This window comes from Armigeres subalbatus, chromosome 1, assembly GCF_024139115.2.
Source record: "Armigeres subalbatus isolate Guangzhou_Male chromosome 1, GZ_Asu_2, whole genome shotgun sequence".
In the NCBI taxonomy this organism is placed as follows: Eukaryota; Metazoa; Arthropoda; class Insecta; order Diptera; family Culicidae; genus Armigeres; species Armigeres subalbatus.
Genome location: NC_085139.1, coordinates 171,198,541 through 171,486,898, shown reverse-complemented (window position 1 = coordinate 171,486,898; position 288,358 = coordinate 171,198,541). Strand labels below are relative to the sequence as shown.

The following is a 288,358-nucleotide window of genomic DNA, read 5'->3' as shown; positions in this document are numbered from 1 at the left end:
AAACCTGCCAAAGCCGTCATTCCCCCTATATACTATTGAAAAGGGATGCAATTGTTCGCGATAACTAATGCATATTTAAGATATCTGTATAAGTTTTAGAAAGCCCATATAATATAAGCAGTATTACCTGATCGTGTTATGTGCGCGTTACATATAGAAAATTATTGATTTTTTTGTAGGGTACTTACTTGTACCGATAAATATATTGTGTTGCAACAAAATGACAACTTTCATCATTTTCGTGCTTCCACAGATGTGTGAAATTTATCCGCAGTACAAACAGCACGTGCAATCAAAGCATACATCGCCACAATCCACCACGTGACTGATAAATTTTCAAAAATATCAAGGAAGCTTTTTCTGGAGGTATGTTTTTCTTAGGCGACTATCTGGCGCTTATTTTTCGTTGAGATTAAAATGATGGAGGAGTAGATTTTTATGGGCCACCAATATTTACCAATGAAAATATTGTCGATATTCCTGATTCTGATGGATCAGTCTAGTTAGATGATTTTTGATGATGACGTTTGTTTCTGACAGCTGACGCATCGTACATTTGATAGACGATAGAACGAAATGAATCTCTTTATCGACGCATTCGATGCTCTTCCCTTACGGTACATTTTCCATGTGTTTAGCTAGCGGTGGAAGTGTTGTCGAAGCGATTTCACGGAGCGCTTTTGTAGTGGTAAAGGGGGCTGAGTTTGTTCGCGATTCTTCACCAGGTTTTCATCAGTCACACAAGAGCGCAGTAGGCAAAGAGAAAAATATTATACAGATGTAAATAACGATGTGAAGGAAGTGATCGAGGAAAAAGTTTTTCACCAAGGAAAGCGAAAATTTTCGACTTTTCCTGAGATTTTCCGAACGGATTCCCTGGGCCGATTATCGGTGATTGACGGATTACGGAACGTTCCATCCGGAGGTCGTGAAGTAGTGGTGACCAGCCTGTCGGATGGTTGCAGTAGGTAGAAAATTTCTGGAGTTATTTTTCCTTGTCCGTTCGCCCGTTTCGGTGGAGGATTCTGCCTTTCTCGAGGAAAATAGAAAAGAGGAAAACGGCGATGTGGCACTGATTTATGAAGGACTTGTATTTTCCCAGCGAAGAGTGATTTCACGAGGAAGAGAATGAAAATTATGAATCTTGAATAAAAAGTTCTTCCACTTAGTAGGCAGTGAAATTTTGCGTGAAGAAAATCTGAAGAAAAACAGAAACCTAACGGTGTCAAATTCGAGGGTGGGAGGATGAAGTACCCATTGATTTTGGATCAAAATAAAAGAGGGTCATCGAATTTGATCCAGTAAGGATTCTGTCTCAATACAATAGTGATTGTGTTTGAAAGTAATTATTATTCATACGGCGATCGCAAAGTGGAAAGTTATTAAAGGAAGAAAATTTTGCTCTTGTAAGGATTAAATCAGTTCTGGAAAACAATCAACAATGGCGAACCTGAGGAAATTTAGGAGAAAATCGCTCCACACAATCAAAACAAGCAGAAGAGAGGGCAATTGAGCGGATCATGTGGGAAGTCCGACTGTCATTGTCCAAGGTAGGTTGCAACAGCAACAGTGGCAGAAAATTATATCTGAAAACGGGGTCATTCCCGACATACATCTGAAGCTCCAGCAGGGCTTGCGAGTCATGTTTGACGGTCAAAAACTTTCTATTATTTCTTGCTCATATGTAATTCGTTTTGTATAAAACATCATTATTTAATTTAGTAAATTATCTCAAGTAGTTATTTCATTGTCTGAATTCATTAGCTGATTAATCGAAATCTGAAGTGAGCTCATTTTACGGTGAAGTTTTGACAACATGATACAAAATTAGCCTATACTAAACTATAGTATTGTAATAGGTTTTCGTTATTTTGAAAAAAAAAGAAAAATAACGAATAAGCTTCATTTTTCCAAATTCTCAAATTTATGGTGAAGCGAAGCTAGTACAAACTAAACTGAACAGTAGAATCGTAATTATAGTAAGGTGTGCCGAGGCTACCTCAGAGTTTATGTCAGAAATATGCAAAAGAGATGTACTAGACTAAAACTGTATCCCATTCCAAGACGCTAAGCAGCTAAGGAGTGAACATCAACCATCTTACTAAGTGGCTCCCAACGATTTGACAACCATCACCTAATAAAGTAAACGGAACGGTTTTTACGAGATGTCCCCGTTCTTCGACTTAATTGTGGAATCAAGTTAAAAACTGATTCTTATGGGTATTTCAAACAAAGCTGCCTGGTCGCTTTCATGTTTCGCTACATTTATGTGCTTCAAACAAAAATATTTACAAGAAAAGTGATAGATGTAGTCGAATCTTACTTTCCATGATTTATTTACAAACTGGCTGTGTATGTGTAGACTAGACTTAAAATATGCAAGATAGATGTACAAATCCATGGTACTTTGTGTCGCTGTGTTGGGTGGCCTCTCATTAAGTATTTCGTATTTTTTTTTGACAGCTATGGGTGTTAAGAACCCACCCGTACTATACTAATAATTATTGTTTTTTTTATTTGGTGAGATTTGGCGGAAATAGCAGCTTAACGTCAAAATGAAATGCCAAAATTGCGTTGACTTTATGTTTTCGTGATCGATATTTTCTGGCGTGTAAGATTTTCCTTCGGTCATTGTACAAAGAAACAAACACACGCTTCGCAAAACGCCCAATTAGCAAACAACGCCACAGATGATGAGGTTGTACCCTTTAGCGAACCGCTGTATACTCGCCTGACTGTTGAAATTTAATTATTTATATTTAAATATCTTCGTTCACCTGGCCATCCTATAAGCAAAATTCTCTTGTGCGCTCTTTTACTCACGTCTCTAGTTCTACATGGCGAGTTCTGCCAAATCACACCATAGTGCCAATAAAATATCCAAGCTTGCCCGTACACTGAGAAAATCTGAATAGGAATTAAAATGAACAGGGGGTAAAGTGAGAAGATTTTTCATCCTATATTCATGGATTTCTATTATTTGCTCGTGCTACACAATGATTTAGGCATTTCATGACTATTTAACTATTTAACAGTTGGGCCAAATTCTGCGATCTTTCTAGAAATGCTAGTTTGTTGTAATTTCGGCACGTGGCATTTAAGCCATGAAAACTGGAATAAGTAGTTCTAAACCAAAATATCGTATTCATCGTTAATTTTGCTCAAGCAAAAATGCCCCAATGATGTACCATATTTTTTAAGACTATTTCAAGCATAATTTTGCATAACGACGTATGTAACAATTATGAGGATTCGAGAAATCTTTTGCAGAAAGTTGGCAAAATTTTTTCTAAAACTGTTTTAAAACTAAACTTTTTTAATACTTTTTCCGCTGGTGCATCATTACTGACACGTATAGCGTTTCACAGCAAAGCTCAGTTCATTCAAATTCCAGTGAAAAACGATAAAATTATATCACATACCGGTATGCTACACGTCGTGTACATTGGTCGGTTTTTCATATAGTACGATTTACGCAACGCGTTTGTTTTGCTTTTTGCCTTCTCGTATACTAAGTATACGTAAGGCTATATGATCGCCCAAAACAAACTTTTATAGAAGGCCCAGACCCATAGTGTATATACCGATCGACCTCAGCTCTTTATGTTGAGTGTGATGTTGTGTATGTGTGTGTTCAGCACCCACCCCAAAAAATGTTACCTATTTTCACTACTTATCCTTAACTGATTTACTCGCAACAATTGCATTCGACGCAGAGATACTCACCATTGTTTCCTATTGAAAATTGGTCAGATCGACTTGGGCTCGAATTAGCCAATAAATACACTTTTTATAGAAAAATTGTAAAAATTTCACTCATTTTCAGGCACTTATCCTAACTGATTCACTCAACAAGTTGTATCTGACGCAGGATACTCACCATTGTTTCCATTGAAAATTGAAGTCAGATCTGAACTATGGGTTCGGAAATTATACACAAAATACACTTTTTGCTTTCTCAACAAAGTTGCCATGAAAGGCTTTCTACTTTCCCCAAAACGTACTTTATAGAGCGCGTAGATCCATAGGTATACCATTCGATTCAGCTCTGACAAATGAGCAAATGTCTGTCTGTCCGTGTGTGTCCGTGTGTGTGTGCGTATGTGGTTACATTGAAACATTGCAATTTTTCTAGTACTAAACCTGAATCGATTTTAGCAATACGCAACTGAATCGAAGTACACTGATGGCAAATTTTCAATAGGGAAATAATGGGACAGGATTCTGCGTCGAATGCAACTTGTTGCGAGCAACTGGTTGAGGATAAGTGCCCGTAAAATGAGTGACATTTTTTACGCGATTTTACGTATAAATTTGTATTTTGGCCATAACTTCCAATCCCATAGTTCGACCTGGCCAATTTTCAATAGGGAACAATGGGAAGGATTCTGCATCGAATGCAATTTGTTGCGAGCAAATCGGTTGAGGATAAGTGCCTGAAAATGAGTGACATTTTTACGCGATTTTTACGCATAAATTCGTATTTTGGCCATAACTACTGATCCCATAGTTCAATTTTCAATAGGCAACAATGGGAGAGGATTCTGCGTCGAGTGCAACTTGTTGGTGAGCAAATCGGTTGAGGATAAGTGCCCTGAAAAATGAGTGACATTTTTTACGCGATTTTTAAGTATAAATTTGTATTTTGGCCATAACTTCCGATCCCATAGTCCGACCTGGCCAATTTCCAATAGGAAACAATGGGAAAGGATTCTGCGTCGAATGCAATTTGTTGCGAGCAAATCGGTTGAGGATAAGTGCCTAAAAAATGAGTGACATTTTTTGCGTATTTTTGTGCGCACACACACACACATACACACACACACACACACACACACACACACACACACACACACACACAGACATCACCTCAATTCGTCGAACTGAGTCGATTGGTATATAACACTATGGGTCTCCGGGCCTTCTATAAAAAGTTTGTTTTTGGAGCGATCATATAGCCTTTACCGTATACTTAGTATACGAGAAAGGCAAAAATCAAGTGTATGTGTATCCGAATTCCAAGAATATTTGAAGAGATTGTGTAACTGTGCGCAACTACTGCACATGACCACTGACCAGTGAAAGAACCACCCTTTGAAGTGCTACCACAGCTCTGCCATAGTCCAGTGAGCAAATACGCAAGATTTACCAAAACTGTGATAACTTTTGGCTGTGAACTTTTCTATCGTAAATTAGTTTGCGTTTTTATTGAACAATCAATTCTCAAAACCCTTGATCGATTTTCAACCAAAACAAAATGCCATTTGAAAACAAGTCATGTCGCACAGGAAAACAAGTGCCCATACACAAACGCAACCCTATGCGCCTTTCCAACCCGGTAACTTCGTTTGAGCATTGCCATGTGTTTGAACCATGCTGCCCTACGCCATTGCCAATTTCTCCGTTATGAGGTTTGTGGTTTTCGCTCCTCTGTGGTTTACATCGTTCCAGACCAAATGGCAGTCTGAAACTCGGAACGACTGTCTACACTGGCCGTGGAGGCCATTGGAGAAAGGATGCTCTGAGCCGCAAATGAAAACATCTTCTCATTGTTTTATCTGTCTACCAGTCGTCGATTTCCACAAAAATGTGACCGGAAAACGGAAGCGATGCAAGCGGTACACATTTTTATTTTAAAGGCTTTAACTCATTCGCCTCTGAAAAGTGCTTTTGGCTTGAGACAAACTTTCATCGCAGAATACTTAGGAATTTATATGAGATTTACTGCGAGACAGTGTTTCCTCCCACTCGTCACTAAAACTTCGTCAGACGTATTGTCAGCATGAACCGAAGCATACAGCTATTCATTGCAAAAGAAAATGCTATCGTCAAAGCTTGCAACGAACTTTGCTCGATCCCAGGAATGAAGATGAAAGCCAATTCTTCGAAAATGGTCAGCACTGCCGAGAGTGAATGATGCTTTAGGCGGGTTCAAGGCTATAAAAAAGTGATACAAGAAAAGAAATAATTCCAATCCATCGCACCAGAGTTATACTCTTGTGGAACTATCGAACGCTGCCATCGGACAAAAAGTAGAATCATGAAAGCTCAACCATTGCTAAATACAAAATGGGATTTGTTCATTCACTTTAACACAACAATCATTCTATTTTATTGAGCGATGAACCTATGAAAAATTCTTTCCGTATCATGGTAATTGGGAATTTCCAATATTGGCTAATTAAAATAAGCTTGTTTTTGAATTTCTCGTATTTTTGTTTATTTATATGTATGTGGCTTTGAGAGGTTTACTTAAACTTGAATAACAGCTGAACCACTATCGCTTCTATGTATGTTTGATATTCAGAAAAATATAATGTTTTATCTGGTGACGGATTTCATTAAAAAATTAATATTGAAAAGAATTTTTAAGATAGAAATACAAAGACGGAGAGTAAAAAACAGTGGTCAAAAATGTTTCACAAAGGTATCAAATGTACCTATCACGATCTATTCTTTATCATGGTTCTCCACCCGTTGAAGACTCATGCCCGTTGAAGACTCGCAACCATCAGTGGTATTCAAGTGAAAGGAATGCTTAGGACAATCTTGCACACCAAGAGAAAGATTTGTGGCGATTGAAGGATATAATGTGATGGGAAATATGTACTTCAAGAGTCATACATCAAGCTTGTCAAAATAGTATTTGCTTCAGATTCGGTTGGCACAGAAAGGCAGTAAACTAGGTGGGTCGACCAGTTTCAAACCGATTTGGCGAGTGTGGAGTATAACCGATGATGATGGAGGGATTAATGTACCTAGACTACTAGTTGGATGTTGACACGAACCGAGTATGGTGGAGTCAAATTATTGATTCAGCGGTATCTGTATAATCATAAACTGAATAGAAGAAAATGTGTCATAGAGTCGCAATGATCTGCAAAAATATTTGTAAAAACTTCATATAATTAATGAGTATTTTTTAATACAGCCTAATCGTCAATTTATCCACTGTATAACTGCACCAGCTCTGCATAGCACAGTGCGGCATGGAAGCAGAGAACATAACTTTTCCCTCTTGTCCATGCCGTATAGCTAATTCGAAAATAATGAAAAACTTTTCGCTGGCTGTTTGAAAAATTAGCGCTCCAACTGTCGCGAACAATTGAAATTACAGAAATGAAAGTTGAATCAAATCATCAAGGCGTCAAAATCAGTAATCCAAGGAAAACATATGACTTCCGGTTTCTTTCCAATTCATTGTTTATTCTTTCGGAAATAGCGACTGCCGGAAAATTGAAGTTTCTTAACAAATTCAAAAAAAATCAGTTCAATTTTCGCTTCACTAATAATCACAAGACAATGGAAACAAGCCTGAATACTATACTACAGTCACTCTCAAAATTGAGCATACAGTATGGATTAAATGACTACATTCGAAAATTTCAAAGGAAATTAAATTGTTGGCTCGGTTGTTTTTAATGCATTTCAATATTCATCCCTTCTTTAATGTATGCGTACAGTTGATTTTTTTTCTCTAAAGTTTATTTATTTGAAAATTATCTCAAAATACGCCTGTTGGATGTGACAAAATTGAGCGTACAGCGAATGTTTTTCTATAAAATTTCTTATTATAAACACGATTAATGTGTTAATAAACTCGATTAAACTGTTTTCTCATGATTATATTTATAATAATAAACATCCGCTACTCAAACATTCGATATTTTGAAATTAAACCATGTTTTAGTCAAAATGGTGAACAAGGTAAGAACAATGCTATTGTTAACAATTCAATGCTACTGTGCAAAATAGATGCTTCAATTTGTATGTTTCAGCGACATCGTATCTTATATATGATGGATAATCGAAATCGAGCCAGACATACGATTAATTTGGGAAAACTCAGTCGGTAAATGATGAAAACAGATGTAAACATACAGAGAAAACGACAAATGTCGTTTATGATATGTCGTGTATGATATGTCTTTTATGATATGTTTTCGTTGTTCAACAAAAGTCGGCCTCTTAACTTACCATATATGCATGTCTCAGTCTACTGTTGAGATCTAAACAGATATAAAGTTGTAGAATAAGGAACAATTTTTTTTATAGACTAGTTGAATGATGAGTGAACTTATAAAATAATTTTAAAAAATTACTCTAGTTAAATAGAAATAGCACAGACAAACAGACATAACACTCGTCAAATTCATATCGTTCACAGATTTACTGGTCAATTCAAATAATCATTAGTTGGCCAATCGATCATTCGTGACGCGCGCATAGGATTTGCTTTAGTTTGACGTTTTCTCACTACCGCCATCTGGTTTGTGATCTGCCCAACTAACTGAAATCAACAGATGTCGTTAGTGCTTGAATGACGATGAATTTGATGAGTGAATGTTCAATGTGTTATGTCTGTTTGTCTGTGGAAAGAGTTTAATGATTCCAAGATTTGTTTATTATAGAGTCCTTCCGAACTCCCACTAACTATGCGTAATTACAGAAATTTTGAACTGTGACGAAAACTTACAAGAATTTCTCACAGAATATTGTAGTTCCGTCCGGATCTCAATGTTTAAAAAAAATGCTTAAAATATTTCCAGAATTAAAAAATTTAATTGGAAAAATTGACAAAAATCTCGCAGAATCTCAAACATTAGTGTAAATATTAGGATTTTTTAAGTAGTTTGTTTATTTGGTAGGCTCAGTCGTGTATGACACTTTGCGAAGCCCCAATTCTTTAGTATGAAAATATTATGATCATAAACTCATAATAATAGAGATTGCATATAAATTTTCTAATTATGCATAGCATAGCATATGTGATTGTACACATCGTGGGTGACTATACGATGCTCAACTGAGCAATCTACTGTATATTGTAGCGAATTGGTACTTGGAATTAGCACTTTTTCGTATACAGTAGCAGTTCACAGAAAAAAATGTGTAAACTTCAACGACGTGTAAACAAGATCTGCTGTAAAATCACAGTAATTGAATTTGTTCTTTGATTTAAATTTCCATCAAAATCGATGCACATATTTGGAACATTAAAAATTATTTAAAACTAGTCGACCCGGCAGACGTTGTCCTGCATAGTAGGCGAAAATGCGCGTTGTAAACTGCCCATGCCAAATTTTCATACGAATAGTTATTTGAGTTTTTCGCGATTTGCTCAACTTTACTCGTAATTTTCGCATTAGGAAATATCATATAAACCCGTCGGAAACTATAACGAATGTTTCTGCTGAAGAAATGAAAAAAATCCATCCAGCCGTTTTCGAGTTATGCGGATACGAACACAGACCATTTCATTTTTATATATAAGATTACACGAATTCTGAATTATTTTACAATTGATGTAAAAATAAGTCAACATTCATTTAATCTTCCATCAATAAAATTTTAATTTTACACGATCGTGTAAATTCAAATCGGCATCATTCGTACGTCGAAGCAACATGGCGTCCTCGCACGCTTTAAAGTATATTCTCAATTAGAGTGCAACTTCAAGTTGTGTTAAATGAATCGTGAGCAAGTTCAGACTAAATGATGGATCAAATACGTGTATGGTAAGAATAGTTTGCGCTAATATTTAATCTCTCAAATTCAACAATTTCTTATTTTACAGCTTCTTTATTTTGGTCCCTGGGTCTCCTTCTTGTTCCAGTGAAGCAGGATGCACAATTTTATTCAATGAATGTGCACGGAAGTTCTTATCTCACCGCATCACGTTATGCACATATAATGATTGAATGAATAGATCGAATCTGTATTTATTTAAACTATGAAATTGCTAACAATAAAAAAATAAAGAAGTGTTTTTTCATATTTGATTTGGATTATATTTATGAGTATGGGAAAAACAAAAGGGGGCGATGAAAATTATTTAATTTTACATGCATTGATTACATCAAACGTGCAAAATTCAGCGATTCTGATCGAATTTTCAATTCGTGTAAATTTAACATCTAACTTAATTTTAAATGTATTTTGATGCTCCAAATATGTGCATCAAATAAACGTAATTTTACACAAAAATTCTAACTGTGTTGTATACCTGACCACGTCCTTACATATAAATTTCCTAATCGTCTCACCATGTACACAGATAGAAAAAGTTGTTGAAATTCACACGAAAGTAATGCACATAAAGGGAATGCCAAAAAGAACGTAAATTTAAACGATATTATCACCTGAATGTATGCAATTTGTATTGCATTATGTCACTTTTTATACGAATAAGTGTCAAAATGCTATGTAAATTGCATACATTTAGGGCGAACTTTTAGGAAAAGATCCATGTACGCCCAGAATAGTGCAATTTTCTACGTCTTTATTATTTACGCGTCGATTACTTTTCATTATTTTTTTCTGTGTACGATTATTTTTTTATTTAAATCATGTTTTTTATTTACATTGAGCGTGAGAAAACAACAGAGCTCCTTCTTTTCCCGATAGCCTTTACGTTATTAGTGCACGGCCATCGCAATCTTCAAAGTCAGGGCTGGTAGCGACCGATTCCGCTCAAAACAGTGACTTTAGTGACCAAAGCTGACGAAAAAAGGGACTAAACAGTGACTTTCAGTTCCAGAAAAAGTGACCGAATAGTGACTTTCAGTTTTAGTTGCAAGTTAGATGGGACGAAATCAATGGTTTTTAGGTCCAATAATTTTTTTTCAGTAATTTCGTACACGCTAACTTGTACCTACTCAGTGACTAAGTAAAAGTGTATTGCCCTCTCTTTTCATCCCACGGATATTTAACTCAATATCAGTCAGAAGCAGGACTACTCAAAACTATGAGAAGTCTTGCGAGCAAATCAAATGTTTACGCCACTGGAAGTTAACGAAACATGGTTATCACTCATAAGACCAGTTTTCCATCCCTAAAAAAATTTCTCGGCGAAAACCTACATGAATGAGCGAGCATTATCTTTTCGTGAGAATGAGTGAACATTACAATCACTGGATTAGCTGAACACCTACTTAAGAAAGATGCAGAGAACTCTACGATTTGTCATAGCTGCCATGGAAGTTTTTGTAATTTTTAGTTCGAAAGGAACAACGGTACGGATCGTTTATGTAGAAAACGAAACAAAGTTCAGTCAATCACGGAGTAGCAACTACGAGTTGTGCGGTCATAATACCCATGCTCATGCTCAGGCTCATGCTCAAAACGAAACAAAAACAAAACAAAATTAGATTCAGGTACAACGAATCTAGCATTGAACGCTCTACCTCCTGCTAATAATGCAGGACTATGCTCGCTGAACTTCTACAGGGTGTTCAATAAGTTCGAATACACTTTCAAAAAATGTTTAAAAATTGTAATTAAATTATTTCTTTTCCCGGTTACATTTCATTGAAAGTATTGTTTATAAGGAACGTTTGTAACATTTCTTCTGGAATGACCTTTATTTTGTACTTCTTCACGAGCTTCAAACGTTTCTGAAATCCATCGCAAGCGGCACGCACGGTCTGCATGGGCATTTCGTTCCAGATTTTGAGAATTACGTCTTGAACTGGTCCAAGTTACTGACTTTGTATTCGTACAGCTTTAAAATAATAAAGAACCAAACAAGAAAGTTAAGAGGGTTCAAATCCAGGAAGCTGGGAGGTCGCAAAGTTTTGTGGTGGAATGTTGGCATTTTTATCAGTACAGATCATTCAGCATATTTATGGCTTCGTGCTGGGAATAGACTATAACATTTGGTCATTATTGGGATAAGTTGTCCAAATTTTTCGAGGCCACTAAAAAAAATCTTTAAGAGGGATAGCACATAGTAAATAACAGATTAAATAAGGTTATCAATAAAAAAAACTCCTCACATAACGATCATTTGTCTAAAGGATCTATTATAAAAATACGCTATAACAATACTACTTAAGTTTTCAATAAAACAGGAGAGCATCAAGTCTCCGAAGGGGTTAAGTCTCCTAAAGAATCAAGTCTCCCCACCTTCCGCTACTGTATAAAGTTTGATTTAAGCTACTGGTGAAATGCCAATAAGAGCAGCGAGTAAAATGGCTGGCGAAATTTCAGAGCGATCATTTTTCCATGATCCGTAATTTCATTTCCGCCATGGACAAAGCATCATCCGGTGGATACATAAAGCTTTATTAAAAACAATCTTAGTCAATTGTTTCAAAATAGTTGAAATTAGTGACTTTTTGCAAGAAAAGGTGACTTTAGTGACTCGAGGTCGGAAAAAAAGACTTTTTAGTGACTTGCCCAAAAAAAGTGACCATGTCGCTAAATAGTGACCCGCTACCAGGCCTGCAAAGTGTGTTACATAACATTTCTTTAACATACAACATAAACAGTAAACAACACATTTAACAAATTAAAATAACTTAGGACCTCTCTGTGCCCCGAGAGAAACGTTAAATGTTGCGCCATCTCGCTGATGGACTAAAATCTTTTAAGGAATCCTCGCCATATCTCGTCATATCAGAGAAATCCCGCAAATGTGTTTTCATTGCGTTTTGTATTTTGTCTATGGGAACGGTTCGGCACTTCATCCAATAGCTCCTATTTCCATCCCATCAAAAACAAAGCAATGAAAAGGAATTTGGTTTGTTTCTTATTTTTGTGATTTTTTTCACCAGTGAGCACGCTTGTTGGCAAAAAGAAGCGACAAGATAGGTGCTGTATTTCTTTGTTTTGCGATGAGATGAATATATGTTCAGTGAGATGGAAAATGGAACAGTTCCCCTACAACAGCCGAGGCGTGGTATACATAGCTCTATTTGGTGTAGGATTCAGATCCTATTTGGGCACCTCGATAGGATGTATGCCACTCGGCATAAACAATTCGATGTCTGTGTCTGGACTATTCTACTGCTTAAGTTTTTAATTGGCGACTTACAGGCTTTTGGCTTCGATTTCAGATACAGAAAATTATGTATCAAATTTTGTCACGTGGAGTACAGTCACAGTCACATTTACGACAGTTCCAACAAAAATAATAATAAACCGTAACAAGTGTTCTGAAAAATCGGAAATCATACAACTATCATGAAATTGAAAAGAAACTACGGCCCTTTATTTGAACGTTTTCTGATTATCCGCATATCATACAAAGATGATTCACGAGTCTCACGTAAATTTGACTTTGAATTCAAATGTTACGGGAAACCAAGTGGAAGAAGCAAAGACAGTAAAATGCAAAAAAAAAATCCGTTTAGAACTTTGTCTTTACTCCCGACTCCCGCGTTGTATTTCAACCCACCAGTAAGGTTCACCAACTCAAATTTATGTTATAAATTTGTTCATAAACTCAAATTTGGTTTCTTCCACGGAACAGTACACGTTGCATTGGTTCGATGCAGCTCTCTTTGTAGTGTGTTCAAAATTTGAACTTCGAACTCAAAGGTGAGTGCTTTAATTATTTTTAGGTATTTTATTTTTCATGTGTACAAATATGCGATGTTTATTAGCTGTTCGTTATTTTTGACAGCAGCAGTCACATCGGTATGATAACAAAAATGAATAGACCACGAGTGGTTTAGAAAACTGAAAACGTTTTCAAGAAGTTATTTTAAGTGCGGAATGAAATCGGAATGATGGAGGTAAAGTGTCCTACATTTGTTGCGCCAACGGAAAACTCGGGAGCTGGTGTAGTTACGGGCAGAATGCTTTAGTTCCAGGTAAGCAATAATTTGGTTTGGATCCGATAGGCTAGGAGAGTGAATACTACTGCCGTCTAGAAAAAGTAAAACGACGTTTGACAGCGCAACACGAGAGGGCATTCGTTTTTCAGCATTATTATACAGTTTGCTAACGAGCAAGGGTGTATCGTCGTGCGACACTTGGGTATGTTGACAAGAAAATGATATTTAAACATATATAACAGCTTGATGTTGTTTGAATTTCTATATTTTATTTTTTTATGTTTCATATTTTCATATATTTTTTCTACAAGTCATAATGTTTTATGCATGTTTGGTAGTTGCTAAGCGGTAAGGGAATCATCCAGCCGTGACTGGTCCTACCCACTAAACCATCTTTAGGCTTCCATATTTCCTCTGGACCTATTCCAACTAAATTTTGAACACATTCCCTGTCCCAAAGAGACGTTGGTATGGGGAGGGGTGGTTGAATCATTGAAAAAGGGCAAAGATGTGAGGGAGAGGCGGTGGTTTTTAGGGTTCCATTAATTTGGGAGGCTCATTTGCCGTGGATCATCATAAATAATTGCCTACATTACGGCTCTTGCAAACGCTGTATAGCGAATAAATCAACCAAGCTAATATGGTTAAACACACCATTTTCTTCAAAACTTTTGAACGCAATGCGTGCCAAGTTACAGTTGGAATGTAGACTTAAGGTACACCGGGGCAAGTTGAAATGCGGGGTAAGTTGAAACAGAAGTTGTAATTCAGAAAGGAAATGACCGAATGTTCTGATAATTTTTTCCAACAAACTACTCGCCTAAACGCATCTTCTGACTGCCATTCCCGAAAGATTGCAGCTTTCAAATGCAATCCCTGCCATTGTTTATTTTTCGCCCTTTGCAAAATCCAAACCAACTATTTGACGTGCCAATGAAACAGGTCTCAAAACGATGTTTGGAAGAGTTTTTTCATCAAATTTTCACGGGAGGTAATCATTCAATGTTGAATAAGCATAATGATTATGAAAAATCGATGAAAGACCCGTTTTAATTTTTGTATTTTGGTTGTTTGATATTGCTCTGCATGTTCAACTCATCGGGGCAAATAGAAATGCGGGGTGCGGGGCAAGTTGAAACAACGATTCAAAACGTCACCCTCGCAATTAATTTTTTTTTCCAAAATTCAACATGGTCCATAAATACATACGAAAAACATAAATTCATAAAAATCATGCAAACTTCTGAACATAAATTTAATTAATTTGCTCATTCTGTCATGAATGCAACCTTCCTACAATCTCCACTAGAATAAAAAGGGGTCATTTTAAACTGCAGTTTAAACAGTTTTGAGATTCTTACTGACTCTCAGAAAATAAAACATAGAGTATGTAAACATTTCGTCAATTCCACCTTTCACTTCCCCAGCTGCCTATTTCTCCAATCGAAGAGTTTATGAGAGAAATGATGGCTGGAATTAATGTGCATTTATGAAGAAGCCACAACAGAATTAATCAACTGCGCAATATACATTGAACCAAATAATGAAGCATCCTGAATAGTAATCCGAGTGGTCACCAGTAGGAGAAAATCAATTTAATAAATTTTCAGCGTAGTGTGTTCTCCAGAATTTTGTCTCTGAAAATACGCTTGTGACTTTGTTGTACACTGCCCTTATTCGCATAAGAGTCCCATGTCACTTTCGCCGACTTGAGTAATATGCCGTTGAATTTATCAAACTTGTTTTACATCAGTGGTACTCAGCACTTTGGGTGTTTTTTTCCTCAATTTGCTTCTCACACAATAAAAATGAGCTTTGACCATACAAATTAGCACTTGGTCGAAAGCTTTCAAATATATCTATCTGCTGAGGGCAATAAAACGTATATTGGTGTTAAATTCACTCCGCACGAAACGATCAAAGCAAAACAAAGGTGCGGCCCGCAGTGTAATTTTACTTTGATCAAGTCGTACGAAGTGATTTCAACACCAATATTCGCTTTCGTCCAAGTACTAACTTGATAGAAGAAAGCTCTTTTTCATTGTGTGACAAGCAAATTAATGGAAAAAACGCCCAAAATGCTGAGCACCACTGTTTTACATGGAGAAATACAAAAAAAATCTAAGAAATTGAAAAAAATGGTATCTTTCCTAAAAATTGACATAATATTCTTTATGCGTATTTATTGCTGTGGGACAATTAAATGAACCATACTTAAGTTTATTTTTTGTGTAAAAGAGTACCTACCAAAATCTGGAATCTGATTTTTATGCGAGTAAATATCAAGATGAGACAACAAAAGTGGGATTTGTTTTCAAATTTCTAGAACAAAGCCTACTATTTTATCAGTTTTTCTTTAACAGGAGACAATTTTAAACTAATTTCTGAAAGAAAATCAAAATCGTCAAAAACTTACATGGGACTCTTATGCGAATCCTGGCAGTATTATAGTCCCCTTTACAACCTCGTGCTTATTGAGTCTCACTGAGTACATACATTTTGTTATTAATACGGAAAAATTAGCTTACGTCTGAATATAACGCAGTGCCCCGCGATTCGGGGCAAGTTGAAACGATGCATATGAAAAAATAATTTAAATATAAAAAATATTTTTAAAGAAGTTTGTTAAGGTTGTTTATTTTTTATGTATAATATTTGGCCCGAACTAGCAAACACCGCAAACGGATTCAAAATATATCAAAGGGTGATTTTTTAACAGCACTTCGAATTTCAACTTTGAAAAAACCGTTTCAACTTGCCCCGGTGTACCTTATAGAAGAAGAGGAAGATTATTTGATCTGAGGAAAGTCATTGGGAGAGGTCTTGTTTAGTTATCGAACAATGCAGTGTAACTTCTGAACTCCTTAGCCGATTTTTAATAAATCTTCAATACATATTCTGTCCTAAGAAAACGATTACAGACTGGCTGGGAGGGTTATAGAAGAGAGGGTTTTGTGTAAAAACCAAATTTCTCAATAAAATAAATGCTTTGAAATGTTCTCATCAATCGCTTCGTAATTCTTTAGGGAAACGCTTTGAAATTTCTTTGAGAAACTCTTTAGAATTGCCTCGGGAGACGCTTCGGAATCTCCTCGAGCTACATATCGGAATTTCATAGGAAACCGTTTAGAAACTTCTTCGGGACACACTTCGAATTTTTCTTTGGGCAAAATTTTCTCGGGAAATACTTTCGTCCCTTTTAATATTTTTTAGAAAAAGGCCAAGGAATTACCTCAGGAAAACGTTTCAAAATTTCTACGAAAAACGCTTGGAATTTCCTCGAAAACGCTTTGAAATTTTCTCAAAAAACCCTTAAAAACCACATAGGGAAACAATTTCGGGAACACTTCGTAATTTCTCAGGAAACGCTTCGGTTTTTCCTCGGAAAGCTGTTTTGAATTTACTCGGGAAACACTTCGAAGCTTCCTAAGGATTCAGAATTTCCTCCGAAAACGCTTCGATTTTTTTTTGAGAAACACTCGGGATTTCCTCGGGAATCGCTTTAAATCGCTTTTTCCTCGGAAAATTCTTCAGAATTTTCTCGAGAAATATTTCGGCGTGAGAAATTATATGTAGATCAGCGCATGACAGATTTTGAGCAGCGGCGCGCCGATGAAAAAATGTCGGCGGTAGCGTGACACTAAAATCTGTCTTTGTTGATATTTTAGTGCATTTTTATTATTATTTTCGCTTGTTTCTTTAGAACTTGTTTCAAACAAGTTCATATCATGTTTTGTTATCAATGTTACGGCTTCTACCCGGGTAAAGACGTTCTATAATGATATTACACGCAAAATAAAAGACATATTGCACCTGCGAATAAGGCTTATGCTATCTTGGTTTTTTTCGGTGGCCTTATACGACCATAAGACATGGACATAGAAGCAGGCTGATCAGAGAGCTTTCGGAGTATTAGAATGTAAAGTCCTGTGGATAAAACTCGGTGGTAAACAGGAGAACGCGATGTGGGGACGTGGCATGAATCACGAGTTATACCAGGTGTAAAGAATAGATATTGTCAAACTTATAAAACATGGCAAATTACGCTGGGCTGTCACGTTGCTCGTATGCCGGAAGATAAGATAAGTGAAGATAATGTTCAGTAGAGAGTTACTGGAAGCGATAGGCCTAGGCTCATCGAGGATTAGTAGTAGCCCATCAAGAATCAAATGAACATTGTGAATCCCAACATAAGTCAATTAGTGAGAAGATCTTGCAAATAAGTCAACCTTTTCATGAATTAAATGACTACTTCATCTAATAGAGAAGGTCCATTCCAGCGTAGTAGAAATCAAACAATAGAGGCAAATAATCATTTCACAAATCTCGAAAACAGTTCTTCAAAATTAATCCTAATCGAATAAATAAAACAGTTGCAATGTCATACGTATCATAATTCATGCACTTTGTTTTTTTTACGTGAAAGGCAAAAACCATCACGGCTCGAGAAACGATATCCACTTGATCTAGTGCACAGCAACAAGCTTCATTTCGTATTACTGGGTGTTATTCACTCCCACTCACCTTGTGAGGTGAAGCCTTTTGGCAACTATTCAATTCTAGTAGAACGGAAAATGAAATCAAACCGGAACCGGGACGCCACTTTGGCTGATACATTTTTTCACTCAATTTCAGTTCGTTTATGTCACATTTTTCTGTTCTGTCGAACATGGTTTCGACACGGCCCAACCATAGCTAGCTGGGTTTTGTTGTCTTGATTTTTATTTTGCTTCGCCAGTCAGTGGCTGATGTGTGGCTGATACCGGTGGAGACTCGGAGCTACCGGCGTTCGCCAAAAGCAATCCAATTCAATATAGACTTGTTCCACGAAAATGGCTTGTTGACGTTGGACATGTGATCTTGTTGCTTAATGGAACAAGATGATTGGATTAGTTTCACAAAGTCCAGGGCTGTGTTCATGTTTGTTGATCTAATAATGTTATTATTTATTTTTATTCTGGATAAATTTCTTTGCTTTGCTAATCAGATTGTATTTCTTCACGCATGAAGGTAACTATTTGTTATAGATCTCCTAACTTGTCGATAGTGCGACTGATTCAAGGCTGTGCAATAATATCGTTTGAATCTATTCTGTCACCATACATATATTGAACCATGTTGTGTTCCAGTAGTTATAAGGTGTATGCGATCGAAAAGGGACTGGGTTATTTGGTATACAGTCATTTGCCATAACGCCACTTGGCATGAGACTATTTGGCTTAAGGGTCATTTGACATTATTTTAGCAACAAAATTGTGTGTCATTTGGGATAAATTTGAACTGTGTAAGAAAAAGGGTCCTTTGATGAATAGAGGAGATAAATCCGCATAGAGCGCATATTCAGATGAATATTTACTGATAAACAGAAAGACGGCAAAACCCCTACCGAGGAAGGGATCACGCTCAACATTGACATATTTACGGTAAATATAAACTTTTATTGGAGGAAACACTTCCACCAAATATGAATTATAATTTATGTTCATAAGGGCTATATAAGAAGAGGAAAAGAATGGTTCTTCCTCTTTTGTAACAGTGATCCAAGAACGAAATGGTAGTGCGCGCGTGTGTAAATAATAGAAGGATCTGTTAATTGTTTGTGTAAATCGTGTTAAAACAGAATCCAGTGTAAATCATAGAAAAAGGTCCACGCAAAAGGGAACTTTTTTTGAGTTTTTCTGCAAGTGCATTGCCTCCAAGGAAGCTTTAAAGAAGGAAGCGCCAGTGACCGTTGATCCAGCTTTAGTGATTCCGATGTTTTGGATGCCGTTCCATTGTTCTTAGGCACGCGGAATCATCATTTGCCGAAGGTTGGCCGCCATCTTCCTACCACAATGAAGGCACATCTCGCTTACCCGAGCTAGCACTCGTCTCGATGGTGAATCGGATTTCCAGACGCAATCGGCTCTGCGACTACTGCATACTAGCAACACTGTAACCAGAGACCGGCGGAGTGAAAAACTGTCGAATTGGCAACGTATGAAAATGCATGAAATCACGAGAATAATACTGGCAGCACTTGAACTTTTTGCTTGCTTCTTATGGATGCAAAAAGTAAACAAGTCGAATTGGAACCGCTTTTGACGGTTCGATTGGAAACAAGATGGCGTCTTTGCCGATCTCTTATTCTAGTATTTCTACTGCATACCAAATCGTCCGTACCAAACACCAAAAACCCTATAATCATGCAAGCAGTGTTGCCACATTTTTATCTGTCCTTTGATCTCAAAAATCTTTTTCATCTGTACTAATGTATGAAAAAATCTGTACCATCAATGACAAAAAAGGCACGCAAACACGCAAAAGGCAAAAATAAAAGTATTTGTATGAAAATAAAAATCATGGTAATTTTATTCTACTCAATTTTGAATTTTTATTACATGAACTGATTAATAAAAAGACGAAACCTTCAGCCGATTTCTCTAGTTCTCATTTGCTCGATGGTGCTTATACATGGTCTTACAATATTTTGATCGCATTGTTTCAGTCAATACTATTTTTGAACTACCACCCCGCTGTTTGATTAAATCCTTAGATTTCAAGATAGAATCCATAGTGCTGTCATCGAGTCGATTACGTAACTTTGTTTTGTTGTTATTATACTGCGAAAAAATTCTTTCGACTGATGCAGAAGAATGAGGCATTATTAAGATATTGAAAACAAATCGTCGGAGCGCTGGAAATGCATAAGAATCATCTGCCCGTTTCATACAGGCTACTTTTGTCCACCAGTCCTGCACATGCTCATTTTTAGCAACAGTTATTTCCTCTCGTGATAACTTCACTTTCAATGCCCGGAACTCGTTATCCAATGTTTGAACATCTCCATCTTAAGAACCGGGGAACGCGTCCAACAACACACTGATGCTCGGAAGAGTAGCAATATTTCTTGGGTTTAACATTGCAGCAGCTTTACGAACCGGATCGGTGAAGTCAAAACGTTTTTGCATCTGCCTAATCAATTCCACAAAAAAATTACGACAAATATCCCGGAAAATTCGCTGCTTTTCTATGTCCATAGCTGATATTTCGTTTCCAGCAGCCATTCCAACATAAATTTGCTTTCCGTTCTTCAAATGCTTTTCAAAATCTGTTGCGGTCCCATTTAACATGGACGCAACATAGGATTCTTGACAAATGTTGTTAAGAATCATCAAGTAAAAATCTTTGAGTTCTTCATGTAGCATAGTGAATTCTGGCTTCTCAGACTGAAATAACCGATTCAACTTGTTAATCTGCGGTAAAATATAATCTAGAAAATGTTAAAATCCTGTTGGCAGTCGGATTCTTATCCAGGTTATATTGAAATGTAAAAAACAAAACTAGTTCGGAGAACCTAGCAAGACATCTCTTCACGACCGCCTCCAAAGACAACCACCTAGTGGCCGAAGGGTGGAGCATTTTTAGTGGCTTAAGCTCAAGAATTTCTTGGATCATATCAAATTCACTTGTTCGCTTCGGACTGTTTGAAATATAGCTGTAAATATCTTTCAAAAGATGTTCCAGATAATCTGGGATCTTTCACAAGCATAACTTGCACAAAGTGCAAGTGAATGGCATGTACATTTGATAATAATTAGGTTCGGACAATCAGCCTTCAGTAATCGCATTACCGAATTTGTACCCCCCATCATTACAGCAGCACCATCCGATGCAAATCCCTTCAATCGATCTTTATATGATATTTCATCTTTACGGAACTGATTTACTATAGCATTATAAATGCTTCTGTGGTTAGCCAGTCCAAGTGGAACTGCGGCGTAGAAATGATCTCGTACCTGTAGCGCATCGTTATCTCCCTCGTCACAAATCCGAACCACCATTGCCAACGTCAGTGTTGTCCTACACTCAGTGCGAAAAAATCTGCTCTTTGATTTTACTCCGTCTAAACGATTTTATAGTCTTTACTAAGTAAGTGTAACCAATAGAAGGATATTTGAATTTTCTAAATGTCATGTCAAACTGTCAAAAAAATGCACGCCAGAGCTACAGGAGCGGGCGCGCTGAAAATATACTCCAGTGAAAACACTCCAGTGTATTTTCAGTGCGCGCGCTCCTGAGGCTCTGGTGTGCATTTTTTCAATAGTTTTACATGACCTTTAGAAAATTCAAATATCCCTCTATTAGTTACACTTACTTAGCTAAAATTTTAAAATCGTTTAGATGGAGTAAAATCAAAGAGCAGAATTTTTTGCACTGAGTGTAGGACAACACTGGCCAACGTTTTTGTCACTTTGATGTCCGTCGATTCATCGACTATTAATGAGATTTTTTTTGTTTTCATCTTCGAAACCAGTTCATCGTACTGTTCCTCTGCTAAAACTCCTCCAACAACTGCAGTTGCTTTCGTCCTCCCGAGTCTGAGTTTTGATAATACTTCAGATTTCGGATCAATTGTATGCAACACATTGACAAGTTTGTCGACGGCATTAAAAGAAATATTATTTTCGACCGCCCAAGCAGATATCTTCAACTCTGCCTGCGTCGTCAAGTTCTCATCGGAGTTCTGAGCATTCACGAAAGTATCCAATTTAGCGTCATCGGAGCTTACCACTTTTGAAGCTGCAACCAGATGGCGCTTGGTTTGCAAATGGGTATCCAGGTTTGACTTCCCTCCACGTCTGACACAAAACTTTTCAAGGCAAACCTTGCACCAAGCAAAACAATCATCCATCTCATATTTTTCGAAGACTTGATACTTGGAATCGCGAATCCATTCAGCTTTAAATTTTTGTATTTTTCCTTTTGTAGCTCTCGGTTTCTTCATTTCTGGTTCTTTGTGCTCTTCGCCAACCTCGTCCATTAATGTAACCGCTGAAACATATAAATTTATTTTTATACGCAGTTCTCATTAGTAAATGTGGTAGATTTGTTTTACTGTTAAGCGAATTCGATTCCAAATTACCTAACGGGTAATCCTGACACGACGGGCCTTCTTGCGACAAAGATTCCTCTACTGAAAAAGTTAAGTACAAGCTTTAATTATATTCTAAAACCGGAAATAGTACAATAAGTTACCTCTGTGTCCTTTTTTCGGTTGAGTAAAATAGTCCAATAAAGTGTTTTTTCGTGACATCTTGAATTAACTTTGATTTTTTATTTACGATGAACAATCGCTTCAATAACAACAACAAGGGTTGCAATTCAAATCAACTTCTTACTGCGTTTCACACCGACAATGCCACCCATTGAACTATACTTCAAACGGTTTACTCATACAGCATACTTGTAGATTTGTTTTCAAACACGATCGACTGCCTCGGCAAATCACGCAGCATGCGCTTGTGTTCGTATAAGCAAGGACCTTCATATAAATGATGTCGTTTGTGTTTATCTAGACAAGACATTAGGGTGACCATATATGTTACACGACTATTTGTTATTTACGTAAATAAGATTTACACATTAGTTCCGTATTATGTAAATGAAAAATAATTTCTATTTTGAGAATTTGTTTTGAATCGCCAAAATCTGTACCAATCTGTATTTTTTGAGAAATATCTGTAATCTGTACCGTACAGAATCTGTACCAAAATGTGTCAAAAAATCTGTACCTTTCCAGATAAATCTGTACCTGTGGCAACACTGCATGCAAGTACCCCGAATATGACGTCACAAATAAATTGTAAAAGTGTAAACTTTAAGCGTAGCCCTGTATGCGTATCACTGTATAGATACCCCCCCCCTTTCTATATGTAATACATTTGCCCATCCTACCGCATTCGCTTCGTTTATGTACAGCTCTGTTTTTATACTCCTGCGAAGATAACTGAACCATTCTCAGCTTGAGTATTGGGGAGAATGAAGTAGCGTAAACGACCCGGTAGAATACCCTCCCGTGAGCTAGCAAGTTGGAACGGCAAATGCTGGGTAAAGCGTACCATTGGTACTTCGCGTACCTGAAGGAATAAAATAGGCATCGTGCGAACGTTTAGAGGTAATTATACCATCCACCAGAGCTGCGGCAACACACACGAGCTGAGAACAGATTTCATAGTGATGGGCGATATGCAAAGGCGCGTGATCGGGTGGTGGCCGATCAATGAAAGAATGTGCAGGTTGAGGATCAAAGGCCGGTTCATCAACTTCAGCATAATCAACGTCCATAGCCTACACTCCGGAAGCACTGATGATGCTGGAACGTGAGTACGACAGCTGCCCAAGCCACGACGTCAAAATCATCATAGGAAATTTGATCGCTCAGGTTGGTCAAGAGGAGGAGTTTAGACCGACTATTGGGAAGTTCAGCGCTCACCAGCTGACGAACGAAAACGGCCTACGACTAATTGATTTCGCCGCCTCCAAGAATATGACCATTCGCAGCACCTACTTCAAACACAGTCTTCCGTATCGATACACCTGAAGATCACCACTGCAGACAGAATCACAAACCTACCACGTCCTGATTGATGGACGGTACTTCTCCTACATTATCGACGTTAGGACATATCGTGGTGCTAACATCGATTCTGACCACTATCTGGTGATGGTAAACTGCGCCCAAAACTATGTTCGGTACCGACGACCGCCGCGGTTAAGGATGAATCGATACACGATACGTAAATACTCGATACTTTTGATTCGATACCAAGTACTTTTGGAATCGATACTTTGATGTCCGCTACCAAGTAAGTATCGAATTGAAGTACTTGAATTAATCGAGTACCCGAGTATCTAATAACGCACGAAAGTTCTATGAGAAGTTGAACCGTTCACGTAAGGGCCACGTGCCACAGCCCGATATGTATAAGGACTTTAACGGGAACCTTCTTACAAACGAGCTTGAGGTGATCCAAAGGTGGCGGCAGCACTACGAAGAGCACCTGAATGGCGATGTTGCAGACAACGGTGGCGTTATGGTAATGAGCCTAGGAGCACGCGCGCAGGACAAAACAACAAAGCCTCTGGAGTTGACCAACTACCAGGAGAGCTGTTTAAACACGGTGGTGAGGCACTGGCTAGAGCGCTGCACTGGGTGATTACCAAGGTTTGGGAGGATGAGGTTCTGCCGCAGGAGTGGATGGAAGGTGTCGTGTGTCCCATCTACAAAAAGGGCGATAAACTGGATTGTAGCAACTACCGCGCAATCACAGTGCTGAACGCCGCCTACAAGGTACTCTCCCAAATTTTATGCCGCCGACTAACACCAATTGCAAGAGAGTTCGTGGGGCAGTACCAGGCGGAATTTATGGGTGAACGCTCTACCACAGACCAGGTGTTCGCCATACGTCAGGTATTGCAGAAATGCCGCGAATACATCGTGCCCACACATCATGTATTTATCGACTTCAAAGCCGCATATGATACAATCGATCGAGACCAGCTATGGCAGCTAATGCACGAAAACGGATTTCCGGATAAACTGATACGGTTGATCAAGGCGACGATGGATCGGGTGATGTGCGTAGTTCGAGTTTCAGGGGCATTCTCGAGTCTCTTCGAAACGCGTAGAGGGTTACGGCAAGGTGATGGTCTTTCGTGTCTGCTATTCAACATCGCTTTGGAGGGAGTAATACGAAGGGCAGGGACTGACACGAGTGGTACGATTTTCACGAAGTCCGTCCAGTTATTTGGTTTCGCCGACGACATTGATATCATGGCACGTAACTTTGAGAGGATGGAGGAAGCCTACATCAGACTGAAAAGTGAAGCTAGTCATCAATACGTCGAAGACGAAGTACATGATAGGAAGAGGCTCAAGAGAGTTCAATGTAAGCCACCCACCGCGAGTTTCTATCGGTGGTGACGAAATCGAGGTGGTTGAAGAATTCGTGTACTTGGGTTCACTGGTGACCGCCGATAACGATACCAGCAGAGAAATTCGGAGACGCATAGTGGCTGGAAATCGTACGTACTTTGGACTCCGCAAGACGCTCCGATCGAATACAGTTCACCGAAATTCGAATAGAGTTAAATAAATAAATAAATCTAAAATAATATGGAAATGCTAATATCATCTTCCAAACTTAGACGTACATGTTCATGATAGAATTAGAGGCGAAAGTATAGAATTGATAGTTACGTTAGGATACGGCAGGCATGAAGAATGTGTTTATAGAAGTCGATTTGAAAGCGAGCGGAGGGCAATATTTGTGATGGCACATATCACACGACCTTCCTTCTGCCAAGCTCCCGTATGAAGGGGGAGGGAAGAATATCAGTGTGGAAGCTGATATATCTCCACTGGCAAAAGGAAGGTGATTTGCCTGCCTCGGAGAGAACAAAGCAGAGAAAGGCACTGCTGCTGTACCGTCGACCAATAACAGCTGAATTGATGGATGCCCCCACCAAGGCCCCCTCGATACTTTTAATTCGATTTTTAGTGGTATCGATACTTTTATACGATACTACTTTAAAAAAAAAGTATCGATACCTCGTTTCATCCCTACGCGGTACGACCTAGAGCGACTGAAGCAACCTAATGTCGCCACTGCATATGCACAGTATCTCAAGGCAGCGTTGCCGGAAGAGGGTGAGCTCGATCAGGCCTCTCTTGAGGACTGCTGGCATACAGTCAAAGGAGCCATTAACGACGCAGTGGAGAACAACGTCGGGTATGTGGGACGAAGTCGACGGAACGATTGGTTCGACGAAGAGTGCAGACAGATTCTGGAGGAGAAGGACGCAGCGCGGGCGGTCGCGCTGCAGCAAGGTACCCGGCAAAACGTGGAACGTTATAGACGGAAGCGGAGACAGCAGACCCGCCTTTTTCAGGAGAAGAAACGCCGCCTGGAAGAAGCGGAGTGCGAGGAGATGGAACAGCTGCGCCGTTCTCAAGAAACACGCAAGTTCTATCAGAAGCTCAACGCATCCCGCAAAGGCTTCGTGCTGCGGGCAGACATGTGCAGGGATAAGGATGGGAGCATCTTGACGGACGAACGTGTGGTAATCGAAAGGTGGAAGCAGCACTATGAGGAACATTTGAATGGCGCTGAGAGTACAGGCAGTAAAAGTCAAGGCAGCGGAGGAGATGACTACGTCAGTTCAGCGGACGATGGAAGCCAACCAGCCCCCACCTTGAGGGATGTTAAGGAAGCCATCCAACAGCTAAAGACCAAAAAATCAGCTGGTAAGGATGGTATCGGAGCCGAGCTCATCAAGATGGGCCCGGAAAAGCTAGCCACTTGCGTGCACAAACTGATAGTCAGAATCTAGGAAACTGCACAGCTACCGGAGGAGTGGAATGAAGGGGTTGTATGCCCCATTAGAGTGATTCAAATTTTGACTTTTTCGCTCCCCTATCCTTAAACGATTGTTTTTGCTATTTTAATAGTCCTCCCAAAGTTTTAGCTGATTTGGATGTAATTTGGTTGTGCACGTGCCGTTTGAAGGTTATATGAAAATTACTATGAGAATTGCCACTTATGTAAAGGATCGTTCCGTAAAGCAGCCCAGAATCTATTTGAATATATTTAACGTATCGCCATCATAGAATAGATCCTAAGCTGAAAGTCAGTTGTTATTGCGAAGCAATCTGACTTTTGTGAGCAAAATTATAAAGAAAACAGAAATGCTCATTATTGATATTGATATTATTCTTTTACGTGTTAAATTGAATTTCCCTCAATTCAGTATTTCCCTAATAACTTTTGTTGCCAGCATCAAATCGTTTAGCAACAACGACGATGTTTTCCCTTGTTAAATTTTCTATGTTGCTAACGTATTCATACATTTTTAGAGCTTAATGGTCAATGTCGGGAACGGTTTTTCACAAAAGTTACTGTTTTCATAGTAATTTTCATACAAGCTTCAAACTGCTTGTGCTCAGTCAAATTACATCCAAATTAGCTAAAAATGTAGGACGTTTATTAAAATGGCAAATGCCATCGTTTAGGCATAGGGGAGCAAAAAAGTCAAAATTTGAATCACTCTAATGCCCCATCTACAAGAAAGGTGACAAGCTGTAGTGTAAGAACTCTCGAACGGTCAACATCCTTAATACCGTCTACAAAGTGATATTTCAGATCATCTTCCGTCGTCTGTCACCACTAGTGAATGAGTTCGTGGTAAGTTATCAAGCCGGCTTCGTTAACGGCCGCCAATGGACAATGGACCAGATTTTTACTGTACGGCAAATCCTTCAAAAATGCCGTGAATACCAGGTTACAATGCACCATCTGTTCGTTGCTTTCAAAGCGGCATACGACAGTATAGACCGCGTAGAGCTATGGAAAATTATGGACGAGAACAACCCGGGAAGCTTAAAAGACTGATCAAAGCAACGGTGGATGGTGTGCAAAACTGTGTGAAGATTTCGGGCGAACATTTCAGTTCGTTCGAATCACGCCGGGATTAAGACAAGGTAATGAACTTTCGTAAGGGCCCTGCTTAGCCGTGCGGTAAGACGCGCGGCTACAAAGCAAGACCATGCTGAGGGTGGCTGGGTTCGATTCCCGGTGCCGGTCTAGGCAATTTTCGGATTGGAAATTGTCTCGACTTCTCTGGGCATAAAGTATCATCGTGTTAGCCTCATGATATACGAATGCAAAAATGGTACCTTGGCTTAGAAACCTCGCAGTTAATAACTGTGGAAGTGCTTAATGAACACTAAGCTACGAGGCGGCTTTGTCCCAGTGTGGGGATGTAATGCCAATAATAATAAGAAGAAGAATGGACTTTCGTGCCAACATTGCGCAAGAAGGTGTCATGTGGAGAGCCGGGGTACGATTTTCAACAGATCCAGTCAATTTTTGTGTTTCGCGGATGACATGGACATTGTCGGCCGAACATTTATAAAGGTGGCAGAACTGTACATCCGCCTGAAACGTGAAGCAACAAAAGTTGGACTGGTGGTGAATACGAACGCGACAGGCCCCGCCTGGGAAGCAGTGTTACGATAGACGGGGATATCTTCGAGGTGGTCGAGGAATTCGTCTACCTTGGGTCCTTGCTAACGGCTGATAACAATGTTAGTCGTGAAATTCGAAGGCGCATCATCTGTGGAAGTCAGGCCTACTACGGGTTTTAGAAGAAACTGCGGTCCAAAAAGATTCGCCACCGCACCAAATGTGTCATGTACAAGACGCTGATAAGACCGGTAGTCCTCTACGGACATGAAACATGGACAATGCTCGAGGAGGACTTGCAAGCACTCGGAGTATTTGAGACACGGGTGCTTAGCAGCATTTTTGGCGGTGTGCAAGAAAACGGTGTGTGACGGCGAAGCATAAACCACGAGCTCGCCCAGCTTTACGGCGGACCCAGTATCCAGAAGGTAGCTGAAGCCAGAAGGGTACGATGGGCAGGGCATGTTGCAAAAATGCCGGACATCAATCCTGCAAAGATGGTGTTCGCTCCCGATCCGGCAAGTACGAGACAGTGTGGAGCGCAGCGAGCGAGGTGGACAGACCAGGTGCAAAACGACTTGGCGAGCGTGGTTCGCATTCGAGGATGGAGAGATGCGGCCTCGAACCGTGTGTTGTGGCGTCAAATTGTTAAATCAGTATTATCTGTTCAGATGTAAACTAAATAAATGAATGAAATGATATCTGGAAACTCTGAATGTTTATAACTGGTGTGATTTTGCTAAATTTTTCAATTACTGCAAAAAATCGTCACGCACCCTGTAGTCTAAAATCATATTGCCGAAAATGTCATTGGGTTGAACAGCTCCTTTGGCTGAGAAAAAAAACAGTTGGCCGAATGGCTCATTTGGCCGATATGGACATTCGGCTGAATTGGTCATTTGGCAGTAAATGCCGTTTGGCTGAAATGTTTGTTTTGCAAAAAGGACAATTACGGGCCAAATTACTCTTTCTGCCAAACGACCATTTTTAAGAAACGGCATTTTCGGCTAAATGATCTAGATGGTCAAATGACTATTTCGATCAAACGATCATTTCGGGCAAATGATATTGTCAGCAAAATAAACTGTTAGGGCAAACTACTTTTCCGGTCAAATTACCAATTCGACCCAATGGGCCTTTCGGCTGTTTGTCGCTTTTCGACAAATGTCATTTTTGGTCAAACCATTTTCGACCTAATCGTTTCGGACAAACGTTTAATTCGGCTTAATTGGCTAGATGACTTTTGGCCAAACGACCGGTAGGGCCATTTGGCCGATAGACACAAGGCCGAAAAGTGTCTGGCCGAATATGTGTTAGGGAAGAGTGCATTTTGGGCCAAATTGCCAATTCAGCAGTATGTCGCTTTGGCCAAATTAAATTTTTAGGCCCCACTGTTTTCCGTTGTATAACCGTTTTGCCCAAACTTTCCCTTCGGTCAAATACAATTCGGCTTGATGATTTTTGGCTTCACGTATTATTCAGCCAAATGGCTTTCGCCAAATGATTTTCGGTCAAACGACCCTTCATCTTCTTTTATTTCCGGAGAATTTCTTACGGACAATACAAATAATTACCTGTAGAAATCCGAAGAAATTCTTTCAAAAATTCGTTTTTTGTTGAAATGCTGAGCGATCTCCCGTAAAATTAAAAAAAAAACACGTGAAAGTTCTGACGTTTGAATCTTTGCTTACAAAAGCAGATAAGTCGTATTGAAAATTTGGTATTGAATTGTTCTTCAGAAATTTGAGGAACGAACAGCTTTGGGATTTTTTCCTAGGATTCCTTTGAACTTCTTCCGGATTTTATTGTTGAGAATTCCTCCGGGGACAGGGTGGGTGTTGAGCTTGAGGTATACCTGCAAGATTTTCCAGTTAAATTCTTGAAGGAATTCTCGACTTCCTAATGTATCCTTAGTACCTCCTACACAAGATACATACTCATGCAATGGAGGGCATGGAAAAGCTTTGAATTAATAACTGAGGAAATACTAACAAAATGCTTGTCAAAAGCACCAGAAAAGCGGGCCAAGTTCCAGTTGGGATGTAGAGCCACATAAGAAGATGAAGGCACGACCTTCTCAAACGTCAGAATTTCTTCGGGGAGTTCATTTCTACTTTGGTCTACAGTACAATTTGTACATAAAACATAATCAAATCCACAACAGTAAAGGTATGATCACATAATCAAATTGCAATTGAATAAAGTCTCGACTCGTATTAAAACATTTCCTCTCACTGTTTCGAATAACTCTTTACTCAAATACCGAGAAATAATCCTTTGTCAGAAGCTGCCATAATTACACTGAAACTTTAAGTGCACAATATGCATCTGACATTTTGATTTATGCTCCATCGTTGCCATGTTACTGGCCGGTGTAATCACTGACACGGAACACGAGTCGACAACAAGCATTAGTTGGCAGTATATTTGCAGGACTGTGATTTCAATTAACGTGCTAGAGCGAAAGCAATTCTCCACCAGGATTATGTTGTCAACCACTTTGTGTACTTTATTCCTAATGCGATGTAACGTAACGATGGGTTTCATGCAGAAGGCAACGTGCAACATTCGTTTCCTTTTCCTCGTAGCCAAGCTGTACTAATAGGCCAAAAGGGTCAACATGTCTCAATACGACAAATTATGAAGATGTGCAATACATATTTATGTAAGTGCACAAAATGGTAAGACATACTTTTAGGATTATTGATTGCATTGCATTTACCAATTTGATTGTAGCATATCTCGGGTAAAAGAAAACAGCAAAAGAATATAATTTTTACTATTATTATATAAATAAATGAATAGCAAAATCTGATATTAGTTTGTTTAATATAGTTGCTAAAAAAAGCAAAAATAATAACAGACATTACTCTAGGAAATAGCTCATAAATATCTCATTTTACCATTATAATAACAAACCAGTTGCAAATTATATGTGAATATGATATTATGCGCTGAAGTGCCAAATGATGTTATGATTGCAAAATTCGTTCGTTATTTGTTGTTTTACTTCTCCTTATTTGTTATATAATTATATAATTTGTTATTATTATATTGTTTTCCACCCGGGAGAAATTCGATTACATAAAAAGTTGATAAATTATTACGATGTTCACAGCTCTCTATTGGCGAGCAATATTTACCCAGCAGTGGACAAATCTCGATCATTGGTATACGTCATTTGACTCTGTGGACAAACTTTATCAGCACCATTCATTCATTGGCATTGTTTCGCAAACCTCCCACTCAACAGAAGGCAGACAATTTATTCATTAGTTGTCATCCTACCTCAGCAAGTTTGCACTTGGGAAAGTCGGACCCGTTTACCCGGTGTCATTCTTAACCATTATTGCTCCAGTGCCAGAGGCGGCGGCGATGGTTCAGACATTTTACGTAATCAGCTCCGGATTTCTTGGCACTTTTCCAATACAAGTCGGGTGCAAAAGAAATCATTTCCATTCCGTTTTCTTTTTTTGCTTCGACATAGGACTCTTTTGTTGCAATACATCTGTTGTGATGTGTATGTAGATTATTCTTTTTCGAAAACAAAAAAAAACTTTATGAATAGTCTGCAGCTTATTGAACATAACAACACTTGAAAGTATGAAGTTTAATGTACCGAAGTTGTGAGCTTTACAAGAATTAGCAGTCCTACGTCTTACTTCCCACAGTTCGGAAGTCTATCATAGTGCTATCCCTTGCAGCTTTTCTTTCTCCATGTCCCGATTCAAGTTCAATAAGCTACCATGAAAATTGGATCGTTTCCCTACTGACCTTGGTGAGCAGCATTACATGTAGCGAGGAATATAGTCGTTTGTCAAGTTGAAATATGCCACAACCCACTCTGACGGTCATCCATAGCTTCTTTTGCTGGACCATTTTATTTCGAACTAATTTTTTTGCTAGTTCAGTTTTTAGGCTCGAGTTCCATTGGGCGTTATCGTTTTCAATATTATTTTAAATTTTGGGGCAATTCTTAGCCCAATTGTCAGATAACCTGCTGCAAAGCAAAACCTTACTGAAGGTAACTTAGCCTAAAAACGTCGGTATTAATAATTGTGAAAATGCTAAATGAACGCTAAGCTGGAAGGCGGTAATGTCTCAGTAGTGGATGCAATGCCAATAAATTAAAAAGTAGTATCAATTATCTTCTAGAACTGTTTGACATTGTTCATGTATAGGTAACGGTAGAGGTTTTTGGAGAAGAACTTGTTCCGTATGAGTACGTTGGCAACTAGGGTCAGCTGGTGTACGGTTGATCGACCGCGTCGGAGTCCAATCTGTACCTTGGGCAAGATGTCGTGGAGTTCAGCTAACTCAAGTTAGCTAACTAACTAACTTTTAAAACATCTTGGATAACCCCTAATGGAAGGCTGATGGGTTGATAACTTTTAGGATAGAAAGGATCCTTCCCAGGCTTCCGGATGGAGATGGCTTTTGCTGATTTCCAGGACGATGCGAAGAAGCTGAGATTGAGATACTCGGTGGTGCTCGAGCACTCAAATGATTGAGCTCGCAATTCAGGATGCTGTCAAAGCCTGAGCCTCACGTTTTTCGGAGTTTTGATATAGGCCGTCTATTCGCCTGTTTAGATCTACTCCGAGAAGTCGTTTAGAGTCAGTTTTAGCATGTTTTTAGCATGTTTGTTAACGGCTGCTTCGTGTGGACTGAAGATGTTCTGTCCCAGATTGTGTGATCTGTCGAAGTGATGACCAATTCCAGCGACCTTCTCTACAGGAGCTATCAAGCGATCCTTAGAGCCATTATTGCCAAATCTGGCGGATCAAAGGTGAATAGGGTCGCGGATTGGATTTTTGTAATTTTATCAATTTGTAGAACGGCTTAGCACTGCCTGGAAGCGCGTGGATCTAATTTTTGACTGGATAATGTTTGTCATGTGATTGCAACGTGTCTTAAGCGCAGGCAACTCAGTACGTTAGTACATACTGCCTATGAGTGATGTTTCGCAGATAAATCAAATCTTTGGTAAGTGCAGCAATGGTTAGAGTGTTGTTTGTCTGACGAGCCGTTAGTACCTGTTGTTCGCGGGCCTGGGAAAGCGCCTCTTGCTCGTCAATTACCTTCTGTGTTGTCGCTGATCGGATCGATGTTATCGTCCACGCCCCAGTTGGCTCGATGCTAGTTTCGTCGGGACTGCTGATGCTGATCAAGTAGGTCACTTCCGCCACCACCGGATAGGAATCTGAGCTGAGCTCGTGGTAGACGACGGCTGCGAGACGTGGTCGTTCTTGTTGGTGGGGGGAAGGGCCGTTTGACCGAAATTCATTCAGCCAAAAGTAGTTTGGCCGAATGCTACTAGGCCGAACAAACCATTAGGTCGACATCCATCTGGCCGAACCCATCTGGCCGAAAATCATTCCGTCATTCCTACGGCCGAATATGTCACTTGGCCGAATAGATCATTCAGTCGAAAAGGTCATTTGGTCGAATATATCATTGCGGAAGTCTTTCAAGTCGGCCCTTTGCACCACCGGAGGTGTACAGGACCCATAAGTATGTAAGTATGGAAGAAGTCCGGAAAGCAAATGGAGTGTTTTTTATACGCTGGCGTTGTATCTCGGTAAGGAGACTATATATCGTCGGATGAGGATTTCATAGAACTTCCAGAAGAAAATCCCAAAACAGGAAGCCAGAAGCAGTCGATAGCTCCGGAGAAAAAGGTATGTCAGTCTAAATAAACTGAAAAAAATAAATGGCTCATTGGGCCAAATAGATCATTTGGCCGAATAGGTCATTTGGACTAATAGGTCATGTGGCCGAATAAATCATTTGGCCGGATAGGTTATCTTGCAGAATAGGTCATTAGGCCGAATACGTCAAATATGATTGATTAGTGAGGAGTGAGGCATCTCCTTTTTCACTTATCGTTTATTATTTCTCACTTCTTGTAGATACGAGAAGTGCGAAATGATGAGTGAGAAAGCAGGCGTGAGAAATAAGAAGTGAGAGTGAGAAGTTCTTCTCTCTGTGAAAAGTGAGAGGTGCGAAGTGAGAAATGAGGAGTGAGCAGTTAAAAGTTAGACGTCTCATCTCCAACTTCGCACCCATCATTTTTTATTTCTCACTGCGAAAAGTAAGAAGTGCGAAATGAGAAATGAGAAGTGAACAAACGAGACGTGCAAAATGACACGTCTTTGACCTTATTTTTGACTTCTCAATACTTTCAGTGGAAAGTGAAAAAAGGAAATGAGAAGTGGATGCCTTGACTCATGATTTCTCATTTCAAACTGCGAAAAGTGAGAGTTTCAAAATGAGAAATGAGAAATAATAAGTGAAGGTAAGAAGTGTGACGTCTCACTCCTCACTACTAATATCTCATTCCTTACTGTGAAAAGTGAGTAGTGCGAAGTAAGAAGAGATAGGTCTCACTACTCACTCATCGTTTCTCACATCTCACTTTTCGCAGTGAGAAATGATAAGTTAGATTTGAGTCGTCTAACTTCTTACGTAGAACTCCTAATTTCTCACTCCTTATTTCTCAGTTCTCTTGTAGAACTTCTCACTTTTCGCTGTGAGATGTGAGAAATTAACAATTATATGTCAGGGCGTTTCACATCTTTATCCGCTTTTTTCACTTTTCACTGAAAGAATTTAGAAGTGAGAAACAAGGAGTGAGAAGTGAGACGTCTCACTTCTAACTTCTCATTTCGCACTTCTTACTTTGCATAGTGAGAAATGAAAAATGATGAGTGAAAAGTGGGGAAACGTCTTACTTCTCTGATCACACTTCCTTTCTCACTTCCCACTTCGCACTTCTAACTTTTCATAGTGATAAGTAAGAAATTAGGTGCAAGAACTTCTCACTTCTCACTCTTTATTTATCAAGCATGCTTCCTCACTCACTATTTCACACTTCTCATTTCTTTTTCTCGTGGTGAGAAGTGGAAAGTGAGACGATCCACTCTTCACCCAAGCAGCACACATGTTCCACATAGGTTTCTGTAACTCATATGTGATCATATTCAGTCACAATCAAGTTGCTGCAACCATTTTCATCTGACTTGTTTGTTTATTTCGTCAACCGACGTAGACTTTACATTTACAGTAAATAAGTTTTAATTTTTAATGCTATAAATACGTTATTATAATGAATGCAAATGAATCAGATGAATCAAAAATATATTAGATTAGTAGTGTATGTAATTTTTAGATGTGTAGGTTTCAGATTGTGAGAAAATATGCTTATATATTCTGTCAAGACATTGTAAAGTTAATAGTTTCACAGTGTTGATTATAGATGGCCATCATCTAATTGAGCGGTCCAAATTTGGCATAGTTTGTGCGACACTAATAAGTTGAAAATATTTATCGATAAAATAATTGTATATAATATATTTAATTTCGGTAAAATATTTGTTAGATCAATGCGCTGTGAAACTATATCATTAACAAAAGAAATCATTGCAATTCTCCGACGCTCTTTCAAAGTTTGAATGTTTATAATATATGTTTTTGTACTGATTCTAATCTTTCTTCGTGTGTTATTGCAGTAATCATATTTGTGCAGTAATCATATTCGACATGTCCAGCCAAATTACCTATCTGGTCAAGTGAACTATTAGGCCAAACGACCGTTCGGCTGTATGACCCTTTCGGCCTAATGGTATATTCGGCGAAACGGTCTTTCCGCTTCCTCCATATCATTGCTTCAGATGGTGTCGTTTAGATGTTCGCGACTTTTGATAATTATGTGGACGATAAAATCAGCTTTTTTTTTGTATTCGCGATGCTCATGTGTCGCATTTGTAGTTTTCGATCTCTAGAATCGACTGGCTACCGGCTTTAGTTAATTAATTGGGAAAATTCCGAGATTATTTGGTCGCAAATTCGGAGAGGGTTCGTCACTTCAATGGCGTTGAAGTCATTTTTATGTTTGCATGATTGCATATTCATAGAGGTTAAAATACTAAGTTAATAGGAGAATCTAAGTTATTACGATATCTGTATGTCCCCATAAGTGTTTTCAGGCAAAAATAGGCCTTTTTTCTTCAAATTGTTCTGGAGTACAGATCAATTCGTCTACCAGATAGACCACCCCTTGCATCAAATCGAAATCAACTCAGCGTATCAATACAAGTGCTCAAAGCCCTTGAGTGTTATCTGCAGTTCAAATTAGTTCAATGCAGATGTTCTAGGTTTTCCAAATTGTTCTGCAGTACAGATCAGTTGGTTTACCAGGTCAACCGCCCTTGGTATCAAACCGAAATCAACTCAGCATGTCCATACAAGTTCCCAGAGCCTTTGCGTAATATATGCAGTTCAAGTAAGTTCAATGCAGATGTTCTTGGTTCTCCAAACTATTCCAAAGTACAGGTCAAATGGTCTACCAGGTCAACCGCCCTTGGTATCCAACCGAAATCAACCCAGCGTGTACGGTATACGGTATGCCGTAACCTCAATTAGTTTCTAAACGTCAAGCAGGTAGGGCGTACTTGAATAGTGTTGGCTCAAAGTGATTCCTTTTCATCGATATTCAGAATCTCACACTATAAGTACTTTCTGTGTGTTCATCAGTTTTCATCTGAACCATTATTCGAACCACCTTGCTCTATGGAGTGCGTCAGTTTCAACAAAAACACTGACCGTAACAGTGACATGGGTACGGGTACAGTATTTCGAAAATGTGCGCTTGCCGGGAGTATGTCGAGCAGCTTCATCGCATTCAGATACCCCTAAAGTGTGTGCCTTTTCTGTGCGCGAAAAGAGTTTCATCACCGATAGATGCACTAATCTGTGTTTTGTAATTTTCGTTTTGAGTTTCTTTTTTTCAAGTTTTTATGCAAAATGCAATTTCATTCAATACCTCCTCCTGGAAGTATCCTTTCAATCAAAAGTTTTCCGCAAATCACATGTATCTTTTTGCTGAAAGTCGCTTTCAACCATCATCAAAATTTTATAACTAAATTCTTTTCAACGTCCAGAAATAATGAGCGCTAAAACTTTCTCTTTCCCATCCGTAAAACTTAGTAGTTTAGGGAGATGAAATGAAGCAAGCAAGGAGCCGTGCACTGTTAGCCATGAATAATTTAAAGGTGTTTCATTAGAACAAGCAATTGCCTTGAGTGGAGTAGACATGATGCTACAATGCATCCATTGAAGACTTTATGAAAATATTTCCATGTTGAAATTTCTTGTTATTATTTTTCGTTTTCGAATCACTATTTTACCAAATAAGTTTTAGAAACAGTTTCAATGTGAAATTTAACGAGTTTTTACGAATAAAGTAAATCGGCACCAGATGACACTCTTTCCATCCGTTAACGACTCTTAGAGCTTAAACGTCTGAAATAAAGACAAATAATAAAAGACTCATTTTTTCTACACCATTTCACTGAGCTTTCTAGATTGCTCTTATGCGTTATAAATCTCAATATCTTGAAAGATTTTCTATGAAGAATTAACAGGTACACGAAATAAAAACGCACGTAACCAATCTATGATTGAATTCACTTCAGAGCATCAACTTCAAACCTAATAAAAACTTATCATCTTTATGTATGATCCTACTGCTCCTACATAGCGTGTCGTCCCTTTAATAATACCAACTAACTTCGTGGCGAATCCCTCACAATGCAACCGAGAACGGAAAAGTTTCCACGGCTTAAGTAAACTTTCAAGCTTATAGAGATGCGAACTGTTTCAAATCCACTGAAACCTGGCTGGTGATGATACTTGCCCTATACCTTGGTAGAAAATCAATCGAGAGGTGTGAAATGTGTAAAATAAAAATGTTTTGAGAAAATGTTGATATTCGTAATAATACTAACATTTTAGAAATGCTTATGATAATCTATGAGTGCATTTTCTCTTGTAAAAGCAGCATGAAGGTTCTTAAAATCTTAACGTTAAGATTTATTCAGGGCCTTTTCAGCCAAATTGCCAGATTATTAGTGCCATGCAACTTTCATACCGTACGATGATGGCGCCTTGCCACATCATACGCGAAGGACGTTGCACTAAGTTTTCCGGTATGTTATATTCAATTTCGCCAATTTCCAGAGTGGCAACATCCCATTACTCACTGGCCCTGCTAAAGGAGGCTAAACGTTCTTTCAGGTCTTGCACCGGTGCCAGATAAAATGGGAAACGACTGGCACAGGCACAGGCGGCCTGTCTGCCGGTCTGACTTGGTTCTATATTTCCGGCTGATGGTTCGTCTGAGAGGAAATAAACAACGCCATTAATCATGATTCTCTTTGTTCTGCTGACGCTACCTTTTTGCCTTACTGATATTTCGAAATGAACCGAAAGGATACAAGATTACTCCGAAAATGACTTCTTCATAGATGGGCTGAAGGGCTGAATGCTTTATAGTGGGTCTGTTGCATTGCATGCTCCTATATAAGACTGCAAAGAGACGATTCAGACATTTTTTACTGCTTTTTTTATCATGCGCGATTACTACTAACTATAACTAGGTGGATTAATCAAGCTACTTTCCGTACATTCTAGAATTATGTTATGTCTGTTAAAAAGGTATTTCAAATCTCGATGGAGTGTCGTGTCAGCATGTCGGGATTGATAGGGATATAGCGAACTTTTATCAATTTGTTTGAAAGATAAAATTTCATAAATAATAAGTCTGCAAATGCCATCTCAGTGTCTACCCCATTTGTATGTTTTCCTCTCGTTGTTGTCTCCCAAGAAAATGTTTGTCTGTACCGTTAGAGATGTGAAACATCGTAAAAAATATCAGCTTCGTTATTGTAATAAATTAAGCGCCCTAAATTTCCTTTCGTTCCTAATGTTATTTTATAACTATCAACAAAATTGATATGTTTTGGTGTAAGGATTCATGCAACTTAATGGTCTTGCAGTACCTCAGCGGTTGGTTTCAAAGCTTCAGACCGCGCTTGGTTCTTATCCTGCTATGGTTTTGAAAATTTGCAATTAGTAATCATATTTTTTCAGACATTTATTACTGTGGCCGCTCGAGGAAGTCTTAAATTGAAGATGTTATGCCATAGATAAGAATAAAAGGGGGGACAGTGGTGTATTTGGCTACACGTTCTTCTTACAAACGGATGGTCATGGGTTCAATTCCCTGCTCAACCACCAATTCCTCGTAAGTCGCTAGAAGAGTAATCATGTTCTTCACGTAGGCTCCAACGTACTCAGACATATGGCAATCGAAGAATGCAACGATCTTTGGCTGCACAACGTGAACAAACGGACACAATGGACTCACAACATTAACCCTTATCCTCCCTTGATACTTTGTAGGCACTAAAAAATGACTTCAAAAAATCATAACTCCTTTGATTCTTAACCGATTTTGACGATTCACCTACCTAACGAACCGGTTAGGTCTCTATTTTTCAAACCTGGTAAGAGAATTGATATTGACCACCTGATTCCGGAATAATTCCGGGGTCGAGTGGGGTATCTTTTTTTTTCTCAAATCAAATGACCTTGCTAAAAGTCTTAAAACTATTTTTTTTGGAGTGCTCTACTTCATGGGCTGCGAAATGGTGAGTTGACATCCGGGAAGGGGCGCCTAACATAGCTCTGGTCCTCACAAGTTCCAATACTCACGCTTCCACGGGTCTTCCGATGACAATTGACCGCCAGCTAAGGGTTGCGTACTTAGCTGGTAGTGCAGCCTGGGCACTGTTGTCCTTCTGACATCAGCTAGAGTGAGAGGGTGCGTACTGTGGGGTCTGCCTAGGATGTGGTGGGGTTCGACAGTGGGCTCTGTTGAACTTCTATAAAAAGCTGCATGTGTCCCCAAGCAGGCCCTATCAAAGCGACCGTGTGCCGCTCAAAGCGCACTAGCCTAGTCCTGGTGTTGGGTGGGACTTTAAACAAATTTGACCCGACTGATCGAGCGTCTGTCCACCAAGGAGGTGCGGCTCCAACAGCGTCTGTTCTGGCATCCAGCGGCTGAGTATGAAATGCTATTCCCCGGAAGCTATACCTAAGATGGCAGCCCCATCCCGGTGGATAGGGAACCTTGGGCCAACAACCTACTGTTCCCGAAACATCAATTTGTTCGAGAATCCGATAATGAAAGAATACGGACTGATTTTTACGGCGACGACTCTTATCGCGAAACAACGGACACGAATAGGAACATGGAACGTTTTAACCCTAGACCAGCAGGGTAAATTGGCACAGCTTGCCAATGAGGCACGCCGCATGAAGCTTGAGATCCTGGGACTGAGTGAAGTCCGTTGGCCAAACTTTGGAGAACACAGAACGCCGTCCGGACAAGTTCTGCTATACTCTGGTTTACGAGGTGAACACGCTCCCCGGCATCGCGGAGTTGGCTTCCTACTAAGCGCTCAGGCACACTCTGCGCTTATGAAGTGGGAACCTATAAGTGAAAGGATAATCGTTGCCAGATTTAGAACACGGGTCCGAAACCTTACTATAATCCAATGTTATGCGCCAACCGATGCTGCCGATCTGCAAGACAAAGAGAACTTCTATAGTCAACTCAATGCCGTCGTAGATAGAATTCCGAAGGGTGATATCAAGATCTGTTTGGGCGACTTCAATGCGAAGATCGGATCCGACAACTCGAACCATGAGCGCATTATGGGACGCCATGGTCTCGGAGAAATGAGCGAAAACGGAGAGCTGTTCGCAGAATTTTGTGGTAATAATGACATGGTGATCGGGGGATCGCTCTTCCCTCATCGACCGGTTCACAAGGTCACGTGGGTCTCCCGTGACGGCTTTACAGAAAATCAAATCGACCACATCTGCATCAGCCGAAAATGGAAACGGAGCCTTCTTGATGTACGGAATAAACGTAGTGCCGATATCGCGTCTGATCATCACCTCCTCATCGGCGAAATACGCCTGCGCATTGCGCGGATTCGTCGGCAGGAGGAAAGAGTTGGACGACGATTCAACACACGCCGACTGGAAGATGCCACGGTGAAACGGTCCTTCGTTGAAGAACTGGAGACGCGTGCTGCAGATATTCCGGAAGGTGGCAGCGTGGAAGACCAATGGACCGCCATCAAGAATGCCTTCATCGCCACCAGCGAGAACAATCTGGGCGAACTACGCACCCAGAGAAAACAATGGATCACCGATGAGACCTGGAGGAAGATAGAGGAGCGAAGAGAAGCCAAAGCCGCGATAGAGCGATCGAAAACCAGAGGAGCCAAAGTCTTAGCCCGTCAACGATACACGGCTCTTGAGAAGGAAGTAAAACGCTCATGTCGACGGGACAAGCGAGCGTGGGCAGACTCTCTGGCCGACGAAGGAGAGAGAGCCGCCGCAACCGGGGACATTCACCTCCTCTACGATATCTCACGACGCTTAAGCGGGGCGAAGATGAATGCAACGATGCCTGTGAAAGACGCGAATGATCAGTTATTGACCGACCCAACTGACCAGCTGAAACGCTGGTTCGAGCACTTCGAACAACTTTTCAAGTGCCAACCAGGCCATCACCACCTCGGCATGATCTGCCTAGGATCCGACGTATAACACGTGTCAATACCGAAGCTCCATCACTGCTAGAGATTCAAACAGCCATCCAAAGCATGAAATCGAATAAAGCCCCAGGGGTCGACCGCATATCAGCCGAGATGCTCAAAGCTGACCCCATGACATCCGCTCAACTACTGCATCGTTTATTTCGTAATATCTGGGACACCGCAACTTTCCCGGTCGACTGGATGCAAGGTATCTTAGTGAAGGTGCCCAAAAGGGTGACCTGACTGTATGCGATAACTGGCGAGGCATTATGTTGCTGTGTACCGTTCTCAAAGTTCTGTGCAAAATTATCCTAGCCCGGATTCAGGAGAAGATCGATGCGACTCTCCGGCGGCAGCAAGCCGGATTCCGTGCCGGAAGATCCTGTGTGGACCATATTGTCACGCTCCGCATCATTTTGGAGCAGGTTAACGAATTCCAAGAGTCCCTTTACTTGGTATTCATTGACTACGAAAAAGCTTTCGACCGTCTCAATCACGAGAATATGTGGGGCGCCCTGAGACGCAAGGGGTTCCTGAGAAAATCATCGGCCTCATCGAAGCACAGTACGAGGCCTTTTCGTGTAGAGTGCTGCACAATGGGGTCCTGTCCGACCCTATCCGGGTCGTAGCTGGTGTGAGGCAAGGATGTATTCTATCACCGTTACTGTTCCTCATCGTAATTGATGAGATTCTGGTAGATGCGATTGACCGTGAACCAAACCGCGGGCTGTTATGGCAGCCTATAACCATGGAGCACCTAAACGACTTCGAATTGGCGGATGACGTTGCACTCCTCGCGCAACGGCGCTCTGATATGCAGAGTAAGCTCAACGACCTTGCCGATCGCTCCTCCTCGGCAGGTTTAGTCATCAACGTCAACAAAACCAAATCGTTGGATGTAAACACGGTGACTCCTTCCAGTTTCACAGTAGCCGGGCAACCAGTGGAGAATGTTGAAAGCTTCCAATATCTTGGTAGCCAAATGGCGTCAGACGGCGGTACCAAGATCGACATAGGCGCACGGATCAAGAAAGCAAGGGCTGCCTTTGCGAGTTTAAGAAATATCTGGAAAAACAGGCAGATAAGTGAACGCACCAAAATACGAATTTTCAACTCTAACGTGAAATCTGTGCTGTTATACGCTAGCGAAACATGGTGTGTATCAGTGGAGAACACTCAACGGCTGCAGGTGTTCATTAACAGATGCCTGCGGTATATAATTCGGGCCTGGTGGCCTCACAACTGGATCTCAAACAATGAGCTCCATCGTCGTTGTCACCAGAGGCCGATAGCAACAGAAATTCGGGACCGGAAGTGGGGCTGGGTCGGCTGGGCGGAAACGAAATCTGTAAGCAAGCATTAGACTGGAACCCAGCGGGACATCGCAGCAGAGGCAGACCCAGAGGCTCATGGCGGCGAAGCCTCAATAAAGAAATAAAAGAAGTCGACCGACATCTAACCTGGCAACAGGTTAAAGCGATAGCCGGGCATCGCTCAGGATGGAGATTTTTCAAGTCGGCCCTTTGCTCCACCGGAGGTGTACAGGATCCATAAGTAAGTAAGTCATGGAGGAATATCCGGTGGAATTCCTGGAGCAATATTCGGTGGAATCCCTGGAGGAATATCCGGAGGAATTCTTGAATGAATATTCGCATGAACTCTTGGAAAATATATTGGGAAATTCCTATAGGAATATGTGGACGAATTTCTGGAGGATTTTCCGGAGGAATTCCTGGAGGAATATCTGGAGCAATTCCTGGAGGAATATACGAAGTAGTGTGAAATATCCGAAAGAATTCTTGATTCCTGGATGAATATCCACACGAATTCGTAGAGGAATATTCAGAATAACCTCCGGAGGTTTTTCTTGAACGAATATCCAGAAGAATTTCTGGAAGAATATTGTACTTGTTTTATTTGTCGTATTTGTTTGTATTGGTTTGTATTTGTCTTATTTGTCTTATTTGTCTTATTTGTCTTATTTGTTTTATTTGTCTTATTTGTTTTATTTGTCTAATTTGTCTTATTTGTCTTATTTGTCTAATTTGTCTTATTTGTCTTATTTGTCTTATTTTTCTTATTTGTCTTATTTGTCTTATTCGTCTTATTCGTCTTATTTGTCTTATTTGTCTTATTTGTCTTATTTGACTTATTTGTCTTATTTGTCTTATTTTTCTTATTTGTCTTTTTTGTCTTATTTGTCTTATTTGTCTTATTTGACCTATTTGTCTTATTTGACCTATTTGTCTTATTTGTCTTATTTGTCTTATTTGTCTTATTTGTCTCATTTGTCTTATTTGTCTTATTTGTCTTATTTGTCTTATTTGTCTTATTTGTCTTATTTGTCTTATTTGTCTCATTTGTCTTATTTGTCTCATTTGTCTTATTTGTCTTATTTGTCTTATTTGTCTTATTTGTCTTATTTGTCTTATTTGTCTTATTTGTCTTATTTGTCTTATTTGTCTTATTTGTCTTGTTGTCTTATTTGTCTTGTTGTCTTATTTGTCTTATTTGTCTTATTTGTCTTATTTGTCTTATTTGTCTTATTTGTCTTATTTGTCTTATTTTGTCTTATTTGTCTTTATTTGTCTTATTTGTCTTATTTGTCTTATTTGTCTGATTTGTCTTATTTGGTCTTATTTGTCTTATTTGTCTTATTTGTCTTATTTGTCTTATTTGTCTTATTTGTCTTATTTGTCTTATTTGTCTTATTTGTCTTGTTGTCTTGTTGTCTTATTTGTCTTATTTGTCTTGTTGTCTTATTTGTCTTATTTGTCTTATTTGTCTTATTTGTCTTATTTGTCTTATTTGTCTTATTTGTCTTATTTGTCTTATTTGTCTTATTTGTCTTATTTGTCTTATTTGTCTTATTTGTCTTATTTGTCTTATTTGTCTTATGTGTCTTATTTGTCTTATTTTTCTTATTTGTCTTATTTGTCTTATTTGTCTTATTTGCCTTATTTGTCCTATTTGTCTTATGTGTGTTATTTGTCTTATTTTTCTTATTTGTCTTATTTGTCTTATTTGTCTTATTTATCTTATTTGTCTTATGTGTCTTATTTGTCTTATTTGTCTTATTTGTCTTATTTGTCTTATTTGTCTTATTTGTCTTATTTGTCTTATTTGTCTTATTTGTCTTATTTGTCTTATTTGTCTTATTTGTCTTATTTGTCTTATTTGTCTTATTTGTCTTATTTGTCTTATTTGTCTTATTTGTCTTATTTGTCTTATTTGTCTTATTTGTCTTATTTGTCTTATTTGTCTTATTTGTCTTATTTGTCTTATTTGTCTTATTTGTCTTATTTGTCTTATTTGTCTTATATGTCTCATATGTCTTATTTGTCTTATTTGTCTTATTTGACTCATTTATCTTATTTGTCTTGTCTTTTTTTTTTTCGAAACTTTTCTACAAAATTTCGTGCGGTTACATCTTTTTTTCTTATTGGCAGTGGGAAATGTCACTGGGACAATGCCGCCACGCGGCTTATGTTCATTCAGCACTTCCACTGTTTATAACCGCAAGGTTTCTAAGCCAAGTAACCATTTTTGCATTGGTGTATCATGAGGCGATTATACTTTTAAGGAGACAATTGCCAACCCGAAAATTGCCGAGACCGGTACCGGGAATCGAACCAAGCCACTCCCAGCATCTTGCTTTATAGCCGCGCATCTTACCGCTAGGCTAAGGAGGGCCCCTGCGGCTACATAGGGGAAACTGGACACACATGATCCCCACTTTTTGTTTAGCATATTTCTCGATGTAACATGCACAGATTTGCACGCTTCTTGATGGACTCGATAAAGAATTTAATTAGCTATTCAAAAACGTCATTGGAAGCAATTATTTGTTCATGAAAGTTACCAAAAAATCGATTTTGCTAAAAGATAGAAGATTTGGCATTTTCAAAACTTGCGGGAGACTTGATCCCCATATGCGGGGAAATTGATCCCGTTATGAGCTGAACATGTTTAGGTTCTTCCAAGTCTAATGAAAGGACGAATTGGTCTAGCCTCAAATCCCAACAATTCTTCATAGTCTGTCGTAATAACAGTCGTGCGAAAATTAAATAATGTTGGTATTAAGTAAGGCAAGTATTTTGGTTCTCGAATAGAGTAATAGTGACAGATAGAATGACTGCTATAGCAACAAAATTGGCATAGTGATAATGATTCATCTGCAAACCATTCACTCCATTAAAAGACAGTGGTCATATCACGACAACCATGATGTGCCCAAGAGGATCTCGTTTTGTGATTGATACAATTATGATTCCAAAAATGGTTGATCGATACGATACATAAATAAATCTTTGTAATTTTAGAATCTATTTTTTTAATTAAATTTCTGAAAATTGACCACACTGCGAATGCCATGGCCAATGGTAAATATCCCTAAGTACCTGTTTTGAGATCAATAAAAACTTGTGATACATCGGGATCGCCAGACTATTTACTACCAATACCACAACCGTGATCATACCAGGATGGTGACTTCATACATCAATATGGTACTGTCACGCATCATCATTTTTGTAGTGTGTGTTATTATTACACAAATGCTATTTCTCTTAACCAACTGACTAAAAGTTGTTGAATGTGCCTATTATTGAAAAATTCTTCAAGAAGATTTACAAATAAATGGTGATTGTAAGCGAACTTCTCCTAGTTCAAACGGAATTTAGTACCAGATCGAACAATACTGATTTTCATTCCTGTGATTTGTTGATTTGTTGAGTATTTTCAAAGCCTAATTTATACACTTTTTCATTGAAAACAATGTTAAAATGCATTTAATAAAACTAATCAAAAATAAGTTCAATTACATTTTGTTCTGGTTAATGAAATAAGGCTATTGAGAAATTCAAATTGCGCGTGTATCTTCTGATTGACAAAATTAAAGAGAAATTAAATTTATTTATACTTTTTAACTAGAAAATAATTTGAACAGATCAATTAGTTACATACAATACATACAATAATATGCAACGGTATACAACAAACGCCTTAATATATGCAATTTCGGGATCAAGTGTGTCCAAACTGTGGGGGATCAAGTGTGTCCATGTTGAGTATTTATCTTGTTTTGTTTTTTGTATTCAATGGAAAATAAGCAATAGTAAATTGAATGAATCTATTCAATTCTACAATAATAAAACTTTGTCCAGTAAAAATTTGGTACGTTTTGGTTGGACATATTCAAAGTTATTAAACTTTTCTCTTTTGAAGAAAAAAAGGATTGAGAATGCTCAAATAATAAAACCCTTCTAAAACCCATATACATAAAGTAACTAATATCAAATGTTACTCAGATTCAATAATCTATCTAACGGATCCGTTTGCACATATCACTGGTATAAACATGTCATTAGTTTTCGAAAAAACAGGGGGGGATCATGTGTCCCCGGGGATCATGTGTGTCCAGTTTCCCCTATACTTTTTTGATTGTTGGAAAATTTCAAAACTTTTGTCAGTTGAGTTTTGCAAAATTCGATTCCTTCATGCCTCAAATTCAGATGCACAATAGTTCAGTATTTAGAGCTTAATTCAAATTTAGAAAATAGTAGGTCCACGAAATTTTCTAGGAATATTCTTTGATAATTTCCAAAGAGATTGTCAGCAAAAGTATAAGCAAAATTCCTTCTAAATTACAAGTTAAAGACATTTTAGCTTGAAAATTGCGCTCTACCGACAGAGAGCTTTCATCAGACCTTAATGAGTAAATCTAAAATAGATTCTGTGTGGATTCTGTACAGCAGAATACCACAGTAGATCTCGGCACAGTAGCGGTGAGGTAACACAGAGTGCCTAGCAAATAAGGAATATAAAATACCCTGATTGATCCACCTAGCGATATTTATGCCTTTCTCGTGCATTGGACATAGGGGAAATGATGGCTTTGGCAGGTTTTATTCTATTATTGTTTGGGGATTTTTCTATTATCAATTATGCTCAAATTTGACCTAACATTCTTTGCATGTCAAAGAATATTGTGGCAAATTTCATAAACTTTGGTCTACAAAAACCCTCCTAACAATAATAGAACAAAACCTGCCAAAGCCGTCATTTCCCCTACTAAAAAAAATTAGATAGATTTCCTTAGCGTGTTTCTTTAAATGAAAATCGTATAATTTTCGATATAAACGATTCTCAGCCGAATGCAACTTGCTTCGAGCAAATCGGTTCAGGAGAAGTTCCTGAAACATGAGTGAATTTTATTTTGCGCACGTACATACACACATGCACATACCAGACAGACATCATTAAAATTCCCCGAGCTGACTCGGTTGGTATATACACACCAAATTTTTTTCGCCGAAAATCAGCAAAATTTTGCTGAATTTTGCCGAGCTGAAAAGTCAGCAATGATTTCAGTAAAATAAATTACCGAAACTTTCAGCAAACCGTACTACTGTCATATCTGTCAGTCGTTTACTGAGTCGTCAGCTTGTTTTGCTGAAAATTCCGCGTTTTGGACTGGAATATGAATTGACAGCACTTTGCTGAATCAATTCAGCAAAATGCGCAAAACTGCTGAAAACCAGCTGATTACATATTGTATTTATTGTCATTATTATTATTATTCTTCATGATTTTTATGGCTTTTATTCTAAGCAGTAAAACAATAAAAAAAAAACAATTCGAAAATCAAATACATTTATTACTATACAATGAAACAATTATTGCAAGTAAATGTTTAGTTTAGAGCGAGGATAAAGTATGCATGCATGGATTTGTATCGATGACCTCATGCATTTTGACTCGTCTTCGAAGTCCATCGACCATGCAATTGATTGAAGACAAATAAAACACTTGTGTCCGCCATTTTTTGAAAGCTGAAAGAAAGACACCTTATTATTTTTATTGCTCAACTTACGGATATCAATTTTATTGCTCAACTTCCCAACTCACGTTGTAACGGTTGGACTTCCAGATTCAGCACTTCAATTTAAGATGATATTACGATTTTAAAATTTGCTACGCGAAACTAGAAACGCGGTTTAAGACAACTTTGTTTTAGTTTTTTCACCAAGGCATGCAGTGACAGTGACAGCGGTAGAACATGCTGAATGTACAGCAATCTAACAAGGTTTACTGAACTTCAGAAATCCGGAACTAATCACCAAAAATATCAGCAAAGTTCCAGATTGATTGATTACCAGTAAAATAATTTGCTGAAACATGTTCTTCCAATTTGGTGTGTACTAACACTATGGGTCTCCGGGCCTTATATCACAACATCGTCTTTCTAGTGAATATATGGCCTTTTCGTTACACCTTGGTGTACGAGAAAGGCAAAAAGGTAAGAAAAAAGATCCCATACCTAATATATATTTCGTGGGAAGCAGCAAAGCAATAGGTTCGAAGTTGATTTCACTAGCCCTATCATCCCAAGCATGGCTCATATGGAAAGTTTTTCGCTGTGGTGTAACAGATGGGATTGAACTTTGGATTCGACAGAACTCCTCCTATCGAATCAAGCCGGCTACCCATAGGTACAGATGGCCGCGAAAGTTTGAAACCGAAGCATTCAAAAATGGAGGGAAAATCTGTTCCAATATGTCGGGCCGAACAGAACATCAGTGTTCCAGCCGGTTGCAACTCAGCAGGAAGGATGAGTGCACCCGAGCAGATACGGTTTCATAAATTTGTCTCCTCATACATTATGCAATTTTCCATTTGACATACTTCAAGAATGATGAGGCAACGCAACTGCAGTAGTTGCGGTACGGTGTGGTGGCTAGTAGCATCCTTTGCTAAGAGAGAGCCGGACTGCACTGCACAGAGAATGAGCTGCAGCATTTTCCGCGTTCCACTGTACTGTTCAATATTTGCTATGTTCATCTATAATACCTATTGATATGATTGAAGCGACAGCTGGGTTCAGGTCATTTCGGACAGTATGGTTGCTGTTTGCTAGAAGTTCCGTTGGGAGGAAAATGTTGAAATTTCTGAGAAGCATGTCATGAAATTATTATCTGTAAGAATATTTCTGGACGACTTTTTTTTATTATGAAATCATGAAACTGATTGTAGAGTATTGATTGTTAATTATCAATATTTTCAAATGTTATACATTTTTATACCCTATTCTTATTATTATTTATGTGTTTTAATTATCATAGCGCATCGTAGCTGATCTGAACAAAACAAATGTAAATAGCTGCCCAACAAACATTAGAGACGAGTGAACCGCTTTTATAGCCAAAGTTTAGTTAAAAAGCTATCATATATTTAATCATATATTTTGTTGGGTGATATGCTGAAATTTCATACCAAATAAATACGCAAAGAAGAAATGTTCAACTTCTAAAAAAATATTAATTCAAATTTGTGCTCCGAAGTTCTAATATTTCTTCAAACTGAACCGTGCACTATAAAACACCCAATATTCGGGGTCCAAACAAATAAAGATATTCTAAATCTAAAAGCATCATCGTGGGTATCCGCGTTGGCGAGCCTAGATGGAAAGTCTTTGAATTCCATCGAAAGTTCCAGCCTTTCGTTTCGTTTACATCTAGATGAAGCATATTCGTACTACTAGACTGAATGACGTATTTTTGTCTCCACTGTCGAGAGCAGACGTGCTTTTTATATCCGAGAAGGAATTTTTCCGCTTCTGCTGTTTCCGCTTATTTTTGGAATGCCGAGCTATAAGCATGTATTCAATGCATTTTACTTGTCAGACGAACTGGCCAACCGCAAACCAAATGATGGTTATCCGGGAAGTGGATTGACTGCACTTTTTGAATTTATTCTCTCGCTGTAGTAAGTACGGACATTTATCGGATATGGTATAAGTGGATTTAAATTAAAGCCGATTTTCTCTGTTGAATTGTATATTGAGAATTAGTCATGAGTTATTTAGTCAGTATGTGCGTTGAACCATTCAATTTTTATCAGCATCTAATGGTTATAACGATTTGTATTCGAACAGACGTTTGAAAATAGTATTGTAATTTTAATTGTTCGCAATGGAAGTTCTCTACTTGCCAACCAGACATTGAAATGGCTCGTCTCTTGACTAACTTGAAAGATACCATTTGTTAAAACACACATTCTTGCCAGCCAATGACTTCATATGTTCATACCATAATCATGGGTAGGACAATGCTTTGACTGTCCTACCCAGGAAAATTCATGTGTAGGACATGTCCTACTTGTCCCATTCACTTCACAGAAACACTTCAAAGCCCGCTTTAAATCTGGTCAGTAAAGGATTCTGAGCTCCCAAAATATGTTTTTGGTTGTTTGCTTTAAAATACTAGATCCATAACCATTTCTGAAATTTTTCATTGCTTAAATTGATGGTTTCATTGAATATTTTTTCGAATTTTTGTGATCCGTGACTTCTCCAAACTTGGAAAGATATTCGATAATGGTAAGAATTCCAAGATGTATGTCAAGTCTCTTAAAAATTCTTGTACAATCTGGGAAAAGCAATTTTTTCAAATTATGAGCATTCTGGCCATAAGCACTACTTGAAAAGTGCTGATTATTTTCAATTTCTCAACACGAGAATTGTTGCTCAAATCGGAGACAAGCTTGGTGTTCTAGTAGCTATTGCTTATGCCTACAAGAAGGATATCATGAGTTCGATCGCAGGCTCGCCCCTTTGCTGTTCTGTATGTCTTAGTTTGTTCTGTGTTTCACTTTCTTCCAAAACGATTTCTACTGTAATAGGTTCCACAGTCGTAATGTGGCATATATCAGAAGTCATAGTTTTCTGCTCTTTTCTTAAGTATGTGTCCAGCTAGTAATTTATTATAATTATAATCTTTTTCCCTCCTGCATTAACAAGGCAGTGGTCAGGGAAGATCTTGACTGTTGGAGAGTGTCTTGCTTCCATATAAGAGATAGTGATTAGTCCAAAATCAATATCTGTGGTAACGGATGGAAGTGATGCTACTCTCACACAATTTTTATTTTCTATTATCGTGATTTTTTATTAGATATTATAAGTTCATCACGACTCTCATACAATAGTCTGGACTTGTAACACCTACTAATCATGCGAATCGCTTAATGCTAGTATTGCCAGAACTGTTGCCCAAATCGGCATTTCCTATTTGTCCTACCCACGACTTGGGGCGTGGATGCGCCTCTGACGTCTAACGTCTTTGGAAAGGATATTGTCTTTTTAATTGTTGGTAGATAGTTCGTGTGGTATGTTTCATAAATTGAAATATTCATAATTTAAAAATGAACTTGTTTTGCACTTTTGTGGATGGAGTTACTTCAAGCTATTGTATTATTATTTTTGATGGATGATGAAGGCAGGAAAAACTTGTCTAAGCGTTGGGACAGATCTCAAACGGGTTTTTCTAAAAATATCCAGACTGAAAAGCCGAAACCTCGCAAACAGTTTAACATCTCAATCTACTAAATATGTTAACACATTACAAAACAAATCCAAGTACTTACGTCCTACATACATCCAAGGCTCCTGTGATGTGGCTATCACTTTAAATCGAATTTATTGAAGGTTTTAAAATTATTCTTCAATGTCATTTTCTAATTTTATACTTTACATAGCATGAATAAAAAAATATTTTGGTTTCTTTTGCGATCTTCTGTGATTATTAAACAATAACAAGTCACAGATCGAATTAAATTTAAAAAATATTCTAATGAACTCACGTCGATATTGATTGTGAGTCCAGTCCTGGCGGTTTCCCTCTTAAAAGGCACAAAAGGCTCTACCATGGCATGGCGATCAATCCCGATCGATATCGTCCACAGGGTCCAGGAGCATATGCGATCTTGTGATAATGGTGCCGCTTCTTTGCACACCAGCTCTCCCAATCGCTCCCTCGAGTGCTATATTGAACAGTGAATTCGAGAGTCCATCATCTCGATTCAATTCATCTAAGGTTGTCCAAACGATGTTGAAATTTTATTTGCAGTCCTTACACTTAATTTCGATCCATCCAACGCAACGTTTCGTGTAACGACTTATCAGTTTCACCGGAAAATCATGTTCTAGCATAATTTGACATAACTCATTTCGATTCTCTGAATCGTACGCTGCTTTTAATTCAATCACGAAAACCTGCCTGGTAGACGCCGACGAAGGACTCTTCATGCGGTCTCAATTTGTTGAACAACTAACTAACTAACTATGTGCTAACTAATCTTTTGAACAGAATACGGGACATATCTAAGAAATCGTAAACAAAAAATGCATAAAACATATAGGAAAAATTGAACTTCTGATAATCTGAAACAATATATTGAAATATGCAGGGAGCTTGACGATCAAATATCAGAAGCATACGAAAATTATAATAGGATTTAAGAAAATAATATAAAAAAGGATCCTAAAACCTTCTTTAACTTTGTCAAAGAGAAAAAGAAATCGGATACTTTTCCATCATGCATGAAATTTAAAGAATTGGTTAGCCATGATAGCCAAGAAATTTGCAATTATTTCGCGATTTTTTTCCAAAGCACTTACAAACCTCTTGGTGCTGTTTATGATCGTGATTATTTTCATTATTTACCTGATCAGACAAATGATATTTCAATATCCGGTAATACTGTACATGAAATTGTAACAGCATTAGAAGCATTAGATGCGTCCAAGGGTCCTGGACCCGATGGAATTCCCCCTTTATTACAAAACAATTAGCTACTTCATTTGTAAAACCATTATTTTGGCTTTTTAATAAATCATTATCTCATGGAGTATTCCCACATTTATGGAAAAAATCTTATCTTCTTCCAATTTTCAAATCAGGCAAACGCTCAGACGTACAAAATTATCGGGGCATTGCAATTATATCATGTATACCGAAATTAATTGAATCTATTGTGAACATGAAACTCTTTGAACAGGATAAGCACTTGATCACAAATCGCCAACATGGTTTCTTTAAAGGCAGATCCACTGCCACTAATCTCTTAGACTTCGTGACATTTTCACTTGCTGCAATGGATAGAGGTAACTCTGTTGAAACTTTGTACACGGATTTCAGTAAGGCTTTCGATAGAGTTGACATCTCTTTATTACTCTTTAAGCTTCAGCGATTAGGTTTTTCGGAATATTTGGTTAGATGGATTGAATCATATCTTAGAGATAGAACACAGTTAGTGCGCTTCCATAATAAATTGTCTTCGCCAATTAAAGTTACTTCTGGTGTACCACAAGGATCACACTTAGGTCCATTATTGTTTATTCTTTTTGTTAATGATATAACACTCATATTAAAACGCCTTAAGGTCCTTATTTATGCCGATGACATGAAATTGTACATGGAAATTTGTGATGATGCTGACTTAGCCGTATTTCAACAAGAAATTGACGATTTTTATAACTGGTGCTCAAAAAACCTTCTCGATATAAACGTGAAAAAATGTAGCATAATTTCATTTACTAGAAAGCAGATATTACAAAACATTACCTGTAAGCTAGGCCAGGAACGAATTATACGATGCACAAAAGTGAGAGACTTAGGGTTATTATTAGACTCCAAGTTGACCTTTGTAGAACATTATAACGTCATTATTCATAAAGCACATAACATGCTTGGAATCATTAAACGTTTCAGTTATCATTTCAATGACCCTTACACGATAAAAACACTCTATGTGTCGTACGTCAGATCAATATTAGAATACTGTAGCATTGTCTGGTCACCCTATCAAGAAGTCCACTCAAATCGAATCGAATCAGTACAAAAACAGTTTTTGCTTTTTGCTCTTAGAAAGTTAGGTTGGTCAACTCTACCGCTTCCGTCATATGAATCTCGGTGCCTACTAATTAATATCGAAACACTTAAGAAAAGAAGAGAAGTTGGTTGTGTAACATTCGTTAATGGTTTAATCTCACATCAGATAAAAGCAGAAAGCCTTCTGTCAGGCTTGAACTTTTATGCACCTACGCGTACCTTGAGAAATCGTGACTTATTTCAACTAAATCTGCAACGCACATCCTATGCTAAAATGGACCGCTCAACTCTATGATGAACATATATAATAAATATTGTGAGGTCATCGACATATCAATGTCTAACACGCTAGTGAGGAAAACAATGAATAGTATAGCATAATAGTTGTCTAGTGATTAAAACAGATAGTGTTTAAGTGAAACAATGTGTTTGTAGTCTACAATGCTTGACGAAATAAATAAATATTTTTGGTCTATCTGGTTAAAAGTTTCACCATTAGAGTGTCTCCATGTGTGCTTTCGGATATTATTTCGAGTAAAGTATATGTACTGATGTTCATCCCTCTGGCAGCACCGAATTTTTGTAACCGTGGGTCGTTGTCATTTGCAGCGATCTCCCTACAGATTATGGGACGGAAAAATCCTCTCTAACGAGCTGAGCGTCTCCGAAAGCCCTTTTCGCGTCATGATTTGAGCACTTTCAATAATCTTAATCAAGAAACTCATAAAAAGTGCTCGTATTTCTATCGTTTGTCGGTGCGTAGATGTTTATTAGGGTGTAATTGAAGAATTTGTCCCGTATCCTCAACACACAGATCCGTTCGCTAAGGGGATCTCATAACTCATAATCTCATAACTCGCTCAATCTGCTTGCTCATTACTATGAAACCAACTCCATGCTCTGCTTTTTTGCAGCCGGTGTAATAGATGTTATATTTGAACGCAGTATTGGTCGTTTTGTCCACAGCTCTAAGTCACGTTCTTCAGATCTATGCCACCGGTCTTCTTGGATAGCGGCCACATTCACTGCAACCCTCTGTAGTTAACAAGCCACATTGTGTGTCAAAAGCAGGGATTGAACTTATCATTTCATTATCATTTATTATTCAGTCAATAACTCATTCCAGAGGCGGAATTCTGAAAAGTGTTGTATGGCGGACTTCTAGCGCTGATTCCCCTCTACAACTTTGTCTAGGGGTGCATTGCTCTATGTCTAATATTAGCAGCGTAAAACGCTAGGAACACTCAATATACTAAATGATAATACAGGCATACCTCGATAGTACGTACCCTCGATAGTGCGTACCCTCGATAGTACGTACCCTCGATTGTACGTACATTTTACCTCGATAGTACGTACAAAAAAAAAATTTTTTTTTTCGTTCGATTTTCTGTACGGTTTCAGTAAAAAAATTAATATTTGTTGATCATGGCACATGCGGGGGTCTTTCATATGTTACGTAATAATTTTACAACTGATTTAAACACCATCGTGAGCTTATAACAAATTTGGTAGCAAATTTTTGAAAAAGCTGTGTGTCATAAATGTTTGCCAGTCTTACATAACACATATTATACTATCATTTTAAAGAATTTAAGGAACATCTGAAACAGCTGAGCGATGCGGAGCGCGTCCAAGCCCTCATAAAGCGGAATATCAGCAAGAGGAATTCTTTTGGCTTGGACGCGTTCGCACACGCACTCGCGTGAGTATGTCATCGGCATAAGAGTGTTATCAGCAATAATTAAAATATTATGGGTATGATTTTCTTATAAAGCAGATTAGCTATCCACTTAATTGAACAGTTATTATGTTTGTGAATTATTTTATCTATCAAGGAAATTAGTTCCAGTTCTAGAACCCTTCCTCATGCATTAGTTCACCTGATAGACCAGAAAATATTTCCCCGAGGAGTAAATTAATTCCATCATAGGAATGGTGATTCATAAAATTGAATTTTCGGCAAGATATTTTACTGTTTAATTAAGTTTACATTAAGTTTAGTTCCATTCTATCCACTTGTCGGTAACATTTTTTTTCTTGAGAAACAAATTAGCAGCGTTACTAAAATGGGGAAAATTTTTGGTCGAAAATTTCCTCTGATACGTCTTTCTGGGATTTCCGAAGAAGTTTATCCTGGAACAGTAGTTTCTCCCAAGGGTTCTTCTTAAGATGTCTTGGTAGTTTGGTCGAAAATTCCATACATGATTTAACTTGATATTCTATCTAAACCTGTGCGCCGATTGAAATTTTATCGACGGAGGCGTGATAGATCATTTTCAGCCAGTGGCAGTGGCGTGGTGGTGATTGGCGGCGTGAGTCAGCGTGAATCAATTTCGTGTATTACATTTTTTTTCGGAATTTATCGGGAATTCCTACGGGAGTTTTTCCAGATATTTCGGAAGATATTTTTCTGGAAGTTCTTCCGGAAGTTCCTCTAGGAATTTCTCCGCGATTTTTTACGAAATTCCTCCGAACATCCATCTTAAAATATAGCCAAATATTTCTCCGTTAATCCTTCCAAATATACCCTTTAAATTCCATTATTTTCTCGGAAACTCCTTCCGCAAATCACTTAGAAATTTCCACATTCCCTCTCCCAGAACTTAAGGATTAACCAGAAAATCCTTCAGAAATTCCCATATAAGCTCCTCCGGGCATTCTCTCTGGAGTTACTCCAGAAATTCCATCAAAATCTCTCCATTAATTACTTCGAGGTCTTTCTGGAAATTCTCATTAAATTTCTTCAGAAACTCACGTGGAAGTCCTTGATACTCACGCCCGGAAATTCCTCCAAGAACTCTCCCGGAAAATTGTTTTTTTCTTCGGGAATTCTCTGGGAAATTCCTTGCAAAATTTATCTGCAAAATCATCTGGGTACAAAAATTAAATTTCGTCAAAACCAGTGCTGGAAATACTCGCTTCACGAGTAAGAAAAGAGTGTAATTTACCAGAAATGCCATACTCGCGTGAACCTACTGCCTCCATATCGCTTGCTTTGTTCGCAAGTACGGGTAGAGCAAATACAAAAAGCAGGGCAGTACTTTTTCGCGAGAAAAAAATCACGATCACGAGTATTTGTGGTTACTTCGAATAAAATGGATAAATTTTACTTAACATAAACACAAAAACCAATGTGTTCTTGCTCGAACATCCGTGAGAATCATGTTCCTAGGTTGGTTTATGAATTTTGCAAATTAACCTGAATGATTCGCGAAGGTCCGCGCACATTTTTCGGGGTTCGCTTTTCTGTTTTCTCTGCGAGTAGCAAAACAAGTGTTCGCGAGTGTTTTGCATGGCCTAATTCTTGTTTTGTGAACAAGGTTCACAGATTTCCACCACTGGTCAAAACTCTTTCGGAATTACCTACAAAAATTCCTCTTGAAATTCCTCTGAAAATTATTTAAGGGATTCGCCCGGAAGATCCTGCAGCCATTCTCAAAAATTCTACGGTACTTCGCATACATTTTCTATAAAAAATCATCCGAGTATTTTCCTAGAATTTTTTACAGGAACACGCAGCAATATCTTAAAACAACAACACCGAAAATTCTTCGAGAAACCCTCCCATTTTTAATTCCAGAAATTCCTTCATGTATTCTCCCAAAAAATCCGCCAATAATTTCCCCGGAAATTATTTCAAGAACTTCTTCAGAAATCTCTTTAAAAGTTCCCCCGAAAAGTTCTTCAAGAATTATCCGGGATTTCGTTTCGGAATTCCCACAAAATTTTCTCAAATTATTCTACAGAAATTTCCTTCAAGAACTGCTCCGGTAAGTTTCTTTTTCAGGAAGAATAGGAGTATACGAAAGGATTTCCTGAAGAATTTCCTAAAGTAATTTTTGAAAAAGTTCGCGATGGATTTCTTGGTTTGAGTTTGAGTTTCGAAAAATCTTGATGGATTTACCTATGGATTTCTTGGAGATATTCTCGGAAAAAAATCCTAGAAGAATATCTGAAACAAATCTAGGAGAAATTTGAAAATAAGAAGTTTTTTAATGAATTTACTAAGGAATTTTCAGAGGAAAATATTTATGAATGGCAAGTTTCAAATAAAGTTTTGAATTAATTTCAAACTAAAATACGGAAAAATTCTAGTAGAATTTCAGAGGGTGTTCTTGGAGTAATTCTTTAGTTTCCTGACAACATTTTCAGAAAAAAGTATCTTTATGTCTGACCAAGAATGTGTTGAATAGTGGCCATGTTGCCAAAAATTATCCCACGTCGCACTTTTTGGCCAGAGATCCACGCTAGTTCAACTAGTTCAGTAGATCAACATCCAATGATTTAGATTTAAATACTTTATCGACAGACACCACCTCAATTCATCAAGCTGAAACCGATCAAGTATATAAAAGTCGGCCATCCAGGCCTCCTATCAAAAAATCGTTGTTGTACGAGAAAGGCATAAACGATTCTATATACGAGAAAATTAATATATGTAACTTAGAAAGTAAGAAATCAGCTTTTTTTGTTATCTTTATACTCATCTTAGTGTAATGTACTTATGTATAAAATTACGAATCATAATGAAGATTCCTCCAAATCAACGCGATGCGTTTCCCCTGTCATAAGACGAGTTTAAACAATCCCATTGAATTCCACCACTTAATTGTATCTTGACAGATACGTATTTCGACCTCAACAGTAAGGCCGTCTTCAGTGTCTCGTACTTGACTCGACTTAAGTTGAGGTCGAAATACGTATCTGTCAAGATACAATTAAGTGGTGGAATTCACTGGGATTGTTTAAACTCGTCTTATGACAGGTGAAAACATTCCACTAAAAAGCTCAAAATAATTTTCTTATCAAAATGGCGATGCGTTTGTTGCTATAGCTAACAGTTTGTCGCTTTGGTAAGGAAGCGTCAATGAAGCCAATAGAATCACAACGACAGTGACAGTTAAGGACAACCTTAAAGCTTTTCATTAACATAAAATCTATAGGTGGAATCCATAAAATACGTCACGTAAAAATGTTGGGATCCACCCCCAATCGTCACTTTTTGTAGTTACATGCATAATTATGCATGATGTGTAACATATCCTTAAAACGTTACGAACATCACGTAATTTATGGATGTTCCGAAGCATTAATAACAATATTTCATAAAAACAATAGCCTCACATTTGCTAGGACGATAATTTTGCGCAATGCTACATGTAGGCACCATTTCAAGAAAAATCTTAGTCATGTTGGTCCGTTGTGTACTATATCAAATATAAATTTGCTTAGAATACAGAGCCTTCTATCAAAATTTTGGCTTCCGAGTGGTTTTATAGACATTACACCACTCTCAAATAAATAGAAAGGCAAAAAAAAAACTTTTTTTTGTTCGGTATTTTTTTGCTTCGATAGTACGTACGCTTCGATAGTACGTACACTAAAATTACGGAGGTGTACGTACTATCGAGGTATGCCTGTAAGTGTTATTATCATTTAGTATATAAAATGATACTAGCGTTTCCCGCGGTGAATATTAGACATAGAGCAATGTACCCTTAGACAAAGTTGTAGAGGGGAATCAGCGCTAGAAGTCCGCCATACAACACTTTTCAGAATTCCGCCTCTGGAATGAGTTATTGGCTGAATACTAAATGATAATGAAATGATAAGTTCAATCCCTGGTCAAAAGGTTGAATGTCAAAAGGTCGAATTTAGACCAACATTTGAAAAGAGCGTAACAGCCAAAATTTATTCCTTCTGATTATTCGTCCACATATATAGCCATATATGTAGACGAAGAATCAGAAAGAATAATTTTTGGCTGTTACGCCCTTTTCAAATGTTGGTCTAGGAATGTCAAAAGTTCGAAGGACAAAAGGTCGAAGGACAAAAGGTCGAAAGGAGAAAAGATCGAAAGGACAAAAGATCGAAAGGACAAAAGATCGAAAGGACAAAAGGTCGAGAGGACGAAATGTTGAGAGGAAAAAAGGTCGAAAGGACGAAAGGTCGAAAGGATAATAGGTCGAAAGAGCAAAAGGTCGAAAGAGCAAAAGGTCGAAAGGATTGAAAGGATAGAACGTCGAAAGGATAAAGGTCGAAAGAACGAAAGATCGAGAGAATAAAAGGTCGAAAACAAAAGGTCGAAAGGATAAAATGTCGAAACGACAAATTGTCGAAAGGACAAAGGTTAAAAGATCGAAAGTCAAAAAATTGAAAGGACAAAACGTCGAAAGTCAAAAAATAGAAAGGATAAAATATCGAAACGACAAAAGGGCGAAGGAAAGAAGGGTCGAAAAAATAACAGAAGGTTGAATAGAAACATAGCATAGCATAGCATATGTGATTGTACAAATCGTGGGTGGCTATACAATGCTCAATTGAGCAATCTACTGTATATTGTCGCAAATTGGTACTTGGGATTAGTACCTTTTCCTATACAGTAGCAGTTGTATACCTGGCCACGTCCTTACAATCACGGAAGGAAGGGAAGGAATGTTAGTTCAACATCTACTAGTGAAGATGCAGGGAACCCATACTACCTTCATAGATGTCTCGCGAAGGATAATTTGTGTTAGTGGGTAAGGTGAATATAGAGCGTTTGTCAATAACAGTATATGCTGAAAAAATATTAAAATATATTCATCAATTTACTTACGAACCGTCCAAAGGAGGACAAAGTAACCTGGATTTTACAAATGTTTCGCATTATATACAAAACACGTTCAACCGCACACTTGTTCACTGAACATTAAAATCAGAACCAAAAACTCGGATTTTACGAATGTTCTAAATCCTACCTGAAACACGTCTGATCACGCACCAATTGTATACTCACTCGGCCGCGCGAACTATCTGCATACTCATAACAGAAGGTTGAATAGAAACATGTTAAAAAATCATTTTTTGAAATCTGAGCAATAAAAATTACAAAAAAAATACTAAAGTATCCCGTCAAAAGGCGTTAGAGGGTTACTAGACTTCAAAATGAAACACAAACGTTCACAAATCACGTAAGGGAGCTTAGAGGGGGGTTGAGCGGGGAATTGAGGGGAAGTGGCATCTTTCAGTTCACGTGTGTTGACCGTCGTCCAACTCTCTCCTTCTGCCGACGAATCCGCGCAATGCGCAGGCAGGTATTTCGCCGATAAGGAGGTGATGATCCGACCAAATATGGACACTACGTTTATTCTGTACATCAAGAAGGCTTCATTTCCGTTTTCGGCTGATGCAGATGTGGTCGATTTGATTTTCTGTAAAGCCGTCACGGGAATTTGACAATATACCTCTGAAGAATACCCTATGTTTTAACAAAGGGAAAATTCTAGAATGAAATGTCATCAGGTTTTATTGTTATTTCATATGCGGTATAAAAATACAAAACTCGAAAGGAAAGGTTGTGAATAAAAACAGAAAGAAACTACAATGAAAATAAGGTTCGAATTAGCAAATAAACATAAATGTGCAAAATAATGGTTGATTAACACTTTACGTTTTCCTAATTTTTTCGTCCGTTTTTGACCTTCGAGTTTTTGATCTTCGACTTATTGACCTTCGAACTTTTGTCCAACAACCGCAATTTCTATCTTTCTTTCTTTCTATATTTTGTCTTTCGACCTTTTGTCCTTTGACCGTTCAACTTTCGACCTTTTGTTCTTGGATGTTTTTGCTTTCAACCTTTTGACTCAGATTTTTTGTTTCAACCTTTTGTCCCTTCGACCTTTAAATCTTTCGACCTTTAGTCCTTCGACCTCTTGACCCTCGACCTTTTGACCCTCGACCTTTTGTCCTTCGACCTTTTGACTAAGATTTTTTGTTTCGACCTTTTGTTCCCTCGGCCTTTTGACCCTTCGACCTTTTGTCCTTTCGACCTTTTGACCCTTCGACATTTTGACTCAGATTTTTTTTGTTTTGACCTTTAGTCCCTTCGATCTTTTGACCTTTCGACATTTTTTACCTACCTACCTACCTTTTTTACCTACGACCTTTTGACTTGGATTTTTTGTTTCGACCTTTTGACCCTTCGACCTTTTGTCCTTTCGACCTTTTGACCCTTCGAGCTTCTGACTTAGATTTTTTATTTCGATTAGAAAATCCCAAAATATTAGGACCCTGTGAGTTGTAGTCATTGAGATATCGGGCATCACTTCATGCCAGTTTTAGAAAAACTTTTTCTGAGAGAAACAAATTCTGGGAAATCGTAGTCATTTTAACTTTAAAAGTCAGCCACTTTTTTCCCGCATATTTCTGCAGAGATATCAGATCATATTTGGGTTGTGTACTTTCAGGTACCGAAAAAAAATCTTGCCTGAACTTGCCCCATTTTGAGAAAACCTTTTGGCCTTTTTCATGCATGAGCTTCGAAAACTTTTCTGATTAGAAATACAAAACCATTGCTAAACAAAAGAAAAAAACGTTTTATGATATTTTTTGTGAAGTCCGTATAATTGCTTTTTTTTTGTGTACTAATGTATCCGTCTTTTATTTACTTTCAATTACATTTAATCCTTTTGACGGATTCCGTGCCAAATGACTTATCCACCAAACTTGGTGGTCGTTGATTGTAATGAAATTTTGCACATGCTTTTTGGTTCAGTGTATTGAATATTTTCCACTGATGCAAAAAATCGATTCCGGGGCAACTAGTGAAAAGGTCGTAAATGTTTTTGCACAAAATAATTTCGAAAAACCGTATCTCGAAAGCTGTGCGAAGGTACTATCTGACAAAAAATTTTGGGGAACTAATTGGACATTAATAAGAAAATATTACACTGCCGGTCGAAATAGCACTTCAGGGGGATAGATTTGACTTTTTTTTATCAATTCATATCTATTTGCGGGGGCAGCAGGGACTTTGTCCAAGGGCTTGACGATCCCTGTGGCCTGTGCGGTATATAAGAGTGTTCTCCATTCGGCTCGGTCCATGGCTACACGTCGCCAACCACGCAGTCTACGGAGGGTCCGCAAGTCATCTTCCACCTGATGGATCCACCTTGCCCGCTGTGCACCTCACCTTCTTGTACCCGTCGGATCGTTGTCGAGAACCATTTTCACCGGGTTATTGTCCGACATTCTGGCTACGTGCCCGGCCCACCGCAGTCGTCCGATTTTCGCGGTGTGAACGATGGATGGTTCTCCCAGCAGCTGATGCAACTCGTGGCTCATTCGCCTCCTCCACGTACCGTCCGCCATCTGCACCCCACCATAGATGGTACGCAGCACTTTGCTTTCGAAAACTCCAAGTGCGCGTTGGTCCTCCACGAGCATCGTCCAGGTCTCGTGTCCGTAGAGGACTACCGGTCTAATGAGCGTTTTGTAGATTGTCAGTTTGGTACGGCGGCGAACTCTATTCGATCGGAGCGTCTTGCGGAGTCCAAAGTATGCACGATTTCCAGCCACTATACGTCTCCGAATTTCTCTGCTGGTATCATTTTCGGCAGTCACCAGTGAGCCCAAATACACAAATTCTTCTACCACCTCGATTTCGTCACCACCGATGCTAACTCGCAGTTGGTGGCTCACATTGTCTTCTCTTGAACCTCTACCTATCATGTACTTCGTCTTCGACGTGTTGATGACTAGTCCGATCCGCTTGGCTTCCCTCTTCAGTCTGATGTAGGCTTCCTCCATCTTCTCAAAGTTACGTGCCATAATATCTATGTCGTCGGCGAAGCCAAATAGCTGGACGGACTTATTGAAAATTGTACCACTCGTGTTAATCCCTGCTCTTCATATTACCCCTTCCAAAGCGATGTTGAATAGCAGACACGAAAGACCATCACCTTGCCGTAACCCTCTGCGGGTTTCGAAGGGACTCGAGAATGCCCCTGAAACTCGAACTACGCACATCACCCGATCCATCGTCGCTTTGATCAACCGTGTCAGTTTATCCGGAAATCCATGTTCGTGCATTAGCTGCCATAGCTGGTCCCGATCGATTGTATCATATGCGGCTTTGAAGTCGATGAATAGATGATGTGTGGGCACGTTGAATTCGCGGCACTTCTGCAGTACTTGGCGAATGGCGAACACCTGGTCCGTGGTGGAGCGTTCGCCCATAAAACCCGCCTGGCACTGCCCCACGAACTCCCTTGCAATTGGTGCTAGTCGACGGCATAAAATTTGGGAGAGTACCTTGTAGGCGGCGTTCAGCAATGTGATTGCGCGGTAGTTGCTACAATCCAGCTTATCGCCCTTTTTGTAGATGGGACACACGACACCTTCCATTCACTCCTGCGGCAAAATTTCCTCCTCCCAAATCTTGGTAATGACCCAGTGCAGCGCTCTAGCCAGTGCCTCACCACCGTGTTTAAATAGCTCTCCTGGTAGTTGGGCAACCCCAGGGGCTTTGTTGTTCTTCAGCCGGCCAATCTCCTCCTGGATTTCTTGGTGATCCGGAGCCGGTAGAATCATGTCCTGCGCGCGTTCCCCCAGGTCCATCACCATACCGCCATCTTCGTCTGCCACATCGCCATTCAGGTGCTCTTCGTAGTGCTGCCGCCACCTTTGGATCACCTCACGCTCGTTAAAACTTTACAGCCTTTACAACTAAAAGAAAGCGAAAGTGCCTTCCAGTCCTTCGAAATATATTCCTTTACAAATTGTTTACCACAAAAACCAGACGTCTAATAAGGTATTTTCGCGATACTAGGCTGATGGAGAAGATCCAAATGAAAAAGTTTCAGAAGCAGCTATTCTGGGTATCTGTATTCCATCCTATTGAATGCAATTGCCAACAATTTACTTTTCAAAATCAAGATAATCGAACGAACTTTGGAACGGAAATTGGCAATTGCGTTCCCGAGTTCTTGCGCGTTTGGATCTAATCCTCAGTTCAAACAAGATTTCACGCAGAGCGGAAGCAGCGGAACGGGCACAGCAGCACGAATGCGCTGGTAACATTCTCAACGGAAAACCATCGCTTTGGTGGTGGTCGTCGGCCTGTTGCTGCAGATCATTCAACCTAAACGAACCAACATTTCGTGAAAATTTATTCCAATTCCTAATCCCAGGTTCTTGGTCATCTAAAAAATCTCATGAGTTAGGCCTTAAGGTCTACACGATTGGACGAAGATTAATCGAATTGTTTTAAATATGGCCCATGCCCTTCATGACACATAGAATAAAATGAGTTCACAGCTTAGGATCTTGGTCATCCAAGGATTTTTTAGGGCCTGTCTCATTTGGAGAATTAAACTGAAATTAAACTTAAAAGTAACATTTCAATAATTATCGAATAACCCTGCCCGCAGAGCAAGATTACTTTTGACAGATATCGAATCATTTTGCATCGATGTCTTATTGGAATTGCTGGGTAGCACCAGCCATTCTTATAATTGGGTTATTTGCTTATTTTCGAACTGTCACTTTTAAGTTTAATTCTCCAAATGAGACAGACCCTAAGGGTCTGTCTCATTTGGAGAATTAAACTTAAAAGTGACAGTTCGAAAATTAGCAAATAGCCCGGTAATGAGAATGGCTGGTGCTGCCCAGCAATTCCAATAAGACATCGATGCAAAATGATTCGATATCTGTCAAAAGTAATCTTGCTATGCGAGCAGGGTTATTTGATAATTATTGAAATGTCACTTTTAAGTTTAATTTCAGTTTAATTCTCCAAATGAGACAGACCCTTAGTCAGCCAAGAACTCATACTATGAACACATTCTATTCTATGCATCACAAATGGCATGTGCCATATTTGCACCATCCAAGTAATGTTTGGGTATGTTTGTACGTACACCTAAAGGCCTTATTCCAGGAATTTCTCGGATGCGTGATACATGTTCCGTGAATAGAAAACAGTGTTTTTGCTCCGTAATGCAAATGGACACATGAGCTCACTAAACAAATTATAGACAAAAAATATCTTGTACGCACACATCAACTTGTTACACAACAATTTAGCTAAAAAAATTACGGTTCATAAGCATTCATTTGAGGGGTAACGAGAATAGGACTTTTCATTAATTGATACTTGATTCTTCTGCTTTAGCTGGCGCGTTTAAGCTTTGGGGTGGCGTGTATCAACCCGCATGGCTTGAATTTGCACGAAAATGAAGCGCTTAAAAAAAATGGTTTTCTCGGAATATAATAAGCTTTTCATCTAATTTTTTGTTCCGTATTATAGAAGGTAAGTTCAATTAGTGGTTAGCACATTGAAAGTACATACTTTCGATTGTTATCATCGTTAAATTCGAATATTCCCTACCCTTTGTCTTCAACAAAGCTTGTTACTGTCAAACGCACCTCACAACAAGCCTTTCTCAGAACACGAGGACAATATGGCAAGAATCATTAGTCAGAATTGGATCAGCTATTTCCGAGAATATGAGGCTATTTTTGTAATCAGAGTTAGATTTCCAAATATTTCCATAAAAGCAGAAACTACGATATCATAAAACCGAGATGTGCTGTATAGATATTGCAAAATAACGGGATGAAATGTTAGCATCTTTTTTTTTTGTTGCTTACCAAAATATTCGGATTTTTGTCATTATTATCTTCGACAAAATCAAAGATTTGTCGTTGGTTTTCTTTTCTCGCTTGTTTTGCATTGGAACGAAAATTGATTCCCTGATTAGGATATAATAAAGGTAGTAAAGAGAAAATCACTAAACACTCGATTTTATGTGCATGCACGCTTAAAATCAATAACACAAAAATGTGTTTGCTTCACACAAAACAGACCTGATGCAGAACAACACCTAGATGAGCGACAGTTACACAGCCACAAAAATAGCTCGTGTGGTATTATTGAAGCTTGGATTTTAATATTTTCAACAGTATTTGGTTCCTCATGAAACAAGGAATCTGTAGAAACGTTTACATGTTAAAAAGGACGTTGTGTGGATGTGCGTATGTGTATGTTGCGGCAAAAAATAGTAGTGTTTTTTATTATTTATTATAAAGTTCAACACTAATTATGTTCCATTGGAAATTTGGGCAGATTCGACAAAGGGTTCGAGAGTGTTGTTCAAAATTTAAAAGTTTAAATCTTCTTTAGCAACAAACACGTTTTTAGCACTTATAATAATTCCATTTTCTTACAATAACTTTCATTTTTATTGAATGCATTATTTCCCAGAGTACAGCGTTTATCCATAACTATCATCGCTTTATACTTTTTATCGCTTTTAGAGACGTAATCGCATTGTCAAATGCTGATAGGTAAATCCCATTTTGAACTAATATCAAAAAAAAATTCCATGAGATCAAAAACATCAAAATAAAAGCTCAAATATCTAAATCCTCTAGCGTAATCCAACGTATCCGGTTTACAATGCTTTATCACTCCACCCGACTCGTACGGATGCTGGAACCGTTCTGAATAAAAAGTTAATAATTGATCTGTTTCGTATTTCGGAGAAAATACAAAAACCATCCTTGGAGGCGAAATAACAAAAACAATGCTCACCGAACGTAGTCGAGGGTCAAATGCGATGCAAACTCCCGCTGCTCTCGATGCGTTCACTGTATCCTTGGAGCGTTATCCTTTTCTCTACTGATCGATTTATCCTGGACGCTGGGAAGGTTTCACAGAAATGAGAAAATATTACTGTCGGGGCGTAACACGCCTGGTGTTGGGAATCGGAACCAAATCCTATTAATTACGTTTATGCATTTTCTGACAACTGACGTGAATCAGCTTGTGATGTTTGGATCGGGATGCGACTCCACATGCTTCTTAACAGTATTCATACACCGAACATTGTTTAAACATGTTGAAAAGCAATGAAAAACGAGAAGGATAGTTTTATCCAAAACCTATTTTTGTTCTTCAAACACCTTGCCATTTATGCAAAAACATGCCATTTATGGGATAATGAACTGCTCATCAGATGACGCTAGCTGGTTAAAGCACAGGATAATAGTAAATGTGCGAACCAAAAGGATGTTCTTCCGATCTATTATAAAAGCTCGTTACCTAACTGATTTACCTTCTTTCTAGTACCACGTTTATCGTAAGGTACATATGTTGATACAATAGAGCTTCCTGAGAAGTGGAAAAGTTAACATAATAAAATAGGAAGAATCCTTTGAAAAATGATATTATGCATTAATGCATTCTGATCAACCGTTACCGCAACATGAAACTGCTTAGAGAATAATGATCCAAAATGTCTCAACCTTTTCCAATCTATTAACCAATATAACCAAAATATTGAAACATTGCAGACATAAAATTTACAGAATTATTACAATATTACAATGCTCTTCTATTCATAATTTGTAGGATTTTGTGACTTTCGTGCATTGAAAATTTGTTTGAAAAGCCTGTGGGGCAAACGCTTTTAAGGTAATGCAAAATGTCACACTTGCTTGAGAATGAAAGGTAAACGCATGGTTGTTTGTAAATCATATTTGATTGAACAAAAATCTTACGGAAGAGTTGAAAAATAGTTGATTTTCGGTGAAAATTAAAGGATTTTTCTCAATCTTATTATTATTATAGAGTTTTATTATTATAGAGTTATTACTATTATAGAATTTTGGCACTTCCCCAGCGAATGTGCTGGGAATTTTCACCTACCCCGGGAAATCTTAACGTCAAAGGTTCTGTGGATCCCATTCGCCGGTTGATTTAAATCCTATAAAAAGCGTTTGGTTCAGGAACAGAATGCTGCAAGTTTCGAGAGCTACTGTCTTTTGGATGCTATTCAAGTTATGAGATAGTTCCAACTCTTCTACACCCAACTGGTGATTGTTAGATTTGCTAACAATTCTGTATAAGAAACTTCCAAAACCTGTATAAGAACTGGGCATATGCGAAAATGCTAGATTCTTATATAAATATTGTATGAGACCTTACAATTTTGCAAGCTTTTCTTACAATATTTGTTTGTGAGCTTACATTCTTTGTATGAGAACCTAACAAATTCCGCATATGTTCAGTTCTTATACAGGTTTTGGTAGGTTCTTACATATAATTGTTAGAAAATCTACCAGTCGCTGTTCGGGTAAATGAATCTCAGAAGAGATTTCGGGACGATTCCGGTTGCTGAGATAACTACCGAAATTATCCGCACGTACTACAGGTGCCACATCTGCTTCAACTCCTCCACCAAGTCGTGGTACTTCGATATCTTGTTGGAGAATGTTGTTTGGACATTATGGTCTAGCGGTACAGCGATTTCGATGAGGGTTACCCGCTTTATCATTTTGTCGTAAACTGCATTATCGGGCCGATTGGCACGAATTAGCGACATCCGTTATGACTTCGCAATCCCAGTACAGCTTTACGAAACTATTTTACAGAACCGGGTTAGGCTCATATTTGTAGTAGTCGTCAAACTGGTTATCCAAGTTGTGCCTTAAAGTAAGCTTTTGGTTCACAATCTTGGCTACTTCGTTATGGCGACCGAGATAGGCTGAATCAGCTAAAGCTGACCATCCGGACGCAATATGCTCGATCGTCTCTCCTACTGAATTACACTTCCTGCAGCGGTCCTTCACGTTTTCGTGCAATATATACTGCCGATAGTTCTTCGCAATTACCCTTTCCTGAATGGCTACCATGAATCCTTTTGTTTCTAAGAAGAGTTCACCCCGCACCAACCACATATTCTACGCCACTTTGTTGATATATTCCAGCTCCAGTTGATGGGGGTGCGTCCCATGCAACTCCTTCTGCTTCCACAATGCGATCATCTCGTCGACAGATTGATGTCGCAATTCAGTTGATAGTCCTGCTGCGCCAGATGCAAGGCACTAAATCCGTGGTCAGCTTCACACACAGCGCGATAGATTTTCTGGCGGTTGTGGCTCTCCACGAAGTACCTTCGCAATTGCCGGATCTGGAAAACACATAGTGTTTGTACGTGGCAGAGTGACTCTCTCAAATGACGATTTTGGATGGCGCATGCGAATGCGATGCTTGGTGAACACTACTCGTACTGCTCTTTCTAACGGCTCCATGTCAGTCTTGGTCCACTTAACCACCCCGAAACTGTATGTCAACAAGGGCACAGAAAACGTTTTTATTGCCTTCATTTTGTTGCCGGCCGACTTTTCTGCAGAACTTTTCCTGCAGCTCCTTCTTGAACATCGTGTGGCGAATTCCCTTCAGTTGCATGAGACCTATGAACTCGTACTTTTTTTTAATGAAGAATAAAAAAACTTTCGAATCTCTTCCTGTTCATTGACGCGGAAACTGTATGCATCCACCAGGTGATCCCAGCGTAGATGTGTGGATCGACATTTATCGATACCATCCATCCATCCGGATGTCGTTGCTGAATACCGTTACAAGCCTGCAGAAATTGGTGCAGTTTCTCCATAGATTCCGCAAACAGCTCCAAATCGTCCATAAAGAAGGTGTGGGTAATGTTTATGCTCCTTTCCCCACTTTTCAAATGATAGCCATAGTTGTGTTGGTAGAGTGCTCTGCTAAGAGGGTTCATGGAATATGCCCCTCCTGAGAGTCCTGAACCGTAACACGTTTTCTTCATCGGTAATGTGTAAGGATGTGCTCCACATCCCCATAGCGTGCTGCATTAGCCTGATGACGTTACCGTCTATCTTGTACAACTGCAGTACCTTAAGAAAGTACGAGTGAGGTACTAAATCGTCTGCCTTCTCATAGTTGATATACGCCTCAGGTTTCTTTGCTAGTGGGTGGCCTGCTCAACAACGACTGCATCAATGATGACCTGATCCTTGCAGCCTCGTGTGTTGCGTCGACAACTTTTTTGTTCGTCGGTCATCAGGTTGTTGACGTCGCAATGGTTCTACACCCTCCTCGATATTATCGATGAGAGCACTTTGTACAAACTCGAAAGGCACGTAATTGGTCTGTACTTGGCTGGGTTCAAAGTGTTCCGATTATTATTGTTATTATTTATTGAAATCATGTAACTTAAGACATTTATCCATCGGTAGGTTGAAAACGAAATTCGACGGTATGTGGGAGCCCAAAATTAGGTAAATTTTTGACGAAATCAAGTAAAATTTACCTAATATGAAGCAGAATATATGTACTTAATTTTGAATAGAAACTCATCAAAAGATAGGTAAATTTTACTTAACTTTTGTAAACATGAGATTACTTAACGTTGGGTTCCCACACTTTACTGCCCTTGTTAAGTATTATAGTTTTGCTCTTTATTTAATGGCAACAAAGGCTAAAGTGACCATATGGTATCCTAAAGGAAGACATTTCCTCCTTTTTCGATAAGAATTGGATGTCCTCCTTTTACCCTGAAATGTTCTCCTTTTGACGTAGAATTACGTCTTTCGGTAAGATAGGGGGTTCATTCCAAAGTTTCAAATTTGGGACCGTCACGAAAAGGTATCACGAGCCAAGTATCAGGAAGTACGAGCCAATAACTCAGCCGTTTTTCAACGGATTCCGTAGATTTTGGTATGAATCGATCAGTAAACTCTCTAAGATTTTATACAACTATTGTAAACAATTGATTCAATGCATTTAACTATTAAAAACAATAATTTCGCTAACCAATGTTGAAATTGCACTTCAACAGTAAATTTCCTACATTTCGGCTATTAGCCATTCGGCATGAACATGCATAAAATGTTGATGATCAAATTTCGTATCCGCTTTCGCACTTTACGTAATTCTACGTTCAATTTGCGGTCGTATCTTCGATACAACCATCTACTTTTTGTATATTTTTAGGAAACAATTAACAATGCTAGACATTAATTTCTGAAGAGTTTTTGTTTCTTGTTATCGTTTAAGAAAATATATAAACAGAGATCCATTCGCAAATGAATACATTTGCGTTTAATTACTTCCAATTTGGAACATTAACATCCAGTTTTCGATTAAAATCAATGTAAATAGCAAACATTAAATGAGTGAATTAGAAAATGTTAAAATAATGTTTTGAAACAATTGCAGGGTATACACTCAACTATCATCTTATGAAGCGCAAATAAATATTCCAATTTCATTTTCATTGCGTCTCTTATGCTAATTTTTGGCCTGTTATGGATTCCATTTTTGTATCTTATGAAGTTCACAGGAGTTATTTATAGAAAAAAGTAGAGGGTTGTATCAAATATACAACCGCAAATTGAATAGTGGATGCAAAATTTGATCATCAACAGTTAATGCATGTTTATGCCGGATAGATTATAGCCGAAATGTAGGCAATTTACTCTTAAATAGCAATTTTAACGAATGGCGAATTTGATTTTTTCAAAGGTAAAATGCATTGAATCAAATGTTTACAATAGTTGTATAGAATCTTAGAGAGTTTACTGATCGATTCATACCAAAATCCCCGGAATCCGTTGAAAAACAGCTGAGTATGTACCCTCAGCCGTATGTACCCTCAGTGGCTTGTACTTCCTGACATCTTTTCGTGACGATCCTAAATTAGAGACTTTGGAATGACCCCCTGTCTTACCCCTCTTTCGGTACGTACGTACGTACGTACTGCAATGCGGTTCACCTTTGTTGCTATGCTTGCTAAACATCGATTGATAAAGCTTTTATTTGATTTAAATTAACAAGGTGCAGCACTCATTTCAGTCACAGCGATGACTTTTCCGGCATACCCCAAGTCTCTTCGGCATACGTTATATTTTACTCATTCTCTCAACATCTTACTCTCATTCTCTCTCTCGGGACGGTAGGAATTACGATGTAAACAAAAATATGAACGTTCCACGACAACTTGATGCCAGATGGTATTATTCATAAAAATTTTTATTTGTTTGAGAAGATATATTCACTGATCAAAATTCCTTCCAAACACTTAAAAAAATATTTATTTCTCTTTTTGAAATCGAAAAAATTATAAATAATATGACAGCGTATACGTAATACTCTTAAAGGATTATAATATCATCAGGTGGAACAAAAGCCAAAGCTTGGATATCTTTGAAGGTGCTGAGTACTGCTATAACGATTCGGTCTTGGAAGTCATTAAAACAGGTGAGGTTTAAGGAAGTCATTACAGGAGGTGGTTTTGGTCATGGGGGGGGGGGGTAGTGTGCAGAAACAAAATTTTTGGAAGAAAAAAAATTTTCAAACCTTTTCGAATTTAAAAATTGTTTAGAAAACCCCCCCGACCAATTTTCAGACTACGCCACTGCATTAAAATAAAAACTAGCGGAACGATCTGCTGATGTGTTGGCACGATACTCCCATGAACAGTGACGAGTTGCCGGAACAAACATGGTACTGTAGCAAACGTACCGTCCGTTACCCAGTATTTAGCCAGTTTATAAGTTGTAGAAAAACCTTCGCACTAGAAGTCCACCATACAACATATTTTGAAATTCAGCTTCTGGAATGTGTTATTGACAAACTACTAAATGATCGAACGCAATTTACTGAATGATCATTAACATCCTTGCGAACAAATAGGAAGAATTGAATTGCGTTTGTTTAGAATTATTGTGTGGTGATTAACAGCTCCAAGCAATGGTTGTACCGAGCACTGTGACGATTTTCAGGTAAGTGTTTATTCGATAATACCGTTTTGTAAAAGGGGAAAGAATCACTCCGGCTCAGTGGTGGTGCAACGAAGAGCGAAAGTTTGAAATCTACATTTTTATTTTCTATAATTGGGTCAATTAGGAGTAAAATAAATGGTTGAAAAATATTGAGTACTAGTTGACCCGGCAGACGTTGTCCTGCATAGTAGGCGAGAATGAGCGTTCTGAACTACCCATGCAAAATGCCCGAACGAATCCTAATTTTAGATTTAAAAGATTTAATCAACGTTACCCGTGATTTTCTCATCAGCAAATAATATATAAACCCGTCGGGAACGATAATGAAGGTATCTGCTGAAGGAATGAAGAAAACCCATCCAGCGTTTTTGAATTATGCGGATACGAACACAGATCATTTCATTTTTATTATATAGATTGTGCGAGATAAGTAGGAGTAGGGTGACCATATCAAATTTTTCCAAAGGAGGACAATTCCCCCAAATCGTAGCGAAAAAGGAGGACATTTGGTCAAAAAGGAGGACATAAAAAAAACTTCGTAGATTGTTAAATTTTAATATGTTTAAAAACACTACATTTTTTTTTTGAATTTTGAACATCAAAGTTTATTGGAAGTAGGTTTTGTAAGTAGGCAAATACGGCATCTTCTTTTTTCATTAACATTACATCTCCAGATGGAACATTTCCGACTCTCATCATAGTCTACATAAAGTACTTTCCAATTGTAAATTGCAAGCACCATCTTTATAAAAGGGAAGATTTTAGCTTCAACTAATTTTAAAATCAACAGGGAACAAGTGTTGAATATCATTCTGTTGGCCTTTTCGGCGATATTCCACATAATTTTAACAAGAATAAAAATACATCTCATTCTGAACCAGCACCAATATACACCTGACCGAACTGTAGATTATATTAGGAACGAACACAATATGCTAGGTAGACCAGTGAATTTTGTTTTCTTAAATGCAATTGAAAATCACAATTTAGGGCGTGTGAATGATAATGATATCGTTAACTGTATGACCAGTCCACAAAGTCCTCAACTGAAGAAATTCAAAACTGTTTAGATTTAGACTAAAGAAACTTCAAACTGTTTTGATTAGTTTAGATTTCCATTCCATTCTAGTGCGATGCGTTCAAATAGCAATTCGATGGGTGAGAAGTATTTGCATTTTTTCTAATCCATTTCTCACATTTACGACTACTTTTGATATCTTCGTCACCTGTATTACTGTAACTCACGGATTTATTTTTTGATATGTACATTGAATTTATTCGAAACCTTGAAGGAAAATATTTCTGATTAAAATTCAAAAAAACACACACGGATCTCTGTTGTAATATTGTTCATTAATTTGATATAATATAAAACTAGAGTTTGTTCAGAAAACGTTATTCATGCAACTGTTTTCTCAAAATATCTAAAAAGGATAATGTGACCAGATATATTTTGTGCCAGCGCGGGACAATTTTTTTTTAAATCCTTGTTCTTATTCAAAAAGTCAAAACTTTAAAATTTGATAAACCCCTCTGGGACTCACTTGGCCCTGGATCAATCACACAATCCCACCTCTGTTGTGAATGATTCTGTTCAACTTTTTACAACGGTGCGAGTTCCTGATGGCTAAACTTATTTGTATTAATTACATGATTCGTTTAACTAACATTCGAAGTGATCGTATTATTCGTTTTGCAATTATGCAATTAGGCAGAGCGCTCAAATTTGCTCATAATGCCTACAAAAAACCCAACTTAATTCACCGAGTGGTGATACTGCCTTTCTCGCATTTAGCCAAGACACCAACCTTATATGGCGTTGATATGGTTCGATGTACCATTTTCTTTATAACTTTTAAACGCAAAGGTCGATCGCTTTAAAATTCAATAGTGATCAACAAGGCTTCGCCCCCTGTCGAATGAAAATTGTTGCGAGAAAACCGGCTAAGAATTACTATATGGAAAGTTGTCTAATGTTTTTCTTCGCTTTTGTGCAGACACATACACACGGACAGACAGACACTATTGAATTTGATAACGATCGACCGTTGTGTTTAAAAGTTATGAAGAAAATAGTACATCGTACCACATACGCCCCATATAAGGTTGGTGTCTTGACTAAATGCTAGAAAGGCAGCATCACTACTCGATGAATTAAAATGGTTTTTGCCTTTCTCGTACAACAAAGTTGTACCGAAAGGCTATCATTTCACTCCGAAAACGAACTTTTTATAGAAGCCTCAGAGACCCAAAGTGTTATATACCAATCGAATCAGCTTGACGAGCTGAGCAAATGTCTGTCTGTCCGTGTGTATGTATGTGTGTGTGTGTGTGTGTGTGTGTGTGTATGTGTGCACAAAAGCTACGAAAAACATTAAACAACTTTTCATATAGTAATTCTTAACCGATTTTCTCGACAGGGGACAAAGCCTTGTTGATCACTATAGAATTTTATAACGATCGACCGTTGTGTTTAAAAGTTATGAAGAAAATGGTACATTTAACCATATTAGCGCCATATAAGGTTGGTGTCTTGGCTAAATGCGAGAAAGGCAATATCATTACTCGGTGAATTAAGTTGAGTTTTTTTTATTATTTCTAGTTGTTTACTTCTACTGTAGTGTTGATTTTCGAGATTTTTCGGCTATGCAGCCTGATTTATTAGAACATATTTTTAAATTTTGTCCAGCGTTTCGTCATCGGGTTCGATGTTTTCTTCCAGAAAAAAAATGATCGCTTTTTGTTAAGTATGATAGGCGTTCCGTTACAAAGAGCAAACACATTTTTTCCCTGAAGAAGACATCGAACCTGATACCGAAACGTTGGACAAAATTTAAAATTTTTCCAATAAATAGACTGTATAGCCGAAAAATCTCGAAAATTTTATTATTTCTGTGAATTTTGAAATGATTCCAGTTCTTCACTTCAAAAGTATTGTTATTGTTGCAGATTGAGTAAAATATTCCTCAATAGGTTCAAACCTTCCTTTTTACTTATTACAGCTTTTTTAGTAGGTATCCAAATAAACATCTTTCCTCGTTCTCGTGTCCATGAGGATTTGCCTAGGATCTCTAGAATACACCAAAGCAGGCTTGTCAAAATTCCTCAAACTCGAAAATCGAAAATCGAAAACCATTAATAAATATAATAAATTTCAAAATCTTATAAGTTCTTGGAGAACGTTTACTAAATTACTGCTATTTTTAACATATTTCTTTATTTCGCGGGACATTATTTTGAAATAAGTGAAACGCGGGACATTTCGAGGGACTCTTTTCAGCGCGGGACAAATGGCGAAAATGCGGGACTGGTCTGACGTCTGGACGTCTGGACACCTTAAAAAAGGAGGACATTTTAGCGCAAAAGGAGGACATCTGATTTTAAATGAAAAAGGAGGACATGTCCTCCTTTAGGATACCATATGGTCACCCAAAGTAGGAGACATTTTTAAAATTATCAATCATAATCCTACAGCTTTCAAACAGTATAAATCATAAGCTTTATGTGCAGTGGGCCGGGAATCGGGTCCATAGGCCTAAGTAGTGATTTACCCTTTTTTTTTTTTTTTTACAAGGGAGAATGCATTTACACACTAACCCAGTACACGTGCATTGTAGTTGCCAAACTACCACACGGAAGTGTACTGGAGTGTCGGACTCGACCATACCGGTAATACCGACTAAACTCCCTTGGGCTCCACCATCGTTTCCCCAGGAACTACCTCGCAGTACTACTTCTGGGGGATGGCAGTACTAAGCGTACTCGCTCATTATCTCTCACACAGGCACTCGTCCCATGCAGAGACTGACTTGGGTGCTCGCACACCATTCACTCCATTTGAGTCTTACTTGGATGCTCTCCCGGGCGCTCCGCTGCCATGCCTCGAGGTGTCAATAGCGGTAACTGCCTGGGCCTACAGATATTACGCTACGACACTCCTGCCTCAGCACGAGCAGATCAATCACACCACTGCCAGAAGCAGACCACACGCTACCCTGCCGGAGCAGGGACACTCCCCATGCACCACATGTGCACAACTGTGAGTGTGTGGGTACAACCCACTGCTACCCTGCCGCCGAAGCAGCTTCTCCAAAGACCATTCGCTCCATGTGACCCTTTTTCGGGTGCTCACTCTAACACTCCACTGCCATGCCTCGAGGTGTCGATAGGTACCTCGACTCCTACCTCAGCATGTGCAGTCCATACTCAGACTTCTGCTGCGCTTCGAGGTGACAATAGCGGCGACACGCTATGACACTCCTGCCTCAGCACAACCAGATCACTCACTCCCTGCCGAAGCAGCTCACGCGCTACCCTACCGAAGTAGGGACACTCCCCATGCCAATTGGCACTCCCTGGGCTTGTGCTTTTGAAGCGGCACACAGTCGCTTTGATAGAGTCTGCTTACGGGCACTTGTGGTTTTTTGGGAGGGATTTTAGCAGAGCCCACTGCTAAATCCCACCACGCCCTAGGCAGTTCTCCCTGACTCACAGACAGCTGGGGAGGGGTCGTCAAGCCCTTGGACATGGTCCATGCTGTCCCTGTTGTCCCTGCTGCCCCCTAGTGATTTACCCTGTATGAATGGAATTGTGTACGAACCATTTATGACTGTTCTGTATTGAGGCCTGAAGATAGGCAATACAATTGTTAATAGAAGCGATTCCCAAAAACATCACTTATTATTCTAAGCAGTTATTATATAGGGGGAATGACGGCTTTGGCAGGTTTTGTTCTATTATTGGCAGAGGGGTTTTTTATGACTGACTAGGCTCAAATTTTTCCTAAACATTCTTTGCATATCAAAGAATATTGTGGCCAAATTTCATAAAATTTGCTCGACAAAAAACCCCCCGCCAATAATAGAACAAAACCTGCCAAAGCCGTCTTTCCCCCTAAATAAACATGAATAATCACGAAATAAATAGCCAAAAAGTGTGCATACTATGTCTTTCGAATAATAAAAATGTTAGATGGATATCGTGTGACATACTAGAAATTATTCAAAAAATATTATTTAAGTGATGTTGATGTTCGTGAATAAGATGTTTCAATATGTGTGACCTGTAGCAGCTCGCGAAAAATAGTAATAGTAAAATAAAACTCGTCAATAAATACAAATACATCGTGTTATTAAACACCAGATCGAATGCAATGTGTACTTGAGAAATTTGTAAAGCTGCAAGTGTGAGATATAAGAAGTCTGGAAATACTTGCCGGAGCAGTCCTAAGAACGGAGAATCCAAGCCGTCCGAAATCAAAAGATTCAAAAGTAGAACAAAAAGTGGTTCGGATGTGTAATAGGGTAAGACGGTATAATATGCCGCCCCCCTCTAAGACAACTCCTTGATAACTTTTTACATTTCAACGCAATTTATGCAAATTTTGTGTTATTTGGTATTCCAGGAAGTCGCAAATGTATTGCCCGTGAGTAGTCATATAAAAATATTACAGATAACACGTAATAGAGCTTTTTGAAAAGTGAAAAAAAGGATTTCAAAAAGTGCCTGGGCAATACGCCCCACCTTAACCAGACACGTTTCATATCCCTTCATTAGTATTTTATCAATCCCATAATAAAATGGTTACAAATCCTTATGTGCTTGACATTAAAAAAACAACATAAGTCCATTTAAGCAGGTTGGAATTACATTTCAATAGTTTCCATATAATTTGATAGTAACTGCTGCAAGCTCGCCGCGCTTGTGTCCAGTTGGTAAGAGCATATCGTCCTGCCTACACTGGGGCGTTTTTTGAAAAACGTTACATTTTTGAAGATGGAAGCAAATTTATATCATATTAACCATTGAGAAAAGTTATTTGCTTGCCCAGTTGAGTGTTCCAGTGCAAGTTTTGCGGACAGTATGCTAGCGTCCAGAATGTTGAGCAAACAATCATTGAAAGTTACATCAAAACTGTAACTTATTGTATTTTTCTATTATGTTTATTACGTAATACAAAAATACTCCCATATTCACATAGGATGATGGTTATACAAATATTTATAGGTTCCAACTGATATTAACCCTTAGTTAGTTATAGTTTTCTAGAAATCAAAGTGGGACGTTTTGGCCAGGTGGGGCGCATTATACCGTCTTACCCTATGTGCCTCACAGAGCTTGCATGCGCCATAAAGCATCGTTTTACTTCAACGAAACGTGGAGATAATTTGGCCAGAATTTTTAAGAAAAAGTATGTGGCACTATTATCATTGTTATATATATGTTTTACATTATTAAATTATTTGGTGGGGTTTCGGTCACCGTAAAACTTTATATTTTCTGGTTTGTTGATTTTTATCGGTGATGAAAAATACACAAATTTCCGTTTTTTAATAACGTTTCGGCTTACTCCATTCAGCCATCATCAAATCTGTGATCAAATTTTATTAATTAGTTTAAAATATTCAAATTGGTTACAATTTTCTTTTCTCCCACTTACATTGAAAAACGTTCACTTGCCACCAGTGTGGTTCAATAACTAACCCCCCTGAGTCTACTACTACCGAATCCCTTCTATGTGTTGTACCATGTGCGTCATCGTGTCTACCGAGTTGCTGTTCGTTTGTGTAACGATCGGATTTTGCACACTAGTGCGTTGTACGCCATGTCAATTCCACCGCATTCTCGTTGTAGGTTCACCGTTGCATCGTTTCCCATCATCTTTATGTGGAAGGCCTCTGCGATGATCCTGCTCTCCTGGTTTTCTATCCGTTCTAAAATTTCCGTATTTCCAAAATCAAAATTGTGTCCTTCTGTCATATAATGTTGTGCCAGGCCAGTCTTTGCTTCCCTTTTCCTTATGCTGGTTCTATGTTCATTGATTCGTGTTTCCAGCATACGGCCTGTTTGTCCCACGTAGACTTTGTTGTCACCTGCACCGCGAAGATTGCATACACAACATTTTTGGTTTTGTTTTTGGAATCAGGTCTTTTAATTTGCTGAATACGGTGTGTTTAGTTTTGTTTCTTGGTTGGTATGCTAGTGTAATGTTATGCTTTTGAGAATTTTGACAATTTCTCACTCAAACATGGTATGTATGGCGTTGACACGTATTTCGTTTCTTTCCTATTGTTGTCATTTTGCTGTAGAGTGTTGTAATGTTGGTGGGTTCTGTGTTTAAGCATCTTATTAATGAACCATTGTGGGTAATGATTCTTCATAAGAATTTGCCTTACTGTTGTGATGGTGTTGTGTCTTTCTGTTGCGTCTGTTAATTTAATTGCTCGGTCTATCAATGCCATCGCGGTGTTTCGTTTATGTTGAAATGGGCTGTCAGAGTGAAAGTCAAGATACCTCCCATTCGTCTGTTTTGGTGTCCAAATTTTCTTAATGTGTTGAGATGTCCTGTCTAGTGTCATGTCTAGAAACTTGAGTTTGTGTTCCTTCTCCTTCTCTATCGTGAAGTTCACGATAGAAGGAGAAAAACTACAAACTAACAAAAATTGTTCTAGTATGCAAAAATTTTCAGAATTGATGATCAGATGAATAAACGTGAAATTCAAACAACAAACAAAAAAAAATAAGTCAGCAATAACCGTTGCACAATTTTCAATATAAAACAACGGAACATGGTTCACCGTTGAATGCAACTTGTGCAACTTGCGGGCAAATCGGTTAATGATAAGTGCCACAAACAGACATCGCCTCAAAATGTCGATTGGAGTATAACACTATGGGTCTCCGAGCTTTCTTCAAAAATGTAGCATAAATGTAGCCTTTGTGTATTCTTCATATATGTACGAGACGAGAAAGGTAAAACCTGGCTGTACTTAGGAAACAAAATGCCACAATTTATTAAACAAAATTGACTTAACTACCCTCTTCTTCTTCTTCTTCTTCTTCTTCTTCTTCTTTTTTGTTGGCATTACATCCCGCTACTGGACTATTTCCGCCTCGCAGCTAAGTGTTCATTAACACTCCTCCGACCGTGCCTCCCAAACAGTCGGAACGCTATTTTCAAATTGCTATATCTCAGCCGTTGGTGAACCGATTTGAACAATTTTGAGACTCACAAACTTTCCCGTCCATCAAGATTTGTCTGAGATGTTGAGACCTCCGATCGAACCAAAAATGACCTCTGTGGACCTCCAAACGTCGGAGCAAGTCGTGATTTTCATACAAATTGCGTGGTTGGTGCTCACCAGCTTGATGTTCATGCTAATATTAGTAAGATACTTCGAAATCCGTGAGATTTAGAAAGTTGCCGTCTTCTACAAATTTGTTAAGGAGGCCATAACCATACTGTCGCAGATCATATTATTTTGGAACTCGTCCGCTTGGCGGCGCTAGTGTATATGGCAATACTCGTTGGGTCAAAATTTTTGGGAGTCCGTAGGATTTAGAAAGCTGCCGTCTTCAACAAATTTGTTCAGGAGGCCATAACCATACTGTCGCAGATCATATTATTTTGGAACTCGCCCGCTTGGCGGCGCTCGTGTATATGGGAATACTCGTTGGGTCAACTATTTCGGAATCCGAAAGATTTAGAAAGCTGCCGTCTTCTACAGATTCCGAAATATTTGACCCAACGGGCATTCCCATATACACTAGCGCCGCTAAGCGGACGAGTTTCGAAATAATATGATTTGCAACAGTATGGTTTTACACTCCCGAACAAGATTGTAGAAGACGGCAGCTTCCCAAATTCTACAGACTCCGAAATATTTGACCCGGCGATCTTTGTCATATACAGGGGTTAGACAAAAAGGTTGAGATAGGTAAAATTATGTCAAAATTCAAATCAGCATAACTTTGCGTATAAAAATCCGATTTTGATAATACCAGGTCCATCAGAAGTGGATACTCTTCTAGTTTACTGTCCTCCTGCAAAGTCTGAGATTGGTTTTTGGCCACCGGAGATGTTCCGGGTTTTCCGAGAGTATGTTCAATATGCATTTTTTTCACTGCTTGTCATTTTATGTGACATTTACTTTCATCATGTTTTATGCTTTCTCCAAACACTAGAACTAATATGCCGACCAATTGTGGCTGTAGATCGAGAATCCATTTAAACTACACAGAGACATGGCCATTTCCGTAAAAACGGTTCCGGAAACATGATGAAACGATAACAGATCGGAATAATGCAAATATGAGTATCTGACTTCATGGCTTTGCGAGACGATGACTACAGAAACATTTCCAGAATGATAATGTCCACTGCCACCCTTACAGCAGATTCCATGGGCCTTCCAGGAGGGGTTGGTTTTGGCGCCATCTGGAACCATGCATATATGGGTGCCAAAATTCATGTTTTCCCAAGACGATGAATGTAGGATCTTCATTAAAGATACATTTTGAGGACTGTAAGATTCTCTGGCCAATTTGTTACAGGTTCCGGGTGTTCTGCGAAAGTGAAATTTGTTCCGGGAGTATGACCAATCCCGTACCGTTTTCACGAAAATGGTCATATCTCTGCGTATATCTAACGGATTTCGATCTGCAGCCCGCATTGGTCAGAATATTAGTTCTAGTTTCTCGGGAAAGCATAAAACATGATGGCAGTAAACGTCATATAAAATGACAAGCAGAAGAAAAAATGCATCTTTAACATACCCTCGGAAAACCCGGAACATCTCCGGTGGCCAAGCGTCGATCAAAGGTTTTGCATGGGGACAGTATACTAGAAGAGTTTCCGCGTCCGATGGTCCCAGTTTCATCAAAATCGGATCATTCTACGCAAAGTTTTGATGATTTTAACATCGACAAATTTTTGCCTATCTCAACCTTTTTGTCTAACCCCTGTACACTATTGCCGCCAGGCGGACGAGTTCCGCCTCCTGAACAAAATTGTAGAAGACGTCAGCTTTCTAAATCTTTCGTATTCCGAAATATTTAACCCAACGGGCATTCCCATATACACTAGCGCCGCCAAACGGATGAGTCCGAAATAATATGATCTGCTACTGTATGGTTTTGGCCTCCTGAACTTAATTGTTAAAGACGGCAGCTTTCTAAATCTTACGGATTCCGAAATATTTGACCCAACGGGCATTCCCATATACACTAGCCCCGCCAAGCGGACGAGTTCCGAAATAATATGATCTTTGACAGTATGGTTTTACACTCCTGAACAAAATTGTTGAAGAAGTCAGCTTTCTAAATCTTTCGTAATCAGAAATATTTGACCCAGCGATCTTTCTCATATACAGTAGCGCCGCCAAGCGGACGAGTTCCGAAATAATATGATCTGCGACAGTATGATTTTACACTCCTGAACAAGATTGTAGAAGACGGCAGCTTCCCAAATCCTACAGACTCCGAAATATTTGACCCAACGGGCATTCCCATATACACTAGCGCCGCCAAGCGGACACGTTCCGAAATAATATGATCTGCGATAGTATGGTTTTACACTCCTGAACAAAATTGTAGAAGACGTCAGCTTTCTAATTCTTTCGTATTCCGAAATATTTGACCCAACGAGTATTCCCATATGCACTAGCGCCGCCAAACGGACGAGTTCCGAAATAATATGATCTGCTACTGTATGGTTTTGGCCTCCTGAACTTAATTGTTAATGACGGCAGCTTTCTAAATCTCACGGATTTCGAAATATCTTACTAATATTAGCATGAACATCAAGCTGGTGAGCACCAACCACGAAATTTGTATGAAAATCACGACTTGCTCCGACGTTTGGAGGTCCACAGAGGTCATTTGTGGTCCGATCGGAGGTTTCAACATCTCAGACAAATCTTGATGGACGGGTTGTGAGCCCCAAAATTGTTCAAATCGGTTCACTAACGACTGAGATATAGCGATTTGAAAATAGTGTCTTTCGAGGCATGGTCGTTCGTGTAAGTTGTAAGTGTTGGTTATGTTATGTGATGAGTGTTGCCGAGAAACTCGTGGAATTTTAGTGTTATGCGTGAATTGTTTGTGAATGGCAGGTAAAACTCGTCTTTATGTGTAGGTTTTCCATGTAGTAGCGACTGCAGCAGAGCAGGGCGTGATTAGCCTCCACCACCCTAGAAGACCGCAGCCAACCACTCACCATAGTCCTCCAACCCAACACCAGAGGGCCAGAAGCACCATCGTCGAGCAGCCATGAAGTGGTAATTGGGTTGATGGAATGATGCGAGGTGACTGACCTGAAAAAGGAGGTCATGACCCTAGAATGCAGGAAACAAGCCTGAAACCGTCACTTATTCAAGGCAATTCGAAGTGAACGGAATAAAGTTTTAAAGCTAGCGAAAGCACCAAATTAGAAGAAGTTGAAGTGAGAGAGTTTGTGGAAGAAGACCAGGCGTAGAGGACGTCAGAACCCCGCCGTTTTTATGGTTTAACCCTTGGTTAAACTCCATCGAGAACCGCCATCGTACGAAGGTTCCATTGTCGGCCTGATTCGGCATTGTTCCGCCGATAGCCGTTCGGCCATCTTATTGGTCGTTTTGGACCGCGGCAAGGAGCGAGGGAGATCCCCAAGCCACCCCGGCGTTACCACCGGTAAGCCGCAGCGAGCCGAGTCGTCGGCAACAGAAGGAGGAAGGTGTCAGCCACCGACGCTACGTAGGCCGTTGAAGGGCGAAGGAAGTAAAGATTCCGTACCGAGGAAGAAGAAAGCCGCCGTCGCCGGCGTGAATGCCCTTGCATCGAAGGTTGAAGACAAGGAAGGACGGAAGAAGAGCTAGGCAGAGGACGAGGAAGGACAGGAGTTGAAAGAAGAAGAAGTGAAGTGGTGGAGTGCTGCCAGGAAGAGGGGCCCCGAGGAAGACAGGTTAGCTAGACTTAAGAAAGTGAAAGAGTGGAGGAAATAAAGTGTCGCATTGTGAAGCTCTGTGGTTTTCCCTACATTTTGATTGCGAGAGTTCCCTGCCCGCGAGTAGCTTGAGGTGAGCGTGCCGACCCTGAGGCCATTGGTTCAGGGAGTCTCAGCATAGCTCAGGCCATAATTACCCAATTTCCAGCACTTCCACAGATATTAATTGCGAGGTTTTTAAGCCGAGTTACCATTTTTACATTCGTGTATCATGAGGCTAACACGATAATGCTTTTATGTCCAGGGAAGTCGAGACAACTTCCAAACTGTAAAATGCTTAGACCGGCACCGGCAATCGAACCCACCCACCCTCAGTATGGTCTTGCTTCTAGAGATGTCCTATGAGTTTAGGGTCATTTGGCTGAATGTTGTTTGGCCGAATGCAATTTAGCCGAATACCGTATGGTCGAATAGTTGAAATACGTTTTCTTATTAAATGTGAGAAGGTAACGTAAGAGGTAAGAAGTGTTTGTAGTGGGAAGTAAGAAGTGAAAAGTGACAAATGAGAAATTAGTAATGCGAAGCTATTGATAGGAAGTAAGAAGAAGGAAGAAGGAAGAAGGAAGAAGGAAGGAGAAAGGAAGGAGAAGGAGGAAGAAAGAGGAAGAAGGAAGAAGGAGGAAGAAAGAGGAATAAGGAAGAAAGAACATTGAAGAAGGAAGAAGGAAAAAGGAAAAAAGAAGAAGGAGGCAGGAAGAAGATAGAAGAAAAAGGGAACAAAAAAGAAGGAAGAAGGTAGAAAGAAAAATTGAGAAGGGAAAAGGAAGAAGAAAGAAATAATAAGGAAGATGGTAGAAGGAAGAAGGAAGAAGGAAGAAAGAAGAAGGAAGAAAGTGCGCTTGCCCGCGTGGCTCCGGCGTGTATTTTTTTGACAAATCGAAGTGACATTTAGAAAACATAAATAACCATCTAATAGTTGCACCCGGTGAATGAATTACAATTGATTATTAAAAGTTGTGAAAAATAAAAGAGTAGTTTTTTTGCCAACTGTATGTGACATCTCTGCTTGCTTTAAAGCCGCGCGTCTTACCGCTAAAATAAGGAGTTATGAACAATTCACACTTCTTTATAATTAATGAAATGTGTATATACCATGTTCCAAACTTAAACCATATTTAATAGTTCCGTTAGGATACTGCAGGCATGAAGAATGTTCTATAGAAGTGGATTTGAAAGCGAGCGAAGGGCAATACTTGTGATGATATGAATCTCACGACCTTCCTTCTTCCAAAATCCAATATGAAGAGGAAGAGAAGAGTATCAGTGTGGGAACTGATATCTCTTCACTGGCCTGATAACTACATTCGCCTCTAATTCTATCATGAACATGTACGTCTAAGTTTGCAAGATGATATTACCATTTCCATATCATTGTCACATTTCTTTCTGAGGCTCCTAAAATTGCAATTGTACCGCAATAAAAATTGAGTTCTACGTTTACATGTGGCGTTACACTCGCATACAATAATTATATCACAAATTTCACTCACAAAGTTATGTACTAAAATATGTGAATGCAAATAAAGGTATGTGTTATGCTCTCCTAACTATGAAAGTCGCAATGAAACTTGAATCCATAACTTGCACGTTTTTAACTTGTGTGCAATTTTCTTCACAGCATGCCTTTTTCGATACTTTATAGTAACATTTGCAAACAATTATTTTCAATATGAAACTGCTGTACCAACTCCGAAGCGCGATAATCATTTTGAATTTTGACTGAGATAAGGACAAGTTTTTCTGGAATGGTTAATTCCCTGGAATGGAGAACCTGGACCGGAACATCGGCGGTGTGTTAAAGGTGTGCCTTTACAAGCAAGCAAGGCTAAAAGTTTACTCCTAGCTCTTAGAGACGAGCCAGCCTAGGGCTGCACATCTCCTTAATAGTGATAATAATATTACTAATACTAAGTATGCTGCAATAAACACGCTCAAAACATCTAATTCATTGGTTAGATCCGACTACGCATTGCCCGGAATCGGCAGCACGTGGAAAGGCCCGGGCGGCGATTCAACACACGCCGACTAGAAATCCGTGCTCTGAAGAAAATGATCGTAGAGTAACTGGACAGTGGACGACTATCAAGAATGTTTCGAAACAAACGGGAATAACCTGGACCCATGCAACATGGCGCATGAAAGATTGATGAGCATAGAGATAACCGCAAATAATGCAGCCAAGTCAAGTACAAGTCCTGTTAATGGAATTTGGCTGTAGATTAAGGGTATGCGATAACACACTTTTTCCTAACGAAACGAAACGAAATTTAAAATGTCTATGTTGATTCGAAACGAATCGAAACGAAATAAAGATTTACTTTCGAGATTTCGGAACGATACGAAATCAAGGTCCATTGAATTCAAAATTTTACGAAACGAAACGAAATTTTAATTTTTTGACGCGATTTTTTTAATTGGTTTTACATTATGTACGCAATTCTAATTTAACTTTTTCGAAGTTAAATATCTGTTTTGTAACCAATAGAGCTATAATTACAGAAGAAGCAGTCTGTGACAAATTGCCGCGTTCCCGTTTATGTATATACCATTGGCGATAAGGCGATACCGCAGCATTTTTATCGCTTTCAAATGAATTCATCGTGGAGCGAGTGGTCCTGAATTTGATCAATTTTTTATCAGTTCAGTTTTATATCAGTAAGTATGTAAAAAATAGAAATTGTTGTATGTTTGTCCTTGTATATGTGTGTGCACATGAGGCATGCAAAAAGACCTCGACTCCGCAATGTCCCTTACATATTGTGCAATTAGTAAAAAAAAATAGCTTAGCTTAGCTTGATTAATTGTACACATCGTAGTTGCTAATCATTATTGGCCGAGAAACAGGGAATATGCACAGCTTACAAATTGAATAATCTTCTTGGGATAAAAAAAAATCTCATTGTACTTGCTTCGGAATTTTCAATTCATAACCAATAACAATGCTGGTCACGTCCTTACAGTCAATTTAGGATTAGGAGAGAGATTAGTTTCCCGAGCAACACACATGAGGCACAACAACTTATGTGACTTATACTCGGCTTATATACAACCAAATTTGATCACATTTGAGTTGCTGCATTACCAAATCGGTCGATATTGAGCTGCCAGGGTTGACACTCATTGTTATAAGAGACAGAGGAATGCTCTGCATATCCGTGAGCGCCCCGGGAAAGAAATCGTTGGTTAGTTGAAAAGGTAATTCATGTGAAGCCACCTTGGTAAGCGACTAAACGAAGCTACTTTGAAAACCCAAAGACGAAAACCGTGTTTCAAATCAATCCGACGCATAATCAATGTGCTTCGTTCAATAAGCTTCTACAACACGATCGATTCTGTACTACATAATTTTGTGCTCTTCGATGCAGACTTTTTTTTCATCTCGTGTTCTCCAGCACTAGTTAGCATGACCAGCATCAACACGATCGATCGCACACTTATTAAAAACTTTTTGCTCGCGAGGCAGCATTTTTTCAGTTCGTGTTTTCTAGACTAGCTGACGTCCCGTGACCAGCAGCAACACGATCAATTCTGCACTCATATTGTGCAAATAGTCAAATAATATCATAGAGTTTAAATTTAAATCTTAAGGGCTATATGTACATTTAAATGATTCGCCGAATATTGATTGTTGTGTGGAGTACCTTCAATTCTCTGAACTTTTTAATCTTACTTAGCATACACAGTTCGAACGAAACCTGTAAATTTCCGTTCAAGTAGATGTAACAAATTGACCTCCGTGTTAAGCAACGTAAGGTTATAGGTTATTTTAAATTTACACGTGCTGTAATTTACGAGTTTATTTTTTATAAGAAAATAAAAAAATGCGACCGACATGGGAATCGAACTTCAATCCACAGAGTGAGAGGCCACCTCGTTAGCCACTGGTGCATTTCAACTTCTTGAAAGCGAGCCGACCAAAGAGTATCAAGTTAAGCGTTCTGTCGATTTGATTATTCTTCATCAGACTGTACGATAACTTAAATTTACATGACACGGAAACGTCTTCGAGACGCGAATGTTTGAGACTCAGTATACTGAATACATCACAGATTTCTCGAAGGGATGTTATAAAATCAGCGAGTTACAGCGATGAAATGCTGCGTTATGAGGGCCACTTTGTACAAACATCCGAATATGTCAATTTGATTGATGCTTATATGAATAAAATAAGCGCCAGCTGCGGTTTGCATGAAATGGAATGGGATTTGTTTTGATTTGTTTTGACAGCCACGTTCTCGCACAACAAGGTTTCCGTTAGACGCATGTAAAATTAAGTCATGTTGAATGGAAGTATCAACGATTTTATCGTTTACATCACAGAAATTGAAAATTATGATCTAGTACACATTCTGTTACCAAATTTTACATTCAGTAAGGATTTCCGTCGTGTCTAATTTTCAGAATATTTTACTGTGTAGCATAGCATAGCATATCTGACCGCACACTATCCTGGGTTGGCTGTCGATAGGGACGTTAGATGCGCCAGAAAAACAGCCTGGGGCTTGGCAAGTTTTTCATTCAACGATCCCTTTGTTCAACACCTGGCCAGGTCCTTACGATCAGTGGGGATTTGGGTGGGAAGTGTTGATTAGATACCTACTTAAGAAGATGCGGAGAACTCGCGCGACCTTCATAGGTATCTGGAGTTGGAATTGGGATGGGTTATTAAGGGGTGCTTTTCTTGGCGAAAAAGCGTGAACATTATATTTTTATTGGAATTGATATTGTAAAAGGTGATGTTTTGTTCTTGAATGTAATATGAATGAATAGATTTTAGCAAAACAATTCCATTGATTTTGCATTCTGCAGCATATTTCTGAAATAATAAGTTGTAGTAATATTAGAGTGTGATGTAGTGTGATGCGTCTTCAGAATCTTCGTCAGCACCCAATGTTTCTGAAAGTGAAGATAGTTGTCATTTGGTTAGGTAAATCGTTTATGACAAGATGATTGTTTATAAATTCTCTGAACTTTTTAATCTTACTTTTAGATAAAATTCTAATTGTTGCTTGAACGTAAAACGTTGCATTATGCTTTCCTTAGGGCCTTCCTAACTCTTAAACGCATACTCATACGCTTAAACCTGGGTTGAGGCCTAAGCGGAGGTGAAGAAAGGAAGAGTTGCTAAAAAACCGCTTTAACAGAGTTATACTGATCTGATTCATATCTTATTAAATTAATACTCTAAGCCTAACGTTTTAAATATTGAGTCGGATCACTTTGTAAAACATAGGATAGAACGGTTAAAGATACTTTTCGATTTCTATTAGATATTTCTAACAAAACACTGAAGACGTTTCATAGAAGAAAACTTAACACGTATTTGTCGACCCATAATGGGATTATGTAGTAAACGTTAATAGAAAATGCTGTATAACATAAAAATGTTAAATCATGGAGCTGTTTTTTTTATTTTGTTTAGTGGCGCAGCCAAAATTTTTTTGATAATATAAAGTTTGGTTCAAGTTTAAATTTGTTTAGAAATTCCGCGAAATGCCGTAAAATTTCGTTAGAAACTAAACCGTCTAAGACGAATTAAGTACTGTCCATTTAATTCCACCAGTTAATTTTCGTTATCTTTGCAGATACGTATTTCGACCACAACTGTGTGGTCGTCTTCAGTGTCTTGTACTTGACTCGACTTCGACTTCGACTTCGTCGAGTCAAGTACAAGACACTGAAGACGACCACACAGTTGTGGTCGAAATACGTATCTGCAAAGATAACGAAAATTGACTGGTGGAATTAAATGGACAGTACTTAATTCGTCTTAGACGGTTTAATACATTCCACTAAACGAGCTTAATATATTTTTCCGTTAGAACCTAGTTTTTTTCTAGCGAAATTTTTGTAATTTTACGAAACGAAATCAAGAAATGATTCACCTGAAACGAAATTTTTCGAAATACCGCATATGCTTACTATAGATTGTGGCAGATTTACAATGACCGTGGATATGCTTATCTCTGCAACCCCATCCACGATTTGTGCATGGGTTCTATGCAATGCTATATGCTGAAACTATGATACTTATTGTGGTCTGTCATTTTAGCGCTTTTATTCATCCAGTCCACACCATGTTATGATACTCAGAGCATGGCATCTTAGGCACATTGGCCTACCAAAAGGACGTTCTTTCAATTGAGAATAGCTGTTCATAGTTTATTTAATCATTCCTATTTATTTATTAGATGGTACCAAACATAGGCTCAACATCAAAAGACAATAAATACAGAAAGGAAAACATCTAACACTGGTTTGACTACCTACATTTGTAGCACCTCTAAAACCATCAAATGGTTAACAATGGAATGAAAGTAAAAGGAAAACATCTAGCTTACACCTAAACGGAATAATTAAATAGCTAAACCTATACAAACTCTACACGTTCCAATCCATTCACTAATTTAAAAGTCATGTAAAATTGAAAGAAATTTCATCATCTATCACTTAACTCTACTTCCAGTGCGCCGAACAACGACAGACGCACCGTTGTTGGCGTCCCATATGGGAGTAGAGAGAAATGTTCGCTTTTCAGTCCAAATACTTTCTTTTGTCAAATTTTCGTTTACTTACTGGCAGAATTAAATCTCCTATTGATGATTGCATGTCAAACAACAAAATGATTATGAATATACTAACAAACGGTAAATATTACCATAGCCTATCGATTGAGCAGTTTCAAATTGTAGCGATATGTTTTTAAGAAGTGGTGAGTATTTCTGCGATTTCTGTTTTGGATGGGTATGAAATCTCTTTTCCTGAATTGATTGACGTATTTTTCGTTTGCTCACACTGGTTGGCAGCAGTTGGGATGACTTAAGCTACGACAATTTTGGCATAGTTATCGTTATCTGGAAATACAAAAGAAATTACATGCGTTACTAAGTATTTATTGACCGAGTTCCTTATTTGAAAAAAAAAAATCATCTGATGCTTATTAGTATCACAATATGAGTACATTTAGTGTATTGCTTCTGATTACATTCAAATTGAGTGAAACATTATGTGTAATGATACATTTAAAGGACATAACACAATCAATAATTAGCACAAATATTGGGATCATAAATTTCAATCTAACAAATTGTTCAAATGAAATGAACATTTTACCAAATTTTCCTCCTACACGCTAAGCCTGACCTATTATCCTTTGAATCAGATTCGTATTCGTTAAAACTGGTACAACCCAAAACATGTGTTCAAGACAAGATACTACATCAGTTTTATAAGTGTCAGAATTTCAATAAGTTGTTTCAAACGTGATGTATTCACATGCATGTGGTTGGAATCTGTTTTGCAACTTACTCGACTATTTGTAGAGGAAAGCGTGCAATACTGTTTTATGTTACCAAAACTAGGTGAGGTGAATTGAACGTGGAGACAAATCATTTATGTGAGATATGATTATGAAAACTCGTGTTAATTTAATAGTCCGTGCTAAAAGAATTCGTATTATGCATAAAAACCTTAATAATCAACCCAGAGACAAGGCGATTTCCTCAGAGGAGAACTCAAGGGAAAGTGTGGACACTTCTCTTTTGCAATTAGTTTTCGAGTGAATCGTTCAGGGATACACTTTCTCTTTGTACGGAAGAGCGTGCATCACATGCCGTAGCTCTATCGCTTAATAGCTGCAAGGTTCCGTTAATGCTTTCTTACCATCGCGACAGACAATCGCAGTCGCTCAGCAACGAAAGGGGAACCTTTAGTCCTTTCAACAAATCAGCAAGTATAAAAAGTTCGGAAAAATGACTAATACTACGGATCTACGGATACTACTATCTATAGATGTTGCACGCGTCGGGTAATCATTGGCAACATTGGTGAAACACAGACTTACAACACATGCGTAACGTTCACCGCAAGGCACGACGACGGTATTTCAAAAACCTTAATTTTGAAAATAGAACGTTTCTTCAACGCATCGAAGCAGAGTATGTCGAATTTGTTAACACTTCTTTTCGTAACTACATTTTTCGTGTCCAAGAGGAAGTTAAGTCGAACCCATCATTGTTTTGGCGGTTCATTAACAGCAGTAAGAACTCGCCTTAGATTCCTTCGGAAATGTCATTTGGTGACGTTACTTTCAACTGCACCTGTGAAGCAGCTGAACTTTTTGCCAGTTTCTTCAAGTTTGTGTATAACGCCGTGTCTCCTCCAAACTTTTTGGGCGCTATAGACTCACATCAATCGTACTACATTAATTTCCCACGCCCGATATACTCTACTGCAGAAATAGTAATCGCATTGAGCTCTGTTGATTCATCAAAGGGCCCTGGTCCGCATAAACTGCCGCCTGGGACTTCCAGTTTGTCTTCTGTTCAACTAGCGCCGGGGCCCCACAAATGAATGTGACCAGACGTCCCGCGTTTCGCGGGACGCTGCATTTTTCAACTTCGTTTTACAGATTTATTACAATTTATACAGCCTTACAAATATTTTTTAAATTTTTTTTGGGCCAAAATCTATGCGAAAAGCACTTTTGGAGGATCCATTATCAAGCCAGTGACGCAATCCAAATAGGCGTCCCGCGTTTCACAGGACGCTTGCTGGTCACCAAAACCAACCTTTTTTGTAAATTTTGGGGCCCGCACAAGTTGTCGGCCCCGGGACCCCCTTCCGGCTAAATCCGGCCCTGTCTCTAACACAGGGTATCTTCCCAGATGCTTGGAAGCTATCCGCAATTACTCCAATACACAAAACGGCTAGCATTCAAAATGTTGGAAATTACGCTAGGAATGCATAGTTGGCGTTACTTAGGCGACGATATTATTGAGTGAAAATTTTCCCGCCCAAGCTGTTTTACACACCTCCGCTGTTGTTTGCAAAGGTTTGCCATGGCAAATAGCGCATGAGCTGATCGCATTGAGATGTCTCAATGCGACTCACCAATGTTAATGTGAGGTGCACAAGCTTCCTGAGACTCGCGTGTGCTAAATTTTATGTGCGCATAGCAGTCGTTGCTCAATCTCATCTTATTTTGTACGCGTACATGATGTCTGCTTTCTGATCAACAACAGCAAAATATACACAAATGCTCTTTCTTTATCGATCATCCTTTTTTGAGCTGGAATAAAAACGTATAACCATTCTCGAGAGCGAATCAATACATTTCAATTACCGTCACTTTCACGCACCAGCGAGTGAACTGAATGTACTGTCACTGCGGGCTGCGTGTATGATCGTTTGGCCGAGTACCATTCGGGAGAAGGTAATTTGGGGGAAGGCCACTAGGCCGAAAGTTGTTTGGCCAAATATACCATTTGGCCGAACAGACAATTAGGCCGAAAGGGTCATAAAGCCGAATAGGTCATTTTGGCCAAATAAGTCGTTTGACCGAAAGGGTCGTTTGGTCGAATGGGTCATTTGGCCGAAAGGGTCATTTGGCCGAAAGGGTCATTTGGCCGAGAGGGTTATTCGGCCGAGATGGTCATTTGGCCGAGAGGGTCATTTGGCCAAAATAATTGTTTGGCTGACAGGGTCCTTTGGCCGAATAGGACATTTGGCCAAAAAGTCATTTGAAAAGTGATAAATTAGGAATGAGAAGAGAGACGTTTACTTCTCACTCTTCATATTTCTCTTCTCACTGTAAAAAGTGAGCAGCGCGAGATGCATAGTAAGACGTCTCACTACCCACATGGCACTACCCACTTTTCACAGTGAGAAGTGAGAAATGGGGAGTGAGAAGTGGGGCGTCTCTCTTCTAACTCCTCATTTCTCACTTCTCGCTGTCAAAAGTGAGATGCGCGAAGTGAGTAGTGAGACGTCCCTCTACTCACTTTTTACAGCGAGAAGTGAGAAATGAGGAGTGAGAAGTGAGACAATTCACTTCTTACTCCTTAATTCTCACTTCTCACTGTGAAAAGTGAGTAGTGCGAAGTAGGTAGTACCACGTCTCACTACTCATTTCGTGCTTTTCACTTTTAACAGAGAGGAGAGAAAAATAAAGAGTGAGAAGTGAGACATCTTTCTTCGCATTCCTAATTTATCACTTTTTGAATGAACTATTCGGCCAAATGGGCGGCTACAAAACAATATCATGCTGAGGGGGCTGAGTTCGATTCCCGGTGCCGGTTTAGACAATTTTCGGATTGGTAATTGTCTCGACTTCCCTGGGCATAAAAGTATCATCGTGTTAGCCTCATGATATACGAATGCAGAAATGGTAACTTGGGTTAGAAACCTCGCAGTTAATGACTGTGGAAGTGCTAAATGAACACTAAACTGTGAGGCGGCAATGTCCCAGTGGGAGATGTAATGCCAATGAAGAAGAAGAAAGCCGAATGACCCTTCCCCGTGAGAAGTAATAAAAGAGAAGTGAGACGTCTCTCTATTCACTTCTCACTTCTCACTGTAAAAAGTGAGTAGTGCAAAGTGAGAAATGATGAATCGCTAGTGGACGGAATCGAGCACGACAGGGCCCGCCTGGGAAGCAGTGTTACGATAGACAGGGGTACATTCGAGGCGGTCAATGCTTTCACCTAGCTTTGATCCTTGTTAACGGGTGATAATAATGTTAATCGTGGAATTCGAAGACGCATTGGATGCTTGCCTTGCTCGCCTTGCTCGCGAACCCAGTATCCAGAAGGTAGCCCAAACCGAAAGGGTACGATGGGGAGGGCATGTCACAATCCTGCAAAGATGGTGTTCGTTTCCGACCCGGCAGATACAAGTCAGTGTTGGGGCAGCAGGGACTTTGTCCAAGGGCTTGACGACCCCTCCCCATGGCCACTGCGAGTTAGACCGGGACCATCGTCCCTAGCCCCTAATCCCAAGGCGTCAAGCGACCCGTGCCGAGGGGATGCATGGCCAGGGGGGCGAAATAATGAGCTAGGCCTTTAACGGAGCCTGTGGGGTACCTGGGCACCCTCCACAGTAATTGTCCCTTACCGCGTCATGCTGGGCTCTGGCGTGGTGGACCTCTTTTCCCGAGCAACTCGTGGGACCAAAATGGAAAACCAAGTCAATTCTTCAATTAGTGGTAGTAGTGTAGGCGACAACCCCTTCGCAAGAGGTGGGTTGTTCAGGTCTCCGCCTAGGAGGCCAGAGGCAATAGTCGGCAGCTCAGTGCGCAGCGCCAGCGTGGGTCACTCAACCTTCCTCTCGGCTATAAAAACGCCGCCGGAAGGGGTTATTGACGGCCCATGGCTTGTGAAGGCGATGAACCGCAAACGCGATGGGCTTTCGGCCTTCGAGGTGGCGACGGAACAGCTGGACGCCATCATCGACTTTGCGTCATCGAAGCATAATATCAGCAAGGACCTCAAGAGGAGCTTGCAGAAACTTCGAAAGTCGATGCTGGACGCCAAGCTGGAGAAGGCGGTCGGGACGGCCAAGTGTAAACCCGTGAAATCGGCGGAGTCGAGGTCTACCCAGACTGAGGCCCAAGGATTCGCGGACTCGGGCAAGGTCGGATCGACCGAAGGCGTGCCAGCGAAGACGGTGGTGCCAAAGTCTACCCAGACTGAGGCTCAAGTATTTGCGGGTACGTCGGGGGTGACTGCTCCAAAGGAGCAGATACAAAAACGGGGGAGACAGTCTCCAGGGGATGAGCTCCCTGGGGGCCGCTCCAAAACGCGGAGGGTTACTACCCCGAACAAGGGTAGTGGGGCTGGGAAGCTGAACCCCGGTCAGGTACCTCCAAAACCGGGGGAGGAAGGACTTGGAAAGGTCCGTCCACTCAGGAAAGACGGTGGTAAGGGGTTACGGCAGGCTGAAAGTTCTCAGCCGAACCAGACCAGGAAAATAGAGGGGGATGACGCCTCCTGGACCCTGGTCAAGAACAAGAGGAAACCGAAGACGTCAAGGGCCGAAAAGAAGGCCCAGGCGAACGAGGGTAGCAAGAAGTCTAGGGTAGGCGCCAATCGCTCCAGGGGCGATGCCCTAGTCATCACGGCGGACGAGGCTAAGTACTCGGATGTTTTGAAGGCGATGAGGAGTGACGTCAAGCTCGGTGAACTCGGCGCCGACGTACGTCGAATAAGACGTACCCGGATGGGCGAGATGATACTCGAGCTGAAGCGGGGCGTCTCGCAAAAGGGCGCCGCCTACAAGAAGTTGGCGGAGGAGGTCCTAGGCGAGACGGTCAAGGTGAGGGCACTCACGACGGAGGTGAATCTAAGGGTTAAAGACCTGGACGAGATCACTGAAGTCGAAGAGCTCGTCACGGCACTGCGGCGACAGTGTGAAGTGGAGACGCCCACCGCAGCCGTTCGGCTACGGAAAGGTCCGGCAGGGACGCAGGTAGCATTGGTTCGGCTATCTGCAGCGGACGCAAGGTAGTCAAGTTAGGGAGCGTCAAGGTGGGATGGTCGGTATGCCCTGTGCGCATATACGAGCAACCCGAAGTTTGCTTCAAGTGCCTGGAACCGGGGCACAAGCAATGGGACTGCAAAGGCCCTGACAGAAGCAATCTCTGCCGACGCTGCGGATTGGAGGGACATAAGGCACAATGCTGCACGAACCCTCCCAATTGTTTGATTTGTGCCAGCAAAGCTGTGAACAGCAAGCTCGATGTGCCCGGCGTTTAAGCGTGCTGCAAAATCAAAGTGCAGGTAACGCAGCTGGCTTGCTCGGCCTCGCCCGAGTGTTTGGTGTGCGCAGGTTTAGAGGAAACGGCGGAACACGTGTTGTTCGTGTGCTCACGTTTTCGCGCAATGCGTGACCACATGCTTGCCACATGTGGTCTGGACACTACCCCGGACAACCTAGTTCGGAGGATGTGTAAAGATGAAGTTGGCTGGAACGCCGTTTTATCGGCTATCGCCCAAATCGTCTCGGAGCTACACAGAAGGTGACTCGTGGACTCAAGGATGGCTAGTTCAGGCTTCATGGGTCATACCGGTGGTCATGCTCTGTGGTCGAACTCGATCCTTTTATCGAACAAGTGGCCGCGCGAAGAACAACATGGTATCGTCGCTTTCGCGGCGTCGGTCAACCGGGCGGGTTCCGAGCCCGAGGACGGAAAGGGGTCCTCGTCAAGGCTGGGGCAGGCGTAGGCCTCGCGTCGGCAAGTCCCTGTGTGTGCTGGCGAATAGGCCCTATCGCAGAAAGGTCAATTTGGGGTGCACGCGGCATCATCATTCTTGATACCAGTCGTGCAGAGGGAAGCAGGCGCGAAGTCGACCCTGCCCACCTTCCGAGGACATAGGGCGTGGTAAGGCCACCTGGAAAGCCGGCAATGCGCTGGCACGATACCATGGTGTTCTTCTAAAAAAGCGAGTCACGATGTTCGATGCTGCAAGGACACGCAGCTAACCTCGAGGGTGCGTTATGCACTGGCCCCCCTTTGAAGCATTACTTTCTGGTTGTACCGAAGGGACGATGGGCTTGGCGGCAATGGAAACGGTTTAGCTTTTAGGGTTATTAGGGAAATACTGAACTGTGGGAAATTCAATTTAACACGTAAAAGAATAACATCAATATCAATAATGAGCATTTTTGTTTTCTTTATAATTTTGCTTACAAAAGTCAGATTGCTTCGCAACAACAACTAACTTTCAGCTTAGGATCTATTCTATGATAGCGATGTGTTAAATATATTCAAATATATTCTGGGCTGCTTCACGGAACGATCCTCTACATAAGTGGCAATTCTCATAGTAATTTTTATATAACCTTCAAATGGCACGTGCACAATCAAATTACATCCAAATCAGCTAAAAATTTGGGAGGACTATTAAAATAGCAAAAACAATCGTTTAGGCACAGGGGAGCGAAAAAGTCAAAATTTGAATCACTCTAGTGGGCATGTGGCCTTGAACGGTGTACTGTGGCGAAACATTATTGATTCTATATTATCTGTTTAGATGTAAGCTAAATAAATAAATAAATGAATAATAGGTCCCAAGGTTTCCTATTCACCGGGATGGGGCTGCCATCTCAGATGTAGCTTCCGGAGAATAGCATTTCTCATTTAGCCGCTGAGTGCCACAAAATACGCTGTTGAAGCCGCATCTTCTTGGTGAACAGACACTCTATCATTCGGATCAAATTTGTTTAAAGTGTGCGCTTCGATCCGCACACGGTTAATTTGATAGGGTCTGCTTGCCGACACATGAAGCTTTTTATAGAAGTTCAACTAAGCTCACTGTCGAACCCCACCTTATTCTAGGCAGGCCCCCAGGTCGCACTCCATCACTCTAGCTGTTGTCAGAATGATCGCAGTGTCCAGGCTACATTAACAGCTACGCAACCCTTAACTGGCGGTCGATTCTCATCGGTAGGTCTGTGAAAGCGTGAGTATTGGGATTTGTGATCTATGACAAGAGCTATGTAGGACACTCCTTCCCATATGTCGTCTCACCATTTCGTAATCTCAGATTAGCTAACGTACCATATTCCGAATATTAACTCTAACGTAAAATTTGTGTTGTTATACGTCAGTGAGACTTGGTAGCAGAGATCACGAAGAAGTTACAAGTATTCTTCAGCTGATGTCTATATATTATAATTCGGACATGAATTATAATTCGGATGCTGAGTTCCAGCGGCGATACCATCAGAAACCGATATTAACAGAATTTCAAGAGCGTATGGGAGTTGAGAGTTCTCTTTAAGAAAGGACACAGACTAGAGTGCGCCAATTACCGAGGAATATCCCTCCTTAATTCGGCGTACAAAATTATGTCCCGTATTCTGTTCAACAGACAGACCGCTTGAAAAGTCTTTGGTCGGCGAATACCAAGCAGGTTTTCGTGAAGGCCGAATAACGACGGATCAAAACCTTGATAAATTCCGGGAGTACAACTTGCAGACACATCATCTGTTTATTGATTTCAAGGCGGCGTACGATTCAGTGATACGGAATGAATTATGTCAAATTATGCTTGAACATGGTTTTCCGGCGAAACTGATACGGTTGATTCGTTTAACTTTGGACGGATCGAAATCAAGTGTAAGGGTTGCGAATGAAATATTGACGTAATTTGTTTCCTTAAATGGATTAAAGCAGGGTGATGCGCTCTCGAATCGACTGTTCAATATAGCGCTCGAGGGAACGATTTGGAGAGCTGGTGTGCAAAGAAGTGGTATCATTATCACAAAATCGCATATGCTCCTGGCATTTGTGCCTTTTAAGAGGGAGACAGCGAGGATTGGACTCACGGTCAATACCAGCAAAATGAAGTAAATGGTCGCTGGCAATCAACGTAGGTTCATTAGTAGTGGGGGTAGCGAAATGGTGCTGGATGGTGAATAATTTGAAGTGGAGGAAGAATTTGTGTATCTTGGAACATTAGTAACGTGCGATAAATGATGTTACTCGCAAGGTTAAAAGGTGTATTGCAGCTGCAAATAGGGCTTATTACGGATTTCGTAACCAGTTTAAGTCCCGTAGTTTGCAAACGAAAACAAAACTCGCGTTGTATACTACTCTGATTCTTCCGGTGGCTTTATATGGCCATGAAACATGGACGTTAAAGGAGGCTGTTCGGAGAGCTTTTGGAGTGTTTGAGCGTAAGGTGCTGCGAACAATACTCGGCGGTAAACAGGAGAACGGTATCTGGCGGAGTCGCATGAATCATGAATCACAATGAATTATTGAGCTTATACAACACGGCAGACTACGGTGGGCTGGTCACGTTGTTCGTATGCCGGAAGAACGTCAAGCAAAGATAATATTTAGTAGAGAATTCGAAAGAGGCCGTATGCTTCGTGGAAGGCCGCGTACACGATGGCTTTTTGCAGTTGAAGAGGACCTGAGGGCGCTCAATGTTCAGGGCGACTGGAAGCAATTGGCCCAGGATCGAGTCCGGTGGAGAAGGATAGTCCATTCGGCGTAGGTTCATCGAAGAGCTGTAGCCCATCAAGTATCAAGTAAGTAAGTATGGGAGTTGATTGGCCACACATTATGAAAGAGCGGGACGAAATCAACAAAGAAATAGAGAAAGTCGATAGAAATTTGATCTGGGCCCAGGTCAAGGCTAAAACGAGCAGCCGCCCAAGATGAAGATCTTTTATGAAGGTACTCTTAGTGGTGTTCAGGACACATGAGTGAGTGAGTGAGAAGAGGTTTAACATGTATTTTGCTATGTGTGCCTTTCACATTAGTTTGGTCTGGTTTGGTAAAGTATTAAATCACAATCGACAGTAATAGTAACTGGAACATACCTACTATTTACCCGTCCTTAGTAGTTTTTAACAAAAAAAATGTTCAACTCGAATAACTTTTGCTTACTTCCACAGGCATTTGTTCCACAGGAATTTGTCTCTACAACTATTGTTAGATTTTCTAACAATTCTGTTAGAAACCTGTATATTAACTGGACATTTACGAAAATGTTGGATTATTAAACTAAAATATAAGCTCACACACAAATATTATAAGAAAAACTTGCAAAATTGTAGGGCCTCATGCAATATTTGTATAAGAATGTAGCATATGCATATATACAGGTTTTGGTAGAGGTTCTTATACAGAATTGTCAGCAAATCTAACAATCACCGGTTGATTGTGGTGGCGGTTTCCTACGTGAAAATGTGTCTAGCCTACATATAAGTCTTTCCAATTGAACAATATTATGTAGCTAGTATCCTCTCTACTTGGCTATGGATGGCTTCGATGGATGGTTCCCTTTCTCCAAAAACCTATTTTATTTCACAAACGCAATCGTGTAAACCCGTGCAAATGGATCATTTCTTGAAACCGTGCAGTCAAATCCGTGGTAAAAAGGCTCAAGTGTACTTAGATTACGGAACAGCTTACAAGCAGGGCCCACATTTAGACAGTCTCAAGGAAACGCTGAGTTGGTCCAGAACCGAATCTGGACCACATCATTCGTTTTGTAGTTCATGCAGCTGCAGAAACTCGGTCTGATTAGAATTCAAATAGTCTGGAAGAAAATGTAATGAAATGTTTATAATGAGTGTGGAGAGTAAGGAAACTACAATGAGGAGGGAAATGCATTCCTCATAGTGCAAAATGTAATTATACAGTTAATAAAAAAGAGGAAGTCAAGTATCTAAGTATCTACAAAGGTTACGTCAAGAGAAGAGCATTACTAATTCGTTCATTAGGGTAACAAAATGTCCATGGAAAGTGATTCCTCTCTGCTACGATTCTCTTATATAACTCTATAAGATGAGAAAACAGTTATGCTTAGTCAAATAAATAATTAAAGTTCTCAGTTTGGTATTAGTTACAAAAAAGTTTAAATATTGGGTTTGCGGTTAAACACGGCAATTATATAAACATATGTTATGGATTTCACTGATTGGGAGGTTATGTTATGAATGTTTGAAAAAAATAATGATCATACGAAATAATTTTCACTGATTTGCTATGGTATAAACATTCTACATTAAAATTCGATTTTCGTTACAACTGAAACAATTAGAAACATTTGGTGCACATTTCTAGCTACTAGTGTAAACCACTACTAGCTACCAGCATCATCTATGTATGTATGTTAGTCAATCGGTCACACAAAATCTTGCGCTACTTTACCTGAATTTTTGGCGCCCAACTTGGGAGTACCCCCTTGATCGTAATACACAGTACTCGGTCCAGTCATTACGTCTTGGTGGTGGCTGTCTTGGGGTCGCGGTCACCGTTACTGCTGTCCGATGGTTTGTCACTTCGTTTGAGCTGTTTGCTATTGTCTGATCGTCGCCGACTCAAGTCGTGGATGGAAGCTGCCAGGTTGGAGACGTCGACTTGGTCGCTAAGTTCGTATGTCAGTGATTTTTGCACCTCAATAGCGGGTCCGTACTTTGAGCTCAAGTCGTGGAGTTGTTGTTGATGGATTTCTTCGTCGTCCACGTGCTGAAGGTGCTTTTGGTCGTAAGTCAGTGCTGTCGGCTTGGGAGGGGAAAGATAAGGAGACACGGAATGGGTATGTGGGTGGGTCGAGGCGCTACCGTAGGGTTTCTTTGACCTGGGGTCGGGATAGTTGGAGTGTGATTGGTGAACGAGTTTTTCATTCTTACCGGCCATTTTGACGCTCATGGAATGGTAGATATCGTAGGAAGGTGGGTACTGGGGCTGTTCAACTTCTTCCACGTGGGGTGAGTTGTAGGGAGCGCCAAAGGAGGTGGTAATCGACTGGGAATGGGTGACGGACTCGACAGGACCGTGGGGAATGCCATACAGCGGGGGCAGGTAATTGTTGGTGTTCAGTGGCTTGAATGGTGGAGGATAGGATTCGGCAGGGATAGCATGTTGGGTTACGATCTTCTTCTCGTACTTGACTGGTCCCGTCGACTGCTGGTAACTGCTGTAGCTGTGGCCCAACTGGGGAGCTTTTTTATTCAGAATTTGCCGCAACACATCCGACGCTTCCACGACATTGGCCTTACTAGGCGGCAGATAGTGTGGTGCTGATGGGTATGCTAGGAAGATAATTGCATTAGTAATTGTTTAAAATTTGAATAATAACACCAACGAAATGGTACGAAAAAGAACAGCTTTTTTTTGTGGTTAAACTCTGAAATATAAATTGATTAATCTATTGAGGTTGAATTCAAATATGACATCAGTTTCCTATCTTGTCGAAAAAGGATAAAAAAAATCGTTGAGTTCATATTTCATAAGTACTGAATGGAGTTCAAATTGCTTAATAACTAATGCTCCAGTGATGGCGATGATTCGGCCCGAATCGGAGTGCTATCAGTAAAGGAACTAACCCTAGCAGCAAACATATACGATCTAGGTCACTGTAACGCATATGCGACCAAATTTAGTCACAATCAAATTACTGCAACAATTTTTCTCTAACTTGTGCTGCTCGGGAAGTAAGTTAACAAGCTTAGTGTGCCTTCTTCACTCCTTTGCCAGTCATCCCAAGACCTGCTATCGTCTTTTTCGATAGTATCAACACAAACGACAAACATATCAGCAATGAGCAGGATGAGCTTCTCAAACGTGCATCTGTTGCCCCAACCACAAACTAACCCTTCACATGCACCAACACGCCCTACAAACTCCGGTTCCGTAGTAAGGACAGCAGGAGACCAACAGCAGGCGGGTTCCCGAGCAACCGGAACTGTCTACTACTAGGTCTGGATTTATTTACATCAACACTCTACGAAAAGATCTACAGATCCGAACGCCTCCATCAACCCAAGCTCATCGGGTCGCCGCGCCATCAGAGGAGCAATGACCTGCTCCCATCAGCAATCATAGATCGGCTGCGGTAAAGAACCTGCCTCTAGTAGATCTCTGGCACATCTTTCGCCTCAGTTTTTTTTCAACAAACTCCAACTTCGCCTCTCATCTCTGCCAGACCATGACTTGCTGGAAAGTGGAACCAACTTTGTAGTTATCTATCGCACAACTCCGGCCATCATAGATAATTCATTAAGTGCGAAGTATCTGTGAGCCACTACCGAAAGGACAAAGGAGCGTTTTACTCCAAAGTACTGAACATGCCGTCTCCCTTTATGCTTACCAGAAAGCCAGGAGCAGGTATCTCCAAACTATCAAAGGGGTAAAAGAAAGATACTTTTTCGGTGGCATGACATTGTGGAATGTGGATGCGCCCCAGGTGCATCCAGGGGAAGCGACGCTTCACGTGTTTCATTTTATCATCGACAGAGTAGTGAAACGCGGTCCAGTTGCGGACGCCATAGCTGATTATTTTCCACTAAAGTCGTCCTACCCGGAAAACTTGTGGAAAACGCATCCGGACAAGGCAACGAAGATATCAGCGTTCCACTCCACTTTCGGGCGTTATTAAGATTACAACCAAGCTTCCAAGCTTAAAGTGTTGGACTTCGCCTTACGTAAAGGAAAGGAATCACCAGAATCTATTCTTGAGGAATCACCAGAATCTATTCCAACTCGACAAGAATTTCTTCTAAAATCACTCACTCCGTGTTCTGCTCGGGAACCATATGACCAAAATGGTGAAGGTTGAAGCAGGAGTCCCCCAACGTTCAATAATTGCAGTTACTCTCTTTCTGGTCGCAATGAAGATTGTTTTCGTCGAGCTATCCAAAGGCAGTTTTATTCTGGTATACGCGGACTACATCCTCTTAGTTGCGACAAGAAAACATTCCAAATACACTCAAATAATGATCCAAGCTACCGTCAATGATGTGAAGAGCTAAGTCCGCCTATCAAATATCGGCAGAAAAATGTGTCAGAACGCACGCCACGTCTGCATTTCAAACAACCGAATGCCCCCTCAGTCCATCTCCATCGATGGTACCGTCATACCCACCAGAAAGACCGTTAGAATCATGGACAGTCGATATGCGGCTGACCTTCCGTGATGATCTTAATCGGGCTACAACCGAGCTATCAGAATTATCTCCGGACTCCTTCACTGATACCGCATGTGTTGTAGCTAGCGTTCTGCCATTCTGGAACACGACTACTACTACCGTCCGCAGCAAATAAATCAGTTATATGGAAAAGACCAACAACACCTGCTGTTTACGTGATCTAGCTAACAATGCACCCAGACTCAGGTCCTGTTTAACAACCGTATTTCAACTTAATAACTGGCTTCTAAAATCCATTTCACGCACAGGTCAAAGTCAAAGATAGGATCGACATTGTTGTCGCCTCTGGCGGCATGGAAGATTATTCCTACTGTCTACGGAACTTCTGCTCGGTCTTTTAAGAATCCGCGGCCATCTTCAAGGCCATGGCTGTACTTAGAACGAAACACATTGAAATTGAGGTATCGAGGGTATCGGCAGCTTTGGAGACTGAATGGCACCATCACAAGTTGTTCTGCCGGATGGTGAAAAATAACCATTCTTCCGGGAGACGACCTGAAGAACCGACGCGAACAGATTGTTTTGTCCATGCTCCGTACGGGTCACACTAACCCCACGTACAATATAGGCGATTGTTCAATCGATTTGGAATCCTGTTTGCGAATTTTGGTCACCGATTGCGAAAACAATATGCGTCGATTACTGGAGAGTAGACAACAATTTCATGTTTCTCATTAAATTTTCGATCAAAATACTTGTTACGTAAAAAACTGAATTTTTGAACGCAATTCAATCGTGTTTAGTTTTTTTAGATTTTTTTGGCTATTCTGGAAAAATGAAAAATTGGTTATTTGAAAATATATAAAAAATATTTGCCGAATATTTGCTGGCCCACCAGCAGGTGTTAATTCTGAAAATTGGCCCGTGGATTGAAAAGGTTGGGCAGGCCTGTTCTAAGCTGTCCAACGATATCAACAACACCACAACCGTTTTACGAAACAATGTACTGGACCTCATAAATTCTATGAAATACATCAACCTAATCAATAAAATTTAACGATCTGGCTACACACAATTACAAACCCTTCGGATACTGACCTATAATCGACGACATTTGGAAAACGATCGATCCCCGGCTCAACGACATGAGAATTCCCTAATAAACTATCCGGCTGCACAAAAGTGAATAAAAAGTCGATAAAAATGCGACACATAAAAATTATTGCCAAAAATTATTTTCCATTCGAATTTTCCTTAAAAATTTTAGAGAATAAACTACAACATTATGGGTAGCTTTCTATTTCAATGGTTTATAGGACTTTCTCTTCATGACTAAATGCCCGTACTTTACCCTTGACATCTCTCATGAGATTTTGTGCAATGGTGGGACCAACTTCTCTTCCTTCAAATCCAGCTCGTTCTCGAGTAAAGGGTGTCCCAAACAATCAAATTGCACCACGCTGTAGAAAATTATCCATTGAGCATATTTCTCTTGAATATTTAGTTAGAAGTAGTTTAGAGCGTATTGTTTACACTGTATTTTTATCGCGGTCAGTTTTTCGAAAATTGGAAAAATTGCGTCACCCAATAGGGGAGACTGGGGAGACTTGACCCCATTTTCTGATTTCCGATGTATCACAGCCAAAAATAAATAACCATACGCGATTTCCACACAGACTCTCTAAGAATTATGGTTTTCAACTTTACTGATGGATGACAGTTCTTAAATTATTGTTGTTATTGAAACACAATCGATTTTTTGGAGTGATGTTAAAAATTGACTTTCAAAATATTCGGGGGAAATTGATCCCTCTTCAAGAACTTGCTTTGATAAAATTAAAAGGGTGCCCTCAGATTTTTTAAATATTTTTTCCTTCGAAACACGCGGAATTTTCGAATTGCTGTGCGTATACATGAACGATTTTTGTTATTGAATTCGACAGCACATGCAATTTTAAAATTTGGGGAAAATTGATCCCCTTTCTATGATATCTACGCAATAAATAATTTGTCCTGCCAACCCTTCATCACTTCTGCCAAATCTAAATTAGAAGCCTGAGAACAGATTTACATTTGTTTATTGTTTGTTTTTCTGTTTGTTACAACAGATTCAAATTTTTGTATGGGTGACTAATGGGGGATCAAGTGTCCCCATATTGAGGTAATAACTTCAAATCCAAATATCCTAAAACTTTGATGGAATGTTGACATTTTCATCAGTACAGATCATTAAGCATATTCATGGCTTTGTACTGTGAAAAAAAAACGAAAGCATTTGGTCATTGTTGTAAAAAGTTGTTCAAATTTTGCGTGGCCAATAAAAAAAACTGTAGGAAGGTCTAAGCCGCCCTGCAGAATAAATAAGGTTGTCAATCCAAAAAAACTCACCACATAAAGGTCATTTGTCTAGAGGATCTGTACTAAAAAATACGCTAGAACAAAACTATTTTAGTTCTCGATGAAAATTCACGGTCCCGGAAACTGTACTCCAAGTTACTGACAAAGGCTCAATATCAATGGCTTAAAAGTGAGATGGCTTAAGCGTCACTCCCGAGGGAGACCATCCACCAATATTTGGGTTGCCCGACCGTTGAGACCATTCAGGGGAAGAAGGCTCAGTTTTTAAATTTGGTCCGGGAAGTAAGATGGCTGACTGAAACTGTCCACAAAAAGAAACGCTACTAATGCGGTTTATGAATATAATTATCTAGAACAAGATTATAATTATCGGCCAGTGATGAATTATATAAAGGGGGTTTTATCATCACCGGCAAGTATCCCGAAATTCCCAATCGAACCGACCCGTGTCCGACTAAAAAGTTGCCCGGTTGGTTTCGGAGCCCACCTCCCCAGTAAAACAATTTCTACAACAAAAAACTACAAACGGGACACGTGTGACATGAAAAACACTCAACTCATTTCACTTAATTGGGATCAACATTTATTGCGTGGATCTATTTGTCCGCTTCCTCATCTCTTATACTGTACAACGGAAATGTTTCGACATCACATACGCAACAAACTAGCTTTTATCCGAACAATTTTGAGCTTTATTTCTACTTTCTATCCTTCTACATCAGTGTTCATTTCTCTTCGCTCTTCTCTTCCTATTCTCTCTCAACCTGTCCCATGCTATGGTCCCTGTCTACCTATCGTGTGTGTGCTTTGGCTAGGTGTGCATAACTATCAACGAGCTATCTCGAATCTCTTGTTTGCCCTGCGAACGCAACGGGTTTTCGATTCACAAAATTTGATTTCACGGTCTTATAAAAACGGCCGTGCACGCCACGCAACGTGAGCTATGTTGCGGCGCGAATTAAATAGTCATGCGCATGAACATAATATAGGGGTACTCACGACCTTTGCTTGGTGACGATGATGACGCCGCCGGATGAACGGAAAGAGGGTGGCGGTGAATTCGCTGCTGCGCTCTCGTACGACGAAGATGCTCTGTTGCCGCCGGGGGTAGGCGGATTGCCTTTCTGCTGCTGGTTGGCGGTCGGTTCACTCGATCATCGGAATAACTCAAGCTTTATCTGGAATAAGGGCGAATGTCGCAAGAGAGGATTCTCTTCGCCGACTTCCCCTCTTTTAAATTAAAGTGACAAGCAGATGACTTCGGTGCAGTTTTTCCCCTCAGAATGAAAGAAAACAATGAAAACTTGCATTCTGAGGTGATAAACCGCGAAGAAATCCACTGCTTGTCACTTTTATTTAAAAGAGGGGAAGTCGGCGAAGAGAATCCTCTCCTGCGACATTCGCCATTTTACCAGATAGAGCTTGAACTTACTCGATTTGCGCGCGACGCAACACGTGCGTCGAGGTTTCCCTAGTAGTCACTAGGGGAACGGAAATGCGATTGCGCTTGCTGTACGTCCTGCCTAGGGAGCGTGGTGAAACGAAAGCGTCCCTCTTCCGGCGTGCCCCGGGAGCCTTCTGAGCCTGATGGTGGGGTCAGAAATGGGAGTTCAGTTGTGATGTCGCGGACGGTCGAACGGCTTGGCAAGAAACCTTGGAATTGTTGGTTACACGTTTCACGTGTTAATTTAACATTACAAATATTACAAATAGCACGAATTACCTTCAATTGCACAAAGCCACACACGAGAACACACCGCCTTTTCACAATAGCACACACAATTACTATTTGCTACAACTAAGGGAAAGGAATTTTAATTTAATTAAGTTTAACTAATTGATTATCTGCACCTCTTTTGACTTACATATTTTGTTTGTCGTTCCGGGCCGGTGCCTTCCTGACCTAGACGTAAAAACAGGCAAGTTTCATCGTTTTTTCCTGAATCCAGATGAAAACCTCTGCTTTTCTCGTCACATCGCGGATCAAACACGGGACTGACACTTGTATTGCACCATCACAGTTTGTTTCGTAGCCACAAGCGGAGCCAGCTATTGTTTTTTGATGGGGCACATCGTGATAGTGTGATTGCATCGCGTACCCAACAAATATTCACTAGTTAAGCTAACATCAGTGTGATGATTTAATTCAGCACTGTGTTGAATTATGTCTGTACTATTTCTTATCACAACTTCTGTTCAAGCTTTGTTCACACAATTTTGGCTAAGTTATACAACTACAACATCTTATTTTGAAAAACAACTTTATTAACTGATTCGTTAAACCTTTAATAATCATTTTACTAAGCCTCAATTCAGCTACATGTGAATTCTTCGAAAATAATAACGCATAGAAGGTAACATCAGTAAGATCACCAATGAACGTATTTTGAAGCAATTGCTATTTTCATATAATCATTTTAAAATTTTCCTAAATCGGGTCTCGAACTGCTGTCATTTGATCATCCGCCGGTAACGTTGTCATCTGCGCCATCCTTGATTTGTTAGATATGGCTCACTCAATGCATAACAAAAATAATCTCATTGCTGAATATGAATCATAATTGGACTCTTATTCAATAAGTCGATCTGTCAAACTACAGTTTGTTAATAACTGTACAAGATTTTTATTTCAACCATTGTTCAGCCAGTCATAACCATCGCACACTAGGAAAAATACGTAAAAATAATGTCGATAAACGATAAAATAAAATCCGTCCCCAATGCTATTTATGAATTTATATTATATTCGGCCTTCCTCAGAATCTCTTGATAATCGGTTGCGATATGATTGTCAAATGCAAAAGATTATGTATTCCAATTTCGCCGCAATAAAGATCAACATCTATGCGATAATATTGAGATTCCACACATCAAAGATTCAATAATTTTCCGATGTTATTCAACGGCGTTATGTCCGGCTTTTAGTAAATTTAGTTCCGCATGAATGCATGATTTTTTTATTGCTCCAGCAGTTTTGTTCGTTATCATCTACGACAGTTTAATAAATCACGAAAATAAAAAGCATGTCTTGAAAATAAATCATTATTTTTTTTTTTTTTCTATAAAACAAATTTCCCAGATCTAGAATCCAGAAGGGGCAGCAGGGACTATGTCCAAGGGCTTGACGACCCCTCCCCATGGCCACTGCGAGTTAGGGGGCCTGCCTAGGATGTGGTGGGGTTTGACAGTGGGCTCTGTTAAACCTCTACAAAAAGCTGCATGTGTCCATAAGCAGGCCCTATCAAACCCGGTCAACACATGAACGTATATGGTGTCGCGTAGGATGCTGAAGTGCAGGCGATAGAGGTACTTTTCCACACAACATGTATGTATATCGTCTCCAATTTAGCATCTTGTATTGCACCATGTGCGGTTTTGTGTAGACTGGGAAGCGACCGTGTGCCGCTCAAAGCGCACAAGCCCAACACGAGTGCCAACCGGCACATCAGGATTAATACCAGTGAGATCCTGATTACGGTATACTGGTCAGTGACACACATACGCGCGCGAAAGTAATGCAAAATAAACGACATGTAAAATGAACGTAAACTTACATTCTTTCTTAACGTCAAATAGAGATAAAATAAGGGTTGCTGAATAACATTAGCTTTCCGATTACTATCAATTATTTTCAATTTTAATCCCGTTTCTTTTTTACTTTTCTTACGTTAATTAAATGATAACGCGGGCGCCTAATCCGAAATTAAATGAACAATCGCTCACTTTGAGCGATTGATTGTTTATTCTCGCGAAGAATGAACAATTGTACAAATTAAGGAAATGCTAATACTGCTGTGTAGAAGTTTCATAGGTCACATCACTTTCCATTGTGAATCCCTGATCTATGTTACTGATTACCCCACCCAACTAACACTACTTCCTTCCCGTGGTAAATGTGGAGATGCAGAGGTATTCTCGGTCTCTAGTAGCAACAATTACCACACACTCACATTCCCTCCCTTTCCCAACTGACTGTAAGGACTTGGTCGGCGCCGTTATTGATCAACATTTGCGAGCTGCTGAAACGTGCACTTCGAGAATAGTTGGTAAATCCCAACCACTATTCACTTGGATCGTAGTGCAATTTGCACCAGTTCTGATCAATCACGGAGTAGCAACCATTGATATGTACAGTCAGTCTAAGCTAAGCTAAGCTAAAACAAATTTCCCAGATCTAGAATCCAGATTTTCTCTCAAACTGAAAAAGCATGTTTTTTTTCCACTGTGCGATAGATCAGATAAATGTGAAATCCAATGGTTAAGAAGGACAAAGGTTAAGAAGGATGTCTAATGTCTGCTTATTAAATTACTATTCAAACTCAATTCGACCACCCTTTCAGAGCATCACATCATAGTCGAACAGAGAACTTTAAAAATCATTAGTTCAGTACATTGTTAAACTTCCCCAATGTGCTAAAATGTGATAAAACGAAAACGTAAGTTCGACTTCAAATAAAGTTAGTAAGCAAATAAATAGGCCATGTCGAATATTAGTTAGATTAAATGCTGAAATGAAATCTGTCTAGCAAATTATTCAGCATCCATTTTATCCAGCTGCACAGATCACAAATAAACAATAATTCAACCTAGATGCTTATTTGTAGCTTGTCGTTGTTTGTTGGGTGGTGCCCCACCTCTGTCTCCGCCAGTGTTCGTAGCCAACATTGGACATTCCACACTGACAGTTGCATAAACGACAAGTAGAAGAAAAGAGACTGCATCATACTACGAAAACACAACCAAAACATCAGACCCCTGGGATTGAAGGATTCAGTTGACGCTTGAAAAGATTCAATACCTTCCTTGCTTTCTTCAGATTAGTTATCTTCAGTTTATGACGCAGCTTGACCGCAACTAGGTCGTTTGGGTCGCCTTTTAATGATTTTACCTCCGTAAAACCGTCGAATGATGGATTGTTACAATATTTTTGATTGTTACAATATTTGTGAAGCAAGGGTTGTTAGTCTGGACATTCTATTCTCTTAGTAAGGCTGGGTGGCACCACCTGAAACGGCGAAGACAGCCTGACCATTAACCCGTCCAAGGCTGTCTTCCGTCCAATAAAACCGTGGCGGGCCTTGTAGCACGCTGTACAATCCTGTCACACAGTTGTCAGGCTCACAATACTCTTTCCTGACTAGCGCTGATCTGGCTTTGAACACGAGAGTGTTAACCCTCGCTTCAGTTTTGGAGGCGAAGTCGGAGAGGAAGACTTTGCTAGAGGCCAGTAAGAAGGCGGAGCATAAGATCCGCATTCTTACTGAGGAGAAGGAGTCGGCGGTGAACCTGGCGGTGACGGCCAAGAAGAAGGCCGGATCGGAGTTTCATCTCCTTACTGAGGAGAAGCCATGTTGCGGAACTCCAAAAGCAGATGGCCATCAGCGGTATAACTCCGAAGCTAAGTAAGGTCATGCAGGTGGCGGACCTGAATGTAGCTAAAAGGGTTACAGTGCCGCTTAGGAAAAGAAAAGCGGAAACTCGCCCGGAAAGGATTGAGCGGACAGTTGGCCCTAAGGATGAACGGAAAACAGTGCCTCTATTAAAGAGGGTAACTGAGGACCACCGGGAGGAGAACCTGCCGTGGATGGAGGTCGTGAATCACACAATGGCGAAGCGGCTTCGTCAACAAACCGCAAGGAGTGCGTCAAATGGAGCGGAGTGAGCCACTGCCAAAGAGGGTACAGCCCGTGAGAAAAAGAATGCGCCTTCCAATGGCAGTGGCAAGCGAAAAGACAGAGGTGAGGCGATTATCTTCAAGAATGACGATAAAAGCTACGCTAACGTTTTGAAGACTATGAGATGCAACGAAAAGCTCTCTAGTCTAGGAGGAGATGTTAGCTGCATCCGTCGAACGCGGAAAGGCGAGATGATTCTCGTGTTGAAGCGGGATGCTGCTCAGAAGAGTTTTAATATGAAAAGTTGACAGAGGATGTCCTGGGAAATGGGGTTCAAGTTAGAGCCCTATGCCTAGTTTCGAACATCCAGTGCAAGGGTCTGGATGAGATAACCGAGGCCGGAGACCTGGAAGACGCACTGAGAGATCAGTGCAATGCCGAGATCAAGGAATCCGCGATTTGGTTACGCAAAGGCTATGCGGGAATGCATCCCTCATTCCAAGTACCTGTGGCTGAGGCCAATAAGGTGCTGGATAAGGCAAAACTGAAAGTGGGCTGGTCGGTGCGCTGGTTGAGCACCAGCCAACCAATTCAGTCCTGTTACTGATGCCTAGGCCACGGTCATAAATCCTATGACTGCAAGGGGCCTGATCGCAGTAAGCTATGCCGTAGGTGTGGAGCTGAAAACCACCAAAGGTCATCTATGGAGAAAATGCTCAGTTTTATTGCTTTTTATTTTTCTTCATGGAAATTTTCATTATTTTTTATAGAAAGCAACTATAATTTTTTTTGTTTTTTGAGGAAAAAAAATATTTTGTTAATAATTTTGTTATTTTTTTTTTATTGCTAGTAGCGACACGGCAAGTATTTCCGTCCATCGTCGTAGGGGCTAAAACCAACGAAAGCAACGTACATTTGCTAGAAGTCCACTATAGCAGAATGTTTCTCCTGAGCTTACCATTTGGTACGTATGAGTTTAAAAAAAAAGCGAACGACGAACAGACGAAAATACCTGCCGTGTTCCTAGAGATTTTTGAAAATTTATGAAAATTTTGTATTTTTTTTAAATGTAACATTTTGATTTCTTCATAGAAAATTCTGCTCTCATAATAGTGATTTTTGCTTTTGAAAGTGCTATTTTATTTTTGTTTATTGTCTATACCGTGACTTCTTCATTGGCGATTTCCTATTTTTTATGGAAAATTTCTAATACTTCAGGAGAAGTTTTTATTTTAGTCTTAAACTAGTTATTCTTATCAATTCTCTCTGAATAATTAAATAAAACAACTGCGTAAAATACAATTAAAATTAGTTTGTTAAAATAATACTGCGATTTTGAATAATTTGTCAATAAGAAGAACGGATTTTAGAATCGTTTTTGCAATGTGATGAAAAAATCTTGCTGAAAATTTTATAGCATAGATTTAATTCACCGTTTGAATACGTATTGGAACTCACTTTTTCAATTTAACCACTTCACTTTATGACACTTTGAAAGAAGAAAAGAAAACTTTCGCGTTGAAATAAAAATAATTTGTTCATAGTACAAAAAAGAGATGTCTATCTGGTTTGGTATTTTGATCAAAACCATCGTATTACTATAGCAAACAAATGACAGTTGTTAGAATGAAAGCATCTGTTTTCTGTCGAAAGATACGTAGGGGTGCCCACAACCGAACCTCTTCCCCAAATATCCAAGTGCCTGATTGAATTAAACTGCATTATTGAAGAAAAATGTTACGGAAATACGGTGCTCGCCATGTAAATTTGTAGCCATTCGCTCCTACAGCATGTTTTGAATATTTGTAATAAGCGGTATCATCATTTTAAACAATATCAACAGAGGCGCATCCACGTTGCGAGTCGTGGGTAGGACAAATAGGAAATGCCAGTTTGAGCAATAGTTGTGGTATTAGCATTGGCCTTAAGCGATTCGCAAAAATTCGTGTGTGTTACAAGCCTAGGCTATGGCATGAGATACTACACTTCAACCCGTGACCACCGAGAGCTGCATCTCTTACTACAGAGGTGCAGAGAACTCTACGACCTCTAATAGGTGCCACGGAAGGTTTTGGAGCTGTTAGTGTGGAAGGTATAGCAGAAGAAATAGTTTCGGTAGAACAAGAAACACAGAAAGAACTAAGATAAACAGCATAGGAAAAGGACGAGCATGCGATTGAACCCACGACCTCCTGCTTATAGGCAGAAGCGGTAGCCACTAGATCACCAAGCTTGTTCCCGAAATCGATGCACATTATACTAACCTACCTGGATACCTGGTTGGCTACAGCGTCGCACATTCTACTTATAATGCCGCAAAAAGCGTGAAAGTTACCGACCCATGTTGAAATGAAATCCATATCAATATAAGACAGTTTTGCTTGCGGCAGCAACATAATCAATTCCAGAAATAATCTGGACTTAAACAAATCTTAGCGGAAAGAATAATTTGAGAAGTTTTCTACGATTCTCTGGAAAAATGTTGCTTTTCCAAGATTGCTTAAGGATAACTAAGAAGAAGCATGACATACATATTTGAATTCTCAATTATCGAACATTTTTACAAGCTTCCAGCAGAAGTCATGGATCACAGAAATTTATATAAATCTTCAATGGTTTCAATCAATTATTGCTTATTATTGGTTATGGATCTAGCGATCCAAAGCGAACTTTTAAGAAATCGTATGATTGTCAAAGAATCTTTTGAGAGCTCAAAATTTCTTACGGGCCAGATTCAAGTGGACTTTGTGATGTTAGTGGTTCCTCAGATTTCAATAAATCTTTTATGGTTTGTATAAAACCTTTTTTCTTGGGTTTCCGAAAATTCATTTAAACGCACTTCATTTATCAATACTTTCAAAAATTTTAATTATTCCCATTTGCTGATTTCAACAGCTTTTTTTAACTCTGTAAAACTTTTAGAGCAAGGATATTTCTGATTATTTAGTAATCTAGGTTCGATCATTCAGTAGATTGGCAATAAATCATTACAGATGCTGAATTCCAAAATATTGATAAACTACTAAATCATTGAACCCAAATTACAAGATTATCGAAAAGATCCTCGCTTTAGACATCTTGAACGCTTTCGAGATTATAAAGGGCTAAAAGTCCTAAAAAATAATCAGTAGTCTATTCCTTTAGGATCTAGGAAAACTCTATGATTATTTTAAATACTCTGAGTAAATTTGAAATCACTGGCTTCATTTTTTCTACCAATAATCATGGGTAGGACAAGGCTTTGACTGTCCCACCCAGGAAAATTCGTGCGTAGGACATCCCAAGTAATATTTCAAGTTTTATTCCGCTCTAGAAATGGTTTTCAAGATCGAATTATAAGAACTGACAATAAAACCCATTACTACATGATTACCTCTTGATGACCACTATAAGAGTAAGATATGTCCAAATGGCCCTCTCTAGATTACCACTATAAACCTCTTATAAGAGTATATAAAAATCCGTTTCAAGCCGCCCGCAAAAAAGGGAATTTGGCTGCGGCAGCTGTCAAAAATTTGCTTTGAAAAAAGAGAAACAAAATCTTGCAAACAAATAATAACAAACTAAAGTGTTGATGAAAATCATGATGAGGATGACTACAAAATAATACTTTTTCAAGTTTTTTTTCGATGTACTTTCATGGAAATGAGGTGCGCGCTCGATTTCATGGTGAAAGCTAGTGCAAAAATGAGATTAAGCACTACGCGCCCGCAAAATAATATAGTTTTGGACAATGAATTTAAAATTATTATAACATCAATAACGTAAATCTTCACTAAATTAATTAATATTACACTCAAATATGTTTGTTTTTTATATCCTGCACCAAAAACCTGTCTTTTGCGGCGAAAATACCGTCTAATCATAAATTCCAGTGATAAATTTCACTGACTTGAAGATGGCTCTCCATTTCCAATATGGCCATCATAGATTTCGATCAGAAAAATGTTGCTCTTATTAAACACCGTTATAAACCCTTTGCAATATAAATATTCTTATTGGGGTTATTCATTTGACCACATTACGACCCAAAATTATGGCTTTGATCAAGCTTTGAATATTAGACTTATTATGCTCTTCGTTACAACCGTAGAGCTGCTAACAAGACCAGTCGGCATTTGACGTTTGAAGCTTTTCGAACAGATTTATTAGAGGTTTATTGATAGCAATAAGATCGCCAATAAATCTGAGCAACTAGCCTTGGTGACTGCTTTCATAAATCCGCTATAAGAATTAAATAAATCTAACAGGCATGAAAATTGTTACTTGGGATGTCCTACTTGTCCCACCCACTCCCGGCGCCACTGAATATCAACATACCTAATAATGCTTGTTAGCTTACTCGTTCATATTAAACATCGCCATTCTAAATTCATGAATCAACGTGTTTATTTCACCGTGCAAAATTATTTATATGCATAAAAATAACTTAATTTAGTCATTTAGTGGTTGAAGCCATCGTGGAGCATCAGTCAACCCAACCATTGCATTGAAATGATTAAAAAACGCTTTGCAAACTGACCGGAAACCACATTTTTGCAACCGATTAGCTTAATTTGAATACGGTTTTGCGGTCGCTCTGCTGCTTCGCCATCAAGCACACATACTGACGTGGTAAACAATCGTCAACATCAAACCACACCGTGCGAAGCATTCATCCATCCGTCAAAAACGTCTCCCTGCCAATACCGTCCGTTTGAATCCGGGTGGACCGGTGTGCTTGACGGATCATTTCTCGTGTAGGTGGATTTGCTGGGTGGCCATCAAAAACATAAGCACCGTAGAGGTAATATACTGCACTTCGTTGTACGCCATGCATCACAACCGTTCTCCCACATTTAAGCCACTGCAATGCACAGGTCTAATTACAATGAACGATATTGCAGTTTTGCGGTTCATTGCTCAGTCCGTACGATTCATTCAGAAACTGGAAAAGATTAACCTTTGGCAATGGATAAGTGCTACCTTGGCGTACCCAGGAACTACGCATAAACTGTTTGCATTGCACATGATTGATGAGTTCGGCGAAGACCCATTCATAAAATTGTTCGATTTGTCAGATGATAACTTTTAGTAGTCATCATTTGAGCAGATGAAGGTTTACATTTCGTTACAGAAAGGAGATCATTTTCATTTTTAATAGCACGCTCGTAAATGAGTCGGGCTCATTTTTAACGTTTACGTGTGGCAAAGTTCTTCAGAAAGGCTTTAACTTTCCTGCACAAACATGGAATTAGTAGTGCACGATTGTGGTGGGCTTTTACTCGCGCTTGATTTGTGTATTTTGATAGCTTGAACGAGTCATTCTATGTAATGAAAATTGGCAGATACAAGTATTTCAAAATTAACTGTGATGTTGTCATCAGTAGTATACTTGAGACTGAACTGTTACTAATTGTACAAATGAATGTACGTGCTCAACTGTATCCTAATAATTTTTGTATTGGCGTATACGGGTTCACGTTGATTATATGCGGCAACAGATCAATTAACCGGGAAATACGGCCTACATCTGAGTCAGTTAGATTGAATTTTTGGTGTTTCTTTACGAAAGCGAAAGTAACGACAGTAACGTGTTTAGTTTTTAAAACAATTGTTTGATGAACGCATATGAAACGAAATCAATTTCAAAGACCGTTTATGAAGCATACGTAGGATATCGAACAAACGAATAATTAGAGGTGTTGTTTTTATTACCACGCTAAAACGATCTTGATCATGCAAGTACCAATTAATGAGCTGCATTAAGATATGCATGCAAAAGTCGATCGCGCTGCATTATACATTCACATTACCAACTATGAAATTGCTTCACTGCTTGAAAGGTTTTTAACCGTACTTGAATCGTTACATCATCCATTGGCACTGATGTTGTGGAGCCTCACCCGTGGTTAGCGGACCAATGTCAACCTGTACCGCTGGCACTTGTTTTTCTTCGGTCATAAGTGAGACAGCCGATGAGACTCATTATCATCTATTTTTACTATTTTGTCACTATATTTGAAGCACAAGAAATGTGCTTCAAGGTGACCAAGGGATGAAATTAAATCAAAATTAAAAAAATGCTTTACTTATGAAAGGAGCCTTACTTAACTTAGCGGTAAAATCGGTGGCTACAAAACAGGATTATGGCTAAAGGAGGTTATGTTGAGTTGGGTCACGACTTTCTGTGCACCAAAGTAAATCGTGTTAACGTCATAGCTTTAAGTTGTACGAATCACGATTGTTACATAGATCATAGGGATGACGAAGAATGCAGTAAGTTCTCCCTTACCCGCAATTTTTTTTTTGGTTGGAAGAGTTAGGCCTGGTGCTAATTCAAAATTAAGCGAATGTCAGGATTGCAGCACTTTTTGCCTGTCTCGTACACTATTGACTAATTGATTTCGCTGCCTCCAAGAATATGGCCATTCGCAGAACCTACTTCCAACACAGCCTTCCGTATCAGTTCATCTGGCGATCATCACTGCAGATAGAATCACAAATCGACCACATTCTGATGGACGGCACATCTCCGACATTATCGACGTAAGGACATATCGACTCTGACCACTATCTGGTGATGGTTAAACTGCGCCCAAAACTATCCGTCATCAACAATGTTCGGTACCGACGACCGCCACGGTACGACCTAGAGCAACTAAAGCAACCTGATGTCGCCACTGCATACGCGTAGCATCAGGCAGCGTTGCCGGAAGAGGGTGAGCTCGATGGGGCCCCTCTTGAGGACTGCTGGAATATAGTTAAAGCAGCCATTTTAACGACGCAGCGAAGAACAACGTCGGGTATGTGAGACGATTGGTTCGAAGAAGAGTGCAGACAGTAAGCATATGCGGTATTTCGAAAAATTTCGTTTCAGGTGGTTCGAAACGAAATTCCGCGGAATTTCGCGGTATTTGGGCATGGCGAAATCTGAATTATTGATTTCGTTTCGTTTCGTAAAATTAAAAAAAATCGCTAGACAAAACTAGCCTATAACGAAGTTTAACGGAATTCCGCGGAACTTCGAAACAAATTTAGAACCATGCCGTCTCGTACAGTCGTGTATTATCAAAAAAATTGGCTGCGCCGCTGAACAAAATCATAAAGCTGTTTTCAAAACTTAATGTTATACAATTTTTTCTACTACAAAATCCCATTATGAGTCGACAAATAGAGTAATTCGCCAAATGTTGAAAGGCTAATTTCTTCGCCTATTGTTGAACGCACGTGCATTTCTTATGGGAGTTCATCAATAGGCGACAAAATTAGCCGTTCAACATTTTTCGGTTTCTCCTACGTATTCAGTTTTCGTCTATAAAACGTCTTCTGCGTTTCGTTAGATGTTTACAACAGAAAACGAAAAATATCTTTAACTATTCTATCCCATTTTTTTTAAAGTGATCCGACTCAATATTTAAGACGTCAGGCTCAGAGTGTAAATGTAATCAGATATGAATTAGATCAGTACAACTTTGTCAAAGAGGCAAAGTCGTGGCGTGGATTCCTGAGGCCCCTGTGAAGTATTTTTAGAGCGCCTCTTTTTTATTAAAGGCCAACTTCTTCACCTCTTATGCCTCAAACCAGATTTAAGCGCATGACTAAGCACCGTTTAAGAGTTAAGAAGGCCCTAAGGAAAACATTAAACGAAGCACATGATTTTGTGTTGGATTGATTTGAACCAAGGTTTTCGTCTTCGAGTTTTCAAAATAACTTCGTTTACAATAAATATTTAGTCGCTTACCAAGGTGGCTTCACATGAATTATCTTTTCAACAAACCAAAGATTCCTTTCCCGTGGCGCTCACGGAGATACAGAGCATTCCAATTGACTGTAAGGGCGTAACCGGCTCATACTGTTCATAGCAGCTGTTTCTTGCACTCAATTGAAGTCGGTTGAGGATGAAAATTCGACAACAATTTTTGCATGCCTCATATGCACAAACACATATACAAGGACAAAAAGACAATAGGTTGGTTCCTCGAGTCGATTATATATAAGACTATGGGTTTCCGAGCCTCCTACAAAAAGTTTGATTTTGGAAGGAAATGGTAGCCTTTTGGTACAACTTTTTGTATGAGAAAGGAAAAATTATTATTTTTTATACCTGGCAACTGCTGCCGTAAAAACTTTGAGATCACATTTCTTTAAATGCAATCTGAAAGACATATTTTTGTACGAGGTGAACCGGCCCAGGGCCGAAAACCTTACAAATAAAGATAATAATAATAATAACAAATTTTGTGCATTTTAAAAAGGAGCAGGGGATTCGTATCGTATAGCGAGCAAATGCGTGCTATTAACAATTCTCTATCTACGCATTCTACATTCCCATATTCTGGTTTTCATTTAGCTCAATACCAAAAAACCACGCTGATAAATGAATATGAAGTAGGTTTTAAATAGAATTTAAATCAGAAAAAAATCCCACATTTTTTATATTTTTGTAGAATGTATATAAAGCTGAAATTATATAAAATTGATCAGATTCAGGAGCACCCTCTGCACGAATGCTGGGATATTGCCTTATCGCCAATGATAAACGGGAACACGGCGATTTATCACAGACTGCTTCTTCTGTTACCAAAATTCAATTGGTCGCAAAGCAGTTATTAGACTTTGAAATGAAATGAAAATGAAATAAGAATTGCGTACATAATGTAAAATCAATTCAATAAAAATTCCGCGAAAAAAATTTCGTTTCGTTTCGAAAAATTTCGAATTAAATGGACGTTGATTTCGTATCGTTTCGAATTTTCGAAAGTAAATATATATTTCGTTTCGTCTCGTTTCGAATCAACACAGACATTTTAAATTTCGTTTCGTTTCGTTTGGAAAAAGTGTCTTATCGCATACCCTTAACAGACAGATTCTGGAGGAGAAGGACGCAGCGCTGGCGGTAGCGCTGCAGCATGGTACCCGGCAGAACGTGGAACGTTATAGACAAAAGCGGAGACAGCATACTTGCATTTTTCAGGAGAAGAAACGCCGCCTGGAAGAAGCGGAGTGCGAAGAGATGAAATAGCTGTGCCGTTCTCAAGAACTGAGAACTTTTGTTCTGAGAACTTTCGAGCGATCACCATTCTTAATGCCACCTTCAAAGTGATATCCTAGATCTTCCACCGTTTGTCACCATTAGTGAATGAGTTCGTGGGAAGTTATTAGGCCGGTTCGTTGACGGCCGCTACTTTGAGAGTTCCTTTTAGCATAATAAATAACAAAGTGGAGCACAACGCGGGTTTTCTTCGAAATTGAGGCTTTGTCATCCACAACACATTTTGGCACATAGATGATGTTTGAAATTCTTGAATTAAACATCCATGTCTCGGTTCTAGAGTTTGAAAATATACATTCGAGCCAAAACTGGATTCAGAAACAATGTTATGTGGAAAGTACCATGGGGTAACAAAATCCGTTCAACACCTGAAAATAAAAACCAACTTAATTCACCGAGTGGTGATACTGCCTTTCTCGCATTTAGCCAAGACACCAACCTTATATGGCGCTTATATAGTTCGATTCCATTTTCTTAATAACTTTTAAACGCAATGGTCGATCGTTATCAAATTCAATAGTGATCAACAAGGCTTTGTCCCCTGTCGAATGCAACTTGTTGCGAGAAAATCGGTTAAAAATTACTATATGAAAAAGTGGCTAATGTTTTTCGGTTTTCATGTGCACACACACACACACACACATACACACGGACAGACAGACATTTGTTCAGTTCGACGAGCTGAGTCGATTGGTATATAACATCATGGTTCTCCGAGACTTCTATAAAAAGTTCGATTTTGGAGTGAAATGATAGCCTTTCGGTACAACTTTGTTGTACGAGAAAGGCAAAAAGGGTGTTTGAAGTAATTAAATGATAAATAATTTATCTTATCCTGTTCAAATACTTGACAGTAAACTTTTTGGCCATTGAAGTAAAAAGTATAAATCGGCACCCAGTAAACAAAAAATGTCTTGTGTTGACCATAATTGTATCATAGTGGCTTTGCTTAAACTTCAAATCGCAATGAATAGAGTAAGATCGGCGCAATATAAATCAAATGGATCCCTTCTCAAGGTGCGTATTGAACTATTAAAGTGGTGGTCCAGTGAATTGGTCTGCTTTTAAACGTTCAGTCTAATAATAGCTGTACGAATTTTGATATTTTGATTCGAAATCAATCCACAAAGAACAGATTCAGCAGGTGTTTGTTCATTATTTTAAAATGTTTTCCGTAGTTTTCGTAGTGATGTTAACACCCAAAAGGCCAAGCTCTTTGAGAAAGCGATTTTTGATTTTGAAAAAATCATAACTTTTTTATTTTTTGTCCAATCTCGATGAAATTTTGACACAAGGTCCAATTTTTATTCTAGTTTTGGCTGCACATTGAGTTTTTCGGAATTTCTGGATGGTTCCGGAATTATTCCAGATTCCCTTGGGGTACCAGCAAACTGGTGTTTGGGGTATTTCGCCATTTATTCAATTTTTCTCCATGGAACCCCTATCAAACAGTATAAAACAATATTGCCACACTAATAACGAGTCTCATAGCGATTTTTCCAAAACTTAGTCTTCCATGCCGACATCCCCAGGAAGCTTCCAAATGTAAACAGGGAACCTGCAAAGGGGACAATTTCGATTTTACTCCGAAACATGTCGTGCGACGGCTCTTTCTTCACAATGTTTCATGAATATACTCGCTATTGTTATAAGAGTGGTCTATGGTCAGTTTGGCCACTCTTGTGACGCCCGGAATGCCCCCAGGGAACCTGTAAAGGGGACAATTTCGATTTTGCTCCGAAACATGTCATGCGACGGATCTTTCTTCATGATTGGACGAAAATTGGTATCACCCCTTGCAGCAGCTTCCGTATTTGTGTACAGCACTAACCTATCCATCATCTCCTCGTCGAAAAACTCCATAAATGCTTTTTTAGGTGAACTTATTTTACTTAAACTTAGATTGAAACTTTTGTCATATTCAAGTTTTACATCGTTTTTACGAACTTTGAAAGGTCGTTTTGTTGACCACTTAAAATCTCCTTATTTGTTAAAAATGTCGTTTCATCCTCTTCGTATGCAAACGGATGCTCTTCAAAAAGCTCTTCGTCGCTGTTCAGATCACAGACGAATTCGTCGACATCAGAATGCACGTTGACTAGATCCGACTCCGATGAGCTCTCCATTTTCACAACAGGTCAATCTCAATATCACTTGACAACTGGATTTGAAAATTTTATCGATACGAAGAAAAGTAAGATTTAAAATTCAGATAAAAACAAGCTCTTTTTGCATCTATATACTGTCGCAACCGGCTTCTATTTGCAAAAGGCTGTAAATGATGTATCACCGAATACCTTGTGTTTCATCGATGCCCGCATAATATAATACAATGGGATTATAGAATTCCAAGAATTTTGATGATGCCAGTCATTGATCGGCATCAGTCAAAAGAGGAACAAATAGAAACAGGCTTCGCTATTATTCACGCTTGACATCGTGAACATATATGAAAGCAAGTAGAACTACGGTATTCGTTAGAATGTTTAGAGTAAAATCAAAGCCAAAGGCTGATTGTTTCATAGTTACAAGCAATGGGAGTTTTGAATAAGTAATGAAGCATTCTGTCATTTCTACCTGATATTCCGTATATTGTCTTTTACGATATCCTACTTGCAGTAGCCTCGAAGTAATCTAAATGTGCACACATAGAAATAATTTAAAGAACTAGTGATACTGTCTTGAAGTCGGAGGAAAAGTAAACTTTCAACCAGGACTTACTGGGGAATCTGAGGAACAGAATTATGATGTTTCAGATATTCAAGAAAAAACAGAACTGTGTGAAAGTTTATGGAAAATAATGATGGCATTCATACATAATATTTTTTTTCCTTAACACGGTAATCACTTTGACGTAGTGTGTTACGGCTTACGATATATCGTATTTAGTCCTCGCTACCAATAGCAGTCTCAGAAATAAAATATAATTATCGCGCATTTGTGCGCCCTCATGCAGCATGAAAAGATAAATCTTAAGAGCGGGAAATGTTTGACAACTAAGTAACTGCAAAATATTTTGGCTCATGGGAATATTTTCAAAATACCCCTTCACTTGAGAGCAAAAAAAACCGCTCTATCAGCAGCACCCAGGTCTATAGTACATTTTTTGCAGTAGCGGACTTGACACGAGAAATTGTTTTTTCGCCTTAGCACCTTTCGCCCGATTCTGTAATTTCGATCTTATGTTTTTTATGCTCGAGGCTTAGTGAACAATAACTTGTCGTAAAAAAATAGGGTGAAGTTCTGAGAAAAAAACCCTATTGGGATCCTGATCAGCATCGGCTCGAGATACTAAGAAACATCCAATCAGGATTATGAGCAGAATTCGTTCGAGATTCTAAACTAAATCCGTCTGGAATTCTAAACAGACTCTATTTGAGATTCTGAAACGAATCTGTTCGGGATTCATAATTTCAAATAGAATCCGTTTGGATTGGAGTTCTAAAGAGAATCCGTTCGTAATTCTGAACATAATTTCGGTTGAGATTTGGAGACGAATTCTTTCGGTATTTGTACAGAATTCTGAACAGAGTCCGTTTAGGATTCAGAAAAGAATCTGTTTGAGATTCGGAACATAATTTGTTTGGAATTCGGATCCCAATCCGTTTGAGATTCTGAATAGAATCCGTTGAAGGTTCCTAACAGAATCTGTTTGCGATTCTGAAAAAAAATCGAATGGTTTTCTGAACAGAATTCATTTAGGATTCTGAAAGAATACGTTAGCGATTCTGAACAAAGTGGCTGACTGAACTGACCAATGACCACTTTTATAACAATTGCGAGTCTATTTAGGAAAAATCATGAAGAAAGAGCCGTCGCACGATATGTTTCGGAGCGAAATCAAAATTGTCCCCTTTGCAGATTCCCTGGGGATATTCCGGGTGTCATAAGAGTGGCCAAACTGACCATAGACCACTTTTATAAGAACAGTGAGTATATTCATGAAAAATCGTGAAGAAAGAGCCGTCGCACGATATGTTTCGGAGCCAAATCCAAATTGTCCCCTTTACAGGTTCCTTGGGGGCATTTCGGGTGTCACCAGAATGGCCAAAATAACTAATGAAAATAAAAAATAACTAATGATAAGAACAGCGAGCCTATTCGTGGAAAATCGCGAAGAAAGAGCCGTCGCGTGACATGTTTCGGAAAAAAAACGAAATTGTCCCCTTTACAGGTTCCTTGGGGGAATTTTGGATGTCGCAAGAGTGGCCAAACCGACCAATGACCACTTTTATAACAACAGCGAGAATATTCATTTGGAATAAAGAGCCGTCGCACGACATGATTCGCAGCAAATTCGAAATTGTCCCCTTTACAGGTTCCTTGGGAGCATTTCGGGTGTAACAAGAATGGTCAAACTAACCAATAACCACTTTCATAAGAACAGCGAGCCTATTCATGGAAAATCGTGAAGAAAGAGCCGTCGCGTGACATGTTTCGGAGAAAAAAACGAAACTTTCCCCTTTACAGGTTCCCTGGAGGCATTCCGGGCGTCACTAGAGTGACCAAACTGACTATAGATCACTTTTATAACAACCAGCGAGTATATTCATGAAAAATTGTGAAGAAAGAGCCTTCGCACGACATGTTTCGGAGTAAAATCAAAATTGTCCCCTTTGCAGGTTCCCTGCGCGCATTCCAGGCATCACAAGAGTGCCCAAACTGACCATAGACCACTTTTATAACAATTGTAAGTATATTCATGAAACATTGTGAAGAATGAGCCGTCGCACGACATGTTTCGGAGCAAAATCGTAATTGTCCCCTTTACAGGTTCCCTGGGGGCATACCGGGCGTCACTAGAGTGGCCAAACTGACTATAGACCACTTTTATAAAAACAGCGAGTATATTCATGAAAAATTGTGAAGAAAGAGCCGTCGCACGACATGTTTCGGAGTAAAATCGAAATTGTCCCCTTTGCAGGTTCCCTGGCTGGGTTGAACAAATTTCTGCTACGCAAGGTAGATTTTTTTCACTCACTGCCGTCCCACAATCGATTCCGCATTCATATTGTGCAAATAGTGAAAAAATATTACAAAATTTAAATTTGAATCTTGGAAACACTGAAGACGTTTTATAGAAGAAAACTGCATACGTATTTGTCGACTAAGAATGGGGTTATGTAGTAAGCGTTAATAGACAAAAATGTATAACCTTAAGTTTTGAAAACAACTTTACGATATACTTCAGCGGCGCAGCCAAAATTTTTGATCATATAAAGTATGGTTTAAGTAGGCTGACCAGATCATTTCGGTGAAAAAACGGTACAAACGCTTTTGCAAAACGGGGCATGTCAAAAACCTTGTGATAAAATTCAAGAGTTGTGGGTTTAATTTTCATTTTCCGTATAAGAAATTAGAAATATTTTAGAGTGAATTCTTCTATTATTGAATTCTATTCTATTAAGTTAGTTGTGGAAAAATTCTAAAATACAAATATTCGACTCTTTAATGGTTCGCGGACAAAAACACGAAGGAATAGAAAATTACGCATCTTTCAATATAACAAAAAAATATAACATAATTTTTTTTTTCATGCCGTTGATTTTTTACAGTGGATGATTTCGAAATATTCAGAATTATTCAGAAAGACTTTGAATGATTCGAAAAGAAGCAAATGATTGAACAACATGTGGTACAGCAGATTTGAAAAAATAATTGAAGTACCTACTTTGGAAGATTCAAAAAGAAAAATGGAAAATAAACTTAATCTGAAAATTAGAATGTCTGTCCCTGTGCTTTATTTTATTGACGTTGAGGCGTGACCTGATTTTATGGAAATACTTGTATACCAAGTTACTAATTTCGTTCAATCCACTGATGAAATTGGCCAAATTTTAGTGTTTCCGGAATAAGCAGAAAAAATAATTGATTGTATGATAAATCTTCCGGAGAAGCACCTGTTGTCATTAACTGCCTAAAACCTTAAGAAAAGTCGATCAATGGAAAATACAAAACGGCATAGATAGCATTCTTTTAAAAGCAACACTAACAAAATAACATCTCACACTATTGTTTATGGGTTTCGTCCACTTTCTTTGTTGAGAGATGAGCCAGCCTAGGGTTGTTAATCTCTCTAATAAGGACGCAAAAAAAAAACACTTTCTATGTATGATCAATGTAGAATCAATGAAAAACGGGACAAATTAAGGATTTTTCAGATTACGACGGGACAGCACAAAAAGGTCTAAAAAACGGGACTGTCCCGTTAAATACGGTACGTATGGTCAGCCTAGGTTTAAGTTTAAATTTGTTTCGAAATTCCGCGGAATTCCGTTAAGTTTCGTTAGAAGCTACTTTTTTCTAGCGAAATTTTTGTAATTTTACGAAACGAAATCAAGAAATCAGATTTCGCCAAACTCAAATTCCGCGAAATTCCGCGGAATTTCGTTTCGAGCCACCTGAAACGAAATTTTTCGAAATACCGCATATGCTTATAGTGTGTAGACATGACCATTATCTAGAAACGTTTCCATTTCCGTGCCAACCTCAAATACGTGTTCATTCCGAACCAAATAAATCCCTGGTCGGGATATACAACTCGACCAGTGGTCTTCCGGATCCCGGAAGTGGCGCTTAAGCCACCTGTTATTAATAAACCTCGAGCTGAAGCTACGAACGGTTAGAAGCTTACCAGACTCAAAGCAACGGTAAATGGTGTGCAAAACTTGGCCCGAGTCAGGTCACCTGTTTGCCCTCCATGGAGCACTCCTCGGTAACGTCAACTTCGCCTCCGACGGACTGTTATTAACTCTTGTAATTTTCATCGAGCTGTTGATGCATGTTGTCGTCTGAGTGCCAGTTTGTATACAAATTATGTGCATCGCGTGCAAACCAATCTTCACGTTAATCCACGATGATTTTGGCGATTTGTGAACACAAAACAGTACACCCAACCGGTGGATGTTAGATTTTCTAACAATTCTGTATAGGAATCTAGCAAAACCTGTATAAGAACTGGGCATATGCGAAAATGTTAGATTCTTATACACAGGATTTTGTTTTTACACGATTTTTTTTCGTTCGTATTTTTGATCGTGTTGCTTCAACTTACTACCAAAATCTTCGCAACATGTTTCAAAAAATCCAGAATAAATCAAAGAAAAATCACATGACAATTAATATGCGTTAAGCATTTAGGATGAGTGTAAAATTGAAAAAATGTAAATCGTGTAAAAACAGAATCCAGTGTACAAGTTTTGTATAAGAATCTAACAATTTTGTAAGCTTTTCTAACAATATTTATTTGATAGCTTACATTTTTTGCATAAGAATCTAACAATTTCGCATATGCCCAGTTCTTATACAGGTTTTGTTAGATTCTTATACAGAATTGTTAGAAAATCCGCCGGTTGGGTGTAAGTACCAACAAATGTATATTCTGTCGATTCAGTTGCATCGTCAACTTCGAAGGCTTGTGAGCTATTCGATAGGCATTTTGCTGGAGTATTTTCGACATCATTCGAACCTTTGATCAAGCTAAATTCCCTACGATTTGGAAGCAGTAGTACATGTGCCCAGTTTTTAAGGATGGAGATCGCCGAAATGTTTCAAATCATCGTGGGATCAGTCTGTCTGCCGCATTGAAGTTTTTTTAGATCATTGTGAGTGGCGCTTTATTGGACTGTGCCAAAAATTATATCTCTTTCGATCAACACGGTTTTATGTGAGGTGGAGATCAGAGCACAAATGGATGTGATCTACACGGATCGCTCGGGAACCTATGAATTACTCTGTTGATCTTGTAGACCTCCTCTGAACTCAAGAATAGTTTGGAGCACCGTTCATGTTCTGGTAACACTGCGATTTGATAAAAATAGTTTAATTATGTCTCAAGTAGCATTGACAAATTCAAATTAGGATTGAGGCCCCGTAAAACGCTTTGTTGTTTATGTAGATCAGCGGTTCTCAACCTGGGGTACATGTACCCCTGGGGATACCTTTGCTGGACAACGATGGGTAATGGCGGATGTATTACAATTCCAATCACAACTGATAAAGTTTTCATAATTGTTTATTTTTTTATATTTTAAAACTTTTTCTAGTGGAAACTAGTGGAAATCAGTAAACAAATGCACTATGGTCCAGGATACAGATTTACGTGGCAAGATGAATTTTACGCCAACACTATATTTTTTAGAAAAAACTGTTGCTCTACAAACTTGTTCGAAATAGTAAGACCATCATTATGGTTCTACCAAAAAATAGGGTGGTCCATCATATAAAAAAAAATAGTAAATATTTTTTTTATTTCTCAGAATATTGACATGTTATGTTCTACAAAGTTGTAGCGCAGCTTATTCCAATCAATTTTGCTAAAAAAACTTTTTCTGTAGCTCTTAAGTTGGCTGATTTAAAGCAATTTTACCTAATTGGATTAGGGTGTACCTCAAAAAAACAATATTTTTGATCTACGTTTTTTGTTTTAGATTTCTCGAAAAAGTTGTCTTCAGGTGACTTTTAAAGCTAAAAAAAATGCAACTTTTGATGGGTGAATATGTTCAATATCTTTTTCCGATCAAAAGTTATAATCGTTTTTCTGTCAAAATTACATTTTTTCATAAGTTTATATTTCCGGTTAGGGCAGACCAAAAAAATATATTCAAACGGCATCTGAAAGAGAAATTAATATTCCTTATTTTGTCAAAAAATTGGGGATATGTTATTTTTTTATCTCAAGTTTCACAAATATTACTAAAATCATGTTTTTTTCAAATAAATTGATTTAACTCGACAACGGAAGAAGATACAGATGATATTCTTATAAAAAAACACGCGTTTTAAAAAGCCCCAAAAGTCTCCAGAAGGTCACATCCGTAAAAAATAAAAAATGAAATGAGCAGATCATAAATATTGTTTTTTGAGGGACACCCTAATCCTGGTAAGTAAAATTACTCTAAACTAGTGAGCTTAAATGCTACATAAAAAGTTTATATAGCAAAGTTGATTGGAAAAAGCTGCGCTTCAACTTTGTAGAACATTTTATAAAATGGCCCACCCTATTTTTCGGTAACTGTATAATAAGGGCCCAAGTATCCAGAACAACTTTGTAGAAAAATTTTGTTTCTTAAAAGTGTCCTTTAGACCGAAAATTCATCTTTTCTTGTAAATCTTGCAATACGATGATAATGATAAAACTAAAAAAAGGTGTTGAAGCTGTAGATTTTTTATTTTTCATTTTTCACGAAGACTTTTGGGGCTTTTCAAAACGCGTGTTTTGCCATAAGAATATCGTATGTATCTTCTTCCGTTGTCGAGTTATATTAATTTATTTGAAAAAAAGATGATTTTAGTAAAATTGATAAAACTTGAGATAAAAAAAATAACATATCCCCAAATTTTTGACATAATAAAGAATATCAGTTTCTCTTTAAATGCCAAGTAAATATATTTTTTTGGTCCGCCCCAAACCGGAGATATCAACTAATGAAAAAAATGTAATTTTGACAGAAAAACGATTATAACTTTTGATCGGAAAAAGATATTGAGCATATTTACCCATCAATAGTTGCATTTTTTTGAGCTCTAAAAGTCATCTCAAAACGACTTTTTCGAGAAATCTAAAACAAAAAAAGTAGATCAAAAACACTGTTTTTTTTTTTAGGTACACCCTTTTAGCAAAATTGATTGGAATAAGCTACTTTGTAGAACATAACATGTCAATATTCCGAGAAATAAAAAAAATATTTTCTAATTTTTTTTATATGATGGTCCACCCTATTTTTTGGTAGAACCATAATGATGGCGTTACTATTTCGAACAACAGTAGAACAACAGTTTTTCTAAAAAATATAGTTTTGGCGTAAAATGCATCTTTTCGCGTAAATATGTATCCTGGACCATAGTGCAATGCCTATTTAAGGCCACTCCTGATAGAATCCAAGTTTCAAAGTGCTCGCGTTTTCGGGGGCACACCACTCGATACGGAGGCGGCGGACAACTGTCATTTTTGTTGATTCAGCTTTGCTGCGTCGCAGCATGCGTGAAAAAATAAAAATGACAGTTGTGCGTTGCTTCCGTATCGAGTGGTGTGCCCCCGAAAACGCGAGCACTTTGAAACTGGGATTCTGTCAGGAGTGACCTTAATCATGCCCTCCACAAAACGTCTAAAGAACAAATTTTAAAAATGTTCAATGCAATCCACCTATTCGAAACCAAATGTTGAATAATATGTTAAAAAGATTCTTCTGAACTAAAGTCTTAAGGCTATAGCTAGGGTAAACCTTCATTTTAGAGGTATGAAGACTTTTCCCGAAAACCGCAGTTGCTTCGTTGCAAGAGAATTGGAAGCATCCTTCTACGCTTTTCGGAAACCTCCTCTCAAGCATCTCGGAAGCCTTCTTTCAAGACGATCGGAAGCTTTCTTTCAAGAGGATCGGAAGCCTCCTTTCAAGAGGCTCGGAAAGATTATTTTAAAAGCCTCAGAAGGTTCTTTTGAGAGGCTCGGAAGGCTCCTTCCAACAGGCTCGGAAGGCTTTTTCGAGAGGCTTGGAAGTCTGGTTTCAAGAAGATCGTGGGCCTCCTTTCAAGAGGCTCGAATAATTTCTTCCAAGAGGCTCGGAAGGCTCCGTTCAAAAGGCTCAGAAGGCTCTTTTAAAAGGCTCGGGAGGCTCCTTTAAAGAGGCTTGGAAGGCTCCTCCCAAAAGGCTAGAAAAGCTCCTTCCTAGAGGCATGGAAGTCTCCTTTCAAGAGGATCGGATTAGAAAAGTTTCAAGATGCTCAAAGGCCTTAGAAGCCCCTTTTCAAGAGGGGTGGAATCCTACTTTTAAGAGGCTCAGAGGAGTCCAAATGCTCATATGGCTCTTTCAAGAGACTCGGAAGCCTCCTTTCAAGAGCCTCTTAGAAGCCTCAGCTAGATTTTTGTCCGGCTACAAAATTGGAACAACTTTGGCGTTTTTGCATTATGCCATTATGTTTTTTCCAAGTACGCCAATTGAATACATTTATTATTTAATAATTTAACAAAAAAGGATAAAGAGCTCTCAGGAAGTTTTTTGATAAGTATGTAGAAAATACCATCATCACCCGGGGCTTTCATATTTTTATATTTTTTAATAATAGATCTCACTGCATCCAAATTAGTTCCCAACGAAGGGTCAAAAACATTCTCTTGATTGAGAATGTATTCGAAGCTTCGTGTAACCTGATCCTCAATTGAACTAGTGAGACCTAGACTAAAATTATGGGCACTCTCAAACTGCTGAGCAAGTTTTTGAGCCTTTTCGCTATTTGTTAATAAAATTTTATTTCTCTCTTTAAGCGCTGTAATTGGCTTTTGAGTTTTTTTTAAAGAATTTTCGTTAATTTCCAAAAGGGTTTCAAACTGGGATCCAACTTCGAGACATTATTCTCAAAGTAGGTATTTCTCAGAAGAATGGGACCCCACCACAGGCAGCGTTCGACAAAATTGATCATCTTATTCTCCTCTGCAAGCGGTTTCGCCTCGGTATCTCTCCACAACTAGTGTCATCGTTAAACTCATACCTTTCTGGAAGATCTTTACGAGTGAAGTTAGAAAAAAAACGTATCATCGGAGTTCTCGAATAAATCTGGACTTCCTCAAGAGAGAACTTTGGGACCCCTGCTGCTTACAATATTTTTCAACGACGCACAGAGGGACGAATCCTTAGAAAGAGGGTCAAAAGGTCATTTTCCAAAATGATGTATTCTATTTTTTAAATATTTTTCTCGCATTATACAGGTTATAAAACATTGTAAATTACTTTGGTTGAGTCAATTTGACGATATTGTGCCCATTGGGGTACCTTTGAAGTTGGCATGAAAACTGTTTTTAACACCATTGATAATATATAAATATGAAGTATGATATCTTTGCAATATTTTTCAAATTTGTAATTCAATCATTTCAAACTCAATACATCTTCAAAGATAACATAATCAGCTATCAATTGCATACATTGTATCACAAATTCATGAAATATTAACCCTTGGCCTATGGAGTTGAATTTGGGCTTATATCGAAATTTACTCATTTCGTGGTGTTTTCATGTGGTCAGAAAACAATTTACCCATCATTACCCAGCGCTGAAAATCGCATGGCTACTACTTTACATAATATATTTTCAAACTAAACGAAATTTAGGGCCCGCCAGGGCCCGCAGGTTTTTTCCGAGGCATTTGAAAATGACGTAAAATGCATGAAAATGTATGTATATGTACTGAATGCTACAATCACAACACTCGTTATTCGTTATTATGTTGAATGTAGTTGAAAATGATAAAATTTCATCACAGTAAGTATAATAAACCCATTTGTTCTCATTTTAAGCCATATTTGTACTTTTGACCGTCTTTTTTTCAATCCGTCCCACTGTGCGACGTAGCACTATCGCTGGGAACAGGTTGCCAGTTGGTTTTCACAGAACCCTTAAAACTGTACCTTGTTTTTAGTTCCATCGAAGATTGTTTGTGCTTACATCAATCATGGATCAATTAGGTTATCTTGAGTTGATTTTTGCTTGAACAAAACCTTATTAAAGTATTGGTTCATCGTCGGCATTAATTTTCAGTCTTAGTTTCCGAAATTCTCTTCCTTCTGTGACTGACATGGACTGAATAAAATAATGAGATTACTCCGGTTCCAGCTGAAAAAAATGTCTACTAGGCATGAACCAGCACAGCCTGCATGCTATTTTTATCAACGTGATTCGCACGTAATTGGATTTACATTATACGAACGGATGATTCCCTCGCAAACGAAAAAAAAGGACGATTACCTCCATAGTGCAATTAATTAGCATAATTTTACCGATCTCCGCCATACACACTTGGTAGCGACAAATTGATGGTGACCAATAAAATTGATGAAAATTCGTCAAACTGTTTCGAACGGGAGGGATTATAATTAAAATTATGAATTGCATTCAACCTGACGCGTAAATGAGTCCCGGCTGTTAAATTGCAATTGGCGGGAATATTCACTGGAAAGGTAAATTCAATGAAAACAGATGAATCAATATGCAAAATGCCTCGAGCAGTTTGTATGCAGAGTAACATCGCAACGGACAGTTGTGAGTATTAATGAGTATTTATTTCGAATTATCATAGTTTAGGTGGATAACACCTGATGTTTTCAATTATGATCAGCAATTTCGAATATAACCAAATTTATTGAACCACAATGCACTTCACATAGCGAAAATGCTAGTTGATTTACTTTCATTTATGCATTACTATTCGAAACATCTCAATTGGAAACGAAGAACCTAGAAAGGATGATGTGAAATTCACCTTTCCAATTGTATGGAAAGGTGAACGCTTTCTTACCTTCAATCTCTGTTCCGTAGGAGGTCAACGGCGATTTGTAGTGAATCGTTTGTTTCGGTGGAATATAAGCAGCACTTGAAGGGGCACTTACGTGACTGTGCGAGTCGTGGCCGTAATTGGAAGGAGCGTCATAGCTAGTAAAACCTGGAATGAAGGGAACATTGTTTAATAAGAACCTGTGGATCTATCCATTTTGATTTCATTCTTGATTAAAATAAAAACTCCCCCTAATAAATAAAAATCTTTTGAAAAAATAGAAAAATGTCAATAAGGCAATCAGGGTAGAAGCAATAAATAAATATAAAGAATTTTCCATTACAAAAATCAAAATTGTCATAAATAAATCAATATTAACAATAAACAATAACAAAATTTTTCGCAAAATAAAATAAAAAATTTCTACAATAAATTGGAAAAAAACAATAAAAATTATGAAAATTCCTTATATAAAAAAGCAATAAAACTAGGCAGTTTTTCCAATGATGATCAGTTCTTTGCGTTTATTATTCATGGAAAATTAAATAATTTTATTGTCATTTTATATTTTTCAAGGAAATTTCTTGTTTGTTCATTACTTTTTTTATTAATGTTTGTGGATTTTTTTAAAATTTTTGTGTAAAAAAATATGTTGTGGAAAATTTTGTAATAATTTATTGCTAATATGGATTTATTTATGAACATTTTGTTTTCAATGGAAAAAATTCATTGCTAATATATTTATGTTTTTGGTGAATTCTTCGTCATATAAATTTAGTATTTTTGTGGGAAATTTTAAATTTATTTATTGCTCCTACCCTGATTTCTTTATTGGCAATTTTCTAATTAGTTATGGGAAATTTCTAACTCTTTATGTAAATTTTAATTCAAGCATTGACTACCTTTTGAAAGCCAAATATCCAAAAATACGGAAACGCTAATGCAAGTGCACAATCCGATTTGAAGCTCGAAAGCGTTTGATTGCATCCGCAGTGCCATCGAGGGCCTGCTTGCGTTTATGGAATCGTTTGACGATAGTTGTTATAGTTATGTACCGGGTCCCATCTGTAGTAGCACTACTTAGTACTTACTTTCACTTGATGGTCCAGTGTGGTGTCCAGACGACGATGACTTGCCCGACGAGGATGACGACGCGCCGGAGATCAAACCGGCAGAACCAGACGACAGCGCGCCACTCAATTTGGCGAATGGATGCACTGCCGCGGAATGGGAAGCCGGTACCAGGTGGGCCGATGTTGTAATCTTTTTGCCAACGTTCGAAACGGAATCGCCACCGGCAGCGATCAACTTGCCGACACCGCTGACCGCGTAGCCCGAACCCTTGATTAGTTGACCCTTCAGGATCGTTACGCCACCGGTGATGGCCTTCACCGCCTGGAACAGCGTGTTGAGGATTGACTTTTTCAAGCCCCAGCCATCGAAGTGAGAATCGTCCTTGGAATGAAAATTGGGATTGTTAAAGTGGTTAATTTGCATTAGCTCCATAAAACCTCGAATAAGATGTTCAATTAGGGTGTTGAAAAAAAAATCAATTTCAAACGTCATCGAACAATGTGCGCTGATTTGAATGCTTCAGCTAATTTGCGCAAACCAATTCAAATATGTGGTTGGAAATTACAAACATTGAACGTGATTTTCATGCATCTTCGAACTTTTATCTAGTTACTTGAATAAAATTAAATTGAGCATCGATGTTCTATCCATTGAAGTCAAGTGCGAGAGAACGGTGATGTAGGTCCATTTGTTTCATGGGATGATTGAACCGTGCTTTCATCATTTGCATGTCTATTGATGTAGATTGGAGTACGTACAACTCTGGTGATGGTGTAACTGAAATGAGTGCAACTTACGTGAGGCTTCTCGTACGAGTGCGGACTATCGTAGGAGTGCGAACTATCGTAGGAGTGCGGTTTCTCGTACGAGTGTCCACCACTGGAGCCTCCGCTCGAAGAGTGCATTGCAATGCTAGAGGAGGCCGTTCCGGCGCTGCTAGCTGCTAGCGAGGCCGACGCTCGTCCTATTCCCGATAGCAGTGTCTGGAAAGGGGTGCGAATGGTGATTTCGAAGGGTGCATCGTCCATGGGTCAATGGGGTATGGTGGTGAAAGATTGCAGTCTTGTGGCAGTTCTTGGTACATAATTAGGCAGCACAGTACTTACGCTTTTGAGACCGGAAACAAGACTTAAACCGGAACGTTTGGCTCTCGTGCCATCGGATCTATCGATGTCTTCCACGGAGGCATTACTTGAGGAATCGATTGGCGTTGAGAGCACCAACAGGGGAAGGGCGACAAGTAGTAAGAGAGTTATCTGTGAATAAAAAAAGGACAGTGTTTAATAATGGCATTTGGAATTTATCATTAATCATTGCATTGAATCTTATGTACGTGTACATAAGTCTTTATTTATTTATTTAATTACTTATTATTAGACCAAAGCGATTGTTTCTTGTGCATTTCAGCAAAGCCTTCCATTGCTACACGGTCGGAGTTCACAGAGGTTCCGTAGAATTTCTCTCAGCAATTGGTGTTAGCCGAAGACAAAAAACTCAAAGGTGCAGCCCAATCGGGTTGTACGCAAAGGTGACGTAGGACTACGTAGCTATTCGAAATTGATGGTATTTGGTAGTAATTTGTGTCGTTTTATTAACATTTAGCAAACTGCTCGGAGGCCAACTGAATCAAGAAGTCGAATAGTTGTTCCCAGTTGGATGGACTTTGATTCTCTAACCGTGGTTTAACATGACTCACCGGCCGCTGAGGCCACTCGACTGGCTTTCAGTCGGGGACATCACAATCCTTACTTTGCCACGTACGCTTACATCGCGGGCGAAAACCAAACGTTGCAAATAAATATATTTGTGTTTGGTTTCACGCCACTTCTGATCTCTGATTCTGCTTATTTCTTCTTTATTTCGGCCATTTTTGAGGATGGTGTCCTCCAAAAATGTTTTTATACAAAAGAAGGATCCGACTATCCGATATGAACTTTCTTCAAAATGCAAAACACAATCGTAACTGGCAAATTTGATAGCGCGGCGGAGGGAGGTGATGTAATTAATTTGAACGGATGGAATCATTAACAGCAACCAAGCTACCACGCTAAACCCGATGCCGCCGAAACAATCCATTTTCGCGATTAACTCTTTCTTTCTATAAAATGTTGCTCCTGAGAAGAACCAATTTTCTTTTCCCAATGCGTCTTTCCAATAACTAACTGCATCCAAACGCTTGTCAGCACCTTGCGTTGAAATTGTCCGACCGCCACTTGATGATTTTTCGCTAAACCTCCACCATTTGGAAATTTTTTTAAGCATTGCCACTGCTACCCACGCCTTCGTGCTGCTGTGTCCGCTCCGCTGCATCAAATTTTGTCGAACCGCTCATTCCGCTCTTTCCGCGGAATCCCGATCAAAATGGCTCGCGCTCGTGCCGGAAAGCAGCTTTCTTGTATTCAATAAATTAAGCCCGTTAGCCTTCCCCCCTTTGTGATCTGTATGGGTGTAAATATAATGTGCACTCATAACGATTTATGGGATTCCGCAGCAGACAACGGACCGTTCGGAGAATGACAAATTCTAAGAATCCTATGAAATTTTCTCGCAAGATTCTGGATTTGGTTATGATATGTTGGTTATCTAAGATGCGTATTGTTGCGAGGAATAATAACAGAAATTTGACTCAAGACGAAGTTTCTTCATGTTACAAAACATTATCTCTTGGCATCTGTCTGTCCGAGCGACGTTCACCGATGGGTGGTTGCTGTAGATAGTTTCCACTGAGGTGGCATCTTCATTGATTTTATACAAAAGCCACCATTTTATACAAAAGAAGGTTGATCCGACTATCCGATATGAACTTTCTTCAAAGTGCAAAACTCAATCGTAAATAGCGAATTTGATAGCGCGTCGGAGGTAGATGATGCAGTAAATTTGAATGGATGGAATCACTAACAGCAGACAAGCTACCACGCCAAACCCGATGCCACCGAAACAGTCCATTTTCACAACTAACTCTTTCTTTCCATAAAATGTTGGTCCTGAGAAGAACCAATTTTTCTTTTCCCAATTTTCCATCTAACTGACACCACAATTTGTAATAAATTTTCAGCATCGGCACTGGCGGTGCGGGATCACAACAGTGCTATTTTTATGGTCAACCCTTTCTTCATATGAAATGCTGGTTCGTTGAGGTTGAATGCAGCAACACATCGAGCACCACCACCAATGCGATGGACTTCTTTTGAAAATGTTATAAGCGCCTCCGTGATGATGTGTCCGCTCCGCTGCGATCGCTTTGATGCGTCTGCTCCGCGTGAATCCTTGTTCAAGCTGAGGATTAGATCCAAACCCGCTAGTGATTGATTTTTGATGTCTGTGCTAGTGATGCATGTACGTGATTGGTTGGTTGACCTATTTCTAAACTGTTAATCAATTATCGATAATAAATAGTTAAAAACCAGTATTTTTAAATAAATACAAAGAAGCGTTTACTCATCCTTGATCGAATGGTCAAAAAAAAATTAAAAATCCATCGAGAAACGGCTTACCCAGTAAAATATTATGAAAATTAGCCACGACGGAATTCATGATTGAATGTAAAATTCGGAAACAGAATGTGTACCAGACAGTGTTGGTAAAAACTCAAAATCTCAAAACTCATGGATGATTCAAATCAAGCGTGAGTTGAAACGCACCCAACTCAACACCTAAAAACTCATGGATGAGTTGAATCATCCAGTTGAATCATCGTAGATTTATGAGTGATTTTACCAACACTGGTACCAGATCATAATTTTAAGTTTCTGTGATGTAAATGATAAAACCATTGAAATTTCAATTGAATATATCCTAATTTTACGTGACTCTACCGGAAACCTTGGTGAGCGAGAACGTGGCTGTCAAAACAAATCAAAACAAACTTCACTGCATTTCATGCAAACCGCAGCTGGCACCTATTTTACTTATATAAGAATCAACCTAAACGGATATCTTCGCATATGAAAATAAATCAGCCTTTATGACGCTGCATTTCATCGCTGCAACTCTTTGTTTTTTGCTTCTTACAGCGAGAAATCTGTGATGCATTCAGCATACTGAGTCTCAAATGATTCCGTCTCGATGGAGTTTCCGTGTCATGTAAATTTAAGCTATCGTTTAGCCTAATGAAGAATTATCGAATCACCAAATCGTTTAACCTGTTACACCTTGATCAACTCGATATCAAGAAGCGGAAATACCCGAGAGGATAACAAGTTTGGCTCTCACTCTGCAGACCAATGTTCGATTCCCATGCTCTGCTCCTTTTTTGTTTTTAAATGAAAATAAGAACTGTAAAATTCCAGCACGCGTAAATTTAAAACAACCTATAACTTTCTGTTGTTTAACACGGAGCAGATTTGTTACATCTACTTGAACGGAAATTTACAGGTTTTGTTCGTACTGTGTAGATATTAAAGTTTAAAGTCTATCATATTTTTGTGACGGTCCCCGATTTTCGCAAATCGGGGACCGTCACGAAACCGTCACGGTCCCTCCTAGAAATGACATTTTTGCGTTTTTTAGTAAAAAAGCCAGCATTGCCATGTTTTCGTCTAAAAAGTATTATATTTATATATCGTTACAAAGCTCTTGAACAGATCTTCGTAATAGGCTTGATAAAGTAACAATATCTCTGTCCAGAATTAAGTTTTTAGTAGTCTTGTAAAGGCATATTTTATGCAACATTTAAGAAATAAAACAGTTTGGTACCCCTTAATACCCCGCTGTAAAACATCATGCACTACACTTTTAAACTCTTAAGCTTTGAGGACCATGAATAAAATTTAGCCCAAATTCACCATTTTGTAAGATACATTAATTTGAAAAATAGCCCATTTATGTCTTTCTCGTATACTAAGTATACGTAGAGGCTATATGTTTACATCAAAAACATCTTTTTTAAAGAAGGACTGAATACCCATAGTAAAGCCTGTCCACGTTAAATTTCGGACACTGAGATAATGTCCAATTTATTTGTAGCCATATTATCAGTTTGGAAGAAAATGAAAACATGCTGAAAGCAACACATAAAGCGGAGAAATTCAGCTGTCATGTAAACTTATCGTCTCCGTGCTTTGTGAAAATGTTGAAAAATCGCATTGGAAGATAGGTGTCCGAAATTTAACGTGGACAGGCTTTATTATATCCCGATCGACACAGTTTGACGAATTGATATCATGTCTGTGTGTGCGTGTATGTGAATATTTGTATGTATGTACAATTTTGTTCATTTCTAGGCACTTACCCTTTACCGATTTACTCACAACATGTTGCATTCGTCAATGAATATTGTTCCATTATTCTCTATTGAAAATTTGCCAAATCGGACTATGAGCTCGGAAGTTTTGGCCGAAATACATTTTTGTATGCTAAACGCTTTCAAAAAGCTCACTAATTTGCACTTATCTATAACCAATTTGCTTGCAACGAATAGAATTCGTCTCAGAACTCTTTCTCATTGCTTCCTATTAGAAATGGGTTGGCTCGGACAAAAGTTATGGACAAAATTCTATTTCAAATAAAAAAAACTACTAAACTACTTCTTTTTCTCAAATTTCATCTGAATTACTCAATAATAATGGGAAGTTACGTACCACGTTACACTTTAATGATGTCACTTTAATTCAATTCAACAATTCAACATTCAATTCAATTCATCATGTAGATATCGTCATCAGTCTTAATAAAGCATAGCATAGCATAGCATAGCATAGCATAGTTATGGTGTACTTCGTAGATTGGACACTAGTGATACTCATGTTTTTCTTTTGAAATCCTTATTTAGATTTCTATCAGAAATCAAGGTGGGTGTGGTTCTTGATTTCAATGTAGGATAAAAATCACAAAAGCATGAGAATTACTACTCCTGGCCACGCCCATCTTCACCGTAACTTGGGAGGAGAAGGAAGTGTTGATGTAGTACTTACTTAACGAGAGGCCCCCGACTCAGCGACACCCTCATAACTACCACGGAGTAGGATATTGGGGAAGGTATTCGTTGGGTCAGGATTTGCCTGTAGCTGACAATGTGACCGTGGTAGATCTTACACCGTAACACACCACGCAAAGGTGTCTACCCAGCGTTACGGGGGAGTAGATATCATCATCAGTCTTAATAAAGTTCATGAACGGATATCCGTTCTAAACCTGACGTTTCAGTCAAATTTATTGCGCCATTTTCAAAGGATAGGAAACACTTCGTTCACTCGTTTGATCAATGCCCTCAGCATAATCGTTTGTCAATATCACCGGTGTTGCCAATCCGTTTTGCATTGGCGGTCTTTTCGAGCTTAAATTTAAAAATATTTAATTACCTCCTACACTTCTTCTGCAACGTCACTTGCGCGCCAAATACTCCTTCAAACAAGTGAACAGAGTGTTTTCTAAACTTTGAAAAAGGCTCATTAAATGTAACCGAAACGTCAGGTTTAGAACGGATATCCGTTTATGACCTTTGCTAAGACTGAAAGCCGGTACCTGTCTACATAACCTCAATCACAGTCGACTCCTTACACAAAGTAGTTTCACCAGGTAGTGAACCGAAGTGAGCTCCTGGTAGACGACCGGCTGCGAGATGTGATCGTTCATGTTGGTTATGTACAGGTCTATCGTTGCATGGACTCCGGACTGACTCAGCCGAGTAGGGGAATCCGATCCCCGAATTGTGTAGTGGCCTTCCTCCATGATGTTGCTCCAGATGTTATTTTTTATTTGTTAGGCACTCTACTGTGGTTTTTTGTTGTACAGAATCAACAGAGATTAGATTTCCATTCACTCATTATTGTCATCGTAGCCAGCCCATCTCATCGTGAGTCCATTGCGTTTGTCCATGTCGTGCATCCAATGATCGTTGCATTGTTCGGGTACCATTCATCTTGAGCCATTGGAGTAATGCCTCCGAGAACAACAAGTTGTCAGTCATCCTCAGGCAGCCGTAACGGTAAGGCACATTCCCCAAAACGCCACCGTATGGGCTGCGCATTCGGCGACTGGCGAGGGTTTGGTGGGGCTGGGAATCGAACTCATGACCATCCGCTTACAAAGCGAACGTGTCGACAACTACGCCCTCATCTCAAGATGGTGCCGTTTTAATTACAGCGACTGTTGCCCCAGGCTTGGTGCTTGGCATTCAGGTCACCGGCAATGAAGTAACCTGACATTGCCTCCTCGTTAGCTTGACAATTTCGCTTCGAAGGGCGGCCGATGATCCATCGTTGGCTTTGGCTTGAGTTGGGACGTACGCAGCGATGAGCGTGATTATGCCGACGGAAGTGGTAACTTCGACATCGATGGCTTCGATGACACTAAGCTGGAAGCTTGGTAGCATGCGACAGTCGATGTTGTTGCGAAGAGCGATGGCCACAGCATCTCCTTTGGTCGGCCGGTTGAGTCGCACGGTACGAAAGTCCGGGGTGTTGACGTTCACCTCAAGTTTTAGGTACGTTTCTTTGATTAAAGTCGACGTTTGACGTCGTTTTACGTCTAATTCCTTCTCCTCAAGGAAATTCTTCACCTCGATGGGTTTGCTCTTCTGCGAGCAAGCATTCCAGTTGACCAGGCCAACCTTAGCAGTCATTTTCAATGATGAACATGCCAAGAGTGAAGACCTGGTCGAAACGAGTTTTACATCCGCGCAGCCGAGTGGTGAGCTGCGTGAATATCGGCATAAGTTGCTCCGAGGTGTAGAGCGGAGCAGAGTGTTCCGGTGTGACATCTTCGTTCTCTGGTTGCCGACGGAAACCAGAAAAATTTGAGCGGGTGCCATTCGCGGGAGGATTGATCCAGCGGTGCTGGAGTTTGAACAGTCGCAGATGCTGCTGCCTTATGCGGTTTCAATGGTGGAAGGATTGGAATCGCTCGTCGAGGAACCACCATGGCCGATAGATCGTTTCGTTAAGTGCAAGAACACGGTTCTGCTTCGGTAGGGTCCTGGTGGAAGCCTTTTTCTAGATTTCAAGGAACTTCGCTCGCTTTGGGCAGCCCTTTGTGGTTGCTGGATGTTTGTCGCCACAGTTGGCACAATTGGGATCGGCTATCTCCATTTTGTCGAACTCGTTGGTCGGATGGGGTTCGCCCCACTTGTTGGAGCGCGGCTTCATGCGCCAGTTCCTGGTGCCGTGTCCGAAATTGACGCAGTTTGTACACTGCGTTTAATTCATAACTCCGACCAGCTTTAGGTCCTTCCAGGTGGCGCAGCCGTGCTCCAGATGAGCCAGGTAAAGTTGGTCGCGATAGTTCCTGACCTTGTCGTGTCAAGCGATCCTGTGTAAAGCCACTGGCTACAGCCGCAACTTTCGAGTTCTGTTTGGAGTTCCTCTTCCTTCATGTCGTGGAGTTCTCGCAGCAAAGTCTTGCGCAGCTTCGTACTGGGCGATCATGAGTGTAGTACTCTTACTTGTGGACCTCGAGGAACTCCACGACGCATTGATGATGGTCCTTGTTCACGCTCTCGCTGCAGAGCCGAAAAGTACATTTCAGCCCCTTAGCGATTAGCTGGCGAATTTTCGGTCACCTGTCACGGTTGCACCTGCGGCAGCTGCGATTGCTACTTCTAATTAGTGGATTTTGAAATTGTAACTTAATTTTCGGATTGGCTTTCAGTCACGGGTAATAGCATAGTCCTGTTTTAGCCTTTCAGGAAAAATCTCCGTAAAAAAGTACAGGTAATTAACAAATTGACTGCCATCTAGCCCTATAAAGAAGATCCCATACCCGGATCAAAACATCGACGATGAAGTAAAATTGTCAGCGCTATTACCCATGACTGAAAGCCAGTTCGAAAATTAAGCTGCTTTCAATGTTTCTTCGGCAGATTGCCGGGATCGTGGATTAGCAACGACGAATATACGTTGCTATGCAGAAGCAGCTTGGATGGGTTACCCGCGCCTCCAAGTGCAGTGCGCTTCGGCACCGAATCGGCCACCGAGTCTCCCATGACGGGTCCGGGAGAAAATGACGCCAAAGCAATGAAGCGAAAACGTAAACACAGCACTTGAAACTATTGGAAAAACCCAGATTAATCAACCTAGCGGCGATGGCGCCTTTCTCGCGTAAAAAGGTAATAAATGTAGCCTTTACGCTTACACCTCGATGATGTACAAGAAAGGCAAAACAGTTACACCGTCTAATGTTATGATAGAAAATTTACACTAGTAGACGACAGATGGCGCTGCCAAAAGTTTCTCGAATTTCCTATGTTCGAATTTTGACTTTCGGGCAATTTCATGATACTATGAAACTGAACGAAGAGCATACTTACGCCTAAATGCGTGCAACACGAGCATCTTTATAGTACGATGAAACTCTTAATGGGAGCAAGCCACGGATAAACTTTAAAAATATTCAAAGATGCAAGGCATTTTTCATAACACATTATTGTTCTATGTGACTATGTCTCATCACTATTTTAATATTATCTATTTTTTGCAATTTGCAATTATTATGAAATTCAATAGTGATCAACAGCGTTTTAGTCTCTGTCGGATGCAACTTGTTGCAAGAAAATCGGTTAAGAGTTTCTATGTGAAAATTTGGCTAATGTTTTTTATGGCATTTTGTGCACACACACACACACACATACACACACACACACACGCACACACGGACAGACAGACATTTGTTCAGCTCATCGAGCTGAGTCGAGTGGTATATAACACTATGGGTCTCCGGGACTTCTATCACAAGTTCGAATTTGGAGTGAAATGATAGCCTTTCGGTACAACTTTGTTGTACGAGAAAGGCAAAAATGCGTAATCAAAAAGCACACCCTTGCGCGCTGCTGTCACAAACTGGAATGGATGACAAAGAGATGCATTAGCAAAAAAAGGTTCCGAGCGCCTCCACTGACTGCCACCAATAAATGTAAAAGAAAAGCTGCCGTCAAGCAGTACGCTCCTGACGGATTTCACGCAGAATGACACACCCTTCAAATGAAAAAAAAAATGAAATATCTCAAAAACCTATATTTATATTTTCATCAAATGTTTACCACAAAAACTTGACTTCAAAATACACATTTTAACTACATCAGGTCAATGGAAAAGTTAAAAAAAGGCTCATTTTTGAAACATTGACTATTTACAAGAAAACACATGTATTTGACGCCGAATTATTATTCCTGGTTCGATTTTGAACAAAAAAGCTATTGCTACATATACTCCTCCGCTTCCTTTCCTCTGTTCATGGCTGCATCCAAGATTTTTTTATATTCGACTTGTCAATATCCCCAACTCAGCCATCTTGGATTTTTGTATGGAATTTATGCTCGTTTGTTTACGTTTTGCACTGAAAATGTATGTTTCCCCCCCGCGCTGGTTATTCCCATCTACTGACGAAGTCGGATAACCTGTACATAAAAAAATCTTGGCTGCATCTTTCAGGCACTCAGGTAGAGCCAGTGTTGATGAATATACACCCTATATAAATATATACCCAATGATGATGCTTTTACTTATAACATGATTGTAATTCAGGTATACATCATGATGATAAACATTTTAATATATACCTTTTATAACCTTTTAGGGTTTAATAACAATAATTCATTCAATCGTAACTCTCAAACATATTGTTTTGATGCTGATGTACAAATTTTGGCAATTTCATGTAGGGTAAATGCTCCCATATTAATAACAGCTCGTATATTAATCACAATCTTCACTAAACCTAATTGAAAATCCATTTTTATTACAATTTTTCACATCGAACGAACACAATAATGAATGGGCAACATTCTTCAATGTTTGGAATATTATTTAAAATTCCGTTTAAATTCTATTTCAGTTCACAAGACTCAAATTATTAAAAACAAAACTATAAAACACATTTGTTTTCATTCTCCTACCTCTGAGCTGTTGGTTTGATGCACTGCTTGATTGCTACTAGCAGATACACCTGGGCCCTGTAGCATAATCAGACTAATAATATTAGCTCAAGTTACAAATTACAAGTCAACAAATTACAAGTACTTGTAATTTGCGTCGCATAATAATGTTTTGCCAACTAATAATATTAGCACTTGTATTATTAGTAAGGTTGAAATTACAAGTCCGTCAGGTTCATTTACCTGTCAAAATTTATCCGACAGTTCATTGTCATTGCGGAGGTAAACGATTTGTTTACGTTTGTTTGCAAATTTGTGGACAGAATATATATTTTGACTGCGATAGGTATGCACGGAACACGAATTATTATCTCTGTAAATTTATTGATTCCGCGGTTTAAGCCGACTTTGTGGTATTGACATTTTTAGCCAAGCCAATGTAATGCACACTGGAGTCGTTTTTACATGGTCTTTGGGATTGACGTAAGTTTTAATTAAGGCGATTTGTAATTTACGTGAACGTACCGCTAGACTTGTTTGTTGTGTGTTTTTGAAGCGGGTTTAATTTACGTGTATTGGGAGACTTATGCGGGTTTGGATTTTGCTTCTAATTCGATTATGAAATTTGGACGATTTCTTTTTTAGTTCAAAATACTAACTGATGAGAATTGAGAATATCGCAATAAATTCTACTCAGAATTTAGGTAGTTTTTCCGTTTTTTCTTTCTTTCCCATGATTGTTGTCAAAAGTAAAGCAATATGCATGGTCTTAAACGAGATTGCTTAGTACAATAATACAATAATACAAATTTCAGTAAATTAATATATTCTCGATTTTGAGATGAATAAAGTCAACTTTGGGTAAACTAAACTCAGCTTTGGTTAATATGTTTTAAGTGGATTAAATTAAACTTTTTTTAAAACTTTATTAACTACTAAGTTTTAGGAAACTCATTTTACTCAAAATTGGGTTATTAGTCCAAAGTACGGATTTGAGCTGAAAAACTTACTTTTGAGTAGTTTTGGGTTTCTGTGTACTGCATAATTGCTATAATGATCTTTAGCGCTCCACCATTTGAATACTTGATGTCAGCACTTAAAGTACTTCTACTATATCCAAAGTCATTTGAAAATTTTCATAATTCTCAGTGTTATATGGGAACGAGATATTTATTCTTAGTGCACAGTATTTCATTATATGGTAATTTGAAGCAACTAGAATAATAGCTTCTTTCTCTGTTAAGTCGTTAAAAACAATTAAACGATGCATAATTACTTTGCACAGCTAAAATAATAAAATAAAATAAATAAAATATAAAATAAAATTAAAATTTAAAATCTATATATATAAAAACCAATCTATGTATGTATGTTCGCTAACTACTTCTGAACCACTTGGCCGATTTCAACCAAATTTGGTACAGACATTCTCTATCCTCAGAGGAAGTTAACAAAGGGGTGGGATGGTCATGTAGAAAAGGGGAGGGGTGGTGGGAGGGTTTGTTCAGAAAACGAACAATTCTGTGTAACTTTCAACTCCCAGGACCGATTTCAACCAAATTTGGTACAGACATTCTCTATCCTCAGAGGAAGTTAACACGGGGGAGGGTTGGTCAGGGAGAGAATGGGGAGGGGGGGGGGGAGGGTTTTGTTCAGAAAACGAACAATTCTGTGTAACTTTCAACTCCCAGGACCGATTTCAACCAAATTTGGTACAGACATTCTCTATCCTCAGAGGAAGTTAACAAAGGGGTGGGATGGTCATGTAGAAAGGGGGGAGGGGTGGTGGGAGGGGTTTTGTTCAGAAAACGAACAATTCTGTGTAACTTTCAACTCCCAGGACCGATTTCAACCAAATTTTGTACACATATTCACTACGAGGAGGTAATCATATGGGAGGGGATTTGGGAAAGGGGGAGGGGTCTGGGGGAGGGGTTTTGTTTAGAAAACGGGCAATTCAAAGTAAATCATGAACCCCTGTACCGATTTCAACCAAATTTGGTACACACATTCTACATCATAAGGAAAAGATAACAAAGGGGATGGGATGGTCATTGGAAAAAGGGAGGGTATAGGGGAGGTGTTGTCTTTGGAAAACGAGCAACTCAGTGTAACTCCCAACCCCAGGACCGATTTCAATCAAATTTTGTACACATATTCACTATGAGGAGCCGATCGTACGGGAGGGAAATTTGGATAAGGGGGTAGGGGTCTGAAGGAGGGTATTGTTCAGAAAACGGGCAATTTAGTGTAACTTCTGAACCCCTGTACCGATTTCAACCAAATTTGGTACACACATTTTCTATCCCTAGGAGAAGATAACAAAGGGGTGAAATGGCCGTTGAGAAAAGAGGAAGGGTAAAGGAAAGCGGTTGTCTTTAGAAAACGGGCAATTCAGTGTAACTCCTGACCCCCAGGACCAATTCTAAGCAGATTAAATGATTAAATCATTCAACTCTATGATTAAAGATTATGATTAATGAATTATAATTTTTTGAAAATGATGACTGATAATGATTAATGATTAAATTCATTTTGACAATAATTAACGATTATGAATAATAGATGAAAAAACCGTTGGATTATGATTAACGATTACCGATCGTGATTAAATGTTGACACACTATGTGTATGGTTAATGATTAACGATCGATATGATTAATGATTGATGATTATGAATGATCAAATTGCATAGTGATCCATAATCGAGTAACCTTTATTCCAAATTTTAAAAGGTATGATAATTATATGATAATGATTCAAGATTAATAAATAAAAGCAAGGTATGCAATGATCCAATGTTCCAGCATAACTTCTGTACCCTTGCCCGATTTCAACCAAATTTGGAACAAACATTCTTTTTCTTAAGAAGGCGAAGATGACAGGATCGATCAACTCAACACTTCATCGAAATCATGGTTTGCCCAGAGAAAAGCAATGATTAAAGTGTTTCCTTCTGGACGGTAAATGTGATCATTTCTTTAAAATAGACGTTTTTCCGGAATAAGGCATCGGTGTATGTTTTTCCTTCTTTAGAAATAGACGTTTGCCCGGAATAAAGCGATTTTGGGTTTGATCCCATTTTCAAAATCAGTCAATGTTTTCAAATGTAATCTACCTTCTTTTAATCAAATGATGAAATATCAATAAGAAAACACAATTATCCTTTTGACCTATTCCAATTCCGATGGTGAAAAAAACTGCGAATTAAACTGGCAACTCCGAGCAAGGCCGGGTACATAAAGCTAGTAAATATATAAAAATCAATCTATGTATGTATGTTCGCTAACTACTTCTGAACCACTTGGCCGAATTCAACCAAATTTGGTACACACGTTCTCTATCCTCGGGGGAAGTTGACAAGGGGGGGGGGGGGGTCATTTAGAAAAGGGGGAGGGGTTTTGTTTAGAAAACGAACAATTATGTGTAACTTGCATCTCCTAGGGCCGATTTCAATCAAATTTTGTACACATATTCAATATAAGGAGACAACCATATGAGAGTGTAATCTTTGAAAGGGGGGAGGGGTCTGGAGGGAGGGGTATGGTTCAGAAAACGGGTAATTCAGAGTAAATTCTGAACCCCTGACCCGATTTCAACCAAATTTGATACAAACATTCTCTACCCTAAACAAAAGATAACAAAGCGGGTGGGGCGGTCATTGTAAAAAAAGGGAGGGTATGGGGGGAGGGGTTGTCTTTATAAAACGAGCAATTCAGTGTAACTCCCAACCCCCAGTACCCATATCAACCAAATTTTGTACACATATTCACTAAGAGTAGTCGATCATATGGAAGTGTAATTTGGTAAAGAGGGGGGGGGGCTGGGGGGAGGGGTATTGTTCAGAAAACAAGCAATTCAGTGTATCTTTTGAACCCCTGGACCGATTTCATCCAAATTTGGTACACACATTCTCTATCCTAAGGAGAAAATAACAAAGGGTGGTATGATCATTGGGAAAAAGGGATGGTAAGGGGGAAGGGTTGTATTTAGAAAAAGAGCAATTCAGTGTAACACCTAACTCCCAGGACCGATTTCAACCAAAATTGGTGTACACATTTTCTATCCCAAGGAGAAGATAACAAAGGAGGTGGGAGGGTCATTGGGGAAAAAGGGAAGTTATGGGGGAAGGGGTTGTCTTTAAAAAAATGAGCAATTCAGTGTAACTCCCAGGATAAATTACAACCAGATTTGGTACACTTATTCTCTATTTTTGGAAGATGTTTATTGAAAAGGTAGAAGGGCCAAACAAATATATAAAAGAGATTGATACAAAGGAACAATTCTATGAGCGGTAGATCTACCTCTGTGGGTTTTGTGCTACAGCATTGGACATTTTAATTGAATAATTTACTTTTCAGTCCCTAGCAAAGCCGAATACATATAGCTATTAGCTATCTATATATCTCGGATACTTATTCAACGTATGTGACGTATGTGATTTTGTAAACAAAAATTTAAACGTTGATTTCTGCAATCTGATAGCACTCCCACGCAAACCATCGCCACATACAGGTAGGGGGAGGTTTCGGCTACATTTTCGTTGTGTTGGTTTGCGTAGGAGTGCCATCATATTTGACAAATCGACGTATGCATCTTTGTTTACAAAATCACATACGTCCTTTGAATAAGTACCGAGATATATAAAACTCAATGTTTGTATGTTTGTGTGTATGCTCCAGCCTAACTTCTGAACCCATTATTGTATTGTTTAGTTATCGATCAATTTAACCATTTATCGAAATTATGGTTGCCCAGTGACAAGCAATGATTAATGTGTTTCCTTCTGGATGGTGAATGTGATCCCTTCTTTAAAAATAGACGTTTGCCCGGAATAAGGCATCGGTGGATGTTTTTCCTTCTTTAGAAATAAACGTTTGCCCGGAATATGGCGATTATGGGTTTGCTCCCTTCTTCAAAACCAGTCAATGTTTTCAAATGAAATCTGCCTTCTTCTGATCAAATGATGAAGTATCGATAAGAAAACGCAATTATCCTGTTGACCAATTGGTTTATTCATTTTCCGATTGTGAAAAAAAAACTGCGAATCAAACTGGCAATTCCGAGCAAGGCCGGGTACATAAAGCTAGTAATAAAATAAAAGCTACTTGTAAATTAAATTACAGCACCATTCATACTTGTAAAAGAAACTACAAGCCAACGCTAATAATTTCTACTTGTATTTTCTTTATGCAACAGTTACTTGTAAATTCCACTAATATTATTAGTGCGGTTTACTTGTAATATTAGTCTTGTAAATTCATACTTGTAGATTCATTATGCAACAGAAAAATACAAGCTACTCTACTAATATTATTAGTAAAATTTCGATTATGCTACAGGCCCCTGTTTTCACAACGTTGTTTTCCACTCATTTTCAAGTTAAAACAAATGTTTACTTATGAAATTCACTTCACAACACATAAAGCACATCACATTTTCACTATTAATTTAATTACATTTGAAAAACGAACGCAATTTCCTATAGTTTGATATAGGTTTATTTCGAACTTCGTCTCAATTATCATTGTCCGTATTCCAAACTGTTTACAACTTACTTGTATCCTCAAGGGTTGCCGACTTAGATTTTTATTTCAAAAAGGCTTGAATGAACTTTTATTGTGAAACTTAACTGACATGTTTGTAAAATAAGGTATATTGAAACGATAAATTATGACAAACATAAAATTGAACTGATAAGATGGGAAATTGCAACAAAAACTGTAATATTGTAATTATATTTCTAATAATATTTCAGTTGTTCCTACATAAATAAAAAGCATTGAAGAATTCGGCATCACTGCAATCATATCGTTACGTGTACACATGAGTAATAGTGTGCGTAGTTTATGTTGGAAACAGTGTTATTGAAATAGGTACAGGCATAGGATTAACTATTTTAGAATGTTATTGAAATGGGTGCATGGTGGTGATGATGTTTTTCAGTTAAATACTTCATGAATGTGATGTTTATTTCATTTTTGAAGTCACCAAATTGTTCTCAATTAAAAATTATGTGAATTGAGCATAATTATTTCCACGGTACTTTATAATTGGGTGAGAAATCAATGTATTTACGTGCACATTGACTTATTGTTATTGATATAGGAACACTAGTGTTGGTGATGAAGAATCGCGAGTAAGTTTTGAAAAGGGCGGAATACATTTTTTCAGTCTTAAAAATTAGATTTGAAATATCTCGAAAACGGTAATACTTAGGAAGAAAATAAATAACAGCATTTTTGTTCAAAATTGACCAAGGAATCATAATCCAGCGTAAAAATATATGTTCTGTCTTGGAAATAGTCAATGTTTCAAAAATGGGCCATCAATTGCTTCCGCTAAAACTTTTTTATTTTTAACTTCTCCATCAAACTGATGTCGTTAAAATGTGTGTTTTAAAGAAGTTTTTGTGGTAAAAACTTGGTAAAAAAATAAAGCCGGGGTTTAAAGATTTTTCCATTTTTACAATAATTAACGGTTGCTTTTTCATGATAAAATAATTTTTTACCAGTATAATATTTTCTCCATAAAGCCCTTTTAGTCTCCTACAATTCGTTCTCAGATAGTTTTTTCGTACAATGATCGGTTTCCAAGTTACAATATTTTTATAATAATTTACTCGAAAACACATGCATTAGCATTAGCATTTAGCAGTTCGCACAAATTCGTAGATGGTACAAACCAAGACCATTGTATGAGAGTAGTATCACATTTCTCCGTTACCACAGATATTGATTTGGAACTAATCACTAACTCTCAGATGGAAGCAATGCACTCTCCAGTCAAGATCTGTCCTGGCTACGTCCTTGCGAATGCTGAGGAAGGGAAGAATGGTTTGTTGGATATCTACTTAAGAAAGATGCAGAGAAATCTACAACCTCTCATAAGTGCCAGGGGAGGTTTTGGAATTGTGTAGAAGGTTATAACAATAGGAATTGGATTGGTATAACGTGAAATACAGAAAGAACTAAGAGAGAAATACAAAGTAGGAAAGGGACGAGCCTGGAATTGAACCCACGACCTCCTGCTTATAAGACAGAAGCAGAAGCGACTACCGAGCACGTATATAATTTGCTCGAAAACACATGCGACCTTATTATAAATTACTCGAGGGTCGATTTTTTTTAAATTAGTGGAAAATTATCATTCTGGTGTGCCGAAGATATGTGCAAAATTTCATCCCAATTAAAGACGATCATGTTAAAATTTCGTTATTTATGTGTCATTCTGCGTGGAATCCGTCTCCTAAGCTTTTTTTAAGAAAACGCGCGTGTAAGTTAGCAAAAAAGCCCATCTCTGCTAGAAAGAATCAAAGCCTAGCCGATTGATTAGCATTATTCTAGCATATTCCAAACAGCCATTTTCAGGACTATCAATTTCGATCTCGTAAGAGTTGTCATCCGCTGAAAATCATCCCCCCGGTAGGACCATTCGGTACTGATTTATACTTTGCGGAAAATTTCGAGAGCTGCTCGTTAATTTTCCACCATATAATTACTGAAGATGCAACAGATGCAAAAAAATCGGCTTTGTGCGTGCTGTTACCGGTGGGTAACATTGAGTTAATTTAAAAATTATGAATTGGGGAAGTCAGGGAAAGATATGTTCAGTTAACCGCTGCTTCAACATTGCGCATGGACCGCCGATGTGAGCGCTAGGTGCACCAGGAGCAGCAAAAATGGGTGGCTGAGTGCAAGAGATCCACTAAACTAAATCGAAGTGAATGGGAGAAGGTTCTGATGGCGGGAAGAGACTCGCTGATGAGGAGAGTGAACAGCAGTACTATCGAGATCACCAAGCTGGGAACATAATATTGGATATCCCGTCTCATACGAAAAGCATAGTGGCCATTGTGAAAAGTTGTTTTTACTCCAAGCTATTGAAGTCCAAACCGTTTTTCCAGGCGATTACGACGAAGAAGGGTGATTATCCGGTCCACGGTTTACGGTCCACACGCTTCGAGTGCCCCGGCTAGAGCGAGAAGTTAGAAAAGTAATAATCCCAGTTTGTGTCCACGTGCAAGCGACACCGCTAGTAGCTAAGCTACTGTGTCCTTTCGTTGCCACCATCGTCGCCAGATCGGGGCCTGTTAAAAGCAAGAGTTTGAGTTCGATCCCTCCCTGGGGGATAAATCAGAGGCCGAAGCATCTGCCAGCAGTTATTCGTTGCCACTACTGCGATTTACTAACCTTCACTACCCCACCATGCCGTCAATCTGACTCGACCGCCACCTTTCCACATCGGAACGCCATTTTCGAAGACATCTCCATTGTTGTATCTCCCGTCCCTCATTTGCTCCTGCGGGCATTATCGGGGAAAACTCCATTCTCCAAGCCTCGCCGACCGCCAATCGGGACCCCCGTTTGGTAACCCGCCAGCCGGAGGCGCTGTACTTATCAAGCACGTCGACGAAATCCGAGCGCCTAGACGCTGCAATCGAACCTCGGCGGAAGACGTCCCGCCAAAGCTCTACTTTATCGGCACCTAAACCTTCACCACCCATTAACCTCAGTCATCAATCCCACCGAGATGGTAATAAACCATTAAGCTGCGAATGGAGGGTTCATTGTGATAGGATTCAGAAATCCGAAAGCTCACCCTCGTCACACGGCCTGAGACCCGAAACCAAAAGAGGTCTTTCGCCCCCACCCCGGAGGCAGCCGTTGGCTCAATACCAGCTGCCTGGTGTTTGCTGCCTGTTTCCTTCTGAAACCGAGCTCTGTGGTTCTGGGGACAAAAAGAGGTCTTAAGGTGCTGAAGTCAACGACGGAATCTCAGTAATTTTCTACCAATTTTCCTCCGCTGACGCCACCGATGCAAATAAATTGTGTTTATGATCCTACGCCGCGCCGATAGACGCCACTAATATCGCACCGACGACATCTTTGCGATAGAGTAGAAGCTGCTTGGGCCGTTACCAATGGAATCATTAAAATTGAATTTTTAGAAGTGGGCATTTATACTAAACCAGTAAGTTGCATTAAGGACGTGCTTCCCGGAATCCAAAACTAAATTCACTCGCTTTTTGAAGAGCACACCACTCAATACGAGAGCATCGCACTTGTCATCAGAGCTTAAAATATTCATCTTCATGAAGCATATTCAGTCCGAATTTTGATAAACATCGCATGAATATTCAAAACATAGAATGACATAGTCAGACGACTGCTCCACCAACTCATTCATTCGACTGTCACTGAGTGTGCTTTCTATGTGGAGAAAAAAACATAATTAGCATTGTTTATGTTGTTGTTTACCGTTGAAAGTGCCTCGCAGTTGAAAATCAGATTCAGTTCTATGTGATCAATTACTTTACTCATTTGAAACATGTTCAGATTTCAGATAATTCATCAATTTGTAAAATGTGCATAAATATTCAATGACTAATATTCAACTGAATATTGACAGTCCAGAGCCGACTATGAATGTGTCTGGAAGTGAGCTGACAAGTGAAGGAAGGTGGACTTCACCAAAAAAAATCGATTATTTTACACTCTGCTTGTCATTATTTTCATTATTCCACGCATGCTGCTACGCAGAAAGGCTGAATTAATACAAACGACAGTTGTTCTTTGCTTCCGTAATGAGTATAGTGTGCCCTGGAAAGCTTTCTTGACATGTAGACTTTGTTACGTATGCAATTAGTTTTCCCAAAACTATGTAATCTGTCGTTCCGGTTCTCCAAGATAACGGCTTAAGCGCCACCTTCAGATAGAAGGACAATTAACTCCGTTCATAACCCGGTATGAGATCTCCTGATCAGGGCAGGCCAAACAGTTTTATCAGAACAATCCAATTACAAACTGACCCAAACCGAACGCGAAACCTATTAACCAAATCAAATTCAAAAATGTGAAACCGATACAATAATTAGATACGTGAAAAAAATGTAATGTAAATGTAATATTCTAAATAAGTCAATTGCTCTCCAATACTGAGTGGTAGTGTTGCGATTGAGTAAAAGCTCGAACAAACTTATTTGAACAATACCAAAAAACGATCACAGTCTGGCAGAATTTATTCTCTAAACTCGAAGTAATTAATTTATAATCATCAAGTTAGACGTTAAACAAATTTTAGAAAAAGATAGCAAATTTAATGAGCTTTACAATTTTAATATTCTATTGATTCCAAGGCTTTCCATTTACTCTCAGACAAACCTGGCTACGGACCGTGTGACGTCACTTTTGAGCGAAAATTTAAAAACTCGAGCTAATCTTCCTAGTACGTTGCGCAATCGTACATACTACAAAGGTCTGACCTTATTTTTCGACGCAAAGGCTGCTCTCACGTCGGCTGTCCCGAGTAGCTTCAACAGCGGAGACGTATATGCGACGAACCAGTTAGATGAGGATGCCCTATGACGAAATCGTGCGAGTGGCTTCTTATGGGGTGAAGATGTCCCCAGTCGTGGTGGAGAATCGAGCAATTTGTTTGTTACTCGACTGCCACAAATCTTAGTGCGACGAACTATAGTTGGTTATTCTCACTAGGGTTGAGCACGCGGCTAATCAATTGATTGGTAGACGGTCGTTCGAATTACCAAAATGGTAATTTTCTTGGCTTTCGGGTCCGGAAAATCCACCCAGGATAACACCCCGGATAAATCGCCCACGTTGGGCTAGACCTGTTCAACGTGGTCCAAAATTACTTCACTGCTCATGGTCATTTACTCACCAGCTTACCCGAGTATTTTCTTTCCACAATTCACAAATCAAAATATTCTAAACCTTTGCAAGCTTTTCTCACCAACTCACTAAATTCACCAAAGAATCAAGAACAATGATCAATAATGTTCGAAAATAGTTTAAATATTCGCGCACTTACTTCGAATTTAGAATCTAATTAGTCACAATTTATTTAGGAAAATCTCCTAGTAAAAAATTCAAACTGATCTGAGAATACGTCTGAACGATTTGAAAACTCCACCAGAAAGAACGATGGCGCACGAGACAAGTTGGGTCGAGCTTCTAATTTAATGCGCAATTTATACCGGGTATTGCATTTCCACACAATAAGTATTTTTTTTATTGGTCAGTCCTGGAGAGAGAATCATTACAAAAGATTTTATTTTCCGCTGGTCATACAGTATTCCACTGCGCAATTTGGGTGGGGGAAATACCAGCACTTACCATTTTTGAACTCGATTTGTTAATTCGCCTTTAAGTAGGTAACATTAAGATTGCTGACAGCTCACATCGGCTGGCACAGCTGATTCTTAACTCGATGAAAATAATAACAAATAGCCGTCAGAACAGTTAACCCAGATGGTACAATTGTTCACGAACTTGCATTCCCAGACACAGGGCTTCAAATTTGATGAATATCACCAGGTGGGATGACTGAGTTGAAGTTTGTTTGTTGTTGTTTTCATCGAGTTCTGCGGAAGAACCGCAATGATAATAAAATGGTTACCTGTTTTTCCGTAATTTTCACACCGGGCTTAGCAACCTGTATGTTGATCATTACGGTTTACGATAAAGATTATCTCATACCAATTTATCTCAGAGATGTTTCCTTTTTCACACAAAGGTGGCGGTACTATATATTCAAATAATAAACTGTGATATAATTTAAAATTCCTACACACTTAATGTAAAACATGGAGCTGTATAAAAACTGGTGTTACAACTAATCTAGACTATCCTTTGAAAAGGGTCAAGTCTTGTTTTGCCATTTTTTAAATGTATAGGGCACTGCACGAACGAGCTTTATCTTTTTCTCACTACACAGAGATTGAAAAACAAAACAACAAGGCCACTAAAATTCTAAGTTGACAACTATTTGCCTTGCTGTTGTAAACTTTATTCTAATTCTTCCGACGGTAAAGAGGGTCATCAAAACCTTGGGATCGACGATGAAAAAGGTATGAGTGACTTCCTTGGTAAACCACATTCATACGCTAGCATGGAGCCATAGTTGCTCTGGATAAACGTCCTACTTAGAGTGGCACAAAAACTACAGAGGACATATTCAATCACTCTGAAATGTCCCCATTTAATTAGGAGCATTCTCTCACGCTTCCGTGGGTCTGTATATGAGGAATTACCACCAGTTCAAGGCTGCATACATAATTAGTAGAGTATCCAGGGCACGTTTGTACATAATGTAGCCGCTGAAGACGCACTAACCCAGAAAAGAGGTTTGCAAGCCCAAAAGTCGTCCGGATTCGCAGGTTATTCTTCTAATTATACATAAGGCACCAGTCAGCACATCCCAACTGGAACTTGGTTTGATTTTTAAATTAGTGTTCTAAGTATAAATATTTCATAGAAATTTTTTGATCATCTTGTTTTGTTATTGCTGGTGTACCTACCCTATTTCCATTTATTCATACGAATTTTCCCAGTAAAAGTGAGAATTAATTGAAAATGAAGCTTATCCTGCAAAATTGGTGCTGCTTCAATCAAATTTGATGCGCCTGATATACCTGCTAACTTCTAATTGTTGTGTTAAAAATTTTAAGAATCCCACAGAGATGTGCCTAATCCTATTTCATTTGTGATCCAGCAACGGTGAGCATAGATTGAATTTAGCAGAATCTGCTACTTAAAATTCAAATACCAGGATACTCAAACTGTAAATATATTTCATAGAACTACCGAAAGAATCTTCTGGTGTAACTTCTCGCATCGCCATAGATAAAGTAATACTATTTTCTCGTTTACTGCTGCTCAGCCAGAGAACCCAACGAAAATGCATCATTCATGATATGCAAGCGGGGATGCACACGAAAAACTCCTGGCTGTTTACCATGCAGATAGAATGGTTCGCCGTGATTGATACAGGTGGAAGCGCCAACGGTGTTACTATGCATTATTAGTGAGCCATGTGGTTTCATAATGTATTCAACAATGCTCGAAGCTGTATGTTGGCTAAGATTTTTTTTTCTGATGTGGTGCTATTTTGTTGTGAGCTTACTCTAACACAAAAGTGTAGGTACCTCCATACAATAACAATCACTACTCAGTTCACGAACGATGTATTGACTCACTATGGAAAATATTTAAAAAAAATATTTATATAGACTCATTTCGTATTATTGTACTCCTGCATGGCTACTACGAATAATTTAGGAACGAGAGGTACTATTCATATTAGACTTGACGAATTTACTTGTACTGCTTATGATTGCTCATTTTTGTTTTTTTTTGTGTTCAACCAGTGAATATGGAAAAAACGAATTAATCCCAAGTAACATTTTGGTTTTTAAGGTTTCTAAGGCACTCTTGTAGAGTAAATAATGGTCTTCAAGAGCGTTATAAAACTAAAAATATTTCATAGGATTTCAACTAATCTCAGGTAATGTTATTTTGCTTACAGGGACAGAATTCCCCGTCGAATGCAATTTGGTTAAGGACAAGTACCTTAAAAATTAGTGACTTTTTTGCGTACATACTTACATACACACGCACAGACAGATATCATCGTAATTCGTCGAGCTGAGTTGAATGGTATATAGCACTATGGGTCTCCGGGCCTCCTATAAAAGATCGTTTTTGGAGCGAACATATAGTTTCTACGTATACTTAAACAGCAGAAGAGTATCCCATTTCCACACACCTAAAGAATAATCCGTTTATGCCAAATTTATCAGGTCTTGTGAAAAGACAATTTGTATTCCACTTTCATATTTCCAGCTGCGTCCGGTTCCACGCGTTTCACCTTCACCTGGGCGGAATCTCCATTACAACCTAACTAAAGTTCTCAAAAGTTCAACAAAGACGCTCATTATCCCAATGCGGCACCTGACTCTTGGTCTTCCCTGTGCCATTCATCTTGACTTCCGTTTATCATGGAGACGACCTTCGAAATTTGAATCTCTGGTTCGGATATAACACACTCGGCTAAGCGCAAAATCGCAAGTGCAATTCTCCGGCAAACTACGAAAGTCGTGCACGAATAAATGAAATTTATTGCTCCAACACTTGAGCTGCAGTTTGCGAGAGTGGAAGGCAACTGGTAGCATCGTTCTGCCTACGCTTGGCTTGCCCGAAGAATTTACATGAGCGAAGTAACTTGCGGAAGCTAATCCAATTCGTTCTCATCTTGGCATAGAACAGAAAATGAGTAAGTTTTCTTTCCATCATTGGTCTGTCCGGAAGCTTGAATTGTTCCAAGTGGCACGTGCTTTAATTTGAATCACGTTGTAAAGATGTACTACTTTATATTGATGATGGATAAATATTATCTGAAAAGGTTTTGCAATTTTAATATGATACTTATTATTCGATGGCAACTAATAGTAGGCAATTACCAAGAAGATTAGACGTTGTCGCTTTATTTACTTAACTTCACACTATACTGGATTCACAATCCACACAAGGACAAAGTCTTCACGAAGTGCTGTTGTTATTGAGGAGGTCCGGATAAAGCACATTTCAAATGTATTTTTTTGTCTCCTGCTACCTGACGTGGTTTTGTGAAACTGTTTTTGGATTACATGATCTCAACAGATACTTTCATTTGCGCCATTCAGCCGGATACTGTGGTCTACTAAAAAAGATAAACTGGGTATCCATTAGGGTGGTCGGTATTGGCAATTTTTGACAAATAACGGTATTCCGTATTTGGTGGAGTAAATACCGCTAATACCGGTATAATACTGGTATTTGTGAAATATCAAATTTCTAAACCTAGAGACCTTGATAAGAGAAACGCGGATAGAAAATGTAACTCTGCCAACACTGCAGCAAATTTTCTTCATTAAAGAACAACACATGAGAAGGAAGAAATGGTTTATCCAGGTAAAATTTTACATACCGCTATTTATTGTGTTCACATTACATAATAATATAATTCAATAAACAAAGCAATTGCTTTTCATAATCTATCATTGAGTTGCATTTTTCAGTATTTGAGTCGATGTTTTGGCTGCTTGACAGGTCTCTTGCTCGAATGGCTGCTGTTTTTTGACGGTTCGATTGGCGGCACATGCCGATTCGCGTTTCTCTTATTAAGGCCTCTAGTCTAAACGCATGTACTTATGGAGTGTGGGTTCAATCCCCTCCCCAATTAGGATAAAACTTTTCGTAAAGCGAAAAGTTCTCCACTGTTCCACTGGGTGTTGTGTAAAAGTCCAGTCCGCTGTCTCATGCCAGATGTTGTTCAGTCTGTGCGAACTCTGGTCGAAGACGGTGATCCTGTCTTTTAAAACAATATTTTTTAACAAAATTCAAATGTTAAAATCTATGCCTGTTGGGCTGGACAAAGTGAAACTTAAGTAGACATAACATACTGAGCGATACATCTCCAAGTAACCATGAAGCTATTAGCTATATATGCTTGCAAAAAATACAGCCCTAAAAGTTGACTTAAAGTGGAGAAGGGCACTTAAAAGACTGAATTAATGGTTCATTACATTGACATGTTGGAATAAAGCATCAATAATGCATCCTAATGCTGATGTAGAATATCGTTGCCTGACAATTGATAAATAAATGCTATTTCACATCGTTAAAACTAAACTAATCTAAGCATGCCAATTTGCGATTGATATATGTGTAATTAGGGTTGTTGGTATTGGACATTTTCGACAAATACCGGTATTCGGTATTTGGTGGAGTCAATACCGGTAATACCGGTAAAATATAAAATAATTGTTTAGCGCATCTTTAGGCGAATCCAGCGCACTACTTCTGAAGTTGGGAAAGTTGCCTGTATCTGGAGAAAAATACAACTTCTGTAAAAAAAGCGCTCTAAATAGACAATATTCATATAGGAGAACTCTCTGCGGATTGATTGCAAGGATCCTAGTGTCAATGTGGTTGCCACCGGCAAGGCATGTGTTTTGCTCTGCTGCAGCTCATTACGAGTTGTTCTTTAACTGATGAACCAGAAAATTATCCATAGAGGCATCTTCTTCGTACCGATCATCAGGTGTCGTCGTAGTCTCAGCTTCAACGATCACATCAGGAATGATTAGACGCTTCAAGATCTCGTCCGCTTGCTTAATCTAAGTAGCTCTGAATGTCTTGAAGAAAATGCCAAAATCTTTTCTGATTGATTGCTTTAAAGCAAGATTATTCAAATAAGCAAAAAGATAAACGTATTCTGATCGTCGAGAGCAATTTCTATGGTTTGATATAATAATTGCTCAAACATAAATCGGAACATCACGTCGGCTGCAAATATAGTGCAGAACTCACGGCACAGTAGTTCCAGAGCAGATTGAACAGGTTCGAGGGCTTACATTATTTCACCTACCGCCAAAAAATCATCATCACTGAAGTTGAATTTGGATTCAAGTTTCAAATCGATCAGTTTTTCTAACGGGCCCCTTCAGTTAATAAAAAGCGATAGAGCACGGGTAACATACTATTCCAGCGTGTCTTAGTATCAGTCACCAGTACGAGCTCTTTTCCAAATCCAGAACTGACATATTGACGTAGGACTTACGTCTCTCTTTACTATACCGGGTGTCATTTCAAAATATTCAAATCGACCGCGTTACGCTGTGTTGAAAGATTTTAAACGTTAATAGCGTTCGTCTCAAGCCCCAAACGCAATACAACGGAACGGCGACGGAAACGGCAAATTTGACAGAAAATATATGGACTAACTGTCAAATTTTCCGTTTCCGTCGCCGTTCCGTTGTATTGCGTTTGGGGCTTCAGTGGACGAATTTTTGCGGTAAGCCCCTCAATCGACAGATTTCAAGTATGCCTTTCATGTCCATGCTTGATAAGACCCGAAAAACTTGTTTCAATAGGCATGAAACTGTTTTCAATGAAAAACATTCAGATCAAGGGAACCTATAAATATGGGTATCGCATAATTCTTGCATCATTCCATTACCACGTTCGATTGGTGCAGACACCAGCAAATGAGCAGCCGCTGGGTCTGCCGAGAAGCCATAAAATAGCGCAACGTGATTTTTTCCTTTCATTCTGACCGGGACAAGCGAAGCAACCGCATCATCGATTGAACAGCACTCACACCTTTTAGCAGGGAATGAAGTCAACGAAGCCACCACCATCAGCCGAAACCTAGCCAGTACAGCAGCAGTTCACCCTACAGACCCGACAAAGCAGCAATGCTGAGCAGATACCGGCAGCAGCAGCAGCAGAGTCGGTGATGAGCCGAGACAGGCCGAAGAAAAGCCACATGATGCAGCATGTATGTCCAAAAAACAAACGGTTCTTCAGAGAGCCAATGATAGAGATCAATATCAAAGCTTTCAATTCCCTTCGGGATAGAAATTGCAGGGTTGTTACGGAGATCCTGAAATATTTTCCGCGCCAAATCCGACTAAAATCAAATTCACGCCATTTCCACGCGACATGAAAATCCATTCTGCGCCAAATCCGCGCGACCCAAAACTAAATTCTAAGCAAATACACGTTAAATATCAATGTTAAATATTACGCTGAACATTACAACAATTTAGTTAACGTTTTTTTCGAGTTCGTTTTTATAATATTAAAGATTTTAAGTATATGTTTTAACTTCAACGTTACACATGTTTGTACAAAATTGAAAATAGGATTAAGGAAAAAGCAGTTATATAACAACTCAGTTATATAACAACTCATCTAGATGGTTCTTCTTGGAATTTCTGAAGAAGTCGCTCCAAAATTGTCTGCGGGTGTTTCTCCGAGAACATCTGTGGAAATTTCTCCATTCTTGCAAAAGGTTCCCCGGAAATTTATGCGGAATTTCATTTTTTCATAATTTTTTGTGAATTCCTCAAAAACAACATGCAGGAAATTTTCGGAAACTGTATGTGGACACCCCTAATTAATTCCTACAGAAATCGCTTGGGAAATTCTAACAGAAATTGGTTGGTGACTTCCTGCTGAAAAACTTCCGAAAAATCTGTTGTTAAATTTTCAGGATTTTTCACAGAAATTCTTGTGATCATAGCTAAATAAACTTCGAAGGAAATCGCAACGTGAATTCTTGCGGGAATATCTTGGGAACCTTTGCAAAAACTCTTCCGGGAAAACATTTTCAAAAATTTTCAACAATTTTTTTTTCAAAATCAACATCAAAAATAATTTCTGCGGAAGCACTTAAAAGACGGGTGTTCATGCCCTTCAACAGACATGTTTTGAATGCGCCATGCTTCGGAATGACAACAAGTGGCGCCCCTCTCCTCATAACATTTGTTTAATCAATGCTCAAGAGTGTAACCATGGAATTCAAACAGGATTTGTTAATATCCGAAAATTAATGTTAGTAAATAACTACAAACGTTAATTTTCAGGGTGTCTACTCATCTGCAGAAACAAAATTCCCTGATTTTTCCAGGTTTTTTCCAGGTGTTTTACATTAATTTCCAGGTAAAAACAAACTTGCCATATATAGATTTTAGAATCAAAATAATCGATTCAAAATAGTAAATATTGCAAAAAAAAAACAATTTAAAATTTTTTTTGGTTGCCTCACAAAAACAATGTTGTAAATTCTTCCAGGAATTCCTTCGCAAGTTCACCCAGAAATTATTTCAGCCATTCAATCAAAAATTCCTTCAGGAATCGCATAGCAAATTCCTCCAGGATTCCTTTGAAAATTTCTCCATCGATTCCATCGGAAAATCCCCCGGAAATGATTACAAAAAATCCTTCAAAGAGGGAACTTTAAGAATTGCTTCAGAATTTCCCTTAGAACTTTTTCAGGATTTCATTCGAAAATTTCTTTGCAAAAACTTTAGAAAACATCTCAAGGAATTGTTCCGGAAATTCCTTCAGAGATGCATTTGGTGATTCCGTTACGATTTTTTTTAAATTCCTTCTTTGGAAATTCGGTTAAAAATTCTTTCGGAAATTTCTTTGAATTTTATTTCAGCTATTTTTTTTAAAGAAACTTAAGAAACCCTCTTAAGAAATTGATCCGGAAAAATGTTAGAGAATTACTTCAGGAATTCCTTCAGAACTTCTTGCGAAAACTCCTTTTGGAAATGTGTTGATGCAAAAGTATTAGATTGTGGGGTCCATGACGTTAGGCGTAATACTACCTTTTTATGTCGTGGGCTGTTTTTTAGGCATTTTTTGCTTAACATCCTTTATGCCTAACGTACTCATGCCTAACTTCCTTATACCTGACACGGAGTATACCCGAGATTACTATTGTCAGATTTTCTGGATATGATACACTGCACGGCGTTTGTAATGTTCCCAAATGGATACTTGCACAAAACTTCACGCGGCGAATGACTGTCGAAAGGTACGGCCGCGCCAAACTATACACCGCAATGCTTTTTACCCTTAAGAATCAAGTAAACTGGGTGCAGAAAGCGCGGCGGTACTTTTCATGAAGGGTTCGCCGCGTGCAATTTTGAGAAAATCAGGCAATATTGTTGCTCTTGTTCGCGTGACCAACATCTAGTTTGTTTAGACCTAGCAGCCAAGGTGCCAGTACTATAAGTGTCAAACGGCCTATTCAGATAACGCCATTTATGATCATAAACATCATGATAAACAACAACCTGATGCCATCCCCATACATTCAATTCTCTTTCTCCACTTTAACACGGTATTTATTACGATAAAAAATCTAATCGTAATCTGAGTAGGTTATTAAGCTTATTGAAGCATATTTTGGCAGAATAATTTTAATGGTAACAGCGTCACTAGCGTTCTATTACTTATGGCTTTACTGTAAAAATTTTCGGAAAATGATTCGGGTATTCTTTTGAAATTCCTTGGGATTTTTTAGGAACTCATGCAGAAGTATCTTGGGGAAAATTTTAGAAAACACCTGGAGGAGTTTTCCCGGATATTTTGCTTTTAAGAATTATTTGGATTTCGGGATTCCTTCGGCTATTCCTTCAAGAATTCCAGGAATTGCTTTGAAAAATCCTAACTAATTTAGTATTTTTTTTAGAATTTCCGAGAAAATACTCAAAAGAATTTACAAAGCAATCCTTAATTGATTTCCCGAATAAATTCCTGGATTTCACCAAGAATAGCTTCGGAAATTCTCAAGGATTTTTTTTTGAAGATGGCAGAACGTTTTTTGTGAAACAACAATCCATTATTGTTTACTACATTTTTAATAGATTTCATTGGTATATTTATGCAAATACTAGCAGACCCGACGAACTTCGTTTCGCCTAAAATTGATTAGTTCTCGAGTTATGCAGAAATTTCAGTTTCATTTGTATGGGAGCCCCCCTTTCCAGAGGAGGGAGGGGTTTTGAACCATCTTAAGAACCTTCCCCGACCCCAAAAACCTCTGCATATAAATTTTTACGCTGATCGGTTCAGTAGTTTCGGAGTCTATAAGGTTCAGACAGACAGAAATTCATTTTTATGTATATAGATTTGCAAGGATTTTTTCATCTTTTGAGAGAATTTCACTCATGATCACCGAGTATTGAAATTTCCCTGATTATGTCAGGAATTCCCTGGTAATTCCAGGTTTTTTCCAGGTGGGGAGAAATTCCCTGATATTTCCAGGTTTTCCAGGTTTTTCCAGGTAGTAGACACCCTGATTTTGTTCTCGAAAACATTTGCTAACGAGAATAAAGCCCATCTAGATAGACATAAAACTTATTTTCAAATAAACGTCCTTAGATATAGAATTTCATTTGTTTAAATACTCCTAAAACTAAACCCGCACAAAGTCCTAAAATCGTTATGTAATCCGCCGAATCCGCGAAAACCGCAAAATCCGCGAAAATCGCGAAATCCGCTTAGTCGTAACAACTCTGAAATTGTACTTGGGTGCCAAATCCAATATTCTAGAGATAAAATTTTATGCGTGATTTTCATAAATAGCGTTAAAACTAACAGTGGATAATTTTCCTGACTTAACCGCGAAGTGGACGGAGGACTTCACTTGACCATGCCTTTAAAGATTCATAAGATGTTCAAATCTTTCACATAATCTTATTTGGATAAAAAACCACCGATAACAGCTCAAACATTAATAAACTATCAATCGATTTTTCATCAAATGTTGGATTTTTTGGCATTGATAAAAAAATATGTAGAAAAACATTGTTTGATACTGACCGCACACAAAGCGAACGTGACTGAATGATCGCCCCATGTTATGAATTCTAAATCTTATCACCCGAAATAACATATTCGGGTGTTTCCTTTCTTCTACTACTAACAATGTTGTCTCAGAAAAGAACACGTAGGGTAAATGATGTATCTTGGACAAGCGCAGGACATTCATTAGAAAATATATCGAGATTGAATAGTATAAAACAATTGAAAACAACTAGGTTCATCCAAATTCATAACCTATGATTAGTCTTGTGTCTCCATTGCCCAATTTTTGAGTAAATAACGTTTACTAGGTGTAAACTGTGATATACTGCGAACTGAAATATTTTCTTTTTGGACATCAAATATATAATTTCGACATGGAAAATGCATATATTTTGGACAGAGTCATTTTCTCCTAATTTAAAAATGGCCACCTACAGATCTCAATGGTATGACTTACCTACACGTATTTACATTCATTTAAATGCATTTATTTGCTTAACTGACATAGATTAAACCAGAAATTAACATTGTTTCGCAACTTTATCGATATCGTTGAAAACAGCCTGAAAGTTGGCAATTAATGGTTCATCCATGTACTGTACATGGGGTGACCAATAAATGTCTGATGAATAAAAACATAACTTCATTTTGGTCACTCCTTTTTCATCCGTCTCAAGTTCATGTTAAGCGATTGGAATATGTTAGTATCTCAATTACAATCAAACTTTGGCCGCAGGACCTCAAGATTGCCGTTTGAACCAATTTAAACGTGTTCCAGGTGCATGTTACGAAGAGTCCTATAATGCATGTTCTCCTGCGTACTGGTGTCCAGCAGGCACTTTGGTACATAGCTTTACATTTTAGAGAATTTTAAAGATAAATAATAGTTGATTTGTGAATTCTCATCAGGAGCCGCTAGAGTTGAGGTAAAAGTATGCAATGATCATACTTTCGATAAAAATTTTCCTACACATTATCTAAAATTGATCGAAGAAGCTCAGGCTTGTCCAAAATATGTACATGTCCAAAATATATCATTTACCCTACTTCCCACCTGAGCTGCAATTCTAAGCTCGCTTGCCCGGCTTATTGGCCTGTATCAAGCGAAAAGTCCCGTTAAGAAATAGACGCCAGCAGCGAGCAACAAGCGTAAAAAAGAAGAAGCCCTTCTCGAACGCGTTGATGATGAGTAGGGGAACTGGGGGTAGGACGCCCACGTTAAGGAAAATGCCATTTTTATCAATGAAAACCACCATTTCAGCCAGTTTTCATCAGCGCATACAGGGTTGCCACATTTAAATCTGTATTTTTTCTTCAGGAAATCTTCATATCTGTAACTCAAGTCAAAAAATCTGTATTGAAAATCTGTATCCATCCAAACCCAATCAAAATGTTTTTTGAACAAACTTTGATTTGAAAAAGATGTAAATTTGATAATTTGTGAATGAAATCTGTCGAGAGTCCGGCTCTATTGTAGCCACTCAACTCAACAACTTTAATGAACCAACCACATTGCTCAGTCACACTGAACCCACTAAACAGAACTATTGATTATTTGTTTCTGAAAAAACCCAGATTAATCCACCTACAGTGAGATTTTGACCCTTCCTTAGTTATAAGAAATTTTTTTCCAGGCTCCAGTATTTAAAACGAGATAAAACTAATCAGCTTCCCACTGCGATTTACCGTTTAAGTGACAAAATAATTGCCTACCCAAAGGCGGATATCATGGGTTGAGTGACAACTCAACGAATGATAACGTACTCTACTTCATGCTGCCTATCTATAAGGCGCTCGTCGGATTGAAAAACTATTGTGACATGGTTAGTAACATTCGTAACGCTGGTTGCATATATTGTACTCGTAATTTCCAGAGACCTCGATATTAATTAATCCAGAACTAACTAAATCAGTCATTGATCTGAGCGAAACTCAATAGCGTTCAATAATAACATATATTTCGCCTTATGGATGCCTAATTTGGTAAAACTAAGCTTGTTCAATACCTTAAAAATGAGCTAGATTTTTATGGTAGTAAATTTTAGAATTTGCACACATACGCACACATACATGCATACAAGTGATCTATTAGTGTCTCAAAACATGCTCAGATTTGCTATCTAGCTTCCACTGAAGAAATTTTGAAATCCTTTCATTTTTACGTTTTTGCTTTTCTGAGAAGATTTTTTTGTACATGCTTCTATATGTTCCTCAATTAAAATCATTTGTTTCTTTGAAACAAATCAGAAAAATAGGCATAATTCCATATCATATCATTTGTTAAAATTATATTTTCAATGTCAAAGTGAGTTTGTTTCAAATTCCATACATTTTATTTAATAATTCACGAGATTTCTTGATAGATTAATACGTAACACACCTGCGTAACGCATACAAAGTGAAATTATAGACACTTCCGAAGGAAGGGTCAAAAAGATAGATCTGATTCTCTTTTATTATTGCTTGAGATTTTTCTGAGACCCCTGTATTTAAATAGAGTCTAAACTTAACATAATCAGGTTTCAAAATCGTTTAACTGCATAAACTTTTATAAAAAAGTAAAATTTGCCAGGGCCAACATGTTCTGTCTTTTCAAATTAAGATTTTGCTAATTTGAAAATGTCCTTTATGGCCCGTTTACATATTTGCTAACTCTAGCGGACAATGCGCTATCCGATAATACTAGCGCGATATTAGCATAATGTAAACGCTTATTAGCAATGACAATTCATGTTTACATTGTGCTTATATCGCGCAAGTATTGTCGGATAGTGGATTGTCCGCTAGAACTAGCAAATATGTAAACGGGCCATTAATAAGATCAGTATAATTTTATAAGCCTCATATCTTTTTGAAAACAGGTATTTACTTATTGAACTATTTATATAATTTTTATTATAATTTCCAGTACTGTACTCTTCAAGAAATCTGTAAAATCTGTAATTTTGTTAAAAATCTGTATATCTGTATATTAGGGTGGCTCAAAAAACACTTTTTCAAATTTTTTGATGGGCCGCCCTCTTATTCGGTTCCATTTGATGTCCTGATGCTCTGGACAAAATTTCAGCCAAATCGGTCAACGTGCTAAACTTGTTGGAAGTTTATTTGGGAAAATGTATGCAGAAACATCCAAAAACAGTGATTTGCAGTTGGACGGCACAATATACGATCAAAAAGCATGATACTCATTCAGTTCTTGTAGAATTAAATACAGAATGTTATGCAGAAAACCGCGAGAAGATTAGAGTTTGCCCGGCTTAGTTATTAGCATTTTACTGGAGTGTTGTAGGGGTGAATTTATTTCTTTTCAAAGGTAAAAGAAACGAAATTTGCTCAAACCCCACTCCAGAGAAATGCTAATAACTTAGCCGGGCAAACTCTAATCTTCTCGCGGTTTTCTGCATAACCTTCTGTATTTAATTCTCCAAGATCTGAATGAGTATCATAGTTCTTCATCATAAGATGTGTAGTCCAGCTGCAATTAACTGTTTTTGGATGTTTCTGCATACATTTTCCCATATAAACTTCCATCGAGTTTAGCACCGCCCAAACGTTGACCGATTTGGCTGAAATTTTGTCCAGAGCATCAGGGCATCAAATAGAACCGAATAAGAGGGCGGCCCATCAAAAAAATTGAAAAAAGTTTTTCCCATACTAATTTGAGCCACCCTACTGTATATACAGATTCTTGGTCACCGCTCTACCCCAAATATCTGTAAAATACAGAATAATCTGTATATGTGGCAACCCTGAGCGCATACTGAAGAACAGCATATCTGCGACTGACTACCGATAACAGATATCTAATTGTCCATTTTATTGCACAGAAATTTGATTTTTAAAAAGCACCCGAAAAAAAATGATTTTGAAACCATGCGGGGTGAGATGCGCCAGTGGATGGGTTAAAACGCGCATGTGCTTATCGTACTGATTTTCATTTTAATTGCCTACATTAAGGCAATTAACCGAATGTTTCAGCTGTTTCGGTCATACGAAATGAGCATGGGCGTAATGCCCCACACCGACCTCAGAAGTTTGAAGGCCCATAAAATCGTTTTAAAACCATTCTTGACGACGATTTCGTGTGGAACATAAAGAACACGAGTAAGCAGCATGGCTCATGGCTCAATTATTAATTTATCAATGTATAACAGCGACAGAAAGACTAAATTCCACCGAGCTAGAATTGCATCAACACACGCAAAATCGTTTTTCGAGTTTTTCATGTATAACTAGAGAAAAATCATGAAATATATGTATCCAATGGCAATATTTTTCATTGCTTTATCGTATAGACTATTGAAAATAATCAAAATGGGGATATTTAACCTTATTCAGGGGTGGCGCGTTTTAACCCCTATGGGCGTGCTACCCCCACTTCCCCTACGCTTTGGCTGACAAAGAAGCGGGATAAGACATTAACTGATTGGCCCACCAATTGGAAAGCAGAGAAGATTCAAAATTAAGTAGTAGAAAAGAATAAAAGAAAAGTGCATTCGCTCGCAGAGCATTCAGTCTTTTTTATACCATCACTAGAATTTCGCGGTTATTTGAAAAGATCGTTTTCTTACTTTTTGCACTTAGCCGAAGCAAACATCATTTTTCAAGGCTCTAAGAGTTAAAAATAATGTTCTCCTTCAGTCGCTATCGCACGGATTAGAAGGCCCTTCAGTGGAAGGGCTGAGATACAGTCTACATCCCCTGCTGAGCCAACTTGTGGTTTATTTCAGGCAGTCCTTCAGTGGGAAGGTTGCCACTGTCGAGGCTAATATTTCGTGACCGGACAGATACAGGCATACCTCGATAGTACGTACACCTCCGTAATTTTAGTGTACGTACTATCGAAGCGTACGTACTATCGAAGCAAAAAAATACCGAACAAAAAAAAGTTTTTTTTTTGCCTTTCTATTTATTTGAGAGTGGTGTAATGTCTATAAAACCACTCGGAAGCCAAAATTTTGATAGAAGGCTCTGTATTCTAAGCAAATTTATATTTGATATAGTACACAACGGACCAACATGACTAAGATTTTTCTTGAAATGGTGCCTACATGTAGCATTGCGCAAAATTATCGTCCTAGCAAATGTGAGGCTATTGTTTTTATGAAATATTGTTATTAATGCTTCGGAACATCCATAAATTACGTGATGTTCGTAACGTTTTAAGGATATGTTACACATCATGCATAATTATGCATGTAACTACAAAAAGTGACGATTGGGGGTGGATCCCAACATTTTTACGTGACGTATTTTATGGATTCCACCTATAGATTTTATGTTAATGAAAAGCTTTAAGGTTGTCCTTAACTGTCACTGTCGTTGTGATTCTATTGGCTTCATTGACGCTTCCTTACCAAAGCGACAAACTGTTAGCTATAGCAACAAACGCATCGCCATTTTGATAAGAAAATTATTTTGAGCTTTTTAGTGGAATGTTTTCACCTGTCATAAGACGAGTTTAAACAATCCCATTGAATTCCACCACTTAATTGTATCTTGACAGATACGTATTTCGACCTCAACTTAAGTCGAGTCAAGTACGAGACACTGAAGACGGCCTTACTGTTGAGGTCGAAATACGTATCTGTCAAGATACAATTAAGTGGTGGAATTCAATGGGATTGTTTAAACTCGTCTGATGACAGGGGAAACGCATCGCGTTGATTTGGAGGAATCTTCATTATGATTCGTAATTTTATACATAAGTACATTACACTAAGATGAGTATAAAGATAACAAAAAAAGCTGATTTCTTACTTTCTAAGTTACATATATTAAATTTATAGTATATAGAATCGTTTATACCTTTCTCGTACAACAACGATGTTTGAATAGGAGGCCTCGGTGGCCGACTTTTATATACTTGATCGGTTTCAGCTTGATGAATTGAGGTGGTGTCTGTCGATAAAGTATTTAAATCTAAATCATTGGATGTTGATCTACTGAACTAGTTGAACTAGCGTGGATCTCTGGCCAAAAAGTGCGACGTGGGATAATTTTTGGCAACATGGCCACTATTCAACACATTCTTGGTCAGACATAAAGATACTTTTTTCTGAAAATGTTGTCAGGAAACTAAAGAATTACTCCAAGAACACCCTCTGAAATTCTACTAGAATTTTTCCGTATTTTAGTTTGAAATTAATTCAAAACTTTATTTGAAACTTGCCATTCATAAATATTTTCCTCTGAAAATTCCTTAGTAAATTCATTAAAAAACTTCTTATTTTCAAATTTCTCCTAGATTTGTTTCAGATATTCTTCTAGGATTTTTTTCCGAGAATATCTCTAAGAAATCCATAGGTAAATCCATCAAGATTTTTCGAAACTCAAACTCAAACCAAGAAATCCATCGCGAACTTTTTCAAAAATTACTTTAGGAAATTCTTCAGGAAATCCTTTCGTATACTCCTATTCTTCCTGAAAAAGAAACTTACCGGAGCAGTTCTTGAAGGAAATTTCTGCATAATAATTTGAGAAAATTTTGTAGAATTCCGAAACGAAATCCCGGATAATTCTTGAAGAACTTTTCGGGGGAACTTTTAAAGAGATTTCTGAAGAAGTTCTTGAAATAATTTCCGGGGAAATTATTGGCGGATTTTTTGGGAGAATACATGAAGGAATTTCTGGAATTAAAAATGGGAGGGTTTCTCGAAGAATTTTCGGTGTTGTTGTTTTAAGATATTGCTGCGTGTTCCTGTAAAAAATTCTAGGAAAATACTCGGATGATTTTTTATAGAAAATGTATGCGAAGTACCGTAGAATTTTTGAGAATGGCTGCAGGATCTTCCGGGCGAATCCCTTAAATAATTTTCAGAGGAATTTCAAGAGGAATTTTTGTAGGTAATTCCGAAAGAGTTTTGACCAGTGGTGGAAATCTGTGAACCTTGTTCACAAAACAAGAATTAGGCCATGCAAAACACTCGCAAACACTTGTTTTGCTACTCGCAGAGAAAACAGAAAAGCGAACCCCAAAAAATGTGCGCGGAGCTTCGCGAATCATTTAGGTTAATTTGCAAAATTCATAAACCAACCTCGGAACATGATTCTCACGGATGTTCGAGCAAGAACACATTGGTTTTTGTGTTTATGTTAAGTAAAATTTATCCATTTTATTCGAAGTAACCACAAATACTCGTGATCGTGATTTTTTTCTCGCGAAAAAGTACTGCCCTGCTTTTTGTATTTGCTCTGCCCGTACTTGCGAACAAAGCAAGCGCTAGAAAAATGCAGGCAGTAGGTTCACGCGAGTATGGCATTTCTGGTAAATTACACTCTTTTCTTACTCGTGAAGCGAGTATTTCCAGCACTGGTTTTGACGAAATTTAGTTTTTGTACCCAGATGATTTTGCAGACGAATTTTGCAAGGAATTTCCCAGAGAATTCCCGAAGAAAAAAACAATTTTCTGGGAGAGTTCTTGGAGGAATTTCCGGGCGTGAGTATCAAGGACTTCCACGTGAGTTTCTGAAGAAATTTAATGAGAATTTCCAGAAAGACCTCGAAGTAATTAATGGAGAGATTTTGATGGAATTTCTGGAGTAACTCCAGAGAGAATGCCCGGAGGAGCTTATATGGGAATTTCTGAATGATTTTCTGGTTAATCCTTAAGTTCTGGGAAAGGGGATGTGGAAATTTCTAAGTGATTTGCGGAAGAAGTTACCGAGAAAATAATGGAATTTAGAGGGTATATTTGGAAGGATTAACGGAGAAATATTTGGCTATATTTTAAGATGGATGTTCGGAGGAATTTCGTAAAAAATCGCGGAGAAATTTCTAGAGGAACTTCCGGAAGAACTTCCAGAGGAGTTCCTGGAGGAACTTTCAGAGAAATATCTGGAAAAACTCCCGTAGGAATTCCCGATAAATTCCGAAAAAAAATGTAATACACGAAATTGATTCACGCTGACTCACGCCGCCAATCACCACCACGCCACTGCCACTGGCTGAAAATGATCTATCACGCCTCACCGTCGATAAAATTTCAATCGGCGCACAGGTTTAGATAGAATATCAAGTTAAATCATGTATGGAATTTTCGACCAAACTACCAAGATATCTTAAGAAGAACCCTTGGGAGAAACTACTGTTCCAGGATAAACTTCTTCGGAAATCCCAGAAAGACGTATCAGAGGAAATTTTCGACCAACAATTTTCCCCATTTTAGTAACGCTGCTAATTTGTTTCTCAAGAAAAAAAATGTTACCGACAAGTGGATAGAATGGAACTAATATCAATGTAAACTTAATTAAACAGTAAAATATCTTGCCGAAAATTCAATTTTATGAATCACCATTCCTATGATGGAATTAATTTACTCCTCGGGGAAATATTTTCTGGTCTATCAGGTGAACTAATGCATGAGGAAGGGTTCTAGAACTGGAACTAATTTCCTTGATAGATAAAATAATTCACAAACATAATAACTGTTCAATTAAGTGGATAGCTAATCTGCTTTATAAGAAAATCATACCCATAATATTTTAATTATTGCTGATAACACTCTTATGCCGATGACATACTCACGCGAGTGCGTGTGCGAACGCGTCCAAGCCAAAAGAATTCCTCTTGCTGATATTCCGCTTTATGAGGGCTTGGACGCGCTCCGCATCGCTCAGCTGTTTCAGATGTTCCTTAAATTCTTTAAAATGATAGTATAATATGTGTTATGTAAGACTGGCAAACATTTATGACACACAGCTTTTTCAAAGATTTGCTACCAAATTTGTGATAAGCTCACGATGGTGTTTAAATCAGTTGTAAAATTATTACGTAACATATGAAAGACCCCCGCATGTGCCATGATCAACACGTATTAAATTTTTTACTGAAACCGTACAGAAAATTGAACGAAAAAAAAATTTTTTTTTTTGTACGTACTATCGAGGTAAAATGTACGTACAATCGAGGGTACGTACTATCGAGGGTACGCACTATCGAGGGTACGTACTATCGAGGTATGCCTGTACTACCTGAATTTTTTTTGATGATTTTTGTTCGAGGTAGATTTGATTTCTGTGTCGGTTTGATGAGAAGATTTTACCAAGGAATGATATGCAACGCCGAATATTTATCCAAAATAGTTGATGTGAGAAATTTGGACATATTATGTATCTTAAAGGCATGGTCAAGTCAAGTCCTACGTCCACTTAGCGTTTATGTTACAGACATTACCCACTGTTCGTTTTTTTTTTCATTTAATATTTCATTGAATAGTTCGTCATTATATGTGACGACGTACGTTAGCATTAATATACAAGTCAAAATAATTAAAAGCATGTTTGTTTTTATCTAGTTGAGGATGCACGGATCGCATCACTTACCAAGGTGAATCCTGATCCATGCAACCACTTACCCCGTCCCACTAACAAAACTCCCTCCTGTGGCAACTGTGGAGATGCAGAGGTGATCTCGGTCTTTAGTAACAACGGTTGTCACACCAACATTCCTTCCCTTCCTAGATGACCGTAAGGACGTGGCCGGCGCCGTTATTGATTCTTTATTTGGTGAACTCTCGACCTGTGCACATTGAGGTTGGAAGCTAATCCCAAGCCCCAACTATTGGTTCCCTGTGCAATTTCGATTGTTCTGATCAATCACGGAGTAGCAACTACGAATTGTGCGGTCATCAAGCTCAAGCTCAAGCTCATGGTGCTCCCCTGACCGTTATTTACAAAAAAAAATCCATCAAAACTTTGCTGAATCAAATCAAAACTTGGAGCTGAATTCTGGGGCTATACTGCATCGCTGGACGAAATTTGAAAAATAAATCGTTGGGCCCGTTTTGGAGTAACGCCCTTTTTAAGAGGAAACCGCATGATATCGACGAAAATCAATATAAAATCTCGTTATAAAGTTGACAGCAATAAAAGTAGTATGCTGATATACTTGTTGCATACTACAATGAAGTACCAGCTTTAATTCAACGTTTTAAAAACAGTGGACATATCCTCGACGAAAATATGTTCATTTAAATTGGTATCGATAACGGGGGGAAATTATCCAAATAGCACTACTTGGTTTAACAAAAGTCCAGATCAAATTAAATCTGAAATTAATATTTTTATATTAATTATTTATATTAATATATTAATTAATTTATATAAAATAAACATTTTAGATGGGGGCCAAACTGAGAAAACTTTACTAGTGTTGAAACAGAATCCAGTGCATTTCTTCGATATATATCAGTTACGGCTTAAAAAGGGCGTAACTACAAAACGGTCCCAACGATTTTTTTTTTCGAATTTCGTCCAGAGAGATACAGATAATGACGTCGCGAACGATAACCACTTATCCAGAGGTGGGAATGCTTTGATACAAGTGTTCATAATTTTGTATGTATGTATCGTTTTTTTAGTATTCGTTGCAAAAGAAAAGGCTAATATTAATCAAAATTAATATTAGAAAGAAATAATAATTAGAATTATTAGTTGGCTGTGCCACAAAAACCGTCCCCTATTAAGTAATTCATCTATAACAGCAAAACCATGATTATTACATTTCTTTCCATACGGTATCATTATCAACCTGATGTACGGTTGCAGATTGGTAACCAATAGGCGGTCGCTTAGTGTACAAATGTAATATCTACCATTGTACCAATCTCAATTCAATGACAAACTCATCTCAACTACAAAATGGAACAGAATGTGTAAAAAAGGACATGCCTATGCCATCCTAGCAGTTCCATCTACATTAGGGTGGTAAGTATCAGCTCTTTCATTGATACGATTTGGTGGCGGTTTAATTGATAGTTCATATGAATGGGAAGGTGTACATGAAAACTTTTACTTTGAACTTTTTACACAGAATTATTTTCTTTCCATGATGTTTACACACGTATTATAATGCTTGGGCGATAATATTTACTAATAACGATTTCGGTGAAATGTTATTTGAAGCATTTAGCAAGATGTTTTAACATTATTCCTAATACTTTAAACATGTGTGAAACTTAGACCACCCTAATCTGTATATCATATGTTAGAAAGTCAATGGATGGTTGGATTATGAGCGTTCTCTGGAAAAAGTTATTCTATTGCACACAATTACGTCCCTTATACGGCTTCATCTAATTTTGAAACTTTTGTGCGACATCTTGATTGTATTATGATGCGATGTTCCTAGTTGAATATTGCGGAAGGTTTTCCAACATGATTTGAATTGCTTTCACAGTTATCATTTGAAACATATGCATGTATACATTTCAAAACGGAAAAACGAATCTTCATTTCAACGATTCAACATTCGTGAACAACTGTTTTTTGATACTTCTATGCAATAGAACCTGGTTTGAAGAAAGAGTTTTGATTTTCTTTTCCAAAGATAATGAAGAATAATAAATTTATGTAACGCAGCTCCTGCAGATTACTTTCTAACGAGAAGCGTAATAGATCGGCAATCAGGGTCACTCATAATAAGTCACTTAGTCTTCAACACACCGATTGCCTTTATTAATATTAACCGCTGACAATTAGTGTTACCTAATAATGTACCGTTGAAACGAATGCTCAATAATTCGATTCAATGAGGTTTGAAGAAACAAATTAACCCTTCATCATTGAGCACTGGATCACCACCAGCGAGGTCCACGTCCATCGCAGCGCGCATTGCTCTTATGCTGCAATAATGCGCCTCGACCACCATAGAGAAAGCATAAGAAAAAGTGAAAGATTCGAAAAATGGTAATCCATTTCACAGCATCAAGTGCAGCTGATGTTTGTGAGCGCTACGCTCTGAGATCGTCCAATCGAATTGTGCTTTCGGTGCATCGCTCGCCGGCGAGACCGAAAGACCCACTGACTGTGTTCCACTTTTGTCTTACATAACCGCAGTAGTTGGAACAACAGTCAGTCAGTGGTTGAGCCGAAATTGTTGTACGTTCCAGTCCGACCGACCATTAATCGGACGCAAGACAGCCTCTGTGTCCGAAACGGTCGGCGCGGTTCCGATCGGCGTGTTTCATTTCTTTGTTTTAGCAGACCGCATGCCTTGCATATCTGATTATACGGGGTTGCTGCACCGCGTGAATGGTTTATTGTGATTCAAACAAATTAACTTTTTATTATTACACAGGTTTACAAGGAATCGTTTCCACGCAGTGGGGGAAAAGTTGGATTGACCACCCGAGACAACTGTCAGAACAAAATATTTTAAATCGAAATGCTCATACTAACAAGCTTCCTAATAGTAGTCGTTGCCGAGATATGTATTCAGAATTTAGTTTCATAAGTGTCAACCTATTTCATAAGTGTCAAAAACATTGTAGGTTAATGGATTGTGCACCATTTCTTGTTTGCAAAAAATATTCTTCTTAAGCTCAAACACACATTAAACAGCATTTACTCACATCACAATGTTCCACAATGTATGAAATACCTGAAACGAAAAACAAAATCGTTTAGTAACAAAAATAATCAGAATTTTTTTTTATGTGACTCTATGCTTATTAAAAATTGAGATATATCTTTATAAGAACTTTGACTGACAGATTTTCAAATGGTGACTATCTTTGGATAAATTGATCGCGAAAATAAATAGAAGATCATTGACGCTAGTAGATCATTATTTAATATGTTCTTGCATGTAGAATTAAAATGATCAAAATATTCGTTGTTCAATTAGTTTTTAGTTGAAGTTTTTTTTTTAAGTTTGTCGGGGTGCGTGACAAATTCAACAAATTCAACAACATTCAACTTCGTTTCAATGCCAGTAAATGCTTTTTCAGTATAAAATGGTTAAATATGAACTAGTTGCTGAAAATGGTTCTGAAATTGTCATCTTGGCAAATCGAATCGTTAGTTCGGTAGATAATCCAATATTGGGACATATTGCTCCTGAATTGCTACAAAGAGATCCTTAACCCTTATTACTAAGTATTTTAGGTTTAGCTATGGCTAGATTGCAATTGAAATGTAATAAATAAAATACAAAAATAGATTTTAGCAAACAACTTACTTTGCAAACAAGGTTGAGGTATCTTCGTTTTCTACGATGTGTAATTTGTATTGAATCATGTGACTCTTCTTTAATAAGATTACAGAGAGCAGTGCTGCATTGCTAGTGAAACCTCCATTCCCGTACTGCCATCTACAGGGGTCAAAACATCTGAGCGCTTTTCAGCAATGTAAAGCGTAAACCATTGCAAACATCTCGAAGGTAATGCAATTCACAAAACAGAGATTTTCCTGAAAATGCATTGCGCATTAGGGAAAAGGTGGGGAATATGTCATTTAGTAAACATAGCTTCTGGATGCCGTTGAAGAATTGCAATTTTAAACAAATATTCTATAAATTAAAGAAAAAATGCTATTTCGATTAACAACCACACAAGCCCATAAACCTTTTGGATGCTTTTCCTTATGGTACAACGCAACACGTGTACTTTTGTTGATAGGAAGCAAAGGAATACCATAAAAGTATTTTGCGTTATGGGACCTCTTCCCCTAAATAGCTTCTATCGTTCTCTGAACATAACCGTATGAGGATTGAATTCCAAACATAGACAACCGTCTTGAAATTCTGGGGAATTCCGTAACGTGTAACCATTTTATCGCTGCTCGCACTTCATTGTTTGCCAGCTCTCGGTAAAGGTAGATATATGTTGCTGGGTATGTGCTATGGTGCCCCTGTAGCAGCACTTAGCGTGAAACGTCTTCCGAATAGAAGACATGCATAGAGGGATATGCTTCTCCACCCAGGGACGGGAACGGTTGACATTTCTTTTTATCATTCAATCTGCCAAGAAGTAAAAGAAAAACAAAAACACGGCAGCCGCAGCAGCAGCCACGAGCAAGCAGACGACAGTCAGCACATGATTTTATTATTTTCTCTCCCCACAATTAATGTTTCTGTACGCTCATTTCACGACGACATGACCGTTTTTGGTGGTAAATGATTATTTCTTTACTCCTTGCTCATTTTAGAGACTAGAACTAATGAATTAGTACCAACGGCTAGCATTCTTTCTAGGCTTTGCGCCACAGGCAATTTAACTCGATTCTGTTCTGTTTGCGCTGCGCACAAACCGAAACAAGAAATCTGCTGACTGCACCGACGGCTCGACTATCACGCAGCAGCAGGCAGGAACATACAAACAGTTTGCCTCATCGATAAAAAAAATGTCACAATGACGCGTACATTTTTTTTGGAAAACTGTTTCGGTTTGTGCGGTACGTGAAATTTAACCGGATAAAATGTAAACATTCGCATAATCACAGTGTTTTACTGTACATTTCCCAACACTGTCTCCACCGTGCCATCATCAGCGAGAATCCTTTACCAGAGAATAGCCGGTAAAAAGAACAAACGGGAAAGCACCCAGTCAACAGAACGTCTCACGCTCCATGCGTTGGTGTTGAAAAAGGAAATGGGGATCGGAAACTGAAAAAGGATAATATTGGCTCAATTGTATGTTCCTGTTGGTTGTCTGTCGTTTGGAACTGATTTTATTTTGTCGGGCGCATGAAATTGATTCAAGTTTCAAAAAAAAGTCTCTTTGAACCAATCGAAGCAAGACATGAAATTGTCAGGAAACAATAAAGGGTTTGTGTAATAGATTGCATTATCCACTTTTCCTTAAAAGTGAGTTTATGTGGATTTGGAAGCATTTATTTGGGAAATAGAACCAAAAGTGATAGAATTTGATTTTTCATCCTAGTGGAATATTAAACAGCATTGGAAAAATCATACTCAAACATTAATCATCGTATCCTCATGTACCATCAAACGGCAGTATTTTTTCCAACACTCACCGCTGTTACTGGGGTAAAAAATCCGATAGTCGTGGGTGCTCCTATATAGTTGCGACAGTGCGGTTTTCAGAAATTCTACTAATTAAACGCATCAATTAGCTGACCTGTCATAACACGATAGAGACAAAAATGTTTTGGAATGCTTTTAAAATTGGTAAAGTAGTTTGAAAACATCTTTTTTTATCGTCTTTGCACCAATAGTTGTGGTAGTGTTCCCATAGTTGCAAATCTCGTATAAAATCTATGGGATTCGCAACTATAGGAACAAGAATAACAAAATACCGTAACTATTGTAACACTGCACCAATAATTGGAGGATTGTGGTGGCGCTGCAGCAAGGGACCTGGCAGAACGTGACACTCTATAGACGGAGGCGGAGACAGCAGACAGCCTTTTTCAGGAGAATGAACGCCACCTGGAAGAAGCGGAGTGCGAGGAGATGGAACAACTGTGCGGTTCTCAAGGAACACGCAAGTTCTATCAGAAGCTCAACGCATCCCGCAAAGGCTTCGTGAATGCATCGAAGATAAAGTACATGCTTGTGGGCGGAATCGAGCGCGACAGGGCCCGCCTGGGAAGCAGTGTTATGATAGAAGGGAATACCTTCAAGGTGGTCGAGGAATTCGTCTACCTTGGATCCTTGTTCGGCTGATAATATTGTTAGTCGTGAAATAAGAAGACGCATCATCTGTGGTAATCTGGCCTACTACAGGCCCCAGAAGAAACTGCGATCAAAAAAGATACACCACCAATGTGTCATGTTCAAAACGCTGATAAGACCGGTAGTCCTCTACGGCCATGAAACATGGACAATGCTCTAGGAGGACTTGCAAGCACTTGGAGTATTAGAGAGACGGGTGCTTAGCACCATCTTTGACGGTGTACAAGAAGACGGTGTTTGGCGGCGAAGGATGGATCACGAGCTCGCCCAGCTCTATGGCGAACCCAGCATCCAGAAGGTAGGTAAAGCCGGAAGGGTACGATGGCCAGCGCATGCTGCAAGAATGCCGGACAGCAACCCTGCAAAGTTGGTGTTCGCTTCCGATCCAACTAGTACAAGACGGCATGGAGCGCAACAACCGAGGTGGGCTGAACAGGTACAGAACGACTTGGCGAGCATGGGGCATTCGGGAATGGAGAGATGCAATTTTGAACCGTGTATTGTGACGTTAACTTGTTGATTCAGTTGAAACCGCGAGAGTATCAGCTCCCAAATCCAAACTTTCACCAATCCTTTCCTTATACACCACATCGTTTGTTCTTAATTGCATAACCACGCTATTTCAAACAGGTCTAAGCATACACCCATACACGCAGGGAATCGACAGTCCATGCCCAGCCAACACGCCAGTTTTATAAAAAAATACCGTCAAGAATTTTGATTCGTTTAGTTTCCGACTATTATATATATTTAGGCTGTTTTGATTGAATGTCTTCACCTGAGGTTAGACTATTCCATTTAATTCAATCACGTTCTGTAATCTTTAATTGTGTAAAGAATACAAACCGTGGTGGATTTAAATAGAATAGTGCTTTGCTTAACTCGTCTCATGACAAGCAGAGAAAAAAAAATGTTCAAGCTGAAAAAGCAAGTTGCCTTTCAATCCACCAGGTAGCCAGCAACAACCTTCATAAAGACTTGAGTTCATTAATTCTATTTTCTGTCGAGCTGCCGGTCATGTCTAGGGTGGTCTAACCGGTAATACCGGTTTTACCGGGTAATTGTGGATACCGAAAATACCGGTTTTAAAGAGGGAAAACACCGGTATTTTTGGTATTTCAAAAATGCCGTCAGAATAAAAAATCTCGAATAGTTTTCACCTACTTATATCAGCTAAACTGCCTGTAATCGCATAGCTGTCCCATATAAATAGGGAATCCGGCATAAATGGGAGAAATATTCGATTACAAGCAGTAAAAACTCATCGTGCAAAAAATACAACAATTCAATGCGCGCATGAATGGACCCATGCATGAATAAAGATCAATAAGGACTTCATGTACAGCAAAAATCGATCATCATCGTCATTTATCATACATATTTTTTTAACTTTATTAAACAGTTTTTTTTTAATTCTAGATTAAGTTCAACACTATTAATAATACGTGTTGCTTCATCCTCTCAGCCATCTGTCAAACTGCCAATGAGTTTTTTTGTCTACAATGAACATTGCATTGTTGACAATATATGATTTTTTTTAAAAAGTACGTGCCGTAGTAGTTCTTCTCCGGAGATCACTTGTGCAAAACGATTTGCAGCAAAAATATGTCCGATATGGATTCAGAAAAGAATTTGAATTAGTGGCTGTCTCCAAAGCACACTATAATAGCATGTTATCTATGCTCAAATGGATCTATACGTTGAAGCTTCAATTCAACTTGAACTTCAGTAATGATTTTTTTGGCGGTTGGGGAAATAATTTGAGCCCTCGAATCTGTTCAAGTTGCCGTGGAACTATTCTACCGTGAGTTCTGCATGATCTTTTTGCTTTTTTGAATAGTTCTGCCGTAAAGTAATTGATCAGAAAAGATTTTCTCGGAGAAATCCAGAGCTACTTTAATTGAGCAAGCGAGCGAGATCTTGAAGCGTCTAATCATTCCTGATGCGATCGTTGAAACTAAGACAACGACCATGCCTGACGATCGGTACTCAGAAGATGCCTCGGAAGGAATTAAGGGTAAGTACTTGAGAATGATTTTCGACGGTCTTGTAACCATTCGTCCAACTTCAGTTGAACCAGAGAGCAGATTCTCAGTAGTTGGCAACATTACCAACAAAGTCCAATGCGGATTGAGAGATGGGTCGATCAGTATGTTATGTCTACTTATGTTTCACTTCACCCAGCTCAACAAATAAACAATTTTAAAATTTAAAGTTTGTCAACAAGTATTGTTTTTCATTCAAAAGTCCAAATCTAAAGTTTTTCATTTAAAACCTGATTTTTTTATAAAAACCGGTATTTTACCTGTATTACCGGTATTGACTCCACCAAATACCGAATTCCGGTATTTGTCAAAAATGGCCAATAATGACCACCCTAGTCGTGTCCCGACGTTCTTTCAACCGAAGATTCTGGCCATCAAACCGGAAATCTTCATCCGAAAGGAGTATTTGCCCAACCCAGTTCAAGTACGATAATAATTTAGAAAATCTATAAGGTGTGTACCTATAAGGTGTGTACCTGGGGGAAGTGGAAAAAGGGGGTAAGTGTAAAAATCGACTTGAAAAATTTCAATTGCATAGACTTAACAGTTTTTACCACACCATAACATTGTGCAAAAATATAGTTTTATGTTCACACTAATACTATGTTTAAATCTGTGTTATACTTATACTAACACAGTTTACGCTGGAACTGTAATTTTAGGTTTCGCGAAAAGTTATTTTTTGCATTCATAAAATCAATTATTACTTGCATAAATTGTTTCTTTTTCCGGTGATTTTGCACCACAGGAAACCATTATAATACAATTTAACTAATCACATTCAATTTGTAGTGGTTTGTACCGTGAAAGTAAATAATTTAAAGATTTTACACTTACCCCTGGTATTGAACACTGCGGGGGAAGTGGATAATGTTCTAATCACGCAAATTTTTCCTTCCTTTCATGATCTATTTCGATAGCTGTGAATCTTAATATGTTCCTTCTTTGTTATCATTGTGATTTCAGTGGTGATTGGACTAATATACATAAGAAAACGCCTGATTAATCCACCTATTGGTATTGATGCTTTTCACATGTTCTACATATAAAAAAAATGTACGAGAAAGATAAAAATAGCACTGATAGGTAAATATATTCCATAATACATATTCATTTATATTCATAACAAGTTTCGACGCTAAATGCAATTTGTTGCGAACAAATCAAGTAGGGACAAGTGCATGAAAATAGGTGATAATTTTGTGCGTGTTTGCGCACACACACATACAGGGGTTAGGCAAAATGATTGAGATAGGCAAAATTTGGCCCAAATTCAAATCCTTATAACTTTTTGAAAAATTGATGAAATTGGACAAAACTGGAAGCATTCGACGGCAAATTTAGTCAAGATTTAGGAACATGTGCGGTCACGAATACTGGCCACCGGACACCGGAGATGTTCCGGATTTTCGGAGGCCATGTCAAAAACACATTTTTTCTGCCGCTCGTATTTTTGTGTGGTTTGAAGTTACATCGATAAACAATATTTTCCTAGAAACTAGATCTTATTGAAAATTGAATGCGGGCTGTTGCGCTAAGATCCGTTGAAAAATATCCGAGATATGGCCATTTTAGTGAACCTGGTTCCGGATACTATGGTCAATTATGTATATCCTTCCAATCACGTATATATTATCCGGTACCATATCAATATTGGTATCAAACTTCAAGATTTTTCATGGAGATGCTTCAGGAAGCATATGCAGGACGATCAGTTGCCCTGACCACTCTGTAGTAGGTTCCAGGTGCCCCGGAGGAAGTGGCCAATTTGAAAAACGTTCAGAACACTATCAATATGGGTATCAAACTTCAAGATTTTTCTTGGAGATGCTTCAGGAAGCATATTCAGGACGATCAGTTGCCCTGACCACTCTGTGGTAGGTTCCAGGTGCCCCGGGGGAAGTGGCCAATTTGAAAAACGTTCAGAACCCTATCAATATGGGTATCAAACTTCAAGATTTTTCTTGGAGATGCTTCAGGAAGCATATTCAGGACGATCAGTTGCCCTGACCACTCTGTGGTAGCTTCCAGGTGCCCCGGGGGAAGTGGCCAATTTGAAAAACGTTCAGAACCCTATCAATATGGGTATCAAACTTCAAGATTTTTCATGGAGATGCTTCAGGAAGCATATTCAGGACGATCAGCTGCCCTGACCACTCTGTAGTGGGTTCCAGGTGCCCCGGGGGAAGTGACCAACTTGAAAACCATTCAGCACCCTATCAATATGGGTATCAAACTTCAAGATTTTTCATGAAGATGCTTCAGGAAGCATATTCAGGATGATCAGTTGCTCTGACCACTCTGTGGTAGCTTCCAGGTGCCCCGGGGAAGTGGCCAATTTGAAAAACGTTCAGAACCCTATCAATATGGGTATCAAACTTCAAGATTTTTCATGGAGATGCTTCAGGAAGCATATTCAGGACGATCAGCTGCCCTGACCACTCTGTAGTAGGTTCCAGGTGACCTGGGGGAAGTGGCCAATTTAAAAAACGTTCAGAACCCCATCAATATGGGTATCAAACTTCAAGATTTTTTATGAAGATGCTTCAGGAAGCATATTCAGGATGATCAGTTGCTCTGACCACTCTGTGGTAGCTTCCAGGTGGCCCGGGGGAAGTGGCCAATTTGAAAAACGTTCAGAACCCTATCAATATGGGTATCAAACTTCAAGATTTTTCTTGGAGATGCTTCAGGAAGCATATTCAGGACGATCAGCTGCTCTGACCACTCTGTAGTAGCTTCCAGGTGCCCCGGGGGAAGTGGCCAATTTGAAAAACGTTCAGAACCCTATCAATATGGGTATCAGACTTCAAGATTTTTCGATGTAATACTTCTTAATGCATTTTAGAACCAGCAGCTGTCATGACCACTCTGTAGTAGGCTTCAGGTGTCTTGGGGAAGTGGCCAGTTTGCAAAATGTTCGAAACCATATCAAATACTCAATACTCATTATCAAAGTTCAAGGTTTTTCATGGAGATGCTTTTGGACTCTCCTGTCGAATAGAGTTCGCCGCCGCACGAAGTTGGCCATCTACAAAACGCTCATTAGACTGGTCGGCCTCTATGGCCACGAAAGTTGGATGTTGCTGGCGAAGGACCAACGCGCCCTTGGAGTTTCAGAATGGAAGGTGTTGCGAACTATTTATGGTGGGGTGCAGATGGAAGCCAATGGAGGTGGTGGTGGAGGCCAATGAACCACGAGTTGTAACTGTTAGGAGAACTACCACATGGTACAATTTTGGCGGTTACGGTGGGCCGGGCATGTAGCCAGAATGTCAGACGACAACCCGATTGAGATGGTGCTCGATAATGATCCGACCGGTACAAGAAGAAGAGGCGCGATGCGGTCACGGTGGATCGACCAAGTGTAAGATGGCCTGCCATCAATGGCAGCAGGTCGCAAGCATGACTTAGCAATTGTGTGGGGTACTATATCTTGACATGGCCATGGTCCTATTATGCCTGCCGATTATCAAATTATTTTGGAAGACAAGGTATTTATTGATATGATGACAAATCCTGAATATGACGTCTGTTTTTCATTTTTGCGAAAGATCCGCAGGTCGCGTTCCACTTGGTCGATCCACCGTGACCGCTGTACGCCTCTTCTTCTTGTACCGGTCGGATTATTATCGAAGCATCATCTCAATCGGGTTATCGTCTGACATTCTGGCTTCTTGCTCGGCCCATCGTAACCGCCAAAATTGTACCGTGTGGGTAGTTCTCCTAACAGTTACAACTCGTGGTTCATTGACCTCCACCACCACCTCCATTGGCTTCCATCTGCACCTCACCATAAATAGTCCGCAACACCTTCCATTCGGAAACTCCAAGGGCGCGTTGGTCCTTCGCCAGCAACATCCAACTTTCGTGGCCATAGAGGTAGACCAGTCTAATGAGCTTTTTGGAGGAGAGTCCAAAAGCATCTCCATGAAAAACCTTGAACTTTGATGCTCATTTTGATATGGTTTCGAACATTTTGCAAATTGGCCACTTCCCCAGGACACCTGGAACCTACTACAGAGTGGTCATGACAGCTGCTGGTTCTAAAATGCATTTAAAAGTATCTTGAGGTTTGATACCCATATTGATATGGTTCTGAACGTTTTTCAAATTGGCTACTTCCCCCGGGGCACCTGAAAGCTAATACAGAGTGGTCAGGGCAACTGATCGTCCTGAATATGCTTCCTGAAGCATCTCCATGAAAAACCTTGAACTTTGATATAGTTTCGAACATTTTGCAAATTGGCCACTTCCCCAGGACACCTGGAACCTACTACAGAGTGGTCATGACAGCTGCTGGTTCTAAAATGCATTTAAAAGTAGCACCTCGAAAAATCTTGAGGTTTGATACCCATATTGATAGGGTTCTGAAAGTTTTTCAAATTGGCCATTTCCCCCGGGGCATCTTGAACCTACTACAGAGTGGTCAGGGCAATTGATCGTCCTGAATATGCTTCCTGAAGCATCTCCATGAAAAATATTGAAGTTTGATACCCATATTGATAGGGTTCTGAACGTTTTTCAAATTGGCCACTTACCCCGGGGCACCTGGAACCTACCACAGAGTGGCCAGGGCAACTGATCGTCCTGAATATGCTTCCTGAAGCATCTCCAAGAAAAATCTTGAAGTTTGATACCCATATTGATAGGGTTCTGAACGTTTTTCAAATTGGCCACTTCCCCCGGGGCACCTTGAACCTACTACAGAGTGGTCAGAGCAACTGACCATCCTGAATATGCTTCCTGAAGCATCTCCATGAAAAATCTTGAAGTTTGATACCCATATTGATAGGGTTCTGAACGTTTTTCAAATTGGCCACATCCCCCGGGGCACCTGGAACCTACCACAGAGTGGTCAGGGCAACTGATCGTCCTGAGTATGCTTCCTGAAGCATCTCCAAGAAAAATCTTGAAGTTTGATACCCATATTGATATGGCACCGGATAATATATACGTGATTGGAAGGATATACATAATTGACCATAGTATCCGGAACCAGGTTCACTGAAATGGCCATATCTCGGATATTTTTCAACGGATCTTAGCGCAACAGCCCGCATTCAATTTTCAATAAGATTTAGTTTCTAGGAAAATATTGTTTATCGATGTAACTTCAAACCACACAAAAATACGAGCGGCAAAAAAAATGTGTTTTTGACATGGCCTCCGAAAATCCGGAACATCTCCGGTGTCCGGTGGCCAGTATTCGTGACCGCACATGTTCCTAAATCTTGACTAAATTTGCCGTCGAATGCTTCCGGTTTTGTCCAATTTCATCAATTTTTCAAAAAGTTATAAGGATTTGAATTTGGGCCAAATTTTGCCTATCTCAATCATTTTGCCTAACCCCTGTACAAACACGCGCACACAGACATCGTCTCAATTCGTTAAACTGAGTTGATAGGTTTATAACACTATAAGTCTCATTATCCCTCAAAAAAGTTCATCTTTGGGGCGAACATACAGATTTTACGTACACTTAGTATTCGAGAAGGCACAACCAGCTCCCCTAGCTATTTCAAGAATTCCTTGGGGACTATTTCTTTAATCCAATGAAATTATTCAACAAAAGATACTCAGAGCAATTACCGTCTTGATTTTAACCATATATCACTACTCATCAGAATTGAAGGTCAAGATAACTTAGGTTTTCCACTTACCCCATTCCACTAGGGTAAGTGGAAAAATACCTCCCAAATTTCAAATATATTTTTATAAATTTCAAGCGGCTAAAATGGTATGAATTACCGCACAGTTGGTGCAAAATGGGCTGTTTTTGGGAGTCCATAATGATTGAATGCATTTAGATCATTTAAATATAATAAATAAATCCTGGCTAATTTGTAGGCTGGTTTACAGCTCGGACTCTAAGAGATTTCCACCGGATTATATTTTAAATTCTCGTTGTCAGCTGTTGTCATTAACTGTTAAAAATCTTAAGAAAAGGCAATCCATGCGAAATCCAAAACGACATAAATAGCATTCTTTTAAAAGCAATTTTAATAACAGAACATCTCAAACTTTTTTGATGGGTATCGCCCACTTTCCTTGTATTTGGTTTTAGATTCCTGCCTAAAATATTGAATTTGTTTGAATAATATTTTGGAGCTCTTTGGACGAATCAATGAAAAAACGGGACAAATTGAGGATTTTTTTAATTACGACGTTTAAAAAACGGGACTGTCCCGTTAAATACGATACGTACGGTCAGCCTAAAGATGATTCAAATAGATGGTAGGGTGATAGGGTCATTTTTCCGAATGTCGTTTGGCCGAACGCCATTTGGCTGAAAGGGTCATTTGTCCGAACGCCATATGGCCGAATGCCTTTTGGCCGACTAGTTGAAATACGTCTCCTTATTAAATGTGTGAGGTTAGAAGTGAGTAGTGAGAGGTAAGAAGTGTTTGTAGTGGGAAGCTGGAAGTCAGAAGTGACAAATGAGAAATGAATAGTATGGATTTATTGGTAAGAAGTGAGATGTGATAGGTGAGAAGTGATAAGTGAGATAGCGAGTAGCAAACAATACGAAGCAATATTATCTCTGAATGAAGAGTAAGCAACGAAGAAAGAAAGAAGGTGAAGAAAGAATCTAGGAAGATAAAAGAAAGAAAAAGAAAGAAGGAAGAGGGAAAAGGAAGAAGTAAGAATCAAGAAGGAAGAAGGAACCAGGATGAATGAAGAAGAAAGAAAGAAGAAGAAAGAAGGAAGAACAGATAAGGAAAAATGAAGAAGGGAGGAAGAAGGACGAAGAAGGAAGAAGGAGGAAGGGAGAAGGAAGTTGGAAGCGAAAGAAAAAAGGAAGAAGGAGGAATAAAAGAAGGAAGAAAGAAGGAGAAAAAAGTTCTTTGTTCTGAGTCATCAATTCACTTTTGGCTTCCAACTTTTCACTTATCACATCTCACTTCCGAAATTTATTTTTATTTGCTTCTCATTTCTCACTCTTCACGACTCGTAACCTAAAGCCATTTTTTTAGCTTTTTGGCCAAACACAATTCAGCCAAATGGCGTTCGGCCAAGATTATGAGTTTTTCCCAACACTGCGCAGGGGTTTTCGAAAAATATGATAATATTAAGGTGAAGGTGGGTTGAGTACCAAAACAAAGCTTTGAAATTATTGGTACAATACTAACTGTCATATACTGTAGTAGTATTAATGTCGTATTTATGAAAAAAACAAAGAATATTAGTAGGGTGGTTCAAAAAACGATCCAGTTTCCATTGTATGAAAACTATTATGGGAAACTAAACCTTTCATTACACTGGCTACAGCGCCTCCCCTCCAAACGCTGTCGAAAAGGGAACCCACAAAGCTGAAAGCAACATTCCAGAGACTTCACTGAACGCACCTTAGGAAAGAAAATATAGTTGAAATAGCACAGTATGAAGTATCTGCTCCTGGTGCGATAGATATTACAGAAAAAATCTGGCTATTTTGTTGAATTACACAATTACACAAACACAATGTCAGCGGAACGGAAACGGCAAATTTGACAGAAAATATATGGGCTAACTGTCAAATTTGCCGTTTCCGTTTCTGTTCCGCCGACATTGTATTTGGAGCTTTATTATCATGCTAAAGATTTGCAACCTCGATTAAAATCGACTCCCAACTATTGGAACGTCCATTCAATATGCATTGTCTAAGGAGTTAAAGCTCTTGAATTTCATCCAGTCATATGGTCTTCCCCTGCCAGCGCCCAATCACGGAGTGCCTCAATCAGAATAATGTAAAATTCAACCTCGCCATATCAACTGCCATACAAACCTGAAACGACCTGTGCACGGTAAGCCTCTATTCAAACCGACAGAAACCAGCGAACGACACCCAAAATTTGAAACATAATCGAGAAAAATCAGTTTTGAACAACCCTGTTTATTAGTTTGCTGCTATCGGTACCGGTGTTTACATTCGCTCCGCGCTCAGTTTTTAATCGTTTTCTTCGGGCAAAAATTGCACTTTATATTAAGTTTTCGCTTCAAACAAGTGACTTAATCCAAAAAGTGAAGTTTAATTTGCATTCCATTAACATTTCGGGCTGCTCATGTGCGGAGAAGTGTGTAAAAATTGATTTTTTCAATGCCCTTTTAGAAGAAGTCGTCAAACCGCGGACAGCTGTTCAATTGGCACGAAACTGCTGATTTATGCTATATTTCGTGCCGAAATGCATAGGACTCTTTGAAGAAACATGTTAATTATCACGGGAAGTACATGAATATACTGTGAACAGGTTAGTAATCTGAATATTAAACTTTTGTTCGATGCTGTTCGATACATTCGAATGTTGGTGGGAGAGGAGTGCGGGAGGTGTGGGGTTGACCCGTGGAAGATCCGGTGCCATATTGACTGCCATCGTGGTACTCTTCCAACTATGTCCTTAAGGAATTCAATACCAAATTTCAAAAAGACTTATCTGCCTTTCTTAACAAAAATTCAAACGTCGATTTGAAGAACCTGATAGCACTCCCACGCAAGCCAACACCACCAACAGGTAGTTCAAGCCTTCACCTGCCTATTGATGGTGTTGATTTACGTGGAAGTGCAATCAGATTCGTCAAATCGACGTTTGAATCTTCGTTTAGATTAGTCGTTTTGATAATTTGTTATTGAATTGTAATGTCTGCGGAATCAGAAACATCTGATGAAGTTCTGAAAAGTTTAGTCCATGACAATAATCTGAATCGCAAGGATCTAAGTGAGCTCAGGAATCAGAAAAATTTTATTTCAGAGAATTCTTTTAAAGACAATCGTCTTCAACAAGTGGTGGGTCAGACTGAACACTTACATAAGACAACAGGCAACTAACAATATCCATTAGACCAGTGAAGAATGTTACACTTATCGAAGAAAATCCACAACATAATACACAATACGGTCAGAAGGCCCACACTGCGAACCGCGCGGCCTTGAGATATAAAATATAAAACATTTCTTATTTAAAAAAATAATTGGGCAGATCCTGTAGATTTGGATAATTTGGATAAATCATGTGCATATAATAGTTTGCATTTAGTTTTATATCGTTGCGCAACATCATTATGTGTTCGATTAGATTAAATTAGATGAGATATCGTTGGGCAACATTATTGAAAAGCAGCGTTTATAAGTGGGCCCAAGTTACTTGAGGCACGCCTGATTTATTGATAAAAGGTTGTAACGATCTCTTCCGTTCTATGAAGAAACAGCTTAAGCGCCAGCTACTCAAGAAGGACCGTTTCTCAAATCGTATAACCCGGATCAAAGATTGCCTTCCCAGGGCAGGTATAGTAAGCAATCAGTAAATATAAGCTAATCTAATATAACTTTCATTTTATTTCATGACTCGAAAAAAGGGAGAGCTTCTACTAAACTAGAAGTAGTTGGTTCCCCAAATTCAAATATCGAACGCGGAAGCTAGAATAACAAAACTTTTCGAGTTGTTTATTTATTCGTAAGGCAACGGCAAGAAAATTCAAATAAATCTAATGCCCTATGTGACGTTATGTGTTTGCCCGAACTGTACGATTTTTAATGCCATAGCAATTGAGCAAAAATAATCGATAAGATCTGACCTTTTCTTCTGCGTCCTCGCTTTGAAATTTCGCGCAGTAACTTAACTGGATGGAGCTTCGAAGCCAGGTACGATCGCCAAAATCTCGTGCATTCGGTTGGTCGTTCTCGAAGCTTTGGACTCGAGCTCAAACGCTATTTCGACGTCAACGTTGCGCGCCAGCAAAAAAACCGTAACACAATGGATGCGTTACACGAAAATAAATCATGAAATCACTTGTGAAATCATGAATTATATTCATGATGAATTTTCATAACATGAAAATACGATGGATTCACGAAGAGGTTTGGCTAAGACTACAGAACATTTACAAACAATATACAGAACTCTTAGTTTCCTTGATGCTGCGACGACCATATTCTCTGTCACATCAAACGTTGTTCAACTTATGAAGTCTAAAGGCACATCACCGGATGCATACTCGGCTTCACTATCGCTTGCTTCATCGTCTTCGAAAACCGATGCGAAGTGTTCCGAAACTCGAAACTCCAAAGGCTCCAAGGATTTCATTGTAAATTCATCTGAACTTTTCTTACATGTAACTTGTACAGCCTACAAAATGCTGTAGGGGAGAACGGTTCAAAATGCACCCCTTAAGCTTTTTCGATGTTTTCACCAATAACAACAAAAATACCGAACCATTTCAACGTGTAGATGCAAAATTTACACATACATATACATATACAATAAGATTTTCATAACTTTCTAACGCATTTTAAAAATGTTCTAAAATTAGGCCTGGGACAAAACGCCCGTGTAGTGGTGTAAGATGACTCAAAATTACATGTAAAATAATGGTGAACGCATGGTTGTTTGTTTCTTCTTAAAGGATTGAACTACAATCTAACGGGTGAGGTGGAAGAAATCCAAATCGTTAAATTTGAGGGAATATAAAGGGATTTAGCTCATTTTTTTTTCAATGGAGCTCAATAATGTAAAACAAATTATGAAATAGATTGTATGAGTGATTTTATGAGTGAGACCATTTTGCTACTTGCGCGCTTAAAATTAGGTTTATTCTTTCCGTTTTACACATTCTTAATTTGCGTTGAGCAAAATTTTTCTCTTTTTTCAGCCGAGGAAGCGACAGGGTACTACAGCTTCAAACGACGTCTCCTGCGTGGCACATTCGACTCCAGCCAATGTATAATGACGCAACAGAAGCGTACATTCGTTTTGTCAACTCTGATGTTGTTCCAATCCTTACTAGAAAGGAACTGTAGGAGGATAGCTCAGTCAGTTCTGAATTTACTGGCGAATGATGAATTGCGGGTAAAGATCAAGTTAAAGAAGGGTGATGGGAATCAATTAGCAAGAGTGATACGACTGACTTTTAAATTTTATTAATATTCTCGGCGTTCTAGCACACCAGATCAAGCGTGCGTTGTAGCTCATTCATTATGGTGTTGTGCCAAGTTTTACGATTAGACTTAGACTTAGACTTAAATGAACAAAATCCATTTCGTCAAGAATAGCTATACCAGCAGCATTCATCCAGGATGTTTCTGAGATGCTGACCACGTGATCTACGGTTAACCAATTAATAGTCACTGTCAGACACTGTCAGCTTTGTTGCATAGCTCTCTAATGGAGGCGATTTAAAATACGCATCGCGCTCTTTAAGAATCATGGCTTTTTACATGAAAGCTTTTTCAAATCCCCGTAAAATCCCATATACATACCGTCCATGTAAAGTTCTTGAAACGAAAACCGCTACTCAAATAGAGCAGTGTAAGCGAAAAAGCTCCTTTTTACCACTTCTAATCCTGGCGGCATCGAAACACCCCTTCCCAGTATGCTGCTGGCCTGACTTCCAGCATTCGGTGACGGGCTCATTTATCTTCTATTCCTCCGAGAATTGGTTGCTGAGCGAACCGGAAAAGAGTTAAATTTATAGATGCCGTGTCAGCAGACGACATAAAACACGACGCTCGGAATCATCAAACGATAAGATCTGGGCAAACAATTCACGTTGGCTTTTATATTTTAATGCTGTCGCTCGGGATGCAAGCAACACTACGGTATTGCATTTTCAATGCTGTTTATGTAAAAATGTAGTTACGAAAGCGTTGTAACGACAAAGCTCAACGAATGAGCGAAAACTCCACATTTTTAAGGTCGCATCCTTGAGAATCTTCATGTGCATGCGTTTGTCATGATTAGCTTCTAGCATGACACTATTTAACGGAAAACTTTCACAAAATAGGACGAAGTTAGTTGCATTCTAGTACACGTGAGCTACTCAATATGAGTAGGGGTTGCTCTGAACAGCTTATTCATACTGATATAAAAAAATCACTCGATTGTCTTTTCGATTGTTTTGTATGACTTGACTACTTGGGAAATTTAAAAATGTTATCATTAAACTTAATGACCCCATTGAAATAAAGATCAATTATCCCGCAATTTCACCTAAGAAAATGAAAGACTCCTGTCACAGTTCTGCTGCAGATTTTAAGAAAATTCCATTAACTAAATGCCTCATTGCAAGACCCTGACCTATGCAGTGCAGGTGGAATTCATGAATAATGCAAGCTGACACAGTTTGTAAACTGACACAGTTTGTTCGGAAATGGACGTTTGGCCACTATTGTTAGAAGCTGTCATGTTCTCCATTCACCAATTTCCCCAATTGAAACGCCTGATACAATGATGACAAGGGTGGCACCAAAGGACAATGAAATAGTATCCTTTCAAAATCACACCAATAAAGTGTCGTCGATTTGCAATCATCGTCGAGTCACGTATCGTCGCAAAGTCGAGCTGGGCGAACCTTCAGGGTATCGTTTATTCCTGTTAGGATATGGATTTATGTTCGCTGTATATCCTGTGTTGGTGGCACGCAAACCGGATTCGGTTTAGTTTGCTCTGACGAGGATCATCTGGCAATATCTTGTTCGTTGTTGTCGTAGCTAGGTAACCTTTGCAGGGGTGATGATTAACATGTATTCGAAAATATTATCCGAGTTTTAGAGAAGATTATAGAAATATTGTTTGTGTTGAATTTAGTTTGGAAAGAAAATGATAAGTAGTCAATGTTGTACATGTGGCACTCGGATCGAAACAGGAGGTTCAATTGATTCAATCTTGCAGCGTCTTGAGCATTGGATATTTTTCACTTGAAGTAATTTGAAATTCCGGAAAATCGTCCTCTAAAAAATCTTCAGAGCATTATCTCAACAATAACTTACATGGGTTAAAATCTGTTACCGGATTCATGACCAAAAAGTCATGAAATCATAAAACTGGTTGCTTTATGACATCATGAATACAATTCATGATATCATGACCTAAACAACAATTATTATAAAAATTATTAGCCTTTTTCATGGACTAAGGTCATGATTGCCAAGGCGTTATCACAAAACTGATTGTATTTTTATAAATAAAATCTCATATCGCTGAGCGTTATCGGTGCCCCTGAGGGCGTAGCACTCCTCATCTTCCTCCACCACCAGTTTGATAGGCAGCATATCCGCGAGTACACATGCCGCTTCATGAGATACGGTGCAATGTGTTGCTGGAGCACACCCTAGAGTTGTTCAAGTTGTGCCGCTATCGTCGGCTTAGACGACGTGACTTTTAAAGCTCAACTTATCGTCGAGCATCACCCCCAGAGATCTCTTGGAGGTGATGTCGCCGCCGCAGACTCTAATTGTCGCCTCTTGAACCGATTTCCGATTGTTAACGAGTATCCTCTCCGTTTTATGATGCGTCAGCTGGAGCTTCTTGCAGCGCAACCTTTCCCCACTAAACTGATCGAATAGCCTGCAGTCAATGCGACCTCCTCGGTGGATTCTCTGTACACAGTCATGGTTACGTCATCGGCGAATCCCACTAACTTGACTCCTGGTGGGAGCTTTAACCTCAGCACGCCATCGTACATCACGTTCCACAGCAATGGACCCAAAATTGATCCCTGTGGGACACCTGCCGTGATGGGGACGCTAACCAAGCCTTTGTCTGTCTCGTTGATCAATACTCGATTCTGAAAGTAACTTCCCAGAATCTTGTACAGCCCTACCGGTACTCCCAGCCGAAGCAACGAGTTCGCGATCTCCATCCAGCACGCACTGTTGAATGCATTCCGCACATCGAGTGTTATTACTACACAGTAACGTATACTACGCCGCTTGCATTCGATGGCGACTTTTGCAGTGTCAACCACCGATTTTATGGCACCCTGAGTAGACCTTCCTCTCCGAAATCCGAATTGCTTACTCGATAATCCTCATACCTCCTCCACGTACGGCGACATCCTGTTCAGGATCAACTTCTCCAGTAGCTTCCCTACCGTGTCTATTAGACAGATTGGTCTGTACGTTGAGGGGTCTCCTGGTAGCTTACCAGGTTTCGGTAACAGGGCCAAACGCTGTCGCTTCCATATATCCGGGAATGTCCGCTCGTCCAGACACCTCTGTATGGCTAACCTAAACATGTCCGGATTAGTCATTATGGCTGCCTTCAACACCATGTTCGGGATCCCTTCCGGACCAGGTGCTTTACTCGGATCGAGAGACTTTGCCACGGTCATTAGCTCCTCTACTGTCATCCTCGCCACTACTTCGTCATTTGCTCCTACCCTCGCTACTGGCGACAAATTGATTGGACCGTGGTGCGGGAATAGTGCTTCGATTATCGTCTTCAGCCTCGTTGGACATCGCTCGGGAGGTGCCAATGCTCCTCTTGTTTTGTCCATCACCACCCTATAGGCGTCTCCCCATGGGTTCGAATTAGCGCTCTGGCACAATCTGTCGAAGTAGGCTTTCTTGCTTTCTTTGATAGCCTTGTTTAGAGTCAGTCTCGCTGCTTTGAATTGCTCGATGCGTTCCTCCCTCACTTCCGCCGAACGTGTCCTTTGCGTTTTTCTTCTAGCCCGGAGGCAGGCTGTTCGAAGGGCTGCAATATGCTCGCTCCACCAGTATACCTGTGGTCGACAATTCCGCGATCGTGCCTTCCTCGGCATGGTAGCGTCGTACGCTCGTGACAGAACCGCAGTTCATCAAACTTTCTGTGTTTTTCTCCAGGCGCAAAGCTTCATTGAAGGTTCTACTGTCGAAGTGGGCGACCTTCCACGCTCTGGTTATAGGAGGAGTGGCTCTCCGACTTCCTCTCTTTGGCTCACTGCTTATCCTGTACCGGATAGCCAGATGGTCACGATGGGTACAGCCGTCGTCGACCCTCAACTTGGACTGCAGAATGTAACATCTATTATCTATTCCACTCCGTTTCGCTGTACGACGTCCAGCTTCGCTAAGGCCTCTAGTAGCGTTTGCCCTCTTCGGTTAGTAAAGCGGCTTCCCCACTCCGTCGCTCACGCATTGAAGTCCCCTGCAATGACTACTGGCTTGCGATCTGTCAGGTCTGATTTCAGCCGATCAACCATCTCACAGTGGGCGCAGAAAGCCAAAAACGTACGGTTTTTTATTTGCGTGCAAACGGTTGATTTTACATAGGTGGTGTCTTCGGAAGAAAATTTTACCAAAAAATAAGAAGATTAGGGTGACCTAAAAATTCGCCTGTTAGGCTGCCGTAATCTGGAAAAGTGACGTAACAGTCATTTTACAACATGCATGTTTTCCATTTTTCTGTTAAAGAGCTCGATGAGTAGTACTCGCTAACTCAGTATTTCTAGCGAAATAAAAGAATAGGGTGATCCATGAATATACCAGATGCTACCAACTGCCACAGCAACCCGTTTTGATTCGTCCGCCGCTTGCAGTTCCACACATCCGATCCAGAAGCCACATGAACGACTGCTGCTTTACTACCAAAATGTGGGCGGCTTTAATTCCATGGTCGAGGATTACCGCCTTGCAGCATCTGATCAGTGCTTCGATATCATAGTTCTCGTTGAGACTTGGCTGAATGATGACACGCTTTCCAGCCAGATATTTGGTCCTGCTTACGAGGTTTTTCGATGCGATCGAAATTCCAACAACAGTCGTAAAACAATAGGTGGCGGTGTACTGATTGCCGTGAATTCTAGTCTTAAAGCAAAAGCTGTCGAAAATCATCGTGGGACTGCCTCGAGCAGGTTTGGATAACGATCGAACTTAGTGACCGTAAACTGTTTTTGTGTGCGCTATATATCCCACCTGACCGAGTCCGGGATACAGAATATGTTGAAGCTCACTGCAGTTCGCTTTTTAATATTCTAGAAATAGCAACTGCGCTTGATGAAATCATAATTTTGGGGGATTTTAATCTACCGAGCATAACGTGGATAACTTCACCCAACGGCTATCTCTATCCAGACACAGATCATACTTCTCTACACACCGGAGCGGTAAAGCTTCTAGATAGTTATAGTTCAGCAGCATTAGTTCAAGTTAGTTCCATCGCCAACGAGAATAATCGTCACCTTGATCTCTGCTTCATCAGTGATCATAGCACAGCTACATCTTCACTGATTGCACCTGCACCGCTAGTAAAATCAGTGGCACACCATCCGCCGCTGCTCGTCGTGGTCAACCTCGGATTGACGCATGATTTCAATACCTCTTATGAATCCGTATCTTTCGATTTCCGCAAAGCCGACCATCATAACATCACTGAGCTACTGTCTTCCATCGATTGGCGTAACATTCTGGACCTAGAAGATGTGAATATCGGAGCGCAAACTTTTTGCAATGTCTTGGCGTACGTCATTGATCAACACGTTCCAAAGAAAATTTGTCGTAAGATAGTTAGTCCTCCATGGTACTCCAGCTCGCTGCGACGGTTGAAAACTACTAAAAAAGCTGCTTTACGGCAGTTTTCCAAGCATCGTTCAGTCTCACTGCGCAACAATTATGTTAGGCTCAATTATGAGTACAAGCGAGCCAGTAAGGAGTGTTACTCTCGATATCAGCTTAATATTCAATGCAACCTCAAATCGCATCCTAAACGCTTCTGGCAATACGTCAACGAGCAACGCAAGGAATCTGGATTACCTTCCTCCATGACGCTCAATGACAACACGGCATCTACGACCCAGGACATTTGTTCGCTCTTTTCCGAGATGTTTTCGAGCGTGTTCTCAAACGTGGTACTATCAGCCGTGGAAATTGAGAACGCTGCGATTACTGCTCCGACCGTCAACCAAACTCTTGGCGCCTTCGACATTGATGCAACGATGGTTATCAGTGCTTCTTCTCGGCCTAAATGTAGCTTCTCTCCGGGACCCGACGGTTTTCCCTCGGTTCTACTGAAAGGACATTTGGACGTTCTGGTGACCCCGATACTTCTTCTCTTCCAAGCATCAATCAATAGTGGTATTTTTCCTGCTTGCTGGAAAACTGCAAACATGTTTCCGGTTCACAAGAAGGGCAACAAACGCGATATCAATAACTACCGCGGGATCACTTCGTTAAACGCTGTTTCCAAATTATTCGAGCTGGTTATTTTGGAGCCACTTGAGGCCCATTGCAAACCGTTTCTCAGTAACGACCAACATGGCTTCACGTCTGGGCGATCGACAGCTACTAATTTGCTCTGCCTGACTTCCTTTATAACAAATAGTATGGTACAACGTGCGCAAACCGATGTGATTTACACGGACCTGGCCGCTGCTTTCGATAAAGTGAATCACGACATTGCGATTGCAAAAATGAACAAGCTCGGAATTAACGGTAGCTTCCTACATTGGTTCCGTTCATACCTCACAGACCGCAAGACCGCGTTTATCATTGGAGATAACCAGGCTCCCAGCTTTATTTCAACATCAGGGATACCTCAAGGTAGCCACTTGGGTCCATACCTTTTTCTATTGTACTTCAATGACGTGCATCTAGCTTTGAAGGCACCACGATTGTCATTCGCTGACGACCTCAAGATGTTTTGTCTAATTCGCTCAACAGAAGATTGTTGCTTTCTCCAACAGCAGCTTGAATTGTTCGCTGATTGGTGCAGACTCAACCGTATGATGGTACACCCGAAGAAATGTTCAGTAATTTCCTTTTCGCGGAAAAAAATCCGATTCACTTCAGCTACCGTTTGTTGAACGCAGATATCGTACGCGTGGACAATATTAAGGATATGGGAGTTATCTTGGATTCCCAACTCACAATTAAACAGCATGTATCGTATGTTGTAGCTAAAGCTTCTCGATCTCTCGGATGCATCTCCAGAATAGCCAAAAACTTCAGCGACATCTACTGCCTGAAAGCGTTATACTGCTCTTTATCGCGCTCCATCTTAGAATACTGTTCTGAAGTCTGGAGCCCAAACTACAACAATGGCGTTGAGAGAATCGAGTCGGTACAATGCAGGTTTTTGCGCTACGCACTACGCAAATTACCATGGAGAAACCCTGTTCATCTGCCGAGTTACCACGATCGTTGCCAACTAATACATCTGGAGCCCCTGTATGTGCGTAGGAATACGGCGAGGGCTTTGTTCTTCGCCGACGCTCTTCAAGGTCGCTTAGACTGTCCAACGATTCTTGGGCATGTGAACATTAACGTTGCCCCTCGGTTTTTGAGAAATAACCTCATGCTCCGTTTACCTTTCCAACGCACCAACTACAGCATGCACGATGCGATTACTGGATTGCAAAGGATCTTCAGCAGAGTGGCTTCAGTGTTCGACTTTAGTGTTAGTCGTTCTAATCTTAGACGAAGGTTTTCCAATTTGTGTGCTCTTCGTACATAGTTCTACTTTTCGTTTATTTTGTAACTTGTTGAACCATTAAGAGCCTGTACGCTTTAGTATTAGTTTGAATAGCATTATATAAAATCATTTGGGCTGTAAGATGCCTGTTGATAAACACATTAAATAAATAAATAAATAAATAAATAAATAGATTTTTATACTAATTCGAGTCACCTTAATGTTTGTCAAATCAATATTTTCTCCGAATTCCTTCTAATAAAACAGAGTGCTTTTGGTAGTTGGATGTCTATACTTCCATGTGGTTGGTGTATGTTCTGCCACAATTTGCCTCAATTAAAGATATGAACATAGTAAAATTGCATTATATCATGAAAAAGTCGAATAACTTCTCTAATATACCTTCAAAATATCCACATTTTTTAGGAAAACATGTGATTTGATGTACTTGTTCACTTTGTAGAACATGTCCATGTCGAAAAACAATAAGAAAAAAATTTCTTGAGAAAAACTGGTTTTAGATACGATTTTTTGAAATTTCATCCTAACTCGCCACTCGGGTTCATAATGCTCACTCAATCTCAGGAGCACATGATTTTCCCTCACGAAAGTATTCGGGGAGAAATCGCTTTTCGGGATAGAAAAACAGCCTGGAGAGTGATAACAATTTTTCGCTCACTTCGATTGCCGCTAAACGTTGGTTTGCTCTTTTTCTTTCATATTCGAGTATTTTCGTGCCATCATCAATGCAAATGGTAGTAGCTTATGTGGAACAAATTACTTCAGGCTTTCATACAGATAGCGTGGTGGTGTGGCTAAAGTAAGCGCATCCCCACAGCTATTGTTGTTACTATTCTGGGTTCCAATCCCGGCGCGGCCATACAATTTTGTAATTGTTCTGCGATAATTCTCGCGAAAAGTGAGTGAGAGGTTAAAGTAATGAAACGAAAAAGGATTTTCATCTAATAGGCAAGATTTTCGTTTATCTTCCAATGCTAATTCTAGAGAAAAGATTGATGGGTAAAAGATGATCCTCACTATAAACAACGAAACAAGATTTTCCCTTGGCCCGAAAAACGCTTACTTTGGTCTCATTGAAACGAAAAGTCGAAACCCTGCTCGCTACCGTTAAAATATAGAGAGTTGGTATATTCTACGACATATTCTACGTTTGTATTTTCAAGCTCTATCACTTTTGTAGCGGCTCAATTTTTTTGAACGAAAATGAAAAAAAAATTTGTCAAAAATCAAATAAACAAATAAATAAACAAATAAACAAAGACACCACCTATGTAAAATCAACCGTTTGCACGTGAAAAAAAAAACGCACATTTTTGGCTTGCTGCGCCCACTGTGCATCTGGGTGAAAAGCTCTATCGGCCACCTTGGCCGCGCATAGCGGCTATAGTAGTACACTCCACTTATCTTAGCTGTAACTGCCCCCTCCGCTCTTGTGTTTACCACTTCCTGGATCGGAAATCTTCCCGTCGTACAAATCGCCGCTGATATAAATCCGTCTGCTACCCAGTTCCTGTTATCCGCGGGGATGCGGTACGGGTCCGACAGGATAGCTACGTCTGTTCTCGGTTCTGCTACCAACTGCCACAGCAACTGCACATCATTAGTTGACTGCATACAAAATGTAGAAATAATAAACATATAGTTTTTATTGCAGAGACGAGCTCGGTGGTCTAGTGGCTACCGCTTCTGCCTTATAAGCAGGAGGTCGTGGGTTCAATTCCAGGCTCGTCCCTTTCCTACTTTGTATTTCTATCTTAGTTCTTTCTGTGTTTCACGTTCTACCAAAACGATTCCTACTGCTATAACCTTCCACACAATCCCAAAACCTCCCGTGGCACCTATGAGAGGTCGTAGAGTTCTCTGCATCTTTCTTAAGTAGGTGTCCAACAAACCATCCTTCCCCTTCCTCAGCATTCGCAAGGACGTGGCCAGGACAGATCTCGACTATTGGAGAGTGCAATGCTTCCATCTAAGAGATAGTGATTAGTCCCAAATCAATATCTGAGGTAACGGATGAAAGTAATGCTACTCTCATACAATAGTCTTGGCTTGTACCACCTACGAATTTGTGCGAATTGCTCAATGCTAATGCAAATGCTAATATAGTTTTTATTGCAAACTAGCAGATCGGACCATGCGTTGCTCGGGGTCGGGATCAACAGTTTTGCTTTTCAAATGTCAAATATTGCAACACCACACTCTAGATCGATTTGTGTACAACCTTTTGAGTTTCTTCACTATTTTCTGTATATAAACACTAGCAATCAGAACCAATTCCAGATCAAGTGAGTGACGGAGGTGTATTTTCTTATATATTTTGGCTGAAATCCCCATACAAACTTCAAATCAAATGCGCCAGCTTATGTAACAAGCGATTGAGCTGAAAATTTAAGAGATTGATTTTCCCATCAAAATGAACAATCCTGTGGGGTGCCCCTTGGAATTCGACATCATTTTTTCTCCCCATACTAAGCTGGGCCAGTCTAATAAACACAGCCCATAGTTGAACGAATCGAACCGTGCATAAATCTTATAAATCGGTCCAACCGTTCGTGACTTATATTGCTTCAAAGGCAATCCAAACTCATTTTTATATATAGAAGAAAGAAGAAGAAGATAGATAGAAAAAGAAAGAAAAAGAAGAAGAAGAAGAAGAGGAAGAAAAAGAGAAGATATAGCTTTAAAACACACCAATAAAAAAATCGACAATTCTAGTGGCAAACTGTAACGCCTATGTCCACATCCCTGCTGTTAGTGCAGACTAATCGTGGGTGCGATTGATTCCTGTACCCAGCTGCCGCCCGAAAGTGGTTTCCAAATCCAATTGAGCAAACATTCCTCCAGCTACCAGAGCCAGCGCCTCCACCGATTGGTGCTCGTTTGAGCAACAATGTACACAGCAGACGGTTGACCCAGAAGTTTTCTGTGAGAACGACGACAAGGACTACCGACTGACCGACATGTGAACCGCTTCCAGCTGCTATTCCCTCATATTATAGTGGCTGCTGCGGCACGGAGCTACTACAATGGAGTCCTGAAGGGATTTTGACGCCAGTATCAAGTATGTATACAGGGGAACTGTTCCCGTTTTGGTCAGTTCTTTTCTTTTCTCCAATATCCAAAATCCGTGACTAGTGACAGATTGTTTTTCGATCTTTCAATTTTGGTAGAATGGCTACAAATGCGAGCAGAGGCGTAAGATTGTCAATCCAGAGATGCTGATTTCGATTTTTGGTCTGGTCTGGGATGTTTTCAGGTGGAAAACATTATCAGCTTTCAGGGCCTAGTGTATTCATTGTGCTTGTTAGAAGAAGATAATTGTAATGATTAGGCCGATATTATGTCTCACCATCTCAGATTATTTAGGTCAAAATTGTCAACAGAAATTCATAAATTTCTAAATCCTGTGTTTACAAATGCGATTTATTTCTTTTTATTTATTTGTGCGCGGCTTGTGTGAGCAGGTTGGGAAGGAAGATGTAAATGCAAAGAAGTAAATGCCAACTGAGATGAACGCTAATGACCAACACAAGAGAAAAAATAATAATAAATTTCTCTTATAGGTATGTACTCTCAATAGTACTTATTAACATGCAATACTGCTAAATTTGGTTTTAAATCTTAGTATGTAGAGAATTGTTGTTGCATAAAAAGGGATTTATGGTAAGAGCATCCTATATAACAATATAAATGATTGCCTTTCGGTGCAACTTTGTTTTATGATAAAAGCAAAAAATATGATTTAATATGGAATCAAAAGCTGCTGCTTTACTATTTGAAGATTTCATGATTGATGTTTCTTAAATAGGATGAGAAGATTCCAACCTTTGATAGGACTACTATGAAACAACTAACTAACAACCTTGAAGTTTATCCATAATTACGACTAATTAGTAATAATCTCAATAACCAACTCTAGGTAACGTTCATGACCAGTTTCCATTAGCAACCTGATTTTCCATATCAGCTATTACAGCACACCCTTGATCGAAGCTTGAAGTCTTCCTGCTTCGAAGAAGTTGCTAATATTTATAGCCATTCATTCATATCACCATCGAGCGGTTGCGAAACAACCAGCAACCGCTTTCACCAGCGCGTGAAGCTTCACGCATTCGGTCGCACAAGAAAAAAAAACAACCAGACAGTGAACCGCAACCAGAGGGTGTCAATGTGTGCGACTGTAGAAGAAAAACACCAGTGCAGTAGGTCTCTTCGTTAGGTCCTACGAGTGCAGGAAACCAGCCCAGGACAGACTGGAGCCTGACTCACGCAAGTTATATCTCCATTTAGTTGCTCACTTCCTGAGCGGTGTCCCTGACAGAGAAACTACTCTTCGTGCGAACGGTCTTACTATTTACTTAAACATCTAACAATCAGGCAACTCGAATGGTTGATAGGGTGACTGAAGGTAAATTCAATAAGCGACATAAGAAAAGCTTTCAAATGTTATTCAAGTAACATATTTTTCTAAAAAAAAGCCTTGTTCATTATACCTTCAAAGCTAATAACTCTTCCCGTATTAGATTTTCGATTTGAGCACCCTATCATGCAGGGTACCGCGCGCTCGCGACTTCGACATTGATATAAACAACTCAATAACAATTGCTCTTGGTCGTCCTGCTGTGGTTTGGCGGAGAAATGGCAAGAAGCTTTTCAGCGCCGCTGCAGCAGCGGGTGAACAAATGCATGCTCACTCTAGTCTAGATCCACTGTAGCCTTGTTAAAGTTATTTGACGCTTTGCATCGTGGTTTATTGTTGGGGAAGGCGTTATGTAGCTGTTGCTTGTAGTATTACTCTGCTCGGCATATTAGGCGAGACGTATAGACACCCTAATAGACATGTGGAATCAATGTTAGGCACGATGTCTAGAAAAGCACCTCGGTACACTGTTGTAGAGGAAATTGTTATTGATTTCAAAGTGGCAAAGTCGCACTTAAAGCTATAATAAACAATACTTTTTTTTTTCTATTACACCAGATTGAGTAACTGAACAATGTTGGACGATGTGGTATTTGACCGTTACATAGGCAACACGTGTTATTATAATAATTGATTGGATTGCTTGCTAATATACGTTATTAATACCATAACTGAATAGGAAATGAAACGTCTGGAAAAATGATCGAATTAAGCTGAATGCATTTCCGTTTTTTTGCAATGTAGCCTACTTTTAAATTTATTGTTATCAAGCCAAGTATTTGATGCTAGATAAGAGGCGATACAAAAGAATTTAAAACTTCGTTAGAGTACAACGAGCATGAAGATTTGTAGCAGAAGCAGATTTTAAAGCGAGCAAAGGTCATTTTATGATAATAACTACTTTTACTACGGAACGAAAGAGAATACGGATAGCATGTAAAATATCCCACCTCCACTGACTGTTCTTGCTCTTTGAATTGTATTTAAAATGTTGCGTTCCATAACCGTAATGGTACCAAGTCCATGGTAATGACCGTTTTATCATAATAAGGTCGTGATTTATTCTTTTCTCGGTAAAAAAACAGCTTGGTATAAAAACAGGCATGGAGTAGTAAAAATCTATCATGAGTATCATTTCGCAAAAGAATTGGACAAAATATCTAGTAAGAAATAAGAACGAAACATTATTTGGAACACCTTATGCCATTCACCCTATAAACTATATTCTTCTTCTTCTATGGCTCTACATTCCAACTGGAACTTGGCCTGCTTTTCAACTTAGTATTCTATCAGCATTTTCTCAGTTATTAATTGAAAGCTTTTCTGCGCCCGCCATTGCATGAGTATGTATCTTGTGTGGCAAGTATACATGGATACACTATGCCCAGGGAGTCGAGAATGTTTCCCACCCGAAAACACCCTAGACCAGACTAAGAATCGAACTCGTCATCTCCGGATTGGCAATCCTACGCCTTTGCTCGCAAGGCTATTGGAGAACCCTATATACTATAATGATGCCGAAAACAACAAGTACATAATGTGAGTCTGACGAGGTCTTTGCTAGCGATTACCTCACGGGTGAGAACGGTGTCGTTCTTCCCATGTATCATGAATAACGAATGAAATAATTCTAACATCTTCCTCGTGTAAGTAAACACGAATTTCTCGACTTGGTCAATTTCATGACGAAAGAACGTACCTTCGACGAGCAGTGATGTTGAAGCTTGGTAGTTTTTATCTCCACGAATCACATCATTCCAAATTTTGATCCATTCTTTCTAAACCAAAATCTGCGAACGGCTGGTCAACTGTCGGCTTAATAAGGTGATTATAGAATGAAGCCCGTGGTGAATTTCAAATTAACCACACGCTTATCTGCATACATTTCCAAAAGCCCAAATCTGGCGTATTTTTCGTACAGTGTCGAAACTCAAATCATGATTCTACCATTATTTCAGCCGCACACGCGTTATGGTTCTTTCATCTCGTGCACTTGAAAAAAAATATTGGAAAAGCACGTGGTTTACAAAATGGCCGATTTCTGGCTTCATTCTATAATCACCAGGAAGTTGAAGAAATATGATGGACGACTCGGGAATATGCAGCATTCATTTGTTCATCTGACTGAACAGCTGTAAGGTTACTATGTCTGAAACTCGATTATGCATATGTACAACATATGATAGATTTAGTTCGGAAAAGGTATTGGAGGGTAACCGCCCCTTCGGTGGGCTTTGATCCCACGACCCCAGTACGCTAGACAGGTGCTTTCCCTACCAAGCTACGAAGGATCTCCGTCGTCCTCCGCAGCTTAGCGGGTACTGATGAAACCAAATTCCCAGCACCAGGTACCAGCCGAACTCTCGCAATACATTTTCAGAACTAACTCTCTCATATGTATTTTTGTAAACATGCCAACCAAGTAGGATGAGTATTTAGTATTGTCCGGCTCCTACACACTTGCTTCATCAGCAACGGCGCTCAATGAAGTAGGGTTGTATGAGGTTGTGCCAGTTGGTCGTCAGATCCCGACCCGACCACTCAAGCGAAGAGAGATCGCCACTCGAGTTCAGTACATTCAAAGTTAATTGACGACCAACATGAAATAGTGCTGCAATTAAATTTTGGAGTGACATGTGCCCGAGTCAATTTGAATTCTGCTGCACACATTTTGCCATAAGGATTAGCATGTTTGAAGAACTTTGAAACTATATTTCCTGGAATACATCTTACATCTTGGAATGCAAGCATTTTGAAGTTTGAATAAATTTGAAACCATTCATATTTTTAAACCTTTAACTTATTGCAAAATGGTGTGTTAACATCAAGTAAAGTAGTTTAACGTAGCTTAATGAAGCAAATCAAATACCACGAAAAGAGAAGAAGAAAGAAAAAGAGAACGTTAATTTTGGCAATCGAGTCGGCAACAAATTAAGGACTATGCTTAGAAGCTCTGTACCGGGAATGTCAGGACCCTAAATAAACCTGGACGAGTGAGCCTTCTAGCCTATGAGCTGCTCTCATCTCAGCTCAAGGTTAGAGTGAACGCGACCGTTATACACAAATTATTTAGATCCAGAGAACGTGAATTCAGAGCCGTGGATCCCACAACCAACATTTGCACTCACTGTTAAATCTAACGCAGATAATGGAGTTGATGTCGTAGTGATGAGCAAGTAGATGAAGCGAGTAATGAGGTGGACACCAATAAGCGAACGGATCTGTGTGTTGAGGGTACGGGGAAAATTCTTCAATTACAGCCTAATCAACAAGCCTATAAAGAATGCCCAAATCGGAGACCCTGATGCTCAGGTCGGTATAGGGAGAACCTAGGTAGGAAGAGCCAACACTCCGTTATCAATGACAACGGCCTACGGCTAGTAAATTTCGCAGCTTCAAGAGGGCTGTCCATCAGTACTCTCACATATTCTGCACGAAAGAATATCTAAAAGCCCTCCTGGAGACACCAAAATTGACACTTGCAGCCGGATAGACCATGTTCTGGTAAATGGGCGGCATTTCTCGGGTGTTATCTATGTGCAGACATTCAGATAACCGAAATTGACTGTGATCACTACCTCGTTGTCAGTAAAATACGATCACGGTTGCCAACTGAATCTAAATCAACGATGCGTTACAATATCCAGCGATTGTCGGTGGAACGAGTAGCGGCCGAATGCCACCAGAAGCTCTCCGAACGGATAAGTGCAATAATTGCAATTAATAATTATTATTAACGTTAGCGACAACTTCAACAACCATCTATGGGAGTCGGTCCATGGAACGGTGAACACATCAGCACGAGAAGTGAAAGGCATTGCACAGAAGCGACCCAGGACGGGTTGGTTCGATTGACAGACGAGAAAAATGTTGTTAGAAGCTGGATGTTGGTTTTGGGTCAGCCGAAAAATAAACCCACCGCAGGAAGGAAAAACAGTATGAAGAACAAGTGATTACTGAGGCTTAACCCCTAAACTTGTTCCGCCTGGGGACTGTAAAATCATCCTCAATGGCACGACTGTGGAATGGGCCAATGAGGCCGGCTACCTTGGCTTGACCCTCGACAGCAAGCTTATTTTCAGGCAACAGGTTGACAAAACGGTGACAAAGTGTAACGTCTTGTTGAAACTACTGTACCCTTTGATCAACCGCCGGTCGTCATTGTCCCTGAAAAATAAACTTGCTGTCTACAAGCAAATCATCCTCCCTGTGATCGAATATGGCATGCCGGTCTGGGAGAGCTGCGCTAAAACCCACCACCTCAAACTTCAACGGGTCCAAAACAAATTCCTGAGGATGATCCTCAACACCCCTCCCAGGACAAGAACATCCGAGGTCCACCGTCTGGCCGGAATAAAAACCTTACATGAACGCTTTGGTGAGTGTAAAGAAAAGTTTAGGGTCCGTTGCTTGCATTCGGATCAGGCTCCAATTAGGGCGCTAGTTCCAATCTAGGTTATCAAATTTTTATTGTAAATATTAGTGTACATAGTAGTTAGGTTATCAAATTAAAAAAAAAACACACTAGCGCCTCCTGAAGGCCGTCATGATCCATTAGATTTTAGAAATTAAGTAGAAACATAAAAATAATAATAATAATTAAAATTGGAGTTGGAGGGCCAAGCCGGCCGATCACTGTACATGGTAAAATAATTGTAGAACAAAAAATGTGTAAATAAAGAAGAATTTTACTACTATACTACTGAGGCTTAGGAAAAAAAGAGCAGAACGATATGCAGAGAATGTATGAAACTGTCAATGCCATGCGTTCCGTCATGTGTAACGACCAAGAAGGAAAACTGCTGACAGATAAAGCAGAAGGGATTGCCAGGTGGAATCAGCCATTTAGGAAGTGACGGTGTTGAACAGTGGAAGTGACGGTGCATCGATGAACAGAATAAACATTAGCGACGATGGACAAGATGCGTAGAATCCATTCAAAGGCTGAAAAACAAATAAGGCTGCGAGGAAGGACCAGTTGTCAAACATTGCAGTAAGCAGCTTTATGAAGACGGCACCATATTACGTCGAAAATATAAGGAAGACGGGACAGCTTATTCACCCACTCTTAATAAAAGGGTACAGACGAGTGTGCCAATTACCAAGGAATAACTCTCCTTAATTCGACGTACAAAAGTGCCCCTTATCTTGTTCAACAGATTGAGACTGCTTGAATAGTTCTTCATTGGCGAACACCATGCAGGTTTTCGAAAGGGCTGATCAACGACGGATCAAATGTTTACCATGAGAAAAATCCTTGATAAATTCCGGGAGTACAACTTGCAGACACATCATGTGCTTATTGATTTCCAAGAAGCGTATGAACGGACACGTTGTTTGTGTCGACTTTTTTCGACTTTTTGGGGCATAAAAGTTTCAACGTGTTAATTTCATGTTATACGAATGCAAAAAATGGTAAATTGGCTTTGAAACCACGCAGGTGATTGTATAAAATTTCGCCGAAAACCATTTCGGGGAATTCATTTTCGCGGTTGAACATTTCGCGGAATAACATTTGACGGCATGTAATAACTGTTCACGATACGACATTTGGCGGAGTGTACCATTTTACGGAATGTACTATTTTGCGAACTTATGAATTACTTAGGCCTCCCAGAATATGTAGAAGTAGTTTTCGAAATTTCAATTGCCCCTTACAAATCTTTATTTTATCTGGCAGACAGGCCAGATATAATGAAGGGATTATCTCTTCTCTTTACTTTGTTAAGGATAGACGTTTTTATGAATAATTCTTTATTTCTTCTTTTAGCCTTATACCGAGAAAACGTATTCATTTAAGGTGGTTATACAACAAAGCCACAAATCGACCATCTTGGAGAGCACGAATTGAAAGCACGGATGAAACATCCGTAGATCGTTTGCTTACTCATGCTAAACAATCGACTTTAATTTCAGCATTGTACGAAAATTATTACGCTAGATTTGAACTTTTGATGTTACGAGTAGAAAACCTTGTGGTGAATTTGAAATTCACCACATGGCTTGATTGTATAATCACCTTAAAAGAATGCATTACCCCTTCCTTCGTGTTATACCGGGCAGACGCGTTTTTTTAAAGCATGCGTTATCAACTCCTTTCGCCTTATACCGTGCAGACGCATCCATTCAAAGAAGGCATTATTAACTCATTTCGCCTTATACCGGGCAGACGCATCAATTCAAAGAAGGCATTATTTTCCCCCATGCTTTATACCGGACAGATGCGTTAATTCATAGAAGGGACTAACTCCTTTCTTTTCTTTATACCGAGCAATCGTGTTCATTTCAAGAAGGCATTCTTTCCACACTTTGCCTTTTACCAACCGGATGCGGTCATTCAAAGAAAGCATTATATTCTTTGATTGCTTCAAATCAGCGGTTCTCAACCTTTTTGTTGTGTGGTACCCCTTCAGGCCTTGGCATTGCTTGAGGTACCCCCTAGGTATTTTCGTTGGAAATGCGTTGAAATATCTTCCTTTAGTTATGTGGAAATGGTTTTGAAATTTTCACTTCCATCCACAAAAATATCATAAATGTTCTTTGTTCATATCTCTAGCAGCACACATGTTCCACATAGGTTTTTGCAACTTATATGTGACTGAATGCAGTCACAATCAAGTTGCTGCAACCGCTTTTGCCTGACTTGTGCTGCTTTTTAATAAAATTATATAATTTTAGCAACTCAGTTTTCAAATTTATTCACGGTTTTTCAACGAAACTAAGATTTTTGCAGATCCTATGAAATATTTGGATATTAATTATGCATTAATGTTTAGATTAGAACAGAAAAATAAAATTGTTTTGAATTTGGAAAACTTTTGGTTTATGAGGGCAAGGTGGGTCGATCAGGTGGAAGATGACTTTCGGACCTTCCGTAGACTGCATGGCTGGCCACGTGTAGCTATGGACAAAGCTGAATGGAGAAGACTCTTATGTACTGCACAGGCAACTTCGGCCTTAGCTTGTATAAATAATTAAATAATTGGTTTATAAATCTTCTTGATTACCGATGTATCTTCTCAGATTCTAACTATCAAAATTGAGAGATTTCCATTTTTTTTTAGAAATTTCATTAATTCTTGAAAATCTTTTGAGAAAAATATAAATCTTTCGAGAAGCATAATGCAGCTAAAACCCAAAAAAAAACGGGTTTGTTCTGGTTGAAATTTCAGGAATGAAATAGATGGATCAACAGTTTTACTAAACTGCCGGTACTTTTATATCGGTACCATATTAATTTTTCGCAGAGCCGATTAAGTTTCAAGGCGCATTTTCCAAAAATCTAATAAATTCAAACATTTTGCGATCTTGTTGAAATTTTGCAGAATTGTTCTTCATGTAGTGGCTTAACATAAAAAGATTTAGATCAATGCAAAAATAATTGAATTCAAAGCTGCATGTACATTCAATTCAGACAGGGTTAGTTTGGTATTTTTTCACATTAATCCCGAGCAAAATCTTATTAGCTTCGGTTCCCTTCGTTTTTTCATAAACATGTTATGTAGTAGATAACTGCTTGTTTGAATTGGGCTTTGGCTTTTATCGAAGAACGATCAGTGACGCCAGCGGCAATCTTTCTCTGTAGTTTGTTTCTCCAGGTTTATAGAAGTAGTATTTTAAAACTTTTAGCGAACCTAAAACATGTATGAAGCTTAAGCTTAAGAAATTCATGTTCCTCTACAAATCATGAAATTGATCAAAACTGTTTTCATGAATAAGTTTTTCACAGGATCCCTTTAATAAACAAATTGTTCAGGGAGTCTTTACACAATTTTATGATTGTTTATCGAAATTATTTTGATTTATCCGAAATTTTCTTTGGAATGCCTAATACTAGAAAAGTTTCCGCACTTCTTTGTTCTGTAGATCCTCTATGGATTCTTTGGAAAAGTCTTCCATCCACAAGATTACCGAATTCTTCTATTTTTTTTATAAAATGGGACAGTAATTCTATAATAAGATTTCCAAAGAGCTCATCCAAACAAATCTGAAATGGAACTTCTCAAGAAATTTGTGAGGAAGTGAAAACACGGAACAAGCTGTTGAGACTCGTTTAATAGTGTTTAAACTGATTTTTAGATTCCACACAAAATATTATCCTGGCGGGATACAAAGATTCTGCCAAAAACTTTTTTTAATTCTTCAATAAATTTCATCAGATGTTTCACTTGAAGCTTCTACTTAAGTGATTTTTTTTTCAGTAAAGCTCATCCTAAAATTCCCATTTTCTGTAACTTGCATCGTAAATTACTTTAGATCGTGTTACAATTCGTCTCAAATGCTAATTTTGCATTTAGAAATATCGAAATGTTTGGTAAATAAGTATCTGCAGAATGGAAGTTCTAACCAATATATTCAATTCTCATCATGTGTTTTGCAAGAAAATATCTCATTTTTGAAAGAACCACGCATTGCATTTGTCATTTGCCAAAAGAATTCTCACCAAATGGTAGTTCATTTTTCTGCTAACTCTATAATTGTAAGTTACGGTCTAGAATCTGTGCAATTAGTAACATGCACAATAAGAAGAGACAGGTAATCGCAGTTGGTCCTCTAAACTTTTAAACTATGATCGAAACTTTTTCTGTGACCGAATCATGTTGAAAATAGATCAGTAAAGTGACAAAAGATCTGATCTGACAGAAGAATTATTTTCGATCATCCGGTCAACAGGCATAATTACAGAGTTTGTTTATCATTAATTTGTTTTGTGGTACAACATTACGCCATTACGCGTTTCTGTCATAGGTACCCCCCAAGACCAGCGAAGGTACCTCAGGTTGAGAACCGCTGCTATAAATAATTCAAGTCGTAGGAAAAACTAACAGCAAAACTAGAAAAAAAACCTACCATAGCAAATAGTTGACACATTTAAAGAATAAATTCGATTACGTTCTTTCTTCTATGTTGTTTTAATTCAGATTTAAATATAATATAATTCGCGACGGCTTTCAAGTCATTTGGAGCACTATTGTACTTCAGAGGACCATGACATGAAATACGACTTAGCCTTAAGTTCGTATATGAACTACTTCTCGGTAGTTCGTTTGCATATCTAGTATTTTGAATGATAATTCTTCTTGTTGGTAAATTAATAGTGCAATGAAAATCTCGGTTATGTATGATATTATGTATGAAAATTATTGCTTGCAAGTCTCGCAAGCCTAGGACAGGGATTACTTTGTGGTTTAAACCGTTGTAGAGAGAAAAAGTGGGGAACAATGGAGGCAGGTTGTATATTATTTTCAGGCATCTGTTTTGAAGTGTTTGTATCTTCTTTATCTTTGATTTAGCGGCATGACCCCAAGCAATAAAAAGGTATTGAATTATTGAATGAATACACGCATAGTAAAAATTTAACAATGCTTCCTTGGGTACAAAAGAACGAACTCTTTTCATAAGACCGCATAAAGTTAAACATGAATCTATATGTAGTCCTAAGTATTTGAAAGCCTCAACTTTTTCAATCAGCAAGTTATTAACTCTAGGATCAATGTGCTGGAAGATTTTTTCCGAAATGAATAAAAATCATATATTTTGTTTTCTTTATGTTTAAAGAGAGACAATTACCATTAAAAAAGTTGACAAGACTGACTTCATCCTTGAAAAGAGAGAAACAATCACAATACCTATGCTACGATGCGTTCGTATTTACAATTTCAAATAAAACTTGGACTACTGCGATACATTCATCTTGATTAAGGATATGGTATGGGGTCACATAGTAGAAGCAGAAGTACTAATGGTGCTGTAGCCATCAAGGTAGCCATAGCATCAAAGACATTTCGTTAAATTTTATTTAAAGAAAATAATACCATTTTGGCTCAAATTCCGAACACTCGCGTTTCAATGATCATTTTGGCTTTATAGGATCTTGAATTCATTTAAGTTCTTGATCCTCAGTTCAAAAAGCTGGTGAAAGTTTTAATTTCAAGGTGCTAAAACGCCAGTATTCGGAACATGAGTCATGTTCAGGATTTGAGCCAAAACGGTACATCAAATAAATCGAAAGAAATTGAATTTTTGTCTGACCCTCGAAACCAAACGATGGTTGATACACTCCGTACACGGGTTTTTTGGTTGCTTGCTATAGGTTACTCTTTTACAGTACTCATAAAGGTAGGCAAAAAGTGGGGTTTTATCATAACTGTCAAACTGACCGAATCTAGTACTGGAAATGGTCCCTTCGATGAGCTCGACAGTTAGTCTTTTATAGTATTTCACCAAATTATGCCTCAATAAGCTGAATTCTGCTATTTATGATGCACCATGTTATAAGTAATGTATTGTTCCATCAACAACATCGGTTTGGCATTCATAATATCCGAAGTACTTTGACTGCCAAGCCGATTAAAATTAGGTGTTGGTCAATATAGAGACTAGACGAACTTGCCTGATCTCACTCGGGTTGTGTTGTGTGTTAATCGTATAGGCCAGATGTACCAGTTGTCGCACAAAACGTTTTCTGATCAGTGAACCAAGTTCATATGATACTACAACACCTTTAATCTCCTCAAAATCAAACAAACCATAAAGGCTTCCCTAGACCTAAGCGATTTCATCGCCGCGATTCTATCGTTCGGTCGCTGCCGGCAATGTTCTATTTACGCTTCCATACCAATGGCGACAGAATCGCTGTCGCCAAGCGATAGAATCGCGTCGCGACTGTCGCATCGCGTTTGTTTGGGGGAACCTTAATTGTGAAAAATGATTTTGCTTAATTTTTGTCGTCCTTTGCACCAGTTGTCGCACTAGTGGTCCCAATATGGCCAATCCCATAAGAAAACAATGGGATTTGCCATAATAGGAACCAAAATTAAGAATAGTGCCAAAACAGGAACTTGCGGTCCTAATATGGATTAAGCAATTTTGGGTACTATCACGAGTTTTAATGCGGTTTTCACATTTTTTCTTAGTAGCAAGAAGAAAAATCTTTCGCATGACGTATCAACACCAGCCACCTGCCTTTTATTTATATTTAAAACAATAGTTGTTCTTTACTAGGGCCACGATTGGTACACCCACCCTAGTTGATCGGTCGTACTCTAGATCGATTTAAGCTCGAGCTTGATAGTTTTCATCAGTACTCTTGAACTCGTAGTATTTAACCTTTCTTGTATGTAATCACAGCTGATCTCAAGACGAATCGATTAGTGAGAAGATCTTGCGAATCGGTCCATCCGTTCGTAGGTTGTAGTGCCTCAATAATGGCAATGCAAACTCATTTTTATATAAAAAGATTGAAGTTTAATTTAGTAACTTATACTGGCGTCTCAAATTCCACAACATTTCAACTACCACCCGGTTTTGCCAGGTTTTTTTGTGATTTTTTTTCGTAACGATAAGATTTTTTCATAAATCAAGTGGCCAAAAATAACCAAAAACAAACCGCGTATAAAACGATCCCATTGTATTTGATCGCAAATAAATAATTAGCACCGATGAGTTGCTTTGCCGCCGTTCCTCTCAGTCGCACAAATTTGTTCAGTTAACCATCTTTTCGCAATTAAAATGCATCACTCATCCGTTGAGCTCCATCTCATTGAACTCTGCACTAGTTTAGGCCCGTCTAAACACACAACCACAGCACGACCGCGATAGCGTAATCGAGACGTGCCGGTTGTAAACCGGTCATTCCTGTCGCGTACGCCGCGGCACGTGTTGCTGCTCATGCTCGTAGATATGAGGTAATATCGAGCGATCATGCGCTCGCTCACGGCGGGAAAGATCATCTGCTCGTCTCGGTCCACGTTGGAAGGAAGAAATTGCCAAAAGGAAGCGACATCTCTTCACGATAACTCGTTTCGATGCGATGGATGCTCTGGTGAACCAAGCCAAGTGAATACCCACATGATGACGACACATTTAAGGCAGGTCGTTGAAAAAAGTAACACATCAGTACATAGCAATGCTTCTCTTACTGTATGGTTGAAACTATAAAATATTTACAAACTATTTAGTGCTACTATTGATAACTTGACTGTTTAATTTTCCATTTCCATTTAATAAAGTTAGTCACTTTAACGTTAGTGGTTTATCATCTTATGAATTTAACGGTTTGATACCATCCTTCAATACACAAACGCATGTTTGTGATGAACGCTCAAGTTTGTTTGGTGCCTACCCGGATGAGGTTTTGCCTTTTGCATATGACGTCTAGTTTTGGTTACGTTGTCACCACCACCCACCGTCTGTCTAAAAGATATTTTAGTTACTAGATAAAGATTGTCGCTGTCGTCGCTGTCCGGAACATCTTTTGCTGGCGAGGATAGGGGAGCTAAATGTCAAAGAAGGAAAATCCATACGATTTGACAGGTATGTACCACACATGTTTCGGACAGCAGAACAAAGGGAACAGTAGCGACAATCTTTATCTAGTAACTAAAATATCTTTTGTCTGTCTTCACCATAATATAATCGATTCATCGACTAAGGCACAACCATAACAAGCTTGCGTGTGACTCGCCGTCGCTCAGTAAACATTGGTTGAAAGTGAGGACTTTTTATGCTTGTTTATCGAATGTTATGTGCGTACGGTATTTATTATTTTCTTGTAAATAAATTAAGGATAGCAAAATACATAAAAAAGGGTGTTGTAATAAACAGAAATCTTTGAAAAGCGTATAAGCGAATTTTTCAATCAAATCATTTTTAGAAAGCTGCAATGTAAAGAAAATTGAGAATTTTAAACGATATGATATACGTATGTATTGAGCTGAGACTAGTTAATAGTTATATCTGAACAAGCCTCCACATCAACGGACTACGTGGACAAAAACGCACAGCATTACTAATTACTTCGACATTGTTGGAATGTACATTTTCGAGGCCTGCTGGTTTTGTGATATGTATTGAAACATGATGGGAAACTACTACAGTATGGCAATATGTTTACGTGCTTCATTGAGTTCTTGACACTATGGAGAATTGTATCAAGGAAAGCATTCCGATCATCGCAGAGACGTCAGAAGCTGCTTGTGATGGCACACTTCACGCTTGATCGCAACAACTTCCTTTTATATGTGTAGTAAGTTCTATGCTAGCTTGTGTAATGTGTAATCATGTCTGCTACGAGAGAAAATTATGCCCTTCCTGTAGTGTAATTTCGCATAGTCCAAAGGACCATAGTAGGGATATTGTGAGTAATCCAGGGCAAACAAATAATGTTTCTGCATGTCCTCAACATCTCATACATAGTTTTGAAATCTGTTTCGGGTTTCAGGGTCTAAACAAAACCACGTAAGAAAAACCGTGTGGATCCCGAATTCGCGTAAACAAAGTGTCATGCAAAGTGACCCGCGTAAATGGCGACCACGGTGTACTGTACATCATATACCGGCTCAAATCATGAAATTAAAACCATGAAATTAAAATTTTCACCAGTTTTTCGCACTGAGGATCAAGAAAACAAAGGAATTCAGGATCCTATGAAGAAAATAACACGAATACAGCCAAAATGGTCATCTTAACGCGAGTGTTCGGAATATGAGTCATGTTCGGAATTTGTGGCAAAACGGTACCAAATGTTATTTGAGAACAATGAAGTGTGAATCACTTCATTCAATGATACCCAATAGGAGTGGTGAGGCATCGCTATATTGTCTTGCATTCCTAAGTTATTTGAATCCATTATTAACAATAAAATCTTCACACAAGTTCAAGGTTTAATTACCCGTAACCAGCACGGTTTTGTTAAAGGAAGGTCAACAACGACTAACTTGCTGCAATTTGTATCATTTTCGATAAACGCTATAGATAGAGGAAATTATGTTGAAGCTCTATACACTGATTTCAGTAAGGCGTTTGACAGAGTTGATATTTCTCTCTTACTTTTCAAATTATCCAAGCTAGGCCTCAATCCCAGGTTAATAAAATGGATTGAATCATATTTGACTGGCAGAACCCAGAGAGTAAGATTTGATGGATGTTTGTCAAAACAAGTTAAGGTTACATCTGGAGTACCACAAGGATCCCACCTTGGTCCATTGTTATTCATCTTATTCGTCAACGATGTGAATCATGTTTTGAATTACCTGAATGTTTCAATTTACGCAGATGACATGAAACTCTTTTAGAAATACATAAGCAATCTGATCTACTAGTGTTTCAAAATGAAATCAACGATTTTTATAAATGGTGTAAGAAAAATCTGTTACAACTGAATATAAAAAGTGCCATTCAATCTCGTTTACAAGAAAGATCAATACGGCACAAGAACAAATATACATAGGTCAGAAAACAGTTGAAAGATGCAAACTAATTAGAGATTTAGGTATCATTCTGGACTCCAAATTATCGTTTATAGATCACTATAATAATATTATCTATAAAGCAAGCAACATGCTTAGTTTTATCAAAAGATTCAGTTATAATTTCAATGAACCTTACACAATCAAAACTTTGTACGTTGCACATGTTAGGCCTCATTTAGAATACTGCAGTGTAGTTTGGGCTACGTATCATGAAACACATGTAAACCGCATAGAATCAGTTCAGAAACAATTTTACTTTTGCGCTCCGAAAACTAGGGTGGACGTCTCTACCATTGCCTCCTTATGAATCACGGTGTTTATTAATTAACCTAGAAGAACTCAAAAACGCAGGGAATTCTCAATGATAGCTTTCATGAACGATATTATCGCACAAAGAGTGGATAGTAGTGAAATTTTGGCAAATATTAATTTTTACGCCCTATCCGTCCACTTAGAAATAGAAGTCTATTTTATATCAATAATCAAAGAACAAACTATGGCAGAAATGGCCCAATAAATAGAATGATGACATGTTATAATGCACATTGTGAAACAATTGATGTAACGATGAGTAAAACTAATCTAAAAAAAGTGTTCTTCTCTAGACAAGTTAGGTAATGACTGAAGTACACATAGACTAGATAATAAGTATTTATTTTACAAAGTATAATTGGTCTACATTTGATTGACGGCAAATAAATAAATAAATAAATAAATAAATAAATTGGAAACCTTAAGAACTGCTGCTGTTTATCAAGAAATTGTATTGTTTAATGCAGTTGTGGATGGGGGGTCCCGTAGCGTAGTTGGCTACACGTTCGCCTGAACTAGTTGTCAGTCGTCATCAGGCAGCCGTGACGATAAGGCGCCTACCCCAAACGCCACCGTATGGGCTGCGGATCTGGCGACTGTCGAGGGTTTGTTGGAGGGGCTGGGAATCGAACCCATGACCATTCGCTTGTAAGGCGAACGTCTAGCCAACTACGCTACGGGACCCCCCATCCACAACTGCATTCCTCCAACGTTACCCGGATTAATGGCAACCGAACAATGCAACGATCATTGAATACACGACATGGACAAACGGACACAATGGACTCACTATGAGATGGACTGGCAACGACAACAATAATGGTAATGGAAATCAAAAAATAGATTCAGTGTGGATTCTGTAGAGCAGAATACCACAGTAGATGTCGGCACAGTAGCGTTTAAGTAACACAGAGTGCCTAACAAATAAATAAAGGAATAAAAAAAATGCAGTTGTGGCGAAGCCTATCTTATTGGTTATCGAAGACTGTTGTGAAAAAAGATTAAAAAAATTATTCAAATTTTTTGATCATTTAAAATTAACCCACACCGTTTAAAAAAAAACTGTTTGCATAAAATTCGTGTAAAAAAAAAATTGGCTGTATTCAAAATGTCACCGTTTATTGAACATGTTACGTGTCAGACGCAGATTTGGGTGTTTAGTTTCATTTTGTGCAGTCGGGTGGTAACTCAATTAGTTCGGGATTAAACGTGATTTGCATGGGACGGGGTCGAAAAGTGAAGCAACAAGATCGTAATTGAACGTGTTACGTATCGGACGCGGATCCGGGTGTTAGTTTTATTCTGTGCGGTCGGATAGTAGATCGGATGCATAACTTTCGCGGAATCCGATAATTTAGTTCTGTGCTGATTACGCGATTGATCGTATTTCTATTAGTAAGCAGAACGGTCGCGCGAACCGAGATATTATGTTATGTTCGGAGAGTAAAACAATTAAAGCTTTATTTGTATTTCATATAATACCCTCCCATAGATCGCATCACTCACCAGAGTGAATCCAGATAAAATATCCGTAGAGATACAGAGGTGTTCTAGCAGCAACGAGCAGGGAATCAATATTCGAGCAACGCCTAAAAGAGTTTGTTACTGACAAACGCACCTCGCAACAAGCCTTTATCGGAAACCGAACACAATATGACAAGAATCATTTGCCTTGCATGCTTTGATATTTCCGAAAATACAAAGCTATTTTTGTTATTACAGTAGGATTCTGAAATATTTCTATAACAGCAGAAGCTACATAATAGCATAAAACCCAAATTTGCTGTAGAGATAATGCAAAATAATGGAATGAAAAAAAAGAAAATTTCGGATCTTTGTCATTATTATCTCTGACAAAAAAAAAGCTTTGCGTTGTTTCTCTTTTGTCGCTTGTTTAGCATGCGCATCTAAGAAAAGTTGATTCCCCTTTTCGCTTGTTTCGCATGCGCATCCAAGAAAATTTGATTCCCTGGCAACGAGAGTCGAACTAACAATCCCACATTTCCTATATGACCGTAGCTGGCGCAAGTTCCAGTCAATCACGGAGCTGCAATTACAAGGGTCATAATAAAAAAAATAATAAAAGATGGAGTTTTCCAAAATGTAAACCCTTTGTTTTATCACATACAATTAGACGTTGGACAAAATGATAGGTTTGAAATTCAATTGAGCATTAGAGTAACTATACCGGTTTTGGCCATGGTGCGTAATTTGGCCTATTTTGCGAAGAACTCCAACAATAAAATAATTTAGGAGGTTTTCATTAGTTCGAATCCAATCCAGCTTTTTATTCAGATTATTCTATACTTTTTGATTTACCTCTTTTGACATTTACGTTGTCCATAGAAATTTTCAATTGAGAGGTGTTAACTTGATTCACATCGTATATGTATTACAATTTTCGTATGTATTTTACCTCAGTCGTTTGTACTTTTTTAAGGAATTTGGAAGACTATTATAATTTTGTTTCAAATTCTGAGACCCCAGAGTCAATTCACACCCGTGCACCTGAGCGAATAGAATCCTCAGTTGAAAAACTGTCGATGTCGAAGTTCAGTGAACCTAATGATATTTTCTCATCACCACCACAGCCAATTGAATGGACTGGAATTGAAGTTGCTTATGGGTGTGGCTTTCTCAGTCTGAGGATAATCATTTTTATCTTTTTACAGCGAGAAGTGATATATGTATAGGAGTGTGAAGTGAGACTTCACACTTCTAACTTTTCACTGTGAAAAGTGAGTAGTGTGAAGTGGGTAGTGAGACGTCTCACTACTCACTTCATGCTTCGCCAAATGATCCTTTCGGCCAAATAACCTTGCAGCCAAATGGCCCTTCAAGCCAAATGACTCTTTCAGACAAACGACCTTTTTGGCCAAATAACCGTTTCGGCCTAATGACCCTTTCGGCCAAATGACCCTTTTAGCCAAATGACTCTTTCGGCCAAACGACCCTTTCGGCCAAACGACCCTTTCGGCCAAATGACCCGTTCGGCCAAACGACTTTCGGCCAGATGGGTTTCGGCCTAATGCCTTGTTCGGCCTAGTGGCATTCGACCGAATAGGTTGCGGCCGAACGACCCTTCCCCAAGATTCACAACGCTTCTGCCTCATACACGGGTATCAGAACGTCGGCTCCAGGGGCACGTTCACCTCAATTTGGGAGATTTGTGCCATCGCCTTCACAGCCTTTTTCATCACACACCTGACGGAAAAGGAAGTGAACAAAAAGGAAAGGAATGTGGATGGGAGAACAAAGGGAATGTTTGGAAAAGGGCCCTTGAAGAGGGCATACAACGCATAAGCGTACAAGAGCTTATAGCTCCTTACCACAACGGGTTATGAACAACAAAATACTCTGAAGGTTCAGGTTTCTGAAGTCAATTTCACTAAGTAAGTGTTTACCAAATATTTGGAAGCGCAATTGTGCATAGACTGGGCAGTTACATATTAGATGATAAGAAGTTCCATAATCGGATTCACAACTATCACAAACATATGATTCAACGCGTTGAATATTTGCCATCTGATAGTTCAGTCGGCAGTGACCTGTCAAGGCCTTGACTAAGACACTGCAATTCTGTTTAGACAGATTAGCTAAATAGCTTGCTACTACCGGAGATGGCTCCCGGATGTACAATTTTGTTTGATGACATGAATCCAGACTACTCCAATGCCATTTGTGCTGAGTGACAGCCCAAGAGTTGATCAAAAGCTTCACCCAACACTTGGATATTGGAATAGCTAGCTCAGGACCAATAAAGTCATGCGATGCTCCATTACGAGCTAACTCATCAGCCAATTCGTTTCCAGCTATGGAAGAATGGCCAGGTACCCATATAAGGTGTAAAGTATTTACTGAATTCAGTTCCTCAATTTGAGTTCGACATGCGATTACTAACTTCGACCTTGAGTTGGCCGAGGCGAGAGCTTTAATAGCTGCTTGGCTATCTGAACAGAAGTATATTACTTTGCCCATAATGCGTTGCTGCAGTGCAGATTGCACTCCACACATGATGGCAAATATTTCCGCTTGAAAGACAGTGCAGTGTGTACCCAGTGAGTGTGACTGTTCCAATCTCAGCTCATGCGAATAGACGCCTGCACCTGCTCTACCTTCGAGGAGGGAGCCGTCAGTGTAACAAACAATGCTGTCCGACATACTTCTCTCCAAATAGCCAGATGTCCACTCATCCCGCGAGGGGAATTGTGTTGAAAATGTCCTATAAGGAAAACTACTAACGTGTGTGAAATCACTTGGAGCAAGGAAAATTTTGTCCCAATCAACCATAAGCGGTAACAACGAAGTGTGTGTAGAACTGCGATTTACAGGATTCTCTTCCATAAAACCGAGTACCCATAGTCGGTAAGTACAAGAAAATGCTTCTTGTTTGAGATGTATGTGTAGTGGGGCCACGTCGAAGAGAACTTCGAGAGCAGCCGTGGGAGTTGAAGAGAACGCACCAGTCATTGCCATTAGGCACATCCTTTGAAGATGGCCTAATTTAGACTGAATTGTCCTCACTTCCCCTTGTCAAGACATCCATAAGCCAAAATTGGTCGTACAACTGTTGTGTAAATCCATTTGATATATTTGGGTTTAAGACCCCAAGTTTTACCAAAGGTTCGTCGGCATTGGCCGAAAGCCATACACGCCTTTTTGATTCTGAACTCAACGTTAGGAGTCCAGGAATCCAAAATTAGACCCACATACTTTACTTGATCAGTTACATTGATTTCAGAACCAAAGAGATGTAATGGACGAATACCATTACGATTACGTTTTTCCGTGAAAAGAACAATAGATGTTTTATTCGGATTGACCGAAAGGCCATATTGGCGACACCATCTTTCAACTACCTGAAGAGCATTTTGCATCAGGTCGAATAAGGTAGTAATGCACAAAGCCACTATCAATGTAAGATAGTCGTCGGCAAATCCATAGGTAGGAAAACCGCCATTATTGAGTAACCTCAATAGCGTATCTGCAACGAGATTCCACAAAAGTGGAGATAATACTCCCCCTTGAGGGCATCCGCAGACACTTAATTTCCTAATCGCTGCTTGACGTAATGTCGAGTAGAGATGTCGGTTTTAAGCATCTGGTGAATCCATTTGGTAATAATATTAGGTAGCCCATGACAACGTGCGGCTTCCAATATTGCATCGAAAGACACGTTGTCGAAAGCACCTTCAATATCTAAGAAAGCACCCAAGCACGATTGCTTTTGAGCGAATGCTTTCTCGATATCGTACACAACCTTGTGTAGAAGAGTCACGGTGGACTTTCCAGATTGGTAAGCATGTTGATTAACATGAAGAGGCATGTTTGCCAAACAGTCATCACGAATGTGATGATCGATAATACGTTCTAAGCATTTCAGAAGAAATGAGGTCAGACTGATGGGTCTAAAACTCTTTGCTTCTTCATACGAAGCACGTCCTCCTTTTGGGATAAACTTTACAGTAACATCCCGCCAGGATATGGGAATATACCCAGTAGCAAAACTGCATACTAAAAGCTTTTTCAAAACATGTTTGATATGTTCAAAACCTCTCTGAAGTAGAACGGAATAAATCCCATCCTCCCTGGAGATTTGTAGGGAGCAAAACTGTTAAGTGCCCATTGAATCGATTCAGTAGTTATGATTCTACGTGCTTGAGCCCAAGACCCATAGCTACATGAAAAGACATCAGGATCATCCGAAGATGTTATATCGACACATCCAGGGAAGTGCGTATCAAATAAGTGCTCTAACGATTCTTCATCAGAAGAAGTGTAGTCGCCATTTGGCTTGCGAATTTCGCCAACTTGGAAATCCTTGGATCTCGCAAGAATTTTATTCAATCGACTGGCTTCACTCAAATTGGAAACATTTGCACAAAGGTTTTTCCAGCCGGATCGTTCAGCAGATCGTAGAGCCTTCTTGTAAGCTTTGCGAGCCAACTTGAAAGAATCCGTCCCTGCTGAATGGCGTCTGTTCCAACTCCTTCTGCACTGCTTCCTTAGCTTAGCCAAATCGGAATTCCACCAAGGGGTTCCTCTTGAGGTTTTTACAGAACGTAAAGGGCAAGCTTCTTCGAAAGCTTCCACAATGTGCAACGTTGTAGTATCAACTGCATCATCCAAGTCGGTAGGAGTTTCTATAGCAGATAGATATCCATGAAATTTGGTAGAGAGCAACTCTGTGTAAAGATCCCAGTTTGTTGAACGGGGATTTCTAAAACGCAAGGTCTGCGAAGTAACATTCAAATGATCAAAGTAGATGTAGCGATGGTCAGATATCGATTCCTCATCTGACACATGCCAATTCGTCAATTCGTGACTGATTCTATTAGAGCAAAGGGTTATGTCTAACACTTCTGCTCTATTAGATACCATAAAGGTTGGGCGATTGCCTATGTTAAGTAAACTAAGTTCGGTACTACTTAAGTATTCCATCAAGCTGGAGCCTCTCAGATTGATATCCGAGCTACCCCAGATGATGTGATGAGCATTAGCATCACTGCCGACAATTAGCGGAAGGCCTTTTGAAGTGCAACATATGACAACTCGTTTGAAAGCATCCGTAGGGGATGGTTCATCATGTGGTAAATAAACCGAACAATAGACGTATTTCCTGACGGGGGTTCTGCCAGTGGCATCAATTGTGACAGCACATACATCTCTGGTTGTTAGTTCAGAGATAAGTGTAGCAACAATAGCATTGTTAACAAGCACACATGCACGCGGCATTGATCGAGAGTTTGATATTTCTTCACCGAAAGCAGCAAAGACCGGGTTCACTAGGTTACCTAGGTAGAAGCTACCCTTGCGAAAATAGGGTTCCTGCACCAAAGCCACTTGGGATTTGCCATTTTGCATGAGTCTACAAAGATTAATCGTTGCTGTTCTTTTATGCTGAAGATTGATTTGAGCTATCTTAACTGAAGCCATTGCAAATTAAGATAATGCACTCCACAACTTCAGCATTAATATTAACAGCAACGATAAAACCAAATTGGTATCTTATCAAGAAAGTCAAAGACGAAACACAGAGTACAATGTGTATAACGCATAAAGCGAATCCATATAGGTGACAATTTGTTGAAAAACTAAATAAAAACATGCTCATAATCCCACCCTTATTTAACCTCAAGTTGAGATTGAATAAGAGTAGCCGATTATTTCGGAGAAGCAAAAAGTCAACTACGCCATAGCTCCGGTTAGCGCAGTAAGGGCTAGATACTGTGAAGGGTGCCCTGGTGCTTCACAGGCTCCGTTTGCGGTTAGGTTCTTTTAGACCCCCCTAACCATTCATTCGTAGGCACGGTAAGCATAAAGCCGCATCACACCAAGAATTTGGGGTCACCTGTATGGTGGACTTCTACCACCGGAACAGGCAATCCGTAGCGTTATTCTTAGCCAGATAACTGGCTGCCGACACCACACAGCTATCTTGGCTGTTCGGGGAGAGAAGCTGACATTGACTTTACGTCAACTCTCAATGTGGCCGAATCAGCCGAAAAAATGACCCTTTTAGCCAAATGACTCTTTCGGCCAAACGACCCTTTCGGCCAAACGACCCTTTCGGCCAAACGACCCTTTCGGCCAAATGACCCGTTCGGCCAAACGACTTTCGGCCAGATGGGTTTCGGCCTAATGCCTTGTTCGGCCTAGTGGCATTCGACCGAATAGGTTGCGGCCGAACGACCCTTCCCCAAGATTCACAACGCTTCTGCCTCATACACGGGAGCTCGTGGGTTTAAGCCTAGGCCAGTTCCATTCCTCCTACTTTGAATCTTTCTATATATTTTCATGGTCTAGCAATCGCTAGAACTGGAAATGGTCTTTCATATCGTTTCCATCTTCTTCATCTTCATTTTGAAAAGTGAGTGGACAGTGAGAAATGAGTATTGATAAATGTTTAGTCAGAAGAATGAAGTGAAACGTCATACTTCTCACTTATCACATCATATTTCTCACTTTTTCTATTGAAAAGTCTGAAAACAGAAATGAAAAGTGATAATTGAAAGTGAGAAATATGACGCCTTCTTTCTCACACCTCATTTCTCACTTATCGTTTCTCATTGGAACAAATGAGAAATGAGAAGAGAGAAATGTTGACTGAGAATTGAGAAGAGAGACGTCATACTTCTCACTTATCACTTCCCATTTCTCACTTCTCATTTTGTGCTCCTCACATCTCACAGAAAGAAGTGAGGATCATTTCCCACTTCCCACTTCGTACTTTCCATTTGTTAGTCCTCACTTCTCAATTATCATTAATCACTTCACACTTTTCATAATCACCAGACTCAGAGCTTAGTGAATATTTCCTGATTTGGCTGACGACTTGCTTCATCGCATGATTTTTAGGTGTACTTCTTTGTTGAATTAACTTGCTTTGCTTAAAAGAAGATAAATAAAACAAAGTTGACATTTGTACGACCGCGCATCCCTCAAGAATAAACAACCATTTTTTTCTAATTCAAATCGGTTTCCTTCTTCTTTTTTCGAGGAAAAATGATTGAAAGTTTAAACTCAATCCTTTCTATGCCATGGCTTTTCATCTAATATGCATAGAATATTTAAATTTATAAAAGTTTCAAAATTTGCATGGAATTTTTAAATTTTAAAAATCGATTTGTTCTTTTGTTTATTTATTTGCGAGGTTTCGACTTTTCGGTCTGGATATTTTTAGAACAACCGTTTAGGATCTATTACAACGTTTCAGCAATTATATTTTTAATTTAAAACATTTAAAAAGACAATATCCTTTGCAAAGACGTTAAACGTAGAGCCACATTCATGATTTTCCCCTGATGAAGGCAAAAACACTTGCCGAAACGTTGGCACTGACCTTAAACGGTTGTTCTTAAAACATCCAGACTGAAAAGCCGAAACCTCGCAAAAAGTTTAACATAAGTATTGGAACTCTCAATTTGTTTATTTAAGTAATAGGAAAAGTGTTATGATAAAACTTCAGAAAATGAGAAAACATTCTTAAGAACCGATTTGTTTTCTGAATAAATTGTGTATGAAAAAAAAAGTATCAGCTTGTTTGATAATAAATCTATATGCTTGAGCTTGATTGACTGCTCGTAGTTGCTACTCCATTGTGACCAGATCAGCTGTTCTTGCACAGAGAACTAACAGATGTTTGCTTGGGACTAGCACACATCTTCAATGTACAAGTACTGGTGATCTCATTTGTTAGGTCATACTGGCGCCTGCCACGTCAGAATGCAAGTCAATGTAGGGAAGGGGGAGGAAATGATGATGCAATCACTCGCCCACTGCAAGCCGAATATACCTCTGCACTTGCCACGAGTTCATGCGGAATTTGTTGGAATCTCTGGGTTAGGTTGGAGAGGCAGAGGTCCGTCTTGGTTAACGAGCTGCCAATGTGATAGATAGGAGAAGGTAACTGATGGAATTTCTAATTGGATGTAGGGAAACGAGCTCTATAGTTCATTTCTAATTCTAGCAGATTACTGTTAGAATACTCAAGTTGAAGGTATAGGAATAGTAATGGAAACGGTATGGAAGTTCATTTCCAGTTCTAGCGATTGATAGAACATGAGAAATAAATAGAAAGATATAAAGTAGGAGAATGGAACGGAGCTGGGATTGAACCCACGACCTCCTGCGTATGAGGCAGAAGCAGTTGCCTTATGACTACTAAGCCCGCTTCGAAAAAAGAGAGATCACGCACTGAACTGAATAATTTTATTACCGGCCGCGCAATGCAGAACACAATAATTCGGCCGACCGCGCGATCGATCTGCTGTCCGAAACAAGAGAGATCATGCACTGAACTCTTGTTTGATAATAAATCTATATGTAAAGAAAAAAGTACTGCTTAATTGATTTCTGACGCCCTTTGGAGTATAATCGTTTTCACTTCACACTTTTCACAATCACTATTGATCGTACAAATGACTCTTTTGCGAAACCACCATTTCGATCAAACGGCATTTTAGGCCAATTTGGAAAATGAATATTTCGGTCAAATGACCCGTTCAGCCGGAAACGACTTTTTCTGCCATATGTATAGAGTCCATCCCGCGACGGATTTTTTTTAAATTTCGGGATTTTCCAAATACAATATTTTTTCAAATCCCGAAAATCTCGGGATACTCGGGACAAGTTCAAAAAATCATCCCTTCAAGAATCAAATATCTTTTTGCATGTATGCTTGTAGAAATATTGAGCCTTAGAGTTTGTTATATACAACCTTAATAATGGAATGCTAATTTTAAAACATTATCTATTAACATGTAGCATCTTCCTCTAAGCAACGTTCTACAAAAAACTATAAACAATATGATATACCATGCCGTACGGTTTGTTCATAATTAAAATAAAGCTAGTTCATTAATAGCTGAAAAAATTAATTCTACATCAAATCCACAGATTAACTATTTTTTTCAATATCGAATGTTGGCTTCCCGGGATATAGAACATTTTCCAAATCCCTGGGCAAGACAAAGTACCGGAAAAAAGACTCTCTAGGTATGTGACCTAACTGACCTAACTGACATAACCACATTTTCGGTTATTACGTTTAGCAAAATTACATTTTCAGTTAAATTGCACTTCCTATCAAAAGCCATTTTCAGCCGAATTACCTATTCGACCTAACGGTCAAACGATCTATTCGGCCAATCGTCATTTACAGCTTAAGGGCACGGGCATATGACCCGTTCGTCCAAATTATATTTTCAGCCGAATTACCCTTTCTGCTAAGGGACCATATTAGCACAAAATATTAGCCAAAAGGCATTTTCGGCCAAATTCCTTATTCGACCAAACTACATTTTCGGCCAGTAGTCATTCGATCTAAAGCCCCTTCGACTTGATGTCCTTTCAACTGAATGTCACTCTACGAAACGTCAAGCATATGCCTGGTATAATACGAACGAACAGTGTTGGCAGAATTATGCTAAAAAAACAATTATCAAGACCTCATGCACGAGCAGTGATGGGCAATGCCATTCCGATGCCATGGGACTTATTTGCTAATATTTTTTTCACAGCTTATTTAAATTTGTGTTTTTATTATATATGAGCTTGTTGTAGCCCTTATTACATTATTTAATATGTTCTTCTTCTACTTCTTCTTCTTATTGGCATTACATCCCCACACTGGGACAGAGCCGCCTCGCAGCTTAGGGTTCATTAATCACTTCCACAGTTATTAACTGCGAGGTTTCTAAGCCAAGTTACCATTTTTGCATTCGTATATCATGAGGCTAGTACGATGATACTTTTATGCCCAGGGAAGTCGAGACAATTTCCAATCCGAAAATTGCCTAGACCGGCACCGGGAATCGAACCCAGCCACCCTCAGCATGGTCTTGCTTTGTAGCCGCGCGTCTTACCGCATTATTTAATATGTCATTGTTCTAAATCTGAATTTGGCGGCGTGAGAGCCGAATTAGTGTCAAATGACATTAATGTCATGATATTCTGTGACTTTTTCGAATTTCACTCTCATGCCTCACAATTTAAATGATAACAATGTGTTTGACGTTAAATAAATAACAATGTGTTTGACGAAGTTCTAGGATCCGTTATCAAAAAATCCGAATTGTAAAAAAGTTATCAGCAAATTAGTAATAGAAATCCCATGACATTTTTGTATTTTTTCCCATTACTGAGCGTGTACGAATCAATCGCTTGTGATTCTGCAGTGAGAGCAGCTTGAGTTTTTCGGCCAAAATTGCATCGTTTCGCTCAATCGCCGAAAAATGACTTCGCTCGAAAAGGCGTCAATACTTTTAATCAGGTCGTACTTTTTTGATTAACCGTTGTGTGGCCGGCAAAAAAACACCCTTAACAGGCCGGCAGGGTACCCGGGTACCCACGAAACTAAAATGCTTATATCTCTGGAAATTTACAACCGATTTCAACAATTTTGGGCTTATTCGATTCCGAATTTTCTCTTCTATAAAGATGTTATCAGGATGAACCGATCCGGTCAATTCGATTCCTGGAAAATCCGGATTTCCAGGAACATGTCCTGCATAAATGATACTAATCGTGGATTTCAGTAGCTTATCAGCTATATGGCTATCAAACTTCTAGAAATTCCATCATTAGATTGATTTTTATCGATTTGGGTCCATCAGAAGTGCAGACTTTCGATTGGCCATTCCAGAACAGGTTCCTCGAGGGGTCATAGGTGGCCATGAACATTGTTCAATGGAACATCAACAATATGGGTATCAAACTTCATGAAATTAACTGTTGCGTATATCCTTTATGATCTTAGGCTCACCAGACAAGTTGACTCCGGAGTGGCCATTCTGGAACAGGTTCCCCGGGAGCCGGGGTTGGCCAAAAACATTTCTCATTGGACCCCCAACAATATGGGTATCAAATTGTCTCAAGCGTTTATTTCTGATCTATTTGGGTTCATCAAACAAGTTCACCCCGGATTTCCAATTCCGGAATAGGTTGTCAAGAGGACTCAAGAGTGTTCATAAACATTTTCAGAGCCGCATTTTGTTTTATATCAATTTATCTAGCAATGTGAGTGCAAAATCAATGCAAGGACCACTCATTTGCGCCGGGTGACCAGCAGGAGACCCGCCATAAGATTCCGGACACTCGGAGATATGATCGATTCCAGAAATTCTTCTAAATAGATGTGACTTTTCATAAACCGTTTGTTTTAACATTGTCACATCAAAACCAATGCATGCACTACTCTTCGATCCTAGGTGGCCTCTATCTGATACTACGAAAGTTTGTTCTACAAATTTGCGGCTTTTTTTATAAACAATCCGTTGTAAAGTAATGTCCAGGACCATCAATTGATTCCAAGTAGACACTAAGTTATCCTTGGGAAGCTCCGAATCATCCGGAGCAGTGATTGATTTTTGAAATTCGTCATTTGTTGTGAGAGTAAAACTAATGCAAGGGCTACCTGGTGGTCCCCAAATGGTGCTCCAAAAGTGCAGGGACATCCAGAGCAGTGATCAATTATTGGAGTTCGTTCTAGAAACTTTCGAAAATCGTTTGTAATAGCAGTATATAAGCAGAGTCTTTGCTCGCGCTTAGAATCATAGGGGCGTAACTGTATTGATCGATTTCTCTTATTCGATTTTATATTTACTTCAGGTAGAAGATGCAATCATCCTTCATTACAACCATGAACTCGTCGAAGATAAATTAATCAAAACAGTTACGCCCTTCTAAGCGCGAGATTGCGAATATCATTCATTGATCCCGAGTGGTCACCAAGAAGTCCTCCTGAAATACCGGAATTCCGAAAGCAATCGTCATTTCTTACTTTTTGTTTTCAACAGTTGCGTAATCGTGAGCAATTTTTTGTAACAAAGTAAAAATAGAAGGAGAAGAGAGCAGGCTTGGTAGTCATATGGCTACTGCTGGTTCAATTCAAGGTCCGTTTCATTCTCCTACTTTGTATCTTTCTTTATATTTATCTCTAGCAATCGCTAGAACTGGAAATGGACTTCCATATCATTTCCATTTCTATTCCTATACCTTCAACTTGACTATTCTAGCCGTATCTGCTAGAATTGGAAATGAACTAAAGAGCTCGTTTCCCTACATCCAATTAGAAATTCCACCAGTTGCCTACTATCTAATAACATTGGCAGTTCGTTTACCAAGACGGACCTCTGCTTCTTGAACCTTAACCCAAAAAATCCAATAAATTCCGTACGAACTCGTGGCAAGTGCAGAGGTATATTTGGCTTGCAGTGGGCGAGTGATTGCATTCATTCCATCCCCTTTCCCTACATTGACTTGCATTCTGAATCCACTGATAACCCATCTTTAACTAGATGGGCTCCCTCAGTAGATGAAGAAACTGGCAAGTCCTATCAGTTTCGTCGTTCCAGTTTCAAAATCTACCTGTCTGGCCGTGAAGGCCGATCGACGACGGATGAGAGAGATGTTTAGCCTGAAGATGATCCTTTATGAATTTCGGGAGTACAACTTGCAGACTCACCATCTGTCTATTGATTTCAAAGCAGCGTACGATTCAGTGAAAAGAAATTAGCTGTGGCAGATAATGTCTAAACATGGTTCTCCGGCGAAGTTGATTACGATGATACGTGCAACGCTAGATGACTCGAAATAAAGTATTCGGGTTGCAGACGACGTATCAACCGTGGAGAGATTGAAGCAGAGTGATGTGCTTTCAAATTTATTGTAAATATTGCACTCGAGAGGGTGATTAGGAGATCTGGTGTGCAGAAAAATGACACTACCATCACATGGTCGCATATGCTCCTGATCTTTGCGGACGACATTGATTACCCTCGATCACAGGGCAGTAGTGGAGGCTATTGCCCTAATGAAGAGGGAGCCGGCGAAGATAGGTTAAATCATCGACTCTACCAAGACGGAGTCCAAGGTTGCGGGTAAAGATAAAAGTAGACCTATTGGTGTTAGTGCTTAGGTAGTGCTTGATGGGAAAGTTGTTGTAGAATTTGTTTATCTTTGAACACATGACATGTGACAATGACGTTTCCTGTGAAGTGAAAAGACGTATTGCTGCTGCGAACAGGGGCTTCCTCGAATATTGGAAACGAAATTTGCTCTGATTCGTAAGAATGTAAAAAGAGGCGGACAGGAAAGCTTTTGACGTTTTCGAGCGAAAAGTGCTACGTACAATTCTCGATGGGAAACTAGAAAAAGATGTGTGGCACAGACGCATGGATCACGAGCTGTATCAAGTGTATAAAGAAGAAAATATTGTGAATCGTATAAAATACGGCAAACTCCAGTGGGCCGGTCACTTAGTGCGAATGTCGGAAGAAAGAATAGCAAAAACAATATTCACCACAGATCCGGATAGAGGCCAGTGACTTCGCGGAAGGCCACGAACATGCTAGCTGCTGCACGCGGTGGAATCGGACCTGGGAACCCTAAACGTTTATGAAAACTGGACGAACATCACTCAAAATTGACAATTGTGAAGCTCTACAATACGTCAGTCAAAGGTTGTTTAGAACTTCTAGTGGAGCGTCTTCACTTGTCATAAGACCATTTCTAACAATCCCATTTTATTCCATCATTTGAAGTGAACGAACGATTTATTGAAAGTCGCAGCATTATTGGATGTATTGTGGCTATCCGTTTAGATTGCATCAATTATGCTCTCACATTTCTCAACAAGCGATTTCTAAAACCACACAACTTTTTAGGACGACTTAAAAATTGGCACTTCTTCGAAAGTTTCGAAGCTTCCAGATGCTCACCTAACGGCCACACGGTGTCAATGAATGATTCTCGAATTGATTTTGATCGCACACAGCTACAAAAAAAGTCGCAGCTAACTAGAGCGAGTTTCTAGAATTGATTACCTTTTCGGCTATTCCGGAGCTTCTGTAGCACCACTTAATGGCCTCCCGGGGTCATCGTTCGGTTCTTGAAATGATATTGGTCTCATTTTGATGCATAAATCGCATTACGCATGAATGAATGCATTACGAGGATGAATTTAAAAATTGGCCCTTTTCTCAGAATGTTTTGGAGTTCCCTGGAGGACCATTTAGCGGAGTTTTGCTCTCACATTCATAACAAACCACTGTATTTTAGGACGATTTTCAAGAATTTGTCTTTACTATGGGTGTTCCAGACCTTCAGTGCCAGATGGCCAATGGTGGTCAATGCGTTGTTCATGCAATGATTTTACTCTCACAATGCTACAACAAGTAATAGTTTCTAGGACGGATTTCCAGAATTTTCATTACGCCAACAATAGACTTATAAAAAAAAAATAGACTTATAAATCAAAATATAATCTTCTACATATGGTTATTTCTCCTGATGTTCCAGCAAAAGATATTTTAGTTATCAGATAAAGATTGTCGCTTCGGTTCCCTTTGTTCTGCTGTTCGAAATATGTGTGGTACCTAACTGTCAAATCGTATGTATTTTACCTTCATTGACATTTAGATCCCCTATCCTCACCAGCAAAAGGTGATCCGGACAGCGACGACAGCTAAAATATCTTTTGTTCCAGCACTTTCTAAAAACCACTTAGTAGCCATCCGGGATGAATGAGTAGTCCTTGTGTTGATTTTGCTTCCTCATTGCTACAACACTAAAATTCTAAAAAGTCTCAGTTTTCTAGGATAAACTTTCAGAATCGGCAACTTCTCCGGATGTTTTGGAGCTTTCGGTGGTCCACTTAGTTGCCTTCTGGTGTAAAAGGGTGGTCCTTGCAATGATTTTGCTCTCAACACACGGATTGCAAAAAACTGCAGCTTTCTATTTTTTTTTATTTATATTTATTTATATTGACAAGTATTCATGGCCACTTAAGACCCTACGGGGAACCTGTCCTGGAATAGAAACTATAAAATCTGCACGTCTGGTGGCTCTAAAACAAACAGAAACAATCTGCTGAGGCAAGTTCATGAAGTTTGATGCCCATTTTGTTGAGGTTCATTTGAAGATTGTTTATGACCATTCTTGGCCCCACTGGGAACCTGTTCCGAAATGGTCACTCAAATTTTCACACATCTGTTGGTACCAAGATAATATACAACAGTCTCCTGTGGAAATTTCAAGAATTTTGACATCCATATTGTTGGGGATCCAATGAGAAATGTTTTTGGCCTACCTTGACCACACCCCCCCCCCCCTTTCCCCACCAGGAAAACTTGTTCCAAAATGGCTACTCCGGAGTCAACTTGTCAAGAACACACGCTGGAAGAAGTTTGATACCCATATTGTTGATGTTCCCTTGAAAATTGTTCATGGCCATATATGACCCCTCGAGGAACCTGTTCTGGAATTGAAGATGGCCAATTGAAGATCTGCACGTCTGATGGACCCAAATCAATAAAAATCAACCTGCTGATAAAATATCAAGAAGTTTGATACTCATATTGCTGATTACCTATCGAAATCCACGGTCAGTATCATCTATGCAGGACATGTCCCTAGAAATCCGGATTTCCCGGTGATCCAAGGGACCCGACCAATTCAATCCTAAAACAGCATGATAAAGGACAAAATTCTGAATCGAATGAGCCCAAAACGGTTGAAAACGGTTAAAAATTGCCTAAGATGTAAGCATTTTCGTTTCGTGGGTACCCGGGTACCCTGCCGGCCATTTAAAGGGTAAAAAAATGTCGGAACCCCTCCCTCCACCCCTCCTTAATCAAAATTTCAGTTAACCCGTACAATCGATTTTGGCCGTCATTATTGTGGATATGACAGAGTTTCAACATCCTACTATGAAAATTTATTTAGATATCGCGAATTGAATTCCAAAAAGGTACCCGGGTACCCAGCCGGCCACACAAGGGTTAAATATAGATTTATTATCAAATTGTATTAAGCAAAGAAAGTTATTTCAACAAATCATGCGATGATGCAAGACGTGAGTCAAATCATGGTACGATTCTACATATATGCACTAATTCTGGTGGAATCTAACTAGCACTTAATTTTTTCAACATTGCATGCGAAGGGATGAAAAGGGGGCGTTCTTCAAATGATTGCACCTGCCCGGTATAAGATGAATGGAGCAGATACTGTCTTCACTAAATGAAGACGTTTTCCCGATATTACACGCAGAAAAAAGTATGGTACCTTCAAACATATTTGAGGTAAATTCTAACAAAAGTTCAGTTTGTTCTAGCACCAAACATAAATACGTTTGAAACAAACATAATGTTACATTTGAAGCAAACGAAAACTATTTTTAAATCAAATATGCATTTTAGGTTGCTTCAACCACCGAAATTATTGAATCAAACATGGATATTATTGTTTTGGTTCGACCGCAAAAATATTTTCCTATCAATTATTGCAATATTTATATTCTGGTAGCAATTGACTACCAGATTCCACAATTGCTAACGTTCATATTTCATTTACTTACCTTATTTTACCTGAAAAACATCCTCATCAGCAATTTGGAAGCAAGAAAAAACATGCTTCCCTTTCTTTGCTGGAATTCAATCGGACCTGACCCGAACTGAAGTTTTTGTTTACTTTTGCAAGTGCGAGCGAGGGGCTACCCACTAGTGCACGCATAAAACAAACAGGCATTTAATTTAATTTTCAAAATAAATATGTTTGATTCAAACATATTATCAGTTTGTGAACAAACATGAATATTTTTGAATCAAATGGATGAAATTTGTATCCGTGTAGGCAAAGGGATAAAGTTCAATCAAAGTTAATTGCCTATTTCCGGGGATTAAACCACCCGACTGGGCTCTAACCAACTAAGCTACGAAGGACCTCCGTCGGCCTTCGCAACCTAGCTCTAGATTCCCAAATTGGACGCATAGTCAAATCACTCGCAATCCATTTCTCAATCCAACACTTCCACATGTGTATAGTACACTTTCACATTAGGGGAGCGTGAGTATTTAGAATGTCTGGCGGCTATAGGAAAGGGATAAGGATAAACACTCTAACTTTCACTTACTCAGTGACTGAGTAAAATTGTATTGCCCTCTCTTTTTTTCCCACGGAAATTTTACTCAGTTTTCTTCAAAAGCAGGATTACTCATAGCTATGAGTAGTCCCGCTTTTGGCGGAAACTGAGTAAAATTTCCGTGAGAAGAAAAGAGAGGGCAATACAATTTTACTCAGTCACTGAGTAAGTGAAAGTTAGCGTGAAGGATTTTACAATTAGCGATTCAATTTATTCATTGCAATTTGATATTTTTCCAAGAAAATTTTTGATGTCGAAAATTTGTTATTTTCATTGCGGTTTTGACAATGGTTTAGAACGACAGCCTTGTTGTGGTATTCTATATATTGTAAATTTCCATGTGTGTATGAAGAGTTTCAGTTAAATTTACTTAAAATAATATTGCTTGGTTTTGCAACTGTGCCGAGAATTGGATCCTAGTCGAAAGTACCTGACGTTATACAATGTTTCCTGTGAGTTGTGTTTCTTTGTTGAGAAAGAACAATAGCACAGCATCCATAGCATTGTTATGGTATAACTCGTAGGTTGGACAAAAGTAGTATTCATGTTTCATTGAAATACTTGATCAAGCTGCTCACTGTAACTAAGGCGGGTGTAATCCTTAATTTCCATCTAATACAAAGTGACAGAAGCATGAGGATGACTATACCGGGCTACACTCTTCATTATCGTAACTAGAAAAGTAGAAAGGAAGTGTTAATGTTGTGCTAACCCTTCACGATATTCTACATATCGCGAGTGTTAATAATGATATGTGATAGATTTTTTTTCATTTCCTCTGAATCCAATCCCTGATTGGAAACTTATAAGATATTTTACCACACAAGGGGCGGTTTAGCATTGCAAGCCTGGATGGACACACATTAACACACTTTTAATTACACACCAATTGCACTCAGGTGCATTTCACACCTCATCTCTCTCGTAGAGTGCGTTGATCTCATATTCCACTTTATGCTGTGCAATTAAACAATCAATTGTCAGTTTCGACAGTCACTGGGTAAGCAGTGTGTGACCCGCAAATGTTTGCATCGTCATTTTCCAATTAGCGAAACGAATTAAGTGAATCAAAAGATCGAACTGCATCGATGGTCGATAACCAGCCGGGCACTTATGAAACAGCTGAATCATTCGAAATTCGATTATTCAATTGCAGCGTAGTGAAACACTACTCGGTTACACAACGTGCTGATAGTCGTCCATAGCTGTAGTACAGTACTTCGGTTTGATTTATCTTAGGATTGTGTGATTCAACCGCCACCTGAAAAAAAGCTTTCTTACCTTCATTTTGTCGCTGTATCCGCTTTTCGCACCGGATCGTTTGGGTGGTGCTTGGCTGCTCGTGTCCTAGTTTGTACCTTCTACCAGAAGGAAGTAATCCTATTACCGCTACTCAGGAACGTTCTCCTGGCTTGGTAACTGGTAGACAAAGCTCGCAGCAGTTTCAGCAGCAGTAGTAAACAATGGAGAATGATTAATTACAGATGGTGACAGAATTGGTTTGCAGCACTTCCTTCGCGAGTTAAGTCAACACTAACGTTGTTCCGGGTGCAGTGGTGTGCGATGACGAGGATACTTTCGCGATGAACAGAAAAAAAAACCTTGAAGCGTAACACTTTTTCGCGAACTTTATCCTCTCACTGCGCGCTTGGGACTCTCTGCAACACACACTTCGTCTTGCCGAAAAATTATCGAAATTTCACTGATTTAGCGCTCGAACAGAGGACGAACTGAAAGCAAGGAAAAACCGTGAAAGATGAAACGAATGTAATAAGGTGTCGCCGCGCTGCAGTTGGAGCTTGTGTTCGGTGATTTTTCATCTATGGTTATTTGCTATTCGGCTAGGGCCCACGTGCAGGGAAGTTGAATACATTGTCTCTAGGTTTTTGTTATTTTTAATTTGAGTGGTGCTCGTTGAAACCATGCCACTTATTTTTTTCTAATTCACAATATTCACACAGTCCATTCACAGAGTTCTAAAAATTTGGGTTTCGGTATATGGATATAAGTTTGTTCAAAACGAAATTCGGAGTTCAAGGTCCCTTCATGTAAAAGTTTGGTTGTATACATTACAAAATCGCAAATTTTAACCAAAAATTATGGGAGACGTAAAATATTTACGTTACCATCAGATTGTAATATTTCCTCAGCATAAACAATTTCTTCAACCACCGCCGACGGTCATCACAGATGTTAAAAACCTACAGAATCCAAAATCAGCTTTCCCGCGCGCGTATGCGGTTTTGCTGGAAATCATCGTGAAATCGTCATCGGCATCGGCAGCGCTCAATAGAATTTGTTTCAAAATCTTAGTAAAGCAGCTTTGTCGGCAGCGAGTGAAAAATGAGAGAGAAAATTGCATAAATCTGCTGTCACCGACATTCAATGATTTACCGCTTATTTGCTACAAACGCCATCTTTGTGAATAATTTTCGACGGCCGAAACTGGCAAAATATCTTCTAAATGCCCCTTTCCAGTCACTAACAGCAGCAAAACAATAGTAAAAAATACGAGAAAAATTCACTTGTGTGACAATTTTCAATACGGCAAACAAAACCTCCTTCTTCATAAAATGATGGTCCTGAAAAAGGACCGATTAGGGGGGTCCCGTAGCGTAGTTGGCTACACGTTCGCCTCATAAGCGAATGGTCATGGGTTCGATTCCCAGCCCCTCCACCAAACCCTTGTCAGTCGCCAGAAGCGCAGTCCGTACGGTGGCGTTTTGGGGAACGCGCCTCACCGACACGGCTGCCTGATGACGACTGACAGACCTGTTTATCTTGGAGGCGCGAAAGAAATAAAATTTTCAATAGTTTAACGCTGATTATCAAAAGTTTTAATACAATTAGTGAATTCGTGGAAAATTTGCGAATTCATTGATTTATGAATCTTAAAAGCCCATCGAAAGATAAAAGCGCTATTTATTAATCTAAACGATTTCGTGACGGTCCTCAATTTTGAAATTTTTATTTTGCACTATGTGTCTGACCCTTTCCCTTATAGATCTCTTTATTGACAGGGAGGTCATGACTTGAGTGGACGCATATTTCGTGCTCCCTGCTGTTTCTGTCATATTTTGATAAATTTTTCAAGTTTTGTTTTTTACTGACCGATGAAAGTGACAAAACATCCAGTGCTTAACATGAAAAGGACTAAAAGCTTTGAAAAGATTTTCGATTTGCGAATATACAACTGAAGACTGAATAACTCTGTATCCAGGCACGATTCCACCCAGAAACTGCGCGCTTGAAAATATATTTAGGATGTCTGATGCGGCTGTTAAGCTCAAGATTCCGAAGTTGTTTTTCTACTATTATTCCCTAAGTTGCCATCTGGGATGTTTTTACGCAGCGATGCCACAAACGGACAATGCGTATTTTTCCGTTTCGTCTACGTGGGAGAGGTATCTTAGCTGAAGATGGCGATTCACGACGCAACGGATTGAATTCGGTGAGATCAAACCAATAATTCTATATCATATAACACTCTTAGTTAGAAGAATTCTTGCATGGAGTAATATTCTTCAAATTTCAATATTTTCACTTATACTATTTGTTTTTAAATATCTTTGAAACCCTATTTGACAGTATGGTGGTGATTTTCAGGGCTTTAATTATTTCCTACCGTTAATGGTAAATTAAAAACTAAAAATTCAAAGTGGCTGCTGAAGTCAAAACTTGTGTTGAATTTAATGTAAAACTTAAAAAAATACACAAATGAAGATATAACAAAAAAATCCAGATGTCAAGAGAGGTCACATACATTAAATTTCCATATGGTCTCTTTAATCTCGAGTAGTAAAGTATTAAGACTATGAGTTTTGTCTGTCTCGTGAGTCTTGCAGTGAAGTGTTATATAATTTATTTCGGGTGAAAATAGGAAAAGTGGATTATGGTATACAGTGGAACTCGACCCTTTCAATCATATGACAATAGCATGTCAATCCGCATATTGATGTAGAATCTACAGCTGCAAAGTTAGGCATCGTCATAATCAGGTAGCACTCTACGCCTTTCAATGTACTTGGCATAAATCAGGATTGACCCGGAAAGTTAAGGTACCCCGGGGCAAGTAGGACCTAAAAAACGCTAGTTCAGCAACATTGTTAACGCATACTTAGAAAACTGGTTATTTTAGAACATTAACCACGGATAGATTATTATATGCTTCCATTGTTGAATAGTAGAGGTGTTGAAAGCCATTTATTCAATTACAAAAATATTGGTAGTGCAAGAAATAACTTTACAAGGGCAAGTGCGACCTATTCTGTTTTCTACTGTTGAACAAAACTAATTTGAAGAATGTAGATAAACTGTTCATATTATTTCTAGGTATTAGTATATTCAGATCATCAATGGAGATTGGTTGCATGTCGGACTTTATTTAGATGTTAGCAAATGAATTAAACTAAATTCACGCTGGATTCAAGATATATTATATATATGTTGAATCCGGAAGTTTGATTATGATACCTTTAGTTTAGAGGTGAGCCAGCCTAGGGCTGCAAACCTCTATAATAAAGATAAAAAAAAAAAAAAAAAAAAAAAAAAAAACCTTTATCCATTTGATAAATGGTAGCATAACTAGGCGGGGCTTACTGTTAGTGATAGTGACCTCGGAGTGGACATGAAATACCAGGCACTCTGAAATGGGTCACTGGAGCTGCAGTAGAGCTAGCACTTTCTAACTCCCGGATTAAATCTGACTGTTTTAACAGACAGCTTTCTTCCATAACATCACTGCCAGACAGTGGGGGTTAGTTTGTACACACACACACACACACACACACATGTGTCTGACCCTTTCCCTTAGAAGTAGTTTACGTAAAAAAAGGCTCTATAAATCATCAGAATAAAAAAGTCATTGTTGAAAGCTGCTCCATTTAACGATACCATAAACTGTGTCAAAGCAAGTTTCAAGAATTTGTCGTTGAAAAAATCTACGCTCAATGCTCAAGACCATCCCGAATTTGTTCGATCAGAATGCCCGAAAAATAATTGGATTATCAGCAACTTAATTTATTGCTTGGACCAATGTTCACCATTTCACCATAAACCAGCATCGTTGACTGAAATCATCCGCGACGATTGGACGGCCGGAAGGCAAAAGAGTGCGAAACCAAAATACATATATCGTATACAGATTGTAGTCGGTCGGGCCGTGGGTGCGACTTCATTTTGCTTTTAGTTAGGGAGTAGTTTTTCCAATAGGACTCGGTGCTGTCTCACAAAGCAAACCAAATACAACTCGGGATTACGGAATGTTTTCCACGGTTCATTTCGAGCTCGGAGTGGCCGATGAGTTATCCGGACATGAACCAAATGAGCTTCGCTGTCTGGAGCATGTTGAAGGTTGCTCTAAGAAACATGAAGATGTGCAAATCTTGAAGCGACACATAGTGGCAGCCTGGGATAAAATAGCACACACGTTATCTATTTGCATACTTCTTATAAAACCGATCATGGTGTGTCCCGTCCCGTCGAAAACAAATCATTAGAAATCATCTTCAAACCACAGTTAAATATAAAAACTATTAAATCGGATATAAAGTTCTTGAGACGAATAACTAAGTAACGGAGGCGTTGCTTCACAGAAATCTCCACGAAAAGACACACAAGACGACTACACGATTTACACGACTACCGAATAGAAATAAGGATGATGAATAAGGCTGTCCTCGAAGATAAAAACTTCTTTGGTGACGCAGCTCATATGGGAGCCCCAGGAGCGGATTCGATGCAAGCAAAATGTAGGCTAGAAGTAAGGTAAGTATTTTGTCAGTGGAGGAAAAAAAATGTAACTAAATACAAAATGTCTTACTGAATGAGTCTTGCTATTTGTGGTTCATTCTTACTGGCTGCTCGAGATCGAGTACTTCATTTAACTGGGCTTGAATGCCACTTGGTTAAATAAAACGTTAGGCCAAATGTCGTCTAGCCGAATTTCAAGTCAGTTATTGGCCAACTAGTTATTTAGACGAATTAAACGTTTTGCCGAGGAAACCGTATAGCCGAACAATTCATTTAGTCCAACAGGCTTCATGGCCAAACAACTCATACGATATAAAATGCCGTTCGACCGAGAATGTCAACTGGAGCATAAAGGTCACTTGACCGAAAACCTTGCTTGCCGAAAGAGACATTCGGAAAAAAAATATCGTTTGGTCGAACAGGTTATTTTGCCGAAAATGTCGTTAAACTAAACAGTCCATTCACGTCGAAAAAGCCCTTTTGCAAAACGATCATTTGGCTGAACGGGCCATTTGGTGGGAAATGTCATTTGGCCGAACAGCCGCGCCCATTGAACTATGGTCCAGGATATATATTTACGCGGAAAGATGCATTTTGATGATGATGATATTACTACCTATTGTAGCATTGGGTTGAGCACTGGTCATATCTGACAAACGATTTGATCCTGTTTAGATTATTGTTTGTATTTCATCTAACTCCTGTATGAAAGGCCAAAAGGGCAGAAAGATTATTATTATTATCTTTATTAATGAGGTTTTCGGCCCTGGGCCGGTTCACCTCGCAGCTCTCCAGGCTCTCCAAAAGTTGTCTGATATCTTCATTATTTTATTAAACTTTGCAATTCAAATTAAGTTGATACAGAAGAAGGCTTCCGAGCCACTTGGAAGAAAAAGGAGACTTCAGAGCCTTTTGACAAGAGACAAGAGACGAGCCTATCAAAGGAGGCTTCCAAGCCTCTTGCAACAAGCACTTAGATTTTCGCAAAAAAAAAACTCCGTACCTCTCAAAAGGAGGCTTCCGAACCAGGGACGAGAACAATTAAATTTTAAAGACAATCTGGGTTGATCAACATTTACACGCGATTAGAGTTTCCATCCCGAGACATCCCGGGACAAAAAATCCCGGGATTTAGGAAAATTCGGGATTTCCCGATTCCCGGGATATTAGTTTTGAAATCCCGAAAATCCTGGGATACCCGGGACAAAAAAATACTGTTTCATTTCCGGTTCGCAAACAGTGTAATTTTTCGTCTTATAAAAGTTATTTTTTTTGAAAACGAAACCCAACTTAGGTGATAAACTCATATCATATATTTATACCTCCCATGAGACATGATTTTTTTTCAAGTTCGTTTATTTGGTAGGCTCAGGCATGTATACGGAGCTCAGGTTTTGTGTGATGTACAATCGATATCATCTTATTATTAAATTAGTAAGAGGGAACAGACATGAACATATCGGAGATAGTTGATAGAACACCTTCACAAAAATATTAGATTCCCCTATACCACTCAATGGAGGGCTACTGACTGATACTTTTTCCAGCAGCTACAGCTCTCTATTAATTAAACGACAAGTATCTACAGTACAAGATCAGCTACATATATTTGGCGCCTGCTTCCTACCCATCTCCCGTCTACAGCGAGGTTATGTACGCTAGCTGATATTCGCCTTGCTAATCTTCTCGTGCCGCCCAGCATGTAGTCTTCCTGAGCTTCTTGCCTCCAAAACAATTCTTGATCCAATTCATGTCCTTCCAATCGACGTTCGTACAACGTTCGTTTGCTGCTGACCAGCTCGTGACCAAAGCTTTGCTTGGACTCCTACTGACCAACTCCCCAACCTCCCACTAAATTCTGTACGGCGCTACCCGTGACTTTCGCAGCCAATGCATGATCCCACGATACCACGAGACTTATGCGCCCGATCCATGGATCTCGAACTGCGATTACGTTTCTGTAGGTAATCCATCCACACTATGCTTAAGATCTGAAATCTTCCTTGACCATAATCTGTTCCAGGGTTGTTAATCGATGAATTATCGTCTCCGAATTCGATAACGATAACGGTTGAACGATGATGTTTCGTTGACGATAAAGTGAGCGTTGATTTAACGTTATCGTTATCGAGTACTCGTTGATTTATCGATAGTTATCGAGTTAACTGTAACGTATACTACAGTTAAAAGTACAAATATTCTCAAGATGGTTTTACAAAACCTGTTTCAAGCATTGCATCGCCTTCAGAAGCGCGTTTAAATCGTGGATTCAATGAGAATTCGAGAAGGTCACCGAATTTACCAATCATTAAATTTCTTATAGAGTCTTAGTTTTCCATAATAAATAATCTGAGAATATTTTTAACATCTTAACTGTTTAGTTTGGTTTTATTAACAAAACTTCTATTTTGAAGATGCAAAACCCAGTTAAACGATTATTGCATCAAATATTGTTTTTGAGTTTTATAAAATATGAACTTTACCCCTGAACATTGAATAAAATCGTTTTTAAATCAAAAAATAAGTTTTCTAAGGAAACATCGAAAAATCCCGGGATCCCGGGATTTCCCGGGATATACGAACATGTTCATCCCGAATCCCGGGATGACGAAAATGGCCGGGAAATGGAAACTCTACACGCGATCTTACTTTTAAATTATCCGAAAAATCGACTACTGTTCTTATTTGAAAATTTGTCAAATGAAAATCAATATCGTCTGAAAATGATTCAGCACAACACTGTTCCGAGTCTTCAGATTCAAGTTTTGAGTCGCTCGACGTTTTGTCCTACATCCCTATAACGTAAGAAAAATCAAAATTGAGTTACGTTATATCGAGGTATGACTGTACTACCCATAGTCGTACATTCGTAAAACTCGCATTTTTCTTCATTTTGTAAAAAGCCCGTGAACCGTTCAGAAAGCTCAATTTACTGCATCTAATCCCACAATAGTGAAATAGGCTTTACTATCTTGCTTATCTGTGATGAGCTGGAAATAATTGAGTTTTTGGTGAGGATTGACAAACGATTTACAAAACCAACCAAAATGCAAATGTTACAAATATGGGTTAGGGACAAAGGGTCGAAAGACAAAAGGTCAAAAGACAAAAGGTCGAAAGGACAAAAGTTCAAAAGACAAAACGTCGAAAGACAAAAGGTCGAAGGGACAAATGGTCGAAAAGGACAAAAGGTTGAAAGGACAAAACGTCGAACGGGACAAAAGGTCGAAACGGACAGAACGTCGAACGGGACAAAAGGTCGAAAAAAACTAATAATCAATAAGATCAAAAGGTCGAAATGGACAAGGCACTTTCGGAGAGAGTCAATCTAGCACCTAAAATATTTCAAATATCTTACACGGAAAATGAAAGTTAAGCCCACAAATTTTGAAATTTTCACAGCTCTTGAATTTTACCACAAGGTTTTTAGACATATCCCGTTTTGTCAGCGCGTTTGGCCCGTTTTTCCACCGAAATGATCTGGTAAACCTAACTATAAGAACATCGTCTGTATTTTATCCGTTGTCGAGTTATATCAATTAAAAAAAAACTTGACATTAGTGAAATTGAAATTGAGATAAAAAAAAACACATCTTCAATTTTGTGGTTCACCCCAATCGGAGATATCAACTTTTGAAAAAATCCTAATTTTGACAAAAAAAACGATTATAACTTTTGATAACAATGATAAAAAATACTGTTTTTTTTAGGGAAAGTAGTAGATCCAAAGTTCTGTAGGGACATCCTAATCCAAGTAAGCAAAGTTGCTCAAAATAAAGAGCTTCAGAAAAAGTTTTTTCTAGCGAAATAAGCTACGCCATAACTTTGTAGAACAATGCATGTCAAAATTCCGTAAAATAAAAAAAAATATGATGGGCCATCCTATTCTTTGATAGCATCTTGATCATGGTCTTGCTATTCCGAACAACTTTGTAGAACAGCGCTGCCCATAATCGCATATTTGTAACATTTGCATTTTTTTCGATTTTGAGATAAGCTCATGAATCATCTCCTAATTGCTAGTTCTTCCAGCTAACCAGGAGAAATAAGAAAGTTTTTTCCAAAAAACTCGAAAAAACTACCAAGTTGTTTTGTAACATTAAGCAAAGTGATCGCATAACCGTAACACTAGAAATCTTTATTGCCGGTACGCCATGCGCTGTGCACAAAAAATTTCGAAAATAGATGGCATTCAAATACCAAGTAATAGAAATGTTTCTACCGAAGATTCCAACTAGATAAAGTGTATGTGCAATTTATGGGAATTTTCAGAAAATCATTGAGATTTGCATACTTATGAATATTACAAACTTCATCGTTCCATTTCTCCCATGCCTACTTTTGTCGATTGTTACAAATATGCGATCATAGGCAGAGCGGTTCTCAACCTTTTTCTTGAGAGGTACCCCTTGGAACTTTTGCATTAATTGAGGTACCCCCTCTCGAAATTAGGCTTCCAATCCTTTTGAAAGGATAATAGCAAGCCCTTTGAAGGGAATTTGTGCTCCTTCAAGCTTTTGAATCCCTTTGAAGTAGACTTCCGTGCCTCTTCATTAGAGGCTTCTGAGCCTCTTGTAAAGAAGCTTCCGAGCCTCTTGAAGGCGGTTTTTGAGCCACTGAAAAGGAGGCTTTCTTTGCAGCTTAAAACGACGCTTCCAAGCCTCTTGAAAGAAGGCTTCCGAACCACTTGAAAGTAGACTTCTGAGCCTCTTGAAAAAGGATTCTGAGCCTCTTGAATGGGGGCTTCCGAGCCTCTTGAAAGAAGGCTTCCGAGCCCCTTCAAAGGAGCCTTCCGAGTCTCTTTAAAGGAGGTGGCTTCTGAGCCTCTTGAAAGGACGCTTCCGAGCTTCTTAGAAGGAGGCTTTTGAGCCTCATGAAAGGATGCTTTTAAGTCTCTTGAAATGAGGCTTCCTACTCTCTTGAAAGAAGCCTTCCGAGCCTCTTGGAAAGAGGCTTTTGAGCCTATTGAAAGGAGGCTTATGAGCATGGAAGGAGGTTTTTGAGCCTCTTGAAAGGATCTTGAAAGGAGACTTCCAAACCTCTTGAAAAGAGGTTTCCGAGCCTCTTGAAAGAAGGCTTTCGAGCCTTTTGAAAGAAGGCTTCCGAGCCTTTTGGAAGAAGGCTTCCGAGCCTTTTGGAAGCCTCTTAAAAGCATGTTGAAAGGAGTCTTCCGAGCCTCTTGGAAGGAGGCTTTTGAGCCTCTTGAAAGAAGGCTTATAAGCCTGGAAGGAAACTTTTGACCCTCTTGAAAGGAGGCTTCTGAGCCTCTTGAAAAGAGCCTCATGAAATGATATTGAAAGGAGACTTCCGAGCTGTAGAATACGGAATAAATATGCTAATAAATAATTCGATAATCACTTATCGAGTAAATCAATGACTTGTGATGGAAATCACTACACTTGCTCTCTTGCGACTTGCCTGTTACTAGGGTTTCACAACAAACGACACGAAAAGGTGACAGTTAGTATATAAAGCGAATAAGGCTTAGAAGGAATTGAGTAAAGTATACAAAAAAGTTCAGCTGACGTTTCTCGCCCCACTGAAAAAATAATGCACGCACGCATGAAATATTTCTTGGTAGGTTTGAGCAGTCAGATTAAAGTTCAACGTATGAAAAGGGACAATATGGAAACTGGGCGTAAAATACGAGACAGGCAAAAAAGCTTGGAAAAAAAGGAGACTTCCGGTAGACGGTTTTTTTGAGGAGATGAGCAAGAGACAGAAGATCAAGGGATAGTATGGAGAAGGAGTAAAACAGAGACCACTAGTGAAACTATGGGATTCTGCTTCTTCTTGACAGAGAAAGTGATTCATTCTTGTGACGATTTTCGTGGCGATCGGTCTACATTGATTTTGCGAGCGAAATAATGGCGGAATCAGCGGATGGAAGTTCGGCCGTCGGATACGACATTGGCGCGGATTACGCTCCTAAAGGGTAAGTATAGCAGAGAATTTGATTTGCAAATAATTCAGTAGGCTTTTCATCAAATGTATGGAAAGTAGGCTAAAACGATATGTACTGATTATATCAGTAGGCTCAACCAATATTGGTAGTGAATAGGCAGAATTAACATAAAGAGATTTCAAACAATATGGCTGTCTTGTTTCAGTACGCTCATTCTTTGAAAGTGTGAGTAGGCTGTACATTGAGGACTAAACCATTATTTTCTGAAAAGCAGTAGGCTCGTTGCTGAAATGTCAATGAGTAGGCTGAGAACATATTTCATTATTAGAGGCTCAGTAAGCTCAACCAATAAGTGGTATGAGAAGACTGAAGCTCCAGATGCTTTTAGTAGGCTCGACTAATGAGGATATCGAGTAGGCTAAAGCAAATAATAAGGAAAAGATTCGGTAGGCTCAATCAGTGAGTGGTATGAGTAGGCTGAAATCAAAGAATATCTTCGACAAATGCTACGAATAAGTTGAATATATGAAGATATTGGAACTAAGAACTCGAACAATTCGAGTAAACGTAGCATAATGTTTAGTACAGATAATTCAAAATAAATAAACCGAGCATTTTTATTCAGTTCAAGGTAGTGATTTGTCGCTCGAAAATATAATGATCACATAGCTAGAAATAGAGATATAGAACAAACAACCAGTGATTCGAAAATTCATAATTTACCTAGAAGCAAAAATGGTATTTTAATTAAGACTTGTATTTCCGACATTGAATTTACAGAGGCACTCCCACATTGAAGAGGAAGCGATTAACTGTATGTCAAAACTCAAAATCTGGAAAGCAGAGAAAGAAACTACTGATTCGGGAAACTAAAACAAGTAGCGATAAAATCAAGAAGCCGAAGCTGCGCACTGGTCTGTTGAAACGAAATCGGTTTGCTAAATTGGAGAAGGATTTGGCTGAAGAAAGGACTCGGAATGCTTTACTTGTTGAAGAAATGCAGAAGATGCGAAGCACAATGGAATCGAGTATTGAGACCGGAGGCGAAAGGCCGCCGTCTGAGACTGGAAGGATAGAAGAACAGAGCACTATCGACTTCGATGGAATCGGACCTTCAAGCACTCAACGTCCTCGGGATACTTTTTTTTTTTTTTTTTTTTTGGTTTAAAATTCAGTTTATTTAGTCTAATAATAGTTCACGGTTTACAAAATATTTACAAGTTCAAAAGTCTAGGTCTAAGTGGAATTCTAATGCATTTACATCGATCCTATCGTTACACTGGTTAACAAAGTGGATGTAATTGATAAAAGTTCTTAGTATTTCTACTCGCATTCTTTTTCCTATACCAGCCAATACAGGCTTTGAAAGTTCTTCGAACGAAAATCGCCTCCACCCATTCGTTGTTCTTGTTAGCCTTCGTTGTAAAACCGTCCACGCCTGGACGACACGAGCACAGGAACAAAACTTATGATGCAGCGTTTCTACTGTGTGGTTTCCGCAGTGTGTACAGTTTTCGTCTGCCACCCGTTGCATCACAAAGAGCAGTTTTCGGTGTTCAATTTTGCCGTTGACTAGTAGGTATAGTTTTGATCGCTGAGCCGATGTGAGCTGCTTTGCCGAAATATTTCGCCACGCGCGTGGCCAGTCGAGCGCTGGACTGTTTGCTTCCACTTTAGGCGGCTCCGTTTGTTGGATGAAGTGCCGGTGGATCAGATCGGCGGAGGGGTTTTGTTGGATTTGGTGGGGAACTTGGGATAAGCATGAAAGGATGTTTTTAATGTCAGGATAATCTATTGAAATTGCTGGGCGGGGATTTGCGAGAAGGAGGGATCTATAGAAAGGATGGGAATCGATCTCAGTTAGTGCTCTGTTTGTGGCTAGGCTTTTGCTTTTTAAAGCCGGAATCTGAAGGCTCAGGCCTCCATGGTCCTTATCGCGAGCCAGCTGAAATAATGGTACGCGAGCAGCTATTCCTCTCCACAGAAAAGTGCCCATCGTTGAGGTGATCTTCGCCGTGTGAATACCGAGAGGTGGCAACACAGACGATAGATACCATAGCTTTGACGTGCCGAACGTATTTAGCATGATCACTTTCTGGTGTAAGGTCAGTTTGCGCAGCGATTGGAGCCAAATTTGTTGCGCGAACTTCCCCACCATTGCGTTCCAATTTAAGGTGGTCATCAGACGAATTGAGTTGGCAAAGGAAATTCCCAGAATTTTTACTACATGAGAACTTTGTAGCCACTGGGTGTCAACAATATCTCCTTCGCCAAATCCTACATTCACCGCAACGGTTTTGCGCAAATTTAATTTCGCGCCGGCGGCAAGACCAAAACGACGAAAAACTTCTCTCATCGCCTCGATCTGCCACGGTGACGTCACTATTACGCTGATGTCATCGGCGTAGGCAACAAGCAAATCCTCCCCACACACTTGCTCAAGCCGGCATACGAGAGGGTGGAGATATAAAACGAAGAGATGCATAGACAGTGGGTCCCCTTGCCGCACCGAACGAGTAATCTCGAATGACCGAGAGAGGCGTCCATTGACGAGCAGCCGGGAGGTGGACCGACTGGCAATCTGCGCGAGAAGAGCGATGAGTTCCTCGTTGAACCCGAGCGACCGCATGGTGTCGAAAAGAAATGAATGGCGCACCCGATCGAAGGCGTTCTCGAGATCAAAGCTAATGAGCTTACCGGCGCGTCGGTGGTGACGGAGACTGGCGATCCGATCTTTCAGAGCGAGAGTGGCTTGAAAGATGTTGTGCTCTGAGTTCGAACATTTCTGTCCGTCGCTCAAAACACGGTGGGCTTGCATGACGCGCTCTAGCCGGTTTCAAAATTCGGGAGAGAAGTTTATAGTCGCTGTTGAGAAGCGATATGGGCCGGTACGCTCGGGCCGTGTTGTCTCCACCTTTCTTCTTCACCAGCACGATGATGCCCTCCATGAAGGCATGGGGAAGATTGCCGACGAGTGCTTCATTGAGAAGCAGGTTCAACTCACGATGGATTACGTTGAACATGCGAAGGTAGAACTCTCGCGGGATCCCATCGGCTCCGGGCGATCGTTTTGCTGCGCTTGTTTTGATAGCAGATAATATCTCTGCCGTCGTGATCTCTTCTGTGCATCTCTCGTTCAGTGGGTCGTCCGGTGGAATAACCCGTTCGCAAACAAACCCGTCCTCGTTGGTATCTGCTGTTTCTTCCGTGTAGAGGCTGGAGAAAAAAGCAAGCAGATTTGCTTCGATTGCTTGTGGTTCATTTAACATTTGGTTTTCAGCCGTTTGCAGCTGCGTGATGTTTGTTTTTTTGCGTCGTCTTTCCCCCAGCTGGAAGATCGACATAGGCTCTCCTGCCAGATGCGTTTCGTTTATACGCATGAACGCTTGGGAAAAGTTTCTTTGTAGCGCCAGCATTTCACCTTTTAGACGGTTTATGGTGGTCAACATTTCGGGATGCTGAAAGTACCCGTCGTACGCTAGCCGTAGTTGCGCATAGAGACGCTGGTGCGCATCGTGGAAATCCTCGAAGACGGCTCGAGATTTCCACTTGAAAAACGTTTTGATTTTGGGCTTAGCATACGACAGCCACCATTCCATCCACGACCCGTAGTTTCTGCGCTGCCGAGTCCAATATTGCCACTTATAATGGAATTCGGCAACGTTTTCTTCCGTCAGAAGATGCGGCCGCAGGGCCCAAAATCCGCGTCCGGGTTCATTTCCCAGTGGGGGGAGACATAGTCTTACCGTTAGCGCTTTGTGGTCTGTGAAGCAACAGACGTGGGTGTAGGCAGACTGCAGATTATTTCGTAGACCAGTACTTACGTACATGCGGTCCAGTCGGGATTGTGCGTTGCGACTGACGTACGTGAACCCGGGATCTCGCGGACACAGCTTTTCCCACGCGTCATGCAGCTGCAGTTGTTGGATGGCTGTTTTGAGGGACGGGCTTGTGTTCGGGCTGGACGAGTCGCATGCACGCAGTACGCAGTTGAAATCGCCAGCGAGGATGACGTTTGCGGTGTGGTGACGGAGGTAGTACGCCAGCGTGCCGTTGAAAAAATCTTCTCTGGCCGCTCGCTGCGCAGTGCCAGAGGGAGCGTAGATGTTGCAGATGGTCGTGTCGTGCACTCGCAGTGCGATCAATCGGCTATTCAGACTCTTCCCTACGTGAGTGACCTGGATGTGCTCCTTCACCGCAACAGCTGTGCATCTCCTCGTGTGGTCTACATTCGCGAAAACGACAAAGCCAGGCAAGGAAAGCTGTTCGTTCTCGACTTCCTGCAGACACACGATATCGAGACTTTGGCTGCTGATGAAGGTTCGGAGTGCGTTCAGTTTCGTTTGGTTCGTGATGGTTCCGATGTTTATCGACGCGAAGTTGTAGGACGTGAGAGCCATTTATGATTTTTATTTCTCGTCCCGCTCGTCGTCTCCGTCGTCACATCGTTGTTTCTTGCCGGGAGGACGACCTCGGCTCCGGCTACTTCTTGTCGATGTTGACGAATCATCCGTTTCGTTGCCGGCTATTCGGCTTTGTGACCGAATCACGTTTACAGGCTTTCTGAAAATATCCTCTAATACCACCTCGGCGCATTGTGGTTGTGTGGTTGTTCGCATTGACGACGATGAAGAGCTACGTGCTTGTTGTGTTTGCAACAGTGAGTGGGGGGGTACCGTTCGTGCGGTGCCTACAGCTGGCTGACTTGCTGGTAGATTTTTTGAGCCAGATGGTTCGGTCTGACTCGCCAACTTCGGTAGCTCGGGAAAGGCTTCCAGCGATGCTGATGGAGGAGCGACAGAGCGCTGACCGACCGGTTTAGCGATCGGAGTTTGCGTACCGTCTGCCGTTTTCGGTGGGTGTCGTGGTCCAGCTTGCTTCGTCACGTTGGCGTAGCGTTTTTGGACCAGTAGTTTTTTTTGTTTTGCACACAAGAAATGCCAGTGTGGGCCTGCTCTTTGCAGTGCGATGTACGCCTGCTGGCCATCGATCGTGACCCACGAATCGATGTTTCGTTGTATAAGCATACGGGCCGACCATATGCCGAGCGGGATTCCACCGAACTCGAAACCATCACCCCAAGTCAATTCGCGCAACGAGATCACTTCTCCGAACGCACTGAGGAACTCAACTATCTTCTCTTCGGAAATGTTTTCCGGCAAATCGTGCACTTTCACTTCCACACTTCCATCTTCGATGGTTATACGCAGCTTGTGCTTCTTCCCCGCAATGTCCACTTCATGTTTTTCATCGTGATCGTCCACGATTTTCTGTGCGAGCGTCAGGTCTTTGACCTTGACGAACGCACATTGTTCACCGCGATGGCACTGGAGTCTCTCTACGTCTTCTTTCTTCAGTCCTAGCACTGTGCGGCAAAAGCCATGCACCTTCTCGAATGACGGCTTCACTGGGAAGCGCGAATAATCGATTCGAAAAGTGTTTTCTCGCCTCATCGCGATACACTAAAAGCGCGCGACGCGGCTCGGACAGATGAAAAGTAAACCACCGTTATTAATCGCTTGACTTTCGGAGAGCGCAATGGAAAACACGTCTGCTCGTCTCAGAAGTTGAGCGGGATCTGAGGATACTACCATTGTTGAAGAGTCGAAATTTATGAGCTCCATCAACCAGCTATCAGTATCGTCTATCAGCGTTCCTGAATGTAAGCCGTTAAGCGAGGGTGGTGAAATCGACCGTCATACATTCGAACAGTGGCGTGATCTTCTTGTCGATTCTATGCAGCTAGCGAGAATCACAGATGAAGTCACGAAATTCACGCTATTTAAAGTAAAGGCAGGACCCCGTCTGTTAGACATTTATCGATATGCCAAGGCCGATTCTGGAGCTCCTGATGAAAGAAGGATTTTGAGCCTGTAGAAATGGAGGATTTTGAGCCTCTTGAAAAGGAGGCTTCCGAGCCTCTTCAAAGGACACTTTAGAGCCTCTTAGAGGGAAGATTTTGAGCCTCTTGAAAGGATGCTTTTGAGTTTCTTGAAAAGGGATTTTGAGCCTCTTGCAAATAGGCTTCCGAACCTCTTGAAAGGAGGTTTCAGAGCCTCTTGTAGGGCTTCCGAGCCTCTTGAAAGGAGGCTTCCGAGCCTCTTGAAAGGAGGCTTCCGAGTCTCTTGAAAGGACACTTTAGAGCCTCTTAGAAGGAGGCTTTTGAGTTTCTTGAAAGGATGCTTTTGAGCCTCTTGAAATAAGGCTTCCGAGCCTCTTGAAACAGGGCTGGTAGCGATTAATGCCGTTCAAAATAGTGACTTTCGTGACCAACTATGACGAAAAAAGTGACCAAATAGTGACTTTCAGTTGCAAAAAAGTGACTAAATAGTGACTTTTGTATGAAGTTTATAAACAAATAGTGAGCTGCGAATTACATTAACATTGTTATTGTGCAATTCGTAGATTGAAAAATAGTGATACTCATATTTTTAGTTAAGTTCTTATCTGGAATGTAATTTTTTTTTAATTAATCAAGGAAAATAACAAAAGCATGAGGATTACTATATTTCTAGGGAGAGGATAAAACTTAGCCAGAGGCCACCGGCTTGGCTACACCCTGATAATTACCAGAGAGTTGGATATTGAGAAAGGTACTTGTTGGGTCAGTTTGAAGCCGGCGTCAGCAGAACAAGTTGTTACACAAAATTATGTTTATAATTTTAACAACGATTTTGAAGCAAGTTCTTCAGCATTGTGGTAGCAATGTGTAATATGATCTCGAAAAAGAAATGGCAGAATAATCTAATTAATTCCAGAACAAGGAATTGGACTCACAAAGCATATAAATATTTATTATGACTCTTAAATTTGATAAAATCAAAATAATAAAGAAATTATTGGAATAAGTTTGTTATTGTAAGATATATTCATTGAGATTTTCAGCTCTGGGCTAGAATAATAATATAACAAATTCAAATATTTTTTTTAGATTTCGAACTTGACGTGGATGCGAAATAAATTTTTTTTGTGTCTTTATTAAGGAGACTTTCAGCCCTAGGCTGGCTCGTCTCCGCCGAAGTAAATTTTTAAGCTTCAATAAAATATACCGTCGTCGGGGGAGACAATTGGTCAAATGAGGGTGAGAATGGATCACTGTTTCAACTACTTAGAATACTTGTAGAATGGGTTGAATGTATCTGAGGACAAGAAGAATAAAATATAAGATACCTTTTTGAACGATTTTGATTTACGACCTCCAGGCTTCCGGTGAGAGCGTTGACCCATTCTCACCCCCAGACCCATTGTCATCCCCGATGGCGGTAATCACGATTTTCTGATTCGAAATTAAAAATATGTCCTAGTGGTCTCCAAGAGGTACGGGTGATGAGGCGGATTGTTAAAATTTATAAAATTAAAAAAAAAATCGGATTTGTTGAACAGTTTGGAAAATGCATGAAAATTTCCAAGAAAAAACATTGTTGCTCCCTGAAATGATATTACTGTTGAGCAAAAAAAAAACCTGGGGAAGGGGGAGGCATATGGTTTGTTTCCAATATTTGTATCGGTTTTAGTTTACAAAGTAATGATTTACCTAAATCAACTTAAGGTGTTGAAATTGACTCTAAGATAGGAAAAATGAACTAAGTGGACACCCTCTATAGCAAAAATGAGCGCCGCAGCGGCACATTCTTATTTTCCTTTAAAGAAGCCTGTCATCATGATTTTTTTTGTCTGTACAACCTCTTGTAGTAGGTCCGCAACTAGATTTTGCAAATCCTGCTTTTACTCGCGGTCAAAATACCATCTAACCTGGCATGGATCTTTTAGCCTGTAACTATTATTTAATCCCAAAGGATCACAAGACGGATTTAACAATCATGAACGATTGTAATGTATTCCTTCATCGACTTCCTATTATCGCTGATTATTCTCTCTGATTTAGAGAACCTGACTCGACATAGTGTGATGCGTTTTTTAATAAAAAAAAATTGGTTCCGATACTTTGCATATTAACAAGTTCCATTCTTGCGAAAATAGTGACTTTAGTGACCATTTTCCGAAAAATAGTGACTTTAGTGACTTTTGAATACAAATAGTGACTTTTTAGTGACCAGACTCAAAATAGTGACCAAAAGTGACTCGCTACCAGCCCTGCTTGAAAGGAGCCTTCCGAGCCTCTTGGAAGGTGACTTCTGAGCCTAAAAGGAGGTTTTTGAGCCTCTTGAAAGAAGACTTCTGAGCCTCTTGAAAGTAGGCTTCTGAGCCTCTTGAAAAGATATTGAAAGGAGGCTTCCGAGCCTCTTGAAAAGATATTGAAAGGAGGCTTCCGAGCTTCTTGAAAGGAGTCTTTTGAGCCTCTTGAAAGGGGGCTTTTGGGCCTCCTAAAAGGGATTTTTGAGCCTCTTGAAAGGAGGCTTCCGATCCTCTTGAAAATAGGCTTCCGAGCTTCTTGGAAAGAGGCTTTTCAGCCACTTGAAAGGAGGCTTCTGAGCCTCTTGAAAAAGGCTTCCGAGCCTCTTGAAAGGAGGCTACCGCATCTCTTGAAAGGAGGTTTCCATGCCTCTTAAAAGGAGGCTTCCGAGCCTCTTAAAAGAAGGCTTACGAGTCTCTTGAAAGGAGACAACCTAATCACTTGAAAGGAGGCTTCTGAAGTTCCCAGGAGGCTTCCGAGCCTCTTGTAAGAAGGCCTTCAAGCTGCTTGGAAGGAGGCTTCCAAGATGCGAAGAAGGATGCTTATAATCCTCTTGCAACGAAGCAAACGAGCATTAGTAAAAAAAAAACATTTTGTCAATTCGACGTTTTGCTCGTTCGATCTGGTGGTGGATTGAAATATGTACATATATTGACTGCAAGGTGGCGAGAGCAGAATGGATCCCACCACTACAGTGTAAAAGACCTCGCAACTTGATGAAATATTTCCATAGTTTCTGTGATGGGAATCATACACTCAAGATCTATGTGGAGATCAAAATCAAAACACGTGTGTGTTTGGGAAACGGTGATACCAAGATGAATACAAAAGTAGGTGCTCCAATCTGCCAAGATTGTGGAAGAGAAGAAGGCGGGGGTGAAAAATTCATTTTCAGTGCAAAACGAAAACAAACCGGCTGGCTCTCCCATTAGGTTCTGCAGCGTCTGTACGTAACCTCAATCTGGTGACAGATTAGTAGTACTTCTTGCTGGACTAGGGGCAGCCAACCAATCACGAACTCGACCCTTGTCGGAGTTCTCGTCGGAGTCAGTGGAAAGTACTACTGAACTGTCAAAAAAGTTCATTTGACGAGGACCGAATTCATTCGTGACGCCATGCTGCAGAACCTAATACTAAAATCCAAGATGGCTGAATCGTGAATTTGGCAGATTGGAACACCTAGTGGTGTATTCATCTTGGGTGATACATAGACAACCATGTAACGCAAGTCAAGTGAAACTGTTTGCAGCAACCTTATTGTGACTGAATCTGGTCACATATGAGCTACTGAGATTACTGTGCCACATGTATGCTGCTCGGGAAGGATCAACCTAGGAAGGACGCCCTTTGGCGTACTGCTGAAACTGAAACAAAGCAATAACAGATCACGGAGCAACTTGCATTGGACCTTAGAATGTCACATGCTTGTGCGCAAAAAAAAGTTCACAAATAAATGAGTGAAAAGTGGCATTTCTAGACCAACATTTGAAAAGTACGTAAAAGCCAATATTTATTCCATATGATTCTTCGTCTACATATATAGAAGAACCAGAAGGAATAAATTTCGGCTGTTACACCCTTTTCAAATGTTGGTCTAGATTTATAGTAGTCGGGCATTTTTAAAATAAATAAAATCACTTAAAATAATCGGGCAGGCCCTGAATTACAGGATTAAGCAAAACAAACGCACCTGGATTGAAGACTTCGGCAGGCGTGGAGCGTAAAGAGTGGAAACTGCCAAACTGTTAAGTTTATCCACATCTTTGTAACGATCTACGGAAAATCTAACAAGAATATTCAAGGTATCCATAGAAACTTCGAGCCATGGAATTCTCCCTTTGGAATGAGTTATTTCCAAACTACTAAATCTATGAATTTTCCGTAGAGCTCCATAGCTCTTGCCATCCGGAAGATGCTCCCAGTCGAACCATTCCTCGAGCATGACGACACGCCACATCGTCACTGACGCCAAATGCCCGGATGAGAAGCTGAAATTTCCTTATCCCAAATCCTAAGCCCCGTCCATCCCTAAACATTGTAAACTAACCTCGAGTCACCACGAGTACGCTGGCTCCTTCCCCGCTCTTATTAACTGTATAATAAAATGATATTGATTGTATATATCACAAAGAAACATGGCTCCGTAAAGTGTTATACACGCCTGAGCCTACCAAATAAACAAACTTGGAAAAAAAAATCTATGAATTATTTTCAAGTAGGCATAACTGTATTTTACCTAAGGATTTTAAAAGCCTTTTTTTATTCAGCATATTTCGACAAACTGTCATTTCCAGATGAAATGGGAACTATTCTTTTTGTTGATCACAACAGTTTACCAAAAGATTTCGAATTCAGAGCACAATCGTTGTTCTAAAAGTCAAGGTGAAATCAATTTCGTTAGTTTGAGAAAATATCGTTCATATATATATGGTTCACCTCAAATTTCTGAGTATTTTTAATTAAATAACATACGCTACTCGACAGTTTTCTTGCACATTTAATATGGGACTAACCTAATGTTTCCGATATTTCGATTTTGTTTTATTTTTCGGCAGTCCGAGCTACATCGTGTACTGTGTGTTTGAGGAATAGTTCCGATTTCAGATTAAATTATCACTCTTGGTCATTATTTCCAGCATCGCCCAAGTACGCGCGCTCGCCTACAAAAAACATTGTTACTCGCCACCAGCGCATTTTATCATTTATTTCACACTTGTTCCGGTGTCGAATGGGTTGTTACATTACTACTACCAGGCTAATGATGCCCTTCCAACCAACCAGCCAACAAAACGCGCCAAGTCCCCACATTTCGGTCGTTCAAGCTCGCAGAAGCCCGACGGTGTGGTGTCTCGACGAAACGAAATGCATTGTGCTTTTGTTGTGCAGGCGATCGCTGCCATATGATATGACTGCCATGCCATCCAGCGAGATAGGATTTCTCCGACACGAACGAATGAATTACTCCTCTCTGGGTGACTGTTTATGGTTAATATTTGATCTTCGTAGTTTTGTGTGTGATTTGAGCCAGGATTGCATAACCGGGTCGGAACCGGTCGTTTTGGGCATTCACATCACATACCGGGCGTTTGTAAATTTCTGGTGCATTTTGAAGCAATAAATGACTGGCTCACTTTGTCCTTGATGTCCGTCATTAGTGCATGAAATGTCCGTTTCAAATAAAATTGAGGAGATTAGAAGCGAAAGGCGAAGAAACTTAGATTCGAGAAATTGAACAGCAAAGTTTTGTAATATTTTGGATGGACAATAATAAGCATTATTTCCTGTTATATAACCAACGAAGTAGTTATATCCCCATTTCAACTCATATTAGTCTCGAATGTCGCTTACACCATATTGCTTCTAACCAGCTCGTTTCAACCTTGAAGATTTTTTTTTCTAAATTAACCACCGCCCAAGGCGTCCTATAAATGGGGTAGTCCCTGAGAAAACGCATCGAACCTTTCAAATTTTGAACAAGGTTCTTTCCATCTATTTCGACTGAACGGAAAATGATACAATTAAGCTCTTTCAATAACCCACTTTCAATGCAAACACGTTCTATGGCACGACACCGACACATAGCTAGAAGCAAACAATGTTACACAAAGATGTTGTGACAGAAGTCGCAGTAGGGATTAGAGCAAGCGATTGATCGTAACATATTGAATACGAAAAAGCAGATTTCGGCAAAAAGAGAAAAAAACAACATACCAAATGTCATACGGTTTGCAATTCAAATTTTGAACCACTCATCACTTTCGCTTTTCGTAATATTTGAATCATCCATTGGCCAAAAACATTTTGGTCGATCGCCGGTTCGTCGCTTTCAATATTTTCTTGGTCGAAGTTTTTTTTTTATATTTTATAATCAACTAGTTGACCCGGCCGACGTTGTCCTGCATAGTAGGCGAAAATGCGCGTTGTGAGCTGCCTAGCGAAATTCCAGAACGAATCTTAATTTTAGTAGGTATTTCACTATTTAGGTACTCGACTTTAGTAATGATTTTCGCATGAGGAATTTTTTTTAAATCTTTATTTAAGTGATTTTGCATGAGGAATTATCATATAAACCCGTCGGAAACGATAACGAAAATATCTGCTGAAGGAATGAAGAAAATCCATCCGGCCGTTTTCGAGTTATGCGGAAACGAACACAAACCATTTCATTTTTATTATATAGATTTCCAATACCAAGAGAATAAACACAAAATACTTGATATGTGGTCTTTTGGATTCTATCTATTCTGGTCAAAATTAATTTAATGGATTTTCAAAGTTTTATTTTTGTAAATTTTGATATAGGGATCAGTTTTCACTTGAATGAAATGGAGACAGCAATGGTCGTCAAAAATTTGAAGGTCAAAATTAGTTAATGTTTCTTGGAAAATTTGTTGTTGAGCCATGTTATGTTATACATTATACGGGAAGTGAGATTTTTACAAACTGAAACATAGCTATTTTTAAATTTCTTGAGACTTTCTGCTCGTCTACAAATAAATTTAAGTTTGCATAGGAAAATCAGTAAGGATCTCTTAAACTGTTTGAGGATTTCGACAAACTCGTGCCAATTTCTTGAAATCCTTGACGGTAATTCTTCATGAAGTCGAGAACGATTCTGATAATTTCGTGAAGGAAGCCTTTCAATTATTTCTTAATGGTCTCATAGTTTTGGGAGTATGCTGTGTGGCAGTGAAATAGCACTTGCCGTTTACTATATAAGTAAATATTAAATGGCTTTGAAACCATCGAAGTAGGCCTGATATCAATAATCGAATAAACAATAATCGAAGCAGTCGTTGCACGCGGATGTCAGTCTCACGTGCTCCACCTTCGTAGGTAAAAGCTTTTCTTGGAGACTCCCGCTTGTATATTAACGGAACAAACTCCACATTTGGCGATCCTGCCAGATTAAAATCATACATTTATTTAGAATCTGGTTTTAAACAAGCGGGAGTGCCCAAGGACAAATTGTATCGTGCACCATTCTTCGTTTGTACTACGCGGGTGATAAAAAAAGTGAAGGTTAAGTGCACGAAAAAAAAACACTATCATTATCGGGGGAGGTATCTTTTGGAAATTCCCGTTATGAAGAAATAGGTATATTTCAGAATACATAAATGGTGAGTACATATATGTGAAAATATATACGTCAGAGCTTTACAATTGCCTCTCAGTTTGGCAATTGTGTTCTCTGCTGGCATTGGCGTGCGAAGGACCCCGTAACGCTGGGTAGACACCTTTGCGTGGTGTGTTACGGTGTAAGATCTACCACGGTCATATTGTTAGCTACAGGCAAATCCTGACCCAACGAACACCTTCCCCAATATCCAACTCCGTGGTACTTATGAGGGTGTCGCTGAGTCGGGGTAAGTAAGTATCACATCAACACTTCCTTCCCCTCCCAAGTTACGGTGAAGATGGGCGTGGCCAGGAGTAGTAATCCTCATGCTTTTGTGATTTTTATCCTAGATTGAAATTAAGGATCACACCCACCTTGATTTCTGATAGCAATCTGGATAAGGATTTCAAAAGAAAAACATCAGTATCACTAGTGTCCAATCTACGAAGTACACCGTAATTATGCTATGCTATGCTAAGCTATGCTATTGGCGTGCAAAGGGCGCTTGCAATATTCATATACTTGCCATGCTTTGCTTTTTGATTCGATTAACTTGTGAACATACCCTTATTCACTTTGTGGTATTTTCAGAACCATATTTCGACTCGACATCACGACCGCTAAGTCAAAACTTTTCCTAAACTAAGATATCAGCAAATATCAGTGGAATACTAATGAAAATAAATACTGTCCAAAAAAAAATCGGGTTGCTAATTTTTGTAATGAGCGCGAGTGGTGCTCGCATAAAGTGCTCAGTGTCGCTATTTTTGTAATGAGCGCGAGTGGTGCTCGCATAAAGTGCTCAGTTTCGCTAGTTTTGTAATGAGCGCGAGTGGTGCTCAGTGCAACTTAGTGTTGCTATTTTTTCAAATGAGCGCGAGTGGTGTTGCTATTTTTTTAAATGAGCGCGAATGGTGCTCGCATAAAGTGCTCAGTGTCGCTATTTTTGTAATGAGCGCGAGTGGTGCTCGCATAAAGTGCTCAGTTTCGCTGGTATTGTAATGAGCGCGAGTGGTGCTCGCATAAAGTGCTCAGTGCAACTCAGTGTTGCTATTTTTTTTCAAATGAGCGCGAGTGATGCTCGCATAAAGTACTCAGTGTAACTCAGTTATGATATATTTTCTAAATGAGCGCTAGTGGTGCTCGCATAAAGTGCTCAGTGCAACTAAGTGTTGCTATTTTTTCAAATGAGCGCGAGTGGTGCTCGCATAAAGTGCTCAGTGTCGCTATTTTTTTAATGAGCGCGAGTGGTGCTCGCAAAAAAAGTGCTCAGTGTCGCTATTTTGTAATGAGCGCGAGTGGTGCTCGCATAAAGTGCTCAGTGCAACTTAGTGTTGCAATTTTTGTATTGAGCGCGGCCTCAAGTGCTCAGTGCAAATAAGTGTTGCTATTTTTTGTGATGAGGGCGAGTGGAGCTCGCATAATCCTCAGTGGAAAACACGTGAACAGCAGCGATATATCTGAAAATATAATTGCAATATTTACTATATAAAACGACATGGAGTGTAGCAAAGCGTCTGAAATAAAATGACTTCGCATACTAATGTGATATCCAGCACCGCCGGGGAAGGTTCTTAAGATGGTTGGAGACCCCTCCCCTGTTTGAAAAGGGTGGCTTCCATATAAATGAACCAGAAATGTCTGCATAACTCGAGAACTAATCAAAGAATAAATCAATTTCAGAAGAAACGAAGTTCGTCGGGTCTGCTAGTTAATAATAAAAATGATTGGTCTCATAAAAGTCAAATTCAGCTACCCAACAAACGACCTAGAAAAAAAGCTAGTTTTCAAGAGGAAGAAGACTAATTTTTGTTGAATAAGCGCCTTATCAGTTTCCAATGCTTATTGGAAAGCAACTAATAAGAAACTTAATCTTTGAATACAGTCATTTTCATAATATTTGGCTAGTGTAATAATAAAATACGTATACTTTGTATGCGAGAAAGGCAAAAAGGCAAAAAAGTCCTGAGAAGGGGGGAATGTGTGCCAGTGAAATAGCACTTGCCGTTTACTATATAAGTAAATATTAAATGGCTTTGAAACCATCGAAGTAGGCCTGATATCAATAATCGAATAAACAATAATCGAAGCAGTCGTTGCACGTGGATGTCAGTCACACGTGCTGCACCATTGTAGGTAAAAGGTTTTCTTGGAGACTCCCGCTTGTATATTAACGGAACAAACTCCACATATGCTAGAATATCATTTCTTGAATTTTGTTTTATAAAATTCTGAGAAAGGTCCTTCAGTGCCTTGAAGGTATGGAAGTTTGCCAAAAAATATAGAAATCGCAACGTTCCCAGATTTTTGTAGGGAATAACGAAGTTTAATAATAATTCGGTAAAGCCATCGAAAGGAATTCCATCGAGATACTTGGATGTCCGTATTCTTCTATTTGGACCATTCGATATTTTTAAGGCACTTAGCTTTTCTGTTGTCTTCATGGGAATTTTTATATTTGGATCAGTTCTTTACTTGTCTTATGTAGCAAGGTCAGAGGCACTCAAAGGGGGGAGAGGATTTAAAATGGTCACCCTCAGGTCCATCCTTGGGATTTTCCATGACTTTAAGGTACATTTGGTATTGGATACTGGTACGCACTTGCGAATAAATTCTCAAATCACGCGACGCTAGAGAGGGCGGAGAGTATCAATTGAATCGTCACGACTCGTACAAGTAGATTAAATCAACCGTAGAAAAAGTGCTATGAGGAAAAGAAGACAGTCTAAAAATACTCTATTTTCGTAAAGTTATTTATGGGCAATTCCTTTTCAGAAACGCATCCGTAAATGTTTTTGTGAATTGTAATAAAAATTCATTAGAAAATCAGAATCTACCAAACAATTGGATGAATTGCAGAAAGAATCATTTTTTGACTATAGTTTCATAAAAATCCTAATATTAGATTTTTAAACCTTGGTTTAAGAACAAGCCTCCCGGAATTCAAAAGCAAATGCACTCGCGTTATCAAGGACACTCCATTCAAAACGGAGGCCACGCACAACTGTTATTTTTATTATTCCACGCATGCTGCGACGCAGCAAACCTGGAATAACATAGGGGGAATGACGGCTTTGGCAGGTTTTGTTCTATTATTGTCATGACTGATTATGCTCAAATTTGGCCTAAACATTCTTTGCATATCAAAGAATATTGTGGCCAAATTTCATAAAATTTGGTCGACAAAAATAGAACAAAACAATACAATACAATAATAGAACAAAACCAGCCAAAGCCGTCTTTTCCCCTATTTAATTTTTTTTTTCAATTATGAAAATATGTTACATATTATTAATTTCATATCAGGACCGATTTGCAATTTGGGTATAACTTATTATGTAAACAAACATTGTTTTATGGATTCCGTGGAACGCGATTTCCTACAAAAATAGTTCCCTTACTTGCTTAGCGGATCATGCCGTGGTTTTCTTAGGAAAGTATTGCTTTAGCAAGAATTAGCCTTCCAATGTTTGTTCACAATTTCAAGTACGCCCAAGTTGCAAATCGTTCCCGATATATTATTGAAAATTATTGTTTGTATTTCCCGGGTAGACGATCATAGCTCATTAACAGTAAAACGTGATATTGATAACAAAACATGATATGAACTTTTTCGAAATAAGAGTAAACATAATAAGCGAAAATAACAAAAATTTCCACCGAAATATCATAAAAATATCAGGTTTTACTTTTAACAAGAACTTATCAATATCTTGAGCTATTGATTTGTTCTTGTTAATAGCAAAACCTGATATTTTTATGACATTACGGTGCAAATTGCTTTTATTTGCGCTTGTTATTTTTACTCTTATTTCAAACAAATTCATATCATGTTTTGTTATCAATATTACGGCTTTAATGACCGTTTGGAAACTTATAATCTCTTTTTGAAATATTCGAAATTCCAAAATAGATTTATTTCAGCCGTAGTCTACTGCGTGTTTCCAAATTTTTGTTAACTTTATTTACTAAAAAAGTGGAATTTGGAAATGTTATAAAGACTACCAGTATTAAAAAACTTCTGTTGTTTTTCCAATGGGTGTTCATTCCCATGGGTCTGTGGGGTAATAAATTATAAAATCACTTAAAATTATATCTTCTTGCCTCAGTTGTGTTTTGTTAGAAACTGCGACTTGCACCTCGAGATAATTCAGAAAACGACTAATAAACTGGAGGTCAAAGCTGGCAATAAAAATAATATTTCTCATGAACAGTAAAAATCTAATAAATGAATGAAAATCGATTTCAACATAAATCAACAAGTAAGTGTTGAACATCGGAGAGCCAGCGCAATTTCAAAAGTTGACTCAGTGGGTCGTCCGTTATGCAATGAGTTGTAAACTACGCTGTTTGATTTAATTTGCAGCGAGAAGTGAAGGTCTCAAGTTAAACTCCTAAGTGACAAATATTAACCAATCTTAAAATGCACTTTTACATCAGTAAGTTTGAGAAAAAAAAGCTAGTTCATAATGGGTCCAAATACGTCATCTCTGCGCCACGCGCAGTCATATTCCTGTGCCGTACGGTTACCGCCGATCTGTTAAGTAACACTAAATGCAGACTATGGGAAATGGGCACATTTCTTTTTCTGCTTCAAAAAATCAGGCACCGATTATCAACAACACAACACAAACACAGTTCCTTGCGACCGATCGACGACCGCACCGTGGACCATAGGGTGAGCCAATCATTTTTCGAATGATTGTTTAATTAGATTTAAGTTTTGTAATTATAAACATTTTGGAATGAAGCAAGATCTGAAGCAATAACTTTCATGAAAGTGAGCTTTTGTGCCTTATTTCTGGCCTTAAAGCAACTTTTAGCATACAGTTCTGTAGCACATAGGAAATTGTTAGATTTTACGCCATAATATCATATCAATGAAATAACAAATTCACTATATCAGAATCATTCGAAAAATCATTCGCACCCTAAGCCCACCAGCCGCATCGAAAGCGAAAGAGGGAAGCGCAACTCGGTGAATTTTCTTCACTTCTGCCAGCTCTGCACCACCACCCTATCGGCAAAGTTCCGTTCCCGCCCGGCAGCAATCGTCTTCGCACTTGGCGCTTCTTAGCAAATTCGCTTCACGGCACTGGCTGACTGAACAGCTGTGGAAAATACGCGTGACTCCCCAACTCGGGCTCAACCACTGCAGCGCGACGCAACCCAATGAACACCACCAAAAGCATCAATTCACTAACCGTCACTGTGACTTGGCGATCGCGTGTAGTATTTGGTTTCCTGAGCAGCGGGATCGCTACTCCGCACGCGGCAACTGGTCGAACGAAAATGAAAGTGGTCGCTGGGTTTTGGTTCCAAGCCCCCTTTCGGATGGATGGATGGATGGATAGCTGGTAATTTACCCACTTTGCAGAAGTCTTTCTTTCGTCGCACGAAGCGAACTTCCCCTACTCGGGGCCGTTTGTTATGATTGACGGTTAGGTTGGCGATTCGCGAACCAGCTCACAGACTTGGCGGGCCTTAAACACTGAGCACAAGATGCGCGAAAAAAGTTGTCCACTGTGATGGAGCCCGGCGATCAACGCAGCCTAACTGACGACGGACGATCAAATTCGCGTTTCGTGACAAACGACGTACTGAGCGATGGGTGGCTGGGAGGACCCTGCTTTATAGACTGCGAGCTGATTCGGTGGGTCGAAAGCCGAACCGAGCAAGGGGTTGACATTTTTATGTTAAAATGGGCACCTAACAAGGATGCGTAAATGTGTAGCCAGATGGTATATCTTTATGTGCTTGTGATATGGAAATAAACATAACAATGTCATAAAAATATTTACTACTTGTTGATTTCGTTCTCATTATTGTTATTTTAGAACAAAATGAATGCAGAATTCATTTTTAATGGATAAGTATAAACGATAAACATTAAACGGTAGGAAAACAAGTGTATCGGAAACTAATGCATGTGCGACCAAAACAGAATCCGAGAAGGATCCCGACAATATAAAAAAATATATAAAAAACTTTGTATAAAACTATATATAATATAAAACTTCGTACTCGCTTATTTACCTTTGATATATGGATTCTTTCACACAGTACAAGATAAAACATATAACAAGTACCGTTTTGTCATGGAGTACATTCCTTCAAATCCGACGTATTACAGTAAAAGTACACTCAGCTAAAAAGACTTAAGATCATCATCAAAATCACTTATGATTTGGCGCCACAATGAATATATGTGAAAATCATAAGTTTGATTTATGACTTATCCATTTCGGTACTTACAACTTCCATAACTAAACTTATTAAAATCATAATAAGGAATTATTGATTTTATAAAGGAAATTAAAATAATATAAAAATCGAAAGTATTTTTAATAAAAACTGTAATTATGAATGCACTCTATTATTCATATAAGAATATTTCGGATAATGTTGGAAAAGGTAATAATTTCAATTTTAATATATATTTCGGAGACGAGCCAGCCTCGGGCTAAAAGTCTCCTTAATAAAGACACAAAAAAAAATTTAATATTTTTTCAAATGATTTGAAATTCAAACTGAAATTGCCCACATAAAATTAACAAATAAGGATCGTATCAGCGCCATTGAGTGGGAATTGAATGAAAAAAAAAACTTGAAATATCTCCATTATCAACGAAGGATTAATCAAGTTTCCAATATACATTTATGTTAATTTGATGACCATTTTTTTTATTTTCCTACATGGAGCCTGAAAATAAAGAAATCCAAATTATTAGACACAGAAACAACTATTTAAAGGAAACAAATGTATAGTAAGTGTTAGCATCTAAAATGTCGGAGTTAACCGAAACGGAAATCAATTTAGAAATGTATGCTCACTTCCCCATAATTGCCATCGTAAACTGAATATTTTTCCTCAATAGGATCTCTTATGTGAATCATAAGTCGCGGGGATGAAAATCACAAGCCATTTTTATAGTCTGCATAAGTACATAATGAAATCGATAAAATACCCACCCATAAGTTGTAACTTATGGAAACCGTAAGTTATTTTGCCTTAGTGTACAGTTTATCGGGGAAAGGTCGTTTGAGTGAAACCCATTCGGCCAATAATCATGTGGCCGAATGCCACTAGGCCGAAAGTTGTTTGGCCGAATGGGTCATTTGGACGAAAAGGTCATTTGGTCGAACGGGGTCGTTTGGCCGAAAGGGTAATTTGGCCGAAAAGGTCAATTGGCAGAAAAAGTCGTTTGGCCGAAAGGGTCATTTGGCCGAAAGGATCATTAGGCCGAATGGGTCATTTGGTCGAAAGGGTCATTTGAAAAATGAGAAATTAGAAGTAAGAAGTAAAACGTATCAATTCTCATTCCTCATTCCTCAAATTACAAGCGCGAAGTGAGTAGTGGGACGTCTCACTACTCACTTCCCAAGCAGCACGCGCAACATCTTTCAAATAGGTGTTTGTTCCTAATAAATTGCATTGAAGACACTGGCAATACATCGAGTCACATTAAAGCCACTTCCCAGTTCCAGAAAATCACAATGTTTTATTTCCGTTTAAGTGGCGTCGCAATATTCTACCCATCTGACTTCTTGGGTGGTTTAAAATTCGATGTGTTTCATATCATGGTTCGATTCTCGGTTGGTTTTTGTGTTTTTATTTTCATTGTAGCCGCAAGATGTTGCAAATAAACTCCACCTCTTGCGCTTTTTGTGTCACAAAGGAGTTCCAAAAATGACGCGTTGTGCATAAGTCAGACCTTTAGTAAGTCACACCACAGTTGTTGTTACTCACTGAGGAACAAGAGGTGTTACTTGGGTTTGTGCTCCTCACTTTTTACAATGAGAGGTGATAAATGAGATGTCTTACTTCTCACTTTTCATTTTCTTTTCTCACTGTAAAAAGTGAGAAGCGCGAAGTGAGTAGTGAGACGTCTTACTACTCACTTCGCGCTTCTCACTTTTGACAGCGAGAAGTGAGAAATGAGGAGTAAGAAGTGAGACGTCTCTCTTCTTACTTTTAATTTTTCACTTCTCACTGTAAAAAGTGAATAGTGCGAAGTGGGTAGTGAGATGCCTCACTACTGATTTCGCGCTTCTCGCTTTTAAGTGAGAAGAGAAAAAGGGAGAATGGGAAGTGAGACGACTCTCTTCTCATTCTTAATTTCTCACTTTTCAAATTACCTATTCGGCCAGATAACCCTTTGGACCAAATGACTTTCGGCCTAATGACGTGTCCTGCTCGTAATTGCACGGATGTGATATCTTGGTTACATCACGACACGTATTCGATGAGAGTTAAAACACCAGTGTGGTTTATTAAAATTACTTTAGGTTTTCAACTTTACCAAGTGGAGACGCTTGGAGTCAGATATGTATAGCTATTATGTAAAGAATCACCAATCGGTGATCAATGCAACGAAAGAGAGAATAAGAGAGAATTCGGACAAGTCGGTTTGCGCCGAATGCGCTTAGCAATCAAGAGTTGAAATATGAGAAGAACACATTATTGTCGTGTCTGAATTATCGGTATGTTACCCTGCTTTTCCGTGCATTTGCATTTAACGCATAAGCAGTTCTATATTGTGGGAATGAATCGTATTCTCACAGCATGGTGCAGCTTGTGGGGTCAGGATGTACGGTTGCTATGGGTTCAAGAACATGTGGTATGCACTTGTCACACTAATTACCCTATCGGCCAAATGGCCTTTTCGGCCAAATGGCCCATTCAGCCAAACGACCCTTTTGGCAAAACGACCCTTTCGGCCAAACGACCCTTTCGGCCAAATGACCCTTTTGGCCAAACGACTCTTTCGGCCAAATGTCGCTTTTGGCCTAATGGTTTGTTAGGCCTAGTGACATTCAGCCAAATGGGTTTCGGCCAAACCACCCTTTCCCCAGTTCATCACCTCCTGGTGAATTTTGGCTTGATAAAATAGGGCATGTGACAAAATCGGAAAAAAATCAATTTTTTAATTCATTAGCATTAGCATTAGCATTGAGCAATTCGCACAAATTCGTAGGTGGTAGAAGCCAAGACTATTGTATGAGAGTAGGATCACTTTCATCCTTTACCACAGATATTGATTTGGGACTAATCACTAACTCTTAGATGGAAGCAATGCCCTCTCCAATAGTCAAGATCCGTCCTGGCCACGCCCTTGCGAATGCTGAGGAAGGGGAAGGATGGTTAGTTGGACACCTACTTAAGAAAGATGCAGAGAACTCTACGACCTCTCATAGGTGTCACAGGAGGTTTTGGATTGTGTGTTATAACAGTAGGATGCGGTAATACGGGCGACTACAAAGCAAGACCATGCTGAGGGTGGCTGGGTTCGATTCCCGGTGCCGGTCTAGACAATTTTCGAATTGGAAATTGTCTCGACTTCCCTGGGCATAAAAGTATCATCGTGTTAGCCTCATGGTATACGAATGCAAAAATGGTAACTTGGCATAGAAACCTCGCAGTTAATAACTGTGGGAGTGCTAAGCTGCGAGGCGGCATTGTCCCATTGTGGGGATGTAATGCCAATAAGAAGAAGAAGAAGAACAGTAGGAATCGTTTTGGTAGAACGTGACACACAGAAAGAACTAAGATAGAAATACAAAGTAGGAAAGGAACGAGCCTGGAATTGAACCCACGACCTCCTGCTTATAAGGCAGAAGCGGTAGCCACTAGACCACCGAGCTCTGTAAAATTACCTTTTTTTTTCATTTTTTTAATTCATTTCACAAATAAGAATTAGCTTATGCCTTGGAAAAGCAAAATGGGTGAACGGTACCAGTTATTTCTAGTCGAAAATGCTTAGGGGCTGTCCATAAACTACGTAGACTCTTGAGGGGGAGGGAAGGGTTTTGAAAAAGTCTACGTTAGTCTACGAAGAGAGGGTTTACTAAAACGACTTGAAGTCGAGTCAAGTACAAGACACTGAAGACGACCACACAGTTGTGGTCGAAATACGTATCTGCAAAGATATTGAAAATAATTGGTGGAATTAAATGGAGAGTACTTAATTCGTCTTAGACGGTTGAGGAAATTCTTGGGATTTCAACGGATGGTTATTCAATGAGATATTGCATGGAATTTTCAAGAAAAGCATCGGAGTTTTCACGGGGAGTTCTTTGAAATATTATCGGAAAGCTATAAAGACTTTCAATCGGGATTTTCTACGAAAATTTCCACGAAAAACTTTTTGGAATGTAGGCTTGATATTCTCGAAATTTCAACTCGAAATTTTTCGAAACTCTGAACATTATTCGGGTTTCTACAAATTTGAACCGGCGTGGAGAATTATAGGTCAGATGCGTGACAGATTTTAAGCAGTGGCGCGCCGTTCCAAAAGTGTGCACACCTCTAGGAGGAGTCGAATTCAAAAGAAATCAAATTAATTGACATTGAGATTTGATTTCAGGAGCTGTGGACAGAGGATCAAATTTGATTTCGATTTTGATTGTCCAATGCATATGATATTTTGTAAAATTTGAAAAGTCTATGTAGACTTCAAGGGGATGGGGGATGGGTTTCGGAAAAGTCTACGAAAGTCTACTAGAGGGGAGGGGGATTTGAAAATGTGAAATGCTGGTCTACGTGGTTTGTGGACAGCCCCTTACAGAAACCTTCACAGCTATTCAGAGGTCATTCATAATAAACAACAGGCGGGGAAAGGCATTTAATGAAATTCATTGTTGTCTGCGGTATTATTTATAGAAACAAAAAGAACAACTAAAATTTTCAAATTTCTTGGAATGACAAAATCAGGTTGACGTGATAAAATCGGGTCGAAAGCGTGATAAAATCGGGGATTGACAAAAGCGGGTCAAGTTCGTATATCAATTTGTGATAGAGATTATTCAAGTAGGATTACGTTTTTCGGTAAGTGTGGTAAGCTATTCAAAGCTTGAGCTTGAGCTTGAGCTTGATTTACTGCTCATAGTTGCTACTCCATTATGACCAGGTTCTTTCACAGGGAACCAACAGATGTTTGCTTGGGACTAGCTCACATCTTCAATGTACAAGGTACTGGTGACCTCATTTGTTAGATCATACTGGCGCCTGCCACGTCAGAATGCAAGTCAATGTAGGGAAGGGGGAGGAAACGATGATGCAATCACTCGCCCACTGCAAGCCGAATATACCTCTGCACTTGCCACGAGTTCATGCGGAATTTGTTGGAATTTTTGGGTTATGCTCGAGAGGTCCGTCTTGGTTAACGAGCTGCCAATGTGATAGATAGGAGAAAGCAACTGATGGAATTTCTAATTGGATGTTTGGAAACGCGCTTTAATGGTTCATTTCCAATTCTAGCAGATTACTGTTAGAATACTCAAGTTGAAGGTATAGGAATTGAGATGGAAACGGTATGGAAGTCCATTTCCAGTTCTAGCGATTGCTAGAACATGAGAAATATAGAGAAAGATACAAAGTAGGAGAATGGAACGGACCTGGGATTGAACCCACGACCTCCTGCGTATGAGGCAGAAGCAGTAGCCATATGACTACCAAGCCCGCTCAAGTGTGGTAAGCTATTCAAAACGTAGAAACTGAGACTGTCATGAGAAATATTAAAATTTGTTTGCATATAGCAGAACTACAATATCAATCGATAAACTCTCTAGACGAATATATGACTATCGAAAACAAAAGATTTTAAAAATATAGTTCAATTTAATTGGAAATGGAATGGAAAATTAAATTTAAGGCACTATAAAATTGTCTTTAAACCAATAAGTTGTCAGTCAAGCGTTACATCAATAAATGTCAGGCAATTTCAGATATTACGAAATTTCTATTGCATTTTATCGTCTATATAAAACAATACAATCGTATAATCTATTGAATTACTTTAGAATGTTTTTCTGAAACATTTGGACATTCTTTTGAAAATTCAGAAAAGCAATTATTAGAAAATTTCGAGAATTTCTTCGGAAATTCTTTTACGTATTCTTTTCAAAATTTCTTCAGAGATTGATTCTTTTACAAATTTCTTTGGGTATTCCTTTAGGAATTTCTTTTAAATTCCTTTAAAATTTCTTTGGGAATACCTAAGAAACTTCCTCCAGGAAATCCTTCAGAAATTCTTTTGCAAAACCATATAAAAATTCTTTCGAAGTTTCTGCAGGAACTATTCCAAAAATTTAGTTGGGGGAATTTTTCCGATAATTTATTAAAGAAATTAATAAGAAATACTAAAGGAATTTTTGAAAGAGTTTTGGAAAAAAAATTCAAAGGAATGGCCAGATAAAATTTACGAAAAAAATCTTAAAGGAACGTTAGAAGGACTCATAGATCATAAAGAAATTTCCTAAGAAATTCTCCTAAGGGTATTTCGGAAGATTTTCCTGAAGCAATGTCCATGGGTATTTTCAAAGATTTTTTCGTAGAAAATCTGACCAAATTTAAATAGCAATTTCCGATGGAATTTCTAAAAAAATTTACGACGAATTTCCGAAAAAAAAATCGTTGAGGAATTTTCTAAGAAATCTCGGAAGGAGGATTTTTGAAGGTTTTTCAAAAGGAATTTTTGAAGGAATATCTAGATGTATTTAAAAAAATTCTACAAAGTAGGTTCCTGAGAAATTCGAGAATTCCGGACTTCCCGAAGAAATTCCTCGCTGAATACCCGAAAGAATTCCGCGTCGACCTGGCTACACAGATAGAAAAAGTTGTTGAAATTTACGCCAATGTAATGCACATAAAGGGAATGCCAAAAAGAGCGTTATTTTAAACGATATTTTCGCTTGAATGTATGCAATTTGTATTGCATTATGCCACTATTTATTCGATTAACTGGCATAATGCTATACAAATTGCATACATTTAGGGTGAAGTTGATGGAAAAGATTCATGTATGCTCAGAATAGTGTAATTTTCCGCGTCTGTATTTTTTACGCGCTAATTAGTTTTCATTATTTTTTTCTGTGTACGGTTCTCCAATTCGTCTAGCACTGTATGAGTGAATGCCATTAGGTTGGATGTCGTCGAGCGCTTTTTCATGAATCCATGTTGATACTCGGAGATACTAGACTGTACTGCTGAGTATAACACTTCGCCCAAAAAACTCTCAAAAATTTTTGCAAAACAGTTCAAGATTGATATCGAACGGTAGTTCTCTACACTATGTCTTCTTCTTCTTCTTCTTCTTCTTCTTCTTCTTTATTGGCATTACATCCCCACACTGACTGGGACAGAGCCGCCTTGCAGCTTAGTGTTCATTGAGCACTTCCACAGTTATTGACTGCGAGGTTTCTAAGCCAAGTTACCATTTGTGCATTCGTATATCATGAGGCTAACACGATGATACTTTTATGCCCAGGGCAGTCGAAACAATTTCCAATCCGAAAATTTCCTAGACCGGCACCGGGAATCGAACCCAGCCACCCTCAGCATAGTCTTGCTTTGTAGCTGCGCGTCTTACCGCACGGCTAAGGAGGGCCCCTACACTATGTATGTTACCGAATTTGTACACAGGAACGATCGAAACAAGCTTCCGGGAAAACACTATCGCTTATAGATCGATTGAAATTTGAAGCAATGGGCATTGCCAGCGATAAATCACATTGTTGCGTTGCTGCTGCGACAGGTGATCGGGAGGAAAGCGTGCGATAAGTGACGTCAACAGGGATATTGTTCGACCCCTTCCGTTTTTTAATGTAGGCCCAGAACGATGAAGGATCATTTTTCAAATTTGCTTGAAGGCTTTCCATGTACTCACGGAACCGACAATGCTGCATACGAGTATATTCTTCTTCAGCTAACCGCAGATTAGCCGCGTTCACTTCAATCCTGTTTCGGAAGAACTTCTTCCTGCATTTCCGCAGACGAGTGCGAACATTCCGGAGCTGTGGCGTCCACCAGGGTTGATTGTACTTCTTAGATGGTCGGCAAATTTTGACCGGCACGTTTTCTTGGATGATCGGTTCGATGGTGCTATAGACGCGGTAACAGAGTCGTCGATTGAGGCATAATTCATAACATGATTCCAGTCCAGGGCAGCTATCCGTGCATTGACGATTTGATAATCACACCTGTTGAAGTCGTAGTCAACGGTAGATATTGGCACTGATCTTTCATCGCGAGAACGGACTTCAACGGTTAAAACTAATGTATTGTGATGAGGATCAATTTTTAAAAGAGCAGATTGCGTCTCGAAGAGATCTACGATGCATGGATCGCTTACGAACACCAAGTCAAGGAGTTTGCCGTTCGCGTTCAGAAGATCATTGATCTGATGCAGACCGGAGGATAACAAGGACTCTGATAGGGCAAGCTCCTGCTCAGTTGACGGGTTGATAGTATCCGTTAATTTCATCATCGAAATGCCAGACTAGATTCGGCAGATTGTAATCTCCGAGGCAAACAATGACGTCGCAGGAATCGGCACGATTCAGTATCTGGCTAATAGAATCCGCGTGTTTCGTGTAGATATCAGGGCAGCTGTTTGGGCGAATGTAGATGCAGCTAACGTAAAGCGAAAACTGAGGCAGAATAATGCGAACAAGCCACTGTCAAGGCAATCACAATCGACGAGGTTCACCGAAATACACTGCAGTTCCGATTTGACAGCAATTAGTACGCCGCAACCTTTACGGAGATTTCTAGTCGTTTACCTGTTCACGATGCAATTTGCAGCAGCACACAGCAGTACGAAGCGAATCGAAATTCGTTGAGGCGGATGAATGCAGAATCTGGTTCGATGATGACGGTTGCCAGAAGAGACTTTACTGTTGTTGGCTTTTCGGAGTTGCGGATTGATAACACAGAGCAGTGGACGGTAATGTATTGCGTGGTTCGAAGCGATAGAACAGTTGATGTGATTTGTTCTGATATGCGGTGGACAGTGAGGGGGGCAGGCAGGCATATGATCGATGATGGTTGATGATTGTGCTTGGGCTTGTGGGCGCAGGCGCAGGAGGAGAGCGACGAGGTGGGATGATTGCTGGAATTCGCAATGGCGGGGTCTTCCACTTTCAAGCCAGCTCGGATTTAATAAAATCACTATCCTACCTGACTAGCTACGGTAATTACTGCAGTGGCGGGAGATGCAATGGAGGCAGATGAACTGATGTTGCGGTACGGAGCGATTTGTTTAGGTGGTTACAATAATCTTTGATGATTTTTTCAAACGACACAAAAACAAAACACAAGCGACAACAACAGTGTTGGCAGTAGGGTAAGGAAGGTATTTTTGACCACTTTAGGAGACGGCCGAAAAAATTTACGAATAAAAATTTGATTTGTGACTATGTAACTAAAAAGTGGGGAATGCTAGGTAGAATTTGTAGGTAAAAATGTTGTAAATCCCACCGAAAGAACCAAACTAACATAAATTCTGAAGATACATATGTAAGATTTAATTTTGGACCACCTATTGAACATATTTTGGACCACTCGAATAATTTTGTATTGCTTGCAAAGTTATGTTACTATTACATTAAATTAGTGATCTTCAGCTTTTTCGTCGTTTTCATCCTTAAAGTCCTTGTTAAGCAATACATGTTTATAAGCACTTTAAAGCTGAGAACAATATCTACCAGCTTACGGTATTGAAGCTAATATCAATTTCAGTACCACTCGGTGCAGCATTATCAAAGCAAAACAAACGTGCGGCCCATGGCCGTGATGTATGCACATGGTCACTCATGCCCTGCCATATTTTTATGTAGTTTACCAGATTTGTTCCATTTGCGTCATTGATAGTAGTATGTTGCCCAGTTCTTCCGTGCTCCTTGCACATTCTTTTCCAAACGATCGTATGGAAATAATGAAAACAGTTCCATGTTGGTTTAATAGACATTTTTCTAGCGCTTACATCAATGAACGGTAATTTATAAATCCGGTATGAACAGTAGTTTATGAATAATTTGATACAAGAGAAACAAATGGTTGGTAAAAACAAAAGTTTTAGAGGTCTAGAACTTAAAAAGAAGATAAGTCGAAAATATGTTCGGTTCAATGAAAAATTAACCTATTTTGGACATGCCTCAGGATACTGTTTTAAACTTACAATGCTTTGCTCGAGATGTGAAACTGCTTCAGTTAGGTTTTAATAAGTCAACAACATCATTGACATGTCCTAAAACTATGTACAAATAAACTTACAGCTTTTGAAAGTTGACTTCAATTTTACAATGTCTTCTTGGTTTTGGTATAATACAGCCGGAATGGGTAAATGCGTGAAAATATTCTTAATAATTGCTTTAATTTATAAAAAAAAAAACAAATGTTGGAGATACCTTATGGATAGTTTCTTTTTGCAATAAAATTTAAATATTGCATGTTTCATTTAATTTTGTGTGATATAAATGCAAAATTCAGCTAGGTGGTCCAAAATATGAGGCCGGTCCAAAATACAGCCGTTGACCAACGAAGTTCTTGAGTTATGTAGAAATTTCAGTTGAATTTATATAAGAGGCCACCACCCCCTTCTCTTACAGGAGAAGGGGGTCTCAAAATACCACAAACAAAGTGGTTACAAAGTGGCTTGAGTTATGCATTAATTCCTGTTTCTTTTAAATATGAGCCCCCTTCCTTTCCTCCAAAGAGGGGTGGGGTCTCAAACCATCATTAGTACCTTCCCCGATCCCAAAAAGCTTTGCGAACAAATGATCACGTCGGTCGGTTCCGTTGTTTCTGAGTCTATAAGGATCAGACAGACAAGGACAAACTTATTGTTATGCTTGTAGAAGTTTTGATGAATCAAAAGGGGAATTTTGGCAAAATGGCCCATTTTATAACTTTGCAATCGTAACATGATAATAATTTCAATCATCAATCAATAAATCAAATTTACATCATCTTTTTTAGATATTTATACCAGTACACCAGTCGAAATTATTCTACACACGAGAGAAAATGTTTCATCGGCTTTTTAGACTCAATCACGGGTTTAGGGGACATTTTGTCAAAATAAACCATTTTTTATTGATGTCATGTACGAAGTTCAAGGCAATCCATTATCCTGAAATAATGCAATCTAACCTTGAGTTGCCACGAGTATCTTGGTCAATATCCCTTTTCCCTTACTAACTGTCAATAATAATAATATAGTTTGTAAATATCATAAAGAGTCTCGGCTCCGTTAAGTGTTATACACGCCTGAGCCTGTCAAATAAATGCAATAGATAAAAAAGGCAATCCATTTCACAAAAATTTTATTAACGTTTAAGTAATATTTAAGTCTTTTGTAGGGGCGACAGTTTTTTGTCCATTTAAAAAACAAATATAAATTTAGGAAAGATTCGGAAAAAAATGAGCACTTTCTAATGGTTGGATCTAAATATCATCAATCGATTCCCCGGATTTTTTTATGTACACACTTAACTCATTTCACCGTATTCGGTAAATTTTACCGAAATCTCAACAGCAGAACTGTTCAGTAATTTATTTTACAGATTTTTTGTATTTTTTTTCCATTGCTCAACTGTCAAGATCGCCGAAAATCAGTTAAATTATTTACCGAACAGTTCTGCTGTTGAGATTTCGGTAAAATTTTACCGAATTCGGCGATTTATTTTAAGTGTGTAGGAATGGAACTCTTCGGTTCTTCAAAATAACGGCATCTGAATTAATATATTATATTATTATATTGTGACACACAATAGTCCGTATGTAGGTGACAATTTCTACGGATGTTCCGGATCTTCCAGGGGACCAGTCATTTGACCCAAACCGGGCAGCACAAGTCCTACAAAAATGGTTGCAGCAAGTCCATTGTGAATAAATCTGGTCACATATGAGTTGCGGTAACCTATGTGGAACATGTGTGCTTGATGTAATGTTTGATATTATTGAGCTATTTTCGTCTACTCGGAAGGGAATGGTCCGTATGTAGGTCAAAACATTATTTCCACACTCAGGTTCGGCAAAATTGGTTCTAAAAAATAATGTAACTTTACGATGCAATTTACGAATTGGCCATTTTAACGGTTGTTCCGGATCTCTCAGGTGATAGCTCAGAGAACACAATGGTCCGTATATGAGTCAAATTATTGAATCCATACTCATCAGGGTTCGGCAAAAAATTGTTCTAGAACAATTCCTTTGGTTTACGAAGGAATATACGAAGTAACCATTTTTACGGATATTCGGGATCATCCATGACCACCCAATGGCCTCTAAATAGACATACTCTCTAAAACCAGACTAACATACATGCCCATACATAGACTCAGCGGCACATAATGCCCACTGTAAGGCGGTTGGGTACCTGGGTACCCCGTCATCCTTCTACGGTGGGGAAAATTGTCACTTACAAGCGATCACACAAGAGTGCGATGAGTACTACTCGTTAATACTATTTTTGGAAAATTGCGTATACGTCACTTTTTCAGATTACGACAGATTCACTATCAACGGTATAAAAAATATATCAACATATAGCCGCAAAAATCTGAAACCGGAGATTTTTCCATATCTAAATTGAATATCACCGCGTCATTTAAAGTATTAAACAAACAACTTGAGTTGATACAAAAGACAAGCAAAGTTTTAGTAGTCGAGGCATTCCACGGGGGCATGTCAGTCGATCCTGAGCGACCATTTCGAAAATATTTGAAACTCTGCACAGTTTTTCAATTTCATCTAAATCGTCATTTTTCGATATCAAATCTTCATATTGAGTCACGACTAACTTTTCAAAAGGGTGTATGTGAAAATGGTTCAAAAATATTTAAAAAGCTGCACAGCAAAAACGGAATGTTCGATTGTTATGATTTTTTCAGCAAAGTTAGACAACTAAATGGTGATTCTTAAGAAAATGTGCACAGTAAAAAAAAATTTTTTGCCTTTAAAAATATCATTTTGTCACAAAACTCAAATATCTCAAAACCCTATCTTTTTTCGAACGTAATTTTTTAGGAAAACGGTCCATTATATTAGCTATCTACCATAAAAATTTGGTGATGGTAAACTAATAAACAAAAAGTTATGACATTTCAAACATTTCACAATTTTCACACTTAGTAAAAAATTTTTTTTTCTGTGTAAGTTATTTCGAGAATTGCAGTTTGATGCAGATTTTATTGTTAAGGGACGTGATTTAAACAAGTTGTTTTCATGATATTTTGATTTAATTATTCATAGCATCTATAAGAAACTTAGACACGATCCAGTGTTGTGATCAAAAGTATTGATAGTGTCATAATTTTCATTGCACGTGACTGGCGAAAAATTCTTTAATAGTGTTGAAACCTGTTGATAAAAACGTTGATAGAAACATATCAGAAATGTTATTTTTAAGACAAAGCTGCAAAATCAAAGATTTATATACACGTGTACGTCTATAGTTTACCTGCAAAAATATACCTCTTAGAGAATAGACTTTATGATCGGGAGGAAACGGGTATCTTCAACAACAACAAATGCATGATAGGTACATACCATGACAATGCTCACGAAAAAGCAAAAAAATACTACTACTAAGGTTGTTAAAGATCTTATAGTAATTTTTTTCTTCAGTCAAGCAAATGACACCAAACTAGTCAGTAAAAACTTAAAAGTGATTTTGTTTATTGAAATATTACGAACAACATGAGTAGCCGCTTTCTCAACTGTTGTAGGCCGTTTGATGGAAAAAGTGTTCAAAAGAGTTACGAAATCTCACCGAAAGCACCATAGATAAACTGAAAGCGACTGGTTATGCTCCAATGTCCACATTGAATACAAATTTACGCATTTGCACGTCCTGCCGTCTAAACGTTGACAAAAGAGCAATCTGTATATCATCGGTTGAGCAGAGCGCAGGAAGTTCGAAAACGATAGCAACTGAGGAATTGCCAGATGTATCGACAACAACTGAGGAATTACCAGAAGTATTAAGTGCTGAGAGCCTTGCCACCGTACCATAAGCGAAATCTGTTTCAACAAATCAATCGGAAGATGAGTGTATCCAAAAGGTCAACATCGAACGCTTTAACGAGGGCATAGCTGGGATAAAAGTGACTCCGATTAAATGGAGAAAGATGGACTACGTTTATTACCCGGAGAAAAAATACCGTGAAATAAACGAAGCTGTACGAAGAAACCTCTTCAAATTAGGACCTGATGATGTGGAAAATACAGACTACGATGAGGTAATTATAAATATGAAGGAAAGGTTCTCGAATGCAGCCACGACAAGGAAAGAAAAATTATTGATTTTGTCGATGCTGCCAAGTTCGTGGTCTATTCAGGATGCCATTGATGAGTTCAAAACCAATAGAAATAATGTAAAAGAGGCAAAACAATTGAAGAATAACTGTCTTTCAACCAAAAATACTAGGTCTAGTACTGCATTAACAGATGAGACAAAAGAAATAGTAGTTCAATATTTTGAAGATGATGAAGTAAGTCGAGCTATGCCTGGTCAAAAAGATTATGTATCAGTAAAAAAAGATGGAAAGCGTCAAGCAATCCAAAAACGATTAATGATGACGACTTTGAAAGAAGCGTACACACGCTTCAAGGAAATTCACGATAATATTAAAATAGGTTTTTCCTCATTTGCAAGCCTTCGGCCAAGGCAATGTAAGCTTCTTTCCAATTCAGGAACACATAATGTGTGTGTGTGTGCACAACCCATGAGAATATTAATCTTATTTTACATAGTTTGAAAAGAATCAATTTAACAAAGGATATTAAAATGTTAACTGGTAGTCTTTTGTGTGAAAATACAACATCAAATTGCTATCTACGATCTTGTTCGGATTGTCCAGATTCTTCATCATTGGAAAATACTTTATTCGCTGAGTTTAAAGAAAAATATATTGATCAGTTATCATTTGAGCAATGGGTGACCACGGATAGGTGTGACATAGAAACTATTGTAAAACCTGTAGATGAGTTTGTGTCATATTTTTGCTTGAAATTAGAAAGTTTAATCCCTCACGATTTCATTAAAACAGAACAATCCAGCTTTTTAAAAATACGAAAAATACATTACAAAATGGTGAATTTTTAGTCATTTGTGATTTTTCTGAAAATTACAGCTTTGTATTGCAAGATGAAGTGCAGTCCCATCACTGGAACGTACAACAAGCTACAATTCATCCATTCGTTATTTATTTTAATGGAAGTACGCAAATTGAACACTTAAGTTTTATTATAATTTCCGAAGATTTAAGACACGATTCAGTATCCGTAAACTTGTTCATTGAAAAATGATTAACTTTTACGCGTTGATAAGCATAAAGAAGTCAAAAGATATATTTCATGTCTGATGGAGCAGCGTCGCAGTACAAAAATCGTAAGAATTTTTCGAGCCTATGTCAATTTAAATCAATGTACGGAATTGATGCAGAATGGCATTTTTTGCTACATCACATGGCAAAAGGTCCTTGTGATGCTATTGGAGGAACAATAAAGCGCATGGCCACAAGAGCAAGTTTAGCCAAAGAACGTGAGCATCCAATTAAAACTGCGAAAGAACTTTTGATTGGGCAAATCGTAGAAAAGAAAAGATTTAACCAAATTATCATTTTGTTTTACTACTACTGAAAAGTACGAAATAAAGGCTTCAGAGCTCAGCGAGCAATTTAATAACGCGAAAACGATCCAAGGAACCCAAAATTTCACTGTTTCATTCCATTGTCGGAAAATAAAATTAAAGCA

General features: G+C 39.3%; 1 protein-coding gene and 1 pseudogene across 4 annotated transcripts; both read right to left on the bottom strand.

Moving 5' to 3' along the window:
* Window positions 1–20,392: 20,392 nt before the first annotated feature.
* LOC134206750 (uncharacterized) lies at window positions 20,393–22,365 on the bottom strand (annotated as a pseudogene).
* Window positions 22,366–91,763: 69,398 nt separating this feature from the next.
* Window positions 91,764–272,429, bottom strand: LOC134205525 (uncharacterized). 4 transcript variants are annotated; one of them, XM_062680811.1, is made up of 9 exons: window positions 272,022–272,426; window positions 243,190–243,638; window positions 138,225–138,374; window positions 137,916–138,101; window positions 137,136–137,499; window positions 136,069–136,212; window positions 103,537–103,938; window positions 102,314–102,440; window positions 91,764–92,459 (listed from the first exon to the last, which is right to left on the bottom strand). In XM_062680811.1, exons 2-8 carry the CDS (start codon window positions 243,193–243,195, stop codon window positions 102,382–102,384), a joined length of 1,311 nt encoding a protein of 436 aa, XP_062536795.1. In that variant the 5' UTR covers window positions 243,196–243,638; window positions 272,022–272,426; the 3' UTR covers window positions 91,764–92,459; window positions 102,314–102,381. The 4 variants fall into 4 exon arrangements, with proteins under 4 accessions (XP_062536795.1, XP_062536792.1, XP_062536793.1 ...); XM_062680808.1 differs by lacking the exon at window positions 102,314–102,440 and having other exon boundaries at window positions 103,055–103,938; window positions 272,022–272,427; XM_062680810.1 differs by lacking the exons at window positions 91,764–92,459; window positions 102,314–102,440 and adding an exon at window positions 103,168–103,408.
* Window positions 272,430–288,358: the final 15,929 nt, after the last annotated feature.

What these genes read in the sequence shown, in the direction of transcription:
- LOC134205525 (XM_062680808.1), bottom strand. An exon ending in ACTCGTACGAGAAGCCTCAC is followed by an intron (nt 137,500 to 137,915) that starts GTAAGTTGCACT and finishes TTTCATTCCAAG; the next exon opens with GACGATTCTCACTTCGATGG. An exon ending in CTACGGAACAGAGATTGAAG is followed by an intron (nt 103,939 to 136,068) that starts GTAAGAAAGCGT and finishes TTATCTTCCTAG; the next exon opens with CATACCCATCAGCACCACAC.